The 224,592-nt window shown below is 42.6% G+C and overlaps 4 protein-coding genes across 18 annotated transcripts; 2 read left to right on the top strand and 2 right to left on the bottom strand.

Annotated features, from left to right (window-relative positions):
• The first annotated feature begins 5,329 nt into the window (after positions 1 to 5,329).
• INTS8 (integrator complex subunit 8) lies at positions 5,330 to 81,852 on the top strand. The gene is made up of 27 exons (XM_084619863.1): positions 5,330 to 5,834; positions 11,344 to 11,518; positions 19,276 to 19,416; positions 21,513 to 21,584; positions 22,594 to 22,645; positions 24,028 to 24,210; positions 26,565 to 26,672; positions 29,248 to 29,403; positions 31,931 to 32,031; positions 32,745 to 32,886; positions 38,609 to 38,679; positions 43,124 to 43,299; positions 50,681 to 50,814; positions 51,981 to 52,091; positions 54,657 to 54,858; positions 56,259 to 56,380; positions 58,304 to 58,488; positions 60,911 to 60,944; positions 62,034 to 62,090; positions 62,180 to 62,241; positions 62,395 to 62,513; positions 65,231 to 65,334; positions 78,154 to 78,204; positions 79,276 to 79,349; positions 79,421 to 79,485; positions 80,923 to 80,966; positions 81,221 to 81,852. The coding sequence occupies exons 1-27, from the start codon at positions 5,477 to 5,479 to the stop codon at positions 81,335 to 81,337; spliced, it is 3,216 nt and encodes a 1,071-aa protein (XP_084475989.1). The 5' UTR covers positions 5,330 to 5,476; the 3' UTR covers positions 81,338 to 81,852.
• Positions 81,853 to 81,990: 138 nt separating this feature from the next.
• Positions 81,991 to 166,111, bottom strand: CCNE2 (cyclin E2; the record flags this gene model as incomplete). Of its 5 annotated transcripts, none has more annotated exons than XM_084619867.1 (12): positions 81,991 to 82,988; positions 84,331 to 84,485; positions 86,206 to 86,317; positions 87,415 to 87,549; positions 88,817 to 88,912; positions 89,868 to 90,014; positions 93,257 to 93,392; positions 95,992 to 96,143; positions 98,317 to 98,373; positions 98,588 to 98,714; positions 98,807 to 98,845; positions 166,093 to 166,111. In XM_084619867.1, 11 exons carry the CDS (start codon positions 98,818 to 98,820, stop codon positions 82,887 to 82,889), a joined length of 1,233 nt encoding a protein of 410 aa, XP_084475993.1. In that variant the 3' UTR covers positions 81,991 to 82,886. The 5 variants fall into 5 exon arrangements, with proteins under 5 accessions (XP_084475993.1, XP_084475990.1, XP_084475991.1 ...); XM_084619864.1 differs by lacking the exon at positions 166,093 to 166,111 and adding an exon at positions 109,387 to 109,406; XM_084619865.1 differs by lacking the exon at positions 166,093 to 166,111 and adding an exon at positions 100,808 to 100,858.
• TP53INP1 (tumor protein p53 inducible nuclear protein 1) lies at positions 111,951 to 173,960 on the bottom strand. 7 transcript variants are annotated; one of them, XM_084619875.1, is made up of 6 exons: positions 173,809 to 173,960; positions 166,093 to 166,250; positions 123,255 to 123,368; positions 122,401 to 122,749; positions 119,159 to 119,192; positions 116,420 to 116,579 (listed from the first exon to the last, which is right to left on the bottom strand). In XM_084619875.1, exons 2-6 carry the CDS (start codon positions 166,151 to 166,153, stop codon positions 116,562 to 116,564), a joined length of 576 nt encoding a protein of 191 aa, XP_084476001.1. In that variant the 5' UTR covers positions 166,154 to 166,250; positions 173,809 to 173,960; the 3' UTR covers positions 116,420 to 116,561. The 7 variants fall into 7 exon arrangements, with proteins under 7 accessions (XP_084475996.1, XP_084475997.1, XP_084475995.1 ...); XM_084619870.1 differs by lacking the exon at positions 119,159 to 119,192 and having other exon boundaries at positions 111,951 to 116,579; positions 166,093 to 166,671; XM_084619871.1 differs by lacking the exon at positions 119,159 to 119,192 and having other exon boundaries at positions 111,951 to 116,579; positions 166,093 to 166,602.
• A 4,498-nt stretch (positions 173,961 to 178,458) lies between these two features.
• On the top strand, positions 178,459 to 205,557 carry NDUFAF6 (NADH:ubiquinone oxidoreductase complex assembly factor 6; the record flags this gene model as incomplete). 5 transcript variants are annotated; one of them, XM_084618920.1, is made up of 9 exons in its annotated part: positions 178,553 to 178,569; positions 180,987 to 181,090; positions 184,876 to 184,998; positions 189,925 to 189,981; positions 191,731 to 191,833; positions 198,393 to 198,526; positions 200,321 to 200,422; positions 205,017 to 205,073; positions 205,429 to 205,557. In XM_084618920.1, the coding sequence occupies exons 2-9, from the start codon at positions 181,070 to 181,072 to the stop codon at positions 205,555 to 205,557; spliced, it is 726 nt and encodes a 241-aa protein (XP_084475046.1). In that variant the 5' UTR covers positions 178,553 to 178,569; positions 180,987 to 181,069. The 5 variants fall into 5 exon arrangements, with proteins under 5 accessions (XP_084475047.1, XP_084475046.1, XP_084475044.1 ...); XM_084618918.1 differs by lacking the exon at positions 178,553 to 178,569 and adding an exon at positions 178,594 to 178,781 and having other exon boundaries at positions 180,987 to 181,086; XM_084618919.1 differs by lacking the exon at positions 178,553 to 178,569 and adding an exon at positions 178,644 to 178,781.
• Between the last annotated feature and the right edge of the window lie 19,035 nt (positions 205,558 to 224,592).

Raw genomic sequence — 224,592 nt, 5'->3', positions numbered from 1 at the left:
TTTTTTTCCTAGGATCAGTGAAGGTGCAATGGAACAGTAGGGTCCACTGGAAGAGAAGGGTCTTATGGTGAAAGCACTGCACTGTGCTGCTTCCTTCCATATGCTAGACGAAGGTGGGTATGGAGGGAAGAAGGGCCTTGTGTCTCATTAGTTCACATATAGCAGAGTACAGCACGTTTCTACTGCTAGCAGATAATATTCAGCTGTCTAGCAAATAGCTGAAAATAGTGGAATTTTTTTTTAAACATAAGAAATTGTATACAAAATCTAATTTACAAGAGATTAAAGGTGCAAGGTCACGAAATTACAGCTCAGGCTATCTAGAAACCTTAACACTGATTCCTTGTGTGATTAATAAGAGGTCTCATTCAATGGTGAGCTGGAGCCAGTTCGCACCGGTTCACTGGAGCCGGTTGTTAAATTTAGAAGCCCTTTTAGAACCAGTTGTCCCAGCTTCTAAATTTAACAACTGGCCAAAAGTGGCGCCTTTGGCGCCGACTCCGTGGGTGCTCCAGGGCTGGAGCACTTATGGGGAAAATTTGGTGGGTGCAGAGCACCCACTGGCAGCTCCCTGTCCCACCCCGTGCCTGGCCCCAGCTGACCTCCACCTCCTCCCGAGAATGTGCCGCCCCGCTCTGCTTCTCTGCCCCCCCCCCCCGCTTCCCGCGAATCAACTGTTCATGCGGGAAGCCTGGGAGGGCTGAGAAGCAAGCAGCAGCTTTGCACTCAGGCCCAAGGAGGCGGAGCGGAGGTGAGCTGGGGCGGGGGGAGGTGCGAGGAGGGCCGCCCTCACCGCAGCAGGTAACCCAGGGCGGGGCGTAGGAGAACCGCTCCCTGCCCCAGCTCACCTCCGCCTCCTTGGCCCTGAGTGCGAAGCCGCTGTTGGCTTCTCAGCCCTTCCAGGCTTCCTGTGTGAAAAAGCTGATTCGTGGGAAGCCGGGGCGGAGAAGCAGAGCAGGGTGGTGCATTCAGGGGAGGAGGCGGAGTGGAGGTGAGCTAGTGATGGGGTGGGGAGCTGCTTTTCACCATGGGTACTCCAGCCCTGGAGCATCCACGGAGTCAGTGCTTAAGGTGCCACTTTTGATGTGATCAGTGGGGGGAGCGGCCCCTCCACCTGTTCCCCCCCCAGCTACGCTACCCCACCCCTAGGAGCCAGAGGGACCTGCTGGATGCTTCCTGGGAGCTGCCCCAGGTAAGCAACGCCGAAACTCCCCACCTTGCCCCCCGGCAGGTCCCTCTGGCTCTTAGGGGCAGGGTAGGCACCCACTATGGTGGCCCACGAGACCCTCCTGCCCAGTTCTGGGGGCAGTCAGGGGACAGGGGAGGGGGGGGCATCAAGGAATGCAGGGGGTTGGTTGGGGCAGGAGTCCCAGGGGGCGGGGGTGGGCCACGACCCCCTCTTGGGGTGAGGAGGGAACCGGTTGTTAAGATTTTGGCAGCTCATCACTGGTCTCATTACATTTTTCCCCCCTACAGGATCCCTATTTTGCTAAATGTGAGACATCTGGGCCTGGTTTCTCAGTAGTATTATATAGCACTTTGTATGTTAGAAGCACAGCTTCAATTGACTTCAGTTGCAGGTGTTAGTACTCAACACTTGCAAATCCAGTCCCAGGGCCTCTCATTGAGCATCCAGAAAATGAATACAGTTTATGGCCATCTGTTTAAAAATTTTGGTTTAAGCAACTTGCCCAGCAGCACAGAGGAACTCTGTGGCAGGAGAGTGGGATTCTATCCCTGCCTAAGAGCAACATTCAAATGTCTTAACTAGGAGACCATCTTTTCTCTTCCTGCAACCTCTCCCTCATTCACTACACACTTCCATCTTCTGCAACGAATGAAGTAGGGTTCCTATAGGCAACACTCCTTCGCTGCATAACCCAAATTCATTCAACAAGCACCATTCATCCTGGACATTGAATAAGGTATCCTGAGGGAAAAAATAGTATGCGACCATGTCATTAGACTATAGAGTAATATATATGCACAACGGCCCTAATTAAAGTTGCATGGGAAACCTTAGTTCTGGCATTTCCTAATTTTTGAGTGCTTGACTTTGCAACCCTAACATTCTTTAATATAGGGGTTTTATGTATTTCTATATAAATGTCATGGGAATTCGATAAGATAGGAATTGCTCACCTCCTAGGGTTGCCAGGAGGCTGGTTTTTGACTGTGCCACTAAAAGTCCTGTTGGCTGTAGTGCCAGTGGGCCAGGCAGCCTCCATGCCTGCCTCCGTGCAGCTCCTGAGAAATGGCTAGCATGCCCCTCTGGCGCATAGGCAGAGAAGTGGCTGGGGGTCTCAGGGCGCTGCCCCCACCTGCAGCCATGGGCCAGGAACTGCAGCCAAGGGGAGCTGCGGGGGCATCATCTGCAGGCAGGGGAGGTGTGTAGAGCCCTCTGGCCCCCCATCTGCCTAGGAGTCATAAGGACATACTACTGCTTCCCAGGAGCCGCCTAATGTCAGCGTCGCCCAGAGCCTGCGCCCCAAGCCCCCTCCTGTGCCCCAACCCTCTGCCCTAGCTCTGAACCTCCTCCTGCACCCCCTCCCACACCCAACCCCCTGCCCTAGCCCTGAACCCTTTCCTGCACTCTGAACCCTGTGGCCCCCAGCCCAGAGACCCCTCCTGCACCCCAGAGCCCTCACCCCCTCCCACACCGCAAGCGTCTGCCTGGTGCAAATGAGCAAGTGAGAGGGTGGGGGAAAGCAAGTGATGGAGGGAGGGGGTGGGGGGCCTCAGAGAAGGGGCAGGGCAAGGGTGTTTAGTTTTCTGCAATTAGAAGTTGGCAACCCTACCTACCACTGAAAATACCTGCACTGGAATATTGCCAGGTCCTGGGAGCTAACATTTCACTCCTGTGAAAGGTTGAATAATTATTTAATGTGTTTAAAAGTGTTACAAAGGGTAAATATTTTAGAAGAGGAAATAAGAGTAATGTACTGCTAAATTAATATAAGCAAAGGTCAAAACAGTTTTAATGCCCTTACATTAGGGGTTTGCATGGATTTGTGTAGATCAATTTTTTAAATCAATTTAAACTGCTCCACTTGTCTAGTACAAACAAAGCCTGAGGTTATGGAATGGAAAAGTGTATTTTATTTTATAAACATCACTACTGCCCATGAAAATCTTCCTTCTTTGCATCCATATTCTTGAGGTCTGACCGATGAGTGAGAGGTTTTACCTTAGCATCAAGATCCGATTCATGCATTCATCTTTTGATACAGAAAGTAAAATGCTCAGATACACAATTTCACAAGCAGAAATTTTGGGCTTCTCATTATAGGAAACAAAAAGGGTGAAGCACAAACAAACATTCTTACCATGGCCTGGTGCATAAGGCACTAGATGGGCTTTAGGAGACCAGAGTTCTGTTCTCTGCTCTGTCACTACCCAGCTCTGTGACTTTGAGCCAGTTGTTTCACCTCCATTTCCTCTCCCACTCTTTGTCTTGGTTTATTTAAATGGCCTCCTCTGCAAAGAGCTTACAGTGCTTTAGGATGTTGAACCAGTACCTAGCCAAAAATGGCACCCTGCTTTTAGTGGGTGCATAGTGCTAATATACTACAAATAATAAATACGTTTGACTTATTGTCTATATGCTTTGCTATAATCACCCCCTGCATCCTACTGCTACCTTTCTGCCAAGCTTTCACAAAAGCAGGCCTGCCAGTAAGATGAAACAGGTGGAGAGCTGCTTGCTTACAGCTGCAATGACATTTCCATGCATCCGATGAAGTGAGCTGTAGCTCACGAAAGCTTATGCTCAAATAAATTTGTTAGTCTCTATGGTGCCACAAGTACTCTTTTTCTTTTTGCGAATACAGACTAACACGGCTGCTACTCTGAAACATTTCCAAAGTCATTCATTAGTCAGTGCCCCAGCTCGAGGGAAAGACAGCAGGGCTGTGGCAATGTGTTCAATGGCCTTCAATCATCCTGAAATTGTCCCACAACCAAGCCATTTGCTATACTAATGCAGGTGTCCTCTATATTTGCTGTTTCTGGTTGTTGAGCTATGGCCCTGCATTTGTTCTAAAGCAGGGGTGGCCAACCTGTGGCTCTGGAGCCACATGCGGCTCTTCAGAAGTTAATATGCAGCTCCTTGCATAGTAGAGTTACCATACATCCATATTTTCCCTGACATGTCCAGTTTTTTAGTTCTTAAATCGCCGTCTGGGAGAAATTTTAAAATATCTAAAAACATCCGGGAAAACAGGGAGGTATGGTAACCCTAGATGGGAGCTGCTAGAGCTGCGGAGCGGGGCTTGCAGGCACCGGCAGCACCCAGAGAGCCCTCCACCCCCCACCACCCGACCTGACAAGCCAGAGGGATCTGCCGGGGGCCAGGTGGGGAGTCCTGGCAGTACTTACCTGGGGCGGCTCCCGGGAAGCATCCGGCAGGTCCCTCTGGCTCCTAGGGTAGGGTCTGGTTGGGGGCGGAGAGCTCTCTGCCAGCTGCCGGTGCCTGCAAGCCCTGCCCCCGACCCGACCCTACCCTACCCTAGGAGCCAGAGGGACCTGCCAGATGCTTCCCGGGAGCTGCCCCAGAAGCACCGCCGAGACTCCCTACCTTGAAGAGACAAGTGGTGAGAGAGCCAGTGGGCCGGGGGGGAGGAGGAGGCAAGTGGCGAGCCAGCGGGGGTTCTTGGGGCAGGCTTGGGGGTTTCTGGCAGGGGAGTGAGGAGGTGAGTGGCAGGCGGGAGGAGGCGAGCAGTGGGTGGGGGACCGAGGAGGGATGCAGCAACCCAGTGGCGGGCCAGGGGATGAGGAGGGGGTGCGGTGGCAGGGCTGAGTTGGAAGGGGGCGGGACCTGGGGTGAGTGGGGGCAGAGAGTGGGAGGAGCAGGGGTGGACTGTGGGCAGGCCTGACAGCATCCCAAGGTGGAGTGTCCTCTTTTTTGAATGGTCAGATATGGTAATCCTATTGTATAGGCACCAACTCCTGGACTGGAGCTACAGGCGCTAACTTTCCAATGTGCCAGGAACTGCTCAGCCCCTGGCTCTGCCACAGGCCCTGCCCCTGCCACAGGCCCTGCCCCCACTCCATCCCTTCCTGCCCCCTCCCCTGAGCTTGCTATGCCCTTGCTCATAGCACCCCTCCAGAGCTTCCCACAGACCATGAAACAGCTGACTGGGAAGTGGGGGAAGGGCTGAGCTGCAAGGCTGCCAGTGGGTGGGAACTGATGGGGGCTGCAGATATATTACTGTGGCTCTTTGGCAAAGTACATTGGTAAATGCTGGCTCCGTCTCAGGTTTAGGTTGGCCACCCCTGTTCTAAAGCTTCCCCACTCCCTCCCTCCCTCCCGCCCAAGCCTGAGGGCTAGAAAGTTACTGGTGGACGAATGAAGAGTCTCATGTCGACTGCCGATGGATCGATCTCACAGCGTCGGTCCCCGCCATAGTGTAGACCTGCCCTGAGAGAGCTGAGGGGGCGGACCCCCAGCTGCTCCCCCAGGGGCCAGAAATGCTGAATGGGGCGGAGCCTCCCGCGCGAGGCGCCTGAGCGGCGGCCATCTTGGTACGTCAGGCTCCTTCGGCTGGGGGCGGGGCAACCAGTGCGGGTTCCGAGCCTGAGGGGTGGGGCCGGGGGTCGCCGCGGCCACAGCGGAGGCCGCGAACAGGCGGGGGAGCCGCGAGGCGCGTTCACCTCTCCCCGCAGGTGTCACCGCGCCGCCGCGGGGCTGAGCCGAGCCAGCACCATGAGCGCCGAAGCCGCTGACCGGGAAGCGGCCACTTCCAGCCGGCCTTGCACCCCGCCGCAGACCTCCTGGTTCGAGTTCCTGCTGGAGGAGGCGCTGCTGGAGGCGCACCTGCAGAAGCCCTGCCCTGGTTAGTACCGGCGGGTGCTGCGGGGCCGGTTGCCGGCCTGGGGCGGTCTATGCCTTGGGAGCCGCTGCCGGCGGGGGTTGCTCTGCGTCTCACGTGAAGTGACGGGGGCGGCCGTTGGGCGCGCGCGGGAGCTGAGCTCCGGCGGGCGCGACCCTGCTGGCTAGCTGGCGCGTGGGAGCGAGCGGCGGCTCGTGCCCCGCTGTGACGCGCTGGCTAGAGAACGGCTGACGCGGCCTCAGGGCCTCTGATCTTAGCTAGTCTGCGGGCTTCGCTCTCCAGGGCTGATGGTCTGGCGTCATTTTTGAACTACTAGACTTGTTCTGTTAAGGTGGCTCGTGGCAGAGCAGATCCTTCATAATTTGATGGGTCCTTCCTGTCCCACTATCCCAGTCTCGCTGTTCAGCATATCCATACATGACATGGAAAAAGGGGTTTGGTAAACAGCGAGGTGGCGAAGTTTGCAGACCCTACAAATTGCTTAGGATAGTTAAGGCTATAGCTTAACTGTAAAAAGTGACAGAGGGATCCCACAAAACTGGGTGACTGGGCAACAAAATGGTAAGTGGTGTTTAGTGTTGATAAATGCAAAGTTATGCACATTGGAAAACATACTGTACGTATAAAATTATAGGGTCTAAGTTAGCTGTTACTTCTCAAAGAAGAGATCTTGGAGTCATTGTGACTCATTCCCTGAAAACATCTGCTCAATGTACAACAGCCATCAGAAAAGTTATTACAATGTTCGGAACCCTAGGAAAGGGACAGGTAAGACTGAAAATATTAATAATACTACTACGTGTGTCCATGTTACATCCACTTCTTGAATACAGCTTGCAGTTCTGGTCATTCCATCTCAAAAAAGATCATTAGAATTGGAAAAGGTACAGGAAAGGACAATAAAAATGACTACTAAGAGTATGGAACAGCTACTATATGAGGAGTGAGTTAAAAAGACTGGAACATGTCAGTTTGGAAAAGAGATGACTAAGCAGGGGATATGACAGAGGTCTATAAAATCATGAATGGTGTGGAGAAGGTGAATAAGGAAGTGTTAATTAATGCTTTACATAATAACACAAGAACCTGGGTCACCCCATGAAATTAATAGGTAGTGGGCTTAAAACAAACATAAGGAAGTGTTTCACACTATGCATTGTCCACCCATGGAACTTGTTGCCAGGGGATGTTGTGAAGGTGACAAATGTAACCGGGTTAAAAAAAGAATTGGTTAAGTTCACAGAGGATTGGTCCATGAATGGCATGCTCTGGGTGTCCCTAGCCTCTGACTGCCAGAACCTGGGACTTGACAACAGGGGATGGATCACTTGATAATTGCACTGTTCTGTTCATGTCTTTTAAAGCACCGGGCACTGGCCACAGTCAGAAGAGAGGATACTGGGCTACGAGGACCATTGGTCTGACCCAGTATGGCCGTTTTTATGTTCTGTTGCTCCTATGAGTGCATCCAGTCTCCACCATTTCTTGTCTTCCTTTTTACAGCCTTCCTCATTCTCTCAAGCCTGTCTAACCCTTCATCTCAGTGTGAAAATGCACAAACTAACCTAAGCGAGTGCATTTGTTATGTTTCTTTCTATCCCTTTCCTATATTGTCTGATGTCTCATTTTGTCTGTATTTGTCTAATACTTACAGCATAAAGTCCCTGCTACTAGTTTAGTTTCATAAAGTGCCATACACGTTCAAGGTAATGAACAAATGATAAATAATGTTAAAATACAGCAAGAAGCCTCCCTGTTACAAGGCATGTTTAGGAGCAGACAACATGTTGGTCCTAGATCAATTTTGGGATGACTGCCAGCAAGGCTTTCAGGATATAGGATTGCCATCTATTGTGATTCAACTGGATAGGCAATCTTATGGCCCAGTGGTTGCAATGAGCTCAGCTGCAGGAGGCAAAAGGATATAATTGCTACTTCTGGAAGTATTTTGACATCATACTGAAGACTAGCTGCGTATGCTGTCTAGGTAGAAAATAGAAGTTTTGGATACTGTTTGTTTGCTAAAACCTGAAAAAATGTATTCACGTTCTTTTGTTACTTATTAAAATATTGCTGTTCTGAGGATATCACCATAATATGCTCTCACACAAAAAATCATATTTTTCATCCTCACATTTTAAAGCCTTCCATAGCATTGCCTCTGTTTACATCTTGTTGGTCACCTGCTGCTTCTATTCAGGCTCTGTTTTCTGCTCATTGCTTTCCTCCATTCTCCTTTTATTTGTCTTTCTCAAGCACTTACATACTTTACTTTTCTTACATCAGGAATATCTTTCATGAGCCCATATGCTGTGCTGTTTGTCTCTGTCAGATTCCTCCTTAAAGCCCACCTTTTCCTACAGTCTCTCAGCTGACCCATGTAGTGAAAATGGTGGTAAGCAAAATTAATATTGTTAACCTTAGCCTACCTACCACATAACCACCTTTTATGCAGTCCTATCTCTCCTCTGCCTGTCTGTCCACCCCCTTGCCTGATGGTATTTCTTTAGCAACACGTTTGTCATTCACCACTTAGGGACAGAACTTGCAAATGTTACAGGATGTAATGCTTACTGCCAGTGACTACAGAGGGATTACTCATAATAAGAAAGTTTTTTTTAGGATCAAGACCTTTGCAGTCCACATGAGTTAGTCATTATGTCTGCAAATATCTATTTAAAGACGCATGCACACCTGTGGTGTTATATGCAGTTACTAAATAATATTAACACATAATTGAGCATAACTGAGAAAATAAATCTTCAGTGCAAACTGACTTGTGGTAATGAAAAAGGTTTTAAAAGAATAACCAAAACTGCTGTTCTAAAATTTATTACCCAGTATTCTAACACCTAAGGCAATGTCTAAACAGCGCACCTTACAACAGTGGGGCTGTGCTGCTGCAGCCTTGCCATTGTAAGGTGTGCTGTGTGGTTGCTCTTTATCACCAGGAGAGAGAGCTCTCCTGGCGACAAAATAAAACCACCTCCAACGAGGGGCAGTAGCTTCGTTGATGGGAGCGTGGCTTCCGCCAACAAAGCACTGTCCACACCAGTGCTCTTTGTCACTAAAACTTTTGTCATTCAGGAGGGTGTTTTTTCACACCCCTGAGCAACAGAAGTTGTAGCAATGAAAGTGCCAGTGTAGACAGCATAAATTAGAAGGGTTTTTTTATTATTTTGTTTAATGTTTCATTTAACGATACTTCATTTCACAGTTTTCCTTTTTGTTTGGTCCTTTACACAGCAATAGGACAAGAATTTTTTTTGTGAACAAAAAATTTCATAGTAAAACCACAAAAATTGTCAGAGGGAGTTAGGCAGGTTTGTACCTGAAATTTCTTTTAACTCAAAAGCTTGTTAGTTTCAAGAAATTAAGTTGAATGCCCTTCTAAATGTACTGTGCTGGCATGGAATCAGGACTTCTGAGATACTGTTATTAACTATGAAAATTTTACCTCATTCAAGTGAGAATCTGACTAAAATTATAAAGTGAAACTACCATTTATTTGTATTCTTGTAGCACCAACGGCCCTGAACATGGCTGAAGTCCCATTATCTTCGCAAAAGACTAAATATGACAGGCACAATCTACATTTTTAACTTAGATCTCACAGTATTAATCCACAATTTTTTTGTGTCTAAGTTAACAGTGTTTGCCTGTATTTTACAAAATACAGGAAAAGGTTAACTTGCAATTTTTTAATACTAAAAGCAGTCAAAGCTGCAGGAAAGATTAGTGTTCAGTTCAATACTGCTTTCCCTGATTTGAACTCCATAACACAGAATGAGGGCTGTCAAACGATTTAAAAAAAAGAATGCAATTAATCACGCTGTTAAACAATAATAGAATACCATTTTTGTAAATATTTTTGCCAATATTTTTGGTTTGGGGGGGGGGGGGTGTGGGTGTGTGTGTTGGGGGGGAAGTGTGTGCGGGAAGCGCTGTCTCTTTAAGCAAAGCACTCAGGAGCCTGAATTCTTTTTCAGCCAGCAGCACCCACTCCTGAGCCATCCTCAACAGACAGGGTGTCCCCCTACCACTCCCCGTGTACCTGGTTGCTGTTGAGGTCAGATCGGGGAGCAGGGGGAGCTTAACTTCAGCCTCCTCGCCTCCCCCTCTGCTTGGCAGATGGAAGGAAGGCTCCCTGTTCAGAGCAACTTGGCCAGGTGTGGCTCCATTGGGGCAGGGTGGGGAGGAGGTAGGAGCAGGAGTGGAGCAGGGCGGCAGAAGGAGAGGCATCCCTGCCCCAGCATGCAGTGGTGCCCCCCTGTCCATGGCACCATGGGTAGTGGCCCCCCTCACCCAGCCAGTGTCTCCCTCCACGCCTTGATGCTGGAGTCCCATCTCCAGAGGTGTGCGATTAACGCTCATTTTTTTAAAAAAAAAATGTGTTATTCGCATGCCTTAACTGTGATAAATTGACAATTCTAAAAAAAAAAAAATTGCATACCTCTAAATAGCATGTGGAAAAGCAGAAGTGGAAACAGATTATTTCCAGCAAAATTCCAAGTTATCCATGAGGGAAAAGTCTGTTTTCTTGGCATGTTAATTCCAGTGAGGCTGTACTGGAAAAGATCCTCCAAGGTCTCTGAAGAAGACTGAAATATTTATTATTATTTTTGTTGTTGTTCTAGACTATTAATGTCAGTCTACAACAATTAGTAATTTTATTGAAGACCTTTAAGAAATTTAAATGAATAGGCAGCGGATTTAAAGCAAACAAAAGGAAGTACTTCTTCACACAACACACAGTCAACCTGTTGAACTTGTTGCCAGGAGATGTTATGAAGGCCAAAAGTATAATTGGTTCAAAAAAGAATTAGATAAATTCATGGGGGATAGGTCCATCAGTAGCTATTAGCCAAGATGCTCAGGGATGCAGCTGCATGCTCTTGAGTGTCCATAAGCCTCTGACTACCAGAAGCAGGGACTGGATGACAGGGGGTGAATCACTTGATAATTGCCCTGTTCTGTTCATTCCCTTTAAAGCATTTGGTATTGGCTACTGTCAGAAAACAGGGTACTGGGCTAGATGGAACCAGTGGTCTGTCCCAGAAAAGCAGTTCCTATGGTCTTACATTCAGCCCTGCTCAAAATCAGGTTTTAACCTTTCTATTTGCCAGACTCTTTACTCTCAGCTAATAGTTGATGTGCTCAAGACACGTATAATATGGGAATGCTTTCTGTGGTTGGTGGTGGTTGAAATTTAGTAACAGTAGTGCACAACAGTGAAAATAAGTACGAAGAATATTTGGGTGCCATGATAAAATCATAATTTAACCTAAGTTTATTTTATTAAGAATTTGGCTAAATTCAGTGTAAAAACTCATGATATTCTTTTGAGGTTAGAATCTCTGTCAAGCAAAAAAGATGATGGTATAAATGCCAAGAAAATTCTCTGCTCAATATTCATGGTTGTAATTTTATTTCAATATGACATGTTTTGTTTCTGTGCCTAAAAATGAAGTTAAAAATGTGTGGTGTTTTTTTTTTTTCTTCCTGTTTATAGATCCTCCACCTGTTCAGTTGATTGTCCAGTTTTTAGAGCAGGCTTCTAAGCCATCAGTGAATGAGCAGAACCAGGTCCAGCCTCCACCTGATAACAAGAGAAACCGCATTTTAAAACTTCTTGCTCTTAAAGTTGCTGCACACTTAAAGTGGGATTTGGATGTACTAGAGAAAAGGTATTGCTTATACATTTCAGGCTGAAAATCTTAAACTACAGTGTGGCCCAAGTTCCGTTTTTTAACAAGATGAAAATCGATCCTATTCTGTATTCCAAATGAGGCATTTCAAAAGAAAGTTTTTGGTGTGGGATGGAAGAAGGAATTTAACAGTTCAGTCAACTATAATAGTTCAAAGAAAAGGAGTACTTGTGGCACCTTAGAGACTAACCAATTTATTTGAGCATGAGCTTTCGTGAGCTACAGCTCGCTTCATCGGATGCATACCGTGGAAACTGCAGCAGACTTTATATACGCACAGAGATCATAAAACAATACCTCCTCCCACCCCACTGTCCTGCTGTAATAGCTTATCTAAACTGATCATCAAGTTGGGCCATTTCCAGCACAGATCCAGGTTTTCTCACCCTCCACCCCCCCACACACAAACTCACTCTCCTGCTGGTAATAACCCATCCAAAGTGACAACTCTCTACACAATGTGCATGATAATCAAGGTGGGCCATTTCCTGCACAAATCCAGGTTCTCTCACCCCCCTCCAAAAAACACACACACAAACTCACTATCCTGCTGGTAATAGCTCATCCAAAGTGACCACTCTCCCTCCAATGTGCATGATAATCAAGGTGGGCCATTTCCAGCACAAATCCAGGTTTTCTCACCCCCCCCCACCCCCATACACACACAAACTCACTCTCCTGGAGGTATTGTTTTATGATCTCTGTGTGTATATAAAGTCTGCTGCAGTTTCCACGGTATGCATCCGATGAAGTGAGCTGTAGCTCACGAAAGCTCATGCTCAAATAAATTGGTTAGTCTCTAAGGTGCCACAAGTACTCCTTTTCTTTTTGCGAATACAGACTAACACGTCTGTTACTCTGAAACCTATAATAGTTCAGTCTGTTTATAAGTAGGTAAAATAAGTCTCTTGATGATATAAGGAAGTAAGGCCATAAACGGGGATGTTGCAACTCCCAGAAGTGAATTATTATTAGTAGTACCAGTAATAGTAATTTTAAAAAGAAAGACAGCAAACCTTATAAGATGTTCACATTCCTAACCTAAGTAACTGTATGCTCTTATTGTTGTAACTTCTCCACCTTCCAGCTGTTCATTACATTTGTTTAATGTTGGATTGTAAGCTTTTTCAAAGCTTATTTTAAAGCTTGGGTGCCATAAAGATAACATTGGTTTCAAGTAGGTTCACTAGAAAACTAAAAATTCACATAATTTCCCTGTCTTGTAGGAGTAATAGATTTTGCTGAAGTGGTATGAAAATTATGCTTTATTTATAAAGACATAAAGAAGCTTGATATCTTTATAACGGTATTGGACCATTTGACAGTCTTCAAACTAATTTTTATACAGGTGGGATGGGGTATTCATAAACAAATTATTCTCCTTTCTTACCCAACTCTGATGTTTGAATATTTATAAGTGGTGCTTCCTTGTGTATTCCACATTTTCAGGTAATGTGGTGTAAGGAGTCCTTGGGTCTAAATTTCCAGCTTTGTTAATTTCTGTTATTTAGTTTCCTCATCTGTTGGGTATAGTATTTATTTGTACTGCTGGAGTGTTGTAAAGTTTAATTAATGTCTGTAAAAGTGCTATGAGGTTCTTCCCTATAAGTCTCTGCATTTATGTAGCATTTTAATCATAATCTTTATGGTCATGATTAGATACCAAAACTACAATAATATATGAGCTGTAATAATTTTACTGCAAAAATGTATTTTTAATTTAATTCTGAAGATACTGTAGAAGTTAAGATGAACATAGGAAAGCATTGATTGTGCTTGACTTTCAAACTGGGTCTCCAGTTTTGCAGGCACACCTTTGTATTTGTAATTAATTCATGTGTTTTTTACAGTCAGTTTATCAAGGGTTCAGATTCACAGCTACAAAAAATAGAGGCCAGTTCTGAAAATTATCTCCTTAATGCAACACAACCTTGAGCTGTTGCAGGACTCTCTAGAGTCACTTTGTCCCTCTAAACTGGTCCTGTTTTAATTTAAAATCTTTCCCTAATAGGGAGAAACTAAGATATGATCCCTCATCCTGTTAACTGATGCATGAATAACTATGGGTGTGACTGTCCGAAGGCTTCATAATCAGAACCCATACCTTGGGGTTTCAACTGCCTATGCTAAGTTACACAGTTACATTTATGAGATTTCAGTGGCATACTCCAGGGGTTCTCAAACTGGGTCAGGCCTCCAAAGTGGGTCAGGCTGTAGTTACTAAATATGCATGTGGAATTGGTTGCTTTGGGGCTATCACGAATGTTACTGTGTATTACATAGTAGTATTTTTCAGAAGTCTGAGGGTACATAACGTAGTCATTTACTTTAACTTCAAATACTTCTCTTACAGAGAAATCTGAACTAGTAACCATGGTATTTTCAGTTGCATAGCAGTGAACTTTAGAATCCTAGAGTGGGGCTTTCCTGGCTTTTCAGGGGAACTATATTGTTTTATCACAGTAAGATGGTGATTGTACCAACTAATGCCCGTCACCTGTGTTATATATGTTCAAACTTAAAATGGAGTATGTGCTACTCTAGCCCCCAGTCTTAAACTATTGTGTGGTAGTGTGCACAACTGAATATGAGGCAAATAGAAGTAGCACATAGTTGCTTCTCGTTATAGGGGTCCACTCGTACTCTCAATGCGAGTTTTGTCATTTACTTTGTGGGAGCAGGATCTGACGCTGGTTTGGGAGGAAGAACTTATCAGTGTGTGGGAATCACTATTATAGAGGAGCAAATTACTCTTACTTTCCTGGGGAATTATGGATCAGTTTAAGTCATATGCCCTCCATTGACTAGGGGTATGTCTACACTACGAAATTAGGTCGAATTTATAGAATTCAGTTTTTTAGAAATCGGTTTTATATATTCGAGTGTGTGTGTCCCCACAGAAAATGCTCTAAGTGCATTAAGTGCATTAACTCAGTGGAGTGCTTCCACAGTACCGAGGCTAGAGTTGACTTCCAGAGCATTGCACTGTGGGTTGCTATCCCACAGTTCCCTCAGTCTCTGCTGCCCATTGGAATTCTGGGTTGAGATCCCAATGCCTGATGAGACTAAAACATTGTCGCGGGTGGTTCTGGGTACATATCGTCTGTTCCCTCCCTCCCTCCGTGAAAGTAAGGGCAGACAATCATTTCACGCCCTTTTTCCTGAGTTACCTGTGCAGACGCCATACCACGGCAAGCATGGAGCCCGCTCAGGTAACCGTCTCCGTATGTCTCCTGGGTGCTGGCAGATGCGGTACTGCATTGCTACACAGCAGCAGCAACGCATTGCCTTGTGGCAGCAGACGGTGCAATAGGACTGGTAGCCGTCATCGTCATGTCCGAGGTGCTCCTGGCCACGTTGGCTGGGAGTGCCTGGGCAGACATGGGCGCAGGGACTAAATTTGGAGTGACTTGACCAGGTCATTCTCTTTAGTCCTGCAGTCCTATTGAACCGTCTTATGGTGAGCGGGCAGGCGATACGGACTGCTAGCAGTCGTACTGTACCATCTTCTGCCAGGCAGGCAAGAGATGAGGATTGCTAGCAGTCGTATTGTACCATCTTATGCCAGGCAGGCAAGAGATGAAGATGGCTAGCAGTCGTACTGTACCATCTTCTGCCAAGCAGCCATGAGATGTGGATGGCATGCAGTCCTTCTGCACCGTCTGCTGCCAGCCAAAGATGTAAAAGATAGATGGAGTGGATCAAAACAAGAAATAGACCAGATTTGTTTTGTACTCATTTGCATCCCCCCGTCTAGGGGACTCATTTCTCTAGATCACACTGCAGTCACTCAGAGAATGTGCAGCGAGGTAAATCTAGCCATGTATCAATCAGAGGCCAGACCAACCTGCTTGTTCCAATAAGAACAATTACTTAGGTGCACCATTTCTTATTGGAACCCTCAGTGAAGTCTTGCCTGAAATACTCATTGATGTAAAGCCACCCCCTTTGTTGATTTTAATTCCCTATAAGCCAACCCTGTAAGCCATGTTGTCAGTCACCCCTCCCTCCGTCAGAGCAACGGCAGACAATCGTTCCGCGCCTTTTTTCTGTGCTGACGCCATACCAAGGCAAGCATGGAGGCCGCTCAGCTCACTTTGGCAATTAGGAGCAGATTAAACACCACACGCATTATCCAGCAGTATATGCAGCACCAGAACCTGGCAGAGCGATACCGGGCGAGGAGGCGCAGTCACGTGAGTGATCAGGACATGGACACAGATTTCTCTGAAAGCATGGGCCCTGCCAATGCATGCATCATGGTGCTAATGGGGCAGGTTCATGCGGTGGAACGCCGATTCTGGGCTCGGGAAACAAGCACAGACTGGTGGGACCGCATAGTGTTGCAGGTCTGGGACGATTCCCAGTGGCTGCGAAACTTTCGCATGCGTAAGGGCACTTTCATGGAACTTTGTGACTTGCTTTCCCCTGCCCTGAAGCGCATGAATACCAAGATGAGAGCAGCCCTCACAGTTGAGAAGCGAGTGGTGATAGCCCTGTGGAAGCTTGCAACACCAGACAGCTACCGGTCAGTTGGGAATCAATTTGGAGTGGGCAAATCTACTGTGGGGGCTGCTGTGATGCAAGTAGCCCACGCAATCAAAGTTCTGCTGATATCAAAGGTAGTGACCCTGGGAAATGTGCAGGTCATAGTGGATGGCTTTGCTGCAATGGGATTCCCTAACTGTGGTGGGGCCATAGACGGAACCCATATCCCTATCTTGGCACCGGAGCACCAAGCCGGCGAGTACATAAACCGCAAGGGGTACTTTTCAATAGTGCTGCAAGCTCTGGTGGATCACAAGGGACGTTTCACCAACATCAGCGTGGGATGGCCGGGAAAGGTACATGACGCTTGCATCTTCAGGAACTCTGGTCTGTTTCAAAAGCTGCAGGAAGGGACTTTATTCGCAGACCAGAAAATAACTGTTGGGGATGTTGAAATGCCTATATGTATCCTTGGGGACCCAGCCTACCCCTTAATGCCATGGCTCATGAAGCTGTACACAGGCAGCCGGGACAGTAGTCAGGAGCTGTTCAACTACAGGCTGAGCAAGGGCAGAATGGTGGTAGAATGTGCATTTGGACGTTTAAAGGCGCGCTGGCGCAGTTTACTGACTCGCTTAGACTTCAGCGAAACCAATATTCCCACTGTTATTACTGCTTGCTGTGTGCTCCACAATATCTGTGAGAGTAAGGGGGAGACGTTTATGGCGGGGTGGGAGGTTGAGGCAAATCACCTGGCTGCTGGTTACGTGCAGCCAGACACCAGGGTGGTTAGAAGAGCACAGGAGGGCGCGGTACGCATCAGAGAAGCTTTGAAAACCAGTTTCATGACTGGCCAGGCTACGGTGTGAAAGTTCTCTTTGTTTCTCCTTGATGAAACCCCCCCACCCCTTGGTTCACTCTACTTCCCTGTAAGCTAACCACCCTCCCCTCCTCCCTTCGATCACCGCTTGCAGAGGCAATGAAGTCATTGCTTCACATTCATGCATTCTTTATTCATTCATCACACAAATAGGGGGATGACTACCAAGGTAGCCCAGGATGGGTGGTGGAGGAGGGAAGGAAAATGCCGCACAGCACTTTAAAAGTTTACAACTTTAAAATTTATTGAATGCCAGCCTTCTTTTTTTTGGGCAATCCTCTGTGGTGGAGTGGCTGGTTGGCCGGTGGCCCCCCCCCCCCCCGGCCGCATTCTTGGGCGTCTGGGTGTGGAGGCTATGGAACTTGGGGAGGAGGGCAGTTGGTTACACAGGGGCTGTAGTGGCAGTCTGTGTGCTCCAGCTGCCTTTGCTGCAGCTCAACCATACACTGGAGCATACTGGTTTGATCCTCCAGCAGCCTCAGCATTGAATCCTGCCTCCTCTCATCATGTTGCCGCCACATTTGAGCTTCAGCCCTCTCTTCAGCCGCCACTTACTCTATTCAGCCCACCACCTCTCCTCCCGGTCATTTTGTGCTTTCCTGCACTCTGACATTATTTGCCTCCACGCATTCGTCTGTGCTCTGTCAGTGTGGGAGGACAGCATGAGCTCAGAGAACATTTCATCATGAGTGCGTTTGGTTTTTTTTTGTTTTTTTCTTTCTAATCTTCACTAGCCTCTGGGAAGGAGAAGATCCTGTGATCATTGAAACACATGCAGCTGCTGGAGGGAAAAAAAAAAAGGGACAGCGGTATTTAAAAAGACACATTTTATAAAACAGTGGCTACAGTCTTTCAGGGTAAACCTTGCTGTTAACATTACATACATAGCACATTTGCTTTCGTTACAAGGTCGCATTTTGCCTCCCCCCACCGCGTGGCTACCCCTTCCCCATGGCTAACAGCGGGGAACGTTTCTGTTCAGCCATAGGCAAACAGCCCAGTAGGAACGGGCTGCTCTGAGTGTCCCCTGAAGAAAAGCACCCTATTTCAACCAGGTGACCATGAATGATATCTCACTCTCCTGAGGATAACACAGAGAGATAAAGAACGGATGTTGTTTGAATGCCAGCAAACATACACTGCAATGCTTTGTTGTACAGTGATTCCCGAGTACGTGTTCCTGGCCTGGAGTGGTAAAGTGTCCTACCATGAAGGACGCAATAAGGCTGCCCTCCCCAGAAACCTTTTGCAAAGGCTTTGGGAGTACATCCAGGAGAGCCGCGAATGCCAGGGCAAATTAATCCTTTCACATGGTTGCTTTTAAACCATGTATAGTATTTTAAAAGGTACACTCACCGGAGGTCCCTTCTCCGCCTGCCGGGTCCAGGAGGCAGCCTTGGGTGGATTCGGGGGGTACTGGCTCCAGATCCAGGGTGAGAAACAGTTCCTGGTTGTCGGGAAAACCGGTTTCTCCGCTTGCTTGCGGTGAGCTATCTACAACATCATCTTCTTCTTCTTCGTCCCCAAAACTTGCTTCTGTGTTGCCTCCATCTCCATTAAAGGAGTCAAACAACACGGCTGGGGTAGTGGTGGCTGAACCCCCCTAAAATGGCATGCAGCTCATCATAGAAGCGGCATGTTTGGGGCTCTGACCCGGAGCGGCCGTTAGCCTCTCTGGTTTTCTGGTAGGCTTGCCTCAGCTCCTTAAGTTTCACCTGGCAGTGCTTCGGGTCCCTGTTATGGCCTCTGTCCTTCATGCCCTGGGAGATTTTTGACAAAGGTTTTGGCATTTCGAAAACTGGAACGGAGTTCTGATAGCACGGATTCCTCTCCCCAAACAGCGATCAGATCCCGTACCTCCCGTTCGGTCCATGCTGGAGCTCTTTTGCGATTCTGGGACTCCATCATGGTCACCTCTGCTGATGAGCTCTGCATGGTCACCTGCCGCTTGCCACGCTGGCCAAACAGGAAACGAGATTCATAAGTTCGCAGTTCTTTTCCTGTCTACCTGGCCAGTGCATCTGAGTTGAGAGCGCTGTCCAGAGCGGTCACAATGAAGCACTCTGGGATAGCTCCCGGAGGCCAATACCATCAAATTGTGTCCACAGTACCCCAAATTCGATCCAGCAAGGCCGATTTAAGCGCTAATCCACTTGTCAGGGGTGGAGTAAGGAAATCGATTTTAAGAGCCCTTTAAGTCGAAATAAAGGGCTTCATCGTGTGGACGGGTGCAGGTTTACATTGATTTAACGCTGCTAAATTCGACCTAAAGTCCTAGTGTAGACCAGGGCTAGTTCTGTCTTACCTAAATATACTAGAAGTAGGACTTCTGTGTGAAATGTACAATCCTCTTTTTCTTGTTTTTTAGCTTGTCTGTTCCTGTATTGAATATGTTGCTGAATGAACTACTATGCATTAGCAAAGTTCCTCCAGGAACTAAACATGTAGATGTGGACCTGTCCAGTTTACCTCCAACCACTGCAATGGCTATACTGCTCTACAATAGATGGTAAACGAACTCTCTCCTTTGAGCTATTTTCATAGGTCAAATACAGAAAGAAAAGTGAATTAATCGTATTTAAATTTAATATTGGTTCTAAATTAGGCTGTTCAGAGAAGTGTTGAACTTCTGTCTTTAATGGGCATTGCTAGGGGTGGGTGTATGTGCATGCACAAAAGGACACATGTTTTAGTTTGCTAACCGTTTAAATTTAATTTGTTTACTTCTCTGTATTTAGATAAGATGATGTGCCACCTCAACATGACATATAAATCTCAAACTAAATGTATAGTGTCAATAATCTTCTTCTTTCATACTTTTGAAGTCACCTGGATGAGTGCAACAAGTGACTGGTCAGAAGAGGCCTTAGAAAGAAAATATGCTGTGATGTAACAGAATATTGAACATAGATGTTTGTAGTGTGGTGGCTACTGAATTATATGTCTTAAATACCCTTATTGCAGAGAATGTGTACAAGTTGTAAGGTTTTCTAAAATATAATCTAAATTCAGGGGTATTTTTAGCATGTATTGTGCTCTGCATATCACATGTTAATGAAAAAAGAAAAGGAGTACTTGTGGCACCTTAGAGACTAACAAATTTATTAGAGCATAAGCTTTCGTGAGCTATGGCTCACTTCATGGGATGCATTCAGTGGAAAATACAGTGGGGAGATTTATATACATAGAGAACGTGAAACAGTGGGTGTTACCATACACACTGTAACAAGAGAGTGATCACTTAAGGTGAGCTATTACCAGCAGGAGAGCTGGGGGAACCTTTTGTAGTGATAATCAAGGTAGGCCATTTCCAGCAGTTGACAAGAACATCTGAGGAACAGTGGGAGGTGGAGGTGGAGGGGGGGGGAATAAACATGGGGAAATAGTTTTACTTTGTGTAATGACCCATCCACTCTCAGTCTCTATTCAAGCCTAAGTTAATTGTATCCAGTTTGCAAATTAATTCCAATTCAGCAGTCTCTCGTTGGAGTCTGTTTTTGAAGTTTTTTTGTTGAAGAATTGCAACTTTTAGGTCTATAATCGAGTGACCAAAGAGATTGAAGTGTTCTCCAACTGGTTTTTGAATGTTATAATTCTTGACGTCTGAGTTGTGTCCATTTATTCTTTTACTTAGAGACTGTCCAGTTTGACCAATGTACATGGCAGAGGGGCATTGCTGGCACATGGCATCTATCACATTGGTAGATGTGCAGGTGAACGAGCCTCTGATAGTGTGGCTGATGTGATTAGGCCCTATGATGGTGTCCTCTGAATAGATATGTGGACACAGTTGACAATGGGCTTTGTTGCAAGGATAGGTTCCTGGGTTAGTGGTTCTGTTGTGTGGTTGCTGGTGAGTATTTGCTTCAGGTTGAGGGGCTGTCTGTAAGCAAGGACTGGCCTGTCTCCCAAGATCTGAGAGAGTGATGGGTTGTCCTTCAGGATAGGTTGTAGATCCTTAATGATGCATTGGAGAGGTTTAGTTGGGGGCTGAAGGTGATGGCTAGTGGCGTTCTGTTATTATCTTTGTTGGGCCTGTTCTGTAGTAGGTGACTTCTGGGTACTCTCCTGGCTTTGTCAATCTGTTTCTTCACTTCAGCAGGTGGGTATTGTAGTTGTAAGAATGCTTGATAGAGATCTTGTAGGTGTTTGTCTTGGTCTGAGGCCACCATCATAGGGCCTAATCACACCAGCATATTCTCCCCCTTCACCCCCCCACTGTTCCTCAGATGTTCTTGTCAACTGCTGGAAATGTCCCACCTTGATTATCACTACAAAAGGTCCCCCCCTCCCCCGCCCTCCTGCCGGTAATAGCTCGCCTTAAGTGATCACTCTCGTTACAGTGTGTATGGTAACACCCATTGTTTCATGTTCTCTATGTATATAAATCTCCCCACTGTATTTTCCACTGAATGCATCCGATGAAGTGAGCTATAGCTCACGAAAGCTTATGCTCAAATAAATTTGTTAGTCTCTAAGGTGCCACAAGTACTCCTTTTCTTTTTGCGAATACAGACTAACATGGCTGCTACTCTGAAACATGTTAATGAGAATAACAAACGATTCTGTGCTTAAATTTTTGTTTTCACTTTTTTTCCCATATAGGGCCATTAGGACCATTGTCCAAAGTAGTTTTCCTGTAAAACAAGTGAAACCTGGTCCACCTCAGTTAAGTGTGTAAGTCAGCAAATGTTCTTCAGAATGTTATTGACATCACATTTTTTGAGCATTGTATAGTTCAGAAGCTGAATTTTCAGTTTGGCCATTCCACATTACTAGCCTATAGAAGATTAAAATTATGAATTAGTGTATTCTTGAAAAACATATAAAATGAATGTATTCAGAATAAATCTTAAAAATATATTTGTCTGTCTAAATATGTTCCAGTTGTATATGATTTTTTGTAGCCTGACAGAGAACTTGGAAAATCATGGAGGAAAGGGAGGCAGGTGTTCTTCACTGTGACTAGTAGGCTTAGGCCTCAGTCTGGTCTGTGTTTGGTAAATTTTTAAGTCTCTGGCTTTACTTATACCAGGCTGGCTAAATGAGTCGGGTCATACTGTTCCAGACTGTCAGACTGAGAATCCACTGAGCTATTGGATTATTAATCTGCAATAATAAAGCTTTTTTTTTCATTAGCTCACAGGTTATTTCATTAGATATTTGGTATACTTAAATATAAATATCCAAATTGTTTTGAGCAAAATATATAGGGTTTTTTAAAAACTGCCTCTTGGATTGACTTTTTTTACACTGTAAATTGCATTGCCAAAATACTATGTCAGCTTTGTAGTCAGGAAGTCTGTTTATGAAAAGCAGTTATGTATTTCTGTAAAACAGAGGACAGATTTTAACTTTAGAGGCATAGCATACTTTGCCGTTTATTAAGAAAAATCCTCATTATATGCATTAGATTTTTTTTTTTAAAACCTCCTATGTCTGTCTCTGAGACTAAACTGATCATTTAATGGGAAGATTCTCTATGGAGAGATCAGTTAAAATACCCAAAAGTTTTAAAACAGCAGTTCATCAGTTCCTGCAAAAGCATATTTATTAACTGTGAAGCCCAAAAGTACTGTAGGTATTTAAGGGATTGGGCTACAATTCTAATTAACATAGTTGTTGGTTTGTCCTGTAATTAGGATTGTGACTTGCCACCTAAAAATCTTTTTTTTTTTTTCTTCAGAATGAATCAGATACAACAGGAAAAGGAACTTACAGAAAATATTTTAAAAGTGGTGAGTGTTTTCCCTTTTATTTTTGTGTAGGTTTCAGACATACATGTGAGTGTACCAAAGGGTTTAACTACTAGAGGTGCAATGTAATATATATATATATATATATATATATATATATATATTGCATCCGTAGTATTTTAACTTCAGTCTTTTACAGGATATCATGTTGGTTAATAAACTTTTTCACTTATTTGTATATCTGGGTTTTTCTGTTTATCTCTGGATAATGTAAAAAAATTTGCTTTGTGTAGTGAAAACGTTCTTTATGGCAGTCTTTTTTTTGTGTGTGTGTTCTCACAAATTGAGTAGACATAGGTGGGGGTATAGTCATATGACAGTGATAATTACGTGACAGAATGCTTATGCTTTGAAATTGAATGGCAGCAAAAAGGAAAATAGATATATGTACCTACTTTAAGTTCTGGGTTCTTTTTTAGAATTCATCACTCACATTCTTCATATATCTAGCTCTCAACTATAAGTCCAGTGATGCATAATGTGTTCTACTTTTTGTGGGGAGTAGAAAGATAGGAAGAATACTCTCCAAATTTGTGATAGTTGACATAGTTGAATTTATTGTTATGAAAACGTTTTTAAAAGAAAATGAAAACATTGCATTACTATGTTGAACTAATTTATTCTGTGGTTTGTTTCCACTATTTTTCATGACTTTTTTTTTTCAGATAGACAAACTGTACAATTTTTATTTACTGAGATAATTATGTATCCAGTGCTGAAAATGTAAATCATTTTGAATAGGAAATTAAAATAATTCTCCTGTCCTATTCAAGCCTTCTGATAAGTCTCACCGATTTTTAATTCTTCAGGAAACCTTATTCTCAAAGATCCTATGTGAAAATTTGCCAAAAATTGAGATTTGTAAAAACAAAATATCTCAGAATTTAGGTCCCCAAAAGGCTATCTTACTTTTTCTTTCTTTTTTTAAAAAATTCAAATGGAAACTGTTTATTTTTAATAAGTGAAACATTCATATGAGGTGTCTACAGTCCAACCATTGTAACTTGCTAATGCACTGGAAACTGACTAAAATAAGGAAGTAAAGCTGACAAAAAGAAATTGTCAAGTTTTTCTACTGTACAAATGGAACAAAATATAAAAAATTAAATGGAATAGATGGTGACAAGTAGGGCTCCAACCGTGCATTCAATGAGTGCCAAAAACTCTCATTGACTTTGTGGGAATTTTGGATGCACAAGAAATGTGGGATCAGATGCTACATTAGACTTTTACAATTGAAATTTTAATAATAGGATATTTGTAACACAGGTAAGGAATGTGGTTTTTTGTTTTTATAAAATGTGAATTTAAACTCAACAATAAGAGAATAACTTGATTTTTAAAATGCACTTAAATTATTTTAGCTGAAAGAGCAGGCTGCTGATTCCATCCTGGTGCTAGAAGCAGCACTTAAATTAAACAAAGATCTTTATGTCCACACTATAAGAACTCTGGATTTATTAGCCATCGAGCCTGGTATGGTGAATGGAGAAACAGAGAGTTCCACAGCTGGACTGAAAATCAGTACTGAGGAAATGCAATGCCAGGTACGTTAAAAAGTTGCAAGCTTTTAGTTTAGTACTTATATTCCCTTTTCTTTTTTTTTTTCCTCTAGACAAAGTCACTGAAGTGTTGTTACAGTCTAAATTAAAACATTCTATGATTTGAACTTTTTGTCCCTCAATTAATCCAAATAAGATTATTTGTTGCTTCGTTTTTTTAAAATACATTAAAGCTGTTTCAGCATTGTAGACCTACTGCTGTTCATGCTTTTCCTCACAACCCCACCCCCTTTTTTTCTTCAGAGTAAAGAGAAAGAGAGGACGTGAGCCTTGATGTTGACATGGAAAGTTATAATAGAATTAGGGCTGTCACATAATTGCAGTTAACTCACGCAATTAACTCAAAAAAATTTAATTGCTATTTAAATAGTTAATTGCGATTAGTTGCAGTTTTAATTGCACTGTTAAACAATAGAATACCAATTGAAATTTATTAAATATTTGTGGATGTTTTTCTACATTTTCAAATATATTGGTTTCAGTTATACCACAGAATACCAAGTGTACAGTGCTAATTTTTGATTACAAATATTTGCGCTGTAAAAACAACAAACAAAAGAAGTAGTATTTCAATTCCATACATACAAATATGGCAGTGCAGTCTCTTTATGGTGAAAGTGCAATTTACATTGTAGATTTTTTTTTTTTTGTTACATAGCTGCACTCAAAAACAAAACAATGTAAAACTTTAGAGCCTACAAGTCCACTCAGTCCTACTTTCTTGTTCAGCCAATCGTTCAGACAAAGAAGTTTGTTTACAATTATGGGAGATAATGCTGCCCTCTTTTTATTTGCAATAAAGTGAGAACAGGCGTTCACATGGCACTTTTATAGCCGGTATTGCAAGATATTTACGTTCCAGATAAGCTAAACATTCGTATGCCCCTTCACATTTCAGCCACCATTCTAGAGGACATACTGATGATGCTAATTTAAAAAAAATGCATTAATTAAATTTGTGACTGAACTCCTTGGGGGAGAACTGTATATCTCTTGCTCTGTTGTACCCGCATTCTGCCATATATTTCATGTTATAGGAGTCTCAGATGATGACTCAACATACGTTGTTCATTTTAAGAACGCTTTCACAGCAGATTTAACAAAACGCAAAGAACGTACCAATGATAGCTTTCTAAAAATAGCTACAGCACTCGACCCACGGTTTAAGAATCTGAAGTGCCTTCCAAAATCTGAGAGAGACGAGGTGTGGAGGAGCATGCTTTCAGAAGTCTTAAAAGAGCAATACTCCGATGCGGAACCTACAAAACCCGAACCACCAAAAAAGAAAATCAGCCTTCTGCTGGTGGCATCTGACTCAGATGATGAAAATGAACACACGTTGGTCCACACTGCTTTGGATCATTATTGATCAGAACCAGTCATCAGCATGGATGCATGTCCTCTGGAATGGTGGTTGAAGCATGAAGGGACATAGGAATCTTTAGCACATCTGGCACGTAAATAGCTTGCGACACCGGCTACAACAGTGCCTGGTCTCACTTTCAGGTGACGTTGTAAACAAGAAGCGGGCAACATTATCTCCTGCAAATGTAAATAAACTTGTTTGTCTGAGCAATTAGCTGAACAAGAAGTAGGACTGAGTGGACTGTTTTGTTTTTGAATGCAGGTTTTTCACATAATTCTACATTTGTAAATTCAACTTCCATGATACAGAGATTGCACTATAGTACTTGTATTAGGTGAATTGAAATACTATTTCTTTTGTTTTTTACAGGGCAAATATTTATAATTAAAAATAAATATAAAGTGAGCACTGTACACTTTGTATTCTGTGTTGTAATTGAAATCAATATATTTGAAAATGTAGAAAACAAACAATAGAACACCATTTAAATATTTTTTGAACAGCACAGTTAATCACGATTAAAAAAATTAATCGCTTGACAGCCCTAACTAGAATCATATTGTTTTCTACAGAAATGCACAGTCTGTATAAACACATAATAAGCTACATTTCCTGCTCTGATGAGCTTGCAGTATAAAAAGACAGAAAACAAATGAAGGCCATGGGAAAACTTATACAACATATCAAAAAGTTAAATAGAAGGAGAAGTGGGAGTAGTTTAAAGTATGTACACTGGACCCTCGCCAGAACGTGGGGTTCGGGATCCATGCGTGTTAACGCGGGGACTGCGTTACCATGGATCCCAATTTAAATATTTAAATTTGGGATCCGTCGCTGCGACCGTGCTATATGCTAATCCGCGCTATAGCGAGGGTCCACTGTATATAAATGTCAACCTGAAACACTTACCTAAAATGTTTTTATTAATTTTTAAATTAACTTACTGTTCGATATTAAATAATGATTGTTGCAGGTCTGTTATGATTTGGGTGCAGTCTACTTCCAGCAGGGCTCCACAAATGCATCTGTTTATGAAAATGCCAAGGAGAAGTTTTTTAGAACAAAGGAATTGATTTCAAAGGTAAGCTTGATCATACATTATGTTCAAACATTAGAGGTCTAGAAACCGAATCTCCTTGAAAGCCAGCATACTAAACATAGCTTAAAAGATTAATTTTTTTTTTTCAAGAACTACCTAAAAACTCCACCAACAGAGTGCTTAAACTCAAGCTTCAGCAATTTCAGAGGCATGTATCCCTGAAGTTAAGTGAGTGATCTTCCACTGGTCACTGGTGTCTCAAATCCCTTTTGGATAAAACCAGTTTTATAGTATGTAAGCCCCTTTAGTTCTTACACACTCAAATGCTGTAGTAATGGACATGGTGTAAATGCCTTTCCCTTCATACTCTTGCAGGCAGTAGTCCCCCTGTACAGATATGCAGTTTTGAATGTAACTGACTAGCCTATGGCCTGCAAATTTGTGTGCTTATAGAGGATTTTGAGATAACTATTCCAAATGTTGATGATCTGGTCAGTGGATGAAATATAGGATTGGACAACTTTCCAGTTAGTGTGATGTTCTTGTATGTATAAAGATAGCCATAGAAAGGTTATGGCATGTTTTGCTCAAAAATCAAACAAGAACACTTCTTTTAGATGGTACCTCTTCAAAATGAACATGTATGTGTGCGCCAAAGAAAAGAGTTTGACAGGTATGGTTTCTTTTAGGTGTAATTGCAGATCTGACAGACAACTCACTTAGCTTTCTACAAATTTCTCCACTTGTTGAAGCGTTTTTTTGTTTTGTTTTTTTTTTAAGAGAGGGGTTGTCATCTCTCTGGTTTGATTGCCTATCTTGTATGGTATATATTCACTGGACATTGAGCTTATAGTGGAAAACTATTGATCTGTAGATTGAAATAACTTTGCAGTGAGCAGCAATTCTATAGCTGTTTCTCTGGGTTGGCAGTGCTTGCTGAAGACTTCTCTGCTCAAGACGAATAATTTCCCATTGTAAATTTGTGTGTATTATAAAACCATTTTTTAAAAACCAGAACTTTACGGGGAAGAATCCCATACTTCCACGCTTCTTAATAGTGTCTGCCAGTGATGCAAGAATGTTTCCCTGTGGACTTTCTCACTACAGCAGCAAATATTCTGAGGAAAGATTTTGGTTCTGCATATTTCCTACTGTAGTTGAGAAGGTGACAGGCAATTGTTAGGCAAATTTCCATCTCGTTTTGTTTGGATTGTTCACTAAAATAGAATTGAGATGGAGGAATCGTGGAAGAAGACGACCACAAATTGTCTTAGGAGCTGAGCCTTTCTCAGCATATTTTACCATGCCTTGTATATGTTGATATCATTTCATCTTTCTTTATTACCAGAAATCTGGTTGGCAAATGTGCCTTTTTGCAAGAGGAAAACGTTCTTATCTACAGATGAGCCTGCTTTAAGTTGATAGAGGTTATAGAATTTCTAGCAGTTGAGAGAAAAACTTGTGATTTATACCATTGTGAGAAGTTGTCTCCCACAACTAAATCATTGCATTTCAGTCCAGAATTAGCTAAAACTGTTCTCATGCAAAAACCACAAACTTAAAATAACAACCCCCTAAAAAACCCACCCACAATTTTTTTTCTTCAGATATCTTTTAGGATTTGAGACTAGAACTTCTATTTTGTTTATCAACTCATTTTTTCTCCTCTGTCTCTTTAAAACAACTTAAACTACAGTTGCACTCCAGATAGTAGTAGAATTTCGATCTTTTTTAAAGATACAAACTCCGTCAACGTGGCTGTTTTTAAACAGAAGCTTTGTCTCTATCAGCCACCTTCTCTTCTTTGTTTGATTCATTCAGTTAGAGGAAGCTTATTAAAAAAGGGAAAGCTCATGTTGGTTAAATGTAGAAGTTGTGTTAATACAGTGCTAAAGTTATACTAGTTTTAAAATCATTTAGAAAATTCAGAAGTTTAGATTTCCACAGTAGTAATGCCTTGGCTGTACAGCACATTCTGTGTTCTATGGTATTCTAACAGTAATATATTAAACTACATATTTTAGAACAATAAACAGGAATAGGAGATACATGTGCAATGTGGCTGTTAACATCGCTGTAGAAATCCAGAACACTTTATTTCCTGCTTCTGATTTTTTTAGATTAAAAACTTAATATCTATTCATTTTAGGATGTGGGTTTATTTATTTGCATTTAGTTTTGTAGTTCTTCTAAGGTCTTGGAGGGAGGAGGCAAAAGGGGGAAATAAATGGTCAGTAGCTGAATGTGCAAGTGTATCATATCAGTGATCAACTTGGACCAAACTTTCAGTATTACTAAAACAACCTTTAATAAAATCTAAGATGATAAAAATGTTTCCACAATTTAAAAACATTTTCCTGCCTCACTGTGAATCCAAATATGAAATCATAATGAAAGTGGCATTTCTGTCTACTTAGTCAGTGAAAAATCAAATGGAAAGAGCACATGTGAATAGAAAAAAAAATTAACTGATTTTTTTTAAAAAATGTTTTGCTTTTATTTAATATTGATAATTCCTTAAAATAGAAGTTGTGAATGCTCAACATTGATCAGAATTAAGCCCATAATTATTCATAGAATCTAGGTAGCTAAAATTTGATGTGTTCTTATTTTACAGATTGGTTCATCATCACTTCATTGCACCATAGATGAGAAGAGGTTAGCTGGGTACTGTCAAGCTTGTGGAGTTCTTACATCATCTTCCAATAGTACATCACAACAGTCAACTCCTTATAGTCAAATCCATTGCTGTATGAGATGTGGCAACTATCAGGTAAAGTACTGAAAAAACAATTTGGAGTCTTTTGACTTGAGTGAGTTCATATCTAAGATTTCTTCTTCAAGTAGTATCCACAGTGTTCGTCTGTAGGTGTGCTTGCGTCCCTGTGCTGCTGATCAGAGAACTTTGGTAGCAGTGTCCATTAGGATTACCCATGTGCTGTCTCTCCCCATGCCCTGCCACGCACGCAGGCTAACCCACCTCAGTTCCTTCGCAACTGCCCTGGCTAGATTGTTACTTTCTATTTGCATGTCTGTAGTTAGTTAGTATAGTTTTGGTTTTTCTTTACTCTTTTTTTTTTTTTTCCCCCCTCCAATTTGATTTATTTCCCCCCTGCTTTTTTCTTCCTTTTTGGGGACCCTTCCCCCAATGAGGTATTCCCGGTTCGCCGGACTTCAAGAAGTGCCTCACATGCAAGGAAACAATCCTGGTTGCAGACAAGCACTCCCAGTGCGTTTGCTGCCTGTGGTTTCTACCAGCAACTTGGGCCACAGTCACATAAGGGTAGAGAGCTCTGACAAGATTATCTTCATGCAGGTGACTCTGAGACCCTCTCAATATCCACGCCACAAGTCACTTGGCAGACATGAGTCATCCCCAAATTCCTCTGTCTAAAGGCTCTTGAGTCGAAGAAGCAAATTGCTGACCCTTCTCACAAGTCATCAAAGAAGAGAGTGGGAAGCACCCATAGTGAGCCCCAAGATAGGTACCTCTGTGTATCAGACATACCGGGGTCCCTGCTTCTCAATACTGGAATCTCCACACCTAACCTCTACCTAGCACAGGAATCATCCCTGCTGCCATGAGAGCAAGAGTTCAAACAGTGATCAAAGGAGGTGGTGTGTCAGTATTCCTCCCAGGCTCCATATGGTACTCCGTATACCCTCAGATCACCCCACCATCATCATCCTGGTACAGTCGCCCATGGGCACCACTGCTGGGCTCTGTCACCACCACCTTAGTGGCCACATTGGGACCTTGGGTGCCATATTGCCAGCATGCCTCTTGAGCTTCGAGCCTCACCCGTGAACCCTTGGGGCACACCCCCTTGGCCTCAGCATCCAGAGCTTCGGTGCCTCCAGAAGACATTATGGAGGAACCCCGAGGACCATATTATCCTCCTCCCCAGACAAAGCTGTCATGCTTTCCCCACTTTTGTGTCTTCCAGGATTTGGCAAAGAGTTGCAGACGCTCTCTCCAAATACCTCTAGAGGAAGTCAAGGACACTCATCATCTGCTTGACATTCTCCATTCATCCTCTTCCTCAAATATAGCCCTTCCTATTAACAAGGCCATCTTGTACCCGGCAAGAACCATCTGGCAAACTCCAGTATCAGTAGTGCCTGCCTGCAAGTGGGAGGACAAAAATGCTATGTCCCAGCTAAGGAATCTGACTTCTTCTCCCACCCTCTACCCAACTCTATCGTAGTGGGTATCGTGACCTCCCACGACCATCGACACCAGCTGGGGTCCACTCCCTGTGATAGGGACTGCACACGCCTGGACCTTTTTCAAAAGAAAGGTGTACGCCTCAACCACGCTTCAGTTCCGTATTGCCAACTGCCAAGCCCTCATGATGATGATGAAATATGATTATATAAATTATTGAAAACTGAATGAATGATTTTTATTGAACAGCTGCCAGCGTCACATCATGACCAATTAAAGGCCATTATTCAGGAGGGCTAGTTAGTAGCAAAGACAGCCCTCCTCCCCTCTACTTCAGAGTTCTTGTCAATGACTGCGGTAGAGAAGGAACTGAGGGGGTTACTGTGCGCTGACTAGCCTCATGACGGGGCATGAGGCTAGAGAGTGCATGTGCAGACCTAACAGACACTACTCCAAAGTTCTCAGATCAGCAGCTCAGGGATGCAAGCACACCTACTGTGGAGCACCCACAGGGGGGCACATCTTGAAGAACCATTGTTGCTGCACAAGGTGAGTAACGTCCTCTTCTCAGGGTGACTATAGTATGCCATGGAGGCATTGTTACCTAGGAATTAGAGCAGTGGTGGGCAACCTGCGGCCCATCAGGGCAAGGTCACCAAACTGTTTGTTTACATTTGCACAGCCACCTGCAGCTCCCAGTAGCTGAGGTTCACCATTCCCGGCCACTGGGAGCTGTGGGCGGCCGTGCAAATGTAAACAAATGGTCTGGTGGCCTTCCAGTGGCTTGCTCTGACGGGCAGCAGGTTGCCTACCACTGAATTAGAAGGATGTTGCAGTCAAAACTTGTTTCTCTTTCCAACTTTTGTAGTGACTCACTGAGTGACTTTAGGGAAGTAATTTAATCTCTGCTTTGGTTTCCTGATCTGTAAAAAGGGTATAAAACCTACCTCATAAAGGAGGTGGAAGGTTTAATGAACAGTTTGTAAAGGGTTTTCAAGGTCTCATTTAGTTGCAGGTTGGGTGGTGGGGACAACTTAGTTTGATCAGTTACATTTGATAGCCTTGTCTATTAATGTGTAGTTAGAGAAATACCATTTGAAATTGATACAATATTTATCTGTTTATGTTCTAGGAGTTAGTGAAGATTTTTCTCGAAGATAATCGAACTCTCAGTTTACCTGTTCAGTTCAGACAGTCTGTGCTGAGAGAACTATTCCAGAAAGCGCAGCAGGGGTGAGTAGTTAGCATTAGCAGCTGTATAACAGTAGTGCCTAGGAGCACCAGTCATGAACCAGGACCCCACTGTGCTAGGTGTACAAACACAGAACAAAAAGTCATTCTTTCCACCCAGAGATCTTGCTGTCAACTTGAATGATGAATCTTTGAAACTAAAAAAACAATTTTCTATTGTTAATGCTTTCCACAGAAACTGTCTGAAGAATTCAGACACAAGTAGTTAATTGGAGGAAGGTCAGTCTTGTGATGAGAGAAACTGAACATTCTGCATAGATACAATTCCTCAGGCATGTATTTCACTAGTGTCGCGCAATGACAGAACTTCTTATAAAGAAGGGTAACATGGATACGAAAATGTCTATGAAATCTTTTTCACTTAACTGTAAGCTTTAATGCCCTTTAAGAGCTTTCCCAAAACCTGCTACTCTAGTCATAGCTGTTCAGGCAAACCATTTGAAGCCCATGGCTATGAAGCAGACATGAGCATTCTTAAGAATGCTGGGAGGGGCCCTGATCCAGGACTGAGACCCCGAGGCACTGCTGTAATACAGATAATCATTTTTAAACACTATCTTATGGACATGCTCAGAGCAATGTTAGACAGCACGGTGCTTAAAATGCTGGTGGTTATCTGTTATTCTGTCTAGATACCCTTTGCGTGGCGGTCAAAGAAGGTCTGTAATCTTACTGCGTTTTTTGTGTTCATGCAGGAATGATGCTCTAGATGAAATCTGTTTCAGAATCTGTACATGCAACACTGTATGTGATGTAATGCAGGGTCGAGCAATTGGTATTCAGTTTAACCAACTATTTCTTAAACCGAACAAAGAGAAAATAGACTTTCTTCTTGAGGTAAGATGTGAGTCTTGAGACTGAAAGGACACTGTTAACTGAAAAATCTAATTTCTAACACCGTAAAATTTCTAAAACTGAAAGATTAGAGGTGAAAATGTTTTTCTCTAATTTTGAGCTTTGTACATTTCAGATGGTTCAGTATATAGACAGTCCCACTTCTGTGTTGATAGTTGACTCACTTCTTTGATTCAGGAACAGAGGTACCCATTTCTCCAAACTCTGTCAGTGAAGCTGCCAAAGTTTCCAAGTTTAATTAGACATTGCCCTGTTTATCCTTAAACAAAAAATATTTATCTTAATTTCTAAATTATGAAGAATTGTCCTGGAAAATGTATAGATCCGAGAGGAGCCAGAGAGGGGAGTAGAAGAGCATTCAGGGGAAGGAATTTGATGTCCTCCAAGACTCCTTCACTGAGCTGGGGAGGGAAGGAGAAGACAGGGAAGTGTTTTTGTTTTTTCTCCTCACAGTCCTTCAGTGGAGCTAAAGTGGGAAGCAGAGAAGTGATCAAGAAGGTTTAAAAGGTTTCTTCCCGATCCCCTAGTGCCACTCCAGGAGCCAGAGAGGGGAGCATCTAGGACAGACATGGGCAAACTACAGCCCCGGGGCCGCATCTGGCCCTCCAGACGTTTTAATCTGGCCCTCAAGCTCCTGTCGGGGAGCGGGGTCAGGGACTTGCCCCACTCCACATGGCTTCCGGAAGCAACGTCATGTCCCCCCTCCAGCTCCCACGCACAGGGGCAGCCTGGGGGCTCTGCAGTTCTCCCCCGCCCCAAGTGCTGCCCCCACAGCTCCCATTCGCTGGGAACTGCGGCCAATAGGAGCTGCAGGGGTAATGCCTGCAGACAGGGCAGCGTCAGAGCCTCATGGCCATGCCTCCGCATAAGAGCCAGAGGAGGGACGTGCTGCTGCTTCTGGAAGCTGCTTGAGTTAAGCATCACCCGGAGCCTGCACCCTTGTCCCCTCCCATGCCCCAGCCCTGTTTCCTCTCCCACCATCTAAACCCCTCGGTCCCAGCCGGGAGCACCCTTCCATGCCCCAACCCCAAATTTTGTGAGCATTCATGGCCCGCCATGCAGTTTCCATACCCAGATGTGGCCCTTGAGTGAAAAAGTTGCCCACCCCTGATCTAGTAGGAAGTCTCTCGTTCCTCAGACCTTTGCAGCGAACCATGGAGTGTATCCCTAGCAACAAGAATTAGAGGCTTCACTCCAGGTCTTCTCTACAGGTTGGAAAGAATAATGCGACTGCGGGGAAGGGGGAGTCCTCTGAACTTCCCAACATGGCCTAGTAGAAACAGTTGGAAGAACAGAAGCTGGAGACCCCTTCATAATGTAGAGAAGAAATATTGAAGAGCAGCCCTTCCGCTATACAACATCGTGGGTTACTGGAGGGAAAAAGGGAAGGTTGAGACTCTTCCCTCCAATGAGCTGGGTAGGGTCAAGGGAGGGATCTTCATTCCACCATACCCTTTCTGGAAGCCAGAGTCTGCTTAAAGTGGGAACATGATTTCTGGGGGAATCCAGAATTGGATGCCACAGAACATCTTACAGAGGTGACTTGCAAGTTCCTATCAGTACAGGTACTGATTGTTTGTTATGTGCCGATTGAAAAGGAAGACCTCCAATTTCAATACAAAAGCTTAGCTATTTTTAAGGACTGTTGAAGTGGCAGCCAACTGTCTCTCACTCTGTTTGCTGTCTCAGCAAAAACTATGCCAGTGGTTGCACAGCCAGCATGGAATCCTTCTGAAGGACGGAGTTTAATTATATTTGAAGCGAGTTAAGGAAATGGGTTTTCATTCCCTTGTTAAGTAGCTTTAGGCTTGTTGTTGTTTACCCTAAAACCATTTTTTAAAACTCACTTACCTCAGCCCCATATCTACTTTCTTCTAGTGGTTTTGTTGGTTTCCTTCCTGTTGGTTTTGACACGTGGTACTTTGTGCTATGTCCAGTATAATGCATGCTGGAGTATTTCATGGAGAATGAGTTGGCAGTCCACAAATTTTGAAGGGTTTTGTTATAATCACTTACATTAAATGCCCCTCCTACCTTTACACTTGGGATATTCAGGGTATAACCCTGTATTTTTTACAGGTAGTTAAAACTTTACAGTTTAACTTTTTAAGATGATATTTTGGGTTAAGCTAAAATTAAAACTGCTCATGCTCCCAAATCAGTAATAGCATAGCGTTTTACAAACAAAACATATGAAACTCGCAAAACTGCTTTTTGAGGTGGTTCTAGGTTTCCTGGGCAACAGTCAATAACATCATAAGCAATACTGGCAGTGTAATAAAATGCAAGAACATAAAAGAAAAGTGCCCTTTAAAGAAAAACTGTATAAATGATGGATTTCCAGCTTACTTTAATTCGACAGTCCTGTAAGGAGCACTCATATTTGAAAACACATATGGAAATCTCACATGTGATGGCCACTCACTTCAGCAGAAAGAACAAGGAGGACTTGTGGCACCTTAGAGCCTAACCAATTTATTTAAGCATAAGCTTTTGTGGGCTAAAGACCACTTCATCAGATGCATGCAGTGGAAAATACAGTAGGAAGATAAATAGATATACAGATAACTTGAAAAAATGGGGGTTGCCATACCAAATGCTAGGCAGCTCTCGAACACCACATTCTACAGGCCATTACCATCTGATCCCACTGAGGGTTACCAAAAGAAACTACATCATCTGCTCAAGAAACTCCCTGAAAAAGCACAAGAACAAATCTACACAGACACACCCCCTAGAACTCTGACCAGGGGTATTCCCTCTGCTACCCAAGATCCATAAACCTGGAAATCCTGGACGTCCCATCATCTCAGGCATTGGACCGTGACAGCAGGATTGTCTGGCTATGTAGACTCTCCTCAGGCCCTATGCTACCAGCGCTCCTAGCTATCTTTGAGACACCACTGACTTCCTGAGGAAACTACAATCCATCGTGATCTTTCTGAAAACACCATCCTGGCCACCATGGATGTAGAAGCCCTCTACACCAACATTCCACACAAAGATGGACTACAAACTGTCAGGACAGTATCCCTGATAATGTCACGGCAAACCTGGTGGCTGAACTTTGACTTTGTCCCCAAATGTGAAATAGTTATGGGTGAGGACAATGTATACCTTCAAGTCAGCGGCTCTGCTATGAGTACCTGCATGGCCCCACAGTATGCCAACATTTTTATGGCTGACTTAGAACAACGCTTCCTCAGCTCTTGTCCCCTAACACCCCTACTCTACTTGCACTACATTGGTGACATTGGACCCATGGAAAAGAAGCCCTTGAGGAATTCCACCATGATTTCAACAATTTCCATCCCACCATCAACCTCAGCCTGGACCAGTCCACACAAGAGATCCACTTCCTGGACACTACGGTACTAAAAAGTGAAGGTCACATAAACACCACCCTATACCAGAAACCTACTGACTGCTATATTTACCTACGTGCCTCCAGCTTTCATCCAGACCACACCACACGATCCATTGTCTAAAGCCAAGCTTTAAGATACAACCGCATTTGCTCCAACCCCTGAGACAAAGACAAACACCTACAAGATCTCTATCAAGCATTCTTACAACTACAGTACCCACCTGCTGAAGTGAAGAAACAGATTGACAGAGCCAGAAGAGTACCCAGAAGTTACCTACTACAGTACAGGCCCAACAAAGAAATTAACAGAATGCCACTAGCCATCACCTTCAGCCCCCAACTAAAACCTCTCCAGTGCATCATCAAGGATCTACAACCTATCCTGAAGAACAATCCCTCAATCTCTCAGATCTTCGGAGACAGGCCAGTCCTTGCTTACAGACAGCCCCCCAACCTGAAGCAAATACTTACCAGCAACCAAACAACAGAACCACTGACCCAGGAACCTATCCTTTCAACAAAACCTGTTGCTAACTGTCCACATATCTATTCAAGGGGCACCATCATAAGGCCTAATCACATCAGCCACACTATCAGAGGCTCGTTCACCTGCACATCTACCAATGTGATAGATGCCATCATGTGCCAGCAATGCCCCTCTGACATGTACATTGGCCAAACCGGACAATCTCTATGCAAAAGAATAAATGGACACAAATCAGACGTCAAGAATTATAACCTTCAAAAACCAGTTGGAGAACACGTCAGCCGCCCTGGACACTCAATTACAGACCTAAAAGTCGCAATTATTCAACAAAAAAAACTTCAAAAACAGACTCCAACGAGAAACGGCAGAACTGGAATTAATCTGCAAACTGGACACCATTAAATTAGACTTGAATAAAGACTGGAAGTGGATGAGTCATTACACTAACTAAAAACTATTTTCCCCATGCTAATTTCCCCCCTACTGTTACTCACACCTTCTTGTCAACTGTTTGAAATGGGCCATCCTGATTATCACTACAAACGTTTTTTTTTCTCCTGCTAATAGCCCACCTTAATCGTTTGGTCTGTTAAGAGTTGGTATGGCAACCCCCATTTTTTCATGGTGGGGGAGGGTCTGTGTGTGTGTGTATGTATGTATATCTTCTTACTGTATTTTCCACTGCATGCATCTGATGAAGTGGGCTTTAGCTCACAAAAGTTTATGCTCAAATAAATTAGTTAGTCGTCCTCGTTCTTTCTGCTGATACAGACTAACACGGCTACCACTCTGAAACCACTCACTTCAGTTGCTCTGATCATTTTCTTTAAAAATTTTGGACTGTGTGTAAGAGCAGCATAAAGTTTAGAAAAACGGATCTGCTGAACAAAAGCATTTAAAATCTCTCTCCTCTCAAGAGTTCCTCACAGAGATTAGTCAACTCTTCCAATGAAGCTTCCCTGAGCTATTGCAAATGTGGCCTTTAATTGTGGATGACACCTATTGCAGCCTTTGGAAGGTAGTGAGCTGTGCCTGAGTTGAATTCATGCTCTTTTGTTTCTCTTTATCACTCTGCTGCTGATTCCCAGGTCTCTATTTGTCTGCTAATGTAAGCCACTTCCTGTGCAATGAGTAGTAACTACTTATCTCAAACCTATAGCAAAAACCAGATAAAAGTGCACTGTGCACCAGCCCCCATTGATCCAGCAGCAGTCTCTATTTCCAGTTGACAATGGAAATTAATCCATTTTTGACAAATAAGCTTTATCTTTTTCAAACTGATATAATAAAATGATTAAATTGCTGATAATTAAATTAAGCATGAAAAGTTACTTAAGTTTCTGTTAATATTGGTAGGTACACAGGGGTTTTGTACCTATAGAACTGACTCACCTAAATATTTCACTTTTATCATTAATTCAGTTAAGTGGACTTGATTGTTACATAGCGGTTGCTTTTATAGTTTGCTAGATTGTTGCTTTTGCGGTGATTTTAGCAGCATAGATGATGTAATTTTCATATTTGGCTCTTACAGACACCAGCTTTAGGCTCAGGAAGGGAATTGGGTATTAGAGATCGCCATGTGATTCATTACATGCTCCCAAGTTAACCTCTTTTATAGACAGGGTTAATGATTGGCTTTCTGATCCGACTGTAACAGCAACAGTATTTGGAGGATGGGCTATATTAGATGGCTTGCCTCCCTCCACAGGGAGAGAAAATTTACATGATGTTCATTGCTGCCAGAGAATGTACAGAAAATTGTGGAAATAACTCTTAACACTGTATATAACCAATGAAAATTCAGAATTCCTAGTGATGCTTAATGATTTAACTCTTAAATTTTCTAGGTTTGTTCAAGGTCAATAAACTTAGAACATGCTTCAGAATCTTTGAAAAGAAAAATGGCAGCTTTTCTCAAGTAAGTACCTGATGTGAGACTGCTTGCACTGTGCAATGCATAGATACTATCTTGGTATGTTTAATGTTACATGAACTTGCAGGTAAAAAATTAGACAAAGAGGGCAACATTTTTCTTTTTGCCCTGTGTCCCATGCTTTCTGGTGAAGGATACTTGGATGTGGGTTCATCTAGAACTCATGGATGATTGTTTTTGAATAAGGCATAGGGGTTGGTCACTTTAGAGAAATGCATAATGCCACCTCCCCTGGGCCTGAGCGTGATGCCATCCACAGCACACCCTTGTTCCATTGCTAGAGTAGGAACTATCTCTTGGATCATTGTGAAAGTGCTCAACTGCTGCCTCACCCCAAGGGTTACATTTTCAAAATCCTGTTTATAATTAATCAGAAATACTCATGCAACACTCCATACATCACAATCAATTCTTACATAAGAACAACCATATTGGGTCAGACCAAAGGTTCATCTAGCCCAGTATATTATTTTCCAACAGTGGCCAATGCCAGATGCTTCAGAGGGAATGAACAGAACAGGTAATCATCAAGTGATTCATCCCGTCACCCATTCCCAGCTTCTGGCAAAGAGGCTAGGGACACAATCCCTGCCCGTCCTGGCTAATAGCCATTGATGGACCTATCCTCCATGAATTTATCTAGTTCTTTTTTGAACCCTCTTATAATCTTGGCCTTCACTTAGCTCGGAAAGGAGATTGAACTCTTCGCACACAAATGTGTTGCATTTAAATTTTTGTGGAAAAAATAAGCCTCTAGCCAACATAGCTATGCTGGCAAAAAAGCACAGTGTAGATGCAGCTACACCAATATAAGAGTGCTTCTGTCAACATTAGTGGCGTTATTAACCTGACAGGAAAAACTCCTTTCATCACATAAGCTGAATCTACATTAAGGGTATGTCTACACGGGGATCAAAGACCTGTGGAATGACCACGGCTGGCCCAGGGTCAGCTGACTCAGACTCACAGGGCTTGGGCTGCGGAGCTAAAAATTGCTGTGTAGACATTCAGATTCCAGTCCAAGCCCAAACATCTACACAGCAATTTTTCAACTCTGGAGCTCAAGCCCCTTGAGCTAGTGTCAGCTGACCCGGGCTGGCCACAGGGTTTTTTTTAATCCCCGCGTAGACATTCCTTGGGGACGCTACCAGCATAGCTATACTGGCAAAGCATTTGTAATATAGAGAAGGCCTTACAAAAAATGCACCTGATTAGGAATTCTGGATTCCATTCCTGGTTCTCCCACAAAAAGGGTGGATTGATTTAAACCAAAGTAATTTAAATCAGAAATTGAAATTATGACCTAAATCACCAAGTAGAAAGCCTCAATTTAAATAACTGATGTGAATCAACTTTTCCAGTAGTACTGCAGTAATCTTCTAAGGAAAGCTGCATTCTCATTGGTTGATATAACCATTAAAACACGTTGATTTAAAACTAAACCGCCTTTACACTGGATTTGGTTTGCTACCTAGGAGGGTACGCTGTAACTCTGTACATTTATTGAAGCAAATATGTAGCTTAATATTTTCAGATTATTAATATGAATTATACATATTTACTGTGTAAGAAAATGGTGACTGATTTATTGCTTATTTACGAATTAACTCTTTGCTCACGATTTGTGTCAAGCCACATTAGGATGGTAACTAGAATTTAAGTAAACAGCATATAAAATTTATTTTTATTAAGCAAAACAATCCCGTAATAGAGTACATGACCTGCTGTGCCATATTTATAGAGCTCAACCTCCAAAGTTAGGTGTTCGGCTTTTTTTTTATAAAAAAGCAGCCTTTAGGTTTTTGATAGAGGCTCTTTAATGAGAACAAAAGAATAAGCATACTGGGTCAGACCAATGGTCCATGTAGCCCAGCATCCTGTCTTCTGACAGTGGCCAATGCCAGATGCTTCAGGGCCAGTGTATAGAATAGGGCAATTTTCAAGTAATCCATAGCCTGTCGTCCAGTCCCATAATCTTGCAGTCAGAGGTTTAGGGACACACACAACATGGGGTTGCATCCCTGACCATCTTGGCTAATAGCCTTTAATGGACCTATTCTCCATGACCTCATCTAATTCTTTTTTTAACCCAGTTATACTTTTGTCCTCCACAGGTTGCCTGTGTTGTATGAAGAAGTACTTCCTTTTGTGTGTTTTAAACCTACAGCCTATTAAGTTCACTGGGTGACCCCTGTGTCACTGTGCCTCCCAACTGAGAATACCAAATTCAGGACAAACTGCTAGGGGAAAAAGGGCTGACACATCCCAAAACTGGTGGTTATCCTTCATGAGATGTACCAAACCAGCAACAAAAGTAAATTTCTGTCTCACCACGCCGGCTAACAAGAAGTCAGAAATTCATACTCCTTAGGTATTCCATTCCTAGATTCAACACCCAGACACTAGACTTAATGATGAGTGGTTATTCAAAACGAATTTCATCAAACAAAAGGGTTCTTGTGATCCCAAAGGACAAGCTACATACCCAGGTCAATATATAACTCAGATCTTACCCAATAATCACACTGTTGCCAATCCTTTAGTATCTAATATCTAAATGTTTATTTATAAAAAGAAAGAAAGGTGAGAGTTAAAATTGGTTAAAGGAATCAAATATATGCAGTAATTGCAAAGTTCTTGGATCAGGCTTGTAGCAGTGATGGAATAAACTGCTGGATTAAGTCTCTGGTTTCTTCTAAATCATTGGAAGGTCCTCAGTCCCTTGGTTAGAATGCTCCCATTAGTGTAAGTTCATAGTCCAGAGGTTTGAGCAGGAAAGAGGCAAAATGGAGATGTTCTCAGGGCTTTTTATAGTTTCTGCTAAGTGAAGGGAAGCAGATTGATCTCACTGTGGAAAATTACAGGTAACAAGATGATATTTGGAGTCGCATGGGCAAGTCACTTGTCCATGCATGATTTCACTTTGTCATAGCGGAGGCCATCACAGGGAAGTCCATTAAGTGTAGATAAACGTCTCCCATGGTCCATTGTGAGTTGTGTTCCTCGATGAGCCATTTAACTTGAATAGTCCCTTTAAGATGTGCAGGCTAAATACCTTGTGGGTGTTACCACAGGAGCAAACATTTGAAATATGGGATTTGATTTCCAGTTTTTAAAAGATGCCTTTTTGCCTCTAACTTCCTCATTTATTGTTTTACTGTGGTGTTCAGCTATGGTGGCATTTTTTGTTTTCTCTTACCGTTTTTTGGTGGGGGGAGAGGGTTGTTTTTGTGTGGAGTGTACATTTAACTTGAGCCTCTGTTACGGTGTTTTTAAAAAGCTTCCATGCCGCTTGCAGGCATTTCACTCTTGTGACTGTTCCTTTTAACTACTCTTTTAACTAGCTTCCTCATTTTTGTGGTGTTCCCCTTTTTGAAGTTAAATGTTATTGTGGTGGGCTTATTTGGTATTCCCCCTCCTGGCTCCCAGAAGGATGTTAAATTTAATTACATTATGGTTGCTATAGTCACCTCTTGGGCCACATCCTATAAGCCACTTAGGACTAAATAAAAAATTGCCTTTCCCCTTGTGGGTTTTAGGACTTGCTGCTCCAAGAAGTAGTCATTAATGGTGTCTAGAAATTATCTCTGCATCCTGTGGTGGCAAGTACCCAGTCCATATGGGGATAGTTGAAATGCCTCTATATTTTTTTTTTCTATTTCTATAGCCCCGATCTCCCTGAGGATTTCATAATCCTCACCACCATCCTGGGTAGGAGGTCAGTAATATATTCCTACTGCTGTACTCTTATTATTCAAGCATAGAATTTCTATCCATAGAGATTCTGTGTTACCGTTTGATTCATTCAAGATTTTTACAATATTTGACTGTTCTCTTTCACGTATAGTTCCACTCCCCCACCAGCACAACCCTACTGTCGTTCTTATGTATTTTGTACCCTGCTATTATGATGTCCCATTGATTATCATAATTCCACCAAAAGCATAGTTATTTTTTATTTAGATGTTTTAAGATGTCAATAAGTTTAGGCCTTAGCATATTTTGTATTAAATTCAGATTTCATTTTAAACAAGTTTATTTTTAAAAAAGAAACTTATAATTTAAATAAGTGAAAACAATCTAGTTATTTTTCTTGTAATTCATCATGGCCACAAGCTTTGTGACCTTGGACAGTCTGTTACTTTGTGTCTCAGTTCCCCATCAGTAAAATACCTTCCTTACAGGACATTGTGGAAATAGGTTTATTAACATTTGTGCTATGGCTGGATATTGCTCTGACCAAAAAAAGCCTTTAAATAAACAAACGAATCACAAAAGGGAATGAATGAAATCTTTTATCTGTAGATGGAAATAATAGCATTATTATTAAGCACAGAAAGTTATTTGAAATGTCACATGTAAGCAATAAAAACTTTTATTTTACTTCAAAGTAATCTTCCAGCTACTGACTAACTTTTAACTTACTCAGGAATATGTGTTTGAGTTTGGAAGATCTTCAGCTTGTCTTCATGATTTCCTCTCATGAGCTGTTCATAACCTTACTGAAAGATGATGAAAGGAAGCTGCTTATTGATCAAATGAGGAAAAGATCACCTCGAATCAATCTGTGCACTAAACCTGTGACTTCGTTTTATGATATTCCAGGTCTGTTTCCCAGCAAGTTTTCTAAATGCTTTAAAGTATTTCTTTTTATGGCCAAAGTGATAGTAATATTCTGATGCATGTTTAAAAAGAAAAACTTCAGACACTATTATTCCTATCTTTAGTCAATGACTGTTTGGGTCTACACTTTTACTGGGATAGCTATGTCAGTTAAGGGTGTGTTTTGTTTTGTTTTTTTCACACCCTATTCCTGCAAAGCCCTACTGTAGATGCAATTGCACCAGCAAAGAATTCCTTTTGCTGGTATAGCTTATTTCATTTGGGGAATTGGTATAAGGTATACTGGCAAAAGCACTCTTTTGTCAATATAAGCTACATCTGGGTTAAGAGGGTTTACTGGTATAGCTATACCAGCAAACTCATTCTGGTGCAGACAAAGCCTATGTAACTTAAACTTTTAGATTTTGTTTTAGACCTTCTCATCATCCTTGACTGAAAAACTAAGGGTAAGTTTTAAATTAATGCTTGTTTTTACATAATATTTAAGTAACTTTAAAGATGAGTAGCTAGATACTTGGAGAGCTTTCTCTTAATATATCAGTTTAATCTCATTTTTGCCTAATTAAGTCTCAGATTCAAATACAAGATTATTTCAGTTTTTGCAGCATTCTGTTCTATATTTAGTTATTGGGTTTGGCCCTTCTTAACTACCAAGGGAAGATAAGTCTGTGTCCATGTCTATGCTACAAACTTTGGTCAATGCAAGTTATGTCAGCATAAAGCCACCACAGTTAGTATATCATTTTGTGTATGTGCATATTTGGCTTTTTGCGTAAGTGCTACTGCACTTACCAGCAGTGCTTGTGTTAATGCATAGTGCAGTACACTATGAATAAGTGTCCCAGTGTGAAACCCACCATCATCCAATGGTGCTATCTTTTGGAAAGTTTTGGCAATGCATATTAGGGCAGAAATGAGTCACACGGGTGACTGTGAGCAAGGGATCAAATTCCCAGCATGCAACTCTCTCCATCCCATAATGTCACCTGTATCCCATAACTTTCACATCTTTTTTTAAAAATCCCACAAATCCTTACAGGCATCCTCACTGTCTGCCATCTCTGGTAGAAGCATGGAGCCTGCACAGCTCTGCTCTATTGTCCTAAGTGTTGCAAGCACAGGATGCACAATCCTCGGTATTTGCAGAGCTACTGCTGTGGGACATAATGAGAACAAATGCAAGGTTGTTGGTGACGTTTATAGAGCAGCTCTGGGCTGCTTCTGGGCTTGAGAAATGAGCATGACTGGTTGGATCTCATTGTAATGCAGATTTGGGATGACAAGCAGTGGCTGCAGAACTTTCAGGTTTGCAAGGCCACATTTCTGTATCTGTGTGCCAAGCTTGCCCCAGCCCTCCAACGCAGGGCCACTAAAATGAGAGGTGCAGTGACAGTGGAGAAGTGAGTGGCAATTGCACTGTGGAAACTTCCATTACTGGATTGCTAGTGGTCAGTGGGAAATCATATGGGAGCTGGAAAATCCTCTGCAGGCGCTATCATCATGCAAGTGTGCAAGGCCATTTAATCGTCTCCTGCTATGCAGAACTGTGACTCTCGGCAACTTGAAGGGTATAGTGGATGGATTTGCAGCAGTAGGGTTCCCAAACTGTATTGGAACAATAGACAATATGCGTATCCCTATTTTGGCACCAGACCACCTTACAGCAGATTAACTCAACAGAAACAGCTATTTTTCTGTGGTTATGCAAGCATTGGTGGATCACTGGGGATGCTTCACCGACACCAGTGTTGGCTGGTCAGGGAAGGTGCATGTCTCTTTTAACTTTAAGAACATAGGAATGTTCAGAAAGTTGAAAGCAAGCACTTTCTTTCCTGACCAGCCATTAAATATCACCAGTGGTAAATGCCAGTAGTGATCCTGGGGAATCCAACCTATCCTTTGCCCCTCTTGCTCATGAAGCCTTATATCAGTCACCTCAGAAGCAGCAAGGAAAGATTCAACTACCAGCCCTGCAGGTGCAGAATAACAGTGTAATGCACTTTTGATAGATTGAAGGGATGCTGGCATGGTTTAATCACAAGATGGGATTTTTTTTCAATTCTGATCCAAATGGTTATAGCTGCCTGTTGTGTCCTGTATAATATTTGTGAAGCAAAAGGGGAGAATTTTCCACTGCGTTGGACAGTGGGGGTGGAGTAGCTGTTTGCTGAGTTTGAGCAGCCAGAGACAAAGGCTATTGGAAGAGTTTATTGCAAAGCTATATGGCTAAGAGAGGCCTTGAAAGAGTACTCTTAACAGTGAGCCACAGTAATGCATTATGGTGGACTTTGTTTTACCTGGTCCTGCTATTTTGGTGCCTGTTAGGAGTTGTGTGATGCATGGTGTACATCTGTGAATATAACACTGTCGATGCACTTATTAATTTTGCTGTGCTTATTTTACATTTATGATGATTACACTGTTTGTCATGGACACTGAGTTGTTTCACACTATACAGTAACAAGTAGATGCTTTCAGAACTTTTAGGCACTCTGCAGTGTATGTTGTGAACTAATAAATATGAATTATTTTCCAAATCCTAGAGTTTTATTCACTAATAAAACCAGTCCAAGAAGAAATCTGTGCAATTTAAAAGCAAATACATTAAAAACTTAAATTAATGGAGCAGAAATTAACGAAGGGAAAGAACACTCATGACTATTTTACCTACACCTCAATCATGGCTTTCACAGGTCATAAGAACATAAGAATGGCCATACTGGGTCAGACCAAAGGTCCATCCAGCCCAGTATTCTGTCTACCGGCAGTGGCCAATGCCAGGTGCCCCAGAGGGAGTGAACTTAACAGGTAATGATCAAGTGATCTCTCTCCTGCCATTCATCTCCACCCTCTGACAAACAGAGGCTAGGAACACCATTCCTTACCCATCCTGGCTAATAGCCATTAATGGGCTTAACCTCCATGAATTTATCCCGTTCTCTTTTAAACCCTGTTATAGTCCCAGCCTCCTCAGACAAGGAGTTCCACAGGTCAGTGTATGTGAAGTTGTGATTGTCCTTAATGGTGCTCAGGGTCAAGTGGTAGGGTTAGAGATGTGGCCCCTGATACCATGGTGAAGGGGGGTGTCAGGAGGTACTGTAATGGAGTTCTCCATGCACTGCAAAAGGAGGTGAGCCTGTGATGGTTGAACCTGTAGGTCCAAAGATGAGCCCATGATTGCTGAACCTGTAGGTCCACAAGAGTCTGCAGCGTCTGTTTGCTGTCGGAGAAGCCCTGTTATGTCCTGATGTATCTGACTCTCCTTTTCCTTCTGGGACTCCAGGGCCTTTCTCGTGTCTACTCTTTCCTTCTCCAGGCTATCTGCAGTGTTCACCCTCCAGGCCCCTTGCTCACAATCTGATGCAGCACTGGCTCGCAGGATATCCTTGAACCTGTCATTCCGAGTACTTTTCTTTCTCAGCCTTATCTCTCTCAAGCATTCTATGGGTGTGGAGTAGGAACCTCTCAAAGCTGCAATAGCAGCAGCTGTAGATAAAACACAGAGGTGCCATTGTCAATATAGTCACAATGAAAAGTGAAAGTGAAAATTGAGCAGTCCCTTCCCTTACTCCCCTGAAGTTTTAAACAAGACATGCTTATTGACATTTCTGCTTCGGAGTGCTTCTGTACAGCACCATTCATGGTGAATATGGTCTCCCAGGGGCTGAGGGAATTGCTTCATTGCATGAAACTGAGTATAGGGCAGTTGCACTGCATGCTCAGGCCATTTTCCACAGACTGTGGTGATTGTAGCTAATATCTCACTCCTGAGGGTAACACAGGCACAGAAAGCACAGCTTCTGCTGGCACCCCGAAGCTGCCGAGGCCTGTATACTGCTAGCCTGTGTACTACAGTGGTGCCTGCTGAAGTTGTTGCTGACTGACAGAGAGAAGAAGTAAGGCTGTCATACCTAGAATCCTTTGGGAGAGGGTTGCAGAGTACCTCCATGAAAGTTTCATTTGAGACCTCTCAGAAGGATTCAAGGAACATCCTTGTGTACATAAACTGCTCCAGATGTCCCCGTCCCCCCCTTGCCTAACTCTACAGGGGAATGAAAAGCAAATGACAGCTCTGTCTCTCTGTTGTACTGCTGCCTCTTCTAATATGAGTAAATTAATGAAAAGTCAATAGCTGTATCATGTTAAGTTGGGGCACCATCAGTACATCATTGTAGTGGGAAAAAACAATCACATACTTACCTGGGATTCCTTCCCCTGCATACGGCTCACCCATGCTTGACTGCTAAGAGTGACTGGACTGTGGTGGTCTCAGATAGGTCCAGGCCCCCTGTCGCATATCCCCCATCTCTCTCTTCTTTGTCCTCGCTTTGGCACTGTGACAGGTTGACTTATTTGTAGACTTTTCAGATTTAGATTTAGATTTTTTTTGTAATTTTGACAGAGAGCAGTGTTTGTTTTTTAAGTATTTTTTTTTCAGTTATCTATCTCAATTTTCTGTTGCAGAAAATTGTAGTGGGGGGGCAGACAATATTTAATGACAGTAGACATTGATATTCAGAAAATTAAAGCTTAACCATTAAAATGCAAGTTGTCAACATCACATGTCGATATACAAAGTAAATGTACTTAAACAGATAAATTCTCAAGCAGCATTTTTCTGTGTACCTGTACATTTCTATTATCGATATAAATATTTTTGTCAGTTTGTGTATGTGGTGAAATCGATATTTACCAATAAAAATCAAATCCTTCCGAGTTTACCTATATAGCAGAAACTTGCCATGCTGTGGAAGCCTCTCTTGCGTTTCCTCTCTTTTCCCCGCTCCCCCTCACGCATACACAAAAGAGGGGGTGTGGAACTAGAGTTGTAGAGCAGACTGGGAGGTAAGATCTTTGCAATTAATTCTTCAAACCCTTCCACCTACTGCTATGAAAAGGGAGTTGATCCAGTTTTTACACTGGAGTGATTGCTTTGTATGGCCACTGCTGGGAAACTGGAGAACTGCCATGGGCGAATTCCTCCAGTGAGGTGGAAGTAGGTTATCTTCTCCCAGATAGCTGCATTATCTAGTTTGGTCCTTGCTTTGTTCTTCTTTGGCTGACCTCAGCTATAAGCCAAGAAAGAGCACAACCCTTTCCAACTGCACATCAGTCTGTAAAGTTAACCTTTTCGGTGTCACTTTTTTATATATGGCAGTCAAGATTGCTGTAGTCACTCTTCTCCTGAAAACAGATTAATAATGCAAATGTCCAATGAAGTACTACACAGTAACTGTGCAGGCAATTTCTTCTCTGACATAAGAACGACCTTACTGGGTCAGACCAGGGTCCATCTAGCCCAATATCCTGTCTTTCGACAGGGGCCAATTCCAGGTGCTACAGAGGGAATCAACAGAAAAGGTAAATGATCAAGTGATCTATCCCCTGTCACCCATTCCCAGCTTCTGGCAAACAGGCTACGGACGCCATCAGTATCTGTCCTGGCTAATAGCCATTGATGGACCTATCCTCCATGAACTTATCTAGTTCTTTTTTGAATTCTGTTATAGTCTTGACTTTCACAACATCCTCTGGCAAGGAGTTCCACCGGTTAACTGTGTATTGTGTGGAAAAGTACTTCCTTTTGTTTGTTTTAAACTTGCCTAATAATTTCATTTGGTGATCCCTAGTTCTTGTGTGATGAGGAGTAAATAACACTTCCTTATTTACTTTCTCCACACCAGTCATGATTTTATAGACCTCAATCATATCCGCCCTTAGTCATCTCTTTTCCAAAATGAAAAGTCCAGTCTTATTAATCTCTTCTCATATATCAGATATTCCATACACCTAATCATTTTTGTTGCCCTTTTCTGAAACTTTTCCAATTCTAATATATTTTTTGAGATGTGCTGACCACATCTCCATGCAGTATTCAAGACGTGAGCGTACCATGGATTTATATAGAGGCAATATGATATTTTCTGGCTTATTATCTATCCCTTTCTTAATGATTCCCAACATTCTGCTCTAGAATTGTTAATTGTAGAGTTCAGAGCCCAGGAGGACCACAGGTTTGTGAAAACTGTTTTGAGCTGAATCTGACTTCTGTATATGGAACTTACTTGCTGAACTAGTTCCTTTTTCTGCAGCAGGGGTTACTTTACTTCACAGTTAGTTATTTTTAAAGGGTATGCTTATATTTAAGGCTAAGATTTTTGCCATGGATATTTCTAGTAAAAAGTCAGGGACAGGTCATGGGCTTTCACTTTATCAACCATGACCTGTCCCTGACTTTATTGCTAAAAATATCCATGACAAAATGGGAAGTCGCTGGGCAGTATGGGGCCGGCTGGGAGCTCTGGTGTCCCCCTCTACCTGCAGCTCGGAGCTGCGGGATCCCATGCCAACCGCAGCGACCGAGAGCTGCAGGGGGCCCAGCCAGTAACGGCGGGGTCCCCTGACGACCACAGCAGCTGGAGTCTGTAGGCATCCTCCCACCACAAGTACCCCGCAGCTCCTGGCTCCCCTGGGAGGCAGCGAGACAATGCAGCTCCAAGCTGCATGCTGAAGTCACTGAGGTCTTTGGAAGTTGTGGATTCCATGACCTCTATGACAAAATCGGAGCCTTACTTATAGTTAGTTCAGTAGACCTGAATTATGTTGCCATTGGTCAGTGGATTTTTGGCTGAGCAAAGCAAGGTCTTGCACTCAGCTTGATGGTATTTCTTAGTCACACACTAACTTTTGAATGCTGCATCCAATCAATGCCAAAGTTTTTGGCAATGTTCTGGGCAGCACCCTATTCATTTTTTGGAGGGAGTGGGGTGCAAATTAGAAAGCAGAGAAGGGGAAAAGGGTGGACAGTGCCCTGGCATCCGGTTTTCAGATCCAGCAGTTTCAGCCACCTCTGTAGTTGTCTGTTGATCAAGAACTAGTTGAGGGCATCCATTAACGTCTTCCAGCATGACAATACCCATTCTAAGCTCTTCCCATATTTCCAATACCATTTAAAAATGCTGACACATATGATGACTTATCTCTCAAACAGAAGTCGGGGGGAGGGGGAGGTGGCGGCAATGGGCTTGGAGGTATGCAGAGAGGCACAAACAGCCCATGGTATGGAGGGAAGGGTGAATGCGAAACAGAGTCCTTGGCATGGGTAGGCTGGGTTGCAGGAAATGCCAGAAATACAGAGAGGTGGAAGGTTGACATTCAGGGAGCTTGTTGGGGGGAATGGAGGAGTGCAAGAAGCTCCTGGTGTGTGCAGTATACTTGGTCTACAAAAGCAACCAAGTGTGTGACCCTCTAGTGTACTATGTTTTTTTTTAAATCTTATTTGTTCACCAATGTACTATGTGATGGGTGTATCTTATAAATAAAAAAAAAAAAAATCTACAAACCTAGCAATCTTCTCTTCTAGCATCAGCAAGTGTCAATATTGGCCAGCTGGAACATCAGCTTATATTATCAGTGGATCCCTGGAGGATTCGCCAGATTTTAATTGAGTTGCATGGCATGACGTCAGAACGCCAATTCTGGACAATTTCTAGCAAGGTAAAGTATTTCTCATAGAATAGCTGAGTATGTGCAGTAGAAACTCAAAGTTACGAACACCTGAGTTAAGAACTGACCAGTCAACCACACACCTCCGTTTGGGACCAGAAGTATACAATCAGGCAGCAGCAGAGATGGGGGTGGGGAAAGCCAGTACAGTACTGTGTTAAACATAAACTACTAAAAAAAAAAGGTGGGGGCGGGGGGAACACAGCATTTTTCTTCTCCATAGTAAAGTTTCAAAGTTGTATAAAGTCAATATTCAGTTGTAGACTTTTTTGAAAGAACAAACATAACGTTTGGTCAGAGTTATGAACAACCTCCATTCCTGAGGTGTTTGTAACTCTGAGGTTCTACTGTAGTTGCATACAGTAAACTCCTTTCACTTTGAGAATGTGATGCAGTAATTGGAGAAGAGATTGACTGACTGTCATGACTCCTGGATTCTGATTTTTTTTTTCCTCCTTTTCTGACTTTCTGTGACACCTTAGGTAACTTGCTAACTTCTGTTTCCTTCCCTGTCTGTATAATGGAAATGATGATGATATAGCTAAGAATTCTATATTTTTTTGTGTCTGTTTAAAAAAAAAAAATTTATAGATGTGTAAAGTATTGCACATCTTACTCTGTGCTTTTCATGTTGCTTCCTTGAGTTAGTTAAAAATTGCTTTTAAATATGAAACTGTCTGGAATACAGTCTCTGGTTCTCTTAAGTCTCTATTTATTTTTATTTTAAAATCCATACCTAAAAAAATGCTACCATTCTGCTCTTTTGACTTAAATTACTGTAATTTGCTAGTAATTGGCAAAAAAGCTGTCTTCCATTTTAAGTTGAGTAAAGACGTTTTGTTTTTGACTATTTAAATATTCAAAACATCAACAAACTAGGATACCAAGGGATTTATGTACTTTGTCTTGTGGAGCAACTAGTGTGTTTTTATTTGCATATGAACCCTGTGTAAACTTACGTTTGAAGAGTTTTTAACTGTAGTATACACATCCAGTTAATAAGAAATTTAAACTTCTATTTTGAAGAGTTAGAAATGACATGTGAGAAACTGCTCTTTTCTTTGTGTTTCACAAATTTGGTCACTAATGTTTTTACAGTGGTTTAATAGTTCAAAAAATCTGTTCCCATTCAAATATTTTATATATTTATCTCTTAGTGGGAAGTACCAAATGTTTATGGCAGTGTTATCCTAGGAATTAAAGACAACTTGACTAGAGATTTGGTCTACATCCTGATGGCAAAAGGGTTACACTGCAGTGCAATTAAGGTGAGCAAACTATATATAAATAAAGAGCTCATGGTCTTGATGTTTAATAATACAGATCATTCTCCCATAAAAATATCCTGTTTTTCAATAAGACTTGACTACTATACATATATTCTGCCATTTTTAGTTGCTTATGAAAAAACTGCTGTGCAGTAGGAATAGCCTAGGACATACTGATACAAGTAGATGTATTCTTGGTGTACTAAGAACATAAACTAAATGAGGTGTATTCTTTTGTAACATACAAGTGAAAGCATAGAGTAGGGTTTGAAGTACAGGACCTGGGAGTCGAGAGATCTAGGATTATATCATGGCTGTTAAGGTTAAGATCAGCTTTGTGTTTAAAGCTTGACTGTTCTAAGTGCTCTAAAATCCATATGAGTACACAAATGCCTAAAAATGTGGTGTGTCTCATGGGGGCACTGGCTGTTGTTACTGATCCAAATTTGGGGCCTCTTGACCAAGGAGTTTGTTCCCAAGATACAGCCCCTAGGGGAAAAGCAGCTTTTCTTAAAGTTGACACATCTTGGCAATGTTTTTTGCTCACCGATAGAGATTAGAGCAGGACTCAGATCACTGAATGCCCTAGGGTTGCCCCGACGGAGTGCATGTTACATATCAACCCTTCGGGGGAAATCAGATTAAAATGTTTGAAGAAGTTTGCTTCTCCAGTTACACACGCTGATGTTCACATGCCTAAGGCATTACACTGAGCAAGTGTGCAGAGAGAAGCTATTTCGAAAACTACTTATACATCATCATGTCTGGGTTGCTCCGAGGGTATGCGACAGTCATCAAGTCTGAGCACCATGTGAGGCTCTGAGTTCAGATCCAAACCAAGGCAGAAATCTGAACTAAAAATAGCACACAGTTACTCCAGTCTGCCTCTGTCAAAGTGGGGGGAGATGTTATTTTGAGGAAATGTAATCTGAGAACAACAGAATATACAGAAGGTGCAGAAACTAGTTTCTTAAACCTATAGAAGCAAACGTGGAGTGGGAGGGTGAGGGTGATTGGAGTGGGAGAGTAGATGGGAATGGGAATTGTTTATCTCAGAGGTCTGACCCTTCTGTCTACCCCCTCCTCCCCCCCCCATGTGAGCTGGGACCTGGGGGTCCCTGCCAACATGTGTGCGCCAGGATCTGCTATTTCCTGGTTTTCAGAATCTTGAGTTTTTCTAAATTCAGTATTCTGGAAGGACGTAACTATCACTGGGCAACCCTGATTCTTTGTTAATAAAGGTTGGTTGGTTGTTTTTTGCCATTTAATCTATTTACAACTCTGCAACAAACTTCCTATAGCAGGGTGGGCAAACTACAGCCTGTGGGCTGTGTCCGGCCCCTCAGACCTCTTAATCCAGCCCCTGGGGAGTGGGATCGGCAGCTTGCCCCACTCTGCTCACCCAGCGGGGTCGGTGGCTTGCCCAGTGCTCCAGCCGGGGAGCAGGGTCAGCAGCTTGCTGCACTCTGCCCACCCGGTGCTCCCATGTGTTCAGGTGGGACCTGCATGAGGGCACACATGTTACTGCGGCTGCACAACCCAAATGCGCCTCACATGCCATCAGCCTGGAACATGCAAGCCCATATGCCTGCTACTTGTTGCCTTAGGGTGATTCTGCTGTTTTAGTAGTGTCAATTTTCCATTGTTGAGGATAAAACAAAGAGTAGTTGGCCAGGGAGTGCCAGCTGCATTATTCACAATAATCAGAGGGCATGGAAAGGGGGTAAGTTTGTTTTAATTATTGTAATACGTTATGATATATTTATAATAGTAAGATTTTGTTTATTTCCACTAAAATGTATCTTTATTAAATAATGTTTATTTGAATATCTCTGAATTGTTAATTTCGTGAGCATTCATGGCCTGCCATGCAATTGCCATACCCAGATGTGGCCAAAAAGTTTGCCCACCCCTGTTCTATAGTCTGGGCTTGTCACTTAACATCTCTGTGCCTTAGTTCCCCAACAATAAAATGGGCATAATACTGAACTTGCTGAAGTGTTGTGGGGCTAAATTCATTAAGGTGGAGTTTTTGCTTAGGACACATTAATGATTAACACTGTAATTTATCTAAATTTGGAAAAGACTTCTTGCGACTAGCTAACACTTTTGCTTATTCTTTTGAATGAATATTCAGCATGTGAAACCCTGTTTCTTTGCCTCACAGTTCCTGGTTAATGAACTATAGGATGAAACTATAACCATTTTATAACTAGAAAACTCCAGAATGTGCCTTGAGTCTTCTGACTTTTCCTTTTATAGTATGTTTTTCTTCTGAACCTTTTTATTTTGCTTGAAGAATTTGGGATTATAGAACCCCTGCATCTTTCAGGAATTGATAACATTTACAGTGACATATTTGGCTCAATCTGAAATTTACTTACTTTTATTCAAAGATTTTGGCTTGATCCTGAAAGGTAGCAAGAACCCACAACTCCCATTACATAGGTGCCAAGACTTGAAGTAATCCAGAATAGGTTAAAACAATGTTCCAACACTTTTCTTCTTCTTATAATTCAACCAAAGTAGTGGTGTCACTTTCACACATGCTGTGCTTTATTACAGGATTTTGTCCATGCAAAGCAGCTTTTTGCTGCTTGCCTGGAGCTTGTGACGGAGTTTTCTCCAAAGCTGCGCCAGGTCATGCTGAATGAGATGCTGCTCTTAGATATTTACACTCACGAAGCAGGAGCAGGGGTTTCTGGAGAACGTCCTCCTTCTGATTTGATCAGCAGAGTCAGAGGATATTTGGAAATGAGGGTACCTGGTAAGAATGTAGCTGACCGATCTCTTAGGAAAGATACAGTAAAATGCAAAGGTGGTAACAGATTTGCAAAAATGAGAACATTCAGGGTTCTGTGAGCTTCAGTGCTTAGGTTATAACCAGGAACAATAATGAAAAGTAGTAAGGTATTAAATAAATATATTTTTAGTTGTCTTAGTGAGTGTTAGCCTCTTGAAGTGAGCTAGCTTTCCATGGACTGCACTTTGCCAATTTCCTTTAAATAGAGCTAGACAAATCACTGGTTTTTGTTCTCTGGCAACTTAAGGGGGAAAAAATTGGTTTGACCCAAACTGAAACATATATTTTTTGCATGCTGTTTGTTGTAGCCATTTTGGTCCCAGGATATTAGACACACAAGGTGGGTGAGGTAGTAGCTGGTGAGAGAGGCAAGCTTTTAAGCTTACACAGCTCTTTATCAGGTGACCTGTGTAAGCTCAAAAGCTTGTCTCTCACCAACAGAAGTTGGTCCAATAAAAGATATTACCTCACCCACCTTATCTTGCTGAAATCATTTGGAATTTTTGGCAAGTCAAAAAAACAACCACCACCTTTTGTTTTGGATTGAACAAGTTTGTTTCCAGACTTTTTAATCTTTTTTTTTTTTTTTTTTTAATAAAAGCAAAGTAAGTGATGGGCTTTATGTATGGAGGAGATGGTGGTCCTCTTTATACCCAGTAGCCCAGTGATTAGGACACTGTTGCAATGTGGGAAACCCACATTTGAATCTCTACTCTGAAGCAGGAGTTTAAATCCAGGTCTCTCCCCTCCCAGCTGAGTTCTATAACCACTGCTATAGGGGGTATTCTGGGGTGGATCTCTCAGTCCCTCCTGTTTGAAGATGTTCTGCTTCATGTAAAAAATTAAACACTGGATCATGGATTTGGATGAGGGAGAGCCAAGTTCCAAGAGAGTGCCCTAATGACCAGGCTGGAGAGTCATTCTGTGTGTGTGTCTCTCTCTCTCTGATGATTGTTCATTGGTATTTTAACAAATACTGTTTTGGAAGCTGGATACTGCAACTTCTGTTTACAATCTTCTAAATGCTATGGCCTGCTTTCCATAAGCATGGAACACCTAAAGCTACGAGATAAGTTAATGGAAGCTGCTGATGCCCATCTCCTCTAAAAATTAGGCCCCCTCTGTATCCATCTACCATGTTTGCTACTATAAAATATAAGAAGCTGAAATGCTTTGATTGTGGGGATATATATGTTTGGTACAGTGTAGGTCTAACCACACAACTCCTGGTCTTAATTGAAATTATTTCCAGATCTTCCCAGCTGTTTGACATGTTCATAAATGCTAGTGTTTCATGGGGGGGAAAAAACTGATGATCTAATATTAGCTGATGAGCTAAACATTTTTTTAAAAATCTCTTCTAGATATTCCTCTTCGACAAGTTGTAGCAGAGGAATGTGTTGCCTTCATGTTAAACTGGCGGGAGAATGAATACTTAACTATGCAAGTTCCTTTACTTCTGGTTCAGACTAATCCTTATGTGAAGGTAATGGATGTTCAGACTGAAAAGGGCAAGATGCCATACTATGCCTCTTTTCTTTTTCTTTTCAAGGCTCCAGTACTTCTGAAGGCATGTGTCATTCTTCATTGTTTCTGTCAAGTTTAATTCTAACTGCAGTAATGAGTGGGAATAGGTCTTCCAAAGAACCAAATACTGTGTAGCAAAACTAAGCACTGTTGGTTGAAATTCAGTAATATCCAGAAATAAGGTTGATTTTTGTCTCTGGATTCCGTCTGTACTACAAGAGTAACTGAGACAGGAGATGTGGCTTACACCACCTTTGTCCGCTGGCAGCAGTCTTGTTTCATCAGTATCTTGCACAGGAGGGACATAAACAGTAATGAGTAACCTACCTATACCAAATATTGAAACAGTGCTGTGAATGGGTTCCCTGCCTCAATTATATTTGGGACATGAATTATTTCAGTAGGAGATTTAGGTGTGAAAGGGATTAAAGATTGGGCCTTAAGTGTATTGTGTTCATACGTTTTCCTAATAAACTTCAGTGGTTTGCAATTTCCAACTCATTACTGACTGTATGTTAAATATTACTGTGGCATTCAGACACCTATCATTTTGGAGTTCTACTTTTCAAAAATATTTGTTTTTTTGTGGCAATATTATGATTACTTATCAGATTATTATGTTAAAGCAAAATACACACAAACATTGTTTTACGTGGTGAAAAATCTTCTGATCCACTCAATCTGCTTTGCAGTTACGGTTGATATTTTTAACCTTTTTATATTCATATTTTGCTTGCTAGAATGGATAGATAAATGCAGCCCTTCGTTTTGCAGTGTTACTTGAATTCTGATTGGATCAAGAATGGAGCACTGTTTTCTTGGACCTGTTGTGGTTTCCCTAGGCTGCATCTTTATATTAAAAATAAATATATCTGCAGTTTGCTCCCTTTTAGGAAAATTAGTTGCATTAATTTGCAAGCTCCTGGTTAGATGGCCTGTATCACAGAGTAGTCATCCCTGCCACTGTGGTATGAAATAGTCTATTTAGACCTGTCATAAATATAAAGGGAAGGGTAAACCCCTTTAAAATCCCTCCTGGCCAGAGGAAAATCCTCTCACCTGTAAAGGGTTAAGAAGCTAAAGGTAACCTCGCTGGCACCTGACCAAAATGACCAATGAGGAGACAAGATACTTTCAAAAGCTGGGAGGAGGGAGAGAAACAAAGGGTCTGGGTCTGTCTGTAGTCGTCTTGGCCGGGGACAGAACAGGAATGGAGTCTTAGAACTTTTAGTAAGTAATCTAGCTTGGTATGTGTTAGATTATGATTTCTTTAAATGGCTGAGAAAAGAACTGTGCTGAATAGAATGACTATTCCTGTCTGTGTATCTTTTTTGTAACTTAAGGTTTTGCCTAGAGGGATTCTCTATGTTTTGAATCTAATTACCCTGTAAGGTATCTACCATCCTGATTTTACAGAGGTGATTCCTTTACTTCCATTTACTTCTATTTCTATTAAAAGTCTTCTTGTAAGAAAACTGAATGCTTTTTCATTGTTCTCAGATCCAAGGGTTTGGGTCTGTGGTCACCTATGCAAATTGGTGAGGATTTTTACCGAACCTTTCCCAGGAAGTGGGGTGCAAGGGTTGGGAGGATTTTGGGGGGAAAGACGTGTCCAAACTACGTTTCCCAGTAAACCCAGTTAGAGTTTGGTGGTGGCAGTGGATATTCCAAGGACAAAGGATAAAATTAATTTGTACCTTGGGGAAGTTTTAACCTAAGCTGGTAAAAGTAAGCTTAGGAGGTTTTCATGCAGGTCCCCACATCTGTACCATAGAGTTCAGAGTGGGGGAAGAACCTTGACAAGACCAATAATCCCTTTTATATCTTGTGAATATGCAAAAAAGCTCTAGCCATTGTATTTTTGCTGTTTTGTTTTGCTTAGTTGGGGCAACTTTTGGCTGCTACATGCAAAGAACTTCCAGGCCCCAAAGAAAGTAGACGGACAGCTAAAGACCTTTGGGAAGTTGTTGTGCAGATCTGCAGTGTATCCAACCAGCACAAGCGAGGGAATGATGGCAGAGTGAGTTTAATAAAACATAGAGAGTCTACATTAGGCATTATGTACAGGTATGTGTCCAAGAATTATTTAATAAAATCAATCTTTGAGTTCTAAATTTGGCCTTGTCTTCATTCAGAAATTGCCCTGTTTCAGCAATCAGTGGCCAGCAACTGGCATAGCTACAACAGGCTGGGTGTTTTTACCAAAGAGCATTCAGTGCAAATCCCACCTGCCCTTGCCTACCCTTAGGGGTTGGCATTGATATAGTGACACTGATTGTTGAACAAGGCTATTCCCAAAAGTGGACAAGGCCTTTGAATATTTAAGGTGAAATCCTGAGTCCACTGAAGTCAATGAAAAAAATTCCTATTGACTTCAGTGGGCCAATGATTTTACCTTTAATATCTAAGACTCTTCTAATTTTATTTGATTAACCCAGAGGCACCCACACTGCGTCCAACTGAGAGCCATTTGCAGCTTGTCTGTAGCCAATGTCTCCAGGCCTCTGCCCACATTAGTGATGTGGTCCACTCTAGATCTTTGGTCTTCACAGGCCAGGGCTCAGAACTAAATCGTTCACAGAGCTTTGTTTAAGAGTAAAACTTTATGGGCCATACTTTAGTCATCCTTGTGCTGATCTGGTTAATATGTATCTAAAACCAGGCTGCTTTGTCTTTCAGTACTATGTGATTGGCTGGAGGAGAGGGTACACAGGCTTGCTTTTTATGTTCTTGTGATTTACATATTTTCTGAAGCAAAAGGGAGCCAAGGCCTAGGTGTACACTGAGATATTGAACCTGTTACGACTCCTCCAGTTCAAACAATAAAAGGTGATAACCTTGTCTTGATATGAGAATTATTTAGAATTTGTTGGTAAAGGATCCATCTCTTGCTTGAAATGTGTGATGGTGAGAATTTCTATGTCCAGCAGTATTAGCAACTGCATATACAGGTAAAAAGTGCTAAGGTGTACCTTTGCATATTAGTCTTTGGCTCACTGCTTTGATCCCAGCCTGTAGAATTATGAAAAAGTTGAGTAGTTCGCACAGTAACTGACTGTGGCCCCTACTGCCGTGCATTGAAAGTTCTCTTCATGTGATTGTATATGTCCATTCCACTTCAGGTGTCTGCACACCAGTACACTGGCGCTGGCGAACCTTTTCGCATAGCAGTGTTCATCAGGGCAGCGCATGTGCTTTCTGCACACTCGTGCTGCTAGTCGATGGTATAACAGTCAAAGCTACCCTGACCCTCCCTCAGTTCCTTCTTATTCCCCTTGGTCAGCAGTTGTCGCACACGTGAGCTCTTCTTACTTCTTGCCTATCTCTTTAGATCCCCTCTAAAGAAATAATTTCTTGAGCAAAATTCTTTAGCTTAATTAATTTAATTTAATTAGTTTGTAATGATACTCATTTTAAGCTTTGTTTATACATTATTTTCCCCCCTTGAGCTTCAGCTTGATACCGGGACATGCCAAAGTCCCCAGTGTTCAAACGCCATTCAGTCCATGCCAGTTAACAATCCCCACTGCAGCTTCTTAAAGTAATTAGGAGACCGTCACATTAGGCACAAGCGCCCTGTATGAAAAGTTGAAAAATTGGAGAGAGTTCAGAGGAGCCATTAGAGTGATTATAATGATAGACTAAAGGCACTCAATTTATTTAGCTTAACAGAGGGATGGTTAATGGGTGACTTGATTACAGTCTGAAATACCTCCATGGGCAACAGATATTTAATAGTGGATTCTTCAATCTAGCTGACAAAGGTATAACATGATTTAATGGCTGGAAGCTGAAACTGACAAATTCAGACTGGAAATAAGATCTAATTTTATACCAATTAGAGTGATTAACCTTTAAAACAATTTATCAAGAGTTGTGGATTCTTCACTCACAATTTTTAAATCAAGATTGGATGTTTTCCTAAAAGATGTGCTTTAGCAATTATTTATGGGAAATTCTATGATCATATGTCCAGTTTTGTCCGGGACAGTCCCTTTTTTTTAGCCCTGTCCCGCCGTCCTGCATTTGTCCTATTTGCTCTTGCCAACTTGATCAGTGTGCACTAGGGAGCTTTAATGCACAGCAGTGGGGTCCACATAGGAAGTTAGTGTGTGGTACAGTGTGTGCTGTAGATTTACACCCCAGCTTGCTGTGCACTATTTCATCTCTAAAGTAAACAGTCCCTAAGGCTCCCTCATGCTCCCTATGTATTAAGCAATGGACTATGCTAAAATAAAAACAAAGGACAAATCAATTTTAAAAATATTGTTCTTGGTGTAACACTTAAAATGGAACAGTCCAACGTCAGTAATGGAATAAATAAAAAGAACAATGATGAGCATTCCTCCTTAATGCTCCCTGTATATATGCAAAACTGGAATTAAGAATATTTCAATAGTACTACTGTATTATTTCTGATGGACAAATGTTTCTATGCATTTTAATTGTGTTTGATACCTTACACATGTAACATGTATCTCTTATTTAGGAATGAATTACTCTCTTTTATCAAAAAGTTACGGGTAAGTTTTATGTTGCAGAATTTAACATCTATTGTTTTGTTATTGACGCTTTCCTTTGGCATAATATTTCATGGACCATGTTACCTATTACTTCGGAAAAGGTTGAGTGTTGTGTTATGTAAATATTATTTTTGTGTGTCAGATCATATAATTGGGAATTTATCTAACTAACCATACAAACAATGGTTTGCTGAATAGGTTGCTTAAAATTCCACTAGCTTCTGATAGCAGAGTCTTATTAAGCTAATGATCACAGAATGAAGTAGATAAACTTTAATAAATAGACTATAACCATAAAACCAACGTTCACTTAAAGATGACATCACTGACTTCGTCTACAATTAGGAATTCAGATTAAATTGTCTGTCTTTTCTGTTCAAACTGACCCGTTCCCTATTACCTTAAAGTCCAGTGTGGACTGTATTTTATACACCTCTCCCCCAATCTAAATATTTCCAAAGGGAAGACCAACAACTGCTATTTCAATCACAAGAAACACATGCACAAGTCAGAAAGTAATGTGTTCTTTTTTTTATTTGTAGAGTATTATAGTACACATTGCACTTTAGAGCCAGAAGACAGCCAGGAGGGGAATAAATATGCACAGTGGCCTAAAATAAGTACCACTTATTTAACATCTTCCTGAGTAGTTTATTAAGAGACTGTCTTTTAGGGCTTGTCTACACAGGGAGCTATTCCTGATTTGCTCCATGTGCTGGATGCTCTTCTTCTGAATTAGTTTAATTCATTTTGGAAATGGATTAAGCTAATTGAGAATAAGGCACTCTTATTGTGGAATAAGAGCAACCACGCATGGAGCTAATCAGGAATAGTTAATCTGATTTTAAATTCACACTATTCCTTATCCTAGATTAATCTCCATGGGTAAATAAGTCTTTATGCAACTATTATGAGTCAGTTTTCTTTGTTGCAAAAGTCCTTGTAAAATTGTCTTAAACCCATTGAGGGATACACTTGCCCTGGAAGAAATAACACTGATATGTGTTGCCTATCCCTGATGTTGAGAAGAGAGAAAATGGGCTACTGTGTAATCTTTTTGTTTGTTTGTTTGTTTTCCTTCCATCATAGGAACCACTGGTTTTGACTACAATATTATCCCTGTTTGTTAAGCTTCATAATGTTCGGGTCAGTACAGTGCCATCATTATCATCCTTCCTTTTTTGAATTGCATATTTGCTTCTGTAACTCCTATTTTAATGTCTTTCTCCTCTTAGGAAGACATTGTGAATGATATTGCAGCAGAGCATATTTCTATTTGGCCATCAACTATTCCCAAGTAAGATAACTACTAATATAAAGTACTGTTTGGTAAATCTTATAGGGGGTGTTTAATTTCTTTTAGCAAAATGACTTCATTCTTAAACTAGATCTGAAATAAGCTTGTTTGTTTCAATATAGTGATTGACATTACAAAACTGCCTTTCTTTAGCCTTCAGTCAGTGGATTTTGAAGCTGTAGCTGTTACCGTAAAAGAGCTGGTCAGTTATGCCCTGACTATAAACTCAAACAACCACTTCTGGTTAATTATCCAGGCAGATATTTATTTTGGTAAGTGAAACCGACATCTGTTAGGGGTGGGAGGGGTGTGTGTGTGTGTGTGTGTGTGTGTGTGCGGGCCCTTGCATGCACTGTGCTCTGTCTTCAGAGTTACTTACACTGATACATCTTTTGTATAAGATCAAAAGCTATGTTATATCTTACATACTAATCGTTTATCAATAAAAGCTTAAACAGCACAGAGCTTTTAAAAATGGCAGTGTCTTTGGACTCAAATATGTAAATGGATCGGCAAGGGAAGATCTTGAAGTGCATGCAGTGTTAAAGTCAGTGAGATTCCATGTGGTCATATGAATCACCCTGCAGGATGGGGCTTTAGGTTCTTTTTAATTTATTTTAAAAACTTTTTAAGTAATTGTGACTTCAAATCCTCAATGCTAAAGGAAAAAGTTAAGAAACTAATACTCTAATTTATATACCAATCTGTAGAATCATGTGAATATTTGTATTCAGTGATCCAAAAAAAATAGTGAAATGTAGTTATTATGAGGCCCTTGCTGAAGTAGGGTTTAGGATTGGTAACTCCCTGACTAAATTGGAATGTTTTTAAAAATACGATTCTAATAACACAGCTCAGCCCTGTCCATGTCGGCAAATCAAATAGTAAGGGAAAACCAGTTAAGCAGCTTAGATACTGTTCTTCAAATTCATTGTAAGGGTCAAGATAAGCAAGACATGATAAATCCTGCTCCCTCCCCACTCCCTTCATAGGTACAGAGGTTCCCCAGACAGTGAAATTGTGCCATTCTGCTGCATGAGAGTGGAATGCAGGATTCAGAGAAGTGGGGACTGTGCAAGGAGTACCCACTCCTAGGCAGTATGGTGGTCATTTTCATGGGGTGTTATTGGGATTGGGTAGGTGCCCACTCCTAGGCAGTATGGTGGTCATTTTCATGGGGTGTTATTAGGATTGAGTAGGCCAAAATATGGGAGGACCTGCTACTTTACAGTTCCTTAGTGTTTCCTTAGTGTAAGTGGAGACTGCTTTAGAGGCATGAGCTCCTATTTCAGCCATTGGTCTGAAGTAGCTTCTATGTAGCGGGTCTACAGGCTTGGAGTGAAGGTACCTTACCTTCCCACCTTTCTCCCCTTGTCTGCTCAGTTCTTATCCTAGCTCCTCACTGGACAGAAGATTTGGGCTATAAAGCAATTCATATGTCTATAGTGCAAGTTAAAGGAGAAGCTATACATTTCTTGTTTGATTCGTTTGGATACAAGTGTTTCTTCCCCTAAACTGTTGGGTTATAAATGACTGTTGCATTTTGAAGGTGAATGCAATGTTCCCTGTATAGTTTGTGAGTCAGAAACCATCCTTTTGTGGGGAAAAGCCCACATGGGTCCTAGAAAATTTGAGTTTCCACTTGCAGTGTTTCATTCAAATTGTTTTGAAAGAACAGTCTCTCAGAATGACAAGGCACCTGTCAGTTCCATGAATCTGTGGATGTTAAGAGATTCAAGCAAATCTGAGTGTACCAGGAGGGGCTTGTGTGCAGAGGAAACTGCCTCTGCACTGCTTCCTTGGCTCCCCACTTCGAAATAGCAGCATGTAACCTGCATTCTTCCTCCAAAGGTGAGGAAATTGCTCTTGGTTCTACTAAGAAGGGGGTGGTATTGATACTAGTAGTACCAGTTAGAACCATAAAGTAGTTGCGTGCCAGCACAGAACCATTCAGATAAGCGTCGAGTTGAGGTGGAGCCAGTGTTCTAAGCTGAGAGAGCAGTGGATGGGAGCGTTTGGGACTGCAGTGGGAAAATCAAATAGAGTAGTTCAGTGACAATATTTGCCATTTCTGTCCACATCTGTCCAATAGTTTGAACTGAATTAGTGCAGGGAGACATTTACAAGATTTTTTTTGAGCTGATGATGTACTAGGAACATCTGTGCAATATTAGGAGTACAACAGTGTATGAACAAGCATTTCAGGTGCTTGCAGTTACTGGGAATGTCAACATTCTCTAATATGGATAAAATGCCAGAGTTCAAAATCTACAATCTGATTTCTAGCTCCATTTGCTTATTCCTGTCACCCCATACCTGAGCTGCCATTTGACTGTTATTTCCATCCTGGACCCTGTAAATCCCCTTTGAGACCACTAACCTTCTGTGAAACCTTGACTATGGCCTTGAATGTTTGAAATAAAAATCTATAGCAGCACCTGCTGACAGTCTTCAGTCCAGCTGTGGCAGTGTGTTGGTGCTCTGATATTACAAATGGTGCATGTTGGAAGCCCCTGCGTGTGGCAGAGAACTAATTCAGGGTGAGGTAGAAGTGTGGCAAATAAATTAACCCCCTGGGCCAACATAGTGGTACAAATTAAACTATTTTTAAAAAGTCCCCCTGCCCTCCCCAACTCATCAGAGTGAAAACTTTTTAAAACATGAAAAATAATTAAGAGAAACTTGCTTAAAACTCTTGGCTTCATGGTTGTTAATGAGCCTTACTGAGTAATCTAAGTGTTTCACGTATTCATAGCAGAATGTCTTATCACATAGTGGTTACAGTATTGCCATGACCATATACATGTATGCATTTATACCTGGGTGATGAGTAATTCTTCAAGTAGAATTAAACTGTAGTGAACTTTAAAGTTTGTCACCATTTTGTGTATGGATGTATTAAATATTAGTGTGAATAATTCTGTAAGCTGTTACAAATGTTTACATTTTGATTTCTGAGGTTATTCTAACTTTTTCCTCCCCGTTGTAGCAACAAATCAATATTCAGCAGCCCTTCATTATTACCTTCAAGCAGGAGCAGTATGCTCTGATTTCTTTAATAAGATGGTATCGCCTGATGTATACACAGACCAGGTGAGTTATGTTGTTAAAATATTTGGCACACTGGAAATACTCTTCTGGATTTGTAGACATGAGACAACTGTACGCTAATCAGGGGTGGACCTTATCTGACCACATAAGTTAATATATTGAATGTCTGAATGTATGGATATTTAGCTATTTTAAATGACATAGATATAAATATATTTCCTTCATTGCTTGAAACTCATAAAGTCTGCAGGTTTCTACTGTGCTGATGCACAGGTGGGTGGGTGGGTATATCTTTTTACTCATATTTTAAGTAACTTGTAGAGATTATATGCTCAAACTACTAATGGAAAGCAGACTAACTGATGTTGGATTTATATATACCTGAGTGGAATCATCAGAATATTTATGCAATTATACATCAGCAAACTAATAATCAACCTTTTACAAAGTTTGTAATGTATAGTTAACAATTTTAAAATGTATCTATGCATTTCTAAACTACACCTATACTGTACAAGATGAGCACTGGATATGGATTATATAAATAGTGAGAGCAGTTCCTTCACCTACTCGAAGTATAACCATAGGCTTCTGTCTTTGACCACAAAGTCACACTTTCTTTGGGGAATGCCGTGGTGAACAATGGTGCCTTATAACATGGCCTCAGGGTGGTGAGGGTAGGACTGTAACTTGTCCTCTTTTGGGAATAATGTTTTATGGTATATCTACACAGCAGTGTGAGCCTGGGCTCAAGCCTAACCCCCATTGCATCCAAATGCCAATTGTTAACCTAGAGTCCAAGCCCTATTGCTTTCCTGTATGTATGCAGCCCCGGCTTGACTCTGGTCCCGGAAGTCCTCTGGATGTATCCCAAAGTTCCTTGGGGCAACTTCGTTAGACCTCTCTACACCAACAATCTGTGGTGCAGTCTACTGCACTCCATATTACAAACAGAAGCCACACCTCCCTTTGCAAATGGAGCGGCTCAGATCAGCGTTAACCCAATGTCTGCTGAACACCAGTCTGCAAGCACGCTATCAAAGAGCCTGTGGGATATTCAGTGGAGACCGATGAGAAGATGCTTTTTTGCAAAGAGAGCTGCTTCGTGCTCACAAGAGTGCAGCCAGATTTTTTGTGCACACTGTCTGTGTGCCCCTGCACATGCAGCCCCAAGGAGATATGGGGGCAGAGAGTTGAGTGGAGACTAAGTAGCTTCCTTGCAGGGACAGGAAGTGACGACAAAGCTCCTGGCTCAGCATGGCCATGCAAGGGATGACCCCCAACACCCAGGCCACTCCCCCTCCCTGGCAGGGAGCCACTTGGTCCCCACTCCACTCCCTGGGGCTGCATATGCAGGCGTGCCCAGACAGTGTGTACTGTGAGGGTGGCAAATGGGAGTCAGCCCCTAAACTTCCCCACAGCCTCCTGGGGATCCTTTAGCTCTTCCCTGGGGATGCACTTCACCAGGCTACAGCTGGCAGCAGCCAGGCTGGGTGGGTGTGTTTTTCCTTTGAAACCTGTGTTTGACTTAAAACTTCAAAACAAATAAACAAAAATAAATAAAAATAAATTAAAAAAAACAAGAAAAACACCTTCATTGAACATACCATTTTAAAAATTAAGAATTGCAAAAGTTTCATTTTAATAGTTTGACTGCCCTGGAGTCTGAGTGTCCTAATTATCCTCTGAACAGATAGATGCACATGGCAATGTGACTCTACCTAGAGGTGGAAAGCCCAATTCTCAGATTAGATGGTAGTTCAATATAAAGCCTTCTCAAACTGCAGACATTGTACTGAGCCAGCCACCAAAGGAGCTAATTGTGCAATTTATGTACTTGCGCTACTTATGGGCACTTGAGTCCCATCAATAGTACTGTCTCAGTTCGGAAAAAGGGTGGGCAGTAGAGTTTTCCCCACAGTGCAACACATTTGTAGGGCTAGAGTGTCAATACTAGGTGAGAGGCGCTAGGCTCACTAGGACAGAGTTACTTTGACTCAGTTCTGTGCACTGCAATGTGGATGCCAGAGCCCCAGGTTCAAGCACGGGTCAGCAAATCCTTAACCTAGGTCAGTGGTTCTCAAACTGTGGGTCGCATAGGGCGGTGGGCCTCAGGGTTTTGCTTTGGCCCCTCATCCTGGACCGTGGGGCTTGGGCGGGCTCAGGCTTCAGACCCCCTCCTGGAGTCACGTCGTAATTTTTGTTATCAGAAGGGGATCGTGATGCAATGAGGTTTTGAGAATCCCTGACCTAGGTTTAAAATGTAATGTAGATGCTCAAGCCTGGGGCTCCCTGACATGGGTCAGCTGATTCGAGTCCCACTAACCCTAGGGTTAATTGCTGTGTAGACATAGCCTTAGAGCCTTAGCCTCTCAACAGAATGTCCATGTGTTTGCCTCCTTAAGTCTGGGCTCCATTAAATTTAGCCTAGCAGATTATTATAGCTTCCATCAGGATAGATTGATCTAAATTGCCTAATGGTTATGTAAATAATTTTTAATCTTGTGTTCCATTCATACTTATTTTCCTTATTTTTGTTCTTACTGATTGTTATAACCATTAAAACATGTCAATTTACAACCAAATGCAGATTTTACACTAAATTTGGTACTATCTATACACATCTATTTAAACACTTAGAGTTTAGCATATATTTATTGAGATTCTTAATTTTTTACTTTTTAATTATGATAGAAAATGGTGATGAACACATTTACTTGATGGGGTTTTTTTACTGTAAATTTGTGTCAAGCTGCATGTGGATGGAAACTGAAATTCAAAAAATAATCAAAAACAAAAAGAAAAGGAGGACTTGTGGCACCTTGGAGACTAACAAATTTATTTGAGCATAAGCTTTTCATTCCACACAGAGATGGACTACAAGCCATCAGGAACAGAACCAGAACAGCAAATCTGGTGAGGAATGCATCTGATGAAGTGAGCTGTAGCTCACGAAACTTATGCTCAAATAAATTTGTTAGTCTCTAAGGTGCCACAAGTCATCATCCTTTTCTTTTTGCGGCTACAGACTAACATGGCTGCTACTCTAAAAACTAATCAAAAACAGTATTTTAAGATTTTATTTATTAGTTGAATTAAACTACCTTAAATGGCTGGATACATAAGGAAAAAAACATATCAAAACATAGTTTGCATTTAAAACTTAACTGATTTACTGAAGTATTAATTTAGTTAAGGCTATGATTTTTGGCATAGACACTTTTAGTAAATTTCACAGCAAAGGTGCAGGGGAAAAATAAGTCATGTGAAAGTTCAGCAAATAATACAGTTTCTTCTTTGAGTAATGTCTGTGTGTGAGCTCCACTTCAGGTACGTGTGTGTGTCTCAAGCCCTGAGAAGAGATTTTCTATTAGCACCATCTGTCCCACGCATGCACTCTGTACAACTTTATGCCGTGCTCCAAGAGTATATAGTTCTTTTTGGGTGAACTGTCCTGAGTTCCTTCTCTACTGCCTCTGCCTGAGACGGAGCTCTAGTTTGTCCACCTTATGCGTGCCTCAGCATGCTTTGTAGTTGTTTAGTGTTTGTTTGTTGTTAGTATAGAATTAGATAGATAGTTGAGGTTTCGGTTTTTCCTCTTCACCTTTGTCTCCCCCAACTTTTTTTCCAGGGAGCTTATTTCGCCTGGTTGGGCATGCCTGGCTTGCCAGGTTTCAAATGCAGCCTCTCTTGTTGGGAGGCTATCCCAATCAGTGATGGCCAATCTAAATGTATCGGTTGCTTGGGAGAGTGCCAGATCGCCCCAGAGTATAACTTCTGCCTGGCTCTAAAATCTAGAGGTCCGAAGAATCAGGAGACCAACCTGAAGCTGTTGATAATGGATCACTCCCTTCAATCCATTTCAGAGTCCATCCCTTTACCCCGAAAATACATCTGTCTCCAGACAGATCGTGTACACCTTCAACTTCAACTAAGGTCTTGCCTAAGAAGGGGAAGATCTCTGAGGGTGCAGGAAAGGCTCCAAAGAGGAACTCGGTCTACCCCCACAAGGAGCCAGCTCCCAAGAAGTCCCGATCTCCTGCGAACAAGGTCTGTGGTGTCAGAGTCCTTGGCTTTTTGACTTGGTACCATGGAGACAAAAGACTCTTCCTCTGATATCATAAGAATGGCAATACTGGGTCAGACCAAAGATCCATCTAGTACAGTAGCCTGTTTTCCGACGGTGGCCAATGCCAGGTGCTCCAGAGGGAATAAGCAGAACAGGTAATCATCAAGTGATCCATCCACTCTTGCCCATTCCTAGCCTCTGTTTGCCAGAAGATGGGGACACCATACCTGACCATCCTGGCTAATAACCATTGATGGACCTATCCTCCATGAACTTTTCTAGTTTTTTTTAATCCTGTTATGGTCTTGGTCTTCACAACGTCCTCTAGCAAGGAGTTCCATAGGTTGACTGTGTTGTGTGAAAAAATACTTCCTTTTGTTTGTTTTTAAACCTGCTGCCTATTAATTTCATTTGGTGACCCCTAGTTCTTGTGTTATGAGAAGGAGTAAATAACATTTCCTTATTTACTTTCTCCACACCAGTCATGACTTTATAGACCTCAATCATATCCCCCTTAGTCGTCTCTTTTCCAAGCTGAAAAGTCCCAGTCTTATTAATCTCTACTCATATATCAGCCGTTCCATACCCCTTATCATTTTTGTTACCCTTTTCTGAAACTTTTCCAATTCCAGTATATCTCTTTTGAGATGGGGCAACCACATCTGCATGCAGTATTCAAGATGTGGGCATACCATGGATTTATATAGAGGCAATATGATATTTTCTGTCCTATTATCTTTCCCTTTCTTAATGATTCCTAACATTGTTAGCTTTTTTGACTGCCGCTGCACATCGAGTGGATGTTTTCAGAGAACTATCCACAATGACTCCAAGATCTTTCTTGAGTAGTATCTGTAATTTAGACCCCATCATTTTATATCTACAGTTGAGATTGTTTTCCAGTGTGCATTACTTTACATTTATCAACACAGAATTTCATCAGCCATTTTGTTGCCCAGTCACCCAGTTTTGTGAGATCCTTTTGTAGCCCTTCACGGTCTGCCTGGGACTTAATTATCTTGAGTAGTTTTGTATCATCTGCAAATTTTGCCACCTCACTGTTTACCCGTTTTTCCAACAGATCATCTATGAATATGTTGAATAGGACTGGTCTCAGTACAGACCAATGGGGGACACCACTATTTACCTCTCTCCATTTTGAAAACTGACCATTTATTCCTACCCTTTGTTTCCTATCTTTTAACCAGTTACCAATCCATGAGAGGACCTTCCCTCTTATCCCATGACAGCTTACTTTGCTTAAGAGCCTTTGGTGAGGGACCTTGTCTAAGGCTTCCTGAAAATCTGAGTACACTATATCCACTGAATCCCCCTTGTGCATATGCTTGTTAACCCCCTCAAAGAATTCTAGCAGATTGGTGAGGCATGATTTTCCTTTATAAAAACCATATTGACTATCAGTGGAGTAGAGAGATCCTAGAGTACTTTGGAGAAACACAGCAGTGAAAGGTCCCCAGTACCATCCATTTTGAGATTGGCGCAGTCTGTTTCAGATTTATCAATAGTGCCTTCCCATTTGGCTTAGCCGAAACACGCAGCTTTAGCCCTGGCGTCTATGCGCTCCAAACCAGTGATACTGCCCAAGTCAGCTTTTCCATTGGTACCACAGGAATGCCATTTCTCCAGGAACGTGTCAGTGTTAAATGAGCTGGTGTGGGTACTGAAGGACTCTTGGTAATGAGATCCCAGTCTCTGAATTACCAGTCCTTCCCGGTACTGCAAGATTCTCCACCCTTTTCTACTGGTTGCCCCCACTGGAAGACATTGAGAAGGATGAAGGAAACATTCAATCAGTCTCCTCCTTATCAGTGCAGGTTCCTCTCCGCATGATTACAGGAACCCACACTTTGACAAAGACCCTTACCCACATCTGGGATGGCTGGATCAGACCTGGGTACCACCCCCTCTCCTGTATAGGCCTCCCCAATGGCCATAACGGGGTTCTTGGGTGGCTTGTCAGCAGCAATCTGCTAGACATCTGGCTGCAATGCACCAGGAAACTAGGGTCTCCTCCACCAAACCCCCAACACCAGAAGACCTTTGAGGACCAGGAGGCTAGGGTGGACAAAGAGACTACCCTCAAACCCTTATTTCATCTCCAGACAACACAATCATGCCGCCTCCACCACTGAGAGCTGACGATTTTCTCCATTTACAGGGCCTTGTGAAGAGAGGTGGCTGACACCCTCCAGCTACCTTTTTAGGAGGTTAAAGAATCACATCACAAGTTCCTAGACATTTTGCAGTCCATGACACCCAAGTGGGTAGTGCTACCTGTTAATGAAGTGTTCTTGGATCCAGCATATACTGTGTGGCAAACTCCTGCCACCAACTTGTAAATGGGCAGATTAACAAATACTATGATCTCCCCAGGGACTCAGTATTTGTGTTCTCCCAGCCTTTTCCTAAATCCCTGCTTGGGGATACTGTAAGTGAGCAGGGTAGACAGCATTACTCCAGGTCTACTCCTTATGACAAGGACCAGAAAAGATTAGACGTTTTGTGAATGGAAGGCCTAGTCGTCCTCCAGGTTCAGATTGTAAACTATCAGGCCGTCATGGTCAAGTATGACTACATCAATTGCAACAAGTTTGCATCCTTTAACCATGGCCTGGAAATGCCCCTGTGGAAGATGTTCAGTAAAGACTCAGTTTTTAGCCAGAACCCCTCTCCAGGTGCCCTTGGATGACATAGACACTGCTGTGAGCTCCATTTCCAAAGCAGTTGTCATGCCCAGGGCATCATGGTTCCAGTTCTTGGGATTCCCAGGATATGGGTAAGGACCTCCCATTTTTGATGGTCAGAAGCTCTTCTTGGGAACTGTAGACGAGTCCCTGCACATACTATGCCTTGGTCCAGGCCATCAGATCTAATGTGGCACTTGGTTCAGCAGTACTGTCTTCAGTCTTGGACTCGATTCCAAAGTTCCCTTCCTGTGAGGATACTACTTGAGTCACCTGAAGTGGAGCACCCATAGGGATGCTACTTGAAGAAGAAAAGGTTACTCGCTTTGTGCAGTAACCGTTGTTCAAGATGTTTGTCCCTATGGGTGCTCCACTACCCACCTTCCTTCCCCTCTGCTTTGGACTGTTCTTTTTAGTCATTTTGGATAGAGAAGGGACAGAGGGCAGTTTGCCCACACAGCCCTGTGTGCCCTCAAAGCACAGCCTGAGGTTGCATAGAGCGCGTGCATGGGCCAAACAGACACTGCTATCAAGGGCTCAAGAGGCACATGCACAATTGAAGTGGAGCACCCATAGGGGGACACACATCAAAGGACTACAGTTACTGCACACGGTGAGTAACTTTATTTTGCTACGTTAACGTATACAAGAGTATAGTGGGGGTGCTCTGACACCATAATGGCAGCTCCTGGCCTGCGGGGGTGGGTCTGGCTCCCTGCTGTGCACATTGTGACCAATCACATGGGGTTGCTGCACCCCTCCATCTCTAGAGGGGTGGATGGGGGGCAAACCTGAGTGGTGCTGTGACCTTGTGCTCCAGATCACCACACCACCACTCTGTTTAGGGGCCTAATCAAATCTGTTTTTACAACTATTTTCAAGATTTCATTCAAATTCAAGATATCTGTGACCACTATGATAAAATTGTATCTGTAATTGTAGTTAGTGGATTCACTGTTTCTGGTCACCATAGGGCAGATTTTCAAAGATATTCAAATGCCTAAAATACCCACCTAGTAGAATTTTCAAAAGTGCCTAAACAGCTGGGGTGCTTAAACTGCTTGGACACTTTTTTGAAAATTCCACTGGGTGTGTATCTGTATTTTTAGTTGCATAAATACCCTTGGAAATCTGCCCCCCTCTCCCCCTGTCCTTCATGTTTTTAGAATTAGATCTGACCGTCTCCCATCTGGGTTTTTCTTCATTGTAAAGAATAAAAATAATATACTTAATGCAGTACTTGACATTATGACACATTTATAAATAGGGGCCTACCAAATTCATGTCCATTTTGGTCAATTTCACGGTCAGAGGATTTTTAAAATTGTAAATGTCATTGTCATAAATATAAAGGGAAGGGTAAACCCCTTTGAAATCCCTCCTGGCCAGGGGAAAGCTCCTCTCACCTGTAAAGGATTAAGAAGCTAAAGGTAACCTCGCTGGCCCCTGACCAAAATGACCAATGAGGAGACAAGATACTTTCAAAAGCTGGGAGGAGGCAGAGGAACAAAGGGTCGGTGTGTCTGTCTATATGCTGGTTTCTGCCGGGGATAGACCAGGAATGGAGTCTTAGAACTTTTAGTAAGTAATCTAGCTAGGTATGTGTTAGATTATGATTTCTTTAAATGGCTGAGAAAAGAACTGTGCTGAATAGAATAACTATTTCTGTCTGTGTATCTTTTTTGTAACTTAAGGTTTTGCCTAGAGGGGTTCTCTGTTTTGAATCTAATTACCCTGTAAGGTATCTACCATCCTGATTTTACAGGGGGGATTTCTTTATTTCTATTTACTTCTATTTTTATTAAAAGTCATCTTGTAAGAAAACTGAATGCTTTTTCATTGTTCTCAGATCCAAGGGTCTGGGTCTGTAGTCACCTATGCAAATTGGTGAGGCTTTTTACCAAACCTTGTCCAGGAAGTGGGGTGCAAGGTTTTGGGAAGTATTTTGGGGGGAAAGACGTGTCCAAACAGCTCTTCCCCAGTAACCAGTATTAGTTTGGTGGTGGTAGCGGCCAATCCAAGGACAAAGGGTAGAATATTTTGTACCTTGGGGAAGTTTTGACCTAAGCTGGTAAAGATAAGCTTAGGATGTTTTTCATGCAGGTCCCCACATCTGTAGCCTAGAGTTCAGAGTGGGGGAGGAACCTTGACAGTCATGATTTCAGCTATTTAAATCTGAAATGTCAGTTTTGTAATTGTAGGGGTCCTGACCTAAAAAAAAGGTTGTGGAGGGTGAGGGGGTGTTGCAAGGTTATTGTAGGTTGTAGAGTAACAGCCGTGTTAGTCTGTATTCGCAAAAAGAAAAGGAAGCTCATGCTCAAATAAATTGGTTAGTCTCTAAGGTGCCACAACTACTCCTTTTCTTATTGTAGGTTGTGGTACTGCTACCCTTACTTCTGCGCTGCTGGTGGGGGGGGCACTGCCTTCAGAGCTGGGCAGCTGGAGAGTGGTGGCTGTTGTCCAGGAACGCAGCTCTGAAGGCAGAGTCACTGCCAGCAACAGCACAGAAGTAAAGATGGCATGTTATGGTATTGTCACCCTTACTTCTGCGCTGCTGCCTGCATAGCTGGGCTCTGTCAGTAGCCACCGCTCTCTGGCCACCCAGCTCTGAAGGCAACGCAGATGTAAGGGTGACAACACCACAACCCCCCTAAAATAACTTTCTGACCTTTGCAACTCCCTTTTGGGTCAGGACCCCCAATTTGAGAAACACTGGTCTCCCCTGTGAAATCTGTATAGTATAGGGTAAAAGCCTAGACAAGACTAGATTTCATGGGGGGAGACCAGATTTCCCAGTCCGTGAAGTGTTTTTCATGGTTGGTAGGGCCCTATTTATAAAGCTGGCGTTCATCTCAAAAGTTAAATATGGTGTTCTTCACGATTACACTGTAATTAAAAAGCTGCACCCTTTAACGCATTCAAAATATTAATGCAGCACATTTTTGAATAATATTTTAATAGCTTATAGTACATTTAGGCTTTAGTTGTCACACATAGATTTATTTAAAAAATTGAATTTAATGAAACTAACAATAAAATCTAAGTATAAAAACTTTTATTTATTTTTATATATATAGACAACAATTTTTATCCACCCTGGCTTCCATGGTGTACTCTAAAACTGTTTCTCAACAACAAGTCTATGGACTGGTGCTGGTCCCTGAGATCTCCCTGATAGTTTAGGAAGGCAGCAAGCTGTTTCCTGGTATAAAAAAGGTTGAGAAACACTGCTCTAGAAGATGAGCCAGAAATTCTTGTGTCAGAATTTGGCAGGTATTCTTGTTATGGAGAAGGTTCTTTAGTCTTCAGTCACTGTCATGGAACGTCCTTGTGAAATTAAATCCCTGTATCTGACTTAGATTTGGTCTTCCTCTATTTCTCTGTCTCGTTCATCTGAAAACCATTGTAATGTTTGTGACTAGTATGTTAGGGAGTGGTTGGGGACCATGTGTCAGTTGCTGTTGACAGTTAGAGATCAGTACTTTGCCATGACCCCCTGGAGGTAAAAGAATAGCCCCCACTCCCTTCCTTCTGATTAGGGTGACCAGATGTCCCAATTTTGGGGTCTTTTTCTTATATAGGCTCCTATCTACCCTCCACCCCCTGTCCTGATTTTTCGCATTTGCTGTCTAGTCACCCTACTTCTGATAAGCAGCTCTGGAAGCCAGCTGGGCTCATGAGTTTTGGGATCATAACCAAGTAGTTGATTTTAGTTATAGATGGGAGAGGGCAGGTAAAGAGAGGTGATAATGGCTGGACCATAATAAATGTTTAAAGGCTATAGCCCACTGGAGATTAGGTCTGTGTACCTTCTAAGGTATAACTCATCCCTGGGCCAGGAATTTCATTCTGTGAGGTCTCAAGGAGTCTTTGTAAAACAAATAATCAGGGTATGGCAGATAAATGTGTCTTGCTGGAAAATACTAGTTCTTCGAGTGATGGTCCCTACATAGATTCCAAATGTGGATGCACATGTGTGCTATGCGCCGGAGACAGAAGATTTCATAGCTGTGGCCTTTGACCTGCACACATCATGCATTGCCTCATGCTCCTGTCTGAGATTATAATGGGGCCCCTTTTACCACCACAAAGCTGGAGTCAGAATCCCTGGTTCCTTCGCACTCTTAGTCTCGCTGTAGTTAATTTTGTTTTGTTTTGTTTTCCTGTTGTTAGTGTTAGTAATTAGGTTAGTTTGGTTATTGGAGTTTTTCCCCCAGTTTGGGAGATGACCTCTCCTGGGGATTATGTCCAGTTGTAACAACTGTGCCTCGTGCCCGTGCTCCTTCTCTGTGAGCAGTGAGCACCAATTTGGCTTGTACTGCCTTGGCAAGGCCCACGTTGTCACCCACTCTATCATCTGCCAATCATTCCCGCCTCAAATGCGTGAGGCTAGAGAATTTTGCCTCTGGAAGTTCTTAATGGAGCAAGCCATGTGCCTGAATGGCCGTCACCAAGACCCTCCCCATCCTGTCCACTTCTCAGGCGCCAGATCTGATGGTACTGAAGAAGTTGGACAAGCGCTGCCATGAGACTAAGAAGTATGGCCCAGGGCATAAGGGCAGGTCCCTGTCCAGGACTGCTCACAAATACAGCGTTGCCTCCCCAAGTTGTACCAGGTCCGGAGACAAGTTGCGTATAGACAAGGGTGCCCAGCACTCAAGCTGCCCTGGATGGAGCATAAGGAGAAGCACAAACAGAATCTACTGGTGCAAGCTCCATCTCTGAGCCCAGCACTGGTGTGCCTGCTGCCTGGAGCACCTGGACTCTTGATCGCTCCTTGATGAGGGCCATGTGGTGGCCAAGGTGGGTCTTCAGTCCTCCATGAACGCAGCTTACTTGGCCTCCTGCTCACTTGCTACTCGAGCAGTGTTGCAATCCTGAATGCAGTCCTCTGGGCTCCCCAAATAGGTCCAGATCACTATAGAGGACCTGCTCTTTGATGCCCAAAAACTACTCAGCTACTCAGCTTCTAGGCTACTCAGTCTTCCCTAACCTGGACAACTGGCTCCTCGTTGAGCGCTACTGCTAAACCCTCCTCTTTGCCATCCACACCATCCATGCTCTCCTCACCTCTCTTGGCATTTGTATTAACGAAGAGAAATCGGTCCTCGTACTTATCCAAACCATTGCCTTCATTGGAGCATGGCTGGACTCTGCTGCTGCATGTGTCTTCCTTCCAACAAATTGCTTCACAACCCTAATCACGGACCCCAGCCGTAAGCTCCAGACCACCATCCACCACTCTCTCCCCTTCTTGGCCATATAACGGCATGTACCTCAGTGACACTGCACACCTGCCCCCACATGCATTGCTTGCAAATCTGGCTCCTCTCCGTCTACCAACCAGACACAGACCAGCTAGACAACAAGGTCCTGATCCTATGGCAGGTGTTGGCATCCTTCACTGGTGGACCGACCCTTCCGAGGTCCTGATCAGTGCCCCCTTCACTCCTCCCACACCATGATCCACGATCACAACAGATGCCTCCCTTACAGGTTGGGGAGCTCACCTGAGGAACCACAAACCAATGGGAGCTGCAGGGGTGGCGCCTGCAGACAGAGACAGTGCACCTGCTTGCAGAGCTGCCTGCCCACGCCTCCACCAGGAGCAGCAGGGACAGGGAGCAGCCGGAGGTGAGTGTGGGGCCCCCCCATCCAGCTCCCTCCCATGCCCAAGCCCCCTGCTGGTCCCGCACTCCGTACACTATAAACCAGACTTTCAGTGCAGATCAGAAATGCCGGTTTATAGACTTTGCCAGTTGGTGAAGTGCTGGCTAAAAGAGCGTTTATTGTATAACCTCGGATGGGAGAACAAGGCAACTTACGACACCTGCAGGGTAATGGACACTACTATGAAACATTCTGGTGCATGCGTACCCACATTTGGAATCCAAATAGGTACAACATATCTTGAAGACCCTCCAGTTCCAGGTAAATAACCTCTTCAGTTTATCTTTAAAGAAAAGAATGTCTGTACAATTATTTACCATTTGTTTACTGGGTCAGATAACTTGCTAACAAGTGCTTAATGTAAACATCAGCATTTTGGAAGCTGTTGTAATTGTCTTGTGAATTCGTTCTCCATAGGTGATAAAAAGAATGATAAAGTGCTGTTCTTTGCTCAACTGCCACACCCAGGTAAGAGTGTATTCAGGTGCCACTTTAAATAAGGACTCATTTTAAAGAACTGTCCATTTTTATTTTAAGTCCAAACTCACTCTTTAAAAGAAAAAAATTAACAAAATAAATCTGGTTTTAAAAATGTAGAAGTTTTGTTTCCATAAACATTCCCTGACAGAGTTGGGAAACTAATCAAAATATTGTGATAATGCTTCAGAACCAGCCAATGAAATTTTAGATCTGAACTCACTTAGTCAGTACATTAGTTGAGTTCAGAAAGACTGCAAGCTTCTCATGTTTTTAATCTTAAAATATTCATTTCCTTGCAATCTCTCCCCCCACCCCCTTGAGTTTTAATGCCCAGTCTAGCAGCTGGGGAATGAAATGGGATTTGCATTATGGGGGGCACATCCTTGCCAGGGCTGGAGTCAGACTCTGCTCAACCTAACAGCCACACAGGGTAGTCTAGTCTAGAGATCAGTGGGGCTGAGCAGGAATTCTAACAGGGCTGCACTCAACAGTATCTGGATCCCTCTTGTGGAAAGAAAAAAAACTGTCCGCTAGAATGAACCCACCAGCCAAAGATTCCACCCTTTGAAAAAGTAAATTAGGATTAGCCAACTCTGCAAAGATCAATGGCATGTCACCCTCTGTCTCCTCCCCCACCCCTTCAGGTGAGTTCCTTTTACCCTTCCAAGCATTTTTTTAAAAATCTGCACCTAATCACCATCTCTTTTGGACCTACACCAAGCTATTGTCCTGGTGGGGTGGAATAGATGACTAAAAATAGAGAGTTGTTAGCAGGTCTGACTGACCTTTTCCCTCCTGCATCTGCTGGTATTACTCTGGCTTGAAAGGCTGTGTTATGCCCTTAATTGGAGCAAAGCCACTTCATAAAGCTTAATTTACTGTCCTTGCTTCTGCTATTTTGATTCATTCTGCAAACACTAAGTTTAGACTGAAAAGCCATTTACTATGAAAACTAGATGTAATTATTAAATTTCCCACATAGTGGAGAAACATTTGTCCAATATTACAGCATGAAAAGAGACAAACTTTAAGGAAATAAGTTAGTCTTTCTTCCTACAGGTAGCAATTTTATGCCAGTTCCTCAGAGAAGTAGACTATAAAACCGCATTTAAGGCACTGCAGGAACAAAACAGGTAAAAACATTTTTATGTTTAAAATTAAAATGCTGTACATATTCCATGAATTAATTGATATTCTCTTTCAGCCATGATGCTATGGATTCTTACTATGACTACATCTGGGATGTTACCATTTTGGAATACTTGACATGTATCCTTTCATTAGAAATAGTTAAAGCAAAAGCATCTTGTGGGGTCATGTTGAAAAACCAACAAAAAGCTTAAGTGTATTGACAGTTGAGTTGCTGTTAAATTTCATGCTAAACGCGTAGATATAAATAGGTTACTCTTGAGGCAATTCTGGGCCTAAAAATTATGCACACAATATTTTAAAATTTTGCAAAATTCTGCAACTTTTATTTGTCAATAAATAAATATGGCTCCAGCATGGCAGGGGGCCATACAGGCTACCTGCTGCATTGAGGTGGGAGATTACCCTGAAGCCCCCAGCTCCCTTGGTATGCTGTAGTGAGGCTGCACCTGACCCTGACACAGTGCAAGGAGGGGGTCTACCTGTGAAACACCCTGGGACCTGCCCACTCTGCCAGGGGTGGGGTGAGAGGTTTGTGTGGGGCAGTCTGGATGAAAAGGGCCTGGGGTGGGGAGTTCTGGCTGCAGGGGATCCAGGTGAAGGTGGTTGAGGCTCAATAGCAGAGTCTTGAGGGAGTGGGGGGTCCAGGTGTACGGTTTGTCAGGGTGGGATTCCCCTGCTGCTAGCCAGGCTCCCACTTTTCCATCCCCCTTCTCACTCCCCCATTCCACCTCCACTGCCTCTTCCCCTTACCTTGCCTGACTGTGGGCACTCTGCACAGAGAACAAGGCGCCTCCCAGCACACAGAAAGCACACAACTGGTGGTGGTCAGCCAATGTCAGTGGAGCTCAGATGCAGCCTCCTTCAGTTGGGCAGCTCTGTGCTTGCAGAAATGAGGGGAGACAGTGGCATGTAACCCTCTATGTACCCCCCCCCCATGCCTCATCTCTACTTGGAGGGGGGAATCCCCTAAAACACTACACCCATGGTTTCCCCCCTACATTGGGTTTCTTTATTTGGTTTGAAATACAGGGGCCATAAACCTTAAGCCCCTGTTCATCTTGGCCACCTCTACCCCCACCCAAGCACATGTGTAAGAGTAGGCAATCAATCAGTAATTCACTGGACATCAAGTCACTACCTGTCAACTGGAGCTACCCGAAGGATGCAAAATTGGCAACGGCATAGCACCACCTCCCTCCCCTTTTCATGACTAGCATGTACTTAATTTATTTGCTACAACAGAGAAGTCACGATCACTGTAAAAGTGCTTTTCTGCAGGCATACAAAGTCCCCTCAGGAGTAATAGGTGGTGGTGTCATATTGCCTTGGTCAGGGTCTAGGTCTGCTGGGGTTGAAAGGAGCATCTATACTACTACTTGCTGGCTCAGTGTGTATAGAGCTTTTGATGTGACTGGAACTTGGACACAAACTATTTTTCTACCCTGTTCTGTGACTTGCTCAGGACATACTATGCAAGTGTCTTGCATTTTAGATCACAGCTCATTTGTAGTGTTGCTGTATTACACATGAATACTTTCCTTGACTCTTGTTCAGATCTCCATCATAAGAGAGGAGAGACAGACAAGAGACAAATAGCAGTAAGTTAAAGAAGGGGAGGGGTTGGGTGGTAGGGATTTTTTAGCTTTGAATTACATCTTAACAGTTTTGTTCAGTCCTCTATGGCCTAGCTGAAACTATAAAGTTAATGCTTATTCCACAGTTCATATCAACATTCACCTTTTTATAAAGGTGAAATATACTTACTCTTTGGACTAAAGCAAAAACTGTCTTATTACTAATAACCTTATTGTTCACTTGTATCAGAAAAATTCTTGTTTTTTGTATTTCAAAGATTAAAGCTATTGGCCAGACTGAGCTTAATGCTAGCAATCCAGAAGAAGTATTGCAACTTGCTGCACAGAGACGAAAAAAGAAATTTCTTCAAGCAATGGCAAAACTTTACTTTTAAACATTCCTATAAATGCTGGTGTAGAGTGGAAAATATTTCACTTTATTTAACTCATGTGTTTGAGTATTTGAAATTTATACAATACGTATTTACAAGCATATTGTGTGGTTTTTTAAAATAGATGAAATATTACAATAAAACCCCTTATCTTACAAAATTATACAGAAGAGCTGGAATACTAACTTATGTAATGCTTTAAATCAATTTGAAGCAATGAATTCAAGCTTCAGCTAAGAAACTAGTAGAAAATGCAGAGTTTAATAGTTGATTAAAAATATGTGCATTGAATAAGCACAGCTCACACATTGCCATCAAGAGTCTTGCTTTGAGTTCTATAAAATTGTTTACTCTAGATTTCCTGAAGCATGTAATTGATCAAAAAGATGCTCCTTGCTGTTGTAGAACAGAAGCTAAGCATGGCAGGAGCAGAGGTAGTGAATAGAGGGGTGGTTAATGCTGTTTTAAACATTGATACCTGCACCGTATGGGGTATTAAAACACTGCTTCCACTTCGAGTGGCTGTAGACTTCTTGTAGTCAAGGTGTACCTCTTTCTAAAACCACTATAGTTCTAGCTAAGAGCTCTACATTTAAAAGGGGCCATGTTTAGCTCTTAATAGGTAGTAGAATATTTTCCCTTCAATTATTTTTCCAGTTAAATTACATCAGCAGCAACTTGTTACTTTTACCTGAGGTCAAACTTAGGACTTAAAACAAGTTCAGGTTAGCACCTCTTCAGCAGCCCTTCCCTAAAGCAATTTTAAAAGTAATCTGTCACTTTACTTAGGCCTTGTCTAGGCAGAGGCTTTAATCTAGCCCTACCCATATAAAGATGCTATTTTGGCCTTAGAAGCTCACCTGGGCTTCAAATGGTAATTCCCCTTGCACCAACATCAAGGTAGGTAGGCAAAACTACTAAATGCAGTCAGGTTAAATTTCCAACTTAAACATGGCCTTTGACTTTAGATATTGCAAGCACCATACAAACCAGGAAAAAGTGGTATTGGTACAGGTGACATCAGTTAGGGGGCTGCTTTTTTGTTGGTATAGTCAGCTTTTAAACCTGACTTCAACAAGAAAATAGTCACCATGCTATTAGGGAATTTGTACACTGTTGCTTTAACAAGCAACACATTGAACAAATATAGCTTTGTTTCTCCTGCTATCCTACAAGATGTTTTAAAACAAGTTTAAAAAATCCATAATGAAACCATTCATAATTTAAAGGTTGGTTAAATTAGTTAATATTCCTCCTGTAGTGGAGATTAAAAGCAGAAGGGACCAAATGATCTAGTCCAACCTCCTGTGTAACCTAGGGAGGGAAGGGGGTTGCATAACAATTCTTAAATCTGAAGTCTGCAAAAGGCAAAGCTATCCCTTACTCAGTTTGACATGTCTAACTGTTCTACAGGATGTTGAGAGGCAGAAAGTGTTCAAGGATTAGATTGAGTCTCTGCTTTAGAGTAGCTTTGTACTGAAACAATGTCCTGCTTTGGAGTTTCTACCACTGAGTGTTCATTGCATTTGTCTTGTCAGTGGTTTTCATATTTTCACTTTTTCTCTGTGCTTTTTGGGGGTGTTATTATTCCCCCGATACACCCTGGAGATAATTGTCCTGGTGCTGTTAGAGCTACTCCACAATTCACTTCATCCTATGTAAATTGAAAGAGAAAAAAACAAGCAATGTTAAAGTGGATTTCACTTTGCATTGTATTAGGGTTGTGCTTAGTTCTTTATTCAAGGCTCTATCTTCCATTGAGGTGCTACAGTTACTACTACAACATTTAAATATCCCACATATACTTTTGTCTAGTTTAAGTAGAATTTTCTCAAGGTAGTCCTTAACATGGGATTAGAAAGGAGAGAAAATGGATAGGAATTGAAGATAAATTCAGGTATTTCAAGTGCTTGAGCACCTCAAACTACACAGAGAGACTTGCTGGTCATTAGTGTATTCAAATAGTCAAGAGAGAGTCTCTTATTTTACAACTTCAGGTCCAAGTAAAATGGCATTCCAATTATGGTAGTAGTTTCCTTGTGCAAACATGGACTTATATCACCACCATGTCCTTAAGTGGTTGGCAGAGTGCTTTAATCTGCCTATGGCTGTGCTAGGACCATTTTACTGGAATACTAGATTTGGTGAGGCTGCATATTGTAGCAGTATAGTAAATTTCACTCACATGCACACACCTCCATTAGTGAAATAAGGTTGCATGTTTACTGGTATATAGTTTATCAATGGGACATCTGGCACAGTTGGGGTCAACAAAACTGCCTGTAGTAAACACCTGGCCCTACTGTCAACAGTACTTTAAAAAACATCAGTCAATACTGTTCCACAGATAACATTCTTAGCAACTCTACCTGCAGGTAGAGTGACAAGGTAGTATAGGCCTGTCCATACTACATATCTTAATGAAATGTGCCACATTATAGCCAGGTGTGACAAACAGTTATGGGCCCTAGCTGTTTTGCTCCTTCTAGAAGCCTAGTGTGACCTATGGTGGTCTTCCTGCTGCTAGTTCAGCATCCTTTTGCAGAGATAGGCATACTCCTTCACCATGTTTGTGTAAGCAGCCTAGCCAGTCATCCTTTCCCCAGCACATGACAGCCTTTGCTACATATATGGATGTGGAGTAACTGGCTGTTTAACAGAGGGGAAAATATGCATCAGGTCTGTAAAGTACCTGGAAGATACAGTGATACAACCAAGGTTTCATTGACTCTTCCCCAGCCAACCATGGTACTTGCCTCTAGTCAGCTAGACCAGTGGTTTTCAACCTGTGGTCTACAGACCCCTAGGAGTCCACCGACTAAGATTTTGAAATTTAAGGGTCTGCAAATGAAAAAAGGTTGAAAACCTATGAGCTAGACCAATGAGTATGTGGGCAGAGCCTTAGGAACTATACTATTTTCCACCTGTTTTAAGCTTAGGCATCCTACAAATCAGTGTTTGATATACAGACAAAAACACCAAAAAAAAAGCCATACCAACATGTCCAAGTAGTTTGTGTGGGTTTGGATATTATGTCTGTCTTCCACTGCAACCTTCTTAAAACTCTTCAATTTCACAGGGGCTTTTCTTGCCACCCTAACAAAAGGTACCATCCACTCTACACATTCTGAAATGCTCTCCCAATCTAAACCTAAGGAGAAAAATAAAATATCAGCTTTTAGGCATTGTGCAGGTAAACCTAGCTGCATATCCATCCCCTGCCCAGCATTCTAACATGGTAAATGAGAGGCTAAAATAGCTTGTTTCCACTTTCCTGTGCATATCTTTATTGATATAGTTACTAGCTGCAGGTTTAAAGTTACCTAGAGTGACTTGTTTGCATCCTGCCCTACCACTTAGGGGTCAAAGTCTTGTCATATAATCCCAGTGAATTAAGATAGCAAACATTTAGTTTTACTCAAGCCCCAAACCATACAAACAATAATCACACTCCTAAACATCCCCCCTCTCATAAGGCTTAAACTTTTTCACTGGCCTTCAGTAATAGACTAGATGTGGAATCAGCAACCCTGGACATGCTAAGAGCCACTGCTCTGTGCAGGTCTTTATAGAAGAGCATCACAGGGAAGGTACAAGATCCGATCAGTTTCATGCTCTTGCTCTTATTAGAGGGGTAGCAGAAAATGGGAAAGTAGTTAAAATCCAGTAGAAAAATCTGACAAAAAAAATGGAGGTGCTCCTGTGGTATTCCACTTTCCTCAGTATTTGGTATCTTAAGTGAGAGGTGCCAACCTACCCCTCTATATAAAGTTACATTAAGCTACTACTATGGGGAATAACCAGGGGCTCACAGCAGAAAGTAAGGGGAGTTCCTGGCCTAGAACATCTAATTATAAACTCCTATTTTTAATCATTTACTTTACAGCAGGCCTGACAGGAAAAATCTGATATTAGAGAAGGAAGAAATGTTTTGTGGTAGCCAATAGTCTCTACAAAAGTAACAAATTGGGACCCAAATACTCAGATGTATCAGTGCTGCAGCTTCTGATTAACTTCCTCTTTATCTATCAATATCACTGTATTAATCTCATGCACAGGGATAGGAATAATCAGACATCACTATATCAAAATAATCTTGCTACATTTTTCAAGTTATCCCCTTGCATGAAGATGAATCCCAATACTGACAAAGGCATGCTGTCTTGTGGGAGTCAACACAAATAAAACCCACATAACACACTCATGTAAGGTTAAGTCACCAAAACTCCAACTTTTTAACATTACCCAAAATTACTGTTTGTCCTTTCATATCATCAACCTATTTCTGCTATGTCCAGCCACTCCACTTCAGAATCCTTTGCTTCAAGAGGACAGGTTGATAGGAATCCCCACAAAAGTTTTTATCCTGGAGTGCTGTTGTCAGTCAAGAATGACTGATGATAAACAAATCACCTTCCCCAGAAAGAACAAGATACAGGCTACTGGAGCCAGATCATAAACTAATAGGGATTGCTGTTGAATTTTTAGTTTACAGAGCAGCAGCTACAGAAATAGCAGCAGACCAGGAGCAACAAAATATTTTGTTATGTTTCCAGATACTTCACCTCAGAGGCACAACAATTTTATGCTTCCAGTGGTTGTGACCCTAACATAGTATGGGGTGCAAGTGAATGAGGAACCTGAAAAATAAAATAGATCCAAAACTGAATCTATTTTAAATTGATCAAGTTGAGAAACACTTTTTTTTTTAAAGTAAAAAGCAGCAAGAAGCATGCTGTTAAAAGCAAGATAATTTTAATGACCTCAGGTTCAATTTTTAGAAAGTTTTGCAGTGCTCCAAGCATTTAAGGTGTGATATAGGAATGAACTGGAACCACTTAATTAGCTCTCATAGTAGTAGACCACATTACCTGAAGCTTTTTTAACAACCTCAGCTGAGGAATAGTGGCAGAGTGCAGCAGCAGCCAGTGTCCTATACTGGAAGTCCAGAGAACTGACATCTAGAATACATAGGTCTAAAAGCTGTGAAAACAACAGTAATGGTTACAAAGTTTCTTTTATGAGAGGGAGAGTCCCAGGCACATCATAGGACTAAACCACTAAAAGAGATACACTGTACAGGCACCATTTATTCCCCCCCCCACACACACACATAAAAATATTAGAACTTAAGACTAAGGGACCTTTCAGTAAACTGGTTTGTAACACAAGACAAAGGCCATGAAGTTGCACTGGTCTAACCAAATCACTCTGTTCTAAATTTTTCGATTGTCCAGAATCTACAGCTCTAGCTCAGTGTTTTGTTTTGGGGATTGGCCTCCTGACAGTTAACAGCCATCTGAATGACCAAGCATGAACATGGAAAGAGTCCATAATGATTCAATTATTTCAGTTTCAAAATTGTATAGATTTAAGGGGGGGGGGTTTCCTAGGTTCATATTCCCATCTAGTAACACTTATGCTTCTTATACTGCTGATAAAAATGTGCACAGAGATTAGTATGAAAAAACACTTTGAGCACTAAACCAAACTCAGTTCCTTCTTTCTTTCTTTCCCAAATAGAGAACGTACATTATTTTGATTTTTTTTATTTATATGTGAAGCAACTTAACACATACATCCATTCACACCTTTAAAATCCTTTGCCACCCATCAAGCACTACCTTGTGTAATACTCTAGTCCTGTCCACCCTGTGATCAAAGCTTACCAGCAAGTGTATTGAAACAGTTATAGCATGGTTTCCTTAATGAGTGTTGGCCCCACTTCCATAACTAGGCTATAAAACCATCCGATGGACACTGGAACCCTACTAACAAAAGCTTAGCAAGGGTGGGGGAGCGGGGAGAGAGATAGAAGCGTGTGCTGTTGGGCATTTTTGCTCCTAGAGGCTTAGATTGTTGGCATTACATCGAGTGACCTTATTGCACTTTTTATTTTTTTAATTAAAATAGTCACCAACCTTCAGGGAACCACTTAGATATTATCATATAAAACTCTGCCTTGTTCCTTTAACAGTAGGTAAGGTATTTTTATAAATCTTATTTTACAGCATATACACTTCTGCCTAGGTCACCAACAGTAGCATGTTAAGCAGCGTGCACTGACTGAAACTACCTACCTGTGCTATTTGAATGAATTTTTCCTGAGAATACTGAGGTAGCAGCACTTTTGGAACATCTTTCAAAGCATCCACTTGGAGATAAAGATTGAGCCAGGAAATGATTGTCACTGGGCACAGTTCCCATTTTAAAGCCTACAGATAGAAAATTATATATATTTATTTCATGTTTTTAATAAGAACTTAAGTGCATAGCACCTCCTTCCATCCCTCCCCCCCAATTATTTATATATAAAAAACAAAAACACCAACCAACCAACCTCTCTACCCCCACCATCTTACCCAGTCTCCTTTCCCCATTTTCAACTCCACTTAGGTCAGCCAGACCTTCTATCATGCACTTATGTGCTGGAATCACATGCAAGATCCCCTACGATTTCAAGTACACATGTGCTCTGGAAATAACTTCTGACTTTTAGAAATAAGAGCTGGAACAAGCCTGGATTTCAACAACAGCCAGAACATCTTTCCCACCCTTTTCCCCCCACCTTCTCCAAAAGATGCCTCACAAATACTGAGCAAGTGTCCTCATGCAGGAGATGCACATAAGAGCTAGGGAGGCAAATCATACATTCCCAAGATGTGCCATGGCCTTGGAACTGGAACTACAGTAGCTGCAGCCTAGCACAGATAATTTAGTTTTGGAGGACTCAGGATAAAAACCAAAAAATTCCAAAGTTCTCAGCAGAACAAGATTACCATTTTCCACCCAACTCTTCTGGGAACCTTAGCATGGAGGCATTCCACCTGGCAGACAGCCCAAAGCCGGGGACCCTGGAAGCCCCAACTGCAGGGCAGTCTACCTGGCTGGCTGCTAAGGAGCCATAAGTCAGGATTCCAGGTTACTGGTCAACCTGCCAGGTGGTCTGTAGAGGAGTCTGGCAGGTAACCAGGTTTCAAAGCCTGCCTGGTTTCTGGCAGAATTTCATCAAAAGGTAGGGCAGAACAATTAGATTTTGATGAAAAATGTTTCAATAAAATCTTCCAACAGGTTCTAATACAGTCTTTTTGACTATTTGTATGGTCTATTTCAGAAGTTCCTCTCCACCCCCAGCCTGCCATCCTCCAGCCAGGCCTATTGAGGGGGGGTGGGAAGGAGAAGCCACCTTCCATTACATAAAGTTCTTGGGGGCCGACCCTTTCTTTGCAGAAAACAAAAAGTAGGACTTAGGTGGCAAAGAGGGGCCCTTAAAGTAGACCTCCACCCTAAAGGAGGTCAGCCTAGGAGATTCTGAAAAATTAAATTTTTCAGAAAGTTAGAAGTGAGGTACTACTTTTTGCCTACGGATGGGGAAAAGGGCACCAAGAGAGCAGTCATTAAATATAACAAGATGCTAAAATGAAAGGCTTTACTGGGCTATCACTCAACCAGCTAGTCAAAATAGTAAGACTGTTACATTACCTTTAATACAATGAGCTCCATTCTTATAATATCATCTTCGCTACAAGCGCCATCTGTGACATAAGCAAACTCTTGTAGTTTAGGAGCATATATCTCCTTTAAAAAAAAAAATTCAAGATCAGAAGGGTTTTTGTATCCTGCAAGAATGCAAATGAACTGCAGAAGACAGCTGTGACTCTTTATATAGATTTATACACAGAACCATTTTATCAACTCAATTGAAATAGCTGTACTTCAGCTATTTCCTATGATAATACAAATAGCATAAGCCTTTCATACTTTAGATGTCCACAAACAGTGAGCTAGAAACTTGTAGTGCACAACCATTGAATAGTAATAGAGCAGACATTATGTATTCCACAGGCCATCATAGACTTTATTAGAACCAATTTTATGGATGGGGAGCAATGTTGACCAAAACAGAATTATTTCTTGCTTATATCACCTTCAGAGTCGAGGCTCTTCACCTGCTCCGACGATTCTGAGACCCCCAGTGAAACAACACAACACCATTTACCATACCACTCCTTGAAGACATCTATATACCAATAGCTATATTAAATCTTAGTAGATGCAGTTTATACCAGCAAGAGTACTTTTACCAGTATAGCTGCATCTATACTAGGGCTTTTGCCAGTATAAAAAAAGTTTGTTTTTTAAAACCAGGTTTAAAGAAACATCAATTTGAAATCTTATTTCAACAGTTCAGTAGTTTCAGGTCCTATGCCTGTCCCTCTGATCACCTACCAATTTCTGTGGTTTTGAAAAAAGAAAAAGCCCCTCTTTAAAATGTTTCTGTCCCCTACTGCTGTGTAGAAGACCACAGAGGAAACTGATGGACTTTTGGATTATGCATGGGAAACAGAAACGGACTACACACAGAAGGCTAAAAGATCCAAAAAGTTAAAGAAAATTTCTCTAATCACAGGTGTTCCTTGTAAGAATACCAGGTTAACAAATTATCTGAATCTCTTTTTATGTTGATCATTTCCCTTCAAGAAGCAGTTAAGATATTCCAACCCTAAAAAAAAACATGCATATAGCCACTTACCTCAAGTTTGGAGGCAATGAATAATGAGGTAATTCCTATTAGCTGAAGCATATTTTTATTGATATTCTTTTGTGTCAACATGAATCTATCAAAAAAATCTTGAGCTAGGTAGAAGGTTTCTCTGTGAAGCATATATACTTCACATACCTAAGACCAAAAAAAAAAAAAAAAGTAAAGTTTTCTGTTCTACAGTGTGATGCATTTCTCCACCCCACCCCACCCCCGCAAGTATAAATGTTAGTAAACCTGTTTTAATGGTAAAATACAATTTTGTCCTTAATGTGAACAAAGATAGTCATGTTTCCAAATTTGTTAGTTTGTGGTGGTTTGCTTGGGGGTGGGGAGGGGGGAAAATCTGTTCAACACCCAGGGTTAAGCACAACCTGCTAGCAAGTTTTCAAATATGATACACAAGGTCTTGGCTTTGAAGTTGTTTGCAGAGAAATTTAGTAGGTGTGGTTTTTTTGGGTTTTTTTTTTTTAAATTAACATGTAATCTTAAGGGGGAAATGGCTGGCTTAATATCTGCCTGAAGTTAAGAGGAGAAATGCAGAATCCTAAATAAGATTGAGTTTTTTGGTGGATTTAGCCTTTTTTTACAATTCATTTTAAGGCAAAACAGGCATACAACTAACATCAGTTTAGTTTCATCTTGTTTCCATTTTAATTTAAAAACTAGATGAAACTAAACTGATGTTAGTTGTATGCCTGTTTTGCCTTAAAATGAATTGTAAAAAAAGGCTAAATCCACCAAAAAACTCAATCTTATTTAGGATTCTGCATTTCTCCTCTTAACTTCAGGCAGATATTAAGCCAGCCATTTCCCCCTTAAGATTACATGTTACCTAATTTAAAAAAAAAACAAAAAAACCACATCTACTAAATTTCTCTGCAAACAACTTCATGCCTCCTGAATTACTGTTTCAGGTGGTTTTGAATTGTTCCACCTATAATTAGTTTCAACTGAGTGCAAAGTCAGTACTTAATTTAAATATCAATGTCACTAGATATTTCATAGTGGAAGGGGCTAAAAATCTGAAATGGTCTGGTTTGTGGGTTTCCCATTCTAATGTTGGGGGGGGGGGGGGGAAGAGAAGTTACCAGTTGGGTCAAATACTGTTTAGTCTAGACTAGGGTAAAAGGTGTGGTATTAGCTAGCTAATACATAACATCATACCTTTAATTCCTATGCTAGATAAGGCCTTAAACAAAAGGTAGGGGACAAATCCATCCTGAAGCAAGTGGATGCAATTCCTATAGAATTACTTGTGTCAAATTCAGTAGTGACACTCAGTGTGGTGTTAAGTTACACATCAGGAGGGAAGTGACACAAAGGCTGTGTCTGCACTGAGCAGCTTACAGCGGCACAGCTATGCCCCTAAGCCGTGCCACTGTAAGACATGCAGTGTAGCTGCTCTCCTGCCAGCAAAATAAAACGACCCCCAACAAGGGGTGGTAGCTTTTTCAGTAGGTGAGCGTCTCCCACGGACAGTGCTGTCCTCATCAGTGCTTTTTCCAATCGGTAAAGCTTTTGTCAGTTGAGGTGTATTTTTTTCCTACACCTGAGCAACAAAAGTTTTACTGACAAAAGTGCAGCGTAGACATAGCCAAAGTAGGACATGCAGTTTTAACATTCACTGGATATACAAAACAAGCTTGCATGTAGAAACCGAAAGGAGCAATGTAGTTACTTTTCCTGATACATTAAAGATGAACTAGAGCAATCCTCCTTTCTGTACCTCAATCTGTAAACTATTCATTGGCACTGTCCACAAGGGTTTAGTTTACACTAGCCCTCTTCACCCACCCTCTAAAGTTTCCCACCACTGCCAACAATGATGGTGGGAGCATGAGAGTAAGATGCACCATGCTGACTACTTGTGACATACAGCGCTGCTCTGAGCTACTTAAGAGCGATCAGTTGCATTTTCATTCAAATTGGATGAACTCATAACAGGTTTCAGAGTAACAGCCGTGTTAGTCTGTATTTGCAAAAAGAAAAGGAGTACTTGTGGCACCTTTATGCTCAAATAAATTTGTTAATCTCTAAGGTGCCACAAGTCCTCCTTTTCTTTTTTCATAACTAATAGCGGTCTCTAGAAGATGACAATGAGCCAAATTTAGAGGTGTTGAATATATTAACATATTGGAAGTAAATGGTGAGCTCTTGTAGTTTGCATCACTTTGATAATAGTCTGGTAAATTTTAGGGGAAAAAATTACAGCCTGTGTAGTTCCATTGCCAATAGCAATAATGGGAGTTCTAATGTAAATAAGGCATTGGTGGCCACCAGCATTAACAACTACTTGTGTGGAGCACATTTGATGTCATGAAATTTACCATGTTTCACAATCTCTCTCAGATCCAGTGGAGCAACAGTTAGACATCCCTAAAACCAGAGGGTATTATAATACAAGAGCTGTGTTCTTCAACCATTTCCAAAACAAATCCAGTCTCAAATAGTTTTGAATATGGTTTGGCTGTCAATGGGAGAGCATCAAACTGTTTTGAACAGTTATCAAGCTAGCCATTGCCCCTTTAAGGTACTGCACAAGCAAACTTGTGAAATCTTTTGAGCAAAATTTGACCCACCCCCATTTACACACAAATCTATTTTAAAAGGGGAGTTGTGTTTGGAACACTAAATATAAACATCAGGAGAAACAGCTATAAACACTGATCTTTTCTGTACCATACACAGGGCCTTAGCCATGTCCCCAAAACTATTCAGCTATTAGATTGTCCCAAGCTTTGGGGATATGATTAAGGTCCCATATATAATCATGCTATAACCATTTCAGTTTACAACCATGCTGAAGCAGGATTCTCCACAACTAGAGATGGGCAGATAATTTTTCAGTTCAGCTGCAGGTTTGTTTGGGTTTTGCGTGGGGGGGGGGATTCAGCTATAACAATCTGAAATTTCTGGTGAATGGGGGGCGGGGGAGAAAGACCATTTAGGTTCTCTTCCGGAACTGGAATTTGAACCTAGTTATCCCACATCCCAGGTGAGTGCCTTAACAACTGAGCTAAGCGTTATATGGGGAGCACGAGCACCACCTTCTCTGGCCATTTTGTGAGCAGTCAAAACTATTCATGTCAAATTTACAAAAAGTTCATAGAACTGCATTTTTCATTTAAAAAAAAAAAAAAGATTTAAGGCAATACACTCATTCCATTCTACCCACAATACTGATGCATTAAAAAGGGCCAAAAAGAAGGAATACTACTCCCTGCTCTATTTTAGAGGTCAGCATGGTCAACTTTGTTTCAAAATGTGTTTGTCATTTATGTCTACACGATCACAGATATTAGCACTTTACGTAAAGTCTGCTTTTATACTGATCTATTTTACAGCCATAGCACAATATAAAGTAATTCAAAATATACCTCCAAAAGCCAGTCCAGGAGTATTGACCTCATGTGTGGTTGCAAGTTAGAATGTAGCGATGTAAAATGTTTGCAGTGAGCATATTTGTTCTCCTTCTTCAGGATATTGAGCCAGACGTCTTTGGAATTTCCCCAGCTATGGAATAAAGTCATATGAAGTTTTGAGGTCTCTTTACAAAAAGATACAAATGTTTATCTTATTGTGTTATATTTTAAGTTAATTTTTCAATAGTTACCTGTTTATATGCAATCAGAAAAAATATTTTGGTAAAAAAAATATTTTAAAAGTTAGACAACTACAGGCATACTTTGTTCTGAAATCCCAGAAGTAGCCTATCAATCACCAAACCCAAAATATATCTGAATAACCCAACGTTCAAGTACACACACATGCAAGTCACCACTTAGAGCACAGTTGCTTATTTTGCCAGTCCATTTGGTCATACAGTTCAGATTTGATCCATTTGAAAACTGGGCTTCCCAAATAGATAAAAGACTACTTAAGACACCCGCCACAACCAAAAAAAGAAAACCACCCCACACCCTTCAACCTGATTTAGTGCTAGAAGCCAGACCAAACTACTGGTGTTAAGAATTCATTATTCTCTCCCTTCCTGTTTCCTACATCATTTTTGTATCATTTTAACTTGGCATTATTATAGTGTTTTGGGGTTTTTTGGTATGTGTTTTTTAAAGTACACATCTCACCATGTAGTCACTAATGGCTCGTCCACCCTGAAAAAGTGATCGGCATAGGTAAGTTTCCTAGGGTGTGAAAAATCCACACCCCCGACAGACAGTTAAGCTGACATAACCCCTGGTATAGACAGTGCTAGGTCAAAAAATTTTCCATTGATCTAGCTAGTGCCTCTCACGAGGTGGATTACCACAGTGATACTACAGCAATAGGAGGTGTTCTAAGTGCCTACACTGAAGCGTTTTAAGCATAAACATAGCCTCAGAAAGTGCTCCAAAACATGAATCACATGTTGACTGATGTATTGTCGTCTTCATCAGTCCTCACTCAGACTATCAGTTTCAGTGTCTGCTGCTGCTCCTACTTCTTGCCACGCAGCAACAGAGTCACATTCACAAGATGGATCAGTTCCACTGCTACCCACAAGGTTCTGAATAGTACCCAGCAAAAGGCCACGTCAATTTTAGTCAGCTGCTGGTGAAAGATATGAGAAGGTGCAGAAGTATTTGCTGGATTTATTCAAGGGAAGGGGATCCCCAAAAATGGGGTTAAAAGTATCAGAGACCCCTTTCCATCCATCTTACAACTGCTAGGCAACTCTGGAAAGGGCAGAAGTGAGTGATTTTCCTGTACTGCAGCTGAAGGAGGTTTAAATCAGATACTTATTAGCTCAACAGATATGAAACATGGAGTCCACAGGGTAGAGTCTATGAACAGAATTCTGGAAGAAATCTTAGCACCCTTTCCAGAAACTGCAGGTGGGGGAAGCTATAAAGGAGTTCAGCTTCTCAAAAGGGCATTGCTCCTGGGTTCACAGAGATCACCCACCCATCCTCATCTTTCATATCTACTGTGGGCTATTAGGCATCTGCTAAATTTTCCAAGTCCTACTCACCTCATCATTCTGTTCTTTAGAGAGTAAAATAACTGATAAAAATGGAACCTATTCACTCATCTCAGTGGCGTATTACATAAATTATCATGGTGTTTGAGTTAACAACTATTTCATAGCTGGAACATTTTAGCAGAAGTATCCAACTAATACGCTTCCCCAATCTGTGTGAATTCCTTAGACATTAGAGGCTGAAGGCTTCTTCAAATCAGGTTATCATCTAGTTCTAGTCCATCCACCTGGGAAGTGCATGATTGCTCCATACAATATATTCTGTACATTTCTCTAGCAGATCTACTCCACACTATAATTAGTTTCCACCAGTAGGAGACCTTTCCTCCTCACTAGTGTCTCTATGAAGATGATGCCTCCACAATGCTTCCCAAAGCTGGAAAAACCAGGGCTATACCTCAAACCAGGCCTTTTATCAGCATAGTTCTATGGTAGCCGCCAAGGCATTAGAATGAATAACACACTGTCTCATGGTCAAAACAGTAGACATACTTTAGAGTCCTTAAAGAAAATGTAGCTAAGAATTCTTTGGCCTCTAGGTTTTCAAAAAGAAAAGGAGGACTTGTGGCACCTTAGAGACTAACCAATTTATTAGAGCATAAGCTTTCGTGAGCTACAGCTCACTTCCTCAGATGCAAATGTCTGGTTCCAATAGCCATGAATACGGCTCACTTAAAAACAAAAAAAACAAAACACCACCCCCCAAACCAAACATCATAATATTTGCAAATGACTGGATTTTACATTGGTATTTGATATTAAGCTATAAAGAATGGCTCCAATTAGAAAAGTTAACGTAACCCTCTTTGCTTTTTTCAGAGTAACAGCCGTGTTAGTCTGTATTTGCAAAAAGAAAAGGAGTACTTGTGGCACCTTAGAGACTAACCAATTTATTAGAGCATAAGCTTTCGTGAGCTACAGCTCACTTGTGTTCCCCTCCCCTCCCTGCAAAAAAAAAAAGAAAAAGATTTTTTTGGGCGGTCAGGTGAGGGAACCAGGAGAGGGGGGGAAAATCAGAGTGGATGGAGTGAAGATTTTAGTTGTCTCTGGTTATGAACCCAATATTGGACACAGTTAAATTAATAGTGTCGAATTCACTGTATCATAATTTGGAATAATATGTAGATAACTTACCTAAATTCAGGCAAAGGTGATGGATTTATGAAGAGGTTTCTGAATCTGTATTTCTTGAATCTGGAAAAGTCAGTAGCTACCGTTTCCTTGTGGGGTGTTTCAATAATTATGCAGGGGGAGATGCCTCCTGATATTGTGGGTGGCCAACAACTCTACAATGTAAACAACAACAACAAAAATCTTATAAGTGCTTACTTCACCTGCCCAGTTTGCTTTTGAGGTACATACTAAACAGAATAAAATAAATGAAGAAATTGAATAACATCTATTATGTACATGTAACCTATCTTCCATATCCTTCAATATCCTTCAAAATGCTATAAGTAATTTCAAAAACATAAGCAAAATGTGTGAGAATTTATTTTAAAATTAACTAAAAGCTAGTTTATTCAAGTGTTCCAGGATATACATATGGGTATTGAAAAATTAGAAAACAAAAGAATGACTTTCAAGTCAAGGTGGAACCACCACATGCACGTAATTCTGATAAATCAAAGGAACCTGGCTTTTGGGAGGTAAATAACTTGTCATTTATCAGCCAAGGTGTAACTAATCCATTGCTTGAACCATCAGTTTATTTATCTGTAGAACAATACATTTGTGTTCTCTTGAATACCTAAAATGTCATGGGGAACACAGCAGCCAATTCCACTATCTACTTTTCATCTGGGGAACATAAGTAGGAAAGAACAGAAATGAACTATCTACAGCACCTCAGTGGAGACTCAGCAATGTATTACTGTCAATTAACTATTCAAGGGCAAACTGCCCACACATAGTTCCAGGGCTAGATACGAACCTGTCAAGCAGCAGCAACAGCTTTTCAGCCTGCCAAGGACCAAAAATGATACATAATGGAGACCCAAAACAAGGGACATATAAAATTATTCATGCAGGAAACCTTAAAATGATATGGGAGTCATTCCTGTTGTACAACTGACTCTCTAACTTGTTTCATGATTGTTTAATTAAAAACATAACAGCCACAGTGGGTCAGACCCATGGTCCATTTAGCCCAGTATCCTGTCTTCAGATGGTGGCCAGTGGCAGATGCTTCGAAGTGAATGAACAGAATAGGGCAATATCAAGTGATCTATCCCATCATTCTGTCCCAGCTTCCGGCAGCCAGAGGCTCAGCAACATCCAAAGCATGGGGTTGTGTCCCTGATCATCCTGGCTAATTGCCATTGATGGATCTAATTTTTTTGTAATCCAGTTATACTGTTGGCCTTCACAACACCCCCTAGCAATGAGTTCCACTGGTTGACTGTACATTGTGTGAAGTACCTTATGTTTGTTTTAAACCTGCTGCCTATTAAGTTCATCAGGTGACCGCTTAGTCTTATGAGAAGGCATAAACACAGTTATTGATAAGTTTCCACCAATGAAAGTGAGGGGACATCAAATTTGTATGGAATATAGGCAGCAGATTAAAAGTGAGCTAAATCCCTTTAAAAAAAAAAAAAAAGGGAAGATGTGGCCAGTTTGTCAGCAAGTGATTTCTAATGGGATGAGATTTGCTGTAGCCCACAGAGCTGTTCCAGGACACGTTTATTTTGCAGAATACTGCATATGAAAAACGCACACATCCCATACATACAAACCTATTTAGTGAGATGGAACTATCTGATTGCAGCTGGTTAATAAAGTAACTTTTATACCTATATAGCACCTTCCATCTCCAGCTCTCAGAACACTTCACAATCATCATGTTTAGCTTCAGCGTATTCCTTTGATATAATTAAGTATTATTCCCATTCTTTTAAAAAACCAGAAGACATTGACTTTCCCCGAAATCATAGTCAGGTCTTGTCTACAATAGTTAAAGTGCTGTTTTAATCTGCTTTAGTTAAACTAAAATAAGAGGGCTTGCATTGGTTTAAGAGTGCCTTATCTTGGTTCATTTTAAACTGATTCCTAAGAGACTTGAGAAAACACAAAATAAACGTGGTTTAAACTGAAATAAGAGCACCCACATAGCCTTTTCACCCATTCAACTAAATAGGTTTAATTTAAGCTGCGGTTTTAAACCAGTGTAACATTCTTGTTTAGACAAGCTCTGGAATTAATTCCATTTTAAATCCACACCAGACCTCATTCAAGAATAACCTTCCACATATAGATAAGCCTTCGGCCTGTGGCAGAGGAGGGCATACAACTCAGAAGTCCTGCTCCTGAACAATGATACTCTCTACTTCAGTAGAATAGTAGCTTCCCCTCACGACCCAACTGACATCTTCCAGTGCCAAATGCATATATAAAATGGGAGGACTCCTCCCCCGCCATATTGAGTTCCAATCGGTTTTGTATGCATGAATGCATTACCTTAATCTCATACTGATGTCTTTTAATGACCTTTTCATCTTCTCCTTTCTGGATATCCTGTTGAGAAAGACATTAATTGATCAATGCCCCTCAACCATACTGTCATATAAAGCAGTGTGCAGAGTAAACCACCACCATCTTGCTCCACTTCCTAATCATGTGTTCTACTGAGAAGACTAACACAATTCTTCCCTGTCCCCCTACAGCAGCAGGTATAGGAAACAAACCTTCCAATCCTGTATATTTCCAGGTAAGTTAGTCCCTTGCTCACCTCTGTTGCTCTCCTCTTCTTGGTCTGGAGAGACTCTGGTGCCTGCAGCTCTTGTGGAAACTCTTTCTGACAGGAGGGTGGGGGTGGCGGTAGCAGCTGCTGCTGCTGCTTGGCTTGCAAACGACTACTGGAGAGGAGAAAAACGTATATAGCATGAAGAGAGCAGCTGTTATTAAAGGGACATAGGCTAGTTTGGTTTATGAAGCTGTCAGAAATTACCTGCGTCTTGACATCTTCCTTGGGCTGTAGGATCCCTTCCTGGAATGCAGAAAGAACAAGAACTTAGTCCATAGACCCAAGAGGAGAAATATGGGGCAAACTACAGAGCTTAACTCAGATTCAACACCAAGGTTTTTGGGCTGCACATTTCAACACTGGCTTTACACCATTAGGCATCAGAGCACAATGCAAAGTATGTGTGCACATATGTACAAATATACAGTGTGCATGTATTTTATATCTACATAATCACACAATATAGGGTATACATATGCATGATCAGATTCACCACTAGTGTAAATCCATGTTTTCCAAAATACATGTGCCCATTTACACCAATAGCAAATTTAATTCAGTGCATTTGTATAGGGGGATACTTCATCTAGGTGGGAGAGTGAATCCAGCGTGTGCAAGGAGAGAAAGGGCATACTAAGCCCAGTCATCTCCTCTTCCCCACCTTCAATGTATTAGTGTAGCATATTGGTCTATTATACATAAATACACACCCACATTAAACAACCACCATATATTTTATATGCACTGCCATATTATTTTTATTATATACACACTCATCTAATGTATACAACACAGTGTAATAGGACATACATTTCAAAAAATACACACACACAGCAGTAGTGTGTATTCACCCACCTTATGTACAGAACCAGACAGCTCTTCCTCGCCTAGCTATTTCTGTCCCCTGCACACCGGGCCCCCTGGAGCTGCTACACCTCTCCCCACCCCAGCTCTGAGAGGACTCTACCCAGGACGCCAGGGCTCCCTGACCCCTGGGGCTCTGCGAGCTGCTCCGGCTCTGCGCGTTTCTCCGGCCCCTGAAATGCCGGTTCCGCGCCAATTTACAGAGAGCGGGGAAGAGCAGGCGGCAGCGGCCTGGGGCTGGGCTCAGGGCGTCCCCCTGGTGAGGCCTCCCCCGCTCCACCCCCGGGACCTGCCGGGGACCCATCCCCCCGCATGTCACAGGGCAGGGGGTCCACGCGGGCGGGCACTTTCCTCCCGCGCCCGCACGGGGCCAGGCTCCCTCCAAAAAGGCAGCCCCTTCCCCGCCCCGTGCGCCTGCACCCTCCCAGCGGGGCAAGGATAGCGAGGGAGCAGGGCAGGATCCCGAGCCAGACGCCCTGCACCCCGAGCCAGTCCCCCCCCAGCCCCCAAGCACAGGGAGACCCCCCCTCCACATACCCCCACTCCACACACGGCCTCCCCTGCCCCGTTCACGGGTGGGAGGCAATGCGGGTCTCCCGCGGGCACCCGCCACCCCGCGCTAAGTCACTCAGCCGAGGGGAGGGGAGCCCCCTCCTCACACGCCCCCCCCCCGTTTTACCCTCTCTGGGCGGTATAATGGGGCCAGCCAGGGGCTGGATTAGCCGCCCCAGCCGGATTCCCCACCCCCCCTCCCTCCCTGCACCGAGCCAGTCTCCCTCCAAAACCTCAGGCACCGGCGCCCCGGCCCCCACTCCAACAGGGGCCAGCGCGGAAGGGGGTCACCCCAGGGCTGGGGGGCAGGGGGCTGCAGCCGACACCCCCCCCCGTCACCCCGCGGAGGGAGGCGCAGCCCCCGGCGTGCCCAGGGCCCCCATGCTCAGAGAGGCTCGCAGGGGGCGCCCGGGGGCGGGATGGGGAGCGCCCGCCAGACACCTCTCCCCAGCCACTCTCCCTCCAAAACAGCGCCCGGGCGGGCATCCCGCCGCGCCACCCGCCGCGGCCCCGCCACCGCGCGGGGCCCAGTCCCCGCCGATCGCCCCGGAGCGGGCCCTCCAGAGCCGGGGCGCCGCCGCCGACCCCCGGGCCCGCCGCCCCCCAGCCCGCAGGAGGGGGCGGTACAGGCACCTCAGCGCCTTGTCCCCCCACCCCGGCCCATCTGTCCCCCCAGCCTCGCCGCGTCCCGCCCCGGCCCTGCCCCAGGCTCGGGGACACCCCCTCATGCATTGCCCGCCAGCCTGTCCGCCCGCCTGCCCGCCCCCCAGACCCTTCAGCCGGGCGCACCTCACCCGCGGTCGGCCGGCTCACTGCTGCTCAGCTGGCGCCGGCGCCAAGTCCCTATATACTGCCGCCCGGGCCCTCCCCTGCGCATGCGCAAGTGCGTCCCGGCTCATCACCCCCCGTCATCGTCCCTCCCTGCAACACCCGCGCCCTACTCACCCCCCACGCAGCACAGGGCACCCCCAGCCTGCTGCACTCTCCAGCAGTCCGACAAGCCTCCAGAGATCAACAGTCCCCCACCCTCCCTCTCCTATGCAGCCAGGGCACCCTTGGACAGCCTTCCCTGTCTCATGTGCTCTGCCTGCCCCCACCACGGCCAGGGCACCCACTGGACAGCCTTCCCTGCCCCCACCACAGCCAGGGCACCCACTGGACAGCCTTCCCTGCCCCCACCACAGCCAGGGCACCCGCTGAACAGCCTTCCCTGTCCCATATGCTCTGCCTGCCCCCAGCAGGCCATGGCACCCACTGGACAGCCTTCCCTGCCCCCAACACAGCCAGGGCACCCACTGGACAGCCTTCCCTGCCCCCAACACAGCCAGGGCACCCGCTAGGCAGCCTTCCCTGCCCCTATGTGCTCTGCTGCCCCCGCCACAGCCAGGGCACCCACTGGACAGCCTTCCCTGCCCCCAACACAGCCAGGGCACCCACTGGACAGCCTTCCCTGCCCCTATGTGCTCTGCCCCCAACACAGCCAGGGCACCCACTGAACAGCCTTCCCTGCCCCATATGCTCTGCCTGCCCCCAGCAGGCCATGGCACCCACTGGACAGCCTTCCCTGCCCCATGTGCTCTGCTGCCCCCGCCACAGCCAGGGCACCCACTGGACAGCCTTCCCTGCCTCCAACACAGCCAGGGCACCTGCTAGGCAGCCTTCCCTACCCCTATGTGCTCTGCCCCCAACACAGCCAGGGCCCCACCTAGACAGCCTTCCCTGCCCCCAACATGGCCCAGGGCACCCCGACTTGCTGCTCCCAGGGGCAGGGGAGGGCACAGCAGCCTCATCCCTGCAGGGATATGCAGCCTCATCTCAGGTTCCCCATGCTCCCATACAGGCACCGACCTACATACAATTCTGCTCTGCCCCAGTCCAGTACACTACACGCCAGGCGGCTGCAACTCCCAAAGGGAGGTCATTCGCCAGCAGCAGCCTCACGCCCAGCCCCCCCCCCACACACACACAGCAGGAACTCCCTACACCTCTCCCCGTCGCCTCCGGCCCGGCCCATGCAATGCGCCCGGGATTCCTGCTCGGGGGGTGCAGCAAGGAACAGCACAGCTGTCCCCACCCGACGCCTTCCCCCTACAGCCAGAACACGCCGCAGCCCGGCGCGGAGCTCCACCCCCGGGCGGAGTCAGGGCCAGCCTCGAGCCAATGGGGAGGGAGTTAGGGCCGACAACGTGGAGCTGGCTGCAAAATGTAAACATAGAGCAGTGCGCGGCGTGGCTCCCATAACAGTGAATTTAAAATCCGGCAGTGTTCTGTTTAACCAGAGAGAAACTAGCTTACACACTGGGAGCAGGTCTTAGCCTTACCCTCACCCGAACCTTCTCCCCGCCCCAGTTTCAATTAGAGGGAGCAATGGCATCACTATGTTTCAGCATCATTTGAGGTCCTTTAATTCTCATTACCCAGGTGCTGTATTACTCTGACATAAAAGCGCATGATATTTGACAGAAGCCTATGGCTAAATTTGGACCTTCTTTTTGGTCATCATGACTCTCGACATCAACTCACTCCTAAGGCAGCAGCAACTTTGAGTTCAGTGTATCTCTTGAATGTAGCAGACTTTCCCAAGTCTCTCAGTAGGAATGGTGGGCATTTAAAATGTAAAAGTTCCCAAATGTTTCAAAAAACATTAATGTATTTTTAAAAGAGCTCTCAGGTCTAAATTCCACAGAGATTTTGGATAGATGATGTAAGCGATAAGAACAAAGTTTGAGTGCAACCAGAACTCCCCAAAATTAAAAGAAATTCAACTTTACACACAGTTGAGAATACTTAAAAATTAACGTCCTCTTATCCTAGTATTTTTCTTGTCCCCCTCTCTTCCACCTTCTGTGTCTCAGGCCTTGTCTAAACACAAAACTTTCCACATTTTAAAATCTGTTTTAAAATAGATTTAGTTAAACCAATGCAAACTCCTGTGCAGATGTTCTGAAATTGGTTTACAGCTGGTTTAGATCAATTTACCTTTATTCAGTAATTTCAGTATAAGCCAGCAATAAGTCTATTCAAGCATGGTGTACAGAGGGCATACTGATTTAAATAAATACATTTTTAAAACAATTTTGGTTAAAATGGTGCGAGCTCTGTGCATAGACAAGGCCTCAGACACCCCCTTCCTATGTATTGTTGTCTCCTTCCCCTCACCTCTCTAAACACTTCTGTTCTTCCTCCTTCCATTCTCTCCCCATCCCACCACACACACACACACAATGTAATATCACATAACAAAATTACACACCATTTTCTGATATCCTAAAGGCATGACAAAAAGTACAAATATATGTACTTTTTATTCCTTTATTTTTCCATTTCAAAGAGCAATAAAAAACAGTATATTATATCAAAGGTTAAGATGTTATAATAGATTCATTGGCAAACAGACTATTTCAACATGTAGTAAACTCTTCGGAGCAGGGACTGTCTTTCAATTCTGTGTGCACAATGTTTAGTACAATAGAGCCTACATTTCTGTCCACTGCCACAATACAATAAACAACGTCTTACAGTAGTATGTGATAGATACCCAAGGCCAATGTCTTTCACAATTCTACAAAACTGCCACAGAATCTAAGCTTTCCTTTTTGACAAGTTACATTGCTAGTCCTTCTGATTGAGAAAACTTCCAAATGTAAAATCAAAGAAAAAACAATGTGGTGTTTACTGTTCACATCTGTAAGTAGCCTAAAAGCAACCTATGTGACGTGAACTCCCACTATTCATTCCAATGGAGTTAAATTTTGAAAACTAGAAGTGAGAAAATAAAATGCCATTGTTAATTATTTCACGAATGATCATTTTAAAATAAGCGTTCAGTCTATGTGCTTACTACTGATAGGCACAGACAGATATTGGCAAGGATTGTATAACATTAGCACACGTTAACATACCAACTAATACATTTTAACAGTCTATGATACACAAAGGACACTGCCTTTAACACATTAGTTTTAGTTCAGCCAGACTTAACACATGAAAGGCAATATGGCTTCATAAGTCAAACCAAAGAGCCATATTTCTTTGATTCTCAATAGTATCACCTTTCTTCTTTGTCTAGATAGATACATTTGGATCCATTGCCTTTACTCATGATGGAAACACTCAGTAGTCCTACCCTAGGGGAAAACCAGTTTCTTTTGCTTCTAGTCTCAATTACATTGGAAGAAGTTGCTCTGTCAGCTAGTCTTACCCTTGTCTCTATGTGGCTGAAAACCTGGTCTTTTGCCTTCAATACTAAAAAAGTTAATGGCTCCCCCAACCACGACCCTATCCTTGTTATTCTCAGTTGCTCCTCAGCCTATTAAGGAGGCACCCATTTCTATATCCCTCCTGAAAGGGTTCCTCTGCAATCCCTACACTGAGGAGCAACACCTGTTAATAATAGTGTATTAACCCTCTCCTTACCTAACACCGCATATGGTCTCACACTGACACTCAGAAAAGAGAGGACTGATTGTCTTCAAATTTTCTAGCACAAATTCACCTCTGAGCTGTGACTAAGCATGAGGAATTTCAGTTCAAGTAGTAGTTTGGGGAGTACATTCTAAGCCACTGAAAATAGGAACATAAAAATAAAATACTGAATGCTTTTCATGATCAAAATACTTTATAAATATATAACTAATTCCCACATCACCCCTATGAAGCAGGTAGAATACTATATCCATTTCATAGAGGGGGGGAAAGTGAGTTAGACGTCAAGGGACTTGCTCTAGCACTGGGTTTCTTGTCACTGCCAACATGCTAGGTCCTCTGAGCTGGGAATTATACGAAGATGTGTCTGGTTCCTGACTGATGAGAGACCAGGCTGATTCAGGCAATGCTATCAAACCTGCAGCTGTAGAGGACCCTTGTCTCTTGGGGTTTTTTTCCTACAAAGGCAGGTTGAAGTTAGTTTAACGTTCACTGCTTACACTTCTCTGTGTCGTGCTGTATGATATAGTCAGTGCTGGCTGTAAGCTTCAAAGTGATAATAATTTGAGCCCCAAAGAATCTAAATTTCTCTACATGCCCCCCTCCTTATCTTGGCCATGGCTGGGACACAATGCAGATTTCCTCTCACCAACTTTAACATAGGAAGCCCCCATCCACTATTTCCCATACTCACTCCACAAACACATGCAGCAGTTCTAGACAGATTCCCTATTATCCAACCCCTATAGGTCTACACTTCTGCCCACACCGCTGGCATGGGAAAGGAATGTGGATCAAATGGGGTGGAGGATGTTGCTCCCTGGACCTTGGAGGGCAATCAGATTACTATGCAGAAACCCATGGATTTGCTTGAACTGGCCCTGATCAGAGAGGGGTGGTTAAAGCAGAATTGCAAATACCCACTACTCTGCCTTTCTCTGTTTCTATGCGATGTGTAAATTATTGTCTAACAGACTTTCAGCTTTGAAATGCAAAATTTAATTTCTGGGGTTACAGCTTCAAGTTAAATCTGGAATTTGGTCATTTTAGGCCGTGTTCAGTGGTAACGTTATGGCTACCCCATGAATTTAATGCAAGTAGCATATGTTGAGGTTTGTCTGCCCACTCTGAGGCCTGGTCTACACTAGGAACTTCCATGGTATTGGCTACATCTCTTGGGGTGAGAAAAATCCACACCCATGAGAGATGAAGCTATACCAACCTAACCCCTGCTTGAGACAGTGCTAGGTCAATGGAAGAATTATTATGAACCCCTCCTGCCAGCATACGTAGCGTCTACATTGAAGAGCTACAGTGATGCAGCTGCAGCAGCAGCGCTGTAGCATTTTAAGTGTGGACAGACCCCGATTCTTTCTTCCCAGGTTTCAGACCCATCTCCTCATCCACAAAGTGTGTGGCAGCTGGCCCGCTCCCATCTTCCAAGTGCCACAAACCCTGGTAACCAGCAAAGATGCCCAGCTGCTCTGTTTTCTCCTCCCAAAAGGAGGTCTCTGAGAAGACCCATCATAGGAAAAATGTGAGTCTTGTAGCAGTCAGCTAAATTCTCCTTTACACTGAAGTCATATTTTTAGTTATACTTACTGCTGGGACTTCTCTTTGTGTGGTGTAACAATGAGAAGGCCATGTTTTGGGAGGTAGCCTTGTTTTGTGGTACTGCCCAGGACTGGGAGTCAGGAGTTCTGAATTCCATTCCTGGCTATGTGAACTTGGACAAGCTACAATGTCTCTCTGCCTCATGTTCCCCATCCATAACATAAGGATACAGCTTCTGCCTCCCAGAGATGGTAAAGGATTAGTTAGCGTATGTACAAAACTTTCAACATGTAAAGGGACATCTGAATGTTCAACATAATTTACATAGTGCCAGTTCAGTGCACAATTCCTTACAGACAAAAAGGAATTTACAATCTAAATAAAACAAAATGCAATATCAGACGGTGAGATTGTTAAAGGAAAGAAGATGGGGGGAAGGAAAGCAACTATTTTACAAATTAAGTCTTATGTTTCTTTATGATCAGGAACCAGATTTGGAGCTGATCGCGTCAGAACTGCAATTAGTACACAGTAACAAGCCACAGTTTTGCCAAATGGAGGAAAACGTGTTCTTAAGGATTATTTTCCAATCTTTATTACTATTTATGCTTTGTAAGAGGAGCAATATTTAAATGGTTAATGATAAATTGTAAGTGCTAATAGTAAAATTCGAAGGCAGAATTCACATGCCATTGAGATGTACTGGTAAAGTGCCATACAACCCGCAAGTAATATGTTTTATATAATTCAGCAACCTCAAAAAAACAATAGGTGCCTCACTGATACTAGTTCAAAAAGGCTAAAGCTAATATTGCAACAAAGGGTTGTAAATGTGGGCCCTTTCCACAATGAGAATATCTACAGTAGACAATTTTATATGTTTGCCAGCCATGGAAGCAGAACAATGCTAGACACAACTGTGGGTGGTTTTATTTTAATGTTGAACAGTTAGCTTAATAACTGTAAATTGCCATTGGTGCAGATCCTCCAGTTGAAGCCATGATGGAAGTTGTAGTATAGACAGCTCAGGCATTCTGCCTGCTGCTCTAGACAATAGGGTGATAAAACTGCCAGTGACCAGTCTAGATTAGCACTCCCACCATTGGAAATGCACTACTGTTGGACAACAGTGGGAGATTTTCACAATACCTCCATCTCTGTTTAAACTAGGGGAAATGTCAAAAAATGGCCCACTGGTGTTAGCAACATTGGGAGCCTGAGGCCCTTCCTACCCTGGGTCAGGTTTATTTTTGCACCCTGTACTTACACCAATACAAACCTCTAGCATAGAGGCACTGTACGAGTAGCTTATGCATTTCAAACTGGAGTAAGTCACAGCTTACTCCAATGCAGTGCACCTACATTAAGGACACCAGAGCAGTTACATGATGCAAAATATATTGGAGAAAGAGACCAGCAGACAGACAGCCCTGGCAGTGGTGTTGGAACAATTTTTTTACGGGGGTGGAGTGCTGAGAGCCATTGAACAAAACTGTAAACCCTGTATGTGATGGAAACCACTTCAAGCTAGGGGGTGTTGCTGCAGTCCCAGCACTCCTAGTTCGAACATCCCTGAGTCCTGGCTTACATGGGTTGTTTATTACTGCCATGGTTTCTAACCCCATGGTGTAACTAACAGCATTATAAAGGCTGTTGGCAGCCAGTGATCCATTGTTTATATTTAAAAGACATTTTTCAAAAAATCCTCTGTTGCTAACACTGGTTCAGCTCTACTAGCTGCTGCAGGCCTTTTAACAATGTTGTTAAGACCTGATCTGAGCAGGATTAGGTAAAACAATGATTAAATTGGTGACAACAGCCCTTGCCCACCCTACACTAGGACTCCCATTGTTGCTTAATTTTTGTGGGACTGAACTATTGTTAGCAATGATGGAAACATTTTAGGAAGTGTACTTGGAATAGACAGGGCTCACCGTAGACCAAACTCAGCACATCATAACCATGTTTGGCACCACAGTACAAAAGCTCAGGGAACACTAGAGCCATGGTATGGGTCAGCAATGGAACTGGAAAAAAGATTACTACCAGCAGTCCACTCTTTGTGGCTGCGTCTCTCTATAGGACCACAGAGTAGTTGAGAAGGTATCCGCTACACGGGCCCCTGTGACCACTTCCCATCGTGGTTCAGTGGACTGTTGAGTCGATCTCTGCTCCCACAATCTCTTAATGTGACTGGGTTTTTAAACAGCTCCCCATTTCCCTCCAGCCACTGGTTTCTTCTCTCAGTGGGGCTCGGAAGAGGGTTGTTGAGCAGCTCTCCAATTCACACCATGTCCTCAACCGTCTTGCCACTAGAATAGGGGAATTTCCTCACCAGTCCTGATCCTTGCTATAGGATGGCTAGGTGACTATCACATTTAGGCCAGGTGTATACTGTAGATAGGGCCTTATGGTGGTAGGATGAGATGGTGCCCTTCCCTTAATCGGCATACTATCAAAACTGAGTTTTATTAATTCACATTTCTCAGCCTGTGTTCAGTCTCCTCTATTCTGAAAGGTTAAATTGTGTTTTAAGGATGTCAAGGGGACAATGGTGTTGCGAACATGTCCTAGCATGACTTTTCCTATGATAGAAATGACTCATTCTCATATATATATAGAGAGAGAGAGACACACACAGAAACCTTGACTCTCATTTGCATGTGTCATTGGATGATGAAGTGTGAAAATGGAGGTGGGTTAAGAATATGTACTAAAACTACACTATAAGAAAGCATACACTGCACGGCTGAATCAGAAAATATAATGATTAGGGATCCATTACAGTTTTAACCACTGAAGAGGTGTAATTCAAATGATACTATGGTGATTAGAGCTATATCAATAGCTATGGGCTTGCCTACAAAGAAAAGTTATATTGGTATAAGCTGAGGTGTTAATTTAAACAGATACAATTATGGACACTTTTATTCTGGTATAAGAAAGGCTTTTTTCTGTTTACTTTGGAAGGAGTTTAAGCCAAACTGGAAACAAAAACCCTACTCTTATTCCAGAAAAAGTGTCCATATGAGGAGCTATACCAGCATAGCTATAGCAGTTTAACTACATGGGTATAATTGTACCTGTATAACTGGTAAAAAACTTTCCTTGTAGACAGGCCTCATTATATAGCTCCTTGTTTTCCTAAGCTCATAACCCTCTATATGTTTTTTCCTTTGGGAATGAAAACTTCAACATTGTACTCTCTCAGCAAATGCATGATTTTTTTTTCCCCTGGAAATTCAGTTTGACCATTTTTGAGTTACTTGGAAAATAAAAAAAACACTCCACTGATTTTTTTCATACATAAGAATTACACAGTCACAAATCACAGAACTGGGCTTTTTGAAGTTTACACTTTATTGAACAATACAACGGGTAAAACATACCTGTTCATAGGAATGATCATATTGGGTCAGAGCAGTGGTCCAGCTAGTCACGATCCCATCTCTGACAGGGACTAGTACAACTCGTGCAGAAGAAAGTGCAGGAAATCCCGTAATTCCAGAGAGGTTGCTGTCTTCCCTGGGAACAGATTAACGGTGAGTATCTTCACTGCAGAGATAATTCAAGTTACTTCCCTTGCATTTACCTAGCTCAAGTGCAAGTGGCTACACTGTGAAAATAACACACGGCTGTATTCACACTAGTAATGCACTCATTCATGTATGGCACATCCAGGTGGATCCTACCATTATTCTTTCCACTGCAGTAAGTTGAGCAGCTCTATGTATTTTTTTTCCCACTCAGGAAACTGGGGGGAGACCTTATCTGTTCTTTCTGGGCACACAGGAGGAAATATGGGAAGGCATTGGAGGACTAGCAGCACTCAAACAGAGCTAGCCTGGCTCCATGCTACAGAGCAGCGCTGTTAGCACCTGATAGATTGGCTGACCGATTGTGGGTATAGGGTAAACCTAACACGAGCATAATCTAAATTAGATGTCAACACAAGACAAGAGATTGTGTGTGGGGATAGGACTCAAGTAAGTAGCAACACTCAAATTTACATTAACTTTGAAGCCCTATAATGTAATGAACTTTTATAATTGATTTCAATGAATAAGTGCTTTCAGGTGTCAACATTCAGAAATGTATTGATAAATCTATTTTACAGGCAGATGGGGTCACCCTACCCTTGGATTAGCAGATTGCCAGTTAACTCAAGGTAAAGGCTAGTGCTCACTTATGGGGCCCAGTGAGCATGTGAAGTGTCTACACTTGCTTTCACAAAGCAATTAGATACCACAAATTAACTGTCAACTAACTCTAGATAAAAGTCTAGTGAAGACTCCCTTACAGAGGCAGCATACCCTCTACCTTGGCTTCCCAGACAACCCCTCTTTAAATGAAGTGTTTGACTCGTATCTGCAAATTATCTCTTCCCATTACAGGGTCACCAAGTCTATGTTATTTGGCTAGGGCACTGCCCAAGGTGATATGCCATGAAATATGTATAATATGTATGTTCAGCTATATGTGACCATCCACATAAGGAGCTCATTGCTGACAATGAGTGTTAGCAATTCTCTCCCCTGCCCTTCCCCACCCCCCAAAACTCTTCTTATTGGTACTGAAAGTGGTTTAAATTGCCACTGAAAGGAGTACAAGACTTTTAGCACCATTATGTGTAATAAGGACCTAGTAGAACAATATTTTGATGATGCTTGATGTAGTGGGAGAAAGCTATTTACAGTACCCATCTACAGCAGCAGTTAAACCATTTTCAATATCAGGTGAAGGGAGGGGGCAAAGGAGAGACACTCATAGGCCCCATCTCCACTAGGGTTCAATGCCACTGATGTTAACATTAGCAGAAGACACTCAGCAAATGTTAAGAACATCAGCTAGTCCTATATGAAGCAAGTCTAATCAGTATTGTGTTCAAAACTGCCAGCAGCCAGTGGGATGTCTAGACCAGAGTTCCCAGGGCAAATACTGGTAGGTGAAGTTAAACCAGTGGGATGTTTTTGAACATTTTGCTATCAGAGACAAGACCATTGCTTACTGTATCCAGCAGCAATGGGTCATTTTCCTAGTACAGGCCATACCTTCCTGTATCCTTAACAGCATCTCAGAATCCTCACTTGGACCAAGATTCTGTGGCTTTTGTATGGTAATTTGGCAAACAGTTGGAGGCAGACACCCCTTATAAGGAAGGTTGGGCCATGCATCATTGGAAAGGTATCAGAGTGGTAGCCGTGTTTGTTCTCTGTCAGCAAAAACAACGAGGAGTAGTTGTAGTACCTTAGAGACTAACAAATTTATTTGGGCATAAGCTTTCGTGGGCTAAAACCCACTTCATCAGATGCATGGAGTGGAAAATACAGTAGGAAGATAGATACATAGTACATGAAAAGATGGGGGTTGCCTTACCAACCCTCATCTTTGTGTGTGTATAATTAATTAATTAATAAATAATAATAATAATAATTAATTAATTATACACACACAAAGATGAGGGTTGGTAAGGCAACCCCCATCTTTTCATGTACTATGTATCTATCTTCCTACTGTATTTTCCACTCCATGCATCTGATGAAGTGGGTTTTAGCCCACAAAAACTTATGCCCAAATAAATTTGTTAGTCTCTAAGATGCCACCAGTACCCCTCGTTTTTTCCTTCATTGGAAAGGTAGAATCCTCACAGATATTTAGTATTGATTTGACGTCGGCTTGAGCTGACAGTGTAGCCACTAAAATAAGCAAAAGGAAGTTGAGCCTGCAATTGTTAGAATTGGAACTTTGTTTACCCTTTGCCATTCCCACTTATGGATACCAAGAGCACAATTTGTTTCACAGCTGCTGGAAGAGCAATTATACCCCCAGAACAGAGAGAATTTTGAACTACAAAGGTCATTTTGTAGTGATAATTGTATTTATATACAGTGTCCAAAATTAGAGCTCAAACATTTGGAATTTAACTATAGTATGGAAAAAAGATTCAGACAAGCCACTTTAATAACAGGCCAATTTTTATTGATTGTTAAGATCATATGTTTCTTCATGAAGTGCAAGATGCACCATGAAACCAAAATACAGGAAGTTGTGTTATTAAATACACATTGTTTAAGCAATGCTACTTTTTGGCAAAGTGCTGTATTTTGTTGTTGTTCAGCTTGTATCAAACTGCCTATTCAAACTAAGAGCCAGACAACCTTTGATATCAAAAGAACTGCTACAAGTAGAGAAAGTGGCTCCAGAAAGCAGCTGCCATATATGCATAGACTGATGTACAGTATTTATCTTAACTGAAATGTCCCTTTTGAATTTTCAAGTTTGCTGTGTACAAGTTAAACCTAGAAGGCACAGGTTTGTTTACAACACATCTGTCTATTGACCGATACATACGGAAACACAGTTTCAACAAAATTAATGAATCAGCATCTGAGACAGTGCAAGGCCTCCACTTTTACAACAAACAATATGTTTTACTACTGTTCAAAAACCGTATAAAAAGCCATACAACTCACACACTACTAGAGAACAACAACAAAAAAACTGCCCAAGAACTCCAGGCACAAAATAGAACTAGTAACATAAATATGCAAGACAAAATTAACAAAAAAAAAAAAGTCACTGATGAAGTACTGTATATATTTCATACAATATAGCATGGTTTCCAATATTAAGAATTGAGAGGCACAGCTTTTGTGCAACAAAAAAGTTTATATCCTGAAAGATATAGGATTTCATCACTAGAAAGTTATCCAGTAATATAGTATAAAAAAAAAAAAAAAGATTAGTATCTCCCACTTTTTAGGAGCAGTCTAAAATTGCTTTTACTTGCCAACTGAAAAAAGGAGGCTCCAATTCTAATGCTTGGGAGCCATGCACTTCCCCTCCACTAAAAAATTAAAGGATTACAAAACCCTTTTAATTCTGAGAGGTGGAGATTCCATCTTCCTTCATTTAACTTTAGGAAAATTAAAGCTGAAGGAAAGCAGTTATTTAGGAAGAGAAAAATTAAAGCAAGGAGTCTCCTGAGCTGAAAAGTGTGTGTGTGTGTACACATATGTATGTGTGTGTGCGCGGGGAGGAGATGAAAGAAAGGCAGAGGAAAAGTGGAAATGAAAAGGTATCATACCGGAAGCAAAATTAAGATCTCCGTGAGCAAATGAGAGAGACTCTAGGAATACGAGACTGGTGAATCTACAAAATTATTCTTGGATAAATAATTGAGAGTTTCTAGCCCAGAGGAAAATATCACTGTGTATATATATGGATATGCATCACTAAAAAAAGAAGAGGTAAGAACACCAACAAAAATCGTCTACATTCTGAACTAGCATTAAGCACTTAGACTCATACATAATCACTCAAAGCAAAACCTATGTTCCATATCCCTGGAAGTTTCAAAGAACAGGTTAGACTAAACAGCTTTCAGGAATGGTCTATAAATGTGATCCAGCCTAAGTGCAGGGGGCTAGACTAGATGACCTCCCAACACTTCTAGGGATATATCCCAGTAAGATGACAGGAGTACACACAAAAGCAATGTAGATAGTGCTACATTTATAGATACACATGGCAGTTAAACTGCTAACTAAAACCAGAAAAAAATGGAGTATTTGAACGGAATTGGGGACCAGAAGGCTATTTGCTACAGGATTAGGAAGATTACGCTCCACAAGAGTTCAGCCTGCATATATTATATGCAGTGCTACTCATACTGCAAGATTACTACAAGGCATTAGGTTTTTGTATCAGCAAAATTGAAACATTTGGTCATATTTCAAAGAACATTTCATAGGTTTGAAATAATTCTTAAGCATTATTGGTCTCATCTAAACACAAAAATTAAAGCCACCCATATACACGTTTTATAGTGCTGAGGCTTTTCCACATGATTTCAGCTGGAAGACACTGTTGAATGTGACTAACATTTATATGCCTTAGCAGCAAATACAGGAAAAGCAGTGATCACAGATGAAGCACTGGAAACAAAAGAGAAAGAGTAAAGTTTCACTAGTCTCCCCGCCCCGAACTCATTCCTTGATTTACTCAAATTTCCAAGAATTATCTATCATGGTTGATTTTGTAGTGTGGCTGTCTAGAAGAATCTACACTATCAAATTTGGTAGCTTTGCCTTTCAAGGCATGCTTTCTTCCAGAAGATCATGCAAGATTTTAATATTTTTTGAAGAGGATGTTTAATGTTCTGTACTTTCCCCTCTCCCCCACTAGTCTATAAAATTAACATCAAGTAAGATTTTTCTGCTTTTATGCCACATGAGCAATGAAATAGCCACTGTTAATGTAGCTCCTACATCTTCACTTTTATATACTCTCCTAGCACTGTTTAATTCTGGAAGACTAGTAGTGTTAGAATGTATTTATAATGTTATGCCTTTCATCACTTCCAGTCATGGCCACCTCAATTTTATTCTCTCATTGGGAAAGAATTGGGAGGGGTGCAAGACCTCATCTGGAAATAGGTTTTCCATCCAGCAGTTTGTGAGCCATTCCTAATCTATCACTTGATCAATTCGAGGCAGTATCAGCAGCTCGGAAGCCCACCTGTACTCACCATCCACCAGAATAGGTTCTGCAGAAGGTGTTTCAGCTGCAGATGGACCTATTACAGAAGACAGTCAGTCTAGCCTTTTCTCCTTGGTTCAGACTACAGATAAACTAAACCAAGTTTTGGGAGCTATGTAATGGATGCATCCTCTCCCCAAAGGAAAAAGAAGAAAAAAAAGGGGGTGGGGGGGAAGAGAGCAAAGGTTGCATGATCTAAAATACTGATGGAATCTTTGGGTTAAGTGTCTATATTTAATAACCCATAGGTCTACTTTTCATTTCACTCCATATAAGGCATAAAGTTTGTCCCTCTCCAAATACCTGTAACATTTGTGCCACATCTTATTCCAGTATTATCAGGTGGACATTTTACTCTCTTCTGCTGCTTATATGAAGTACCTGACAACCGTAATTAAACTGGTTTGTTTAATGCAAGCAGATAATGTCTAATTTAGACAGAGGTGAAAGTAAGCTGGTACACCCTGGTACGGTGTACCAGTAGGAGCCAGTGCGCTGTACCAGGACCAGCTTTCCCAGAGGGCAATTTAAAGCCCTGGGGTAGTGGCGGCAGGGCCCTGGAGCTCCAGCTGCCGCTACTGCCTTGGGGCCCCTTTAAATCCCCACCTGAGCCCTGCTGCCCGAGCCCTGGGGTAGCGGCGGCAGGGCTCTGGCAGGGATTTAAAGGGCCCCGGAGTGCCAGCCACCGCTACTGCCCCGGGGCCCTTTAAATCCCCGCCAGAGCCCTGCTGCCGAAGCCCTGGGGTAGCGGCGGTGGGGCTCCGGTGGAGATTTAAAGGGCCTGGGCAGTAGCGGCGGCTGGAGCCCCGGGGCCCTTTAAATCCCCGATGGAGCCCGGCCACCGCTACCCCAGGGCTTGGACAGCAGGGCTCAGGCGGGGATTTAAAGGGCTTGGGGCTCCGGCAGCTGCTACCACAGTGGAGCCCCAGGCCCTTTAAAGCTCTGCCAGAGCCCAGAGCCCCGGGGTAGCGGTGGCAGCCGGGAGCCCCCAGGGCTCCTCAGTGATTTAAAGGGCCTGGGGCTCCCTTGCGGTAGTGGCAGCTGGAGCCCTGGGCCCTTTAAATTGCCCCCGAGCCCCGGGGCTCCCAGCCACCTCTGCAGCTGGTAGCTCAGGGGTGATTTAAAGGGCCCTGGGCTCCCAGCCGCCACTACCGCAGCTGGAGCCCTGGCCCTTTAAATCGCCTGGGGACTTAAGGCCACGCCCCTTCCAGTTGAGGCCACGCCCCCTGCTCAGGACTCCGGCATACTGGTAAGTCCTCTAACTTACTTTCACCCCTGAATTTAGATTAAATCTAGAGTTATCCTTCTTTCAATAAGAGTTTAGTGACATCTACTCCAAATCCATTGGCAACTATAGCATTTTAATGCTTATGTTAGAGTATAACTGTGTACACAGTATATACAGACATGCAAAGCTGTCAAAAGCACTAGTTATTAAAGTATATGGCTGACCCCAATAATTTTGTAACTTCATATGACTGAAGAATGCATGTTCCATCTTTGTTAGAATTTTCTTTAAAAACCCATCCATACATCGTAGTAAAGTTAAAAACCACACTCACACACATTTCCAAGACACTGAAATATTCAAGATAACCATTTAGGACCTATAGCAAGGCATTTTTTGATACACTATATGTAAATGTGGTTTCAAACTAATGTAACACTAGTCACGATTGTGTTCAAATGATTGATGGTCAGCTTCAGATTGATCACACCTTCATTATCTACACATTAAAACAAGAGCAAGCTAAGAACAATTAACCGATAGGATTAAAACCTCAAAAGCCTTCAGTAATTGTACTGACGCTGGCAAGGCTGGTGAACAAACAATCCATTGTGCTTGATTTGCCGAGAGTGGCAATCCCTGGTAAGATTTTGGCGACGGAGACTGTTTCTGTTGAGATGGGGTCTTTCATTATGTTCTTTTATCCACTGAGTTGGACGAAAACTCTTGGTTTGTTCCAGAAAACTTGAGTGAGCGGCAAGAGTGGCAACGTAGCAATGAATATGCTGCCCCATTTCATTTCGCGCTTCCATTCTAAAATTTAATACACAAATGTTACGGTTACAGTTCAGCTAGCACTTTGAGATCTAGATAAGTTTATTAAAGGAATATATTTTCTTCTAGCTGAATGAATATAGATAGGCTTGGAAGGATTAGTTTTGTGTCAGTAAATGTCACTAAACATCAATTTCATCATGTGCGCACACACAAAAATATTTCTATCAATAATAGAAATGTACAGATAGGCAAAATAAGAAAAAGGCAAAATAAGAAAAATGCTGCTTGGAGAACTTAAGAGCCTGATTTCAGGATATTTACTGTTGACAATTTGTATTTTAATGGTTATAATGCTTTTACGTTTTGGATCTCAATGTGTAATGCCATTAAATTATTGTCTGACATCCCCACTGCCTGGCCCTTCCACCCCAATAATCTCCTGCAACTGGGAGAATTTAAATAGATAAAAATAAAAAAGTGCTAAAAATAAGCAGACATAATCCATCAAAGTTGTTTAAAAATAATCAAATTCTGCCAAGCTATAGATATAGATATTTATATAGATGTTTACACAAATCACTTCCACTAGGTGACCCTATCCTATCACACAAGGCATGAAGTTTTCTGATGTAGTTCTTTAGCACGTTTCAGGGAGTGAGCTGATAATAGGTCTGTTTCCTCTACTCTCATCCTCTCTGTAAATGACTGTGTTATGTTGCCTTTTGTATTTCTGATTCAATATGTAATCTTTTGGGCATAATGCACTTTCCAGCTTGCTATTATTCATGAACTAATGGCATAATGCCCAAAAGATCATATAATGTATTAAATACAGAAGGCAGCATGTATTTCACTATCCTCAGAAGAATTAGTAAATATTTACTAGATGTTATGGTTAAAGGTCATCTTGCACACAGATAGTTTAGGCTGTGTGAAAATAAAGGGCACTAATAAAAGATTGTTTGGGTTGCCAGCCATGCAGGAAAATCCAAACATGGTGTTCATGCATAAGACCTGGAAAGTTAGACCACTTAAGCCACTCAAGTCAGACCAGCTGTGTGAAATGCCATGGGTAACTGATATTAAAGATCTTTCTTCAGCCTGTCCTTTTGATTCCCTCATGCCACTCAAAGTCAGACTGCTGTAAAGACATCCCATCACACAGTATGAGGCATAACCAACCTATGTAAAGGTAAAATGTTTCTTCCCTCCAACCCCCACAGCCTGATGTATGGTGTTTGAGGGTTGTTGTTAAGTTTTGTAACATAAGAGCTTTCCAGAGCCAATACAAATTTTTAAAAACTTCCACAAACCTCTCCATCGAGGTGGCATGATAGTTGTGACATTACGTGTATAGCAGATGCTTTTATGGGACACGAAGTGGTAGTATGCAACTTTACCACCACCCTTTTTGGATGACTCTTATAGTTCAGGGCACAGAGATGGGGCCCTCAGGGAGTCAGTTAAGCAAATTCAGCCCTAGCATGTCTCTGTTTCCATGAGTGGAAGAACCTTACACTGTATAGTAAAATCTGTAGAGCAGAACATCCTGCTATGCCCCTGATCTGCCTACTGCGCTCCATGCTGTCAGAGCATGTGCATGTGTACACTGGAGCAGACTCCCCTGCTTCCCTGGACTTCCGACCAGCAAAGAGTTGCAGCCAAAACACATTCACTTTGTGCCAGCAGAGAAGCACTAAATGAATGGATTGAAGGATATGGGTCCAAGATGAATTATGCACTGAATGCCTATCCCAATGTTACCTCCCTTTACAGATTATTACACTGACAGACAAGAGCCAGTCAGTATAATGTCCAAGTTGACATTCTGCCCTTCACTGACCCTAGTCATTTCACACTGGAATTGCTCTTATTTTTTCCTTTTATGCAGATCAACTGAACTTGCATGTCAGCTCCTGTAATTATGGCTCTACCACTGGCTACACGTGATACATTAACATGTTCTTAGAAAAAACATGTCAGAGCTGAAACTCTGAATGAAGAAAGTAATAAGGGAACTTCTGGAACAAGCACAGTTATGGTAGCAAAATACAACCACTACAACAATAAAACCATAATAGATCGGGCATTAGTAAACTAATTGTGTATGTCTTGAGCATGTTTTTGACTCATGTTATCAGCCAGAGAAGTACATCAATATCTAATACGTACATGGATTTCATATTGTCCATAACAATAAGCCACAGTGTATGTATTAGTGAGCTACTGATGTACTTTGAGACCTAGCCACCCACCCGCCTTGCCTGGGCTTCTGATGGAAGGGGAATGTAAACATAGTGGGAGATGGAGTCAGCTGACCTGGGCTCCGAGACTCACGTGAGTGTTTTTTTGCAGTGGAGATGTACCCCCAGTGACTTCACTGTTTGCACATAAAAGCTAGAAAGATTGGAACCCTACAGATTCTTAACTGCTAAGTACAGAAGAAAATGTTGATTAGCAGTATGTTTTGCTTGTTATAGCAGAATTAGAACAGACCAAGTAACTTACATTGACACTGAGGTTAGTCTTAAAACTGGTACAGTTTTGATATACAAGTCTATTTACAAAGCAGACCAATCAAACAAAAAGTACTGTCCCAAAGCAGTAGTACTTACTGTGCCAGTGTGCCTTAAGCAGCTTTTCCTGGCCCTACAATGTTAAATGGCCAACCATTAAACAACTAGAGACTTCAAGACAACATTTTACTGTATTGTCAGCTTAGTTGAACAATTATTATATCTTCTCTCAGTTACTGTTATTTCATCTCAACTTTAACCTTTTAGAGCAAGCCAGTTACAATTTTGTTCTCCAAAATAATTATCTTGTACATGAAATGATGGACAAAATATTTAGCCAAGATCCTCAAAAGGCAGTTAGATTCCTAATTCCCATTAATTTCACTGAGTCTTAGTATTTAATAGCAATACTTGGGCCACATCCCCAGCTGAATGCACAGCTCTATTGAATTCAGAGGGATGCTGCTGATTTATATCAAGTGAGTATCTGGCCCTTTAATTTAATTACATATTTAAGTAGTGCTGCATTAATAAGAGGTACAAGATATAGTTCTGGAATGGCTTATACCAGCATCCCTAAATTATACAAAGCCATCGCAATAATTCAGTAGCTGAATTTGAGGAAAGGGGAAGGCAACAGATCCATCTACTCTTGAATGACACAATTCTCACTCAAATTTCACCATCTCCATTTTGCAACCATTTCTGTTAAATTGCTGCTACTGACTGTAGGGTCTTATAAACGAGTCTGTTCTGTTTTTATTATACTATGCCCATCCCCATGGTATTAGAGCACCTTACAGTTGTAACAGATTTCTTCAGAGCCCAATTTTCAGAGACGCTGGGTACCCACAGCTCCCACTGACTTCAGCCAGAGCTATGGTGCTCAGGATCTCCCAAAGAAACAGGCCCTTGGTACCAAGAACACAGAGTTTCAGTGTCAGCTCCATGCTTGTTAGACACTGGCTTAGGTCGCTTTACAAAAATCACCCGTTTTCTTTAAAGTGTTGCAAACCAAGAAACTACAGGTATGGGAGCTAGGCTGCCATTGAAGTCAGTGGTAATTACTTGCACATTGCTACACGCAGAACCAAACTCACCATAAGATGATCCTTGTTTATTCTTATTACAGAGGATGAATGCTAGAAGCTGGCCAAATTTCTCCAGTCCTTCTGAACAAGGGCCCCAGAAATTACATTAGTATTTCTCAGAACTTGAACATATGGGAAAAATGTGTGGGGTCATACAGGAAACATTTTTGCTATATCAACAATAGCTTCTGCTACCAGGCAAATATTGCATGATAGGTTTGAGTCTGTGGTCATTCTGCACGGTTACCTCCTTTGGATTCAGATCCTAGTGCAAGAATAATTTCTGACTTTAACAAGAGAAAATAAATTGTTTATTGGTGGCCTTCCCAATTCGCAGGGTCCCAGAGCTTGGGCTGAGCCCAAATGTCTACACGGCAGTTGAATAGCCCCTTAGCCTGAGCCCCATGAGCCTGATTCTACTGGCAGAGGCCAGTCATGGGTTTTTAACGGCAAAGTCGGCATATCCCCAGACTTCCTGTGACCTGACCTTGGATAAAGATCACATTTTCCCCCCACTTGGGTTCCTAGTCTCTGCAATTGAGTCAGTATTTCTCCCACCTCAAAGGGCGGTTGTGAGGACATCATTCATGTTTGAGAGGCACTTTAGATACTACAGGGTGGGCACAATTACCTTTTATCATTTTTATTGCTCTCACCTGGTTTAGAAATCCTGATCTATGAGGAAAAGTTAAAAAATTGGGCATGTTTAGTCTTGAGAAAAGATGACTGAGGGGAGATCTTTATCACTCTCCTCTTCAGAACAGCACTTAAGAGGAGGTAAGGAGGGTGTAAGGAGGGTAAAGACACGTTGTTCTCCATGTCCACTGAAGGTAGGACAAAAAGTAATGGGCTTAACCTAAATTTTCCTTGCTGCAGATTAAGTATTAGAAATTTTTCCTAACGATAAAGGATAGTTAAACACTGGACTAGGTTTCCAAGAGAGGTTGTGAAATCCCCATCATTGGAGATTTTTAAGATGTTAGACAAACACCTTTCAGAGATAGTCTAGGTATTCTTGGTCCTGCTTCAGCAAAGGGAACTAGATTAGATGACTTCTGGAGGTCCCTTGCATGCCTACATTTCTAGGAAGCACCTAGATCGGATAAAGAACGACGAGTACTTTTGGCACCTTAGAGACTAACAAATTTATTAGGGCATAAGCTTTCGTGGGCTAAAATCCACTTCATCGGATGCATGCAGTGGAAAATAGAGTAGGAAGATACACACACACACACAGAGAGAAAAAAATCGGGGTTGCCATACCAACTCTAATGAGAATCATCAATTAAGATGGGCTATTATCAGCAGGAGGAAAAAAAAACTTTGGTAGCGATAATCAGGATGGCCCATTTCAAACAGTTGACAAGGAGGTGCGAGTAACAGTAGGGGGAAAATTAGCATGGGGAAATAGTTTTTAGTTTGTGTAATGACTCATCCACTCCCAGTCTTTATTCAAGCCTAATTTAATGGTGTCCAGTTTGCAAATTAATTCCAATTCTGCAATTTCTTGTTGGAGTCTGTTTTTGAAGTTTTGTTGTTGAAGGATTGTGACTTTTAGGTCTGTAATTGAGCATCCAGGGAGGTTGAAGTGTTCTCTGACTGGTTTTTGAATGTTACAATCCTGGACGTCTGATTTGTGTCCATTTATTCTTTTGTGTAGAGACTGTCCAGTTTGGCCAATGTACATGGCAGAGGGGCATTGCTGGCACATGATGGCATTTATCACATTGGTAGATGTGCAGGTGAACAAGCCTCTGATAGTGTGGCTGATGTGATTAGGATCTAAATTTGTTAGTCTCCAAGGTACCACAAGTACTCCTCATTCTTTTTGCTAATACAGACTAACACGGCTACCACTCTGAAACCTAGATAGGATAGTCTATTGTATCAGTTGTGCGAGTAACTTCATCTGACTTCAACAGAAATGGAGTGTACAACTAATGGGATAATTAGGCCCCAGAAGTATTAATTACAATGCCAAGACCGGACATCTGATTATTCACTCCCAGCATGGCCACCATGTACAAGAGTTTTAAAATCAGGCATAAAGCTATGATCAGCTTATCTTAAAATGTTGCAGTATTTGTGCTTTGTTCATTTTCTTAAAACTGAAGCTTCTAATTAATTCTTCAGGCATTTGGGCTTAGCAAGTTGTAACCAGGTATTTTTCTGTACTCTTTTGCACTCGGCAGTAATTCATGACTTATGTATTTACATCATATTGCCAACAGAAAAATAAGAGAGACTTACCTTGGACTACTTGGATTATGAAACTCCTCATCTCCACAGCTAGTCTCATTTAGACTGTGACAGGTATTATGGACAGCATATACAGACATGCTGGGATGTTCAATTAGAAGATTCTCCATAGGACTGGTTTCCACCTTGATAGTGGTTAATCCACCTGCAGTAAAACATGGGGGAGGGGTAATAAACCAGCTCTCCTCCATGGGACATGAGTCAAACTGGATGAAGCAAGACTCGCTGGCATCAGCCAAACACTCTAAGGAAGTTGGTAAACAAGAAAAGACTGGGGAGTGGTCAGCAGCTGATGTTTCACTGATGTCTGCTTCTTCTGTTGAAAAGTTAGTGCAAGTGTCTAGTGGAGGTTGTCCATTGTTCCAGTTGCCACAGTTGAGATGAAGTCACAACAGATAGGTGATTGCAGGAGATGGAGATCAGCAAGTTCATGTGCAGCAAGTAGAGAATAAAAAGAAACAAAAGGTCTACCATCAGCATGTACACACACACTTTACAAACAAACAAATAAAAGGGAGGAAACGTTTTCCCAAGTCAGATATAAAAATCAAGAGTATTGCCAGAAAAGTGATACAATTGTGTAATACAGATTGCTCAGTGTTAAATAAATACTATCCGTACAAGTAGTTCTACTATGGTCTGAACTTGTTAGTCTTATGAAACTGACGTCAGTTTCCCTAGTCAGTTTACACAAGATGCTTTGTGGTTCATTGTTTTACACAAATCCACCTTATTTACACTTAAGCTAAAAATTCCTTTGGAGCTATTGGCTTCCTTATACAGAAGTATGATACATATAACTGCCTGCTTCCTGCTGTAGAGGTTATATTTAACAGACATCTTACCTATAAAGTCAACCAGAATCCATTCATCATCTTCTTTTTCACTGAACTCTGGCTCTTGGCTGGACAAGTTATTGATCTCTCCCACAAACATATTATTCAGCCTCTGGAACATTACTAAGGCAAGAATGAGACTTTGGCTAGTAAGTCTTTGTATCCAAAAATTCAAGACACGGGCTCACACTTATACTAGCAAACTGGCAGAGATAGGAGAATAAAGTGCATAGATGCTTTATCAGCTTACGTATGGAACATGGAGAGTCATGATTTGTAAACAGTTTATACAAAACCTGCAAAGAAGAAAAGAGTGGTCTTAATGCTAAAGCAATTAATCTATTTGTAAATAACAAGTAAGAACTCAGATAGGGCCAATTCTTGACTGCAGGTTTTGGGCAATAGCCTACATCAGTGGTTTTCAAACTTTTTTTCTGGGGACCCAGCTGAAGAAAACTGTTGATGCCCACAACCCAATGGAGCTGGCGATGAGGGGTTTGGATGTGGGAGGAGCTCAGGGCTGAGGCAGAGGGTTTTGGGGCAGGGGTGAGGGCTGCAGGGTGGGGTTGGGAATGAGGGGTTCAGGGTAGAAGAGGGGGCTGGGGCAGGGGTGCGAGAGGGGGTCAGGACTCTGGGCTGGGGGTGCAGGCTCTGGGGTGGGGCCAGGGATGAAGGGTTTGGGTTGGGCTCAGGCAGAGGGTTGGGGTGCAGGAGGGAGTCAGGGCTGGGCTCAGGGATGAAGGGTTTGGGGTGCAGGAGGGGGCTCCAGGTTTGGGGAGTGCTCAGGGCTGGGACAGAGGGTTGGGGTGCGGGAGGGGGTCAGGGCTCTGGGGGGTGCAGGTGGGACTGGGGATGAGGGGTTTGGGATCCAGGAAAGGGTTCCGGGTTTGGGGGTCTCAGGGCTGGGGCAGGGGCGCGGGCTTACCTCACCTCAGGCGGCTCCCGGTCAGCGGTGCAGCCGGGCTGCTAAGGCAGGTTTCTGGCCTGTCCTGACACCGTGGACTGTGCTGCACCCCAGAAGCGGCCAGCAGCAGGTCCGGCTCCTAGACGGAGGCAAACAAGCAGCTCCGTGCGGCTCTCGCCCTCAGGCACCACCCCTCCCAGCTCCCATTGGCCGGTAGTGTGGAACTAGTGCTCGGGGCGGGGGCAGCACACAGAGCCCTGTGGCTCCCCTGCCTAGAAGCCGGAACCACAGCATGGTGTCGGAACAGGTAGGCACTAGCCTGCCTTAGCTGGGCAGCACTGCTGACGGGTGCTGACCAGAGCTCCTAGGGTTCCTGGGTGCTGAGCAAGGCGACCCAGTGCCTTACATGCTGCAACCCAGTACTGGGTCGCGACCCGAACTTTGAAAAACACTGACCTACATGACTCAAAGTATTTGCCATGAGGCGATATCACACTTTTTCATTGGCCCATAGCATCCCCTGCCAACAAGTTGAACCACAGGAAGAGGCCTGATGGAGGAAAGACCCAGCAAGGCTCTCTTCACAGGGTTGCCTAAAGCCCTCCATCTGGATTCTGCCCCACAGGTAAAGGTCTGCATAGCTCCTGGTCCCATCCCAACAGATCTGCAGGAATGTGGGAGAGGTAAGGGCCATCTATGCAGAGACCCTGAGCTCTAGAATTCCTGGGATCTTCCGGCCAGAGTGGCTCCAAAAAAGTGATGTTACTTATGACTTCCCCTGGGAACCTTTCCTCTTTCTGCATAAGTGGAGGGTGGGAGGGAGGGATTCTACAGAAGAATTGATACAGTCTGAAGCTGTATTACCTAAGTATAGCTAGAACGCAAATTCAGTGAAAACACGGTCACGGCAATGGATCCCAAAATAGAACGCAGTCAAACGCGGTCATTTTATTTCGTTTTGTTAGAACGCGGTCTCTGCTATAACGCGGGACTTGGCATGGATCCCAAATCCCGTGTTCTACCGAGGGTCTGCTGTAGTCCATGTTGCGGGGGAGGGGACAGGATTGTAATCCCATGTACATGCACCAGTCCTGCAGAGAGCCCTCAGCAGGGTCCCATTGATGTAGAATGTAGGTAGCTGACCCCCTATGCATTGGGCAGAAAAGACACACCCCACAGAGCACCACCATTCTTGTGCAGTTCAGGGGCTCTGCTTGAACGTGAAACACATTACAGAGGAAAACATAATCAGGTTCAAAGGTGCACTAGCATGGTTATTAAGTGGGATCCTTTTCATAGTGATTAGTTAAATACTATGTGTTCTGTGAGGTTCTACGGAATTAATGCAAATACGGGCTGCACCACCACAATTTGAGAATAAAGTTGCTTCCTTACATTTCATGACAAGCAACATTAATTTCTCAACAGAACACACTTCCCTAAATGTATATTTAAAGAGATTATCAGTTTCAGACTGGACTATATATATATTTTGTGGGTGAAGCTGAAAAAACCATTAGCCATTTAACAATTAAAAAAAAAAAAAAAGATGTTCAAGTTCCTGGGATCACCACAACTTCACATGAGAGCACCTGTTGTAGTCACTATATTTGAATCATTAACATAGTTCAAATGATGGTGTCAAAATGCTACACTTTAACAGTAATGTTCAGGTATTTAAACTACAGTCTTATTTTAAGCACCTTTAGCTCTATTTCCACCTATTAAGTTAATTATTAGAATGTGTGTGTAAACACAGTATATCACTTACACAATCTCTCCTCTCTTCCTGGAACTAGTCTACATTTACATAAAAGGTATGAATTGCTATACTCAGAAAGCTTGTGAGAGCACAAGATAAACTATACTAGAAAAGACATTCAAAACAATTGTTCAAAGCAAAACCAAGTATATACGTTTAATTTCTAACAAGTAAATATTGATTAAGGGAGATTATGTTTACAGAACATGAATTCTAAGTTTCTCCGTTAATGTACTGTATTGTAACTCTTGGACCAAAGATGCCTTTGCACTGGATACCAGAAAATTAAAAAAAGAAAAAGGAGACTTTTGCTAGTTACTTCTGTTTATCATTGGAGTGTCTCTCCTGTTTGTTAACCCACCTAGGAACTGGTTTACATTCTGACATTGGGATCCAATACTATTTGTGCCTCTAAATTTGTTGTACTTCTGCAGCATATGGGATGTCAGCCAGAGGCTGAAAAATAAGAGTTTTAATCAATAACTATTGTAACCCTAGATAATTAAGCTGTCAATGGTTCCTATTAATATAGCTGGGGGTAGCATAAACTGGGGTTGGTGCTATTTGGTTTGCTATACAGCTGTAAGTGTGTTTACTGGGTAGGCTATGTGGTATAATAGGGATTATAGTAGTTGACAGAGTTGTGTGTGAAATGACAGCAACATATTTTCTGGCCAATTCTTGTCTGTAAGAACGTGGTTCCTAAACTTTTATCCCAATGCTAAAACCACTAACAGTGTCATTGCTCAACAGTATCTTGGCAACCACCAGGAGGCTCCAAAAAAGCAAGTTTTAATCAAAGCTGAAAGAGGTACAGTTAGATGTTAACCATGCCCAGATCAGACCTCCAAACGTACGGGTGTGGGGCGCAGGCACTGCACACCTGACACTTACATGCATACATCACCTGTGAACAACTGGGTAGTAAAGGGGGAGACAAAGCTACGGTTCTGCCCAATATGCATTGACCAGCGGAGCTGACAGGCTGCAGTCTGTACCACAAAAAGGGAAGAAACTTAACTACACTCCACCCTCACCTTCCAAGCAAGAGGGGAGCCCAGAGAAGAAGAGTTCCTCCTTAGAGGTGGAAGCTCAAATGAAGCCTGTTTCTCTAGGTTCCAGAGTAACAGCCATGTTAGTCTGTATTCGCAAAAAGAAAAGGAGGACTTGTGGCACCTTAGAGACTAACCAATTTATTTATATATGCATCCGATGAAGTGAGCTGTAGCTCACGAAAGCTTATGCTCAAATAAATTGGTTAGTCTCTAAGGTGCCACAAGTCCTCCTTTTCTTTTTGTTTCTCTAGGGTGAGGCTAACAGTCCGCTCCTAAGCGAGCTGAACGTTTAACCATTATGTAACCATTATGCTTTAATGGTTAATTGGCTTCCACTACCTTTACCTCACTCAAACATCATACTGGAGGGGTGCCAGTTGTCATGCCTGACAGAGGATTGTGATTTCAGGTGGAAAGTCCCCAGCAGGTACAGATTAATTCTCCAGACACAAAGAGCTTGCTTTGGGGCAAACAACAACAACGAGGAAGGTGGGGCCAGGCTGCTTCTAAAGAGAGTTTTTCTCCAGGTCCCTAGCCACCCAGGTCAGGCACCTCCCCAATAAGAGGAGATAAAGGACACAGCCCTTGGTTTGGGTGACCTGACCTTGCAATCCGCTGTCCTCTCGCCTGTGGCTGAGTCACATCCTCTGGTTTGTTTTGATCGCTAGGAGCCCCCCTCTACTAGGGCGGTGCCTGCAGGAAGGCTGGGTTTAGTCACACCTGACTAGAGCGCAAGCAGACACTGCCCTGGAAGCAGGGGCGGGGGGAAGGTCCCTCCGCAACCAAGAAAACAGGCCCCGCACTGGCAGGAAGAGGCAACCCGACACCCCTCCAGCCCCTGGGCGGGCCGGCTACCCCGAACTCCTCCTTCCCGCGAGTGAGCCTGGGGGGCGGAGGGAAGAGACAAAAGGGTCAAACTGGGAACGCAGCTACTTCGGAGTCTGCGAAGAGGAAGTTCAGAGAACAAACAAACAAGCAGATCGGAGCCTGCCCACAGCGAGTCCGGGGCTCCCGCCTCCTCGGGGCAGAATTCAGCCCGGCGGCGCCCCAACTGCACCGTGCGCGGGATCTCCCAGCGAGGGAGCGGAGGCGCGCGGGCAATCCGCGCAGAGAGTGGGGCAGCGCGTACCAAGAGCTGGTACCACTCCTCCGCACTCGAGTGGGGAGGCAACCACGCAGCTCTCTGTCCGAGGCATTTAGGGACACCCACTGCTCCCGGCGACGAGTCACACAGTACAGGGGCAGTGCGCATCCCCCCACCCCCCAGAGGCAAAGGGACTCCCCCCGTTAGGCTGCTTAGGGGCGGCGTGTGCTCACACGCACTCCATAGGGAAAGACCCTCCCATAAAAACGACACAAGCCTCTGGATTTTGAAATGTGCCGAGCACCTGCAAGTTCTCGTGGGCTTCAAGGGAGTTTGCGGGTGCTCAGCGCCTTGAGCAGTCAAACCATTGACCAGATCGCCGGGAACCACGGAGAAAGAGATCTCTTCTGTTTCGTAAAGTTTCTATCGAGCTAGTCTCCTGTCCAGGACCTAGGGCTACTTTCGGAGTCTCGTGGGGGAAGGGGGAGAAATACATGTCAGCCCCACACATAACGGCGACACAGACCGCTCTGGGGGACGCTAGCGGGCTCGCCCAGTGTCTGGTGTTCCCCAAGGGAAACGGACAGCACGTCACACACCCACACCCGCGGCCTGGTCATACAGAACATGGAGCTCATCTACAGGCCCCCCTTCGTGCGAGAGACGGGCAGCGAGACTACCTCGCTCGCCTCCCGGACATAGGCAGAGCGAGGGGTACGTTACCGGGAGGAGGGAAGACGCTCCAGTCCCGAAACCTCCTCACCCCCGCCGCCAGCCTGCCCCTAAAGGACGCAGCTTGGGCAGAGGGAACCTGAGTTGGCCGCTGTGCCCGGGTTGGGGGGTCCGAGTCGCGACCCAGGTCCGGAGGCGCATTGTCAAGCTGCCAGGGCCCCTTCCAGACTGGATACAAATATCCGCTACTCACCTTCCAGAGACAGGAGGGGGCGGACGGTAGCAATGGCTAGTGAGGTAGATGAGGGGAGGCAGCGATGGGTCCCTGGTCTTGTTTCCGCAGCCGCCTCCGTCCGACTCGGTTCCCTGCCGAACCTTTTGTTGTTATAGAATCCAGCGAACAGCTGATCGGCCCCGGCCGCCCCAGGCCCCGCCCCGGCTCCCCCTCCCGACTCCCCAGGGCCGGGCTAGGGTTCAGACCTCACCAATGTGAGCAGAGCGGGGCTCGGGGCCGCGCCGGGACAGGCTGTCACTAACGCACGTGATCCGGCCCAGAGGCACAGAGAAACTCTGCAGCTAGAAACAAGCCCAGGCAACAAAAGGAGAGGGAGAGAAAGAAGGGGAGAGCGGAAGGGAGGGAGAGAGAGAGAGAGACTGCAAAAAGAAGAGATAAAGGAAGAAGAGGGGACGAGAGAGGGAGATTGAGATAACGGATGCAGGGATAGGAAGGGGGGAGAAAAAAAGATTTGAAAGAGGTGGGAAGCACTCAGATACCCTAGTGATGGACCCAGAGTAAGAGCCTAAAAGAGAGCGAAAGAAGGGGAATAAAATGGAGCTAACAGTCACACAGATAAGGGGACACAGCATCAAGTTGGTATATTATGTACAGACACTACTGTATGCATAGATACATTATTTAGGATGAACCTAGCTAGAGTTTGCTTCATGCATAGACACATCAACTCTGACTTCACCACAATCAAACTGATCTGCCTGAACTTTCATTTGCAGGCTCTTTGCTTAGAATGATTTCAGAGTAGCAGCCGTGTTAGTCTGGTCTGTGTTAGTCTGTATCCGCGGTGCCACAAGTACTCCTTTTCTTTTTGCTTAAGTGGAGCATTTCCAGAATTTGGGACAAATTGGACAAGGCATTTGGGAGATATAATTGGACAGGAGTTTATGTGCATTTCAGTTGTAAGATAGTTTCCTGAGTTGTGGGTTTTTGTTTTTTTTTACATTTGTTTGGGTTTTTTTTTTTTGGAGGGGAGGGGGGGCTTGTCCCATTTCCAAAATGACTTGGCCTAGAAAGGTGCTACGTTGTTTTGGCAGGGGATGTGGTGCTTTTGACAAGTTCTGGGAGTGGTGGAATTGCTTACTTATTAACAATGGTTTCCATATACTTTAAAAAGTCTACTTGGATCATTGCAGAATTAAGTATCAGAGGGGTAGCCATCTTAGTCTGTATCCACAAAAACAATGGAGTCCGGTGGCACCTTAACGACTAACAGATTTATTTGGGCATAAGCTTTTGTGGGTAAAAAATCCACTTCTTCAGATGCATGGAGTGAAAATTACAGATGCAGGCATAAATATACTGACACATGAAGAGTCATAGAGTATCAGGGTTGGAAGGGACCTCAGGAGGTCATCTAGTCCAACCCCCTGCTCAAAGCAGGGCCAATCTCCAATTTTTGCCCCAGATCTCTAAGTGGCCCCCTCAAGGATTGAACTCACAACCCTGGGTTTAGCAGGCCAATGCTCAAACCACTGAGCTATCCCTCCCCCCAACCACTGAACCACAAGAGAAGGGAGTCACCTTACAAGTGGAGAACCAGTGTTAACAAAGCCAATTCAATCAAGGTGGATGTGGTCCACTCCCAATAACTGATGAGGAGGGAATACCGAGAGGGAAACTTGCTTTTGTAGTGAGCCAGCCACTCCCAGTCCCTATTCAAGTCCAAATTGATAGTGTTAAGTTTGCCAATGAATTGTAGCTCAGCAGTTTCTCTTTGAAGTCTGTTTTTGAAGTTTTTTTGAAAAAAGTAGAATGGCTACTTTTAAATCTGTTATTAAGTGTCCAAGGAGATTGAAGTGTTCTCCTACTGGCTTTTGTAGGTTACCTTTTCTGACGTCTGATTTGTGTCCATTTATTCTTTTACGTAGAGACTGTCCGGTTTGGCGAATGTACATGGCAGAGGGAGCACTGCTGGCACATGATGGCATCTATCACATTAATAGATGGGCAAGTGAATGAGCCTCTGATGGTGTGGCTGGTGTAGTTGGGTCCTATGATGGTGTTGCTAGAGTAGGTATGGGGACAGAGAAGGCAACAGGGTTTGTTACAGGGATTGGTTCCTGGGTTAGTGTTTCTCTGGTCTGGTGCGTATTTGCTTTCGGTGGGGGTGGGGGGCTGTCTGTAAGTGAGAATTGGCCTGCCTCCCAAGGCCCATGAGAGTGGGGGATCGTTTTCCAGGATAGATTGTAGATCATTGATGATGCACTGGAGAGGTTTTAGCTGGGGACTGTACGTGATGGCCAGTGGTGTTCTGTTATTTTCCTTGTTGGGCCCGTCCTCTAGTAGGTGATTTCTGGATACCCGTCACTGCATATTTGCAGCTATACAATCAGAACTGATTGTCCTAAGAAACAACAATGGGGAAGAGAGGAATAGATGGGCCCAGTCTGAAAGGAATATGGGAGGAAGCCACATAAGAACAGGGGAATCCAGAGTCTGGTTGTAAGTAGCTCAGATGCAGATGACACAAAGACTGGGGGAATGGAAAATAATGAAGAGGAGAGATAGGTACAGAAAAATCTAGATTGCTTGCACCCAGCTTACCAAACAATGTGTATTTTAATATAGCCAAATGTAAAATCATACATCTAGTAACAAAGAACACAAGCTCTACTTAGAGGATGGGGGAGACTTTATTCTGGAAGCAATGAATCAAAGAGACTTGGGGACCATAGGGGATACTCAGCTGAACATGAGCTCCTTGTGAAACACTGTGGCCAAAAAGGGCTAATGTGATCTCTGGATGTATAAACAGGAATACTAAGTAGTAGAAATAAATTGTATTACCACTGTATTTGACAGTGATGTGAATGCTACTGGAATACTGTGTCCAGTTCTGGTGTTCACTGTTCAACAAGGATGTTGAAAAATTGGAGAAGGTTCAGAGAAGAGCCACAAGAATGAAGAGATTGAAAAAACACATGCCTGATAATCTTGGACTGAGTTCCTTCAATCCTTCTCTAAGGGGTGACTTGATCACAGTCTACAAATATCGACATATGGAACAGGGGTGGGTTGGTTAGTTGGCCCAAGACACCACTATTAGTGGTTGATTTGGAGTTAGTGGGGCCCTGTGTGCAGCTTAATTTTTGCCCCCTCAGGCCCAGCCAAGAAAAAGAATATTCTTTCTTATCTCCCCACCCTATTTTTCATTTTTTTTCCCCTTCATCCTCTATATTATAAGTAACGGGAAGTAAATGAAAATAAAGTAAGGTACCTTGATTGGAGCAGGGGGTTGAAGTGCAGAAGGGAGTGTGGGGGGTGGGCTCTGGGGTGAGGGGTGGGAGGGAGGCAGGGGGCAGTGCTTATCTCGGGTGGCACGGCTCCCAAAGTGACCAGCATAGACACCCCTCCTGCAGTGGTGGGGCTAATAGGAGCTGCAGAATCGGGGTGGGGCAGTGCGTGGACACACACACACAGGCCGCAGGGACATGCCATTCGCTTCTGGGACCGAAGCGGTGCAGAGGGAGGGAGGCAGAGCAGGCAGGGAGGCGCCTTAGCTATGCTGCTGGCACGTCTTTGCGCGCCCCTTGAGGGGAGTGGATAGCGGGTCTCTCTGTGCTGCCCGGGGAGCGGGCAGCGTGCGGAGCCGCCTCCCTCTCTCCCCCGCCAGGGGCGTGCAGAGACGTGCCATCAGCCGGCCACTTCCGGGAGTGGTGTGCTGCACTGCCGGCCGGGACTCAGGGGCAGGTTGTCAGATATTTGTCCTGCATTTTTGGGGCCCCCCCATCGTTGGGAGGCCCATTTTGTTTAAAGGGTAGTGGTCAGGAGCGGATTTACCATGAAAGGAGACACACCACCATTACAGAGCACCACTTCCACCAAGCAGCTCACATACCACAGTTTGAGAGCCCCTGGACTAAATAATCACAATGGTCCTTTCTGGTTTAAAATATGTGAATCTATGAAATCAAGTCACCTGAGCTATATGGGTGTAAATGATAGGAGAATCAGGCCTTTGTTCTGAGGAGCAGGAGAGAGGACGCCACATGTGTAGGTGGATGTTTTCTAGAAAGAAGCAGAGTCCATCTGTGGCAGCTTGCAGGGACTCCTCACTAAGCAATTTTAAGACGTTCTATACAACCTAAGGAAAGTTAAAATTGAGCAGAGGAACAGACTTGTTTTTTTGAAAACACCCTAAAGTAATGTTACTGTAAAAAAATACAAACCTACACCGTGGAAAACCTGGTCACCCAAAATTAAGGTTCAGCTAAAAAACCCCGAACACCTACACATTATAAAGTATGGAAATACACAGTTAAGATTATGCATATAATCTTAACTCTACCCCACACCAATGCCTCGCTCTCATATTCCATCCTTCCTTCCTATCTATTTTGTAAGTCATGGTGTATATTTAGCAAAAAGACTTTTCATGGAGTTTTTTGTCTTCATTTTCGTAAGGGCTCTAAGAAGTCTACAACCTACAGCTACAGACATCTCATGCTTGGAAAAAGCCATTATACTTATACAGTTTGTGCGCGGACTATAGTAAGTGCGTATATTACATATTACCAATACTCAGTATAATTTTTCGTCAGTAGACTAATCTGCTCTTTCCCTGTAGATCCTACAGTACAAGGATCTGGGTCAAAGATATTTGTCATTGTAGTTGCTAACTCTGAACCTGATTTCCCTCTCATTTATACTACTGTAAACTGAAAGTAATCCCATCGATGTTAATGGAGTTACAACTGTATAAACCCAGTTTAAAGGGGAATCAGAACCTCTGTTTCTGTTGTCACTTTTACAATTGGTGACAAGAAGTTTGAGAAAAGTGGGAAATGCTGTCCCTTGGTGTATTGCTTTTGAGTCAGGAAGTGGTAAAGTGTTCTTTCGGTGGACTGTGCAGCGCTTTGAAGAATGCAGGCATACTGGCAGTTAGTGATGTAAATAAAAAAGGTGCAGTTTGGTTTAAATTACACTGTAGTGTGTAACCAGAATGGCCTCACTTCTGCCAAGAGCTCATTGTAGAATCAGGGCCTAAAAGCATTTTAACAGTAAGGAATTCAACTAAGAGGTGTTCTTAATTTGGGGGAGAGGGGCTACCTGGAAGGAGGCAAAGATGAACAATCTAGGCCATGTTTGTCAACTTCTGAAAAAGCAGAACTGAGCACACCCAGACAGAGACATTCCTGTCACAGCACCCTCTACCCTAGTCTGACTTCTATCTAGCTGTTACCTCAGTTTCCCCTCACTCAGGTTGAATCTCCTCATCTTCCCAGGAAGGCTTCACTGGCTCTCCCAAGTCTCTCTGGCCAGTTTTATTCCTCCAAATATAAAAATGTAGGCAAAATATCCAAAACCGAAAAACAGTTCCTCTACTCATTCTGTCTTTTCCACCCCTTGCCACTCTCAGTTCTGAAAGAATGCACCATTCCCTTCAAGGCCTGCTGCAGAAGCCATGTCCTTCCTGCAGCTCCTCTCAACCCTTTACAGGCTCTGACCACTTTTTAGGTGGGTCTGATAACCAAACAGGGCTGGCTGGCCCCAGAACCCTTGTTATATTTCCATTCAGGCAATGGTTCTTAACCCAGCGTACATGTACCACTGGGGGTATCCAAAGGTCTTCTAGGAAGTACATCAACTCATCTAAATATTTGCCTAGTTTTACAACAGGTTCCACAAAAAGCATTAGCAAAGTCAGTAGAAACTAAAATGTCATACAGACAATGTATTTATATAGTTCTATATACTATATCAGCGGTTCTTAAACTGTGGGCAAGTTCATTTTAATAGGGTCACCAGGGCCAGCGTTAGACTTGCTGGGGCCCAGAGCAGAAAGCCGAAGCCCAAGCTCCACCATGTGGGGCCGAAGCCTGACTTTCTGATAGAGGTGAAACTTCGGGTAGGCAAGACAAATCAGACTTCTGAAACGGGTACAGTATTCTGGAAAGGTTGAGAACCACTGCATTAAGGTGTTAGCTACTCATCTAATAATGGTGCCACTTTGAAGGCATGCACAAACAATTGAGTGTAGTTAATTAAATATGCACTTGTTACTTCAAAGAACCTCCAAGGTCACTGATTTGTAAGATGCACAAGCCAAAAACAGTTGAGGACTAAATAACTTCAAGCCCTAGGATCCCAGAAGACCTGTAAACAGGGCAAGTCAACAACCCCCAAACTTTTTATTATTTTTTACTTTAAAAACAAATAAATAAAAAGCAAAAACACCCAAGAAACAAAACGCATATATGCAATGTTACACTGTGAGAGAAATAACTAAACAGAAAGGAAAATCTAAAAGTTAAGCTTAAGGGTATGTACACTACAAGGGTTACAGTTGCAGTTACACCAGTGTAGCAGACACCTACCACAGTGACAGAAGTGTTTTTTCCATCTCTGTAGTAAATCCACCTGCTCAAGAGGTGGTAGCTAGGTTGACAGAAGAATTCTCTATTGAACTAGCTACTATGTCCCTGGGGACAAAGTCACCCTAACTATATCACTCAAGGCATAAAAGTTTTCACAGCCATGAGCGACGTAGCTAGATTGATCTAAGTTTTAGGTGTAGACCTGGCCTAAGTTCCAGGAAAGTTGACCCAGCCACACTGCACATACGGTTTATATTTAATAAAACACTAATTAACATATTACACCATTAATAGTCTGTGTTAGGCTCCAATCCTGCAATGAGGTCTGCATAGGTAGACTTCAGCATGTATGTGAAGACTTATTAAAATTAATAGGGGGTGCCATGTGGACCTGTGGCACTCCCGCATATAGCACGTTGCAAGATCAAGGCCTCAGATTGTAAACTCATTGAGACAAGGGCGGTTTTTGTTTTGTGTCTTGTATAGTGCTGAGTTTTATTAAAGTTGGCTTTTAATAAAAACAATATAGAGATACATTAATTAATGTATGTTGCAAATCTTGTTGCTGAAGGCCAGGGTAACTTTTGACATTTCTTGATTCTGAGTGCTTGTTCTTGTAACTTTAAGATTGCATCAACACTTTTTGTATGCATTTTTTTCCCGTATGAGAGCACACAAAACTTACATGTAAAAGAAAAGCTTAGAGAAACTAACACATACTAATGGCTGAAAAATGTGTTCTTGCAGCTGGGAGTGGGCTTGAAGGAGTCTGCCCAATATGTGTGACCTGATTGACAGAATTTGCATAGCATTTATGGTTTGCAATGTGCCTGTGTAAACTCTGTCTGGTATTTTAGGACACACATTTCTCTAGGCTGCACTAGCCTTTCCAGAGTTATGAGATAAAAATAAAAATGGCCATATGAAGGCGTCAGGGTTCCTTCCCCACTCTGAACTCTGGGGTATAGATGTGGGGACCTGCATGAAAGACCCCTAAGCTTATTTTTACCAGCTTAGGTTAAAAACTTTCCCAAGGCACAAATTCCGCCTTGTCCTTGAACAAATTCCGCTGCCACCACCAAGTTATTTATCCAAAGAACCAGGGAAAGGACCTATTCCCCCAAGCCCTACACCCCCTTTCCTGGGGAAGGCTTGAGAATAATATCCTCACCAATTGATATAAGTGAGCACAGACCCAAACCCTTGGCTCTTAAGAACAATGAAAAATCAATCCGGTTCTTAAAAGAAGAATTTTATTTAAAGAAAAAGTAAAAGAATCACCTCTGTAAAATCAGGATGGTAAATACTTCACAGGGTAATCAGATTCAAACAGGATTCCCCTCTAGGCAAAACTTTAAAGTTACAAAAAAAACAGGATAAACCTCCCTCTAGCAAAGGGAAAATGCACATGTTGAAAACAAAAGGTAATCTAACGTGCCTTGCCTTATTTACTTACTCTTTTTGTAATATCAGAGACTTGTACAGGATGGTTTATAGGAGAAGGAGTTTTTTGACCTGATGCTTCTCTGCTTTCCCCAGAGAACACACCAACAAAGCCTCCCCACCCCCAAGATTTGAAAGTATTTTCTTTCCCCATTGGTCCTTCTGGTCAGGTGCCAACCAGGTTATTTGAGCTTCTTAACCCCTTACAGGTAAGGAGGAATTCTAGGCTACCCTTAGTTGTATGGTTATGACAGAAGATGTTACTGGGTGGTCCATTCACCACTCAGCAGTGCCTCCCATGCCCCATCTGGGGAATTAGCTCTACCACCTGGTCTGATGCCCCTTCCTGCAGTTACTCAGTCCATCATTCCCCTCAGTTACTCCATGGCCTCTCCTGCACCAGGAGTGGTAGCAATGTCCTCTTCATAGTTCAGTCCTCCAGCTAAGTCACATTAAAGTTCTTCCCCCTTCCAAGGTATCACAAGGCCTTTGAGGCAAACTGTCCCAAGCAGTCCGCCCCCCACTACCTGGTCTGTGCTACTTCTCTGGCAGCTGATAGGGGAACCGGGGCCTGTCCTCTACACCAGTTTCCAGTCCAGGGATCCTCAACCCAGCAGCTCTGGACTTTTACTCTCCCAGCCCTTATTGATCCCTACTCTCTCCTTGCAGCTTCCTACTCTTTCCCCTTGTATCAGAGAGTGCAACTGCAGGTTTCCTTTCCAACTTATTCTCTTTATAGATCCTGTCCAGCTCCTTCCCCCCAGCTGTTGCAGTTAGACTGTAGCACACCATAGATTTTCTCCAGGTGCAGCCTAAGGTTAATTGGCCTAACTTACCCCATCAGGCATTGTGTGTGGTGGATACCCCATCACAGAAGGGTAATTTGACAAGGTAGAAAATAACCTAAGAGCTATAAACTCAGTTATTTTAATGTACTACATTAACTTTCAGCTCACTGACAAGAAGTTTTTAAAGAAACTTAAAAAACCAAGACTCAGCTCTGCATATAGGAAAAGCCAATTAAAATACCTTTGTACTTCCAAAACACTGGTTGTGAGATGGGTAAGGGAAGGAAAGTGGTTGGTAAACAGCACGTGTATTTAGATCTCCACTAAAGAGGTGAGACACAAAATTAAACACAAAGAGTAAGTCCCCGCTAAGGGCTTGTCTGTAGTGGAAAATTATAGTCTGTTAGAACATGTGTTAATTAAGATAATGTTAACCACTCAGTATAGTGAAATATTGTCATGTTTAGTATTGTATGCTGGGTTAGCGGTGACCAGCCAACTCACTGTTAAACATGATAGTTCTTGTCTGCATTGAGTGCCATGTTATGTTAAGTCATGTAACATAATTAACTAAGACAAAATTTTAACATGATGAAATTTTCAAGTGTAGACAAGCCCTAAGAAGGTTTATATTGTTGTGTTTGAAAGCTGGCTCCAGGAAGAATTAAGAAGGGCAAGTAATATATTGGAGGTCCCCAGCAAGGTACTTCTTAGAGTAGAGATCTCCCATTTCCTGAGTTGCTCCCCTTAGTTCCTCTTTCCACTCCTCTCATCTTCCTAATCTTGCCTTTTACTTCCTGTTTCCATCATCAGGAAAGGATGAAGAGAGTGGATTTTCCTCACTCCTCTCCCCAAACCACACAATCCTTGGCAGGCGGGAGACAGGCCTGAGAGCGAGGTCTTTTACCAAAATGGACCAGCTGACCACAAGCTGCTCTCGCCAATCAATGCTCTATTGACCCAACTCAGCAAGGCCCTAAGCATGTGCAGAGTCCCAATGAAGTAAGTGAGACTATTCATAAATTTAAGGTAAGGCAAGTGCTTAGATATCTTGCTGACTTGAAGTCTATGGGCTTGAATCTGCACTCATTGAAGTCAATAACAAAATTCCCATTGACTTCAGTGGTGCAAGATTAGGCCTTAAATCCCTGACCCAAAGCTCATTTAATATGTCCATGGAGATGTTTCTTGGACAAAATGAACAAGTCTTAATGCGGTTGAGAGCAACTTGGACATGCTCTGAAAGGACATGGGTTGCCCCTTAACCCTTTCTGCAAATGTCTGAGGGCTAAACTTGTGGCAGGAAAAGAAACTTCAATTCCACGTTCGTTGTGGTTGTCCTGCAAATTGAGGTCCTTTATAAATTAAAGAGATTCCTTTGGTCTTGGGTTTCATGAGCCACAAAAGCTGGCCCTGGATCTGACTTCCCCTTATAAAGATTTAAATTTGTGACTTGTGTTTTTGAGAATTTCTTCTCATGTTATTAAGTGGGTGGGGTGGGGAAGACTCAGAAGAAATCACTGAAGCAAACAAACCAGGCTCATCTCCCCAAATTGTGTATAGTTGTGTGATTATGAATTAGGGTTAGTGGTGGAAGTAAGTATACCATCCACTAGAACTTCCTGTGTACCCAGAGACAGATTAATGGTATGGCCAAGGCTATAAAACACGATGTGCACATCTAGGGTATTATATAGATGTAATAAAAATAATAATAGTCTGGGGCTCTGGCATCCCATATTTTCAAAACTTTATATGTATTGATTTTCAAGAACTGAAACATTAATGCCAGGCATGACATACTGTACATGTAACACCAGCACTTATGAAGAATATATGACTAGCCATGGTGCACAGAAACAGTGACCTTTCTACAACCAGTTCTGCAAATTACTATGAATGCACTGAGCTTCTAACAAAGAGCTCCCATATGTAGTGTCTTTTGAAGAGGCCCCACTACTCAGACATTCTTCTTAAATGGTAGGTGAGAGCATGATATATCTACATATTACAAATACTGAGTAATAGTGGAAAGAATAGTCCTAAATAGAATGTATGCACATACAAAATGTGAAGCAGTTCCACCTAACTTTTGGAAAATAGAATGTTCCTCCATACAAAAAAACAAATCAAAACAAAATGAAATCTTATAGACAAATATGTATAAAATTAGTTTAAATAGTTAGCCAACCAAGTTTATAAAACAAAACAATGATTTGTCAGCAGAGAGAAACTGGCATAGCTACATGGTAATGTCCTGGGAAGTACTCCTAGATCCTCCATTCAACGCATCTTCCACACATCAGCCGGCGGTTTAAACTCAGTGGAATACAGCTGCCAAAGGCAGTAAATGGTTCAATAAAAGATTCCATTAAAGACTAGTGTCCTGAACCTACAAATCCTTAATATCCAGTGCTTCACTCAGTACCAACTGTAGCTTAAATGGGACTATTTATGGTAGGAAGTACTTTGCTGGATAGTGTGTGTTTGCAGGATCAGGCCTTAAATGTTGTAAGTCCTGATCCAAAGCCCACTGAAATAAATTGAAAGACTCCCATTGATTTCAATGGGACTTGGATCAGGCCCAAAGTACACAGACAGATGGAGGTTTGAGTTTATAATCCTACTGAAGTTAAATATTTTTTAAAATAAAAAAAGGAACAGCTATTCAAATGATTTCAAATCTCTATTACAAATTTAGAAAAAACCCTCTGTATATTCAGAATACTAAGAGCCTGCAAAGTGCAAAGCCTAAGAAATAACTATAGTTGCATATTTCAGGTACTTATTTTTGCAAATGGAATATTGTTCATCTTAGATTCAAGCATCAGACTCAACTAACATTGTCCATTCCATTTCTGCTCACCATTTTTGGACTTTGGCAAGAGCAAGTCTCTGCAACTTTGACAGATTTCAAAAATCTAAAACTGGCCACCCCTTTCCTAGGTATAAGGCAATAGCTTATACCCAAGTTTTCCAAATAAGTTTTTGGGCGGAGGCAACATCTTTCCATCTTTTTAGTAAAACAGATGTTAAAGTCTGGAGATATATTTTAGAGTTCTGGAACACTAATTCACCAGATATTCTGGCAGTTTCTGGAACCAAATTATGAAGTGACAGTGAACCACATATAATCAAAACAGTACATACCACAGAAAAGAGCTGAGTCTTGCAGTTCTACTAGCAGAAATCATTGGATTAGAGTTCTCCAAACCTGTCAGCTGTTACAATTCACTCAACCATTTAAACAAAACAAAAAAAACAAACAAAAGAGAGGATTCAGTTGCCTCTGGAACACCTGCACTGTTAAAGTGTCTGAACCAAGATGTATTTTCTGTTTCATCCATTTCAGAAATCAGTCTTTTGTTCTCCCTCACTGCACAGAAGTGTATTTTAAAAATAAAAAAACCCATAAAACTTTCAAGCCTTCTTTACACATCATAAGGGAGTAAAAATGGGCATAATATTTTTAACTTTTGTATGAAACTTTTACTATCATCCATGGTCAGACTTGGAAAAAAAAAAAGCAGCAGTACTCATCCATGCTTCACCCACAACCCAAATTCTGTCTCCTTCTCTATGATACCAGAATACGAAGCCCTTCACTACAATTGTTCACATTATACAAATATGCACAACCCTCATTTTTCTTGAGTGCTTTGTCTGATGACATTTTAATTGTCATAATAAGTCTGATAGGTAGTAGTGTCTAGGTTTTAAAATGTAATTTCAGTCAGGAGGGATAGCCAGAGGTGCAGGGGCCTGATTGTGTGTCAACATGGCAGTAATTCCCTCCAACCCCCAGGTATGCATTAATACATTCTCCATTGAAATTGTTTGTCCTCCTTTCACATTATGCTGGATTTTTTCCAGTACAATTTCCCTGTCCTCCTGCCTCAACCTGTTTTATGTCTCAGCATTCCATCTTTTCTCCATGTGGCCAGCGTCCATATTCATAACTCCATGTAACCAGGAAATAGCTCTTTCTTGCTAATATTCTTTTAAAGCTGAAGTTTGAGAGCCTATTATTGTGACTCTAGTCTGCCTAATTCTAGTAACATGTCCTTATCATCCAAGGTGGAAAGAGGCCTGAAAGCATTGGAATTTGAAACTGAACAATTGTTACTTTTATGATGCTCCTAGGTATTTCAAGGGATGGATGGGTTAATGAGTATAGCATTTCTTGTTTTTAATTTCAGTGTCTATTCTAGGACGATGGGCATCCCAGAGTAGGTATGAGCACAGATGTACTATATACACACAATGGTGGAAAGGCACTCCAGGCTCAGCTCCAGTAACAGGGCCTCTTTTCTTTCCTTTGCAGGTCACCTTTAAGAATGCAAACTCCTGATTCCATTCTTTGTTTTCGTGTAATTAATGTTTTAATAATTGTCTATTTGTTTACACTTCTTTGAGAGGATGAGTAGGGTCCCTATGCCTGACAGAGCAAGCATACTTAACTGTGTTTTTAACAATCTGGAACTGAGAGATGGTGATGAGGCAATGATGAGTTGCAGCAAAGTCTCTTTTTAAAATGTCATATTGAAACAAACCTTTGCAGTGTGGTTAGCCATGGTTATATATTTATAAAAAAAAAAAAAAAAAAAGCCCTTCTGCAATGGTATTGTGATAAACATCAGCCTAAGACAGACCAAAGCCAGTAGCACTGTTCTTGCACAGCTGCTGATTCTACAAACACACAAAATTACATCTTGATGACATTTTTAATCTTACCTATTCACTAGTTGCTTCCTGTTAGCTCACCCTGAGTCACATTCTTCCCAAAATACTAATAATTAACAAGCTCTAATTTGTCTCATTAATAGAGTATTGAACTTTAAGAAAGTAGCGTGACTGGCTCCAAACCAAGCTAACGGGCACTAGATTTTTTTAAAAATGTGCTTGAATTTCAAATGTAGGACTCTATCCAGTATCAAGTCACCTCGATCTTTCCCAGGTTTCAAGTTTCCTGGGTTGCAAAACCATGTGCCCCAATTCTGAGCTGCACCCCTATTTATGTCTCTCGTGAATTCTGTACCAAGGTTTCAGTGAAAGTTAGAACAGCCCCAGTAGATGAAGAGTGCCAAACACTGCTGGGAGAAGATCAAGTCACTTAGTCTGCTACAGTAGAGCTTGGGAATACTTATCATGGTGGGGCAGAAGAGACCTGTCCTTTCGCTGATTAATTGGACTTTTTTCTGGGACAGAAAACACTAATGCCAGCCTTTCGCATACTTGGAGCATATATTTCTTTGCCTTCTCCAAGAGCAAGAGCATCTGTGAGGAACCAGATAGAATCCTCTTGACTCTGAGGAAAGGGAAACAAAGTCTTCTCTGACTCAATGATCAGAGGTAGAAGATGATAAAGATGACTGGTTAGCAGTTGGGATAAGGAGTGCTTATTCCTAGCAAAATATATATTGTTGTTTTCCGGAGCCTTAACAAAACAAAGTACAAAACTTAGGGCCTGGTCCAAAGCTATCAAACTCAGTGGAAAGAATCCCAATGACTTCAATGGGCTTTAGATCAGATCTTAAATTGGAACCCATGCACCATTATTATTAGCATTGGACTGGCCATTAACATCACTCCCAGCCAGGAATAGCTGGTTCTGTAATCAAATTCCCCCTTCTGCAGGGAACTGAAAGATATGTGCTGCCATTACTGTTGCTGTGAGAGTTTGAACTGATAGCCAATGAGGGTAGAAGTGCTTTGATTCCAGGAAGTTCAAATAAGAGAAGTTAATATAGGAAAGCTAATCAATAAGGCAAGCAATTTATTCTGGTAAATTTTCATGCAGCCTCAGATACCATAGCACTAACAAAGCCAATCAATGTGTTATGGTGTCTCTGGCTGGCCTGTACAGAACTGAGTTTTTTTAAACCACATGTAAAAGTTTATCTTGGATTTCAAGTATTTATTGACAAATTTCCTCTTCTCCTCAGGTCACGCACACCAGATGCCAGCACTTTGTGCCAACTGAGCCTCTGCTGAGAGAATAAATGCTGGGGGAGGTCTTGAAATGCTTTGTGCAACAGACATGGACAAGAACCAATGAGTCACCAATACCTGTTGAAAGACTGCAACTGAAGACACAGTTTTGCATTAATCTTAAAATAGTTCCTTTTCAGCTACTGTGCCCCGTAGAAAATTGATTATGCACACATTACAAAATGAACAAGGTCTCAGAATGCAGTGTCTGGAAGATGACAGTTGATTAATCCTTTAAATAAATGAGTTGGATAATGTGATGGATACATGGCATTCAAACCTGGTATACGAGTTTTTAGAATACTGTACTATGAATACCAAATGAGTGGCCCATTTCTTATTAAACTTATCAACAGGGAGTGTTATCACTTATTAGAGCCAGATATTGGAAGTTAAGACTCCCTGGTTCTGTTCTGGGCTCAGCTGCTGACTTTGTGTGTTACTTTGCACAGATTACCTAACTCTCTGCCTCAGTTACCTCATTTGTAAATTGGAAGTGATAGTACCTACTTCACAGGGATGTCGTGAGACTCAATAGTTTGCACTTAGCGTGTTTCATCTGAGACTGGCAAGGAAAATTTTCAAAGAATAATTTTAAAAAAATCCGTAATTATTGGGAAAGCTCTTTGACCATAGTTGAAATAGCAATTATTATTACAACATTCCCGCTGCTGTTGGTTCAGCTTCATAAGCATCAGGCTGGAAGAGAGAGGCTATCTGAAGGATGCTGTAACTATTAATCTCTGGGTCAAAGTGGTACTGCTGGTGCTGTGAGTCACAATACAGATGACTGATTAATTGTAATATGAACGGTGAAAACATAAAATGTTTCACGTACAGCTAAGGTTTCATAGAAAATGGTTAATAGATTTTGAGACGTTTATGTATAGTTTATGTTTGGGGCTTTTTATTATATATAAACATATTTTTAAAAAGGGGGAAGGGTTATTTTCTCTCACAGAGGACCTCTCTGTGGGATGGCTACTAAGGAAAAAGTCTCAAGGATTCACCCTAACCAGCTAGCGCATGTTAAGAAGAGACCCCTTTCCCTGTATATGCTAAGGTTTTAGAACACGTTGCTAACACATTTTGAAAGTACACATTTTAGCCTAGTGTAATGCAGCTGCAGCACTGTGATACTGCACCCCATATCTGCCATAATAATATTGTGATATGATGACATAATTATGATGCATTTTGTACAAGATAAGTCAGGTGAGGTGTCATTGGAAAAAGTTATGATTTTCTGAATAGGATTATCCTATTTGTATGCATGTATCATTTTTGTACCTGAAATTATGAATATTGACTAGGGATCTGCATTTCAAATGGGCTTATTCTGGAAAACACCTACAGCCAGCTTTTCAGGTACAACAATGAAGAAGCCAGTCAGGGCTAATGGCCCATCAGCAAAGACAATGGACTGTAGAATAGCTTACCCTTCCAGTGGGCATTTTGGCTAGCCTATAAGCAATAGCTGCTATAACTCTACAAGGACATGTGACCAGATCACATGTCTCTGGAGTCCATCTTGGGATGTCAGTATTTTTCCACAAACTGGTCTGGGAACCAAGTTTTGAAACAAAGGGTTCCCACCCTAGGCTAATGCTATATAAGGCAGGGAGTGACATCATCTTGTTTTCTTCGCTCCCAACAAAAGAAGATACCTGGAAACACCTGAGAAACAGACTGAATTGGGGGAAGTGCTGGATCCAGGCTAAAGGGATTTCTAGCCTATGTAGGAAACATCTGGGAATTCCAAGCTCCAAAGCAAGGGTAGCTTGTGCCTTAATTCACAAAGTCTACCTGTACCATCAGTTAGATTGGATATGAATAGCAGATTCTCACTATATGTAGTATATTAAACTCAGGTTGCATTTTTGTTTATTTGCTAGGTAATCTGCTTGCTATCACTTAAAATCTATTTTTTGTTTTAATCCATAGCAATGAGCTTTGACTGGAGTGCTTGGGGAAAATCTCCACTTGGTTACTACAAGCGTGCATTGTCCTCTTCATACTGAGGGAGAGGTGGACTGGGTATTACACTCATATACTGGCCAGATTTGACCAGGGCAGAATGGTACTGTTCTGGGGTCTTAGGATGGGAAGCTGGTGGTTAGAGAATCCACGTGTAACTGCAGTTGGGTATGTCCCTACCTGTGTGAATGCTGGTGAAAGTGCAAGCTGGAGGACTTTGCAGCTTGTCACAGCAGCACAGTGCGAGAGGGAGCCCAGGTTGGTGGGTCAGACGGCTCAGTGGTACCCCAGTTCCAGGTGGCACCCTGGGGAGAGCCTGTCACAAGCAGCATTAACAATACTGAGTATATTTTTTCCAAAAAATCCCTGCTGTAGATAAGGCCTTGAAGTGCCTCCTCGGGTTTTTAGGAAACATCATGACTGTGGCTAGGGAGCTGGTAGAATTATTATTCTGGAAAACACTGGATTCTGGATTACCTAGGGAGGTGGTAGAATCTCCTTCGTTAGAGGTTTTTAAGGTCAGGCTTGACAAAGCCCTGGCTGGGATGATTTAACTGGGAATTGGTCCTGCTTCGAGCAGGGGGTTGGACTAGATGACCTTCTGGGGTCCCTTCCAACCCTGATATTCTATGATTCTATGGCTGAGACAGAGTCAAGAATTTATTGTGAGAAAACTGACAGCTCAAGAAAGGAGCTATATAAAAATGTACTTAAAGTGAAAGGGCTTCTTTCTCAGTGCCTGAATTTAAAGTATCAATGAAATGTCAGAGTACTTGAATAATTAAAGTGGTGTAAAGAGATGTAATTGCAAGACTTGCAAAGACAGCACACAAAGCTGTCTCATTAGGAGGATAAGCTGAACTCTTAGTGGCATTACAAGTCAAAGAGTGAAAAATGCACCAGAGTATTTAAAATTGAGTAAGTGAATGGTTTATGTGTAGACTGAACACAAAGACAGTGGGCTGCAGAACTATTACTAGACGAAAGCTGCATGTTACAGGTCTTAGGCTACAAAACAGGATGATAAACTACAAGGATGTTGGAAATAACCTGCAAGAAATATAGCTTGAACATTCAAAGGGGCAGCAGCAGGTTATAAGTAATATTTAAAAACAAACCAAGTATCCTTAGCTGTATAACTAAACACCACCTCCGCTTATTAAGATTGTGTTTGTTCGTATTTGTTTTTTGAGGTTTAAGTTTACTTCCCCAGACATATATACCGTTTATTCACTTTTTCCCACTTCATCTTGGAGACAGAAAATAAAGTCTGATCAGTTTCAATTTCACTCTATGGTAGCACAATGCTACAATGTTTGAGTTGCAAACACTGCAGGGAAATGGCTAAAATTATTTTAATAAAAATGTGTTTCAAACCCAATATTAGGCACAGGAACGATCAGAGATATCCCCCTCCCATCAACCCAGAAGCTAAATATTTGGTAAACTACCTGCCATCATCCTTTAACACTTTAGAGAGACATGCATGGTTTGGCTGCAGTGCTCCATTTTGATAGCTAAATGGAAATGGAGACTGCAATAGAAATGTTTGGCACAGTCTTCCAAGGCACTTGGTTCTGCCCTGTTCTGCTGCAGGAAGCAGCTGCAGATCTGTTACCATCTTACCACTGTGTGATGGTGCCTTTGGCACTAGATCCTGCAACTGGATCCCTGGGCAGCCACTTATAGCCACATGAAGTCCAGCTGAAGTAAATGGAGCTCCAAATGGGTTCAAAGTTGGCTTGCACTGATCTGATTGGAGGACTGGGACCTTGGATAGAGTCCATGTTGGAGTAAGGTCTCATCCTACTTCCACTGATGCTGATGGGGACTTTTGCCACTGACTTCCAATGGGAGGAAGCTCAAAGCCTTGAAATGCAGTAAACAGAAGTTAACATTACTGCATATACTGACATAACCTGGGAGATTTTGACAAAAATATTTAATATACTTCTGTGTCCACATCATTTTGGAAATTACTACTAAGGAATTGTAGCTGTCTGAAAATTATTTGAACACCATTAGAGCCATCCTTGTTATAACATGCTGAAGTACTTGGCTCCTGAGTGAGAGTCTTTTTTATTAGATAAAGTGCCTTTAATTTACATTATTTTGCTAAATGTGATTGGGCACCCTGGCTTTTTTCCCCTGTTGCTATAGTTCCATCACATCTGTTAGGAGTAACTCTTTTAATTGCATCAGTTAGGCTTACGTAAAAGAGTATTTTAATGATACAAAAACTTGTGTAAAGCACAGTCTGAAGTCTGGCTGAAGAAGAACCTCACATTCAAACCCTCCCTCCCGCCCCCCCAAATTAAAAGTTCCCTGTGCTATAATTGCCATTCTATGCACTCATTATCCATGGTTAGCAGAGGAACTGCACTTCTTGTTTAAAAATGCAGGTTCCCTTGCTTCTCAGACACCAGGAAACACAATAAGTGGTTTAATTACATGTCTAAAGCCTTTTGATACTCATCTCTGGAACAAAAGAAACAAAAAAGCGACCACATAATATATTTGCTAGATGGTGCATTACAGTAAGTGCAAACTATATTAAGATGGCAAGTTCAAAGCTTGTGCCAGTTTAATGATTAATGTTTCAAGTAGAGTTAATCTATAAAATATGTTTAGATGTAAAAGTTAACATAAGTCCAAATAAAACAAATTTCTGATTGACACCTTTGACCGGAGCAGTTTGCAAGCTGCAGGCATACACACAAACTTTCCAGACAGAGATGCTTTCTTGTGTAAGAAAAGTAATTTTCTTTCCACATAGTAAAATGAAGTGAAGTTTGTGCTAGTCAGGCATTTCTTTGTTTTATAACCTCTACTGTCACAATTTTTTTAATACAACCCAAACTGTGTGTAAACAAGACAGTTTTGTTAACATTCAATCTACAACAGAGTTGTCAATGGAACAAATTAGAACATGATATTGAGTTGCTATTTCATAACATTGCATCACAACATAATGATGTTGCATTGCCTTGTCACTGTGATATGAGCTATTTTAGGAGTTAGCTAGATTTTGGCTAGGGTCTTGCTATTGTAAGACTGGACTGAGTGGATTACCATATTTGTTGGTTGAAACTTCCTGGAATAGAGAAACTGGTGTCTGTACAGTGGTAGTGCTGTTTTGTAATTACAGCATATAAATCAAACACAGCACCATTCATCCCAAGGAAGTCAAAGTGCTTTATAAACTAATTCATTAACTCCACAGTGCTCTTCATCCTCCATTGTAATGCAGCCACATCTGGAGTGAAATACAGGTCACAGTTTAAGATATGGTGGGGATGGGGAGGATTCAGTGGGAGAAGTGGTTGGCCATTGTGTGGCGAGAGTAACAAGTTCTCTGGAGCTGCCAGTCTAAAAGAGACATTAGTTAACAGGGAGTACAGTACTCAATTTTCAAAACATTTGTAATTGTTATTCCTGAACAAAATATCCTCAGGGTCTTTGAAGGCCCTAGTCCTCACTGATGATGGAACCCATATTTAAGATGAAATTTTAAGCACTGGCTTGAGTTAGTATGCAAAAATGGCATCTGAAAAAGTTCCCTGATGAATACACCAGATTTTCATGCTCAGATATTTCAAAACAACCAAAGTTTTATCTAAACTTTATGCACACATATAAAATCTCCAATTTTGCCTCCTCAATTTTATCTAATACAGCTACCATGCTACCACACAATAATAGTCTCCCAATTAAATCAGAGCTGCTAAATTAGGTCAGACTTAACATTTTTGTTGTTCCAAGAAATATTACCTCTTTTAGATAAGAGATGGAAAAGTTTGCCCCTACAGCCACATGTTCCAAGTACTATGGATATGCATACAAAATAATTTTTCATAGGATAAATAATTATGATCCACTTTACACTGGGCATCTTGTTTTATCTTTCCATAGGACTGCTAAATGGCGAGTTCTTCAGTCAGGAACTATACTGTATCTAGCTAAACATTTGGCAAACTGAATCAATGTCTGGATATTAAAACATGGAAATAAGTTAGCTCCCTTTGTTCAAAAGGGAGTGGGGAAGAGCCAATATGAAGGAGGAGGGGGAGGGAAAAAGGAAACAAGATTTGTTTCCTGGCTTAATGTTTCTAGTTCAAGCATTGACTTACATTGACCTGCCTCACAGAACGGAAGCTTTGCCATACTGATGCAGAAAGGATTACTTTCCCATGGTTTTCAGTGGTCAGTCTTCAAAATAAAGTTCCTTTCTCCTTTAAGGCTCTCAATAATTCTTTTGTTTCAGCATCAGAATGGCCATACTGGGTCAGACCAAAGGTCCACACAGCCCAGTATCTGGTCTTCTGACAGTGGCCAGTGCCAGATGCTTCAAAGGGAATGAGCAGGACAAGGCAATTTATCCAGTGATTTATCTTATCAAGTCCCAGCTTCTGGCAGACAGAGGTTTAGGGACACCCAGGGGATGGGTTTGCCTCCCTGACCATCTTGGTAAATAGCCATTCATGGACCTATCCTCCATGAATTTACCTAATTTTTATTTGAAGGCAATTATACTTTTGGCTTTCACAACATACCCTGACAACAAGTTCCACGGCTTGACTGTGTGTTGTGTGAAGAAGTACGTCTTTATGTTTATTTTAAACCTGCTGCCTATTAATTTTGTTGGATGACCCCTGGCTCGTGTGTTATGTAAGGGGTAAACAACACTATTCACTTTCTCCCACCGGTGCAAGTAAGCTGGTGTGGTCATACCCTGTACCATTAAGACATTTATTGCTGGTATGCCGTACTGGAAAGACACATTCAGTATCTGCTGAATACCACAGGACTCTCCCAGGAACCGCAGTGGCGAAAGGAGCAGAACGTGGGGCCGCCAGGTGGCCCCACATTGGCAGCCCCTCCGGCATGGCTCTACCACCCACAGCTCTGCCCCCAGACCTCTCATACAGCTGCGTCTCCTGTCTAGAGTCTGTACAGACCTGCTGGAGGACAGGGCTGGGAGCAGTACAGCTGCTCCAGAGGAGCTGCTGGCATGGGGCTGCCTGGCCACCCCACATTCTACTCCTTTCACCGCTGTGGTTCCCGGGAGAGCCCCTGCTGTTCAGCAGATACTGATTTCTATTTGCGGCTATCCACATCTGCGGGCATAAATTTGTATCCACATAAGGCTCTAGTCACGGAACATTTTGTGTGCGTTTGTGGGGGACGGGGGCCATGGTCAGTACCATACCAGTCAGAGTTAAAATCTATTTGCACCACTGCTTTTTCCACACCATTCATGATTTTATAGAACTCTATCATATTCTCCCCTTAGTTGTCTCTTTTCTAAGATGAATAGTCACAGTGTTTTTAATCTCTCCTCATATGGAAGCTGTTCCATACCCCCTAATCCTTTTTTGTTGCCCTTCTCTGTATCTTTTCCTATTCTAATATCTCTTTTTGGAGATGGGGCAACCAGAACTGCAGACAGAATTCAAGGTGGGTGCATATATAGTAGAATCTCAGAGTTACAAACCAGAGTTACGTACTAACCAGTCAACCACACACCTCATTTGGAACCAGAAGTATGCAATCAGGCAGCAGCAGAGACAAAAGAGAAAAAGTAAATACAGTACACTGTTAAACATAGACTACTAAAACAATAAAGGGAAAGTTTAAAAAAAAAGATTTGACAAAGTAAGGAAACCGTTTCTGTGCTTGTTTCATTTAAATTAGGATGGTTAAAAAGATATAAAGCTGTATTAAGTCAATGTTCAGTTGTAGACTTCTGAAAGAACCACCATAACGTTTTCTTCACAGTTACGAACAACCTCCATTCCCAAGGTGTTCGTAACTCTGAGGTTCTACTGTATAGCAGATTTATACAGCAGCACTATGATATTCTCTTATTATCTATCCCTTTTGTAATGATTCCTAATATTCTGCTAGTTGTTTTGACTGAGATTGCGCACCTAGCATATGTTCTCAAAGTACTATCCACAGTGACTCCACAATCTCTCTCTCGAGTGGTAATAGTTAATTTAAACCCCATTATTTTGTATGTGTAGTTGGGATTATGTTTTCCAATGTGCATTACTTTGCATTTATCAACACTGAATTTCATCTGCCATTTTGTTGCTCAGTCACCCAGTTTTGTGAGAGCTCTTTAACTCTTCGCAGTCAGCTTTGGACTTCACTATCCTGAGTAATTTTGCATTGCTTGCAAATTTTGCCACCTCACTGTTTACCCCCTTTCCCAGATTGTTTCTGAGTACGTTGAACAGCACTGGTCCCAGTATATCTCCGTGGGGGACCTCACTATTTACCTCTCTCCACTGTGAAAACTGATCATTTATTCCTACCCTTCGTTTCCAGTCTTTTAACCAGTTACTGATCCATGAGAGGACCTTCCTTCTTATCTCATGACTGCCTACTTTGCTTAAGAGCCTTTGGTGTGGAACTTTCAGAAAGCTTTTGACAAGGTCCAAGTACACTATATCCATTGGATCATCATGTTTGTTGACCCTCTCAAAGAAGATTGGCGAGGCATGATTTTCCTTTATAAAACCCATGTTGACTCCCCCAACATATTGTGTTCATCTGTGTGTCTGATAATTCCATTCCTTACTACAGCTTCAACCAATTTGCCTGGTTAGGCTTACTGGCCTGTAATTACCAGGATTGCTTCTGGAGCCTTTTAAAATAAAGGCTTTTAAAATCCATCAGCATTACATTAGCTATCTGCCAGTCATGTGGTACAGTGGCTGACTTAAGCTATTTACATACCACAGTTAACCGTTCTGCAATTTCATATTTGAGTTCCTTCAGAACTCTTGGGTGAAGACCAACTGGTCTTAGAGACATATTTAATTTATCAATTTGTTCTAAAACCTCCTCTACTGCCTCTGCAGTGAAGACTGATGCAAATAACTAATTTAGCTTCTCTGCAAAGGCCTTGTCTCCCTTGAGTGCTCCTTTAGCATTTCGATTGTCCAGTGGCCCCATTGATTGGCAGACACGTTTCCTGATTCTGATGTACTTACAAAAACTAAACAGCAATGTTTTCCCCCACCCCTTTCTTTTGTCGGTTGCTATTCAAGTTCTTTTTTGGCCTGCCTAAGCACACATTTATACTTGGCAGAGTTTATGTTCCTTTCTATTTTCCTTAGTAGGATTTGACTTCCAATTTTTAAAAGATGTCTTTTTGTGTCTGTCTCTTTTACTGTGTAGCCATGGTGGCATTTTTTTGGTCGTCTTAATTTTTTTTATTTGAGGTATACATTTAGTTTGAGCCTCTGTTATGGTGTCCAGAGAAACACCGTAAGTCACTGTTCACTTCAGCATTTCCTCCTCCCTGCCCCCAGGCTTTCTTAGGGCGTTTGGTCATCTATTTGGTTATCTGGTTTTCCCTGTAACTCTTTTTACGGTTCAGCTGCATTTAATTAGGAAAATTATTTATAATCCTCAGTGAACTAAGGATTGGGCTCTTAAGACAACTTCTTTCAAGAGGATGTTTTAAAAATGCTTTAGGATCTGCAGCAACAAAAAAAACTGGGGTGTGTGAAATGGTGAGGTGACTGGGGATCTTGTGTTCACAGCTGAAGATGCACTTAACTAATCAGTTTCAATAGCTATTATAGGGGCACATTTGAGGGAAATTTATCTACGTACCACTTAGTATACTTATTAAAAACTCAACCATGTTTCTTCCCAGAGTTCCTCTGCAGGGGATCTCCCCATATTTCACATCTATTTAATCCCTATCCCAGGCCCCATAATTTGATAATCTTCATTCAGTCAAGGAAAGTTGGCAAGAAGTCCCTTGAAAGATCAAGAAGGTTGCCTGTAACTCAGCAAGGGGAATGATTGCTGAATGACATGACCTTCCCTACGAGGCCTAAGCAGGCTGTCTCTGAAGTGCTCCCAAGATCTGATGTCCTGGAAAGAAACATCCAACCCACCAATAAATTCTGCATCTTTTTCACAGCTGTGTAGGGTGCTTACCATTTGGCCAGCTCTCCAGATATATTGGAATGTTTTCTTCAGTTATCTACACACTCCCGAACTTTTACCTCCTTGTTTCCTCTGCAACATTATATAATACTTCATATTTCTACACCACATTCAAAGGATTTAAAGTAGTTTACATCAAGCCTCACAATATATTCATATTTACACACAAAAACAACAAAACAAAAACCACCACCACCACGGTGACAACAGGTTCAGGGAGGTTAAGTGACTTGCCCAAGGTCACACAGTGAGTCAATGAGAAAACTGGGAACAGAATCCTCCCCCCTGCCGCCCAAAATGCCGATTCTCCATCCCTTGCTTTAATCACTAGCTAGTGCTTCCTCTTACTAGTTTGAAACAATATGCACTAGAAAATGTAGAAATCCCACAATAAGACAAGTTCCTAGGCCCACTTATTCTCCATTGCTCTTTGCTGCTGACCTCCCCACCCAGATTCTTCAAGACAAGTCTCTGTAGCCTGATTCCACACACATCCCTTGCCCCAACAGGTGTTTCACTCTTGTCCACTCCCAGTTCTTGAAGGCAAATTCTTATGGGACAATTCCCAACTGGAGCTAGGCCTGGCCTGCAAAGTTCAGAGCTGAATATGAAATTCCTTAAAAAGCTTTTGAGGGAATTCACAGGTACGGTTTTGGTTTAAGTCCCATTTTATTCTTCACCTTACTGCCAAAAATAAGCTTGCACACAGCCAGCTGCGTCTCATTTCCCTCCCCACAATGCCTTCACAAAAGTTTCTATAGTCGAACTGAACAAATCAGAAAGGTTGGCAACATTTTGAAACACGAAAACCCTGACCATGCTGGCCAGGGAAAAAAGAAAGAGGTAACTAATCTGTGCAGCAACTAATGTTCCTGAAAAGGGGTAGTCTGTATACATATTCCACAGTGGGTAAGCGCACATCCAGCATGCAGATGTCAGACAGTTTTCTAGTCAGCAGTATCCAAAAGGGAGGGCACATACACCCTTCCTTTCCTTGCGAGCTTCATGAAGGTATAAAATCCAGAGCCCACTCTACTCAGTTCCTTCAGCACCACACGAGCCTGCAACATTAAAACTCTAAAGCAGGGGGATGGTGTGTCGGCATGGAATATATATATGGACTACATGTTTGACTCAAACAACATTAGTTATTATACAGGTAAATAACCCTTTTTCTTCCCCCTTTGTTGAGCGCTAGTCCGTATACATATGATGCGGCTAGTGACTCCCAAGCAGTCATTCTCACTGGGGACGGGTACAATGAGTCTCCTTAAATATGGATTATAACAAGGATCTTCCAAATCTTGCATCATCCCTGGCTGCTTCCACCAGCACACAGTGCTTCATGAACATGTCTACAGATGACAAGGTTGCTGGTCTGCAAATATCCTGGATTGGTGGGTTTGCTAGACATGCCACCGAGGCAGACTGCACCCTGGTGGGTCTAGTCATGCACTGATGGGCAACTACTTGCCTGCTAGTCGGTAACATGACTAGATGTAATAGGCAATCCAGCTAGATATTCTTTGCATACACACAGCTTGTCCTTTGACTCTCTTAGTATCAGTCAGAAAAAGCCTGGGAGATTTCAAGAAAGGTCTTGTCCTGTCTAGATAGAGCCATATTGTTCTACACACGTCTAGCATGTGCAGCCTTTGCTTGGAGCTCCTAGGGTGACACTTGGGAGTCACACAGGCACATGGATGATCTTGTTGATGTGAAATTTTGACACCACCTGGAGAAGCACTCTATGAATGACTGTATAAGGTGGCTCTTCCATCAGAGCCTGCAGCTCCCCAACTCTCCTGACAGATGTGATTGCCAGGAAGAAGCCTTCTTTCATGGAGAGGTAGGGCAATGAGCATTTAGTCATAGGTTCAAAAGGTGCACCCATCAGTTTTGAGAGGGCAAAGTTAAGGTTCCATGCTGGCACTGGGGCGCTGACTCTCAGGCGTAAGCTCGAGCTGTCAACTTTGTCTAGAGAAATAGGTGGACCGAGTAGCATTTTCCTGCCACTAATAAGGATGCACTGAACGTCTCACGCACAGATCAACTCTGCTTGTGTCAACCAGCGAGCATCCACACCATCAAGTGGAGGGAGCTCAGGTGCAAGCCCAAGCCCCCATTCTGGACGAGAAGGTTGAAGATCAGGGGTTGAGAGATTGGTGGTACTAGAGAAAGATTGTAGAGACCTTCAACCACATTTGCTTTGAGGATAATTCTGGCTTTCTCCCTCCTGATCTTCTGCAAGCACTGTGGGCAGAAGGGGAATGCATATAGTCTGTCTGTCCATCTGTGGGAGGAGAAAGCCATCAGAGATCCAGTATTGAGCCCCTTTGCGCCCTCCTATCCTCTCCACCTCCCCCCCAAAAAAAGTAGTAGCAGCAGCACTTGTTTTCTAGCTGTCACAGAAAAGTCCGTGTGATGAAACAGTCCTCCCTCCAAATCACTGGAAAGATGTTTCACGTGCATCACCCACTTGTAATTGTCTCAGAAGTGCCTGCTTGGGTCATCTACCTTCACATTGCCCACCCCAGGAGATTACCTAGTCAGCAGTCCATGTTGTTCCCTATGGCAAAGTCCCAAAGCTGGATGGCCTCCTGGCACAAGGGACAAGGCCAGCAAATGGCCCCTCCCTGCCTGTTTAGGTAGAAGACTGCTGCCATATTGACCAATACCAGGTCTGTCTGGCTGAAAATGCTCAGATGCCCTGTATATATCCCTGAGTTCTAGAACATTGATGTGTAAGGCCCTTGGTGACAGACCACAGGACCCAAGCCATGAGGTCACCCATATAAGTGCCTCCACCTGAACATGGATGCATTATTGATCATGAACAAAGAGGACGCCGCAGTTCTTGGGACAGGAGAGGAGCTGGTATTACAGGAGTGGGTGGGTGAGGTTCTGTAGCATGCAGGAGGTCGGACTAGATGATCATGATGGTCCCTTCTGACTTTAAAAGTCTGATTCTTATGTGTGAACTGGAGCTGTATAGGACCATCGAACATACACTGTCCAGGTCCCTCCACCAGTCTAGCAAACGGAGGACTTCCAGAGGGAGAGACACCACTCTGTCTAGTTAGTGTCTTTTTGGGTGGTGGACTACAGATAGCTGTGCGTGAAGTTGCAAGAAGTAGATCCTAGTATACAGAGTAACAAATCTATATGCTGCTCTAAGACCCAGAAGCCTGAGGCAGGACCCCACTCATATTGGGGGGGGGGGGGCTGCAGGCAGGAGCAGAGACTCAGGGCCAGATTTCCAATTAGGCACAGTAGGCATGTGCCTAGGGATTGCTATGAGTTAAAAGTGGGTTAAAAGTTTCATATTTTACAGAAAACACAAAGGTCAGCTGTAGGCAGTGGGAATGCTGAAGATGCTGTGCCAAGGCGCGCATAAGGTATAAATCAGGCCCTGCAGAGACTATGTTAGTCTCTAAGGTGTCACAAAGACTCCTCTTGTTTTTATGTAAAATCTGTCAAGTGGGAGGTAGAGAGACCAGGTGGGTGAAGTAATATCTTTTATTAGACCAACTTCTGTTGGTGAGAGACAAACTTTCAAGCCCCACAGAGATCTTTGGTAGTAGATAAGCAATTACTGTCTCCGCATTGAGTACAGCAGCCAATTAACCCCTGCATGGCTGATAGTGAATGAGAAGAAATCCACATTAACTCTTGCATGCCCAAACACACCAACACCTTGAGAATGGACACAGTGTTGGCCCAGATTTGAGATTCTGAGTAGCCCCTGACTTAAGTTCCCTCTAAGCTGCACAGCTGCATGGCTGTGCAGCCTATTAAGCGCCACGCAGGCGCTCAGGCTGCAGTGGGGAGAGGTGCCTGTCCCAGCCCCAACCCAGCCCCAGAGCTGCCGGGAGGGGGGCTTCTCCCCCCAACCCAGGTGCTGCTGCGGGGAGGCCTGTCTCTGCATCATAGCCCTGGGGAAGCCTGCACCCCAAACCCCTCATCCCCAGCCCCACTTCAGAGCCCGCACCCCCAGCTGGAGCCCTCACTCCCCCAACCCCAATTCTCTGCCCCAGCCCTGATCCAGTCCCAGCCATTACTTGCTCCTGCCCACACACCAGACTCCTCACTCAGACTCTCAGCTACACCTCCTGTCATTCCAGTTAACGCTTTGGTTTAGGCTTAGTCTTCTGCCTCCCAGCTCTGACCCTTGTCATATGGGGGCAATTCTGAATCAGAAGCTTCGGCTCTAACTGGTAAGCCAGACTCTTGCTCCAGCCACTACGCCAGACTGCCCACAACTTGTTTGTTGACAGGATCACAGAATGAAAAGGATGGTGTCTTTGGGCACCAAGTCAAATCTACTGCCTGGTCAATGCACTTGAGAGGTAGACCCCCCCCCACACACACACACTGGACTTTCTTCAAGGGGCCTCTGCCTATGGCCTGGGGCGCTCAGGCAGCCTATACTGGAAGAACAGCTATTGCTGACAGGGATCTCTATAAGGCAGCACTTTAGACCTCAACCCTTGGGACCAGAGGGTGACTCTAGAATCTTGGAAGGCTTTCATTGCCTCAGTCTTCTCATAGAAGATCAAGCAACACTCAAACAGCATGTCCTGAGTTACTGTTTATAACTCCAATGCCAAGTCAGGAGGTATGGCACATTGTGACCATTGTAGCCATCACCACGAAGACAGTGTTTGCCAGGTCCAAGGCTGCCTGCTTTGCAATTTTGGTCACCACATAACCTTCCACCAAGGTAGTCTGAAAATCATCCCTGTAATCTGGTGGCGGTTGTTCAATAAATGATTGTAAAGCACTCCAGTCAACATGGTTGTATTTTGCCAAGAGAGCTTGGTAGTCTGAAATCTTCATCTGGAGACTCAAAATGAAGTAAGATTTCTGGCCCAGCAGGTAGACGTGCTTTGTCTCCTTGTCTTTGGGGTCACTTTCTGGCAACTTTGATGGGTTCTCTTGTTGGCTGCCGTCAACACTAGAGATCCCAGTACCAGGTGCAACCAGAACTGTCCATGCCCAATAGCTGGGACTTGGTACAGTCTCTCTGCCCATTTAGACATTGGTGCCAGTACAGCCCTATAACTAAAAGCCCTATAACTCCTTGTTGATCATGATTGCTATGCATCCCAGTGCTGAAGCGCACAGGATATCAAGACATTTATGAGGTATATCCTGCATCTCTTCAGTAGATATCTCATGAGCTCTTGGAACATGTTGCAGTTCTCAGAAGTGGTAGCAGACTGATCTGGAACCAGGAAACAACGTTTTCACATTGCAGGGCACCCCCAAGGTGAGGTTAGTAGGGCATCATCAGGACAGGAGGCTGTAATTGGTACCATCTGTCCCTAACTCTAGATCTGTTGCATTGGAGCAGCTTACTCCTTGCTCTGGTCTGAGGGATGCAGTGGGGACAGGTCCAGCAGCTGGAGTGGGCCACTGTACTTGTGGCATAGATGAAGTAGCTAGTCATGGGTAGTACTGAGGTGTTTCGGGGGCCTAAATGCTGCACATGCCATGATCATATGACATCAGACCCCATGAGGTTTGGTCCCAGGACCAGGCTGGGTCAAGACAACACTCTGCCATCAGCCACAGGTATATGGCTCTTATCCCCCGGGCGAGACTGATGCTGTTAAGTGCTGGAACCAGAACTGGGGCCAGCTGATGGCTTTCCTGGGAATCTGAAGAGAAGAGGGAAGAGTCTTCCAGGAAGAGTGATGCTCGCCCTGTGGGTGTAGGAGGAACCTGACTGGATGGTAGAAGCAACAGAGGCACCAGGCCCAGGAACCTGGACCGTGTCAGCAGTAAGCAGCTCCAATAGTTGCATGGGTGCCAGCCCTGGGGATGTGGCCTGGTGATGTGACCTGCAGACTGGTGCTTAGGTGATTGCACTGGCGCCAGTGGAGGTGGCAACAGAATGGCCAATAGTGGAGTCAGGCTTCTGCTGGTACCATGCTAGCCAGTGGTCTCTCCGACTGCCCAGCTACCAAGGTGGCTAAAATGGCCATAGCAGCACCAGATGGGACCTCTGTTGTGGCCAGGGCCACTCAGCTGCATGGGCTCCAATGCTCAGGGAACTTCTCTGAAGTTTTGAGGCACCTTTAATGTCTGACAGTCTGGTGGCCTTATGCAGCCCTAGAGTCGGATCCAGAAAGGAGGATCTTCAGATCTTCTCCTTTCAGGACTTATGCTTTAAGTCCAATTTGTCTCAGCTTCCCAGACGAGGAAGCTGCAGGTCTGAGTAACTCTTCAGTAGTTTGATGTTGAAACTGGGGCAGATTGACTGCCTCTGGGCTCCTGGTGCTTGGAGCCCAGGATCAGAGACCAACCTCACTGCCTGTTCAATGAAAAAAGCCCTCGCATGTCTCTACTTTGAGCACTTGGTCCATTTTGAGAAGCACCAGCTTTCCAGGACAAGCCCCTCACTGAGGGAGAAGAGATCTCTTGTCCACCACTGAGACTCACGACTGCCTCACAGGATGGGCAGTTCTTAAAGCCCAGGGAGCTGCCATGGTCAGCCATAGAGGCTGGTACTGCCAGCAACTGCAGGGAGGGGACGATTTCTCTTCCCCACCCTCCCAGCATCCTGTAGACCTAAGTAAGTAACACTAAAGTAGAGGTAAATCTGAAGGGAGTTGCTCCAACATATACCACAGACAGCGAGAAGGAAATGGGTGTGGTGGGGCAGCTCAGCCCTTTATACCCTCACAAAACACATGAAGAAAGGAAGGGTACATGTGCCACCCCATTACATACTGCGGACTAGAAAATTCTTCAATGCATATGCACTAGACTTACACCCACCTGTGCTTTTTAGTGTGCATACTTCTTGCTAGGAAGTGCTAACACTTTTTATCTGGCCAGACCATGTCATTTGGCAAGATCACCTCAAGGCTTTTTTATGTAACAATAACAGGTGCAAGATTAAGGGATGCATACAATAGAGTTAATAACTAATAGATTTTGATTAACAAAACAAAACCATATACCCATTGTGAATTCCATTCAAATATTTGCCGTGTGTCACTGCAGGCAACAAAATGGAACAAAGAACAGTTCTTGCTTCATCTGCACTTTCATACAGGGGCAGCCAAACTAGTGACATCCTATCAAGGCTCCACTAAGTTCTGAGGATGACTCTTCAGAGAGGTCAAATTTTTAAAGAGCACAGCATCCACATTGAGAGCAAATGTTTAAGTGAGCTCAGTTCCCATTTAGACATCAAAATTAGTGGCCACATTTTCAAGAGAACTCAGAACATGGAGTGCCGAGTGCTTCTGAAAGCCTGGCCCTTATTTAGGTGATTAAATGGGAGCTGGGCTGTTTTCAAAACTTGATCCTAATTGCAATTGCCGAGTACTTTTTAAAATTTTGCCCTAATTGCCTCATTATGGGTGGTCAGATTTTGTACTAGAGATGACAGCAACTCATTTTCTATATAATCTTGTTGTACGAATATCCTTTTTGCACAACCGTCTAGTCATCCACAGTTTGAACCTATGACGATTGAAGAGCCATTTGTATAGCTCATGCTGCAACATTCTGTGCTTCACTGAAATTACTCAGAAAAAGTTGGCGGAATGGTGAGCCTTTCCAGAAAGGAAACTATACCTTCTTAGTTCCCAAGCGATCTTTGTTCCCATTACAGAGTAACTTTCAATTTATACCTGCTGGGGAATAAGGGCCTGATCAAAAGCCTATTGTAGCCAATGGGAGTGTTTCCATTGACTTCAATGGGCTTTGAATCAGGCCCTAAACTCAGTTAGGGTGAAAGTGTCGTGTACTAAAAGGGTTACATTTGCTGGGGAGTAAATAGGAGAAGAGAGGTTGTGCATGAGCTGAAGGAAGATAACATCAAGGAAAGTTTATGGTGACATACTTTGTCACTTAAGTGGTACTTTTCATCACACATTCATGGATAACTAAATTTGGCACTGGAGCTGCTGGCAATTAACAACTTGGTAGGAAAATCTTTAAAATAAACTTGATCTGAAATGTAAAACATTGTTAAAGTATCATATCCAGTAGGGCTGTCAAGTTTCTAATCCATGAACACCCCTGCTCCTCTCCTTTCTCCGAGGCCACGCCCCTGTCCTGCCTCTTCCTCTGAGCTCTGCCTTCTGCCCCATCATCACTTGTTCTTCACCCCTGTCCCCGTTGCTCATTCCCCCTTCCCCTGGGACTCACCTGCTGCCTGCAGAGCTGGGCTTGGAGGAGCGAACACAGAGCCTGCCCAATTGGGACATGGCAGGGGTCAGCCCCCAGATTGAGGAGCTGGGGTGGGGAAATCAGGGCACAGCAGGGTGGGGTCCATCCCTGGAGCGAGGGGCCCTGGAGGTCCCGGAGTGAGGTGCTGGAGAAACCAGGGGTAGATGTCTTTCACTCACACAGCACCAGTATCTACCTTGGAGCTCGGTCCGGGAGCCAGCCAGTTCTCTCTGTCAGGCTGGGGGGCAGGAAGAGCAGCAGCTGCTAAGCAGAGCCACTCATCTAGGCTCCAGCAGCAGCCAGTGACCTCCAGCGGAGGCCAGTCACTGCAGGTAACTGGACTTTTAGCATCCAGACAGCTGTGCTGACCTGATGCTGCCAGCTTCCCCTTTCAACTGGACATTCTGGTAAAAAACCAGACACCTGGCAACCCTAATATCCACTAATTAAGAGAAAAGGACACAGAAGTTTCAAATCCTAAATGGTTTTGAGTGTTAGGTCCCCCACCAAGAAAAGGAACTCTCCCCCCCGAAGTCACACATGTTAAATTGACTATAACTCACACGCAGCTTCGACAAAATTTAAGAAGATATCTTCTTCAGGCTGAGTTTCAGAAAGAAAGAAAAAAATAATCAGGTCTAAAGGACATTTTTGTGTGGCCCCAGCTGATGGAGCCAGGTAACCCAGGAATTCTTCTTGCATAGGGGGAAATCCCTGAATGGCAGAGTCAGTGTAAGGCTCTGTGCCTCTCCTACTTGCTGCCCTATTTAGGGTACACAGAGGGCCTGGCTAGAGTGGCACTGCTTTCCGGCTCTTTCTGGCTGACCAAAAGGCCCCTTGGGGTCATGGTCACCAGGCACAAGTTTGACAGCCCTTGGCACAGTCTAAATGGAACTAGGACACACCCAAGAATTGTTTATGTCTAGGTCTAACTGAATAACAAAGGATATTTGCCAAAGCATATCATCTTAGTATAAGACAGATTAACAGGATCTTTAAAACTCAGTAGCCAAATGTACAAAAAGGGTACAGAGAGGTAGTGGGGATGTCAGCAAGTAAATCAGGAGTTTGGTACGAAGGATGCTGCATCCCTCACCACAAAAAATTGCCAAAAGGGCCGAGTCTGAGTGCCTCTGAGCACTGGTAACTCTCATTGTCAACTATGGGACTAATCCATTGTAGTCAGTCTCAGCAAAGACTTCAGTGGATATGGAGAATGGAGCTATTTTCTCATTTCTTTAGGTCAGTGTTGAGACACATTGGCATGAAAGCAGCCAGTGCTACACTCATGGTCTGTGGATAAATTGCAAACTTCATTTTCCAGCACCTTTAGCAAATATTAAATATGCTTAAAGTTATGACATTAAGGAAAAAAAAGATTCATGGAAGAATTTGAGCAGATTGTGACCCAAGAACCTCTTAACCTGGCAAAGGGCTTACAAGAATATCCTGATTCTGGTTCACCAAAGACTACCATTTGAGGTCTCAAATGAAAGCTAGAGGACACATGTATGTATATACTGTATACTAAAAATATATTCTTAGACTCTGTATCAAGGTATTACTCACCAGCAAAGGTGAAAAACAGGTTATTGCAGATAAGAAATGTTTCTCGCTGTCTTGATGTAAATTAAGCATTGTAAGCCAACACAATGGATACCTATTTGCATACGAAGTCATATGTACACTAGGATGTGAAATCAACAGGAAAGGAGGGCAGAGGGAAAAAAAAAAATAGACACATGTACAGAGGGTTGTTATCCTGTCTCTGAGTAAAGGCAATGAATTGAGGGTATTTGTAAAATAGAAAGAAGACACCCGGGTATCCTTACAAAGAAAGTAAATGGACATGTTTGTATTAATGAAAACTAGGCCCATGGGCAGTGGGAGGACCCCTCCTTCGGGAAGGCTAGACCCTGGCCCCACCCCTTTCACATGAGGCCCCACCCCCATGGCCAGAGCCCAAAGGCCCCCCCGCAACTGGAGAAGCCCCCCTGGGTTGGCTGGAACCCCAAGCCCCTTCCCTCAGCTGCACCAGTGGGCTGACCCGAGCAGCTCCAACAGCGCTGGTGGGCTGAACCACGGGCCGGCCAACCCGATCACACAGCCTCTACTACCCGAGCCACCCCAGCTCCAGGCCAGCCTGAGCAGCCCCGGATAGAGACTGAGAAATGTAGCACACTTCCCCCTCCCAAAATTCCCAGATGCTCAGCAGAAGAACGCTGAGCTTTTTATATGTGCCATGCAGGTTCCAGGGTGGCTGAGGAAGCAGTATCTACTACTCAGCTTCCCGGGTTCATCAGTAAACTCTCTGGAGTCCAGGGAGATTACTGATGAACCTAGAAAGCTGAATAGCAGATACCGCCTCCTCAGCTGCCCCGGAAACTGAATAATACTAAGTAAAAACATGCAACCAGGAATCCCGCCGCAGCGGCTGCGCTAGGGAAGGCTGAGCCTTCGCTGGCCTATTGTACCCGCTGCCTGGGTCTCAGCCAGCCTTGGCTGAAAAAGTGTTAAAGAGAATTTTGGGTGAGAAACTTTAGATAGGAAGTTAACCTGTTATTTAAGCTTAGTCTCTTGTTACACTTGGTCTCATGTTATGGTTTTGTACGATATATAACCATTTGTATCCAATATCGTTACTCTCTATCACCTGAATCTCGAGTCTTTGATAGTAAACTTATTCTTGTTTTCACTATAAATATATATGTGGTGTTAAGCAAAGTACTGGTCCTGAGTTGAATATTAGAAGCTGGTGTTAGAATTACCAGGCCTGCTATTCCCAAAGGAACACTATGGGTGTTCAGTGGATAAGGGGCTGGACACAGCAAGGAAGAGGGTGGGGGTTGATGTGTACCTGTTGCTACCTGTACAGAGAGAACGAGGTCTGCAGACGCCTGGAAGGTAGTGGTTATGTTGCCAGAGACTGTTGGTTTTAGGGAGCTAAGCCACAGCAAGCAGAGACAAGATTCCTTGACGCTAAGGGCAGGAAGTGGTGAGGATCCTCACAACCGGGGCTGCCCCAGAGAGCATCACATATTTTATGGCTTTGCCATAATAACCAGATGATGCAGTGACAACGATGGTCATTACCTGCTCCAACCTTTGGAACTCTAGAATAGATTTGAAAGTGTGAGATTGCTACTCTGTAATTAAAGTCTTAGAGGCTACATTATATGAAATAGACACTGGGTTTAGAAGTGTCTTTGTTATTACATGCATTAGTTTATTAGGGAGTTAAAATAAGTGAAATTACTGCTGCTAGTCATGTTTTGTCAGGGCACTCCTGTAAGTTAAGCATCAATTAAGGCTTTGGTTGAATAGTTTTAGTGTTACATATAGAAGTATCAGGTCTGTAACAGCACATGGCTGCCTACTTTAGAACAGAGTTCTACTCCCAGATTTACCAGTCATTCTTGTCACCAGCATTTTGGCCAAATGAATACAACAATGGATCTGAGGACATTGGAGGGTGTAGAGGTTTTCTGAGACTTTTTTTTTGGTAAAAAGAATGCATCAGGTATAGCAATATTTTTGAGATATTGAAAACAGGGTGATGAAGCAAGATCACTGAGGAGTAAAGGACCTGCAAATTTTTCCATTATGATATCACTGAAAACCATTTTGTAGAAGTCCCTCCTCACCAATTATGCTTTTAAGGTGTTCAAAGTAAATGCAACTAATTGAAAGATTAACTCATTTCACCCTATTTGATGATACAAAGGGCTAACTTGTTAGTGTCAATACAGTCTTGAAGTACCTTTTCCAATGCTGATACAGGATATATGATGTCTCTGTTTAAAGGAAACTACTGTATCTTTAATTAGAACAATAAGACACAAAATTCAATGCACTGAGAATAAGGGCAGGAACACTATTTAATAAGACACTCAGTTTATTCTTTTCTTGTTAATATCAAAATGGCAATAGCCTAATTAAAATGACTTGCTAATCATTTTAATATCTTTTTATAAGATTTCATTGCTAATTATCAAAAAGAAAAAGGAGTGCTTGTGGCACCTTAGAGACTAACCAATTTATCTGAGCATAAGCTTTCGTAAGCTACACGAAAGCTTATGCTCAGATAAATTGGTTAGTCTCTAAGGTGCCACAAGCACTCCTTTTCTTTTTGTGAATACAGACTAACACGGCTGCTACTCTGAAACATTGCTAATTATAATACTTTCAAGAAGATGAAAGTTCCCTTTGTAAAAACAGTGTTTCTGCCGCTTTTCTCACTGAAATACAGATTTGTCCATTTATCCAACTCCTTTTCTACTGGAAAATAAAAGAAAAATGTTTGTGGAAATTTTCAGGGAGTTAAGCAAGGAAGAAGTAGCATTACACAGTACATATATTCCATAATATTAAAACTGAGGTGTGGTGGGTTGGACTTACCTCTGAGCACCACCTTGGGTCCAGACATAGTACTCCCATTCTTCAGCTCCCAGTAGGCCATCAGCCTACTTCTGCAGGTCTTCTGTAGCTCAGCCCACTGGCCGGATCACACAGTCCAAAACCTTTCCAGGGTACAGTTCCTTGCCATTCTGGACCAACTATAAACAAAACAGTTTCTTACCCTTTGGAGCTAAATTTCCTCTCCTGAATTGGGTCAGCAGGATTCCCTCTGAATTCCTGCCACTGATTATAGCCTGGGACCAGACCAGGGCACTTTAGTAATAGTCTAGGGAACATCCTTCCTCACTTCTCTGGCTCAAGCCACAAACTGACTTGCTCATCATAGGCAGCTTCTTTTATTTCAGTCTGGTGGGCCTTGATTGGTTGCTGCTGGCTCCCAGTCCTTCTAGCTGCTGGAGGACCAAATCTCACTGGTTTCCAAAATGGCTACTCTTCTGGGCAAGCTGGGAGGTCGAATATTTGCTGTTCTTTTCCTCTCAAGACTGTTTCCTAGGGCAGGATGCAACAGAACAGCCAGTCAGCAGCTTCCAACAGAGGGCCGTGAAGGCCTGGAACATCCTGTCACAAGAGATTTTAAATCCAACAGGAATATCACTGTTACTTTATTTTGTGACTGAGTTGGGAATAGGAACATAAATATCACCATTATCTTATTTTGTGATTAATTTGGGAATAGGATCAGAAATGTTATTTTTAATTATACTGCATTGCAAATGTAAAGAATGCTTTTCAAACTACAGAATAAGGGCTTGTTTTCACTGAAAATTTAACTCAAGTCAATGTTGCCACTAACTTGAGTCCCATCCACCCACCCACACACCCTTAACTTTAGTGTGATGGTGCTTTTAAATAGAGTAGGCTGGCCCATCAGGGGGTAGAGGCTAAAGCTTGAGTGACCATAGCTAAGGCTACATTTTAGTCACAGGTATTTTTAGTAAAAGTCATGGGCAGTAAACAAAAATTCATGGCCCGTGACCTGTTCATAACTTGTACTATATACCCCGACTAAAATCTTGGGGAGGGTCATGAGGGGGCAGACCGAGGGGGCAGCCCAAGGGGGCACTGTGGGTGCTGGGGGGGTGGCAACATGCGGTCTGGGACCCCCACCGGCAGAGTGGATAAAAATAAATGATTTTTTAAAAAAAGCAGATTTTTTTATTTAAATAGCATTTTTATCAAAAAAATCCAATCTAAAGATAGATTTACTTAAGATATTATAGCTCAGGGATATCTCATAATGGAATAGGGATTATAAATTCTAATTCTATAGTATGAGACAATATACTCATGTAATGTTTAAGAAAAGTTTTGTAAATGAGTTCCAATAGTTTATGGGTCCCAGGGGCCTTTGTACAGATTATTTAGGTTAATTTTTCTATCTACCCAATGGGACTCAGTGCTCAGTCTAGAAGATACCATCAGAGATGCTTAGTTTTGCTGTGGATTTGTGTCTCTAGAGATAAAAACATTTTTGCTGTTAACAAGCATGTTAAAATAAATAAATATAGAGAGGTGAGAAATAAGACCTGAACCCTATTGTCCCTCTGCAAATTTGTGTACACAGAGTCAATCCCTTACCTCTCTCTAAAAGTGCAAAAGTTTCAAAAAGTTCAATGAATAGAAGATTGTTGGGGGTGGAATACATCTGGACAAGGAGCAGAAGTCTAGAGATAAACATGAGAAGGGAGGGACAGGCAGTAGAAACAAAGTGAAACTGTTTATTCCAGAAGTCTTGAGGTTTGAGTGTAGCCTTCGTTGATTTGAGATCTACCATACCATTCTCTCACAAGAAGGGAAAACCTATAATGGCAGCAGGCTGTAAGAGAGACCCAGTTTGAGAATATTTTAATGAAGTTCCTCTACCTGTGGGTCAGACAGGCATGCGTGCGTGCAAAATGCCAACAGTGCAACAAAGAAATGCAAGGCCTGGTTGCCCAAATGAAACATCATCATGAGAAGTGTTCCATCTCAGGAGGAAGCTGTGTTGAAGATGATGAAAGGAACATGTAGGATCTTCAGGTTGGTAAACTTTTTTATTTCAGGTTTCAGAGTAGCAGCCGTGTTAGTCTGTATCCGCAAAAAGAAAAGGAGGACTTGTAGCACCTTAGAGACTAACAAATTTATTTGAGCATAAGCTTTCGTGAGCTACAGCTCACTTCATTGGATGGCTTATGCTCAAATAAATTTGTTAGTCTCTAAGGTGTCACAAGTACTCCTTTTCTTTTTTATTTCATACTTCTTTCTTAAGGACTGCCTGTCTTCCTTCTGGACTATTCTTGAATTCTCATGTTTAAACAAAAAAATTTAGTTGTTACTCTATGGTACTATCATTTTAGATGCAGTTGTGATAAAAAAATAAATAGCTGAAATAGGCAGATCTTCCTTTTACAATTTCACTTTTAAAGTGGTACTGAGTGTCAGTGAATCCAATGAGTAATACTAAATGAGCAGTATGGTAATAATAATGAAATAACGGCATTGACTTATTTTGTTTAGGAGAAGCCATCCTCAACATACAGGATTCTGAAGACTACCCACCTTTAAGATCACCATCATTTTCTAGAGTTTCAGAGTTTTCTGCCAATGGTAGTGTTTCAGTCACATTACGTATGTCATATAGCCACAGTATATCACTTGTGGCACAAAGAAGAAAAAAAATCTCCATCATGCAGAAACAACCATAGATAAAGTTTGTAATAAGAACCAGCAGATTACAAAAATAGGTAATTGATGAAAAAACTGCCCGGTTTGTTTATGCAACAAACTCTCCTTTCCGTATGATTGAGAACCCACACTTCATTAACATGGTTCAGTCATTAAGACCAAGATACAGTCCACCCAACAGAGCAGATGCTGCAGGCAAATTGCAGGATAAAGTGTATGAAAGAGAAATTGAGCAGCATGCAAAAGGTCTAGAGGGAAAATTGTCGTCGTGTCGTGATGGGTGGAGCAGTGTCCACAATGATCCTGTTGTATGTGCTTGTGTGACAACAAAAGAGAATGTCTTCCTTACAGAAACAATTGATACATCAGGAAATGCACACACAGCAGAATACTTACAAGAAGTAGCAGTAAAAGCTATAAACAAACTTTGAAAAAAATTCAGATGTCTAGTACGGAGCTTGGTCACAGACAACGCTGCAAATGTATCCAAGAAGAGAGTGAAAAGAGTCCCAAGCTAACAACATATAGTTGCAGTGCTCATTTGATACACCTCCTAGCCAAAGACTTCAGTGTTCCAGAAATAAAGGCTAATGTAGTTGAAATTGCAAAATACTTCCGTAACAGCCACTTTGCAGCAGCTGCTCTGAAAAAAAGTGGGAGGAACCAAGCTAACTCTCCCACAAGATGTGCGACGGAACTCGGTAGTGGACTGTTTTGAGAATTATATCAAGAACTGGCCTAATCTGATGACAGTTAGTGGCATCTATTTTTTCACAATTTTGTTCACAGTCACAGCCAAAGTTGTCAACATTGGGCTTAAGAGAAATGCTGAACATATGCTGAGTACTCAGAAGCCTATTTCTGTAGCCTTGAACAAAATGCAAGGAAATAGTCGTTTTATTGTTGATGCTGTTGAAATTTGGAAGGAATTGAGTGAGATCTTAAGAAGAGAAATACGCAATGACAGGAGTTAAATTACAACCATTAAAAAAAACAAATGGGACAAGCACTATCTCCAGCTCATTTTCTTGCAAATATTCTCAATACTCAGTACCAGGGTCAAACCTTAACTGCAGAAGAAGAGAAGTTGACTACGACATGGACATCCAGCAATCCTCCCTCCATAATGCCAACTATAATAAGCTTCAGAGCTAAGGATGAACCATTCAAGAAATATAGGTTTGCTGATGATGTTTTAAAGAAAGTCACACCAGAGAACTGGTGGAAGTCATTTAAGCAGTTGGATTCAGAGACTGTTGACATGATAATCTCACTTTTAACAGCAGTAGCTTTTTCTGACGGTGTAGAAAGAATATTTTCTTCCTTTGGACTAATTCATTCCAAACTGAGAAATCGTTTGGGACCTGAAAAAGCAGGAGAGCTTGTTTTTCCTTTTCCAGATTATGAACAAACAGAAAAATGAGGGTGAAGATGACAGAGTTAAATTCAGAAGCCAATATTTTAAGTTTCTTCCGTTGACCTGGCTGCCATAGTCGATTTAATTTTTTTAAAAAATATTTCATTTAACTATTTGAGTTTAAAAAACAAACAAAAACAAACCTGATTTTAAAAAATTTGAATGTTTAACTAAACTCAAAAAATCATAATATTTTAAAGAAGCATATGAATATATAATGTTGTTGTTTTAGTTAAATAAAACAATTTAAATGTCTGTCTAGTGATGTTCTCCTCCTAATACAGCATGGTAAGAAAAACCTCCATATATTAATGATTAACCTGTTGAATTGGAGATAGTTCACCTCCCAACGACTTCATAAATATCTGCTTCATTTACCTTTGGTAAGTGAAATAACCAATCATTCATTTTCTGAAATAGCTGAAAAACTAATCTAAAAAAGTTTCCAAAGAAATCACTTAAAAAATGTATAGTGTGTACCTTCTAAAAATGAAACCTACATGTATCTCTCAGTTGTGAGAAATATGCATTAAGGTTGTAACAACCAACAAGAATGCACTTTTATGTAGAAATCCATGATTAAATCGAGTCTTCCTGACTAGTGATTTAAATCAAATCCACCCTGCCGTTGGTGCTGGGGGGGGGCGGGGGGGGGAAAAGGAGGGTTGGCAGGCTCCCTACCCAGCTCCATGGCTCCCCAGAAGTGGGGAAATCCCTCAGCTCCTAAGCAGAGACATGGCCAGGCAGTTCTGTGCGCTGCCTCTGCCCCAAGCACCAGCTCCGCAGCTCCCATTGGCCGGGAACCACAGCCAATGGGAGCTGAGGGGGCAGTGGCTGCAGGCAGCAGCAGCACACAGAGCCTCCGCCTAGGAGCCAAGGTATGTCACCGCTTCAAGGGAACCCCTCCCTTCCCCCCCCCCCCGAGGTAAAGCACCGCCCAGAGCCCTTGCCCACTCCCAGGCCCCAACCCCCAGCTCTGCGTCCCCCACCTAAACTCCTGCTGGGGGAGGAGGGCGCGGTGGCCCGAGACTGCCCCAGCAGGAGCCACTGTGGCTGGCCCAGGGACTGCCTGAGCTACTTAGGTGGCCCCCAGGCCAGCCACACCGGCCGCTGCAGAAGTCACAGAGGTCCCGGAAAGTCACAAAATCCATGACTTCCGTGACAAACTCGCAGCCTTAACCATAACTCATCAGGAGCTAATTTGACTACTCTGCAATATGGATGAAGGCTAGCTCCACTTGAATGCTGGTAGTCCTCTAATGCCTTCCCCCAATGTCCTCTGTGTACCCAGAAAGGGCAGACAAGTTTTCCCACAATTCACTGGGAAAGTATAGAATGTCTCATCTTACTGTAGTGCAAGGAACTGTAGGACATACACCCATAAGTCCTAGTGCCACACACTAGTGAGTGCAGCACTAATGTAGATACAGTGGTTCAAGTTTCAGAGTAGCAGCTGTGTTAGTCTGTATCCACAAAAAGAAAAGGAGTACTTGTGGCACCTTAGAGGCTACCACATTTATTTGAGCATAAGCTTTTGTCAGCTACAGCTCACTTCATCGGATGCATGCAGTAGAAAATACAGTGGGGAGATTTTATGTACACAGAGAACATGCAACAATGGGTGTTACCATACACACTGTAACAGGAGTGATCAAGTAAGGCGAGCTATTACCAGTGGGCGGGGGGGGGAACCATTTGTAGTACAGCTCACTTCATCGGATGCATGCAAAAGGTTATTCTCTCCCCCCCACCCCCACTTGCTGGTAATAGCTCACCTTACCTGATCACTCATTACAGCGTGTATGGTAACACACATTGCTTCATGTTCTCTGTGTACATAAAATCTCCCCACTGTATTTTCTACTGCATGCATCCGATGAAGTGAGCTGTAGCTCACGAAAGCTTATGCTCAAATAAATTTGTTAGTCTCTAAGGTGCCACAAGTACTCCTTTTCTTTTTAGTGGTTCAAGTGTTATTTTACAATGTGGCTGCTCAAACTTGCGCTAGGCTAACTTGAGAGGAGTAACTCCAGTGCAGATAACTCAGATTAACTCTGCAGTGAAGGCATACCCTATAACAGTGCTACTCAGACTGAGGCACCCAGCTGCAAGTGGTTCTTTAATATGTCTCCTGTAGCTCTTTGCTACACGTAATATTAAAACACTGATTTAATTATCAACCAATCTAAGTTACTACCAATCAGGATGCTTTTACTATGTTATTAATAACACTTAGTCATTTTGCAGGGAGTTTTATATTATATATAAGCTAAATAGTTTCCCTGTCATACTATTTAAATATTAATATACAGTGCTATATTAAATAAAACAATGAATTCGCAGTACTGTGGTTCTTTTCAGTAATGTTGATCGCTAATTTGGCTCCTGAACCAGTGAGGTCTGAGTATTACTGGCCTACAACAACTGTTCCTGCCACCAAGAGTTCACAATCCAAGGCCCCAGTCCCATAATATGGCACAAGGAACACAACTGAAGGTAGTGGTGGGTCATCCCAGGTAAAGTATTAGGAATTATCAATTACAAAAACTAAAAAGAGAAGATTTGATCAGGAGTAGAGAGATCAGTTTTGGATTCATAGGCATAATTGCTATGTTATGTAGTAGATTGATCTCAGGAGTGGGTACCGTAAACTCCTGAATTCTAATCCCAGCTCTGCCACTGGCTTCTTGTATAGATTTGAACAAATCACATACAAATTTTCAAAAATGGCTACAAATTTTGTCTCTGTTTTTGTGTGCTCAATCTCAAACACGTAGGGACCAATTTTTAGACTTGTTGAGGACCCCAGGTCCCATTGATTTCAAATAAAATTTGATATTGCTAACCTCAAGAGATAAAAACTAATGAGCCAGACCCCCCCTGCAATCATGAGGGTTTTTTTTAAACAAAATCATGCTTTTAGTCTGTCTTTAGACTTTTCAACTCCGCTCTATTCCTCTGCCAATGCATGTGTGATAATTTCAGGTTGAAAACTCAACCTTTAATGCACACAGAAATGTACACCACTCCTTGACAGCCCAGATGGAGACTTCACTTACCCTCTCCTCACCCCTGAGGTAAGGGAGGCCACGCATTTCCTAGTACTGTCTTCTTGACCCCTCAGCAACATTGTTTTGCCTCCTGCTGCCCTGGCACTTCTTTATCTGGGACCCTGTGGCACCACTTTCCTGACTCCGCACTCCCCTGGGTCTTCTCCGCCTGGTGCCCAACAACTGCTTTTCTCCAACTCCTTCCTCTCCAGCCCTGGAGCCATATCTGAAGGGAGGGCTTAGTGTCAGAGCTGTTGTCATGTCCAGAGCCCAGAGGCTCTTGCACAGAGCTCTGCCTTCCTGCCCAGCCCTGCAAATGGTGGGACCAGAGTTGCCTCTTGTATCATTGCAACAGCTCCTCCTGCAGGCGGCAAAATCCATGATGCACGATTAATTCGTGAGAGCCGGCAATACTGCGGGGGCTGCTTGGAGGACACTCCCCTCATCCACCAGTACCCCCGGGCTGCGGCCCAGCCATTCTACCCTCTCCATCTCCTACCCCATCACTATCCTTTGCAGCCGCCCACACCTACCTCCACAATCCCCCTGTTGCTCCCCGCTCACCTTTCCCAGTGTCTCTGTTGCGCCTCACAGTTCCGGGCATGGCCCGTCTAGCCCCCTGGACCATAGCGAGGCACCGCGGTGACTCCTGAGAGCATGGCCCCAGCTTCCCTGAAAACAGTGGGAGGTGGCAGCCAACTTTATTACGGGCAGCCTCACTCCCGATGCGGACAGACTGCAGGGAAATGGCAGCCATCTTGCTTGCTTCAGCCCCGTTAGCAATAATAGGAGATGGTGGCCATTTTTAATAAGGGAAAATTGGAGCTGTGGCAGCCTCTCACTCTGTTTTTATGGGATGGGACAGGTGAAAAAAATCAAAACACCACCACCCAACTTGCTAGATTAACGATCAGATTGTGAGAGTTGTCAGCACTGAGAACTGTGAGTACCTACTGTTGAGAGCTGACAAAGAGCTGCCGGAGGAAACCATTTGCAGTGCACAAGTTTTATTGATTTTACAACAACTCTGCTACATCTTTTTGAGTGCCATCTACTGGCACCTTATCTATTCTCTATTTACACACTTACAGAGCTCTTTAGTAACACTCCACACTTCCGAACAGCAGGCCCAATGTGCCTCAAACTGAGCAACTGAAAACTCTTCTATTCTACATAGGTTTTAATACCATGCTCATCACTCTGAGAACCTTCCAGTAGTGCATTAAGCCACCTGAATACACATCTATCACACATTGTTTATTCTCTCATCCTCTCCCCAGAGGGATAGGAATCTGTAGAGAAGTTTCTTGTTCCAGGAGTGTCTTGTCTTCTTCTTAGATTATATATATACACAGAGAGAGAGAAAGAGAGAGACACACACACACATCTGTTGCTATGTGTTTATATGAGAGAAGGCAAGGTCAAAGAAAAGAACTTGCACTTGGAGTGAAAAGTGGTGAGGTTTGTGATGGTCCTTAGCTCCTGGGGAATTCATGCCACAATTCTGGACTGCCCCTGGAGAGAATTCTGTCTCCTGCACAGATGAGCTTTACTTTTATTGTAGAGAGGTCCACTGTGTCAGACAAGCATATCAACCACAGTCTTCATCCCAGAATTTTAGAGGATCTTTTAGATGTTGTGGACACAGGTCATGGAGTGCTTTGAAAATAAAGACTAAGACCTAGAACTTGATTCAAGGTAGATGAGCTTAGTGAATACTGTCCCGCCTCCCAATTCTCTTAAGTTCTCTGTCTCAGCTTCCCCATCTGTACAGTAGGGGTAATGATTCTCTCACCCTCATGGGGGATTAGAGACAAAGAGGGTGAGATGATATTATTCAGTGCAGCGGTTCTCAACTGTGGGTCCGCAGACCCCCGAGCCCTTTCAGCAGGTCCGCCAGGCCCTGCAGCTGAAACCAGGTGCCCCAAGCCCTGGCGCCCCCCCTGTGGGGCTGAAGCTGGGAGTGGCGCAGGGCTAAAGCCTGCCCTCCCCCCTGAAGCCGGGAGCAGTGCGGAGCTGAAGCCAGGAGCCCCAGAGCTCCCTGCGGGCAGAAGCCCTGAGCCCATGAGCAGAGTTGGGGGGGCACAAGGGTGTTGGCCCCCCCAAACTGCAGTCACTTATCCAGAGTGGGGCAATCCGGGGGCAACTCCACCACCCTCACCTCCATCTCTCCTCCAGAACCCCTCAGGCCCAGTCCTCTGGCCCGGTTGTAGGTGGGAAGCTAGAGCCAGACAGTGTGAGGCAGCTGCTCCTCTGGCTGATACTGCCATGGAGTGGGCAGCTGTGGCATTCCCACATCTGCTGCTGGTGCCCAGGGTTCCAGCTGTTCCTCAGCTCCCCGCCCTCTTTAACTGCTCACACAGCTGGTAAGAGCTTCCCGGACAGGGACCCGGTTCTTGGGCCAGCAGAGCCCTCTGGGAACAGCCACCGCAGGGGGAGTCCTCCTGGCTCACAGCCGCTAGCTATCCTCCCTGCAACCGGAGCTACCCTCCTGCCCACACAGAGCACCTAGCTACCCCCTGTCTGCACCCTGAGCTACCTATCCTGCCGGTGCATTCCCTAGCTACCCTCTGCCTCCACCCTGAGCTACACCCGACCCCTACACAGTCCCTAGCTGCCCCCTCACTGCACCCTGAGCTACTCCCCTGCCCGCACAAAGTCCCTAGCTTCCCCCTCCCTGCCGGCACACAGCCCCTAGCTATTTCCTACCTGCACCCTGAGCAGTTTTCAAATGTTTTGAGCTGAGTCCCCTCTTTGAGTTATATTTTTTGGTTACGGCCCCTGTCAGGGTTCCTTCCCTACTCTGAACTCTAGAGTACAGATGTGGGGACCCGCATGAAAGACCCCCTAAACTTATTTCTCCCAGCTTAGGTTAAAACTTCCCCAAGACACAAAGTCTTTGCCCTTGAATTAGGTAAAGGCTGCCACCAAGTGATTTAACAAACAATCAGGGAAAGGACCACTTTGAGTTCCTATTTCCCCAAAATATCCCCCCAAGCCCTTATACCCCCTTTCCTGGGGAGGCTTGAGAATAAACAAGATGAGCACAGACCAGCCTTGGATTTTTAAGACCCAAAAAACCCAATCAGATTCTTAAAAAACAGAAGTTTATTAGAAGAACAAAAAAAGATAAGAGAGTAACTCTGTAAAATCAGAATGGAAGATAATCTTACAGGCAGTCAAATTCAAAACAGAGAATCCGTCTACGCAAAACCTTAAGTTACAAAAAGACACAAACACAGGAATACACATTTCCGCCAGCACAGTAAATTTCACAAGCCAAAACAAAGAAAACCTAATGCATTTTCTAGCTAGATTACTTACTAACTTTACAGGAGTTGGAGGGCTTGCATCCTTGATCTGTTCCCAGCAAAGGTATCACACAGACAGACAGACAAAAGGCTTTTCCCCCCCACCCTCCAGATTTGAAAGTAACTTGTCCCCTCATTGGTCATTTTGGGTCAGGTGCCAGCCAGGTTACCTGAGCTTCTTACCTCTTTACAGGTAAAAGGCCAGGAGGGATTTTATAGCACTGTATACAGAAAGGTGGTTACCCTTCCCTTTATATTTATGACAGCCCCCCACAACCCAGACAGGCTGGGTGGTCTGCTGAGGTGAGTCAGGGGGTGGTGCTCACTCCCTGGACCCTGCTGTATGGAGTTGGCCCAAGTCCCATCAGGCTTTCCGCCACCCCCAAAATAGAAGTCAAACTATGCGTATGCCCAAGGTCCCCTCCCGGCCCAGAGCCCCAACTCCCCACCCCTGCTGGGCCCTGGAGTTTTTATAGCATGTTAGGGGGAGGCCTCAGCAAGAAAAAGCTTGAGAGCCCTTGGTTTAGTGGACCAACTTCTGTTGGTGAGAGAGAGACAAGCTTCCAAGCCACACAGAACTTATGGAGGATGTAAGAATTAGCTTATTTAGCAGTTAGAAGGTGTTAGAAGCAGTAGGTAAGGGCTAAGGTCCAAATTGAGCCTCTAGATACAGGTGCAGAGAACTCCCATTGAACTAAATGCCTAGATAGCATGTATATTCCATTTGGCAGCAGGGCAGGGGAGGTGAGTGCTGTGTAAGTGACAGATCAGGGAGCAGGCTTGCCCTGTGCTCTCAGCAGCCCTACAATTGGTATCCAGCCTGTGAGCTCCCCAGGCGGGAGCTAGGGTCGTGGGCGGGCCGGGGAGGGGAGGGGAGGGGGTGTGTGTGTGTGTGGAGAAGAGAGACACAGACACCCAATGCCCTAGCAGCCTGACAGATGTAGTGTGAAAAACTGCTATCTAACTTGCTATTTAGGGTGAACTGAGCATACTCAGTAACATCTGCCCTTCACCTTACCCTTACTTGGCATCAGATTCTGCGGACAGCTTTTTGGGTTAAAAAGGGGCAAAGGGGGCAAATTTGAGGGGGGTGGTGGCCAGGGACTGAGCAGGGGATGGAAATTGACTGGGTGCGGGGTTCAAGCAGTTGGAGGCAGGGTTAGCATAGGGGCTGAGGAGAGGAGAAATCAGGGAGCTGGAGTTAAACTCAGGGGTCAGAGGGCAAAACACTGCACAGGGTAACAGTTATACCCCTGTGGACTGAAACACCAGTGTTTGCAAAAATATGGTGAGGAAAAGTGGGGGCAGAGGGTTTTTTTAATTTCATATATCCTCTCAGAAACAAAGTATCGCTCATCAGTTTATATGGCTGCATAAAGTCTCATAGCAGTTTACAAATTTGTCTTATCTGCTGCTGGGATTCCCTGAATTGCGGCTTCCTTCCTTGTAATCTATTTTAAATATACTTTTGCTCCTTTTAATTGATTACTTTTTAAAATGTTATTTTCATTACTCTTAGCACGTCATCATTTACCTTTGTTATCATTGTGCAGATGCATATCATTGTACTATTTAGTTTATATTTTAATAACAAATACTCATCGAAAATATGTGTAAGCTGCATAATACATGATGTTTAAATGACCTCACTCTGTTAAGAGGTAATTGATACATATATACAGGAGAGAGGGTTGTTTGGAAGCTGGAGACTTTGATTCCATCCCACACCACTGTCAAGTTTTTTTCTTTAGACTCTCTTGGCTGCATATAAAAGAAAGTTAGTGTAGCCAATGGTGGGCAAAGTAGGCAGATGTACCCCATCGCTCACAGTCTATCCCTGGACCAGAGGACGAGAGAGGTGAGAGGGTAGCAAATTAGGACAAACCAGCAAATAAGAACACCACTGTATCAGTAACTGCTACCGGTAGCAAATCACACCCGAAGCAGCGTGTTGCATTACCGGTTGTGGAGACCGGGCGGAGGCCTAGGCACGGACCAGCACTGCAGGCAGAAGGTGATTGACAGGAGGGGCGGTGCACCAGGCAGCATGGCGGCCGCTATGGCACTGAGCTGCGGGATGCGCTACGGGCCCTATTCCCGGCAGCTGCTGGGGCCGAGCGCCCGCGGGCGGCTCGTGCGGCCGGCGGTCTGGGGAGGGAGCGCGGCGCCGGCCTCCAGCCGGCCCGGCCCCGGGGGAGAGGTGCAGTACTGCGCCGAGCTGCTGCGGTGAGTCTGGTGCGGGACGGGCGCAGGGATGTAGCCGCCGCCCCAGCCCCTTGGGGGAGGGAGGCCTGTAACCCCGAGCCCGACCCCCAGCCCGGTGGGGGCGCTGTATCCCCCGTCCCCCCAGCGAGCCCCAGCCCCGTGCGGGAGGGGGCTGTAACATACTAAAAAAACAATAAAAGGCATGGCCCTAATTTATTTAGTAGTTGTTGTTGTAAGTCGCCTTTAAAATTAATCCTCATTTTGGGGGAGGTGAAGTAACACAAGCAATGTAAGTCTTAAAATTTATCCCCCTGCGGGGAGCCTTACCCTCGTGGATGAGGAGAGTGGAGATAGAATTGGATTTAAAGTACTGAGAGCTTTAAAACGAAGACTAATCAGTTTAATTGAAATTCATTAAAAATGTTCATGCCTATAGTGAGATGTTTAAAGGGACAGACCATCAGCACTCCTGTCTGAACATTCTTTGCTTCCTTGTTGTTACAAGCTACATTTAAGCTTACTATAGCTGAAATTTATTATAGGGAGGAAAAGGTTTTTCTCTAAAGGTGGGTTGGTGGGAAGGACAGGGGACTTTGTATAGTTAGTTTCATTGTTTTTCCCCCCATGTACTTGGTCAGTTTCCTCTGTTGTTTGAGTGGGGTTTTTCACCTACCAACAGGGAAGAGAATAACTTCCAAAATAGGGAAATGTCATTGTACAACTACAGATATTGGCAGGGGCAGGTGTAGTACTGGATACTTCTGTAACTCATCTTTAAAGAATGACTAGATTTCAAATTGATGGTATTCCTCAGTTAAGACAGTTTCAAAGGAACATTTGATGGGTCTGTAATTAGCTATGAAAGTGCCCTTTAAGGATCTTATCCTAAGCCTACTAAAATTGGTAAGTGTCTTTCCATTGACTTCAGTGGGCTTTGGATCAGGCTCCAGAACAGGTTTAGAAAGTAGCTGCCCAAGGTCACCCAAAGTACTTTCAGGGATTTGTTCTGAAAATTCACAGTAGATTTCCAGTTACTGTTTTTATGTCCACAAAGTGCTTGTCTGCAAATCTAGTTTTCTTTTTGCCTTGACACTAATAATTAAATAGTTAAAACTTGCCCACTTATTTTTACCTCATCTATGAAACAAATGTAACTAAAATGGGGTGGGACGGGATCAACAGTTCTCATGAAAATGAGTAAATGTGTGCCCAGATGTCTGCCTCTTGAAGTTAGGGGCTGAAACTTGAATGCAAAGCTTCACCCTATGAATGCAAGGGATGAAAATACAGGCACCTTAACTATATAGACAGTTTTGAATTCCGCTTGTAATAAGAATAGTTGAGTAGAACTCTGCATTTTATGGTATGGTTTTGTGTGCTGCAGTTGTTTTTAATTTAATGGCACTCCCAAGTGGCCAAAGGAGTGTACATCAGTTTAGATACCTATAGTCAGTATGCCACAGTTGTAAACTGTATGCTGTGATTGGAATTGCAAATAAACAAAAGGACATATCTACACTTCGAGCTGGGAGTTTGATTCCCAGTTCAAAGAGACATACTTGCATTAGTGCTCAGTGAACCTACATGCTAAAAATAGAGTGTACACATGGAAGCACAAGTGGCGGGAGAAGCTAGGTGCCCCAAGTACATGCCCATCCAAGACCCTAGGCATTTACTTGGGGTGGCTAGCCCCTCCACTGGCTCTCATTACTGCAGCTATATTATATGTTTAGCTGTTAGTTTCATCAGAGCTAATGTGGGTATGTCTTCTCAAGCTGGGAATCACACCTCCAGTTCTAGGAGTAGATATACCCAGAAACTCCACTGGTCAAACAAACTGTCCTCTGCCAAGCTCCAAAGAGTCCAGTCTCTGTAAGTGTGGTTTCATTAGAACACAAGATTGGAAGTCAGGAGATCTGGACTGTAATTGCAGTTTTGCCACAGACTTGCTTTGTGACTTTGGGCAAATCTCTTAAAGCCTGATTCTCAAAGGTGTAGCTGCTCCTGCTGGTGCACAGGGTGTTCAGATTACTTCCCAGGGGGAATGAATGAAATCTGTTCTTTTAACTGTTTAAAATAAAAGCATCTATTTTTGTTTTGGTCACAGTTACTAGTTGAGCTCGCAATTCACTCCTATTAGAAGTAAGTTCAGTGCTGACTAGTAGAATGGTTAATTTACATATAGTTATAAATAAAATTTATAATCTTTTTGTTTGTCATATATAGGAAACGTGACTATGAAGGGTTTCTGTGTTCTCTATTGTTGCCTGCAGAATCCCGCACCTCTGCTTTTGCACTGAGAGCCTTCAATGTTGAACTGGCCCAGGCAGGTATTAAAATAGATTTGTGAAGTACTGAACTATAACTATCATTTCAAGACTCTAGGTTGAACTGTAAAGAAGTGTTGTATGCTGAGATTAAAGTTTTTGTTTCAAAGGGTGATAAACAGATGGTCCACCACAAAACCCCAGATCTAAACACCTGTAGAAACTGAGGGGGCTTGGAATCTAAACTTGGATCTGAACTGTGCAGCTGACTCCTATCTGAAAAGGATCAAACCAAAAACCTTGGGGGAGATTCATTTCTAGGTCTATGCTGGCAGAGACTTGGCAGACTTTCAGGAGGGAAGGTTGCAGATTTAAAAAAGTGGTTACATCTTCCCTCTGCTAGATAGCTGTAGTAGGCTATACCTCTCTAATGGCCCCTTGAGCAGAGGGTGGACAGTACTCCTGTCTCTGGTGCACAGCCCTCCAGCTCTGCTGTTCAGAGCATCTGCCCCCTGGTTGGAAAGTTAAAGTAGTCCAAACAAAAAGTCAGTATGCTACCACAGCCCTCAAAAAAGCAGAGCCCTAGGCATTCAGGAAGCCAATGAGAAAAATAAAAGAGAAAAGTACCTGCCCTTCTCTTTCCTAAGAGGGCTTGGGCAGCCAAGGCTTTCAAGCCATTTCCTGGTCAGCAACCCCTATTGCAAGGTGCCAGGGAGCTCCTTCGGAGTACTACCTTACACTGAGCAAATATCATCCTCCCTTTTAAGGATCTACTTATCTGCAGGCGTGACAAGCCTCACAGATGTGCTGCTGTGGTAAGGCTGATGTTGCCCGGAGGAGCTCTTTAACTCCTTCCTGATTGGGGTGGAGATCTGCCACACCACAGTGACCCTCAAACTGCCAGTGCAACCACAGAAGTTGATGCTTGTAAGAAAGGCCTAGCTAGAACAGCCCAGAGGATGTGCTGATTAAACATAATCCTGTTCAGCCTCTGTTGTCAGGACTCTTGGATAATTTAAAGCTGCCCTCCCTAGCAGTGGGAACACTACCTGTGATTCCCTGGGGTGGTTTCCTCTGAGGTGAAACTGGTCCAGGAACTGAACTTTGTGTGTTTTGAAATCCAGATTCTGATCTGGATTTTGTGGTTCAGCCCAGTCTCATAATACATGTGCCTTCAGAAGAATATTTGAAATAGCTGCTTGTCTTTGGGTTTCATTAGTGCGATGCTGAATCTGTAAAAATATATTTTATCTCTGTGATTAAAAAGCACAAGAAAATCTCGAGCAGTAAAACAAATACTAATCACAAAAACAAGAATTATATTAGTATGCAATAGCTTGCTGAAGTTTAGTATTTTAATTGCCAAGTGATACATATAAAATATTATCTAGTAGCAGTATTTTAAAAATTGCTTACTAATCTAGTTGAACTGAAGGAGGTAGATGTGATTTTTGTGATAGGTAAAGCAAGTGACTAAGGTGAAATGTACAACAAAGCAATCTTTTATCATTTATAGGAGGATTTGGGCAAAGTGTTTGATCTTCACTGTGGAATATTAGACACATTTTTGTTTCTGTCAGAGGTGTTGGCTCTTCCTGTGAACAGCTTGTCTATAGTCATAAATAAAATAGCCATCGGCTTATTATTGGAAAATTTTACCACTGGAGAGAAGCTGATTTTTACACAGGCATGATCAATGAAAAACCGTAATTGTTGCATATCTAGATGAACTGAAGGAGAGCAAGTTAAAACTTTAAGTTTACTGTTAGAAATGTTTTTATAAAATACCTGAATAACTTGGCAAAATGTTTAAAGAATAAAATTGTTCATTTAGTATGCTGTGTTCACGGAGTGACATCCTGCCCCAAATATTTCCCCCTCCCTGAGTTTTGCCATTGATTTCAGTGGGGCTAGGATTTCACCTAACATGCGTAAGTTCATTTGGGATATATATGGCCATATTTTTGAGAGAAGCTGAATGCCCACAGCTCCTGTTGTTTCACAGGTAAGCTGAAGGTGCTTAGTACCTTTGAAAATCAAGCTGTTAATTATTAGGGACTTGTCCCTGTGAGATGCTGAGCCTGTAGGTTGCATTGGGGAGCTGAAAACTCAGCATCACTGGGAAGGCACTTAGTGCCCAAACCTGCAAGATGCTAAGGTATCCAAACTGCAAATAATTTAACATTCTGCTTTGTACATCATCACAAACAATTGAACACTGGAATCCAAGCTCTGCTGGCAGTTTTCTTGATGATAGATATGTCACTATCTGACTTGTTCTCTTGCAGCTGTAGAAATCCTGATAGTAGTAACAATTTGACTCACTCCTGCAAGCCCTCAGTGTCTTTCGTGCCTTCCTTTTGAAGTCATGTTTTTTTTTTTTTTAAAAAAAGCACATGTATATACAGTATGTATAAAAATTGTATGTATTTTATTTTCTCCTTCTCCTTTTGTATGTTGCTCACTGTTTAGGATTGTAATCTCTTTGGGCAGTGACTGTGGCCTAAGAAATTAGAAGTTGTGACACTCAGCCTCACAACATCTAACTTTTAGGCACCTAGAAAATCCCTGTGATTCACAAAGCCTGACCCCTAGTTTACCCTACATAATTACTTTGGTGTAGCTACTTCGCTCAGGGGTGTGAATAATCCACACCCCTGAGTAACGTAGTTATACCGATGTAAGTACCAGTGCAGACAGTGCTATGTTGGCGGGAGAGGTTCTCCCAATGACATAGCTACCACCTTTTGTGGTAGGAGAGATATAAAGCCAACGGGAGAGATCTCTCCCATTGTCTTAGAGCATCTTCACCAGAAGCTCTACAGTGGCACAGCTACTATGCGTAGCTACTGTAAATTTGTAGTGTTGACCTGCCCTGAGTTAAGTCCCTAAGCTCCTATACGATGAATGGGGAGAGACATCTTCAACTGTGATTAACAAAAGCCATCATGCTGGGCAGGGAGCTAGTCATCCAATGAGAGGGGTGTGTGCTACACTTTGTCCTTGTCTTGGAGAGAGGCACCTAAGTCTGGGCTGCAGGGAGGCGCCCATGTCGTCTTGAGATTCTCAGCTGCAAACACTCTATTTGCAGTAGGTGCCTACACTGTTAGCAAAAAGCCACAGAGGAGGAAGAGAACTTCTCTCAACTTTTAGCCCAGTGGTCAAGGTATTCACCTGGGATATTGGAGACCCCTGGTTCAAGTCCCTCCTCTACCTGAGGGGAAGAAAGGATTTGAACATTTATGTGACCCCTCTTAAGTGAGTGCTCTAACCATTGGGTTATGGGATATTCTGATGTGGGGCTCCTTCAGTCTTTCATGTTGAAGTTGTTGCACTCTGGCTAAATAAAGTCAATGGATTAGAGGGACTAGATCGTGGGTCTCCCACTTCCTAGATGTGTCCCCTGAGTCCTCTAATGACCAAGCTGGTCTACATTACACTGTAAGTTGATCTAAGTTACACTACTTCAGTTATGTAACTTAAGTCGACATAACTGTGGTCGACTTATAGCCGTGTCTGCCCTGAGCTATGTCGACAGGAGATGCTCTCCCATGGACATAGCTTCCACCTCTCAGGGAGGTGGAGTAGAGACTTGATAGGAGAGCACTCTGCCATCAATTTAGCATGTCTTCACCAGACCCGCTAAATCAACACCCACTGCATTGATCGCAGCAGTGCCAGTTTAGCCGGGCATGTAGACATGGTCTTCCTTGTGAAAGATGCATACTGATGGCATGTGATCAGAAAAATCATTCAGGAAAGATGATACTTAGTTATGCTCTTTAAGTGTCTTAAGCTAAATGCCTCCATTAGACTGTAAATTTCACTCTTAAATATATTCTTTCCAGATTAAAGATTCCATAACACAGAAGACCATAGGTTTGATGCGAATGGAGTTTTGGAGGAAAGCTGTGGAAGATATATACTGTGATAACCCACCACTTCAGCCAGTTGCTATAGAACTGTGGAAGGTAAAATATCTTTCCTGTCTTAAAATTTATTTATAATTATTATTTTACCTGTGGAAAATGTTTTGTTGTTTTGCATGTGTTATACTGCATACTAACTGTATTTTGTGTTATACAGATAATGTATGATATGTTGTATGTGTTATACTAAGAGCAGCCTGAAGCAAAAAAGGGAGAGATGGACAGTGATGATGCTGATATCTAGGGAGAAGTTACCAGAAAAATGTAGCAACTAGTCAGAACTATGTTAATCAGAGAATTTGCCTTCTAACCAGGTGAAGGGACAAAATCATTAGAGTGACCATTTTAAATCAGTACCAATTAAAGTGTTTAAGTAAACTTTCCTGAGCCTCTACTAGTCTTTTCCAAAGGTTTAAGAACTGAAAGAAGACAGAAATTAGTGTGATCAGAGACTAAAGCCAGAAAGCGGACCATACAAAGAAAGATACACTATAGGAGGCTCACACCTTCACAGTTAAAACTATAATGCGCACTATTTCATATTCCATTGCACTCTGACTCCCCAGAAAACTGAATAGCTGACAGTTTCTTTCATTTTTTTTTTTTTAAACTTGCACAAAATCCAAGTCCTGATTTGGATGCTGAGTTACAGGGATTCTACGTACCTGCCAACTTTTGAAATATTTGCTTCAAGACACCTCTGTGTTGTTCTGGAGCTTCTATGAACTTACAAACTCAAGCACGCCTACAATTTAGCATCTCCACTGGCCATGGTTGGGGACAAAATGACCAGCTGACCAAACCTGTTCACTCTAGTTAGGACCCCCACTGCACCAGATGACTGATGATTGCCTGTACTTAAAATGGGAATAAATAGACCCCAATATGTTGCTTTACAGTTATGATTTCCAGCTGGGATAGGTCATTGCCTTAGGACCACAGACTGACATCTTAAACTCTCCATCTAAGGAGTCATGTGCCTCTGTCTGTGTTGAAAGTGCAGAAAAAATAGGGAAACCCCCTATAATGGTGGGTTACTATACTACAATTCCTGTATGATTAGAGAGTTCACTTGAGGGCATCATGGCTCTCCATCTACTGTCTGTTGTTTATCTGAGGTCAGGGATCACAGCCCTTTACTATTCCCTTTTTCTGATGTTGGCACTGTTGTGTTAACGGACGCACCGAGTGTGCTCTTCCTCCTTTAGGTCTGATGTCAAGCACAAGTCAGTACTTGTTTCTATCAACAATCCTGTTCAAATTATAATTGGATTTAAACAAGAAACTGTTGAAGAAAGAGAGAAAACACTGGTAATGCCAAGAAATAAACAGCATCTACTTGATTCTCATCTAGGATATCCAACACTATTCCTAGATATCTCCAATTCAGAATTATTTATTTCTTTAGCCACAACAAAGCTCTAATATAATTAAAAGAGAAGCTGGCAAGTATTCTGGACCTTAGTTATAGATTATTGGATTCAAAGCCCCAATAGAACAGACTTAGATGTCTTTGCTGCAAAGGGTAAAATTTGATATTGGTAACCTTATTTCTGCACCTTTTGCTTTTTATTCACTTTCTCTCTGCCCAAGTACATGCCAGACTGCCCACAAGCAAGCTGGTCTCTTTGTTCTCCCACAATGTCTGTGCTTCCAGGAATGGATTTGGTCCTTGGTTACTCTTTTTCCATTCCAAAGGTCCCCTCCTGTGTGGTTGTCTGGATCTAATAGATTCAGCATACACTGGCTTGTGGTATGTCTAAACATGTTCTTCCCAGCTTTCCTCAGTGGGGCCTGCTTGGATGAATAATAGTGGTTTCTTCCAAAGGATAATTGTAGTAAACATCATGTGGATGAGGATCTGTATCAAATGTCAGATTTTGAGATAGTTAGACCGGCTGGTCATATACCCTCTTTCCAGGAAGCAAACCAACCTTGTAGTGGAGGGAGGGGAATAGATCCATTCCTGCAACAAGGGTTGCTCTCACACCTGGTTTCTCTATCAGGCCCTTTAAACAGAATCAATTGCCAAATGAGAAATAGTTCAAAAAGCTTAAAAGCATTTCTTGGATGTTCAATCAGCTTTGATGGGCAAAAAGAACACTGAGGCAAACTAACAGTTTCCTTGGATTACCTCATAATGGTGCACTCATATTGGTTCCCAGAGTTGTGATTTTATTTCCAGTGCCGCTGGACACACCCGGAATGATCCTGTATGATCATTTCAGTCTTTGCAGAGAGTAGCTGCCCCAAAAAGGACAGGTTGTTATTAAAATAAAAAACAAATCCTGTATAAAAAAAAAACAAAACAAAAACAAAACAAAAAAAAAACCTTGAAAAAGCATTCCAAATTCATGGATAACCTGCAGACCTCTCTCGTAGCCCAATTCATAGAGCTTCTTTAGTTAATGTTTCTTCTATCAAAAACATTGCATACTATATTTTCATTACTAGGTTTGCATGGGGGACAATTGCAGTTTTACACATCAGTTATCAGTTTGGTGTATATTAAATACATATTCCCAAATATTTTATATGGAATATGGCCAACATTTTCAAATTTGGCTCCCAAAGTTTGGTGATCAAATTCATATGAAGGCACCTAAATAAAACTAGCCTGATTTTCAGAGGTGCTGAACACTTGCAGCCACCATTGATTTTTAAAAGCCTTAATATGGATTTAGGCACTGAATTTTAGACACTGTGACAGGGTCAGGCCAGATGGCTACAGGAGAGTGATTTTTTTTTCCCCCCTGAGTTAGAAAATGCTTTATTCTGACAGCTGATTGAAGACAAATATCCACATCTGTAGTTGGAGACTTCAATTGGCAATATCACAGGGCCCGTTCCTTATACGAATTACATCACTGAATCACAACACTATTTTGTGTGCTCAGGAGAGTGATAGAAGGCAGATATATTAGCCCCAGGTTAAGTAGGTCCCTTTCCCCTTTGGAAGGTAACAGGGAAGGTTCTAGAACAATCAGGATCTTTTTGGAAACAATTAAGGCAGACAAGCTGATTAGAACACCTGCAGCTAATCAAGAAGCTGCCAGAATCAATGAAGACAGGCAGGCTAATCAGGGCAACTGGGTTTTAAAAAGGAGCTCACTTCCGTTTGTGGCGTGTGTGCGAGGAGCTGGGAGCAAGAGGCGCAAGAAGCTGAGAGCGAGAGGGCGTACTACTGGAAGACTGAGAAGTACAAGCATTACCAGACATCAGGAGGAAGGTCCTGTGGTGAGAATAAAGAAGGTGTGGTAGGAGGCCGTGGGGAAGTAGCTTAGGGAGTTGTAGCTGTCACGCAGCTCTTACAGGAGCCACTGTAGACAGCTGCAATCCACAGTGCCCTGGGCTGGAATCCAGAGTAGAGGGCGGGCCCGGGTTCCCTCCATCCCCCCAACTCCCTACTTGATACCGGAGGAGTTGACCTGGACTGTGGGTTCCACCAGACGGGAAGGTCTCTGGCCTGTTCCCTGATCCACTAGGTGGATCAGCAGAGACTGCAGGGATTGTTCTTCTTCCTTTTCCTCATGCTGGCCAGTGATAAGGCTAACTGAGTGAACGGCAGATTTGAGCCATGAAAGTGGCCAAACTGAGGGCTGCTGTGAACCTCTGAGGCGAACAAATCTGCCAATAAGCGCAGGACCCACCAAGGCAGAGGAGGAACTTTGTCATAGTACCCATGCTTGAAAATGTTTTGTATTTTATCAAGAAACTCATCAGATTGTATATGAAATTACAACTTAAGTTTGGGCTACCTTTTCAAAAGTGACCTCTAACTCCATCTTGTATGCCAATTGAGACACTGTGAGCCTAATTCTAAACACGTTTCTGTGGGAGTTGTCAGTGTTCAGAACTTCAATCAGGACCTGTATGTCTGAAGTTACGTACCCAAAATTACAAGTGATTATTGACAATTTGGCCCGTAGTATCTGTAACGTAACAAAACTTGTTACTTCTTTACCACTATGGCACTGTTGCCGCCAATGCACTTACAGACAGTTAGTGCTGACAAACTGGGAAACCAATTGGGCATCTAAGGCCTAGTCTAAAGTCTACTGAAATCATTAGAAAGATGTACCTTTGCAACATTTTTTAAAAATATCTGCAAAAATAGTTATTTGGGGTTTAAATTAGATCTAAAGAGACAGATAATGATCTGTAGAAAGCCTTGATTCTGAGAACAGACTGCTCCAAAACTTCTATCATAAACAGTTAATCATGTCAGACTCATACACAACAGTACGTACTAGCTGCAAAATTGAAGGTGATTGAGGGAATTATTTTAAATAATAAGTTTGGAAAAACCAGTATAGAATGGAGGAGCTGTGAAAGGAGGGCAAGAGTTTGGCAGAGATGAGTGGCTGAACAGGAGATGGTAGAGGATTATCAGTTTTCTATAATAAATTGAATAATTATACTGTTTATACATTAAATAAATATATGAATATTCTGTATAAACAATATCTGTTGACATAACATATATACTCATGCTAATTATTGTTCACCTGAAAAACCATTAGGGAAGTCCTTTCATTGCTCGTCTTAGGAAACAAAATGCTGAATTTGGGAAGTGAACAATGTGATCTGCAAATATTTTGTTGGAAATTGTAATAGAATGACCCAGTAATAGAATGAATGTGTAGACTTAAATTACATTTTAAAGAAAATATATTTTTTTAAAATGTCTCCTTTGCTTACGTGTTGGCTTGAGCCACAAGATTCTGTTTTTTCTGTAGCAGTAGTAAAGAGAGATCAGTTGAAAAGTTTTACACTTAATTTTTTTATTACACACTTTATTTTTCCATTTTGATTTAACTTAGATGATACTGAGCAAGTCAAATCTTACTTTTAATAACAAAAAGATCATTAAAAAATTACAGCCTTTATCATACCTTGCTTTCAATAATTTTCCAAATTTTCCCTTTTCTCTAAACTGTAATATGGCTTTTCTTTGTTCATTTCCAGGCTGTCAAGAGACATAACTTGACTAAAAGGTGGCTTCTGAAGATTATTGATGAAAGAGTAAGTAATTTTTTAGTATGCATTTTAATTTTTCCTCTCATATTTGACTTTTTGAATCATGTGTACCTAACCAAAACTTAAAAGAGCTCATCTTTTCTATTTCTGTATAGTTTTCATGGTATCCTGTTCCTATCCACTCGCATCATCTTAGTCTCCTGACAGCATTCTGTGACCATGTTTGTTTGGCTTTTAGAAATTACTTTAAAATATTTCTGTATTGCCTCATATCAAGATGAGTTATGAGCTTAAAATCTCAAACAAATGTCATTTTATATTGCCTTCCCTACAAGATCTATATATATCACAGGTACTTATGTGGCCCTGATTACCTTCGTTGTTGAACACCTCACAGTCTCTAATGTATTTATCCTCGCAACACCTCTATGAGGTAGGGAAATGCTAATATCCCCATTGTACAGCTGGGGAACTGAGGCACAGAGAAGTTAAGGGACTTACTGAAGGTCACATGGGAAGCCTGTGGTGAAGCAGGCTATTGACTCTGGCTATTGAATCTGGGTCTCAAGTCCCCTGGATCATACTTCCTATCAGAGCACTTTATAAACATTAATTACTTTAACTTCACCACATCAGTGTGAGGTAGATGAGTATTAATATGCACATTCTGCACTGAAACTAAAGGACTTGGAAGTCCAGTGACTCGCCCAAGCACACACATGGAGTCTATGACAGAGACCATCCGGGTCTCTTCACTCTCAAGCCTGTATGTTTTATCCACAAGACCAGCCTTCCTGTCATAGTGAGTGAGTGTTCTATTTCTGATAGCATTTGCATGAGACAGCAAAGTACACTCAGTAGTTTAAAAGTGCTTTTAAAAAAGCACACACTTGAGGAACATATTCTGATATGTGTAATTTTCTTTCACTGAGATATAAGCCTCATTCACTGGTAATGGACTAGACTTGGCAGTTAATAGTGTAAACATACTGTACAGTACCATTCATCAGAACTAAGGGTGTGAGTCCGCAGTAGCACGGCATGAAGACTCCAAGGCCAGGTTTGCACTACAAAGTTTTGTTTGGCATAGCTATGTTGGTCAGATGTGAAAAAACGCACACTTTCTAGCTGACATAATTATGCCAGCAAAAATCCCAGTATAGATGCACATATGCTGACAATGTGCTTCCATCAGCATAGCTGATATTCAGTTTTGTCGTAGTTTTGTCAGTCTCAGGATATTAGAGCTTGTCTAAGCTCGAAAGCTTGGCTCTTTCAGCAACAGAAATTGGTCCAGTAAAAGATATTGTCTCACCCACCTTGTCTCTCTAGCGTAGCTAATCTCATTTGGGGTGATGGTACTGTTATTGCCAGCAAAAAACTCCTGTTGGTATACTGCTGCATCTATGGCAGGGGACTCTGTCAGTATAGCTATACTGGTAAAGCACTTGTAGTGTAAACAAGCACCAATTGATTTAATGTTAATGCAATATTGCAAGAGAGAATTTAAATATACAATGGTTGTGGTTCCTTCAGCAACCTTAGCTCGTTGCCCTTGCACATACATATTTTGTATTGCTGGAGATATTTTAAAATGTATTCCTTAATGTGTATATGGTTATATTCATATACACACGTGATTCCTCCCTATCCCCTAATGTAAGTTACTTTTGTCCACTATACCCTAATGAAGGATTATGTAGATCTGCTCATAATGATCAGTTTGTGCAAAAAAAACATGTTCATGTTGCAATACAGACTCATACATGTTCATATTCTGTGCTCAAACTATAGGAGAAAAATTTGGATGACAGAGCATATCGCAACATCCAGGAACTTGAAGCATATGCTGACAACACTCATAGCGCTCTCTTGTATCTCACCTTGGAAATGCTAGGTATGTGGTTTTCTTTATTTAGGGTTTTTATGGAGAATTTATCAGTAGTGCTATAACTGCTACTATATTTATTAATGGGGAGGATTTTCAAAAGTGCTGATGGTTGAGCTAATTCTGGACCCATTAAAGTCAGTAGTAAAGGTTCCATTGACTTTAATGGGAGAAGAATAGGTCAATTTTCAGCACTTAAATCTATAAAATTAGGGCTGTCGATTAATCGCCATTAACTCACACAATTGCGATTAATTGTGCTGTTAATAGAATACCAATTGAAATTTATTAAATATGGTGGATGTTTTTCTATATTTTCATATATATTCTGTGTTGTAATTGAAATCAAAGTGTACATTATTTATATTACAAATATTTGCACTATAAAAATGATAAAAGAAATAGTATTTTTCAATTCACCTCATACAAGTACTGTTGTGCAATATCTCTTTTGCGAAAGTGCAATTTATAAATGTAGATTTTTGTTGCTGTTACATAACTGCACTCAAAAACAAAACAATGTAAAACTTCAGAGCCTCCAAGTCTACTCAGTCCTACTTCTTGTTCAGCCAATCACTAAGACAAACAAGTTTGTTTACATTTGCTGGAAATAATGCTGCCATCTTCTTCTTTACAATGTCACCAGAAAGTGAGAACAGGTGTTCGCATGGCACTTTCGTACCCGGCATTGTATGGTATTTATGTGCCAGATATGCTAAACATTCGTATGTTCCTTCATGCTTCAGCCACCATTCCAGAGGACATGCTTCCATGCTGATGATGCCCATTAAAAATGTGTTAATTAAATTTGTCACTGAATTCCTGGGGGAGAATTTTCTGTCCCCTGCTCTGTTTTACCCGCATTCTGCCATATATTTCATGTTATAGCAATATCGGATGATGACCCAGCACGTCATTCGTTTTAAGAACACTTTAACTGCAGATTTGACAAAACACAAAGAGGGTACCAATGTGAGATTTCTAAAAATAGCTACAGCACTCGACCCAAGGTTTAAGAATCTGAAGTGCCTTCCAAAATCTGAGAGGGACGAGGTGTGGAGCATGCTTCCAGAAGTCTTAAAAGAGCAGCACTTCAATGCGGAACTACAGAACCTGAACCACCAAAAAAAAAAATCAGCCTTCTGCTGGTGGTATCTGACTCAGATAATGAAAATGAGCATGCGTCTGTCCGCACTGCTTTGGATTGTTATCGAGTGGAATCAGTCATTAGTATGGAAGCATGTCCCCTGGAATGGTGGTTGAAGCATGAAGGGACGTATGAATCTTTAGCGCATCTGGCACGTAAATACCTTGCAATGCCAGCTACAACCATGCCATACGAACACCTGTTCCCACTTTCAGGTGACATTGTAAACAAGAAGCAGGCAGCATTATCTCCTGAAAATGTAAACAAACTTGTTTGTCTGAGCCAGTGGCTGAACAAGAAGTAGGACTGAGTGGACTTGCAGGCTCTAAAATTTTATATTGTTTTGTTTTTGAATGCAGTTATTTTGTACATAATTGTACATTTGTAAGTTCAACTTTCATGATAAAGAGATTGCACTACAGTACTTGTATTCAGTGAATTGAAAAATACCATTTCTTTTGTATTTTTACAGTGCAAATACTTGTAATCAAAAATAAAAACAAAGTGAGCACTGTACACTGTATTCTGTGTTGTAAATGTAGAAAACCAAAAATATTTAAATAAATGGGATTCTATTGTTTAACAGTGCGATTAATTGCACGATTAATCATGATTGATTTTTTTTAATCGCTTGACAGCACTATATAAAATTAAACCTATTTCAAATGTCACAGCCATATCTATCTGTCTTAAAAATATAATCGCATCCTAAGTGGGGTGGGGGGGGAACAATCAAACCCTAAAAAATAGGCTATCAGTCACTGACTAGTAGGTGTATTCATTTAGAAAGGGAAAAGGAGTGAAGAGTGTAGGGACAATATCTAACTCTGTCTGCATATTGCCTAACACAATGGGCCCTTGTGTAAGAGAAAGCAGTAGGGTGAGAACTAACCACATGATTCTTGAGCCCTGGACTGTCAGACGGTGTACTTCTAATGTTGATAGTAATCATCTGCCTCCATGCTTTGGAGGAAAATCTTTGGTCTGACTTGCATCTTTTAATTTGATAGAACCAACTCTGGAGAATTTTGTACCTACCATGCCTGTCTCGGAGCTTACTTTTTCCCTCCCCAGCTCTGACGTTTTAGATGGACTTAAATAAATAAATAAAGCACAAAGAGATATGGCTAAGGTTTTAGCTATGGTACCACAGTCCAGGCCCAGATGTGTAGAGATGGCCATAATATAAATATTAAAGAATAATATTGAAAATGTGCTAAGAGAAGAAGCTGTGACTTCATAAAATACAGGCATACCTAAATTAGACAAGATACATTCGTGAACTAGATATAATTTTGCAATGTGACATGGTAGCAAAGAACATCAATCTGATCAAGGGAATGGGGGAAAGCAAAATAAAAGGATATTTTGACTAGGCATCCAGTGAGGGGCTTGGGAATATAAATATACAAATATTTGAAGAGATTAAATGCCAAATTAAGTTTGCTAAGTGAGCTAAGGTCTTTCTCTTCCCTGAACAGTAAAGCATAAACGTTCTGAGAAACCACACTTCGACAAATGGCTGCTACAACCTAAATCTTCCTTGCTGCAGATTAAGCTCATTACTTGTCCTACCTTCAGTGGACATGGAGAACAATTGATCACTCTTCTCTTTCTAATAGCTTTTAACATATTTGAAACTGTTATCAGGACCCATCTCCCAGTTTTCTTTTCTCAAGACTAAACATACCCAGTTTTTTTAAATTTACTGACTATTCCTGATCACTTTCCTCTCCTCTAAGTGCTTCAGAATTGATTCCTTGAGGACCGGCTCCATGATTTTTCCAGGGACTGAGGTGAGGCTGACTGGATCCCCGGATCCTCCTCCTTCCCTTTTTTAAAGATGGGCACCACACTAGTCTTTTTTCCAGTCATCCGGGACCTCCCCCGATAGCCATGAGTTTTCAAAGATAATGGCCAATGGCTCTGCAATCACATCCGCCAACTCCTTTAGCACCCTTGGATGCAGCGCATCCGGCCCCATGGACTTGTGCTCGTCCAGCTTTTCTAAATAGTCTTGAACCACTTCTTTCTCCACAGAGGGCTGGTCAGTTCCTCCCCACACTGTGCTGCCCAGTGCAGTAATCTGGGAGCTGACCTTGTTTGTGAAGACAGAGGCAAAAAAAGCATTGTGTACATTGGCTTTTTCCACATCCTCTGTCACTAGGTTGCCTCCCCCATTCAGAAAGGAGGCCACACTTTCCTTGATCACCTTCTTGTTGCTAACATACCTGAAGAAGCCCTTCTTGTTACTCTTAACATCCCTTGCTAGCTGCAACTCCAAGTGTGATTTGGCCTTCCTGATTTCACTCCTGCATGCCTGAGCAATATTTTTATACTCCTCCCTGGTCATTTGTCCAATCTTCCACTTCTTGTAAGCTTCTTTTTTGTGTTTAAGATCAGCAAGGATTTCACTGTTAAGCCAAGCTGGTCATCTACCATATTTACTATTCTTTCAACACATCAGGATGGCTTGTTCCTGCAACCTCAATAAGGATTCTTTAAAACACAGCCAGATATCGGGGTGATCGAAGTCCAGCATTAGAACCAGGGCCTGTGATCTAGTAGCTTCCGCTAGTTGCCAGAAGAAAGCCTCGTCCACCTCATCCCCCTGGTCTGGTGGTCTTTAGCAGACTCCCACCACAACATCACCCTTGTTTCTCACACTTCTAAACTTAATCCAGAGACTCTCAGGTTTTTCTGCAGTTTCATACCGGAGCTCTGAGCAGTCATACTGCTCTCTTACGTACAATGCAACTCCCCTACCTTTTCTGCCCTGCCTGTCCTTCCTGAACAGTTTATATCTATCCATGCCAGTACTCCAGTCCTGTGAGTTATCCCACCAAGTCTCTGTTATTCCAATCACATCATAATTCCTTGACTGTGCCAGGACTTCCGGTTCTCCCTGCGTGTTTCCCAGGCTTCTTGCATTTTGTGTATAGGCACTTGAGATAACTTACTGATCGTCCTGCTTTCTCAGTATGAGGCAGGAGTCCTCCCCTCTTGCGCTCTCCTGCTCATGCTTCCTCCTGGTATCCCACTTCCCCACTTACCTCAGGGCTTTGGTCTCCTTCCCACGGTGAACGTAGTTTAAAGCCCTCCTCACTAGGTGAGCCAGCCTGCTTGTGGAGATGCTCTTCCCTCTCTTCGTGAGGTGGAGCCCATCTCTGCCTAGCAATCCTGTCCTCCAAAGTGTTTGCAGTCTCCCATTTTAGTGGCATCTGCACATGTTATAAGCATGCTCTCTACACCATTATCCAAGTCATTAATGAAAATATTGAATAGTACTGGACCCAGGACAGACTCCTGCAGGACTCCACTGGATACATCCTCCCAATTTGACAGCAAATTATTTATAACTACTCTTAGAACAGTTTTTCAACTAACTGTGCACCCACCTTATAGTAATTTCATCTAGACCACATTTCTCTTGTTTCTTACAAGAATGTCACATAAGACCATGTCAGTAGCCTTATTAAAAATCAAGATATATCTTGTCTACTGGTTATCCTCTTCCCCCTGCCCCGCAATCCATTAGGACAGTAACCCTATCAAAGAAGGACATTGATTTGGCATAATTTGTTCTGAAAATCCATGTTGACTATTATCCTCTAGGTGCTTACAAATTGATTGTTTAATAATTTGTTCCAGTATCTTTCAAGGTATCCAAGTGAGGCTGACTAGTCTATAATTCCTCAGGTCCTCTTTGTTCCTATTTTTAAAGATATAGGTATTGTATTTGCTCTTCTCCCTCACTCTGGGAGCTTACCTGTCCTCCATGAGTTCCTAAAAATAATTGCTAATGGTTCTGAGATTGTTTCAGACAGTTTCCTTCATTACGCTCGGGTGAATTTCATCAGACCCTGCCAGCTTAACTACATCTAACTTATCTTTAACCCATTTTTTTCCCTATGCTAGCTTGTGTTCTATCCTCCTTGTTGTTAATGTTAATTGTGTTAAGCATCTGGTCAAAATTAATTTTTTTTAGTGAATATTGAAACCAAATCGGCATTAAACACCTTAGCCTGCTTGATGTCATCCATTATTAGCTCTCCTTCCTGCTAGGTAGAGGACCTTCATTTTCCTCCGTCTTTCTTTTTCCTAATGTATTTATAGAAACTCTTCTTCTTGCCTTTTATGTTCCTTGCTAGGTGTAACTCATTTTGTGCCTTAGCTTTTCTGATTTTGCGCCTATGTTCTTGTGGTATTTTTTTTTTTTATATACTCATCATTAGCAATCTATCCACATTTATAGGCTTCCTCTTTGATTTTCAGTTATTAAAGAACTATATTGACTTCTTACTATTTTTTCATCTTTCCTTCACTCCTGGATAGTTTGCTGATGTGCCTTTAATATTGTCTGTTTGAGAAACTGCTCACTGTCCTGAACTGCTTTTTTCCTTAGATTTTCTTCCCAGAGGATCTTACTTACTAGTGTCCAAGTTTGTTAAAATCTGCATTTTTGAAGTCTGTTGTTGTTGTTCTGCTGCTCTCACTCCTTCCTTTCCTCAAAATCATGAATGCTATCATTTCATGCTTTCTTTCATCCAAACTCCTCCCTTCCACCTGCAGATTTGCAACCAATTCCTCCCTGTTGCTCAGAATCAAAACTAAAATGGGTGCCCCCTAGGTTGTTACTTCCACTTCCTGAAACAAGAAGGTGCCCCCAACACATTCCAAGAATTTACTGAATGTTTTATGTTTTGCCATATTGATTTTCTAACAGATATCTGGGTAGTTCCCCATTTTGTGTTTTGGAAATTTGTTTGTTCTAGAGATGCCTCATCCTTCATCTCCCGCTTTTGGAGGTCTGCCTTGACATCGCTTCCCTTTTTCCCCCTCCATTTCAATTTCAGAATGTCAAAATGTTTTGTTTTAGTAGAAAATGTTGAAATCAAACAATTCAATATTTCTGAATCACATTTTTTAGAAATGTCTGTTCTGCTCCTGCCCCCCGCCCCAATTTTTGTCCAGATTTGGGACAAATCAAAAGTTGAAATGTTAGAATTTCCTTTGGGACAGAAATTCTGAATTTCCTTTGGCTTTGCTTAGTATTTATTGCTGAAATTTTATTCCTGGTCTCTTGTTCACTAGGGGTAAGGGGTTGCACTGATGTAACTACACTGATGTACTAGGGTAAACTGTACCAGTGCATTTGTAATAGGAGTTTGAACTGGTTTAGCTACATTGGTATAGCTACATGAGTGCAAAAAATGCATTGTAGACTAGCCCTAAGAGAAGTCTCATTCCAGAATGTAGTAATCAGTCAGCTAGTTTACTAGCTTTCACCTCTGAGATTAGGTCTCAAGGACAATCTGTGAACATATGCTGTTTGAGGCAAATATATTCTTAACAGCTGTAACACTCAGGCTATTCTGTTGTTGATTATTTGGTTTTTAACCTTTATTTCTGCAAATACAGGTGTGCGGGATATCCATGCAGACCATGCAGCCAGTCACATTGGGAAAGCACAAGGCATTGTCACCTGTTTAAGAGCAACTCCTTATCATAGTAAAAGACAAAAGGTCTTTCTTCCTATGGACATTTGTATGTTGGTAAGAAAGTATAGACTGGGAACAAACAATATAGTATCTCTAACTGCATCTCTCAGCTTTAGATATATAGTCTTTTCTGTTAGTCCAGAAAGTAAATGTCAAAGAGCCTAGTTGCTATTAGTAGAAGGTTCACTTCCTGTGGCTTGCAGTACCCCCAGCATGTTCTTTCAGTGACAGGGCTTGTCTTGGTCTTGTTGCTTTGCTTCCTTTGGGAGGTATGATTAGAGTGATTTTTATTTATTTTAGTGCTAGCTCACTGCAATTTTTTTTATTAAATCAGTAGTATTTTAGGATTTTTCTTCATGTGCAGAAATACACATGGAATGGAAATCAGTTCCTTCCTCCCAGCCCTAAATTTTCTAGTGTTGGTCCCTTTGTTTCAGAATGAGCTCCCTAGCCTTCTCTTTGTTGTGCTGTGGTCATACTCTTGCTTTTTCTGTGCAACTCAATAGTAACTACAAGTATTTGCTCACTCATTGCTGTAGCATGTAGGGTCTAGTTGTACAATTTGAGAGAACACCTAACTGGCACTGGAATTCAGCAGCCCTTTACAGGAACAGGTAATTGTCAATGACACAAGGATTAAAACACAAGTATCCCATTAATGTTCATATGAGTCTGTGGCTAAATCTATAGACAATAGCATTGAATATTTATTTAATAATTTCTCAGTTTGCATTTTCAAATTATGACCTCATTCTCATTGCTCTTATATAAATCCATCTAATTGTAGAAGTGCTTAAGGCACATGCACTAATCTTTTATGAATATCATTTAAATGTGAATTAATATCCTTGATTTGATATTAATTTGGGTTGTTTTGTGTAGAATAATGAAGAGCTCCAAATTTGGTAACCTTTGGCTTTGCTTTCCTGCTAGATCAGTATTATGTGAATGGCACGGAAGCATAAAATGGCTGATATGTCGATCCCAAACAGTAACTCATGATGGCAGCTGGTTAGGGCTTTCCAACTTTCTTACCTTTTGTTTCAATATAACTTAATATCATATACCTATGTACACAAACACACACCCACACAGAATTGTGCTTGTCCTTGCCATCACAGCCACGCATGTGACTATGAAACTTTTCAGTCATCAGTGGGTGTCGGAGATGGGTGCAAAGGTAGACTGAGAGTGTTGCAGAGACAAGAGGTATCTTGGCAGCTAGTCAGAGTCACCAGATTACTCTTGAATCTGTGTCCTCTGTGTGGCTTTGTCTTCACTATAAAATTTTACCATGTTCAATCAGCCTTGTGAATAAATTTAAGTTAGCTGACATGATACTGAACAAAACTCGTCTTAGTCTGCATTAACCAGTATCATGGTCACCATTGTGTCACCTAATTCAATTCTCAATAAATGTTCAAACATGGTACCATTTTGTAATATAGACCAGCCCTATGACAATGCCTTTCTTCATGGACCAAACAGCTGTTTTTCGGGTTAATCTGTAACTTTTTCTTTTACCCTGCTTAGCCTCAGGTGGTGGTGGTGGTGTTTTTTTTAGCTTGACATGCAAGAAGTTGATTTCAGATTACCAGAATTTAAATTCTAGCTCAGTTATCCCTACTTACTACAAAGTATTCAGAGAGTCAGTTTATGCAAAGACTGAGTTAATTACTCTTTCCTGTCTTTTCCTTCACTGAGCTTTGCTTCCTACTGACTACTTTAAAAACATGCATAAACGTTTTTCAGATTTTTATTGTAATCTGGCAGACAGGCAGGCTTCTGGCTTTCCTACTCTCTTGTTAATCAGAAACGTGTGTTTTGTTTTTTGCTCTTCCCTCTCAGCATGGAGTTTCGCAAGAAGATTTCATAAGAGCCAATCAAGAGAAAAATCTGAGAGATGTAATTTACAACATTGCCAGCCAGGCGCACATTCATCTAGAACATGTAAGCGTCCTCTTTTCTTGTTAATAGCATATAATCAATTTTAATGTTAAGAATTGTTGTCAGAATGTGGTCTTAGATGGTGCGTCTAGTTGGGCACCTTATTTATTGTATCAAATATTTTAAAAACACTTTTACCTTCATGTAGAAGTTCAATCTCCCATCCTCTATTCAGTTGTGGGCGCCTTTGCTGAAAGTGATCAGAAAGGTGCAGATCGCAATTACTTTGAGGAATATAGCCTTGTAGTGTTAAACTGATTGGAGAATAAACACACCAAAAAACTTATTCTAAAACAATAAAAATAATTTTTGAATGGAGGTTCTTTTTATTGTAACACATTTGCATGAATTTTTCTATTTCTAGTGACAGCTCTATGTATGTATAACTACTGATTGAAAGCTTTTGCACATACAGTAGAACCTCAGAGTTATGAACACCTCAGAAATGGAGGTTGTTCATAACTCCTGAACAAAACGTTTTGGTTGTTCTTTCAAAAATTTACAACTGAATATTAACTTAATACAGCTTTGAAACTTTACTATGCAGAAGAAAAATGCTGATTTTAACCATCTTAATTTAAATGAAACAAGCACAGAAAGAGTTTCCTTACCTTGTCAAATCTTATCTTTTTTTAAACATTCTGTTTTTTTAGTAGTTTGTGTAACACAGTGCTGTACTGTATTTGCATTTTTTATTTTTTTTTGGTGTCTCCTGCTACCTGGTTATGTACTTCCAGTTCCACATGAGGTGTGTGGTTGACTGGTCAGTTTGTAACTCTGGTGTTCGTAACTTGGAGGTTCTATTGTATGTCATTATGAGATGTAGGATATGCAAGGGCGTGCCTGCACAGATCAGATTCCAGGGTCACAGACACTGACTGTGTGCATGAGTTACTTTGTGTATTTTGGACATAGGAGCAATAATTACCAGGCATTCAGATTTTGCCTTTACATGCCAAACTCTTTTTTCCCTGAAAACTGCCTACTATATGCATAGTGAGCTGCACCAGCAATGTTTCTCTGGTTTTGTTTTTGCCCCAAGCCAGTCTGTTTGGGATCACTGTTTCAAACTTCAGTATTTGTGCAACGGCTTTGTCAAAGGTTGTTATTCACATGGATCAATTAGTGGATCCGAACTTAAGAAGCCGCACTGAGACCTATTCCTTACCTCTCTGCTATAAGTATTGAAAATAAAACATACAGGCTATGCTTATAAAAGCATGTTGGTACATACTACATTAAAAGAACATTAAGGTGCAAAGACAAGCTTTCAAAAGTTAAATGCCAGAATTTAGATTGCCTGTGCAACCTTAGTTTATCCCCCTTGTGCTTATGCATTGTGATATTCTTTAATGACATAATTATACATGATGACATCCTTTTTTTCCCCACAGCATCCCTGCCTCATTTAATTAATGGGTCTTCAATATTTCTTTTTCTTCTTCACAGTTGGCGTGTGTCACCAGACCTTATTTAACAAATGCTGCACGAACTACAAAATGATTAACTCCCTAATGGGAATTTTTATGGTGCTCCCACTATAGTATCTGAATGCATCACAACATCTCTGTGAGGAGATGATTATTTTTATTTATTTATTTATTTTGTACAGCTGGGCAACAGAGGCACATAAAAATTAAAGTCAAAATTGTCAAGTGTCCATTAATTTTGGGTGCCCAATTTGAAACACCTAGGTCTTGATTTTTCAGGATGTTTGGTATTTATAGCACTTAGTGTTCAAAGCACATCTCAAACCAACTTCAGTTCCAGTTGTGAGTGCTCAGCACTTCAGCAAATCTGGCCCCAGATTTGGTTTCATTGGGCACCCTGAAAATGAAGAACGTGCAGTTACATGCAGTTAGTGGCCAGCTGTGAAAAATTTGGTTTAAGTGATTTGCCGAGTATTGATTAGGAACTCTGCAGCAGAGGCGGGGATATAATCCAGTTTTTCACAGTGGCATTCTACTTCCTTAAGCATGAGACCATCCTTTCTCTTCCTGCAGTCATCTGCCTCATTCACTACACATCTTCCGACTTCTGCATCATGGGTGCTGAATAAAAAAGGGGTTCTGTAGAAAAAACAGTATGTGATCATGTAATTATACACTAATCATAATCCAAACACACAAGGGGGGCAAATTAAGGTTGTGTGGGCATTTCCTAACTTTTGCGTGCTTGACTTTGCAACCTTAACATTCTTCTTAGGATTTTTTGAATATAATTTCCTAATTTAAAAAAAAAAAATTCACCCCAAGAATTCTACCATGTAGAATCATGTTGACCCCCACTTTGCATCATCAGCATGATGCAGCTCTCATTCTGGGGTCCCTACACTGGAGGGCTGGGGGCAAGCTCGGCACATTGATCCCAGAATGTGGCCTTGCATGTCTGAAAGTTCAGCTCATCATCTCAAGCTGCATTAAGATGCAATCCCACCAGCTAGTGCACCTTTCTCGGGCCCAGAAGCAGTGTTCCACTGTTTGCAGCTGCTCTATGAACACCACCAACAATCTTGAATGGTTCTCACTGTGTCCTACAGCAACCTGCCCACCAGGAAATTGTCATATTCCTCGCAGCTCTTCTTGTGGCTCTGCAGATATTGGAGGATCATGCATCCTGTGCATGCAATGCTTCTGACAGTACCACAAACTCTGTAGTTCTGTCAGAGATGGCAGATGGTGACAAGCACCCTGCAGTTCCAGTCACCCTGCATGACTTGTTTGTGGCCCACTGTACATTGCACTGTCTTTTGGGAAGTTTTGGCGCTGGATGGGGGCAAGCTGTACCCTGGCATACTTACCCATAGTGCACTGCACTGTGCATCGACACAAACACTCCTTGTGAGTATACACACCGCCAACTCAAGGAGACAGGTATTACGTTCACAAGCTATATAACAACTGTGGCGGCTTTATGCCAACGTAACCCGTGCTGGCAAGTTTTGTAGTGTAGACATGCCCTAAGTGATGTGATATGCTCATGCAACGACAGTTACTGCAGATACTCAGGGAATGTTAAATTTATAACCAGTAGAGGGCAAAATAAGCTAGTGAAGAGAGGACTAGTGACTAAAATACAATGAAAACAATCAAAACTGGACTGAATACAAGTGAAAGTCCTGTTGCAAAGGCAGTCCCTTTTTAACAATCTTAAGTCCTGCTGACACTTCTTCCCCTCTCTCTCCCCCTTTTAAAAATATAGTTCTATTCTGAAATGTAACTCTGGAAAGATGGCTTCTGTTGGTTCTTTGTATGCTTCTCAATTGCTCAACATCAAATGTTCTCAGTTTACCAAGCAAGAAGATGGTTTTTCTGTCAGCCTTGCAAGACATGGGAAAGTCAAGCTGGATCCTTTTCTAGCTCATGCATCGTGACCAGTAAATATAACCCAACAAAAGCGTATTGTAGGTTTAGTTAAGGGTTAAAACCTCAAAGGTTAAAATAAAAAATCCTGCTCTTTGGAATATTTAAGGGCTATTCCTTTCAGTTGAGGGCTGTTAAAGCTGTAGTTCAAGATTCAGCCTATTACTATTCCATTCTGTTTGTCCAGTTCTCCAAAGGGCTGTTTAGAAAAACAAGGAATTCAGTAATTGATATTCTTGGTATTTTTAAAGCTAAAAAAGCAGAAAAAATACTTTTGGAAAAAACATTGATCCTGTATTTATAAATGAAGAAATATTAAAGGATAATTTTTTCTTTGTCTTTTAGGTTCAATGAGCTGTACACCTTGATTTAAAAATAATGCAACTGCAGTTTATGCTCAGTCCTGCAGTCAGATCTGTTGTCTCAGACCCCCACAGCCATGCAGAGCCCCATAGATATCAGTGGGGCTTTGCCCAGACAGAGAGGTCTGAGCTAGCGGTTTCAATGCTGCAATCGGATCCTAAGGCTATGTCTACACTACAGATGCTATAGCTACAGTGCTGCAGCTGTTCCGTGGGGGTGCCACCGTATAGATACTTGATACAGTGAGGGAAGTGGTTTTTCCATTGCTGTAGTTACAGCTGGTAGTTAGGTTGATGGAAGAATTTTTCCGATGACCTAGTGGTGTCTACACTGAGGGGTAGGTTGGCTCTGTCTCTCTCAGGGGTGTGAATTTTTTGTACCGCTGAGTGACATAGCTAGGTCAACGTACGTTTTTGGCGTAGACCTGCCCTAAGTTATTAATTCTTATGATGTGGAGACCAGAAGTCAGCCCCCGTCGTACATTGCTAACAGGAATAAAAGTAGTAAAACCATATTTCTTATATTAAACAAGCAGAACACATGGGGAGCAGATCTGTGGATTAAAAATATACCAGTTTACCTAGTGAATTTTCTGATTATACCTAAGTTTAAGGCTGCGAAAAGGCACAGGAATGGTAACGGGCATCTCACAATATTAGACACTTGGTTTTGTAATTACTTCTATATATGCTGAAGGATGGTGCTTGATTTTTTATTTAATGAAAGTTGTACCTTCATTGCAGTATATTCAAACCTGAAAGATTCAAGCTCATGATAAATTTGGCCAGTTTGAGCCATTAAAACTCCGTATTTGAAGTTCACTTTGATCTGGTAACTTCTCTACGCAATATTTTTTTTCCTTCTCTTTTCAGGCTAGGTCCTTCAGTAAAAATGTTCCTGCCAAAGCATTTCCTGCCTTTCTCTATACAGTAAGTGTGATAACAGTGCACTCTTTAAGTGGTGGAGTAATTTGTGTTTCGTTTGTTTATGAACGGTAATGCACCAAGTTAATTGTTAATTAGTAGTATTTTTTTTATTATTCAATGGCCGTTCTGGGTGCTTAATATATCTGAAATTATGCCACCAATTTAGGTGCCTAAATATAGGTTCAGGTGTCTAACTGCCCAATAGTTTTTGTTTTTCTATTTTTTAAGGGCAAAATTTCTCAAAATGGTTTCCATGTATTCATAGACTGTCAAAAATGGTTTAGATATTTATAAAATAATATTGCATATGCTGCTGTTTGTGTCCATTATACATACTAACCCTTTTTTTCTCTTCTAGGTTACTTTAGAAGATTATTTATATAAAATACAGAAAGTAGATTTTGACATATTCCATCCAAGCTTACATCAGAAGAGCACGTTACTACCATTGTATTTATATATTAGATCCTGGAAAAAAAAATATTAAAAATAGACTTAACATGTCCGACTGAGTTCTGCTTTTTTTTTTAAACTGATAATTTTATAGATATGTTTTTGATAAATAAGTAACTTTGTTATACATTCTGTGAACTTTTCTTAATTGGAAGTAATACATGAGCATGACCTGTAGCTATTAGCTTCCTGATCATAGGAAAAGCTTATTCTTGTCAGTAAATTAGGCAGATGTGATTTGGCAGACACACAAAGAGTGGATATGAACTGTTCTGAGGTTACTCTTGTAGTCATTTTTTTGTAATAACACTTGAAGCCAAATTTTACTTGGGCTAATCCCCCATTAATATTATTTACTATTTATTCCTGGCAGCATACACTATCTGCTAAATGCTTTCCTAACATAAAAGAAGACCTAATTCCTGCTCAAAAGAGCTTACAATTGATGCTCTGGTATTCAGCTAAGCAACATTATTTAGTATTTTACAAATTACACATTACACAAAGCAACATTGCTTGTGTATGCCATTGGTTTGATGGCACCACCACTGAAATCCTTCTCGGTGCCTTCATCTTGTCCCCAAGTACTTGCTCTTTAGCCCCTTCATGGGCAGATACCTGCTTCTGAGATATACTGGATGTTCACACTTTCATCATATTTAGCTTGTGATCCCTTTCAACTCTCGATGGGAATTCAATGGGAATTGTTAGGTGCTCACCATCTCTAAAGATAACATCCTAAATGCTCAATACTTCTGATATTTGTTTTTTTTCATAAAATCATGCTTCCTAATGTCCATTTTTGTTTGTTGTGCACTTCCTGAGAGATATGAACAACCAGCTGATTTGGTGTTGGTACTTCAGTAGACTAATTGGGGGACATTTTCAAAGGCACAAATAGTGATAACTGCCATTAGTGCCTTTGAAAAACTCTTCCATTGCCTGTTGACTAGTTAGCATAAAGTGACTGATCTGTTTGCTCAAATTCTGTTTTGATTGTGGAAGTGAAGGGTATGAAAGCAATAGGTTGCATGTCTTTCTTTCAATGGCTGCAAAAATTAATCTGCTGGTTATATAATTTATTCTTAGAGGGCACAGTCATAGAATCATAGGACTGGAAGGGACCTCAATAGGCCATCTAGTCCAGTCTCCTGCACCCAAGGCAGGAAAACATAATAATTAGACCATTTCTGACAGATATGTGTCTAACCTGTTCTTAGAAACCTCCAATGATGGAGTTTCCACAACCTCCCTAGGCCATTTGTTTAACCACCCTGACAGGAAGTTTTTCCTAATGTCCAACCTAGACCACCTTGGCTACAATCTAAGACCATTGCTTCTTGTCCTATCCTCAGTGGTTAAGGAGAACAATTTTTCACCCTGTTCCTTGCCAACAACCTTTTATGTACTTGAAAACTGTTACATCCCTCCTCAGTCTTCTCCAGACTAAACAAACCCATTTTTGTTCAATCTTTCCTCATAGGTCATGTTTTCTAGATCTGTAATAATTTTTGTTGCTCTCCTCTGAACTTTCTCCAATTTGTCCACATCTTTCCTGAAATGTGGCACCCAGAACTAGACCCAATACTTCAGTTGAGGCCCTATCAGCATGGATTAGAGTAGAAAAATTCTCATGTCTTGATTACAACACTCTTGCTAATATATCCCAGAACGATGTTTGTTTGGGTTTTTTTGGCGCAACAGTGTTACACTGACTCATATTTAGCTTGTGATCCCTTTCTGCAGTACTCCTTCGGAGTCAGTCATTTCCCATTTTGTATGTGTGCAGCTGCTTGTTCCTTCCTTAGTGGAGTATTTTGCATTTGTCCTTATTGAATATCATCCAGTTTACTTCAGACCATTTCTCCAGTTTGTCCAGATAGTTTTGAATTTTAATCCTATCCTCCAAAGCACTTGCAACCCCTCCCAGGTTGGTATCCCACAAAGCTCCAGGTTGGGAGCCAAGGTTCAACAATTCCTAACCTGGGGTTACAAATGAGTGTAGACACTCAAGCCCTAGGTCATGGTCTTCTAACTTGAATTCTGCTAACTCAAGGGTTTATATTGCAGTGTAAACATACCCTGGGTAACCAGCAGTTGAATTTAACACAAAGTATTGCAGGGACTGACCCTATCACTTCCATCCAAGAATTTTAACAGTTGCTAATAAATTCTCACAACAGTTGTAGGAGATAGTTGTTCATCTTCATTGTACAGATGTGACAACCAAACCATGAAGAGCAGAGTGATTTGCCTAAGGTTACATCAGAAGTCTGTACTGTAACAAAGACAAGAGGTTCTGACCTATACTCCTATATTTTAACCACAATACTATCCTTTTATCTTCTAATGCTGTCTCAAGAAAACAACGTGAAAGGGTTATGGTCTACCTCAAAATGTTAAGCACTTTCAGTGGCCTCTGGAGTCAATTACTTCAGCAAGGACTGCCTTCTAGAGGGAATTATGAGATCAATTCTGCTCCTACTCTTATTTTAGGAGGGGGGGAGTAATTTTATCCACTAGTTTTGCAAAACAACTGCAGTTTACAGTAGTAATACCACTGTGCTGGGGACTGTTCAGAGCTAGATTGTGCCTTTTGCAGTAAGCCTTGCATAGAAGGTGGCATGCAGCTGTGCTACCCCAGGAACCCTGGGAGCCATTGTAACTCAGTCACAGCTCCCCACATGCTCCCCTCTTGCTTCAGGTAGGGAGTAATTTCCAGCAGCTCTTCAAAGGGTACAATTAACTACCTCCTCATATTCCTAGCTGGCTCTGCTTTGCTGGCTGAGAGCATGGGTGGGGCAGAGCCAAGGACAGAAAAAGGTGCAAGAAGCCCTGCAGTAGGTAACTTTGGTTTAATCTGCCAATAGGGAAAATTTCTTCCTAATGTTCATTGCTGTCAGGTTGTCTTGTTATATTCCTTCAAAACCATTTTAAACCTGAACTATTGTAACTCTGGATTCAGAGTCCATATAAGTGTTCAATCTGTTTTTACAGTGTCCCTACCATGAAGGGCTCTATTTTGCACTATTGCATATTTTCCAAGGATTTACCTCCCTTTTCTCACCTGATATGTTTCCATCTTTATTTCAGGGGCTGTGAGCCTTTACTCTAAACTACTGATTTATTTTTAGAAGATAAGTTCTGTGGCCCTTAAGTATCCTCAGATCCCATTGAAGTTAATAGTGTAGGACCCTAAGCAATTATGACTAATTTCCAAAGTTACATTAAATAGAATAATAAAAAGAGGAGATTAATCTTCATGCTTTAGGGTATAAAATGGGTTGAACCTACTTGCCTGGGGCAAGGAAGAAACTTCCCTTAAGGACAGATTGTTAATGCTTGTGCCTTGATCTCTCCCATCCTCCTCTAAAACATATTGTACTTACTACTATTAGGGACAGGATGCTAAACTAAATGGACAGTGGGTCTGCTCTTATATTGCAGTTGTTATATTCCATATTCTCTGGGCCATTCTGTATTGGCATAAAATCTGCAATGCAAGAGGGAGCTGAATTTCTGCTTCAGGGGTCAGATACTGAAAGCCTATAAGTGGGAGTCTTGAACCCCTTTCTGCCCACCCTATCAGGTGACTTCTGCCATAGCAGTCTGTGTAGGAGTGAAAGGTGGAGCATTGTGAGCAGGCCAGAGGAAGTGGAGGGAGCATAGCCAGCAGATTCATGCAACTAGGGATTCACTAGCCTCCAGATTCCACATCGGAAGAGTAGTGAGATATATCTCTTGTTGTATATGCCTGCTGTAGAGTTCAGGAAGCATCTACGACCCACTTACTGCAGGCTGCGGCTGAGGATTACTCAGTCCTGTAGGCATTACTCTGAGCACATGGCCCATTTACACCTGCTGTGACCTGTGGGCCAGATCAAAAAAGATGGGACTGTATAAAAAAAAAAACAAAAAAACAAAAAAAACCCCACAACCTTCTACAAATTATCTAATTCTCAACAACCTATGCACATGGCTGGAATTTGCCTAGAAATAGAAATCCTTTTCTTGACACGGTGCTCAATCCACAGTGCATTTTAAACTGTATGTAGGCAGAATGTGACAAGCGAGGACATTTTTCTTTTATTTAGCTCTAATTGATTTGTCCTTTTTTAAAATTAGTTCATTCGTAGCTCGTCAGCCTGAACCCAAATATCATCATTTTTCCTTAAGTACCCAATGAATCAGTCTGCCCCCTTAATCTTCAGATTCACTGGCAACCTGCTATGATGAGTCTCAGGGTCTCTTTTACTAAACATTCCAACCCAGAATGTTTTGCTAGAATCAAAACCAGATAGAAATAAACACTGGACTTTCTTTAATAAGCAAATCTATTATACAGACATCCAAATGCTGTTTTCAACCTGATCTACATCCGTGCTGTCGATAAATGGCAGTGTTCAATACTGAGGATTTTTTAAAGTCAGTTAAGGATATGTCTATACTGCAGCTAGGAAGTGTGATTCCTAACACAAAGTAGACAGAGTTGGTGCTAGCTCAGCTCCAGCCTGTGTGCTAAAAATAGCTGTGTGGACATTGTGGCACTGGTGGCAGCTTAGGACACTCTCAAGTCCAAGCCCACCTGATCCCCTGGATCTGAGCTCAAGTGTCTGGCTGAGCTACTGCCAGTGCCACAATATCCCACTGCTAATTTTAACCCATAAGCTTGAGCTGAGCTACCTGCACTGGGAATCACACCTCCCAGCTGCACAGTAGACATACCCTAAAAGGCCCAGATTGATACCAATTTCTATGGTATTTATAAGGTGTCTTTTACAGTGGTATCTAAACACAAATACTAATCAAAAACTGGATTTGTACATGTAAACTGGCACTTAGCCCTGATCTACACAGGGGAGGACGGGGATCAATCTAAGTTACACTACTTCAGCTACGTGAATAATGTAGCTGAAGTTGACGTACTTAGATCGACTTACCGTGGTGTCTTCACCGCAGTGAGTCGACTGCTGCCGCTCCCCCATTGACTCCACCTGTGCCTCTCGTGGCAGTGGAGTACAGGAGTTGATGGGCGAGCGCTTGGGGATCGATTTATTGTGTCTAGACTAGACACGATAAATCAACCCTGCTGGATTGATCGCTGCCCACCGATCCGGCGGGTAGTGTAGACATACCCTTAGGTACTAACCTGATTTTCACTGCAAATGCAAGATATATCTATGTAGATATAGGATACGTATAGCTATATGCACAAGAGGTGAGCAGAAGGGAGAGGAAATGTAAGTGCAAGAGACTCATTAGGTCAGATTTTCAGAGGCAGGGTGCCTGAGGCATGGCTACAGAAACTGCATACAGACCTGTTGTGCCTGCAAATCTTGCATTTGCAAGTAAAAATCAGGTAGGTGCCTAAGTGCCAGTTTGCATGTACAAATCCAGTTCTTGCTAACAGGTATTGGTACTTAGATAGTAAAGTAAAAGACAGATTAGATTTACCGATTGTCATGGATGTACACAGAAATGCTGCAGGCACAATATAAGTACTTCCTGACTTGAAATGCTGGTCCAAAGCATTTTGCAAGATGTAGGTTTGTTGTGTTTTAAACATTTGCTGAAAAATAAGGAGCCACAGTACGAGTGCAGTAGACTTCATAGCTGGTGACTGTGGTTTAAATCTTGGTTTGTTTATAAAAAGTAAAATCAGCTAAGCGGCTTCATCTATGATGTTTCTCTGAAATATTGTCCACTAGCCAATTTACCATGATTGACAGAAGAGCTGATGATTATAATGGTTAATATAGGTAGGCTGTTCAGGTCAGGATTGAGTAGCATTAGGAAAGCTGGTAGAGAACCTACCTGCACTATGCCTGGTTATAAACTCCCAGTGTTATTAGTCTCTTATTTGCATAGAATTTAAAAAAGGTCCAAGAAAAATCACCATTTAGTCAGTTAAAAACAAGATAAGAGAAGTCTGAATCTCTTTGAGTTGCAAAGATAGCTCTATGAATGTAGTACTATTATGCTTGCTATACAGACTGAAATGGTACAGAAATAGGTGTGAAATTCCCTCATTTACATGTTTCAGAGTAGCAGCCGTGTTAGTCTGTGTTCGCAAAAAGAAAAGGAGTACTAGTGGCACCTTAGAGACTAACCAATTTATTTGAGCATAAGCTTTCGTGAGTGACAGCTCACTTCATTGGATGCAACCTTTTCCCCCATTTACATGAAACTCAATTTAAAAGCCTAATTTAAATAATATTTCTAACATTTTAAAGATAGATGATCCAAAATCGGAGCAACTGGCTTCAATCCTTGACACTAGATTGCACCTTTAACCATTACATTACACCCCAATATTTAATATCTCTACCTGTGCATGTCTTTTTTTTAAAAAAAACCTCATAATAATTTGCTCCTGACCACACAGACTAGGTCAAATTGTGCAGTGGCTTACTGGTTTAAGTTCTATGGCAGATAGTGCTCCTAACATCAGGATTCACTGGACTGCTGCTTAAGTGTAAATTTTCTTTCCAAAGAAAGGTTGCTCTTGACGCAGAAAATGAAGAGAAGGGGAGCAGGATTTGAGATTGTAGGATAGATTAGTATCATAGTAAGTAGATATAAGTGTACATGATTTCCTAATATAATGCTGTAGCACTATGCCCCATATTTTCATAGTAATATTATTATGGTATGATTATGGCATAACTATGATGTATTTTATGCAAGATAGGTCATATAAGATCATTAAAAAGGTTATGATTCACTGAATATGATTATCCTATTTGTATGCATGTATCATTTTGGTACCTGAAGTTAGGAATATTGTCTATGCATCTATTACAAATGTGTTTACACCTGGGGAAAGCCCATTAGGCAGAATGCATTCGGTATAGATCTCCATTAGGGCAAATAATAGGTCATAGATTCATAGATATTTAGGTCAGAAGGGACCATTATGATCATCTAGTCTGACCTCCTGCACAATGCAGGCCACAGAATTTCACCCACCACTCCTGCAAAAAGCCTCTCACCTATGTCTGTGCTATTGAAGTCCTCAAATCGTGGTTTAAAGACTGCAAGGAGCAGAGAATCCTCCAGCAAGTGACCCGTGTCCCATGCTACAGAGGAAGGTGAAAAACCTCCAGGGCCTCTTCCAATCTGCCCTGGAGGAAAATTCCTTCCTGACCCCAAATATGGCGATCAGCTAAACCCTGAGCATATGGGCAAGATTCATCAGCCAGAATCTTGGTCTTAGAAGATACTAATCACCTCACAATTAGGGTGAGAATTTGCTACAGTACTTATATCCAATGTCTTTAGTATACTAAGCTTAGATTACATTTTTGTTTGTTTGCTAGGTAATCTGCTTTGATCTGTTTGCTATCCCTTATAATCACTTAAAATCTATCTTTTGTAGTTTTTGTACCATGTTGTGCCTCTTTTGTACCTTGTTTTTGTTTTGTCTAAAACCAGTGTGTGGAAATCATAACTGGGGGCAGAAAGCTGCTGCATATCTTCATCCACATTGAGGGAGGGGATAAATTTCATGAGCTTACGCTGCACAGTTCCCTGTGTAGCGCAAGATGATGTCATTTTGGGTTTACACTCCAAAGAGGGGGTGCGTGCTTAGGAACTGGCAGGTGCCGTACCTGAGCTTTCCTAGGCAGAGCGGATCTCAGCATCTGTGTGTAGCTGCAGCTGGGTGTGTCCCTACCTGTATGTGTGCTGGAGGGGGCTTGAGGCTCTGTCACAGCAGTGTAAAGGAAGCCCAGGCTGGTGAGTCAGGTGGGCTCAGTGGTATCCCAGTTCCAAGTGGCACCCTCAAAAATGATTCTCCATGTTAAAGCTTTTGTACATAAAATGTAGCATTTAGTCTGCCTGGTAAAAGGTTTTATTTTGTATTTAATCATAGAATCATAGGACTGGAAGGGACCTTCAGAGGTCGTCTAGTCCAGTCCCCAGCACTCATGGCAGGACTAAGTATTATCTAGACCATCCCTGACAGGTGTTTGTCTAACCTGCTCTTAAAAATCTCCAATGATGGAGAGTCCACAACCTCCCTAGGCAATTTTTTCCAGTGTTTAACCACCCTGGCAGGAAGTTTTTCCTAATGTCCAACCTAAAGCACCCTTGCTGCAAATTAAGCCCTTGCTTCTTGTCCTGTTTTCAGAAGTTAAGAAAAAATTTTCTCCTTCCTCCTTGTAACAAGCTTTTATGTACTTTGAACACTGTTATCACGTCCCCTCTGTCTTCTCTTTTCCAGACTAAACAAATCTAATTTTTTCAATCTTCCCTCATAGTTCATGTTTTCTAGAACTTTAATAATTTTTGTTGCTCTTCTCCGGACTTTCTCCAATTTGTCCATATATTTCCTGAAATGTGGTGCCCAGAACTGGACACAATACACTGGTAGAGGCCTTACCAGCACAGATTAGAGAGGAAAAATTAGTTCTTGTGTCTTGCTTACAACACTACTGCTAATACATCCCAAAATGAAGTTTGCTTTTTTTTTTTTTTTTTTTTTTTTTTGCAACAGTGTAACACTGACTCTTATTTAGCTTGTGATCCACTATGACCCCCAGATCCCTTTCTGTAGTATAGTTTGCTCTTTCACCCTTAATAATGTCTCTTTGAAAAACTGCCAACTGTCTTCAGTTGCTTTCCCCCTTAGACTTGCTTCCAATGGGATCTTACCTACCAACTCCCTGAGCTTGCTAAAGTCTGCCTTCTTGAAATCCATTCTTTATTTTGCTGTTTTTCCTCCTATCATTCATTAGAATCGTGAACTCTACCATTTCATGATCACTTTCACCCAAGTTACCTTTCACTTTCAAATTCTCAACCAGTTCCTCTCTATTTGTCAAAATCAAAACTAGAACAGCCTTTCCTCTAGTAACTTTCTCCACCTTCTGAAATAAAAAATTGCCTCAAATACATTCCAAGAACTTGTTGGATAAACTGTGCCCTACTGATTTCAGAGTAACAGCCGTGTTAGTCTGTATTCGCAAAAAGAAAAGGAGTACTTGTGGCACCTTAGAGACTAACCAATTTATTAGAGCATAAGCTTTCGTGAGCTACAGCTCACTTCCTCAGTTCCTCAGTCCTCAGTTCCTCACTTCCTACTGAGTTATTTTCCCCAACAGGTGGCTGAGTAGTTGAAGTCCCCCATCATCACCAAGTCCTGTGCTTTGGATGATTTTGTTAGTTGTTTAAAAAAAACCCTCAACCACTACTTCTTCCTGGTTAGGTGGTCTGTAGTAGACTGCTACCATGACATCACTCTCATTTTTTACTCTTCTTATCCTTACCTAAGTTTCAGAGTAGCAGCTGTTAGTCTGTATCCGCAAAAAGTAAAGAAGGACTTGTGGCACCTTAGAGACTAACAAATTTATTTGAGCATAAACTTTTGTGAGCTACAGCTCACTTCATTGGATGCATGTAGTGGAAAATACAGTGGGGAGATTTTATATACACAGAGAACATGAAACAATGGGTGTTACCGATGAAGTGAGCTGTAGCTCACAAAAGCTTATGCTCAAATAAATTTGTTAGTCTCTAAGGTGCCACAAGTACTCCCTTTCTTTATCCTTACCTAGAGACTTTCAGCATGTCTGTCTTCTATTTCCATCTCAACCTCAGTCCAAGTGTATACATTTTTAATATATAAGGCAACACCACCTCCGTTTTTGCCCTGCATGTCCTTCCTGAGCAAGCTGTACTCTTCTATACCAATATTCTAGTCATACATATTATCCCACCAAGTCTCTGTGATGCCAACTATGTCATAGTTGTGTTTATTTATTAGCATTTCGAGTTCTTCTTGCTTATTCCCCATACTTCTCGCATTAGTATACAGACATCTAAGATACTGATTTGATTTCCCGCCCCCACCTCCAAGTTCTGTCTTGTCTATCCCTTATCCCTGCTATAACAGCCCATGCTCCCCCCAAAGTCTGACCCTTCTCCCAGGTCTCCATGTTTTTGACTTACTTGTGGGCTTTGATCACCTGCCTGCTTCGAACCTAGTTTAAAGCCCTCCTCACTAGGTTAGCCAGTCTGTATCCACTATGCTCTTCCCCTTCCTTGATAGGTGGACCTGTTTAGCAGTCCTCCTTCCTGGAACAGCATCCCATGGTCAAGGAAGCTGAAGCACTCCTGGCAACACCATCCTCACAGCCAGGCATTCACCTCCAGGATGCATCTGTCTCTGCCTGAGCCCCTACCCTTGACTGGAAGGATTGAAGAGAACACCACCTGTGCTCCCAACTCCTTCACCCTTACTCCGAGAGCCCTGTAGTCACTTCTGATCTGCTGAGGGTCATATGTTGCAGTATCTTTGGTTCCCACATGGATGAATAGCATGGGTCACAGGGCCGGATGATCCTCAACAATCCCTCCTTAACATCTCTGATACAGGCTTCTGGCGTGTAGCATACCTCCCAGGATGCCATGTCAGGGTGACAGATGGGTACCTCTGTCCTCCTCAGAAGAGAGTCACCAACCACCACTACCCTACATTTCCTCCTGGGAGAGGTGGTTGTGATCTTCCCAGCCATGGGGGTACATGGCTTCTGGCTTCTCCTCCTCCACCTTTGGGGGTGATTCCTCATCGCTCATAGCCATAGCCACAGCATATCGGTTTTCCATCACCATGGTGGGTGGGTTGGGAGTAGGGGTGGAGCACTTCCTGCTGCCAGAAGTAATCAGCAGCCAGTGTCCTCCCTGAGACAGAGCCATATTCTCCTCCCCAGGTGGTGTGACAGCAATCCTCTATAGCTGGATAGCTTCCTCAGCCTTGGATGTCTCCATATGAATACTCTCAAGGAACTCCTTGTGGGCATAGATGCTCCTCAGTCTAGCCAACTCCTCCTGTAGCTCTCCCACCTGCTTCTGGAGAGATTCCACCAGCAGGCACATTTCACACAGGATGGTCCCCCCCCCAGCCTGGCTTTCTGTGAGTGGGAAAATGCAGGCCACAGTCTCTGCAAATCCACCCTGGGATCTGGGTAGAGGCATCCATGGTTAGTCTGTCTGTCTGGATATAGGCACAGGTGCAGGAGACTGGAGCAGCGTTGGCACTGGCCACGTGTCCCTTCCTAACCATAGTGATTATATTATGTCTCCCTCCCACAAATTCCCTCTCAAACTCCTGTTTGCGGTCCCCTGTTCCCTAGCTCCCCTTGGTCACTTAGCCTTTGGTTTTTAAGGCTTTCTCTCCTAGCTCACTCCTATCCCCTCGTTAATCACACATGGGGAGGGTGATCACAAGGCTGATCAAAGATGATCAAGGATGATCCAGGGAATAAAGGCTCAAACAGTCCCCAGACACACAATCCCAATTGCCGCTATAACTAAAAAATAACCTGAAAGAGAGAGAAAAACACGAACAGCCAAACAAACTCACTCACCCCAAGATTAATACTCACACCTTGTTCGTTCAGCAGGGGGATCTCCTTCTCCCCCTCTCAAACTCCCCTGTTTGCTGTCCCCTGTTGCTTGTGAATGCAGTACTAGCATTTGAAATATTCTAGATAATAGCTTTTTAATTCAGTGATGGTATGCGTAGGTCACAATTAATGCTAGAGATGATAGTACGCAGGTTCCTATTATGAATATGCAAAAATATGAGAGAAAGAAGTGGCCTAACAATAATTACTGAAGACAATGTCCACAAACAAGCCCTTGCCTCTGCACTGAAGAGAGTTGAAGAGCATGTTGCAGCTCTTACCAACCATGTCATCAACAACATGACCAACCCATGTGACCCTGAATCACATCCAGAGGTGCTTATCAACATACCTACTGGACTGTATGTAACATCAGATGTACAAGAGACTCTACTGAAAATAGCTGATATTGGTGAAGAACAAATGGAGAGATTTGTGACAGGTGGGTTGATTCTGATGGGACACATAGCTTCTTCAGCCCAGTCAAGAAATCTGGCATCAAAACATTTACTGACATAGGCAATAAGACCATATTTAAGTTTGGCAAGGGAGGGACAGTCACAGCAGCTATCAGACCAGAAATTGTTTTCTGCAGAGCCCTGTCCTTAGCAAGATACAGAGATGATGTTTCAATGGCAACTGTTTTTAGCCACTCACTTGGACCAGTGCCTATGTCCCTCTTCTATGGTGATGGAACAATGAGAAGAACAGACAAAGCTGAATTAGAGCATCGGCTAAGCTCAAGATGAAAGAATCTATGAGCTAAAGCATGCAACAAAGAAACCACATTGTACATCAGAGATGTCATGGCTGTCCTACAAATGATGACTGGAGACAAATTCTTTGCATTCAATGAACTGGCTGCTGAGTACTTGAGGCAGTCCCAAAAGACTTTGAAAAAGCTAATTCTGTCATCAAAGTGTTTGACAGATATGACAACAATAACTAAGTGAAAACTGCAGAAAGACAGTGCCAGACAAGACCTACAGTTGGATGCAAGAAATACCAGGTGATTGGTGGACATCCTGTACATCCATGGAAAAAATTTCTACACATGGCCTCCAATAAGCAGTCATTTGAAAAATCTCACTGTGAATATATGGGTCAAAATGCACCCATATGAGAGTAGTGAGAAAATGAGAGTGTAGGAGCACACCCAGCACAAACATGCCTTCATGCCAGAGCCTTTTCCAATGGTGAAGAAGTAAAGTCCATTCTAGTAGAGGTGTTGAAGAAGCTCAAGACTTGTACAATACTCAAGAGGAAGTGGACATAAGGATGGTTTTGCATGCATCTTAAGCAAAATGACCTGTCATGGGATAAGAGGGAAGGTCCTCTTATGGATTGGTAACTGGTTAAAAGATAGGAAACAAAGGGTAGGAATAAGTGGTCAATTTTCAGAATGGGAAGAGATAAATTGTGGTGTCCCCCCGGGGTCTCTACTGGGCCCAGTCCTATTCAACATATTCATAAATGATCCGGAAAAAGGGGTAAACAGTGAGGTGGCAAAATTTGCAGATAATACAAAACTACTCAAGATAGTTAAGTCCCAGGCAGACTGCAAAGAGCTACAAAAGGATCTCTCCAAACCAGGTGACTGGGCAACAAAATTGCAGATGAAATTAAATGTTGATAAATGCAAAGTAATGCACATTGGAAAACATAATCCCAACTAGAAAAGGAGTACTTGTGGCACCTTAGAGACTAACCAATTTATTTGAGCATAAGCTTTCGTGAGCTACAGCTCACTTCATCTGTGAGCTGTAGCTCAAGAAAGCTTATGCTCAAATAAATTGGTTAGTCTCTAAGGTGCCACAAGTACTCCTTTTCTTTTTGCGAATACAGACTAACACGGCTGTTACTCTGAAACCTATAATCCCAACTATACATATAAAATGATGGGGTCTAAATTAGCTGTTACCACTCAAGAAAGAGATCTTGGAGTCATAGTGGATAGTTCTTTGAAAACATCCACTCAATGTGCAGCGGCAGTCAAAAAGGTGAACAGAATGTTGGGAATCATTAAGAAAGGGATAGATAATAAGACAGAAAATATCATATTGCTTCTATATAAATCTATGGTATGCCCACATCTTGAATACTGCAAGCAGATGTGGTCACCCCAACTCAAAAAAGATATATTGGAATTGGAAATGGTTCAGAAAAGAGAAACAAAAATGATTAAGGGTATGGAACAGCTGCCATATGAGGAGAGATTAATAAAACTGGGACTTCAGCTTGGAAAAGAGTCGACTGGGGGAAATATGATTGAGGTCTATAAAATCATGACTGGTGTGGAGAAAGTAAATAAGGAAGTGTTATTTACTCCTCCTCTTAACACAAGAACTAGGGGTCACCAAATGAAATTAATAGGCAGCAGATTTAAAACAGAAGGAAGTACTTCTTCACACAATGCAGTCAACCTGTGGAATTCCTTGCCAGAGGATGTTGTGAAGGCAAAGACTATAACAGGGTTCCAAAAAGAACTTGGCAAGTTCATGGAGGATAGGTCCATCAATGGCTATTAGCCAGGATGGGCAGGCATGGTGGCCCTAGCCTCTGTTTGCCAGAAGCTGGGAATGGGCAACAGGGGATGGATCACTTGATGATTACCTGTTCTGTTCATTTGTTCTGAGGCACCTGGTATTGGCCACTGTTGGAAGACAGGATACTGGGCTAGATGGACCTTTGTATGTGCCCATATGGCTCTTGGTTCTCTTGGTGTCAAAGGAACCATAGTAATTAGGTCACCTGATACAGTTGTTTTGGTCCTTTCTGTTGACTACTTTCCAAAAATGGAATGCACAGATACCATGTGGATTGAAACAGGCACCGTTACCAGCACAACTGACAAGTATTGCTTCATATCTCTGCATGAAATTTGTGACACACTCACTCCTGACTTCTCCAACATACTTTCTGCAGTACATGCATTAACAGGATGTGACTCTGTATCATCCCTAATTGATACTGGGGGAAAAAAATCTGTGTTTAATGTTAAATGACAAATGCAAAACCCGGAACGGGTTCATTTTGATTGTGTGACTCAGCCGGAGGCCTGAGGCACTGAAGACCCGCCAAACAAGGTCAACAACCTATAAGGGGACGCCAGGAGAGGAAAAGGGCCTGCAGTACCGCATGTAGCATTAGGAGTCACTCAAGAGGTGAATGTCCCCCATTACAGATGCAAAAATGACTTTGTGTCATTGCTTATTATCTTCCAAAGTTCCATGACAGTGCTTCAGGAGGCAGGAAGCCCTCCTGGGGGTTCAGCTTGTTGTGTCCACCAGGGAGCTGACAACACGTTAATTTTTTCAATCTCCTCCCCCATTGTGATATGAAAGAGGCTATCTCCCTTACTCACTAATTTGATGACTTTGCTTACCATTTATGTAAAAGTTACTTCAATGTCTCTGCCCGACGACCAGGCTGGTCAGACAAGCAAATACATTTCTTTGTCTAAAGCAGACTTGTCTTATACATTGCTTGTCAAACATATTTTAAGAACATAATTCTAGCACATATTTATAACTCTTTGACCACTCCCATACATACACCACACAATGATTTTCAGGACCAGTGTGTCACCAGTTTGCTTATGATACCTTACACAACCTTTTAGATACAGATTATGACAACAGTGAGTTGGAGTACATTGAGTATGTCAGGCCTGACAAGCATTGCTGACACAGAATAGTAAACCACCAATAGGCCTCTGTGTCACAGATGGACAAGCAGCAATTTCTGCAGCAAGGAAGTTGATAGCAATGCTGTATGACCAGAGCAAGAAAGAAAAGAAGACCCTCAGAGACCTGAATTGCTTGCGCTGCCATCTAGCCACCAAAAAGGACAAGTCACTGGCTAAACCCCAAACACGTGAGGGCAGTTTTGAAGATCATATCAAAAGAGCATCTTGGCAAACAAAGATATTGGATTTGGAAGATTTGGAAGTCTTCGCATACAGGCAAACCAGATATTGGATCACCATTGCAACATGGATGGAAAAAGGTGGATGGATATCTGCTGTTCACCCACTAATAGATATACAATACGGTACAAACCTGGAACCAGATACTCACCTGATGTGTACTGACACAGCTCCATTGAAGTGGGGGAGGAGTGCTGGGGCTCCAGGGTTCCCCCACCCACAGTGACTGAAAGCTCAGGGTCTGCCCTGCAGCTAGCAGCAGCTTGGAGCTGTGGGGTCTCCCCATCTATGGCAGAGGCTTGGAGCTGTGGGGGTCCCTCTGCTACCCACGGCGGTGGCTTGAGGAAGCAGGGGGCCCCTGCCACCTGTTGTGCTGGCTGGGGACTGCAGGGGGGGAGGGCCCACCGCCCGCAGCAGCTGGGACTTGCAAGGGGGCCCTGGTGGCTTACTGTAGGTCTAGTCCTCCCACTCCAGGGCTGAAGCAAAAATGTCTCAGAGGTCGCTAGAAGTCACTTTGTGACAAAATCTTAGCCTTAGCAATAGGTGCACACTCCCTGTGCAGCCTCCTTAATTCTACCCTTCCACCCCAACCCCATGCAGCATAACAGACCAGGTTTCACTGTGGCCACTTGGGCCAAGGTAGGATTTGTTCCTTTAAAAAAAAAATGCAGTCATCTTTAAAACCGAGGCTCTGGGGGAGAAATACCAAAAACTTGAATTCAGAAACTACTGGGATTTTCCTTCCCTTTGGACACTCCACCAGTTAGTTTCATAATTTGGGTTTTTCATAGATTAAGGATTTGGGGCCATTTCTTTTCTGCCAAAAAGCCAGTAATTTCACAGCCCAATAATTAGGTGAATATGAAAACTGGAGAACCCAAACCCTACTGTCTTCATATAAGTGAAACCTTCTTAATGAACCAAAAATGTTCAAAAATGTTGTTGCTGTTTTTCTGAGTTTCTCTCACAGCACAAACTTGTACATTTTGATGTTGTGTCATTAGAGGCCTCATCTGGAGTGCTGTGTCCAGTTTTGGGCACCACACTACAAGAAGGATGTGGAAAAATTGGAAAGCGTCCAGTGGAGGGCAACAAAAATGATTAGGGGACTGGAACACAGGATTTATGAGGAGAGGCTGAGGGAACTGGGATTATTTAGTCTGCAGAAGAGAAGAATGAGGAGGGATTTGATAGCTGCTTTCAACTACCTGAAAGGGGGTTCCAAAGAGGATGGATCTAGACTGTTCTCAGTGGTAGCAGATGGCAGAACAAGGAGTAATGGTCTCAAGTTGCAATGGGGGAGGTTTAGGTTGGATATTAAGAAAAACTCTTTCACTAGGAGGGTGGTGAAGCACTGGAATGTGTTATCTAGGGAGGTGGTAGAATCTCCTTCCTTTGAGGTTTTTAAGGTCAGGCTTGACAAAGCCCTGGCTGGGATGATTTAATTGGGGATTGGTCCTGCTTTGAGTAGGGGGTTGGACTAGATGACCTCCTGAGGTCCCTTCGAACCCTGATATTCTGTGATTTAGCTGTGATACAATGTGGTCAAATCTGTATATAACATAATTATATTGCAGGAAAAATATTACCATCTCCCAAGTGTTTCATAGGCTGCAAAAAGCTATTTTAGCGTCTGTGAACATCCTCTACTGCTTGCACAATTTACCTTTTAAAAATGGTGAGGTGTTAGAAATCTTAGAATAGGTGGTAACCCTACAGCCAAGGGACTAGCACAAATGGGTTGCCAAAAAGAGTGGTTTTCAAACTGTGGGTCGCGACCCAGTACTGGGTCGTGGATTGTAAGGCTCTGGGTTGCGGTGGCTCAGGTAAGCACTGCCAACCGGGCCGTTAAAAGTCCCGTCAGCGGTGCTGCCCGACTAAGGCAGGCTGGTCCCTACTTGTTCTGACACCGTGCTGTGCCCCAGAAGCTGCCAGCAGCAGGTCCGCTCCTAGGTGGGGGGTGGGCCCTTCCACAGCACAGCGCGGTCCATGGTGCTAAGACAGGCAGGAAGCCTGCCTTAGCACCCCCGCTGCGCCGCTGACCGGCAGCCGTCCGAGGTAAGGCTGCACCCTAACTCCATGCCCCAATCCCCTGCTCCGGTCCTGAGCCCCACCCCCAGACCCAGACCCCCCTCCTGCACACCAAAATCCTCATCCCTGGCCCCCACCCCAGAGCCTGCACCCCCAGTCCAGAGCCCTGACCTCCTCCTGCACCCCAACACTTTGCCCCAGCCCTGAGTCCCCCAAACCCAGAGCCCCCTCCTGCATCCCAAACCCCTTCCCTAGCCCAGAGCCCCCTCCCACACCCTGAACCCCTCATTCCTGGCCCCACCCCTCACCTCTGCACCCCAACCCTCTGCCCCAGCCCTGAGCCCCTCCCACACCCCAAACCTCTCATCCCCAGCACTGTTGGGTCATGGGCATCAACAATCTTCTTTAACTGGGTCGCCAGAAAAAAAGTTTGAAAACCACTGGTCTAAGACTAAAAGATTGAAAATGTTGTACTGAAAAACTTGGGTAGGCAACTGAAGTAGTCATTTAAAACAGGAGTAAAGGATTCTATTGGGGGTAGCCATGTTAGTCTGTATCCACAAAAACAACAAGGAGTCCGGTGGCACCTTAAAGACTAATAGATGTATTTGAGCATAAGCTTTCGTGGGTAAAAACCCCACTTCTTCAGATGCATGGAGTGAAAATTACAGATGCAGACATAAAAGGGAGTTACCTCACAAGTGGAGAACCAGTGTTGACAGGGCCAATTCAATCAGGGGGATGTAATCCACTCCCAATAATAGATGAGGAGGTGTCAATTCCAGGAGAAGCAAAGCTGCTTTTGTAATGACCCAGCCACTCCCAGTCCCTATTCAAGCCCAAATTAATGGTGTTAAATTTGCAAATGAACTTTAGTTCTGCTGCTTCTCTTTGAAGTCTGTTTCTGAAGTTTTTTTGTTCAAGTGTAGCTACTTTCAAATCTGTTATAGAATGTCCAGGAAGATTGAAGTGTTCTCCCACTGGCTTTTGTATGTTACCATTCCTGATGTCCAATTTGTGTCCATTTATTCTTTTATGTAGGGACTGTCCGGTTTGGCCAATGTACGTGGCAGGGGGGCATGGCTGGCACATGATGGTATATATAACTTTAGTAGATGTGCAGGTGAATGAGCCGCTGATGGTGTCGCTACAGTAGATATGGGGACAGAGTAGGCAACGAGGTTTGCTACAGGGATTGTTTCCTGGGTTAGTGTTTCTGTGGTGGGGTGTGTAGTTGCTGGTGAGTATTTGGTTCGGGGGCTGTCTGTAAGCAAGGACTGGCCTGCCTCCCAAGGTCTGGGAGAGTGAGGGATCGTTTTCCAGGATGGGTTGTAGATCGCTGATAATGTGCTGGAGAGGTTTTAGCTGGGGGCTGTACGTGATGGCCAGTGGTGTTCTGTTATTTTCCTTGTTGGGCCTGTCCTGTAGTAGGTGATTTCTGAGTACCTGTCTTGCTCTGTCAATCTGTTTCCTCAATTCCCCAGGTGGGTATTGTAGTTTTAAGAATGCTTGATAAAGATCTTGTAGGTGTTTGTCTCTGTCTGAGGGATTAGAGCAAATTCGATTGTGTCTTAGGGCCTGGCTGTAGACAATGGATTGTGTGATGTGTCCTGGAAGGAAGCTGAAGGCATGTAGCTAAGTATGGCGGTTAGTAGGTTTCTGGTATAGGGTGGTGTTTATGGGACCATCACTTATTTTCACT

This window comes from Lepidochelys olivacea (genome assembly GCF_965140295.1).
Source record: "Lepidochelys olivacea isolate rLepOli2 genome assembly, chromosome: 2".
Lineage (NCBI taxonomy): Eukaryota > Metazoa > Chordata > Testudines > Cheloniidae > Lepidochelys > Lepidochelys olivacea.
This window is presented reverse-complemented; position numbering and strand designations above follow the sequence as displayed.

What these genes read in the sequence shown, in the direction of transcription:
- TP53INP1 (XM_084619870.1), bottom strand. Translation starts at nt 166,153, where the DNA reads ATGGCCTACTGGGAGCTGAAGAATGGGAGTACTATGTCTGGACCCAAG. An exon ending in GATTCTGGTTGACTTTATAG is followed by an intron (nt 122,750 to 123,254) that starts GTAAGATGTCTG and finishes AACCTCCACTAG; the next exon opens with ACACTTGCACTAACTTTTCA. An exon ending in CATAATCCAAGTAGTCCAAG is followed by an intron (nt 116,580 to 122,400) that starts GTAAGTCTCTCT and finishes ATTAAATTTTAG; the next exon opens with AATGGAAGCGCGAAATGAAA.
- INTS8 (XM_084619863.1), top strand. Translation starts at nt 5,477, where the DNA reads ATGGGGCGGAGCCTCCCGCGCGAGGCGCCTGAGCGGCGGCCATCTTGG. An exon ending in TACACTGCAGTGCAATTAAG is followed by an intron (nt 52,092 to 54,656) that starts GTGAGCAAACTA and finishes GCTTTATTACAG; the next exon opens with GATTTTGTCCATGCAAAGCA. An exon ending in CAGACAAGAGACAAATAGCA is followed by an intron (nt 80,967 to 81,220) that starts GTAAGTTAAAGA and finishes TGTATTTCAAAG; the next exon opens with ATTAAAGCTATTGGCCAGAC.